Source organism: Bos grunniens, chromosome 6 (assembly GCF_055505025.1).
Source record: "Bos grunniens cultivar Pamir isolate PY7600 chromosome 6, Bosgru_T2T1.0, whole genome shotgun sequence".
Taxonomy (NCBI): domain Eukaryota; kingdom Metazoa; phylum Chordata; class Mammalia; order Artiodactyla; family Bovidae; genus Bos; species Bos grunniens.
In genome coordinates, this window is record NC_141170.1 from 1,008,053 (window position 1) to 1,219,560 (window position 211,508).

The 211,508-nt window shown below is 57.9% G+C and overlaps 7 protein-coding genes and 1 non-coding gene across 27 annotated transcripts; 6 read left to right on the plus strand and 2 right to left on the minus strand.

Annotated features, from left to right (window-relative positions):
- Positions 1-20,278: 20,278 nt before the first annotated feature.
- Positions 20,279-35,303, plus strand: FGFR3 (fibroblast growth factor receptor 3). Of its 7 annotated transcripts, none has more exons than XM_086404487.1 (18): positions 20,279-20,460; positions 20,822-21,032; positions 26,159-26,425; positions 26,512-26,565; positions 28,211-28,383; positions 28,466-28,589; positions 28,669-28,859; positions 29,498-29,648; positions 30,938-31,128; positions 31,429-31,577; positions 31,939-32,060; positions 32,143-32,253; positions 32,482-32,672; positions 32,756-32,878; positions 32,958-33,028; positions 33,186-33,323; positions 33,416-33,521; positions 33,605-35,303. In XM_086404487.1, the coding sequence occupies exons 2-18, from the start codon at positions 20,924-20,926 to the stop codon at positions 33,749-33,751; spliced, it is 2,418 nt and encodes an 805-aa protein (XP_086260613.1). In that variant the 5' UTR covers positions 20,279-20,460; positions 20,822-20,923; the 3' UTR covers positions 33,752-35,303. The 7 variants fall into 7 exon arrangements, with proteins under 7 accessions (XP_086260613.1, XP_086260608.1, XP_086260609.1 ...); XM_086404482.1 differs by having other exon boundaries at positions 20,292-20,460; positions 31,432-31,577; XM_086404483.1 differs by lacking the exon at positions 29,498-29,648 and adding an exon at positions 30,330-30,474 and having other exon boundaries at positions 20,326-20,460.
- A 3,758-nt stretch (positions 35,304-39,061) lies between these two features.
- Positions 39,062-66,119, minus strand: LETM1 (leucine zipper and EF-hand containing transmembrane protein 1). Of its 3 annotated transcripts, none has more exons than XM_086404493.1 (14): positions 65,855-66,119; positions 61,615-61,675; positions 56,419-56,830; positions 55,069-55,212; positions 54,456-54,593; positions 53,696-53,899; positions 49,570-49,689; positions 48,929-49,060; positions 48,516-48,674; positions 48,055-48,186; positions 43,568-43,702; positions 42,662-42,852; positions 41,682-41,820; positions 39,062-41,117 (listed from the first exon to the last, which is right to left on the minus strand). In XM_086404493.1, exons 1-14 carry the CDS (start codon positions 65,931-65,933, stop codon positions 40,968-40,970), a joined length of 2,196 nt encoding a protein of 731 aa, XP_086260619.1. In that variant the 5' UTR covers positions 65,934-66,119; the 3' UTR covers positions 39,062-40,967. The 3 variants fall into 3 exon arrangements, with proteins under 3 accessions (XP_086260619.1, XP_086260618.1, XP_086260620.1); XM_086404492.1 differs by having other exon boundaries at positions 48,055-48,189; XM_086404494.1 differs by lacking the exon at positions 48,055-48,186.
- LOC147370156 (uncharacterized) lies at positions 58,785-68,210 on the plus strand. The gene is made up of 5 exons (XM_086407825.1): positions 58,785-58,812; positions 59,024-59,203; positions 59,305-59,428; positions 65,377-66,586; positions 66,936-68,210. Exons 1-5 carry the CDS (start codon positions 58,785-58,787, stop codon positions 67,116-67,118), a joined length of 1,725 nt encoding a protein of 574 aa, XP_086263951.1. The 3' UTR covers positions 67,119-68,210.
- A 13,526-nt stretch (positions 68,211-81,736) lies between these two features.
- Positions 81,737-159,432, plus strand: NSD2 (nuclear receptor binding SET domain protein 2). Of its 7 annotated transcripts, none has more exons than XM_086404495.1 (24): positions 81,812-81,952; positions 83,150-83,189; positions 96,404-96,522; positions 116,306-116,930; positions 118,751-118,913; positions 127,035-127,201; positions 127,687-128,169; positions 134,816-134,960; positions 137,073-137,191; positions 139,172-139,253; positions 140,309-140,433; positions 149,228-149,359; positions 149,453-149,576; positions 150,006-150,206; positions 150,932-151,111; positions 151,352-151,508; positions 151,639-151,844; positions 152,627-152,730; positions 153,576-153,845; positions 154,679-154,795; positions 156,762-156,903; positions 157,107-157,213; positions 157,730-157,934; positions 158,382-159,432. In XM_086404495.1, the coding sequence occupies exons 4-24, from the start codon at positions 116,334-116,336 to the stop codon at positions 158,651-158,653; spliced, it is 4,098 nt and encodes a 1,365-aa protein (XP_086260621.1). In that variant the 5' UTR covers positions 81,812-81,952; positions 83,150-83,189; positions 96,404-96,522; positions 116,306-116,333; the 3' UTR covers positions 158,654-159,432. The 7 variants fall into 7 exon arrangements, with proteins under 7 accessions (XP_086260625.1, XP_086260626.1, XP_086260623.1 ...); XM_086404496.1 differs by having other exon boundaries at positions 96,407-96,522; XM_086404499.1 differs by lacking the exon at positions 83,150-83,189 and having other exon boundaries at positions 81,737-81,952; positions 96,407-96,522.
- Positions 156,556-156,679, plus strand: LOC147370158 (small Cajal body-specific RNA 23). The gene has a single exon (XR_015166304.1).
- Positions 159,433-161,754: 2,322 nt separating the features above from the next.
- Positions 161,755-178,900, minus strand: NELFA (negative elongation factor complex member A). 4 transcript variants are annotated; one of them, XR_015165064.1, is made up of 11 exons: positions 178,596-178,900; positions 167,060-167,231; positions 165,816-165,977; positions 164,955-165,044; positions 164,230-164,360; positions 164,082-164,151; positions 163,861-163,949; positions 163,214-163,325; positions 162,784-163,120; positions 162,611-162,710; positions 161,755-162,427 (listed from the first exon to the last, which is right to left on the minus strand). XR_015165064.1 is itself a non-coding variant. In XM_086404503.1 (11 exons), the coding sequence occupies exons 1-11, from the start codon at positions 178,803-178,805 to the stop codon at positions 162,243-162,245; spliced, it is 1,602 nt and encodes a 533-aa protein (XP_086260629.1). In that variant the 5' UTR covers positions 178,806-178,900; the 3' UTR covers positions 161,755-162,242. The 4 variants fall into 4 exon arrangements, 3 of the variants coding, with proteins under 3 accessions (XP_086260629.1, XP_086260628.1, XP_086260630.1); XM_086404503.1 differs by having other exon boundaries at positions 162,784-163,064; XM_086404502.1 differs by having other exon boundaries at positions 162,784-163,082.
- Positions 178,168-199,494, plus strand: NICOL1 (NELL2 interacting cell ontogeny regulator 1). 3 transcript variants are annotated; one of them, XM_086404508.1, is made up of 4 exons: positions 178,168-178,396; positions 198,087-198,251; positions 198,463-198,551; positions 199,383-199,494. In XM_086404508.1, exons 2-4 carry the CDS (start codon positions 198,113-198,115, stop codon positions 199,446-199,448), a joined length of 294 nt encoding a protein of 97 aa, XP_086260634.1. In that variant the 5' UTR covers positions 178,168-178,396; positions 198,087-198,112; the 3' UTR covers positions 199,449-199,494. The 3 variants fall into 3 exon arrangements, with proteins under 3 accessions (XP_086260634.1, XP_086260635.1, XP_086260633.1); XM_086404509.1 differs by lacking the exon at positions 178,168-178,396 and adding an exon at positions 196,403-196,458; XM_086404507.1 differs by lacking the exon at positions 178,168-178,396 and adding an exon at positions 197,657-197,809.
- A 5,138-nt stretch (positions 199,495-204,632) lies between these two features.
- ASPNAT (aspartate N-acetyltransferase) lies at positions 204,633-208,939 on the plus strand. Its single transcript, XM_086404506.1, has 3 exons — positions 204,633-205,184; positions 206,458-206,622; positions 208,442-208,939. Exons 1-3 carry the CDS (start codon positions 204,809-204,811, stop codon positions 208,807-208,809), a joined length of 909 nt encoding a protein of 302 aa, XP_086260632.1. The 5' UTR covers positions 204,633-204,808; the 3' UTR covers positions 208,810-208,939.
- The last annotated feature ends 2,569 nt before the right edge of the window (positions 208,940-211,508 follow it).

Consider the following 211,508-nt stretch of genomic DNA (forward strand, 5'->3'; position numbering starts at 1 on the left):
CTGGTAGGCGGGGGTTGTGGTTGGGTGGGAGGCCTCGGCTTCCCGGCCGGTGAGCACTGGGACCCTGCTGACCGCACCACTTGGAGTAACCCCGGGGCCCAGAGCCTGACCAGTCAGTCCCGCCGTGGGCCCCAGCCCGCTCCTTCTGTGCACACAGGCGTGCGGGCACACGGGGTGCGCGTGTGAGTGCGTGGACGGGCACGGTGAATCCCAGCATGCAGCCGTGGAGGGGCTGAGAGTCTGCACAGAGGGGTCTGGGGGCCGCGCGGTGACCCAGTTCCCAGCCGTCCACAGCACGGGCACTCAGACACAGCTGCCAAAACCCAGCGATGGCGGGGGCTCGCGGAGCAGCCAGCCCATCTCACAGAGCGCGACACTGAGGCTGTGGAGGTGTCGCAGCCACTAAGGTTTCCCCTGCTTGCAGGGCAGGCTGGGATCGCAAGAGCCAGACGGGGGAGCTGGGCGCCCAACCAAGCCGGACCAGCCAGGGCCTCCCTGCCTGCTCTCTTCGCTGCGTTCTTGGGCCCGGGTTTGGGGCCAGTCGGATGTGGGGGTGGTTCATGTTTTGGAGGTGGGGGGACGTCACTGGACCCCTACCCCCTGCCCCTCCAGGAAGCCCCCTCCCCGCAGTCCGCTTGGGCACTGGGTTTTGGGGCCATTTGTGAGCCCGAGCGAGTCGCACCCCTGAGCGGAGCTGATGCCACGGCGGCAGGCTTCCCATCTCTCTGCCCCCCCCGGGGGCCCTGGCTCGCCGTGTCCACCCCCTGGCCCAGCAGGAGCCCAGTGCCAGCCCTTGTCCCCTGGACAGCCGGTGAGCGCAGCGGGCGCTATCTGTACCCGCGGCAGAAAGGGCCCGTCGCACCCAGGCCAGGTGTCGGCGCCTGGGAAGGGGCCAGGCAGAAACCCGAGCCCGCCATCCCCCGTCCGCAGCCAGGCTAGCCGTCCCCAGAGACGGCACCCTGGTCCCCAGCCCCTCCTGGGGCGATCCGTCCCAGATCCGGGCGGGGGCCAGACCTGGGGGGGCTTGCAGCCGCTTCCAGGGTTGGGGGGAGGGTGGGAGAGGCGGCGGGAGGGAAGGGCCCAGTAGGCCTTGTGCCCCATCTGCGTGAGGGGCCACGGAGGGGCGACCTCGGATCCCCGCCCCTGCCTGCTCAGACACCGTGAGATCTGGGTCAGGAGGGGGCCGGGGGCAGCGGGGCGCCCGGTGTGGGCTTACCGCTCTCACGCCACCTCCCGCAGGCACCCAGGCCAGACCGTCCCCAGGGGGTGACCCCGCCCAGCTGCAGTCCCCCGCCCGGGGCCCTGCAGGCACCGCCCTTGCACTGGCCACGAGCGTCCTTGCCTCTGAAACCCCCGCCCGGCTGGGGCCCACCTGGGAAGCCCCTTCTGAGCCCACGGCTCAGGGCCTTACCCCCAGCCCTCACTGCCCGTGATGAGGGCTCCCAGGCATGGGGCGTGTGTTCAGAGTCCCCACGACTGAGTGAGGGGGATGGGTGTTGGGCCCCCAGAACAGAGTGAGGCGGGCATGGGGAGGGGCCAAGCGGCTGTGTCCCCGGAGCCCCCCAGCCTGCCTGGCCTTCGGCCGGCCCCCAGTTCCCAGGAGCAGGCTCCCTGGTCCAGGCAGCGCACGGTGCTGGGCCCATCCCCAGGAATGCTCTCGGCTCGCCCTGCGTCCTCAGCCTGGCCACTGACCGCTGGGTTCTGCTGCCTTCCTGGGCGCTTTGGCAGCGCATGGGGGTCCTTGTCGCCTCCTGAGGTCCCCCAGCCGACAAGCGGACGGCCCTGTCTTCTGCCCTAGGGTTCTCTCGTCCTGCCCTCCATCCGCAAATGTCCCCTCCAGCCCTAGCCACACGCCCACCGGGGGCTCTCGGGACACTGGCCTCACGCTTGACCTCAGGTCTCCCCTGGGCTTAGCTGCCCCCTCCCACCGGGGAAGCCCCATGGCCCTGAGTCCCGAGCTGTAGGTCCCGGGGGCTGTGGTCAGTCACTGCAGGCCCGGGGGAGACCCAGGCCCCAGGAAGAGCCCGGAAGAGAGACCATGTGGTTCTGCCTGTGGCCCAGAGCTCCAGCGTTCCCGAGAAGCCCGGCTCCCTGGGACCCTGGCCTCAGACACCAGCCCGAGCGCATCAAAACCACCGCGCCCGGTTTGACAAAGGCACTTCGCAGGCCCAGGGCAAGGGGGCGGGTGGAGCTCTGCGGGCTCTGGAGGGTGGAGGTCACGACCAGATGAGGCTGCCTGGGACCTTCTGCAGGCCACCCAGCGGGCAGCCCATACCTTTCCCCCGTGGTGGCCCCTGGGGTCTGAGATGGGCTTCCCAGCTGCACCCTTTGGGCACATGACCGTCAACACATCGACGGCAGATGCCCTCCGAGGGCGTGACCTTGGATACACAGGTCCAGCCTCACCCCCGAGGTCCTTGGACGGGCCGATAGACCCCAGCATCGGGGGTGTCTCCAGAGGGGACTGACTTCTGGGACCCAACTGGGGGCTCAGGCCTCCCCATGGAGCTTGAAGGTGGTCAGCACCCCCTGCTGGGAGACAGGCGCCCCCGGGGGTGGGTCCAGCTGGGGCCCTGGGGCCCTTCCCTTGACCGTCCTGACTCTGGAGGACAGGGTCACAGGGGCTGAGGTCGAGGCTGGAGTCCAGTCAGCCTCAGCTGGGCGGGCACAGCCGCATGGACAAGCAGACCCTGGGCCGACAGCCCCGGCCAGCACCGCCGCCCTCGCGCTCCGCCAGGCTGGCCGCTGACCCTGACGCCTCCTGACTCTGGCCGCCCCTGACTGTGGACGGGCCACATCTGCGTCTGCGTCGGGTGCTGCAGGCGCCGTGCCGGGAGGAGGTGGCCGGTGCTGGCTCAGCGTTGCCGGCCGCCCAGGGTGGCAGGGTGCCCCTCCCACCCCTCCCCATCCCCACCGGGCCCAGGGCCCAGGCCCAGCCCGAGAGAACGCAGGCCTCCTGCCCCAGCCTGTCAGCCAGGCTTCTCCATCCGACCACAAACACCACCACCAGGAAACCCTCTGCAAAGATGCTCTCGGGGTCCCAGCTTTGTCTGGTGGCCACCAAGGCCCTCACGCACTATCAGTCCTGAGTGTGAGCAGGTGTGCTGTGGGTCCTGACCCAAGTACTCTGTTCTGTTGGGCGCTTCAGGGCGGAGGGGGTGCGGGGTCAGCAGGGAGGACTCAGGCAACCTCAAGCCAACCCCTCACCTTCTCCCTGACACCCACAGCATGTCCACTGGGCTCTGCCTTTGAGACATTTCAGAAGCTTCTCAGCCTCAGAGCCACCACCCGATCAAGCCTCCTCGCCTCCCACCGGGACCCTGTTCACCTCCTCCCTGGCCTGGAAGCCCCCTCCACCCCGTACAACCTTCCTGTCTCACCCCAGTGAAAAAGTCCTTACAGTTAAACCACCCCCGCCCAGCCTCTGCCCAGCCTCAGGGTCCCCGCAGTTTCGCAGGGTCCCGCGTGGGGAGGTCAGGGCCCAGGCAGAGGGCTGTGTGCTCAGGGTCCCCACTCCTCGCCCCCAGCTTGGCCGCTGAGAAGGCGCAGGTGGTGCTGCGAGGTGGCTGCGAAGACTGGTCCTTATTGCTCTCCCTGATCCGTGTCCTCTCCGTGTGGGCATGTGCAGCTCTCAGAGGGCTTGCGGCCAGGCCTGGGGTGAGCATGCCCAGGGTCCCCCCGGCAGCCTCCGCTCTGGCCGCGTGCCCCACCCCCAGGGTCCCCCCACCCCGCAGCCTGGACCACTCCCCCCCACAACACACTCTAGACTTTCCTCAAACACAACTTCATTTCCATTTGTGCCATTGATTGTCTGAGCGGACAAAGGCCTCTTTCAGGGACGTCAGAGGTTCAGCAAATAAATAAATGAATGAAGTCTCAGCGGAGGAAGAGGTGGTGGGAAGGGGCTGGGGGGCAAGCCGAGCGTCCTCCACCCTGGGAGGGAGCCGGGGCTGGGGACAGGCCGGATGGCGGGAGAGCCGGGGGCACGGCCACCCAGCTGCGTCAGGGGCCTTGGGGGCGTCTCACCCGGAAGGCTCCACGGGGGCAGGGGACCAGCTCAGGCTGCAGACCGGGGTGTCCGGCGGTGACACGGGGTTCGCGGCCCCAGGCCTGGGTGGTGGGGGTGGCAGGCCAGCCTGTGGTCTCCTGTGTGTCCCTCCACAACCCAGGTGCCACCTGGGCTGTGCCTTCCCAGGGTCCCAGTTTGAAGCAGGGGACAACCTTCAGCCTGGAGGAGTGACGATGCTGGTGGGTCTGAGGTTCGTGGTCTGGGGGCTCCCACGTGCCATCAGCCCTAACCCTGGATGCCCCACCCTATAAACCCAGAGCTCAGGGCATGCGTGACTGTCACCAGGGTGCCAGCCAGAAGGGGGCTTGTGCTCAGAAATCTGCTCTGACTGAGAGCACAGCCCTGCACAACTCCACCCCCTGCCCAGGGGCCCAGGAAGAGGCCGGGCTCGGGGCCAGTCGTGGAGACAACAGCCCATGGGCAAGGCTCCCTGGGGAGTGTAGATGTCTCTGTCAGGGCCCAGCCCTGGAGGAGACCCTGTCCACCCACCCCCAGCACAGACAGAGCTGGAGCTGGAGGACAGGTAGAGAGGACTAGAGGAGTCCAGGAGGGCTGCCTGGAGGAGGGGGCAAGGAACAGCCCTTCAGGAGAGCCGGGGTTGGCCTGCTGGGTTAGCTGCTGCTCCAGTGCAGGCCGGGTCCAGGCCCCAGGGCAGCGCTGACTCCTGGCCATTCTGGGGACAACAATGGCCAGTATTTAAATTCCAATTGAGTCAGCCTGAGTGGCCCCGGGCGTGAGAACGGGCGCCCCCACCCCCAGCCCGGGCCCCGCCCGCTGCATTCCTGCCTCCCCGGAGATGGCCGTGGCCGGGCGTCGCCAGGGGGCCCGAACGCCGCGCTCAATGGCTGGGGACAAGGGGCCATTGAGCGGTGACGGGCGGGATTGAGCCGTCAGCGCCCTCTGCTCAGGACCCCTCCTCCGTCCCAGCCCCCTTCCAGCGCCACTGTCAGCTGCTAGCATGGGCCCTGCGCACGGCAACACCCCCCACCCCGGGCCCGAGCGGACGTGGGCCTCGGGCCTCGGGCCCCTTGACTGACCCACTGACCACAGGGCCGGTCAGTCTCCTCACTTGCCCCACCACAGTCAGAGAGTGGCATCTTAATCGGATCATGTCACGCCCCCGCCCAGAGCCTGGGGGCTGCCCCCGCCCGGGGATGGGGATCGAAGGCCAGCTCCTCCTCCGTCCACCAGCCAGCTGACCTCGCCCCGCCCGACCATCCCTTCCCTGCCCCCTCGCTGCCTGGAGGCGCCCAGCAGGCCTGCCCGCCAGCTGCCCTATTCCTGCCCTTCAGTCTCCCCTGGGTGCGCCTCCCTGCGTCCATCACCTGGACCATCAGCCCTGCAGGTGCTCCATGCCCGGCGCCCATCCTGAGCCGGCCCTCGGGGTGTCCTCACACAGCCGAGGAATCCAGGTTTCCGTGCAAATGAGCCGTTGGCTACGTGCCCGGGACCCCAGAGAGGGCACGGTGCCCTCACATAGCCCTGCAGAGGGGAGGGCAGGGGAGGCGCGCCTGGCTCCCCCTGGGGAGGTGTGAGGCCCTGAGACCACCCCCTCCTTGGATCTGGGGTCCCCCCCGGCCCCCCTGCCCCAGGGAGCCGCAGAGGTCGGGGGCAGGCCAGGGGGCTCCTGTCAACGTCCATGTCCAGCCGGACAGGGTCACCGGGCAGGGTGCTGGTCCTTTGAGGCCGGGCTCAGCCCTTCCTCTCTACAGGCCGTGCCGGGGGCCTCATCTCGGGCCCCCGGGGGAGGCTGTCGGGCAGGGCGCCAGGGAACCTGAGCCCGGGAGGGGTGGTCCCAGGAGGCGGGGGAGCCCAGCGGGCACAAAGTCCCGGCGGCCCGGCCCCCACTGGCGAGAGCTCACGGGCCGGATAGGCTGGCGCAGGGCCTGCAGGCGGCATGGGGCGGACACCTCCTTCCTTCCTCCTGGGAAGAGGAGCTCCCCCACTGTGGCCTGGGGTGGGAGGGCTGCCGGGGGTCCAGAGAGTTGGGGTGTCCTTGGGCAGGATGGGCAGCCTGCCAGCTCTGCTGGGTACCCCAGGTGGTCACAGGGGCCTCCCTCCCCAAGACAGACAGGTGTCAGGGCACCCAGGCGAGTAAGGTGGGATGGTGTGGGGCGCGGGGTCTGGGCCTTGTGGGAACCTCCAGGAAGGTGCGGGGGGGGAGTCTCAGGCAGGCCTCCCCGCATGCTCTGGCCACACTGACTGCATGGACCACCCCCGCCCCCGCCCCAGGGCTCCGAAGAGCGGCCTGAGAAGTCATCCTCACCCTCCGGACCTGATCCAGGGCCAAAGGGCCAAAGGCGGGAATAGGAAGCCTGCTGCTAGGGACAGCTGCCCGAGGTACCACTGGCCCTCTGCCTGCACAACGCATCCAGAATGCAGCCCACTCCCCCCAAGAAGCCCCTCCAGGCTCCAGCCTCTGCCCTGAGACCCTGGTCGGATCAGCCCCACCCCAGCTCGGGACCCTGCCGCAGCTGACACCCTGCTGAAAGGAAGCCCCCCGGCTGCCTTCCCCTCCCGCACCCTGGCCGCTAGGCCCCCGGCCTGGCCCCGCGCATCCCCCTGCCCGGCTCGGCTCTGTCGCCGGTGAACATCCATGGTCAGCCCGTGCGGCCGCCGTCCTCGCATGGAGGGGCCCCTGACCCCCAGCCCGCACCACCGCGGGGCGTGTCCTGCGACCATCCAACCCTGGAGGCCGGCTTCGGTCTGTGTCCTCCTGGGAGCCCCCGGGGCTGTACGCAGCACGGGCGCACAGAGGCGCTGAGGGGCGGCCACGGAACGGGGGAGGAGCGCTGACTCTTGTGTCCGGCGCTGGCGCTGAGGCGGGCCCCAGCACGGGACGCCCTCGGTGTGGCTGGGGAGCCCAGGCCTGGCCCCTCGCTGCCCCACGTCTCAAGGGCACCCAAGTCAGGACCCCCAGGGCCCGCCCAGCTATCCTCGCCGGCCCCACAGGCCTGCCGGTGGCCCCTTCGTGGGAACCCTCGCCAACTTAGCCTTTGACAGGAAGCACGGGGCTGGCTGGGCCAGCGGAGTGGGGTGTGCAGCCCCCGGGGCCGCTTGCCCAGGGCCCCTGCTGGCCTCCATCTCTCGCTCCTCGTCAGGCGGGTGGCGCTGGGGAGACGGCCAGGCCTTGGCTGTGTGCAGAGGACAAGGACATGCTGCTGGGGCAGCTCTGGGACTGCCCACCCTGGGGGCCAGCCTCCCGATGGGCCCCATCCGGGGGCCAGTCTCCTGATGGCCCCGCCCCAGGGGCTGGCCTCCTGGTGGGCCTTGTCCTAGGGCCAGCCTGGGGGGCCCTGCCCTGGGGCCCAGCCTCCTGGTGGGCCTTGTCCTGGGGCCAGCCTGGTGGGCCCTGCCCTGGTGGCCAGCCTGGTGGGCCTCGCCTTGGGGGCCCACACAGCCCAAGGCCCATCCCTGCTCTGCGGCCTCTGCGGCCTCCGGGTTGAGCCAGGCTCCTCACTGCCAACCCCTCACCCTCCGCCCTCCCAAGCCCCGGGGCGACTCCACACCGCGGGCTGTGTCCAGGCTGTGGGGCCAGAGAGGGGCTCCCTGGAGCTGAGCTTTCCTCTGGGCGCTTGCCCAGGGCTGAGAGGGCACAGCTGGCCCTGCAGGAGCCCTGAGCCTGAGCAGGTGAGGTGGGTGCCAGGGAGGTGAGGGGGCTGGGCTCCAGGGAGAAGAAGGCCCTGCCGGGTGGTGGTGGTCTCAAGGTACATGAGGAGTGGCCGGCAGGAGGGTGGTCAGGGAGGGTGCTGGTCAAGCCCCCTGCCTGGTGGGGGTTCAGTTGGGAGCCCACGCTGGGCAGGACTATCTGCCTACAGAGGAGGAGGGATGGAGGGGTCAGGGTGGGGTGGGGCGGGGAGGCCTGTGTGGCCCTGTCAGGCGGCTCTGGGAGGGGACAGGAGTCAGCAGGGCTCGGCCCACCCCAGAGGCCCTGCCCCACCCCTGTCTCCCCGTGCCCAGGCCTGGGCCAGCTCCTTGAGCCCCCTATAACCCTGGGCACCCCTCAGCTCCTCTTTGCCTGGGGTGGGGTCTGGGCCCCAGCTGGGGGTGACCAGCATGGCTCAGCCCCTGTTCTGAGGTCATGAGGTGGCTCTCCAGTCCCTTCTGGGGCCTACCTGCAGGGTGGGGCCCTGGTCTCAGCCCTGGTCTCAGACCTGAGAGGGAAGGAGGCCACAGATGCCCAAGGGCTCCCCATCTCGCCAGCCACAGCCCATAGCAGCATCTTCTTTCTCTCCTTGTCCTGGCTGCCAGGGAACTCAGGATCCATGCAAGTGCAAAAAATCTGCCCCCCAAAGGCTCAGGATATGGAACAATGGACTGGTTCCAAATTGGGAAGGGAGTACGTCAAGGCTGTATATTGCCACCATGCTTATTTAACTTCTACGCAGAGCACATTATGAGAAATGCCAGGCTGGATGAATCACAAGCTGGAATCAAGATTGCCAGAAGAGATGTCAATAAACTCAGATAGGCAGGTGACACCACACTTATGAAGAAAGCAAAGAGGAGCTAAAGAGCCTCTTGATGAAAGTGAAAGAGGAGAGTGAAAAAGTAGGCTTAAAGCTCAACATTGAAAAAATTAAGATTATGGCATCCAGTCCCATCACTTCCTGGCGAATAGACGGGGAAAAAATGGAAACAAACTATTCTCTTGGGCTCCAAAATCAATGGGGACAGTGAGTGCAGCCTTGAAATTAAAAGACACTTGCTCCTTGGAAGAAAAGCTATGACCAACAAAGACAGCATATTAAAAAGGAGAGACGTTAATTTGCCAACAAAGGTCCGTATAGTCAAAGCTTTGGTTTTTCCAGTGGTCATGTATGGATGTGAGAGTTGTACTGTAAAGAAGGCTGAGCGCCGAAGAATTGATGCTTTTGAACTGTGGTGTTGGAGAAGACTCTTGAGAGTTGCTTGGACTGCAAGGAGATCAAACCAGTCAATCCTGAAGGAAATCAACCCTGAATGTCCTTTGGAAGGACTGATGTTGGTGGTGAAGCTCCAATACTCTGGCCACCTGATGCGAAGAACTGACTCACTGGAAGAGACCCTGATGCTGGGGAAGATTGAAGGCAGGAGGAGAAGGGGACGACAGAGGATGAGATGGTTGGATGGCATCACTGACTCAATGGACATGAGTTTGAGCAAGCTCCGGGAGTTGGTGATGGACAGGGAAGCCTGGTGTGCTGCAGTCCATGGGGTCACAGAGTTGGACACGACTGAGCAACTGAACAACAGTAACACACGGGCTTAGGAATGCTCCTTTTTTCTTGGCCTAAATAAATCCACTGTGAAAAAGGTGTGTCTTCTCAGCAGCTTGAAGCTCAAACCTGCACAGCAGACGCCCTTGGGCCTGCTCCCGCAGATGCGATCTCCTGTCTCAGCCCCGATGCCTGGATGGGGACCCAAGGCCCCCTCAGCCCCAGCAGAGCCTCCGCCCGCGGACCCGCAGTCCTAGCCCTCATCAGGACGGCTCCTGGACCCGGGGTGGGGCAGCTCTGAGCCACTCTGTGTTCTTCCAGCTGGCCAGCCCAGATCCTGCCCTGTCCCCATCCAAGCACCCAGGCCACGTGTCTGCAAGGCGAGGACCTGGGCTCTTCCCTGAGCCTGAGCTGCCTCCTAGGAGGAAGGGTGCCCTTTGTGCTCCTGAGAGCTTCTAGTGGAGGCCAGCCTTGGAGACCTGGGCAGAGCTGCCATGGTGAGTGCTGGACTTGGTGATGTGTCCTGCCCTGAGCAGGGGACACGCCTGGCATCCCACTGGACTCGCTGAGGTCTGCCCTGCCTGGGTGCTCCCGGAGGGCAGGGCCCTGGCCGGAGGCGGGTGGCTGGGGGCTCGGTGGGCGCCGGGGCCCGGCGGGTGACCCCGGGAAGATGGCTTTGTTCGGGACACCATCAGTGGGCCGCTGTGCTCCGCTAGTCCTGCCCACCTGGCAGGACAGCCGTGGCCTTGCCAGCCGGCCCCAGCCCCAGCTGGCAGCAGCTGGCAGCCGCACGTGGCCGGGGGTTGCTGCTCATCCTGGGGGCGCTGTGGGAGCCCCACCCGAGCAGAGAGGAAGCCCCGCATGTGGCCAGCTGTCCCCCAGGCTCTGCTCCGGGCCGTGAGGGAGGGCCGGTGGCCAGCTCTAGCCTCGCAGCTGCTCTGGCCCGAGAGCCCTCGCCTTTCTTGGGGCCGCAGGGCCTGCTTTCTCGGGGCCAGAGGCCTCCAGTCCCAGCGCCCAACGCCAGGTTGGCAAGGGCTCAGGAGACTCAGCCGGACTCTGTCCCCCGGTCACCTCGGGCTCCGCACCTCGAATACGGGGACTCCCAGGAGTCCAGGATAGAGGGCGGAGCCCCGGGGGGCAGCACTAAAGACCTGGGTGGAGGCTGGGTGGCGTGGGGGGAGAGGGCCTGGCTGAGGCCTTTGCAGGCCCGGCCGTGGGGGGCTGCAGGCAGACTCGGCAGTGGGTTTCCAGTCCCTGGGTAGGGGGCAGCCGTCTGGAGGACAGGGGCTGAGACCACGGCCGTGGCGGCAGAGACGGTGCTGCAGTTGAGTAGCAAGGTCTGCCAGGGCACAGGCTGGCACCAGCGGCCTGCGTGCTACAGCCTTCCCCTGGGACAGCCCCTGACCCCTCAGCGCCAACCCTGTGAGTCACAGACGTACATCCCAGAAACCTCGTAGCCTCTGTCCCCAGGGGCTCGGCCCAGGTCTCTGAGTCAGCTGGCTGCTGGTGGGGGCCCACCTGGTTCTGGAGGAGCCCCCTCTATGGTGGAACTGCAGGGGGCACAGGAAGGGACCGGGGCCAGCCTGCCCAGTCACCTCGGCCCGTGGCTCTTCCCCTCTTTGCCATCCTCACTTCATGAACAGGCCGCAGCCACCCCTCAGGAGCCCGCAGAGCCGGGACCACCTCCCTCTGGGGCGGGGAGGGTGGGTCTGGGCGGGGCTGGAGGGCACCTCTGTCGGCGGCCTGTGGCAAAGCAGCAGGTGGTCACGGGCCTGGCCCCCTGCTGCTGAGGGTCATCTGGGGGTGGGAGGGCCCGAACCGAGAGGCCCCGGGGGTGGGCCGGCCCCCGTCGAGTCTCCACCTGCCTTAGGAGCTGGGTTTCTGGCTCTACCAGTTCTGTGGGCTCAAAGCAGAGAGCGGCCTGCAATCCCTGGAGCAATTTACGAGAAGTGTCTGGGCTGCGTGGTGGGTATGAGCATACGTGTCTGTGTGTGTGTGCAGGTAAGCACATCTTAGGGGAAGGAGAGACACTCTGAGCCCCCAGGTCCGCAAGGCCAGGTGTCCAGGGGCCTCCCCAGAGTGGGCGCTGCAGAGTCACAGGGAGCTGACGGGAGGGCTCCTGCCACCCGCCTGTGACCCCTGGGGGGGAGCTGCCTTGTTCTGGGGGCTGGACTAAAGCTGTCCTGGCGGTGACGGTGGACGGGCCGGGGCTGGACAAGGTTAGGGCAGGGACAAAGGCGTGGGAACCAGGGGATATCTGAGGCTTTCCACCAGCTCTTGGTTTTAAAGATTCATTGCTCTCTGCAACCTCAGTAGGGGGCTTCCCAGGCGGCTAAGAGGGTAAAGAGTCTGTCTGCAGGAGACTCAGAAGACACCGGAGACGGCGATGGCGCCCGCTCCAGTGCTCCTGCCTGGAGAATCCCAGGGACGGAGGAGCCTGGTGGGCTGCAGCCCATGGGGTCGTGAAGAGTCAGACACGACTGAGCGACTTCACTTTCACTTTTCACTTTCATGCATTGGAGAAGGAAGTGGCAACCCACTCCAGTGTTCTTGCCTAGAGAATCCCAGGGACAGGGGAGCCTGGTGGGCTGCCGTCTATGGGGTCGCACAGAGTCAGACATGACTGAAGCGACACAGCAGCAGCAGCAGCAGCAGAAGACACAGGTTCAATTCCTGGGCCGGAAGATCCCCTGGAGGAGGAAGTAGCAACCCACTCCAGTATTCTTGCCTGGAGAATCCCACGGACAGAGGAGCCGGGTGGGCTATAGTCCATAGGGTCGCAAAGAGTCAGACACGACTGAAGCGACCAGTATGCACGCATGCACACACACAGGCACGCACCCTCGGTGAAGCCCTCCCAGGGGGCTCAGTGGTAAAGAAACCACCTGCGATGCAGGAGCTGCAGGAGATGTGGGTTCAATCCCTGGGTCAGGAAGATCCCCTGGACAAGGAAATGGCAACCCGCTCCGGTATCCCTGCCTAAACAATCTCATGGGGGCTACAGTCCGCCGGGGTTGCAAAGAGCTGGACAGGATTGGATGACTGCGTGCACATGCCCCACCCTCGGTGGGCTGGATGCAGCTAGGAGGCCACCCAAGTACCTGGCGGGGGTGCTGCTTCACCCCAGCATGGAGTGTGGACAGCCCCTCTCCTAGCCAGCCCTGGTGAGGCCTGTCCCCCAGCTGCACCTGGCCATGGGCACAGAATGTGGCCCGCCGATGGCAGGGGCGTAAGCTGGGGCCCTGGACTCTTCATGCCCTGGGGCTGGGTGCCTGGCCCTTGGCCAGGATAAGCAGGCCCCCCACCAGAACAATAAACATTGAGCACCAAGGCCAGCCCAAGGCCTAAGCCCTGGGGGCTTCTCTGAGGGCAAGCATCGCAGGAGGCGACCTGTGCAAGTCAGGGCAGGGTGCCCGGGAGCAGCAGGACTTCACAGCCACAGCACGTGGGGAGGCCTCCTTGACGAGCTGTGTGCCCCTCTGACCTGACGAGCTGTGTGCTCCTCTGGAGCGGGCAGACAGCGTCTCTGTCCACCTGAGCTTCCTCTTCTCAGCCCCGCAGGTCCACGGGGCCGGGGGCAGCCCGCCTTTGTGGCTAGTCTGGGAACTGGGCTGGCTCAGAGTCTGCAAGGCCAAAGGTGGCCCTTGGCCAGGTGATGGGGACGGCTGTGGGGACGGGGACACCCAGATCCCTGTGCGGAGGCTGTCAGCTGGAGCGGCAGGGCACACACGCACGAGCACACACACACACGTGCAGACAGGTGTGCGAGCCTGGGCTGGCCGTGCTGGGATCTGAAGCCTCTGCCCTCACAGGGCACGCTCTCAGGCATGGTGGGGACCCCGCCCAGTCTTGCTCTGACCCAGCTTCCCGGGCCCGGCCCGGCCCTCACTGCTCGGGCGGGCGGGTGGCGTCCACAGCAGGAGCTTGCAGGGCTAGTCAGCAGGACAGGAGGCTGGGGCCCACAGAAGCTTGATGGGCCTCTGCTGGCTCCCCATGCTGAGGGCTTGGGCCCAGGCTGCCCCCAGAAGCCAGGAGGCTGGCGGACACACGCACACACGTGCGTGCAGACGTACGAGAGTGTCCGCGTGCCTGGCTCCCCCCGGGCCGCTGGGCCCACCTGCCCGCTGTCGCAGTCACTCGCTGTACTGCCCACCCTGGGGGTGGACCACATGGTCCAGAGACCCAGCCCCATGGCCCTCCACTGCTGACCGGGCAGGGCGCTCCCCGGCCACGCGCTTGGGGAGGCTAGTCAGGGCCTTGTCGGAGACCAGGGCCCTGCGGGGCTGTGGATCAGGGCTGTGCTGGACGGCCTGGGAGGCATCTGGAAGGGGTGGGGGAGGGTTAGGCTGGGAGGCAGGACTGGAGGCTGCTGGGATGGGAAGGGAGCGCTGGCCAGATAAGGCTCTTTGATCTGAGCTGAGACAACCCAGACCCTCATCCTGAGATAACCTTGGCCTGGGGCACTCCGCCCCCACCCAGTCTGGCTCGAGGCTGACCCTGGGCCAGGGAGGGTGGGGGTGACTGGTCCTCAGGGCAGGTGTGGCTGGAAACTGGAGCAGGGTTGGCCCGAGCTGAGCCCTGGGGGTGCTCCCTGGAGCAGTGTGGCAGCAGGAGGGGAGCCTGGGGCGACCCCGGCCCCAGAGCTTTGGGGGTCTCACCTGGCCAGGAGGCCGCCCCCACCCATTTTCACCCCAAGCCTGGGGGTCCCCAGGAGGCCACTCCCTGGCGGTGGGCTGCTGGGTGGTCCGGTCTCAGCTGGGCACAGAGCAGGTATGGGCGTGGCCCTGCGGGCAGGGGGTGGGGGTCGTTTGTCTCACTCAGCCGCCCGCTGCCTGGGCGGTGGTTGGCTGTGTGCGCGTCCCCCAGGTCTATCTGGACCACGCCCTCAGCGCCTGCAGGCCAGGCTGGGAGGACAATAAAGTTGTCAGCGGACTTGGGCTCTGGGGCAGGCAGGCAGGGGCGGGGGGCTTCAGGAGGCCCCTCAGAGATGTCTCTATTAGGGGGCCTCTGAGCACTGGGAGGGGCCAGCGTGGGCAGAGGTGGCCCTCAGACACAACGCAGGCCAGAGGCGCACCCTCCAGCAGCACTGGCCCCACTGGCCCCAGGACTCGGCCCCGGAGGGCTGGCCATTAGGCAGAGGAGCCCCCGGAGGCTGGGGGCCAGGGGTGGGGGGCGAGGAGGAGGCCAGGGCATCTACCCCCCTGGCCCTGGAAGACCTCCCTCTGGGAGGACCACTTGGCCTGGCCCTGAGCGAGCGCCCAGCAGACGGTGTGGGGCAGACCCCGGGGAGGAGCTCCACGCTGCTTCGCCTCAGTGTACCCTTGTGTGAAACGGGCCGTGCTGGCCGCTCAGGCAGCTCTTCAGCTTAAATACGTGCCTCCCAGAGCCCGTGTGCGCCATGGCTCCTGGGGCTCCAAGCACCCCCATCAAGGCCCGGGGGTGCCCAGAGAAGCCCCATTTCCCTGGGGGGGGTGTGACTATAGAAGGTTTCCCGCAGGAGCATGTTCTTGGGCAAGATCCCTCACGAACGACAGTCCCTCTCCTTAAAGCCCCAACACCTGGGCTTCGGAAGGAGTCCCGGGGACCACCGCTCCCATCCCTCCTTCCCAGCGGCTACTGGGGGAGATAGAAGGCCGTGGGGTCTGGGGTTAGCAGAGTCCAGCCAAAGCCTTCTCTCCCAGAACCCCAGGGCCACACAGTGCAGGAACACGCACCTTCCCCAAGGCCAGGAAACCTCCCTGCAGTGGGCAGTGCGCCTGGTCGCTGTGTCCCCAGGGAGGCTCTGCCAGCTGCAGCTCCATGCCCCAGGGTCCTCCCCTGAGGCTCCACGCCCTGGGGTGCCCCCGCTGCGGCTCTTCGCCCCCGGGTTCCCCCCCCCCGCCCCCGCCTCCGTCACACAGGACCGACACTGCATCCGGTGTGAGCAGGTGGCCCCTGTGGGCTCTTTGCCAGGGGCCACATAACCCCAGAATTCGGTCCTTCTGTCCCCAGGTCCACCCCCGGTTGTGGGGTGCCCCAGTCTGCCTCCTGGGGGGTATGTCCTGGCCCCAGCCTGGACCAGACAGTGTCCACAGCCTCCAGCCACAGACGCTGAGGCCACCGCCACCTGTGGGATCCTGTGGCCACTCTGAACTCCTGGGTTCTGGCTGGCAGCAGGCGGACGCTGGTCCGTGGGTGACCCGTGCAGGGACTGGCAGGGCCAAGAGCAAAGAATTGAGGTCCCCCCGCCCCGGGAGGGCATGTGGCTGAGGCTCCCGGAGCAGGTGACCACCCCCTCCTGGGAGGGCCAACAGGACCCAGGGGAAGGGGCATTGCTCGGAGGGCGAAGGCTGCCTGGCGGACGGAGGAGGGCGTGACGTGCTGTGGGGCTGGCCTGGCGGCCGGGGATGGATTCCTAATTCAGCCGGAGCCTGTGGAGTCAGCCTTGTTTATTCTTGGCAGGAAGGCTGGTCCTGGGGGGTGGGGGCAGGGGGAGTAAAACCTTTTCAAAAAATAATAATAATAAAAACGCTCATTTAGAAGGCTCCCAAGACGTGCTGAACTCCAAAAGGGTCCTGGAAAAAATGCTGAGAAGGTTTAAGTGTAAATGGACCCAAAACACCATAATTAAATTTCCCTTAAATTTACCAGAGTTTGGGGTCAAAGAAAAAATAAAACTTAGGGAAAATACACTTGAGGTTTCAGGCAAATGCCAAGCGCTTAGGAAAATAGATTTCTGAGCTGCTCAGCGGCTACCGGCCTGGCCCCCGCCAGCCCCGGGAGCTGTGGAGGCCTTAACCCCTCCCTGGCCAGCTGTGGTCCTTCTCCACCACCCTCCTTCCCCAGCCCACCCCCCTGGGGGCCACCGGCGCACCATGCTGGCCCTCCCCGGCCAGACTCTCCCCCAGCCAGCACCTCCTGCCCTTGTGCACTTTGAGGCAGCCCTCTGTGCCAGGCTCCAGTGAGGGGTTGGGGGGTAGACCTCCCTGGCCCCTCCCCCTAGCTGGGATGGCACTCAGGAGAACCCACGCCACAACCCCGCCCGCCCACCGTCACTCTCCTGTCCACAGACAGCACTGCTCTATTATTGCTCATCTGGGAGCAACCACATTTTCCAAACCTGAAGTCAGGATTTGAGGCCTAGCATTCAGCGTGAACCAAGGGCAGGAATATCTGCACCGGTGCTGTCAGCGCACATCCGAGAAGACAGCCTCCAACAACACGTGATTCACGGTGTTGCCCTTTTTGCTCAGCCTGCCAGGAAGCTCGGAGCTAAAATTATGGACCTTGTACAACAGTTAGTGTTGGCCAGTGGACCTTGGAATTTCTCTTTTCCATGTTCTTTAAAATCTCTGCTATAATGAGCAAGTCAACTGTGCTTTTTATTTTCAGAGAATGAATTTAAAAGGCAGAAATCACCCACGATGTACCAGGGCTTCCCTGGTGGCTCAGATGGTAAAGAATCTGCCTGCAGTGCAGGAGGCCACATTTGATCCCTGGGTTGGGAAGATCCCCTGGAGAAAGGAATGGCTGCCCACTCCAGTATTCTTGCCTGGAGGATTCCATGGACAGAGGAGCCTGGCAGGCTATAGTCCATGGGTCACAAAGAGTCAGACACGACCTCTCTCAGGTCCGCTTGTTTTTCCTTGGGGGGAGGGACCTAGTTCAGCCCAGCCCAGCAGGGTGTCCCAGGGGCCCCTGCTCATCCCTTGTTGACCTGCTCTGAGTCCTGGGCCCTGACAGCAGGCAGGGGTGGCGGTGACTTCCAAAGACGGTGGGGATGTGTGCTGGGAGAAGGGGGGAGCTCAGAGACTGAGCCGCCCCTGTGGGGGTTCCCCAGAGCCTCCTGGAAGAGGAGCTGGGCACTGGACACCTGAAGGCCTCGGTCTCCCCCAGCCCAGTCCCGAGTTCGCGGCAGCCCCTCCCTGGGCCTTAGTCCCTGAGGGGGTTGAGCGGGAGGCTCTGGCTGGGGCTCCCCTGCCCTGGGCCCCCGGCTTAGCTCTGGCATTGACGGGTGCCCGTTGGGCACTGTGGCGGCCACGGTGGGCAGGAGAGCTGTGGATGCAGGCGGGGCGGAGATTGAAACTGCCCCGAGCTGAGTGCACCTTGGCGCCGTGCACCCAGTGTCGGCCCAGGACGGGCTCGGGGTGAGGAGGGGCGGAGGGGGGTGCTGGGTGCTGACAGCCCGCTGGGATCCGCACCCAGGGCCCACGGCAGCCCGCTCACCCGCACAAGCCCCAGCACGCAGGGCCGCCCAGCTCTGACTCACCCACTGGGCTGGGCTGGGCCCGGCTGCCCTCAGCCTCCACACCCACCTTCCTTCCCAGTGCTGTGGTCCTTGGGAGGTGGGGTCAGTGTTTGAGGGGTGGGGAGTGGGCAGGGAGGGGTCAACAGCAAGCCCTGGGCTCCAGTGGGCCTGAGGAGGACTCAGCCTGGCCGAGCTACAGGGGGTCTCGGGGGAGATGCCCTGTCAACAGGCTGTGACGAAACCCTGGCTACCAGGGGCACTTTGGAGGCCGCCTCCACTGGCCATCCCAGGGAACCGGCATGGGGCACTCCTGCCGTCTGAAGAAGGTCCCGTGGGACAGCTTGCTCCAGCTGAACGTGCTGACTTGGAAACAATAATTGTGAACAAATAAAATTATTTTGTCAAGAATAATAAAAATGCCTTCGAGCAGTGCCCTCCCCTGGTGATAAGGGTGGGGCCAAGTGGGCAGCGACTCCTCCGGGGCTGGCAAGAGCAGTGTCAGACCCTCTGGAAGCAATTTGGCAGAGTCCTCTGCCAAGAGCCGTGAAAATGCTCCTGAACTCTGACCTAGATGCCACCCGACGGTGCCATTGGAGACAGGCTGCAGTGGAGCGACCACTTCAAACCATGGGCAGCACCAAAGGTACCAGCCACCACGGGGGGAGGCGTGGTGAAGGGCAGGAGGGGGCCTCCAAAAGGGAGATCCGCTCCTGGAGCCTGGGAATGTGACCTTATTTGGAAAAAGAGTCTTTTACAGTCATTAAATTAAGCTCATGAGATCAAGAGATCAGCCTGGATTATCTGGGTGGCCCTACATCCAAAGACAAGTGTCCTTATACAACAGAAGAAAAACCATGTGGCTATGGAGGGAGAGATTGGGGCGGATGCAGCCACAAGCCAAGGACAGCCAGCGGCAGGAAGAGGCGGGAAGGACCCTCCCCTAGAGTCTGAGATGGGGCTGGGGAGTGTGGGCCAGGGGACAGCCCCGCTGACACCTTGATTTCAGATTGTTGGCCCTAGAACTGGGAGAGACAAAATTTCAGCCAAGCAGTTGGTGGGAATTTGTGCAGCAGCCCTGGGAAGGGAATCCAGGGTGTCGAGCACCCAGAGGTCAACCAGGGCCCTTTGCTGGAGGAAGCGGGGGCTCACGGCCCACTCTGGGGGGCACAGTGGGAGTGCCCTCCACCCTCGCCTACTAGCAGTGCCCACCGGCCAGACCCACATGGAAGCGGATGGTGCCCCTGGCCAATCTGGGGGATGTGGGCTTGACCAGAGCAGGCAAGCCAGGCGGCACACAGCACAGGCACTGATCTGCCGGGCGGGCACAGAGCAGTCGGCCCTTCCGTGAGCAAGTCCAAGCTTGCTCTGCTCTCCGCGCGGCAGGCCAGTGAACCAGAGACGAGGGGTTGAGAGCAGGTGACTGAGAAGGTGGCACACTAACGTCTCACGAGAACGATCTTATTGGGGTCTGGATGCCAGCTTCTTTTACAGATCAGGGATGGGGGAGGTGAGGAAGTGAAGGAAAACGTCCATGAATGTTGCAAATACCTCCTAGAATGTCAAGCCTTAGGCAGGACGATGTGTTGATTTCTTCCTCCCTGCCATCTGGAGGAAGGTGGACAGGGTTCGCAATCAAGGCACTTTTTAACAGGCAGAGGAGCAGGATTCTCCAAGGCAGGTCATTCTGTATGATTGTGATAAAAAAAAAATAAGGAACGGCAAGCAAGTCAAACAAATAGTTCCAACACAGAGTCAGACTTGACTTTTCCTTGTGACACTTCAGGGTCCCAAGGTCTAGCCCCAAAGGCTGGGATGTCTCCAGGCTGCCCCTGGAACAGCGGATGGCTGGAGCAGCAGGTCAGAGGCACTCTCCTTGACCAATTTGCTGATGGGCACACGGAGTCTGAGAAGCCAGAGGTGCTTGCCTGGGGGGCCCAGAGGCAGGCCCAGGGGTCACCTTGCTCCTGCAGGTCCCTCCTGCCTTACGTGCCCCAGGTCCTCTTCTGCCCACTCCAGGCATCTCAGGCTTTGCCACCAGCCCCCCACCTCGGCCTTCCTCAGAGCCCCAGAGTCGGGGTCCTGCACCCAGGGCCGCCCAGCCGCGCTCTCCACGCTCATGTGCAGCAAGCACCCTGTCTCCAAACTTTCCCTGGGGTGGAGTGTGCATGGATGAGGCCAGGAACTCAGGCAGCTGAGCTCTGCGAGCACGCAGCAGGCGCTTCATAAATGCAGCAGCAGGCCCCCAGCTCCCGGGAGTGCAGGCCCCTAGCATCCCAACCCCAGGCGGGCAGGCCGAACTGGCCTTGGTTCCAGGCTTTCTGGGCTGCTCACGCCAAGGGGCCTAGCCTGTGCGGCTCCGTCTCGGTGAAGGCTCCCTGACAAGTCTCACCCGCAGAGACCACCCCTCTCTACGCTCCCTCTCCACCCAGCCTTCCCCGGGCCTGAGCCCCTGGTCGGCGGCCCGGTGGCCACCGGGACAGCGCACTGTGCAGAGAAACCCGCGCTCGGCCTCTCTGTGCTGGGGGGCCCGACGGTGCGACAGGGGGCCTCGCGGAGGAGCCGGCTCCCACGCCCTCCGAGACCGCCGGGCGCCCCCGCCCCGCCCCGCCCCCTCTAATCCCCTCCGCTGGCAGGGGCCAGGCCGGCCGCGGCCCCGCCCCCGGACCGCCCCAGGGGAGGGGCGTTTCCCCGCGCCCCACGAGTCGGGGCGGGCGTGGCCGGGGCGGGGCGGGGCGGGGCGGGAGCGGGCCGGCCCCCACTGGCTGCTGCGCGCCCGGCCGCCCGGGCTCAGTGCGCGGTGGCGGCGGCGGCGGCGCGGGCAGCTGACGCCGCGCGGTCCAGCTCGGCCCGGCGCACCAAGCACTGCCGAGCGGACGGCCGGAGGGACGAGGCGCAGGCGCTGGGCCGGCGCGCGGCGGGCGCGAGCGGGAGCCGCGCTCAGCGAGTCGGGCGCCCGGGGCCGCCAGGTCGGTGCGTGGGGACCCGGCGGGCGCGAGGGGTCCGGAGCGCGCGGCGGGCTCGGATCCCAAGCGGTGTCTGCGGTGGGGCCCGGCCGGGGCGCGGGCTTCCCGCTCTGGAAAGTTTGCCGCCGCCGCCGTCGCCGCCCTGGGAGGGCTCTGCAGCAGCCAGGGAGGGAAGGGGGAGGAGGGACCGCGGTGGGGAGGCGGCGGCCGGCGCCAAGCGGCCCGGGAGCCCTGGGCGGCGACGGCGGGCGGGCGGGGCGGCCGGGGATCGGAGGGGCCGGGGCGCGGGAGCCCGGCCACCGCCGCCTCCGCCCCTGCGCGCCCCGGCCCGCCCGCGTAACGAGTTGCCTGCTTCCTCCCGCAGACTCCGCAGCGGCGCCCTCCTCCCGCCGGTGCTAGAGCCGGGCCATGGGGGGCAGCATGCTGGCGCGCGCCGCCTGAGGACGCCGCACCCCCCGCCCCCGCGATGGGCGCCCCGGCTCGCGCCCTCGCGTTTTGCGTGGCTGTGGCGGTCATGACCGGCGCCGCCCTCGGGTCCCCGGGCGTGGAGCCCCGCGTCGCGCGGAGAGCGGCAGGTACGTGGGGACCCGGCGGGCGGCAGCGGCGGGGCCGGGGAACGGGCGCCGAGGTGGGTGTGGGGCGTTGGATGTCTGAGTGGGCCCCAGGGCACGCTGTGCGCTGGCATCGCGGGGCCGGCGTCCGGGTTTCTGCCGCCCGCCCTCCCCGGGGATCGGGGCCAGAGCTGGCGCGGCAGTTTGTGGGGCGCCTGGAGCCGCAGGGCTGCCACCCAAGTACGAGGCTGTGGCGGCGAGCTGGGCACCGCGGTGGCATCCGCGCTCCCCGCCCCCCGCCGCTCCCCAGCCGGCCCCCCGGGCGCGGTCGGGAGGGCTTGGGGGCTGCGTCTCCACGATTCCCATTGTTCTGCGGGGTCCGCACTGACAGAAAGTTCCTGCTGTTGTTGGTGCCGCTTCCTCAGCCCCCTTCGGGCCCCAGTTCATGGCCAGCTGCAGCCAAAGCAGACTCTGGACTTTGAAGGGAGGGTATGAAAGTGCGTCACCCCGCGGCTGGGCCCCAGCCCCTCAGTGGCCTGCACGACCAGGTGACACCTTCTAGTGCCTCCGTTCCCCCCATCCCAGCTCTCACGCCCCGTGAGTTAAGATGACTGCCCCCCTGGGGCGCCAGGCCGGGCTGGGAAGTGGTTAGCGCGCATGCCCGAGCGGCGTGGGGCTGTGGTCCCCCTCTGGCGACCAAGGTTCGGCGGGACGTCGAGGGTCGGCAGCGGAGGGTCTGAAGCGCGTCTTGGCGCCGGGCCCCGCCCCGCACACGCGCCGGGCCCCCCGAGGTGCAAGCGCGCACAGCCCCCCGGCCGAGCGCTCAGGGTGCCCACGTCCGGCACGCGCTCTGTCAGGCTCCCGGTGGCGGCCGGGCAGAGAGGGGAGGCCCGGGGGGCGGCCGTAGGGAGCCCGCCCCCCTGGAGACCGACGACTTTGGGGCGCTGGAGAGGGTCGGCGCGTGCGAGGGCTGAGCGCACCCCGGTCCGCGGCCGGGCGGCCGCGCGGAGGGAGGCCTTCGCCCGGTGAGCTCACGCCCCACCCGGGCGGGACCCGAACAGCCGCTCCTTTGTACCTCGGCGCGGCCACAGACGCGCATTGATGGCTGCCCGGCCTCGCGGGGAGGTGTGAGCCGGGCGGCTGCGGGCGCGCGGTGCCAGGGAGGCGGCGGCCGCGGGCTGGACGCAGGCAGATGGCGGCCCGCCCCTCCCCGAGCCCCCCGCGCCCCTTCCTGCGGCGGCGGCGGCGGCGGCCTCCCGGAACAATGTCATTTTTTTATGAATGAAAGTGGGCCCGGCGCTTGAATGTGCGTGTCATTCAGCGGCGTGACAGAGGCCGTCGGGAGGTCAGCGCGCGCTTTTAGCGCCTGCTAGGGCGGCCCCCGCTTCCAGGGGCGCCGAATAGGCGGCCGCGGGGGGTGGGGGGGCCGAATTAGCATTCGCATTCAGATAAAGATATTACTCCCTACGGCTGGGGAATGTCAACTAGCCCCGGGGGAGGGGCGGAGGGCGGGGCCCGGGCCTCCTGGACCCCCTGCGGCGCAGAGTTGGGGGCTGGGGGGGGGACGGGCAGCGGGCCCCCCCAACCCCCGCCCCACCTTAAGGGACTGCCGGCGTCCCCACCAGATGCGGGCCTGGGGTGGAAAGACCGAGGACCGGGCCCTTGCCTCTGCAGGAAAGTTGGCGAAACAGGTAGCCAGTTGAAAGATCAATAAACTTAATCCGGTTCCTGAAGGAGCTGCAGAGGCCTCGTGAAATTTACAAAGGTCCCAGCCTGGCTCTCTCCCAGGACCATAAGTTATGGCGCGAAGCCGGCAGAGGTCAAGGACAGTGGAGGAGGTTCCGCAGCAGGACTGCCCCGGCCATCCCGGGAGCCTTCCTTTCCACGTGGAGCCACGTTCTCAGTGAGGGCATGGGCAGGGGCCCCTACCCTTCAGGGAGGGGTCCCTGGGGGCTCGGGGCACGTCTCAGGAAGGCCCTGGTGGCAGCCTCCCCTGCCTGCTCCTCGGCAGGGCTGGACTTTGAGCCCCACGGGCCTCTGGGTGGTTCATTAACCTGGGCTGAGCCCGAGGCTGGACTTCTGGCCTCTGAGCCTCTGTGTGGAGCTGCAGAGCGTCCCCGCCCTACCCCTCAGGCCCTCAAGTCCCATGTGGGGCCCTGTCTGGGGCCCAGCACACCCCATTTTACAGTTGGGCCCAGAGAGGAGCTGGGGTCTTGTTGGAGGTGGGGACACAGTGCCAGGCAGTGGTTTGGGGGAGGGGCGGCCTGGATTCAGAAGTGAATGATGGCTTGTGGTGGGGAGCCTCTCTCAGGGGCGGGTCCTTAACCCCAGGCCCTGCTTGGGCCCCAGGTCGGGTGCTTGCCCGAAGCCTCAGTTTCCTTGCCCGTTCAGGAGTCCTGGTGGCCGGTTGTAGGAGGATTAGGCTGGATAATCCTGTAAACCCTCATTAGCCTCCGAATTAGTCAGGCCTCCGAATCCCACCCCTTTCTTTTTCTAACTTTGTTACCAAACCTTTCAGATTCTTTCCAGGTGGGGCCGGGGGAGAGAGGGGAAGGCCCTGACTTCAGGGTCCCTGTTGGGGTGCCCTCTGGGCTGTTGAAAGCATGTACCTGGTGGCGGAGAGCTTTGCGCGTCCAGGACCTGAGGGCTCTTCTCTTCCAGCAGCTCCAGGGGGCTCCTTTGAGTCAGGTCTGAATTCAATCCTTGTTCTCCTGGTCTCCCCTGACCCGGGCACACTCCCATGCGTTGAGGAGGCCTCAGCTGTAGTGAATGAGTGAACTGTAGGATGTGAGTTTGAGCAAACTCCAGGAGATGGTGAAGGACAGAGGAGCCTGGCGTGCTGCAGTCTTTGGGGTCACAAAGAGCTGGACAGGACTGAGCGACAGAACAACTGTAGTGACTCCAAACCAGGAGCAAGTTCCCCCAGCAGAGGCTGCAGCCTTCCCCACAGATGGGCTCCAGCTCTGGCCGGGTGGACAGCAATCCTGGGGCATAGCCCCAGGGCAGAATGGGTCTCAAGTCCCCTACTTGGGTGGCCTCCCTGTTCTGACAGTGGGGGAAACTGAGTCACCGGTGGTGAGTGGCAGTGTCACGGGGATTCTGGGCCTGGGAGACAGGGCCAGAGGAGGGCCTGGCGTGGCTTCTCCAGGGCGTGGTACCCCTTGGCGCCCCTCAATGAGCTTAGGCTTTGGGGGTGCAGGCGGGAGCAGGTGCTGTGGGCCCTCGGGGACAGACGCTGGCACGTGGCACCCGGCACCCACCGGGCACAGATGACGTTTGTTGTCCGCCAGGTGTGGCCCCTGTGGCTGTGCGGGTATGGGAAGGCCCTCTTGTATGGATCAAGGAAGGCTTTTCCCGAAGTCCTTGGGGACAGGGGGCTGAGTAGTCTCCGGCACGTGCCCCCTCTCCCCCACCCCAAGGCAGACTGCCCGCTGCGTCCTGTCCGTCACTCTGTATCTCCCTACCTGACCACCCTCTTGGCCCTTCCTGGTCTCCCCAGGTCCCCTGTGGCGCAGGGTGGGCCTGGTGGGCTGGACCTGCGGGAAGGAGTGATGCCCCCATCATCCCTGCCCGGGTCTGCTGCCATGCGGTGGGGCAGGATGGCGGGCAGGTCAGAGGTTGGCCCTCGGCTGGGTCCAGGCCCCGCCTTCCCCCGCCCCCCCACCAGCGATGACTGCAGGCGAGTCCGGCCTGGGGTCCGTTCTGAATCCTCCCAGCCCCTGCTGGACCGGGTTGAAGCGGATACTTGTGCGGGTGGCTTGATCTGCCGTCGCCTCCCAGACCAACCCAGAACCAACCGCTGTTGCCCTTGGGCCGGGGCCTGAGGCCGAGGCGGCCACAGCTAGCCTGTTCTTGGCCTTCTGGGGGGCCTCAGCCGGCTCCCAGCCCTGGGTGGTCCCCACACGACACCGTGGCTGGGACTGGGGGCTGCCTGTCAGGCCGGGAGCCCTGCCTGGGGGCCCAGGGGATGCAGACGCCACAGACAGTTGAAGGACCCCCCTGGTGGGCCCTGAGCCGGTGGGCCTCCGAGGTGGGCAGGCTGAGCAGGGCCTGTCCGAGGAGTTGGTGTGGCCAGAGTGGGCAGCTGGGCCTCGAATCTAGGCCACGCGTCAGCAGAATGACAAGTAAGGGTGCGGCGAACCCAGCTGGGTCTGCACGGCAGGACCACCCAGCCTTGTCCCGGGCCTGAAGCCCAGGCTGCCCAGGCATTGTCCGCCCTGGCAGCGAGACCTGGGCAGGCGGTCAGCCCCTGGGTCTTGGGCCTTGTTGGCCCCTTGGGATCTGGGTGGGCGCTGGGCAGGGGGAGGGCCCGGGGGCCTAGCGGACATCCGCAAGGACCCTCCAGCCCAGCCTCTTGGCACCTGCGGGGGAGGTGGGCTGGGGCTGCCCGCCTGGCCTGGGGGCCCTATGCTGGCCCCTCCGCCAGCCGAGCCTGGAGCCCTCCTGCTCCCACCTGCGTCCACGTCTGTAACGTGGGGTTCTCAGTCCCCTCATCCCACCAGCCAGACCCGGTTCCACACCCGCATGCATTTCTGATCCCTTTCCTGGTGCTCACTGCCGAGGCTAGTTGAGGTCCAAGACGCTCCCTTCTGGGTCGGCGTGTAGACCGGCCAGGCCCCTGAGGACCTCCACCCCAGGCCGGCCTTTCCCGTCTCAGCACCCAGACGTTCTGGGAAGTTTGGGGTGCTCCTTTGTATGCTGGGCAGTATCTGTTCTCAGGTCCCGGGGTGAGGGGCACCCCCTCCTGGGATGAGTTGCCTTGTCCCTTCCCCGTGTCATCCCCAGCTGAAGTCTCCACGAAGTCAGCCACGCATGCGCGCCCACCTCCCGCATGCTGAGCCTGTGAGGTCAGCGTGGATCTTAAACATTTCCAAGTGGTTGGAAAAAAAGCAGGAGGAATACTTCACGACACTCCGGAGTGTCCCGTGTCCACACAGCGTTTGACTGGCGCGGGCCCCCACCCGTCTCCTTGCGGGTCGCCAACATAGGAGGGTCGGCCCTGGCACCGCTGATGGTCATCCCTGTCCCGGCACGCCCTACGGGACGGCTGGCAGGACTGCTTCCCCGGTCCCCGCCTCCAGGCCCCAAACGGCCTGGTGCGTCCGGTGCTGTGTGGGGACACCTGCCTCACACCCGCATCTTGCCCACAGAGGTCCCGGGCCCGGAGCCCAGCCCGCAGGAGCGGGCCTTTGGCAGCGGGGACACCGTGGAGCTGAGCTGCCGCTTGCCGGCGGGGGTGCCCACAGAGCCCACCGTCTGGGTGAAGGACGGCGTGGGCCTGGCGCCCTCGGACCGCGTCCTGGTGGGGCCGCAGCGGCTACAGGTGCTCAACGCCTCCCACGAGGACGCCGGAGCCTACAGCTGCCGCCAGCGCCTCTCCCAGCGGCTGCTGTGCCTCTTCAGCGTGCGCGTGACAGGTAGTGGCGAGGGCGCTCCGGTGGGGAGGTGCAGGGAGGCCCGGCCGTAGGCCACTCCTCGCATTGCCTTCTCACCTGCGTTACAGATGCTCCGTCCTCAGGGGACGACGAAGGTGGGGACGACGAGGCCGAGGACACAGGTGAGACCAGGCTCCAGGTGCACGGGGCTGCGCAAGTGGGGGTCTGCCTGCCCACTGGGGCCCCGCCCTGCCCGCCCCACGAGACCGAGGCCCGGGGACCGCCTCCGTGTGGGGTGACGGGTGCCCACCCCAGGCTCTGGGGGCAGGTGAGGCGTGGGGGGCACACTGTGCTACAGGGCTGGGGGCCGGGGCTCCAGGAGCACCCAGGGGGCTGGTATGGCCAGGGCTGGGGGGCCAGGCTTGGGGTCACTCCCGCGTGGCGTGAACCAGGGCAGGGGGAGGCAGACGGGTTCAGACAAATGGGAGGCACCTGGGATAGCCTAGGCAAAAGGGGGAGGACATGGGTGTTGAGTGGCTGTAAGTGTCTGGTGTCCATGCGGCCGTGGGTGTCAGTGTGGCCGTCAGGGTGTCCATGGGTGTCAGGGTGTCTCTGGGTGTCTGGGCGCCAGCGTGGCTGTGAGTGTCAGGGTGCCAGCGTGGCTGTGAGTGCCAGCGTGGCCGTGGGTGTCAGGGTGTCTGGGTGTCTGTGGGTGTCTGGGTGCCAACGTGGCCGTGGGTGTCAGGGTACCAGTGTGGCCGTGAGTGCCAGCGTGGCCATGGGTGCCAGCATGGTCGTGGGTGTCAGGGTGTCTGGGTGCCAGCGTGGCCATGGGTGCCAGCGTGGCTGTGGGTGTTAGGGTGTCTGTGGGTGTCTGGGTGCCAGCGTGGCCGTGGGCATCAGGGTGTCTGGGTGCCAGTGGGCCATGGATGCCAGCGGGCCGTGGGTGTCGGGCGCAGGTGCGTGTACTGGGAAGGGGCTGCCGCAGTGGTTCTTGGTGGCAGCTTGCGGGTGCCAGCACCCAGGTACCTGGGCCTGGAACAGCAAGTGGCAGGGGGCTTTGCCCAGCGTGGAGGGGCCGGTCTGGGGAGGTGGGCTGTTTTTGGAGGAGCTGAGTTTGCAATGCCACGAGATGTGGGGTGGAGGTGAGGGGACCCAGTGGGTGCCCTGTCCGTCTTCTCCCTCCACCCTGGTGGGCCCCGCCCACTCTGGGGGTGGTCTTCCCCTGTGGCTGCAGCACAGGGAGCCAGGCAGCTGGTGGGGCTGCTGGCCTCACCAGCCCAGCCCCAAAGGAGAAAAACCAGCTGGGCTGTGAGGGTGGGGCTGGACAGTCCCAGAAGGCAGGGTGGGGAGCAGGGCCTCCCAATGTCCTGTCACCCACGGGGCAGAGCGTGGCCTGCGGTCTCGCAGATGCCCGCGGGCTCCCAGCCAGCCTCAAGGCTCCGGGTTCTCTGGGTGGCTGGGTGGTGCCCATCCATTGAGCCGGGCGTCCTCACCTGGTGTGCCCTGGTCCCTGTGCCAGTTGGTGGGCCCACCCCGATGGGCCCACCTAGGTGGGCGGTGATCCTGAGACACCTCTGCGTCCTGGGTCACAGTGCGGTGCCCTGGACCCCCCAACTGGAGCTGGCGTTTGAGGGAAGTGAGGGGACCTGGCTTTGGGCGTGCCAGGAGGTGGCGTTCAGGCTACTGGAAGCTCGTCCAGCCCTGGGCGGGGATCTTCAAAAGGCTGACATCCCCTCCGCAGGCGGGAAACAGGCTGGAGAGGGACAGGCAAGCCTCTACCCACCCCACCCCGTCACAGCCTTCCCTCCCTCCCCCCCCGGACAGCTGGGGCCCCTTACTGGACGCGGCCTGAGCGGATGGACAAGAAGCTGCTAGCGGTGCCGGCCGCCAACACGGTTCGCTTCCGCTGCCCGGCTGCTGGCAACCCCACGCCATCCATTACCTGGCTGAAGAACGGCAAGGAGTTCCGGGGCGAGCACCGCATCGGGGGAATCAAGGTGGGCCCGCGGAGGGGGGCGGTGCAGGGCGGGGGGTGGGGGGCACGGCGCCCGCCGTCCGCTCACCGGAGTCCACCTGCAGCTGCGGCAGCAGCAGTGGAGCCTGGTCATGGAGAGCGTGGTGCCCTCGGACCGCGGCAACTACACGTGCGTCGTGGAGAACAAGTTCGGCAGAATCCAGCAGACCTACACCCTGGACGTGCTGGGTGAGGCCCCGGACGCGGGGGCGGGGGCGGGGGCGGCGCGCAGGCCGGCAGCCTCTGAAGCCCTCCCCGCGCCCCGCAGAGCGCTCTCCGCACCGGCCCATCCTACAGGCCGGGCTGCCCGCCAACCAGACAGCCGTGCTGGGCAGCGATGTGGAGTTCCACTGCAAGGTCTACAGCGACGCCCAGCCCCACATCCAGTGGCTCAAGCACGTGGAGGTGAACGGCAGCAAGGTGGGGCCCGACGGCACGCCCTACGTCACCGTGCTCAAGGTGGGCACCGCCACCGGCCGGCTGGGCGGGGAGGGTGTGCCAGGCCGGAGGCCTGTCGGTCTGGGCCTGGGGGAGATGCAGCGGGGTCGGCCTGGGGGGCAGGGTCTGTCCGCGTTGGCCTGCAGACCCAGAGCGGAGCTCTCCACCGCCTGCCCAGGCGCCTCCCTGGGCCCTCAGGGCAGGGCTGTGTCCGCTCGGTTCCCATGGCCCTGGGGGTGGGGGCCACCCGAGTTGGGGCGATTGCGACATTTGCCGCCCAAAGAGAAACATCTGTTAAGACACACGATGGGGCTGAGGGGCGGGATCAGGAGTACAGACTGGGGGCGGGGCGGTGCCCGGAGCTCTCAGGCCTGGCAGCGTTGTGGCTGGGACCCCAGGGGTGGGCGGTCTGAGCGCCCCGAGGAGGGCCTCTCTGAGGGTCAGCGGGCGGCGGGGGTGCATGACGGGCAGTTGTGTCCAGTGTGAGCACAGTGCCCGCCGTGAGGTGTCTCCATGCCTCCTCCAGGCAGCCCTCCTGGCTGGCGCCGCCTGGTCTGCCCACCCGTTCCTCGGGGCCGGGCGAGGGCCAGCTCCTCGGCAGTCACGCCCGTGTGTCCGGCGGGGCCCCCGCGCCTGAGCCGGGTCTCTTGTCCCCGCAGTCGTGGATCAGTGAGAGTGCGGAGGCCGACGCCCGCCTCCGCCTGGCCAATGTGTCCGAGCGTGATGGGGGCGAGTACCTCTGTCGAGCCTCCAATTTCATAGGCGTGGCTGAGAAGGCCTTTTGGCTGCGTGTTCACGGGCCCCCAGCAGGTAACAGCTCTGTCCCACGCCTGCCTGGCACGCCGAGCTCCAGCTCCGATGCCCTGGCCCTGTGCCCACCCGCACGCCCCACCATCCCGCCCCACGACCCTGGCTCACACTGTGCTCCCGGCGTGGCCGCCTCTGCACCTTGACCCCCCCGGCCTCCATTGTGACTGCCTGCTCTGATCCCCCACGGCCTGCACTGACCCACCTGCACCCCGTTTGTGCCCCCGATGCTCTTGCCCCAGGGCCGGGCCTGAGCACCCGTCTGCAGCTGCTCTAACACTTGCGCCCTTTCTTTCTGTCTGTCCGTCTCTCTGTCCCCTCCTCTGTCTCTGGCCCCAGCTCCCATGGCTGCTCACTTCTGCCCGGCCCTGTTGCCGCACCCCCCGCAACCTCCCTGCCCCCCCGCCTGCCCTCTTCCCCCGGTGCACGTGCGCCCTGCCTGCTATGCTGACAGCCAACACGTCTGGCTCACCTGGGACAGAGGACTCGCCGGTGGAGGGACTGGCTTCGGGCTCGGTGTGGACGCGCGGGGCAGAGGCCGCTCGGCCGCAGTGGCCGCAGTCGCGGTGGTGGTGGCGGCGTTTTCCTTGCAGCCTGGCCGGATCGGTGCCAAGTGGACTCTGGCTGCGGTGCCCGTGGGCTGCTCTTGGCACTCTCCTATCGCGCTGTGTTCTCTCTTTGTAGACGGCGGGCGCTAACACCACCGACAAGGAGCTAGAGGTTCTATCCTTGCGCAATGTCACCTTTGAGGACGCGGGGGAGTACACATGTCTGGCGGGCAATTCTATCGGGTTTTCCCATCACTCTGCGTGGCTGGTGGTGCTGCCAGGTACCAGCTTCTGCTGCTCTCGCTCTGTCCTCTTGGGGCTCGGGACGCGCCAGTGCCGCCGGAGAGGCCAGGGGACTGCAGAGCCCTCCGGCCGGGTTCTGCACCCGGCCTGCGGGCAAAGTCCACTCGGCCCTGTCTTAGCCCAGATGTGCCTCCCCCCATAGCGCCCCGGCCCAGCGGGGTCCCCGGCAGCTGATGCGGTGGTACTGGCATCTCCCGGGTGGTGGGTGAGGGTGCTGCTGGCTCTGCTGGGCTCTCTTCTCTCCTGGGTCTGTCTGCTCCTCGTGGCCTGCGCACTTCTGGCTGCTGAAGACTCAATGAGGCCTTGGCACTCCCCCCAACCCCACCGGGGGTGGGGTCTGTACCCTGTCCTGGCCCCCCACCTTGCCCGCAGCTCCAGCTTGGGGCAGCGCGCGGGCCCCCGTGATGCTGGGCCAGGCTGCCGACGCCTGTGTCTTTGCAGCTGAGGAGGAGCTGGTGGAAGCCGGTGAGGCTGGCGGTGTGTTCGCGGGTGTCCTCAGCTACGGGCTGGGCTTCCTCCTCTTCATCCTGGCCGTGGCCGCCGTTACGCTCTACCGCCTGAGGAGCCCCCCCAAGAAGGGCCTGGGCTCGCCCGCGGTGCACAAGGTCTCCCGCTTCCCGCTCAAGCGACAGGTAACAGAAAGTAGATACCAGGTTCCGAGCCCACCCGTGCCCTTGCCCGGCCCGCTGCCCTGGCCCCCGAGTGCGTCCGGTCTGTAGAATCTGAGGATATAGGGGTGTGAGCCAAGCCCTCCCTGGTCTTCACAGTCACCCCGCAGAGCCAGGTTACTCCGGGGCAAAACGTGTTAAAAACCTCCACTCAGCACCACAGGGGCAGAAGTCAGGCCCTGCTCGGGCATGTGGTCCGTGGGAGCCGCACTCCGGGCCCTGGCTGCCCGGCCCCGCGGCACCAACCTGCCCCTGCCGACCCAGCAGGTGTCCTTGGAGTCCAGCTCATCCATGAGCTCCAACACACCGCTGGTACGCATTGCCCGGCTGTCCTCGGGCGAGGGCCCCACCCTGGCCAACGTCTCTGAGCTCGAGCTGCCCGCCGACCCCAAGTGGGAGCTGTCCCGGGCCCGGTCAGTAGTGTGCGCAGGCCTGGGGCCCTGCCCCGGTCGGGAGTGTGGGGGCACAGAGGATGGGGGTCCCATGGTGGGGAGGGGTTCCCACTTGGGCCTGACTGAATTCAGATGGGAGTCAGTTAGGCCTCTGATGAACATGGGGCTGGACGCCCCCTCTGAGATGGGTGAGGGGGACCCCACTCTTGGAAAAGTGCCCTCACAGTCAAGAGGTCAGGGGGTAGTGTCCTTTATCACCATTAGCAGGGCTGCTGGGGCGAGTGTGGAGGGCTTCCTGGAGGCGGCGGCCTGACCTCGCGCTGCCTGGAAGAGGGCCTCAAGCAGGCAGGTGTGCTCATGGCCCCTCTGCTTCTGCTACCAGGCTGACCCTGGGCAAGCCTCTCGGGGAGGGCTGCTTCGGCCAGGTGGTCATGGCAGAGGCCATTGGCATCGACAAGGACCGAGCTGCCAAGCCTGTCACGGTGGCCGTGAAGATGCTGAAAGGTGATGGTTGGGTGGGATGTGGCGAGGGGGCCCATGCCAGGCTGGACGGCCCTGCCTGACTCCGCTGCCCATCCCCGCACAGATGACGCCACGGATAAGGACTTATCGGACCTGGTGTCCGAGATGGAGATGATGAAGATGATCGGAAAACACAAGAACATTATCAACCTGCTAGGCGCCTGCACGCAGGGCGGTGAGAGCGCGGCTCTGCAGGCGGGGCGGTGGGCGGGGCCTGCACGTGGGCGGGGCCGCACGCGGGGAGGTGGGTGGGGCTTCATGCGGACCGGTGGGAGTAGCCTGCACTCAGGGCGGTGAGGGCCGTGAGCGGGGGCCGCACGCAGGCGCTGGGGGCGGGGCCGCGCGGGGGCGGAGCGGTGGGAGGCCAGCAGGGCGCCCCTCTGAGCCCCTCCCGCGCCCCCAGGGCCCCTGTACGTGCTGGTGGAGTACGCGGCCAAGGGCAACCTGCGGGAATACCTGCGGGCGCGGCGGCCCCCGGGCACTGACTACTCCTTCGACACCTGCCGGCTGCCCGAGGAGCAGCTCACCTTCAAAGACCTGGTGTCCTGCGCCTACCAGGTGGCGCGGGGCATGGAGTACCTGGCCTCGCAGAAGGTGAGCGGGGCCGGGGGGTGGGACAGGGCGCGGTGGTTGGAGAGGCTGTGGGACTGGCTCAAACCCGCGCCCTCCACCCCCAGTGCATCCACAGGGACCTGGCGGCCCGCAACGTGCTGGTGACTGAGGACAACGTGATGAAAATCGCCGACTTCGGCCTGGCTCGTGACGTGCACAACCTCGACTACTACAAAAAGACCACAAACGTGAGCTCAGCCCGAGGAGGTGGGGGCCCTCGAGCCAGGAGGGCGCCTGGCAGCCAACACGCCCCCTTCCTCCCCCCAGGGCCGCCTGCCCGTGAAGTGGATGGCACCCGAGGCCTTGTTTGACCGCGTCTACACCCACCAAAGTGACGTGTATGTGGCCCCAGACTTCGCAGGGGCGTGGGCGGGGGGTGGAGCACAGGCCGCTGGGGGCAGGCACTGGGAAGCTCTTGGGGGCAGCCCCCTGGCCCGAGCCCTGCGCTCGGGTCTGTTCCAGGGCTGATGCGGCCGTGCCCCCTACCACCCACAGCTGGTCCTTCGGGGTCCTGCTCTGGGAGATCTTCACGCTGGGGGGCTCGCCGTACCCCGGCATCCCCGTGGAGGAGCTCTTCAAGCTGCTGAAGGAAGGCCACCGCATGGACAAGCCGGCCAACTGCACGCATGACCTGTGAGTGCGCGCCCGCCGCGGGGGAGGGGGAGGCCAGCCCCGAGGGCGGGGCACTGGGAATGCAGCGCAGGGCCGACCTGCGTTTCCTTCAGGTACATGATCATGCGCGAGTGCTGGCACGCCGCGCCCTCGCAGAGGCCCACCTTCAAGCAGCTGGTGGAGGACCTGGACCGTGTGCTCACCGTGACGTCCACCGACGTGAGTGTGGGTCCGCCCCGCCCCGCGAGGGCTCCCGTGCGGAGCCTGTGCCGCGCTGACCGCAGCCCGCCTGCCGCCCGCAGGAGTACCTGGACCTGTCGGTGCCCTTCGAGCAGTACTCGCCGGGCGGCCAGGACACCCCCAGCTCCGGCTCCTCGGGGGACGACTCCGTGTTCGCTCACGACCTGCTGCCCCCGGCCCCATCCGGCAGCGGAGGCTCGCGGACGTGAAGGGCCGCGGCCAGCTGGCCGAGCCCCCATCAATGTGAGAACAGACCCCAGCCCACCATGCTGCCGCTGGCGTGCCATGATCACCGGGTCCCGCCGGCCCGGGCCCAAGACCTGGAACGGGTGGACGGATGGACAGACAGCGTCACGTGTGTGTGTGCGTGTGTGTGGGCGTGCGTGCACGCACGCATGTGTGCTCTGGGGTCCCTGGGGTGCTCGCCCTGCTGTGCGGTGACCTCTTGGCCACCTGGACGGGCAGCACCAGGGACCAAACGTAGAATGTAAGGGGCTCCTCCCATGGGGCCCCTCTCCGGGCTCCCTGCCCCGCCCCCGGCCCCCCACAGGGAGCACCGGGGTGGGGGGTGCTGGCCAGGCTCTTGTGTCCAGAGCGGGCCGAGGCCCCTCCAAGCGCCCAAGCTGAGCCTACAGGGAAGCCCCCGTGTGGCGCACCTCCCCCCACAAGTGGCACCTTCCTCCTGGGGTGTTAGCAGCCCCCACCTCCAGGCCTCCCCACTCCCCACCCTGCCCCCACAGAGACTGAAATTACGGGTACCTGAAGGCAGGAGCCTTTAACTTCTATCTGAAAGGTTTATTCCAGAAATGAGTGTACATTTATATAAATAGATGCTGTGTAATATGATATACACATACGTATATATATAAATATCTATATGGGAGAAGGCAGGCCGGTACAACTGAGGCTCGGGACCCTGAGGGTGCAGGGGCAGGGGGCGGGGCCCCTTAGCCTGGGGAGGCCCAGGGGACTGCTGTTGAGACAAACGCAGAAACCACGGGGTAGGGAGGGGCTTTTCTGTCCTTGGACCCGAATATTTGTAAAGTTATTTATCGACCCCCAGAGCCATGTCCTGTCGCTCCCCAGGGCCCTAGTGTTTAGCCAGCCGCATGGCAGAGGTTTAACTTATTAACAGTGAAAAGGTTTATGCTTCGTTTAGGGGATTGCTGAGGGTGCCTCCAAGCCTGCACCCCAAGGCTGGAGCCAACCCCCAGGCACCCTAAAGGGTCATTAATAGTTTGAGATGATTCCATGAGGATATTTTATTTCCTTTGGCCTTCTTTTGCAGGAGAAGTAGATTTCTATAGGATTTTTCTCTAGGAGATTTATTTTTTTAGACTTCAAAGCAAGCTGGTATTTTCATACAATTTCTTCTAATTGCCATGTGTTCCAGGCAGGGAGGCAATTTCAGGGGGGGCCACCCCTGCATGCAGGTTCAGATGTTATTAGATGTTACAAGTTTATATATATCTATATATATAATTTATTGAGTTTTTACAAGATGTATTTGCTGTAGATTTAACACTTCTTACGCAATGCTTCTAGACTTTTATAGCTCAGACTGCTACCTTTCAAAGCTTGGGAAAGAAAGCCACAGATTCAGTTTTGTTACTTTTTGTACTGTTAACGGCCCTGAGTTTGGGCGGCTGTTCTCTGCTTGTCAGCAGGCTCGGAGCAGTCTCTGTTCTCAGGGACTCCTGCCTTGTGGGGGCCAAACCGGCAGACGTGCTTTCCAAAAAATAAACAGACACCTGGTTCAGATCTGTGCTCTCTTGTCTCTCTCGTCTTTCTTGTCGTGTGGTCGCAGGCAGCTCCCAGGTCCTCCCTGCCCTCCTGGGACAGGTCCCATCATCTGTCCCCTGAGGAGGGTGGGTTCCCTGGTTGCACCAGGGGTGGGGGCCTCCAGACTGGACTGGCTGCCTGGGTCTCACTCTCCGGGGCCTTCCGGCCCAGATCTCTGGCACAGGGGCCCGCCACAGGAGGTCACTGGTGGTTTTCACTGCCTTGGTCTGGGGTATCCAGGGGCAGGGGATGCAGATGATGTGTTTGTGGGAAGGGGCAGTGAGGAGAGGCTGGGCCTGGCCATCCTGTCTGTCCCCAGCTCATGGAGTTCAGGGACTCGGGGGGGTCACGTCCAGGTACCTGTTGCTGGTTCCAACGCCCCCCTTTGTCTGCTGACCCAGTCAGCTGGGGAAAGGGAGGCTTCGAGGTGGCTGCCCCCACCACCCCCAGCCCCGGCCATGGAACCCCATGTAAACAAAGCCCAGGGCTCCAACAATCTGCAGTCCTGGTCACACTCCTGCTCCTGGCTGGCTTCCCTCCCCATCCCAGGCCTGGCACCCACTTGGGTCCCACCATCGCCCCCTGCACAACTTCCAGCAGGCACTGTATATCAGTACTCTGGCTGGTCAGTCAGGGAGCTGAGGCCCAGTAACAGGATCTGGGCCTGCTTACTGCAGAGTTCAGAGACTGAGGGAGGCACGACAGCAGAGCACCCATGCAGCAGTGGTGGGGATGAGTCTGGGAAAGCTTCCTGGAGGAGGCAACGGTGGTGCCCAGGGGGAGGCTAGGGTGGGTTCAGGGACAGGTGGCTGTGCGGACTCCCTGGGACTGAGCACTGGCCAGGGCTGGCTGTCGCTCCCCAATGCACCCCTGGTGTGCGACCTGGTGCCCCTCTGTCCCTCATGTCCCAGCATCTTGAGGGACAAGCCAGCCACTGGGCACTGTGAATTTTTATTCTGGCTTCAAAGAAACTTGCTCCCTTTATCGCTGAGTTCAGCTCAACTTTCAAGTGAGGGGTTTCTGGGCCCTCTTTCTCGAGACCAGGAGAGGCTGCTAGGTAGGGGCTTGCCTCTGGATAACGGCGCCGCCCAAAGCCTGACCACTCGGGAAAGTGCCTCCGGCCCCTCCCAAGCCTCTCCAGCCTGCCAGAGACCCCGTGTTTGTGTCCAGTGCTCGGGGGACACGCGGCGATAGCGGCGGAGAGGGCAAGGAGGCCAGGGAAGGCCAGAGCACGGAAGGCGCGGGCGAGGCCGGGACGGGCGCAGCGCGGGCGAGGCGCGCCCTCTAGCGCCGGCCGGGCAGCGTCCCCGCTGCGCCCCGGGCTCCTCTCCGGCCTGGCCCGGGGCTGAGGGCTCGGTGCGCTGTCTGAACAGCCAGGGGTTCGGGGGCCGGCGCGGGGGCGGCCTCCTGGGACACAGGACAGAGACCCAGAGCTGGCCTCTAACCGGAGAAACGGGCCCCGGCGTGTAGGCTGGGGCGCCAGGCAGCGGGGCCGGACAGTGGCCAGCCCACTCCTCCGCGCGCCCGCACCTGCACGCCCCTCAAGCCCCAACCCGCCCCGCCCCGCCCCCGCCCATCAGCCTGGCCCCGCCCCCACCGCGACCCCGCCCCCGCGCACCTGGCCCCGCCCCTCACCAGCCTGGCCCCACCTCCACCCGCGGCCCCGCCTCCATCGCTGCTCCTCTCCTCGCCCACCTGGCCCCGCCCCCACCCGCGGCAAGCAGATGGGGGTCCCGCCCAGGCCCGGGGCGGGCCGCAGTGTCTAAGGTGCAAGGCACAAACACCCTGCCCGCCCTCGGAAGCTCTAGAGCCCCCAGTCTCCAATCCTGGACTCTTGGCCTGGCCTCGCCCTCTGCCTTCCCCTCAGGGCCCCTGGGATGCATCACCGGGCTGGTGTGTCTGCACCTCCGTCCTGGCCCCCTCGCTTTCGGAATCCTGTTCCCACCCTGTGGAGGCCGCCTGCCCACCTTGCCAGGCTGGACACCGACCTCGCAGTGTCCTCTTCCCCAGGCAGGTGCATGAACGCCCTTGGCCGCAGCTACTTCTCCGCTGCCGTCTTGGGGAGGCTGCGGCACCACACATGTAAAAACATGTGCCCCCACCGGGAAAGAAGGTCCCCAGCCACTGAGAACAGGCTGTAAATCAGGACCCCATCTGGCTGTCCCTCCCCAGGCCTCATCTGAACAGCCCTGCCCTCCTCTGCTGCATGTGGCTTGTGGAGGGGCACGGCCATGGACATGCTGGTGGCTCCTGTGGGTCTGACTTCCCTGGCTGGGCATGAGGCAGTGCCTGGGGCACACGGCTGGTGGCCCTCACACCCAGCTGCCCACCGGCCACTCCAGCTCCCTGTCCCCATGATGGCCATCCCGGGAGGCTGCACCCAGCACAGGTGGCTCCCAGCATTTCTCCCAGCCAGTCCATGGGCTGGAATTCTCCCTAAAGAGCTTCCTGGGATGGGCTCCACTTCCTCCTGAGAAGGCCGGGTGCCCCCAGTTCCTTCCCGTCCATCACCTGTTCTGTCACTCTGTTGGCAGGGACGGAGTTTCCTCAGCGTCACCTGGATGTGTGGATTTTTTTTACAGTCGATTAAGTCTTCACGGTTATGGATACTCATTTTGACCTCAGTTTGGCCAGAAGCATCCCTTCAGGTTTGCTGCAGAGTCCCCTGACTGCAGCCCCGACTCTGTAAGCCACCCCTGCCCCACCCTCGGTCAGCTGTGCCTCCTGGTGCCCCTTCATGCGGCCTTCTCAACTACGCACGTGAGAAGCCTCTTGTCCCAGGGCACCAGCTTGTGCCTGCAGCTCATGCAACCCTTGTCCCTGGCCACCTCCCAGCAGAGTGGACACATTCAGTGCACAGCATAGGGGGTCTGGTGCCTGCTGGGGTGAGATGAACCTCGGATGGGAGCCACTGCAGCCCAGCAGCCCCTTGTCTACGCCTGCATCCGCAGGGACCATCATCCTCCCACCGAGCCGCACGTGAGCGCAGAACCCACGGGGTGGAAACAAGTGGCCAAGGCCCAGCTCAGGGGCACAGGGTGTTGGGGGTCAGCAAAGGCGGAAGGAACCCCCCGTGGGGCTGTGGCCAGTGCAGGGGGGAGGCCGCCTGCGGCAGGCCAGACTTCCCCTGCTGGGAGGGAGGGCGACAGGATGGTGCCTGTCCTGCTCCTTGAACCATCTGCCCGGCGGCCCTCCTGGCTGGGCGTCAGTTGTCTGCCCAGGCAGGGCACACCCCTGGAGCCGAGATGTGGGCCTGGGGGTGGCAGGCCTGGCTGGTTCTCTTGGCTCTGCCCAGGTGTTGGGGGGCCTGCAGGGCCTCGGGACCCCTGAGACAGGGGAGGCCCTGGCAGGTGCTTCCCCCGACCCCAGGAGCCCTCAGTCTCTCAGGATTTCCCCCTCCTGGTGATCCCTTGGCCAGGGTCCCAGCCCTGCCCACTGGGGACCATCCCCCAGGCCCACTGAGGGCTGTGGGGAGGAGAGGCTGCCACAGCAACCTGGTCAGAGGATCCCGACAGCCCAGTCATACAGGACAGCGCTTTATTCACCCTTCTCCTCACGTGAAATCGAGGTCTAGTCTCCAGCACAGTCTGCGGGGACAGGCGGGACGCGCGCTCCCAGGGCAGGCGACCCCAGAGGCCGGGCTGGAGCGCAGCCGGAGCCAGACGCTCAGACAGCCCTGCCACTTCCCACCCCAACTGTGGATGGGCCATGTGATTCAGAAATCGTGCTCTGAGCTGTTACCCGAACAAGAGTTTGATATTTTAATAAAAAACGCTATTTCTAAAAAGGTGCTGACACGCAGCCCAAGGAGGAGGCCCTCAGGTGAGCTGGTCCTGGCTACTGAGGGTCATGCCTGGAGGTGACGCTGCACAAGTTACATGGTGTCCTTCGCTTTGAAAATCCGGAATTGGATATTCCAAAGCGACTCTGGAAGCTCCGTCAGTCTCCTGAATCCTTAATAACGGGGGGTGTTCAGGTGGTGCAAAGCAGGGAGAACGCTGTCGTGCTTCCAGCGGGCACAGTGTCATGGCCCCGGGGACTTGAGCATGCTCCTGAGAAAGCTCAGGAAGGCGGGTGCAGGCCCCAGGCGCCCAGCCAACAGACAGCCACCCCGACGCCGCGTCACACCCCACGCTCACTCCTAGCACCGTTCACCCGTTACAGCTGCACCCGGACACTCAGCTCAGCTGCAATAAATAAAGTTCAGGATAGTAAAAACGAATGACTTGAAGGGGAAGCCTGCAGCAGGCAGGCCCAGGTACAGATGCTGGAGAAGGGTCCCGCCGTGCCGGGGTGGGGTGCTGCCGGGGGATCGGGGGCTTGAGAGCATGAGGGGGCTGCCCTGGGTGCCGGGCGAAGGCGGCAAGGTGAGGACAGGGCCGGGAAAGACTAGCCTCTCCTCAAGCATGCTGGCCACCACGAGGGTCACAGCAAGCACACTACTGCAGCGGAAAACCAGGCCACTAAACACGAGAGATAATTCACAAATACCAAGGAAGCGCCTAGAACACGCCCCCTTAAATAACTGAAATAAAACCCTTTAGCGCCCACTGCCCCTCATAAGGGTGTCCACTGGAGGACTCCGAGGTACTCCGCTCGTCCAAGGTCCGTCAGCGGCTGAGCACAAGGTTTCAAGTCATCTGGAAGCTGTCCCCTTCGCTCGTCCCGCCAGCCCCACCAGCCCCAGGTCTCCCAGGGCCCACGCTGGTTCACCACGGAGCGCTCAGGCCGGCCCTGCCCATGCCGCCAGAGGAAGAGCCAGACAGTGCTGGGCCACAGCACCCGGCTCCCAGACCTGCCACATGCCCGTGGCCAGGGGCCTCAGGCGGACACAGGCCCCTCAAGCGCCCCCACAGCCTCTGGGGTGAGACACGCGGTAAAATCCATCCAAACACCCGGGGCTGGGGGTGAGGCGATGACATCCCAGTCTAGAAGCACGACCGATTCCTGCACAGGGGAGGCTTCATCTCCAAGGGCTTCATCAGCACCTCTCCCGGCGTAACTGACGCTCACTTTGCTCAGCTGGGCAGACTGGCACGTGAGAAAGCGCCGCGCTAGCTAGTTGAAGGATTAGGTGAGAATCCAAGGTCACTCAGAAAAGGACGTGGATGCCCACACGAGAGCGTCAGACGAGGTTCCCAGGAGCCGTGGAGATGGCGGGCGTGGTCTGCTCACTGGTTCACACCGATGCTTAGGAGTCCAAGTCTGCGACACACGAAGCAGCTTCTCCAGGCCGAGAAGGCTGTGTCTGCCTGGGGCACCTCTGCGGCGGGTCCCCTCCTCCGCGGCAGACGTCACCGAGGGGCGAGCAGGGAGGCCCGAGCCGCCTCAGGAGCCGGGGGCTGTGCAGGGCCACAACCCCCACTGGCCGCCACCCTTGCCCACCACGGCCGGGACCCCACAGCGCTGGGCCCCCGCTGACCCAAAGAAGCCTCGCTGGATGGGCGCAGGGGCTCCGGGCTGACTCAATCTTCATGGAATGATGAATGTTAAAAATCACTTGATTGTGAAGTTTCTGATTTATTCCTGATAAAATATTAGTTCCGTCACTAAGGATCACTTCAAAACAATCAGCATAATGTTGGGACCACTGCGGTGGGAGGGGGCGCGTGGAGGCCCGTGTGCCGGGGGGCTGGGCCGGCCCTAGTTCTGCACCTCGGCCGCCTCCTTCTCCGCCTTCTCCTTGGCCTTCTCCTTCTCCTCCACCTTCTCCTCCTTCTCCAGCGTGGCCACGATCTCGGCCACCTGGCTGGTGGAGATGTGGACGTCTTCTTTGTCCACCAGCTCGATGACCTGTGCACACGGGAGGGGGCACAGGGCTCAGGTTGCTCTGCCCCTCACGGCAGAGGCTCCCTCAGAGCACAGCCAGCGAGACGTGGCGACTGGCCAGGCAGGCCCTCGGCACCGTCCCCCTGGGGGCTGGGGTCCTCCACCCACCCTGGCCTTCTGAGGACCAGACCCCCCCACCCCAAGGAGCCAAAAGACTCCAGAGCCCAGGCCACACACAGCTGGGAGAGGGGCTCGGGGGGCAGGAGGCCTGAGGTCACAGGCCTGGGCAGGACATCAGCTGGGCCTCCCGGGACCCAGGGCCGCAGGCAGGTGGGCTGCACAGCCCAGAGGCTGCAGGCCAGGCCCCGAGGGGCAGAGTGCCAGGAACACCCAGGAGGGCTGCGGGCAGGTCCTGCACCACCAGGATGAGGATGCTAGGCCACGGCAGCTGGTGTTCTGGGTGAGTGTCCCCGCTGGTCTGGAGACACAGGAGCCACAGAGACGCCAGAGCCCACAGGCTCTTGACCAAGGTGGAGCTCCAGCACTGGAGGCCGGGTGCCTCTCAGGCCTCAGGGGTCCGCGACCCACCTTGACGAGATCATCGATGTCGACCTTCCCATCCTTGTTGTCGTCCAGGGCTGAGGCCAGGCTCAGCAGCTTGCTCTCGGGAATGTGCTTGATCTGCTTCATGGCGTTGATGAGCTCAGAGACGCTGATCACCGTCTCCCTGGGGACACAGCCTGCACATGGCACCTCACCCCCATGGGCCAGCAGCCCAGACCTGACCCGGCAGCCCTCCACCCAGGGCCCCCTGCCCCGTCACCTGGGGACCCCTGGCCAGCGCAGAAAAAGGGGCAGAGGCCACCACTCCAGCACGGACACGGGCAGAAGCCACCACTCTGGGTGGTCGCCGGTTGCGCACAGCCGCCTGGCACGCCGAGCCTCTCCAGGGCGATGAGGACAGGGGGCTCCTCAGGCCTGTCTGTGCCCAGGGCAGGGTGGGAGGGGCCAGAGGAGCCACATTGCCCTCTGACACATGAAGGCAGGTGAGCCCACAGGGCTCAGCAGTTTAACCTGAGGGGACGCTGACCCCTGCACGGGGGTCACGACTGCAGTGGCTCAGGAAGAGGGAAGAGGCAGGAGACAATGCGACGGTCTGAGGACACGTGCCGAGCGGGGCTGAGGCGGGGGGCACTGTGACCCACAGAGGCTCTGGAAAGACCAGTGACGGCCTGAGAGAGGGGCGGATGCAGAGAGACCAGGCAAGCTGCCAGAGGCCTTGCCCACGCGCCAACAGCACCACACTGCGCATGTGCACTGTGTCTGCGCGTGTGCACATCTGCGTGTTGCACGTGTCTGCATGTGCATGGGTCTGCGTGTGTACACTGTGTCTGCACGTGTGCACGCACGCAGTGTGCTAGGAAGACCTGACTCAGAGCCGCTTCAGTGATAGCATCGTGGAGAAGCTGCAGCTGCTAGATCAGAGGGAAGGGGTGGCTGGTGGGTACCCAGGTTGAGAACGGCGCCGAGTCAGAGGCCATGGGCCAGAGTCCAGGGCGCTCACTCACCCTGCAGGCGCAGCCTCGGCGGCGGGGCCACGCCTGCCCGCCTTCTGGTCGGCCTCCAGCTGCGCCAGCAGGCTGTCCATCTGCCCGATCATTTGCTGCACACGCTTGGTCAGCCTCTTGCTGGCTTTAGACTCTTCCACATACATTTCTTCGCCAGTCTTTGAAAGTTCCTTCTTGATCTCCTGTAAATCCTAATAAAATTATTTAGTTGTAAATAGACCATCTTAAGGCAAAACCTTAACTTTACTTTCTTAAAGTAAGCGGGTCAGTCCAGACTACATCATGGAAGTGGAGAGGTCTGGGCTGTGGGGGAGCAGGCCCGCCAACTCCAGCCACACAGCTGCTCACTGACGCCTGTCCACCATGCAGGTCTGTTCTCATCTTTGAAAACTCAAACACAGTTTTCTTATCAAAGGAAATTCGGACTCTTTTCTGAACCCTGACTGTTTTCCTAACGGATAAAAGAATCAAGGAATGGGAATGTCTGCTTTCCCTACAAGCGTTACCGGGAACAATGGGAGGTGCCATGGGGATTAGAGGACCCGCACAATGAGAGGGCTGCCACAAGGAGGAGGAGAAAATGGCAAATTATTTTTACCAATCTCAAAAAGAAAAAAAGAACTAGGATGTAAGAAAGTCCCTTCTGGGAACTCAGGAACAAACATAAGGTTTCACATACCAAGCAACCAGGCTGTTCACCTGATGCCTTCGCATGTTTAGAAACTGAAAAGATGCCTGCTCACCGCCTACAAGGGCGAGTGGCCAGCATTCCCGGGGACGTGGCCCACGGGAATGCTGGAGGAGCTGCTGAGTAGGATTTCCTGAAACTCAGTTTTCCCTCCGAAGACCTGCGGGCCAGCGGGCCGAGCCTGCTGGAGGCGTGGCCGGGTGCTGAGCGCGCCCTACCTGGCTGTAGTCCTGGACGTCCCCCTTTAGCAGCTCCAGCTCCTCCTTCTCCTTCGTCAGGGATTTCTTCTGCTCCTTCAGTTTTGAGCAGGCATTGCTGAGTACGTCAATTTCCTCTTGAGTTATTTCCTCTTCCTGGAAACAAAACAAACCAGCAAACCAAAAAAACCTATGTGAAAGGGAGTAACTGGCTTCCCTGGAAGGGCTGGCCACCTTTCTCTCCGAGCCATGTGTCCACGCAGGCGGTGCCCCCTACGTCTGAGGGAGCCTGTGCAGGCGTGTCTGGCAGACACCCACAGAGCCACCACCACCCGACCAAGAAGCAGCATCACCCCAAAGGTTTCCTCATGTCAGGAACCCCCCCACCCTGGGACTTCTGTCACGACAGACTCATTGCTGGGATTCTGACAAACGGCGTCACACGGCTCGAGCTCTGTCACTCTGAGATTCACTGTGACGGCGTGTTCCTTTAACCGCCATGTACAATTCCATCCGCCAGCACAAGGAGCCTGCTCGCCCACCACCACGGCTCTTCTCTGTTGTTGCTCAGTTGCTCGGTCGTGTCCGACTTTCTGCGACCCCATGGACTGCAGCACCCCAGGCCTCCCTGTCCATCATCAACTCTCGGAGTTCACTCAAACTCACGTCCATTGAGTCAGTGATGCCATCCAACCATCTCATCCTTTGGTCCCTTTAATTTCCACATACGTTAGGATAAGCTTGTCAATGTCAACAACAAAGGATGCTGGGATTGTGGTGGTCTTGAATCCACAGATCAGTTCAGTTCAGTTGCTTAGTCGTGTCCGACTCTTTGCGACCCCATGAATTGCAGCACACCAGGCCTCCCTGTCCATCACCAACTCCCAGAGTTCACTCAAACTAACATCCATCGAGTTGGTGATGCCATCCAGCCATCTCATCCTCTGTCGTCCCCTTCTCCTCCTGCCCCCAATCCCTCCCAGCATCAGAATCTTTTCCAATGAGTCAGCTCTTTGCATGAGGTGGCCAAAGTACTGGAGTTTCAGCTTCAGCATCAGTCCTTCCAAAGAACACCCAGGACCAATCTCCTTTAGAATAGACTGGTTGGATCTCCTTGCAGTCCAAGGGACTCTCAAGAGTCTTCTCCAACACCACAGTTCAAAAGCATCAATTCTTCAGTGCTCAGCTTTCTTCACAGTCCAACTCTCACATCCATACGTGACCACTGGAAAAACCATAGCCTTGACTAGACGGACCTTTGTTGGCAAAGTAACGTCTCTGCTTTTCAATATGCTACCTAGGTTGGCCATAACTTTCCAGGATTAAGCGTCTTTTAATTTCATGGCTGCAATCACCATCTGCAGGGATTTTGGAGCCCCCCCAAATAAAGTCTGACACTGTTTCCACTGTTTCCACATGTATTTCCCATGAAGTGATGGGACCAGATGCCATGATCTTAGTTTTCTGAATGTTGAGCTTTAAGCCAACTTTTTCACTCTCCTCTTTCACCTTCATCAAGAGGCTTTTTAGTTCCTCTTCACTTTCTGCCATAAGGGTGGTGTCATCTGCATATCTGAGGTTATTGATATTTCTCCCAGCAATCTTGATTCCAGCTTGCGCTTCTTCCAGCCCAGCACTTCTCATGATGTACTCTGCATGTAAGTTAAATAAGCAGGGTGACAAGATACAGCCTTGACGTACTCCTTTTCCTATTTGGAACCAGTCTGTTGTTCCATGTCCAGTTCTAACTGTTGCTTCCTGACCCGCATACAGGTTTCTCAAGAGGCAGGTCAGGTGGTCTGGTATTCCCATCTCTTTCAGAATTTTCCACAGTTTATTGTGATCCACACAGTCAAAGGCTTTGGCATAGTCAATAAAGCAGAAATAGATATTTTTCTGGAATTCTCTTGCTTTTTTGATGATCCAGCGGATGTTGGCAATTTGATCTCTGGTTCCTCTGCCTTTTCTAAAACCAGCTTGAACATCTGGAAGTTCACGGTTCAAGTATTGCTGAAGCCTGGCTTGGAGAATTTTGAGCATTAGCTGGGGAGAATTACGTCTTACCAACATCGAGTCTTCATGTCCAAGAGTGCAGTGAAGCTCACTACTTACTGATTTACCTCAACAACAGTTTATAGCATCCTGTACAGGTCTTCATGCCTATTTCCAAATTTATCCCAAGTAGTTCACTTTTGGGGTATGATCTACCTGTGATATGTTTCTGAAAATTTCAACCTGGTTGTTCATCTCTAGCACTAAGTACTATGCACTCTCAGGTGGCCATGTCATCTGTGAACAGTCCACCTCCACATGACTTCATCTTTTCCTCGTCTAACCATCCTGGCCAGACCCTGTGGCCGATGCGGAGCAGGTGGGGCGCAGACACCCCCAGCTGTTGGGGTCCTCTGATAAGGGGCGCCCCTCGTGGCCCTGCGGTCAGAAGGCTCACCCCCATGTCAGCTGAGGACAGGGGTGAGATCAGCCCAGTGCTTTCCGCAAGTCTGCTGAGATGACCGCTCACAGTCTCGCTCTTGAGTCTGTTAATGTGCTCGTGACACTAATATTTCTGTATTCCGTAGACAAACCCCCCCCGGGTCACGATGCGTTTTCTAACTTAACTATTTGGTCATGTTGATCCTTATTCATGAACACCTGTTAATCATTCTGATTGCACTGGGTTTTCGCTGCCGCGTGCGGGCCTTCTCTACTTGCGCTGGCTTCTCTTGGCGCAGAGCACAGGCCCCAGAGCATGTGGGCTTTAGCAGCAGCAGTTCGCGGGCTAAGCATGTGGGACCCTCCTGGATCAGGGATGGAACCGTGCCCCCTGCACAGGCAGGCGGACTCTTGACCACTGACCGCCAGGGCAGCTGGTCGTGACGCACTGTCCTTCTTACAGAGCAGGCGCACCTCACGTCCTGGAGTTTGCGGAGAACCGCACTCTGCTCAGGACAGACCCCTTCTGCAGCGCCTTTGACAGCCCTGGCGTGGCCTCGGGAGGCGCTCATCTCAGGGTCCTCCTTCTCTTCAGCTTCGTGCCGAGAGTGTGTGCAGCGCAGGAAGGGCTTCTGCCCTCCACGCGCACACCAGCACCGCTGCCCCGAAGCCTCTCCCTGTGGTGAGGTTTTCAGCGACAGTTTCCTGGAGCTCCTCAGGTTCTCTTTCCCTGCAGACGGCCGACACCCCAAGACCCCTGCACTGCAGACAGGAAAACAGCGCTGCCCTGTTCTCTGAGGCATCTTTCTCACGAACTGAGGTTCTTTGTTTGAAGTTTTGTGTGCTTCCTGCTAAGTCATCCTTGGCAACCCTTCGTTCACAAGCTCTCCTGAGAGCTGAATCATCCTTCTCTGTCTCAGTCCTTAATCCAGTGGCAACGGGATGCCTCTCTCTCCACAAAAACAGCCAACCATCTTGGCCCAAGTGCGGACTGATGAGCCCTTCCTCCAGGCTGCGTGCGCTCTGTGGCCCCAACCAGACCCCGCCTCTGTTCCGCTTCCCGCCTCAGCCCCAAACTGCCTTCACAATGACCCTGGCTCCTCGGTCCTGACCCTTCCCAGGTCTCCTTTTGAGCCGAGGTCGGCCCAGGCTCCCAGGAGCCTCTTTCCTTGAGCCTCACATCAGTGACGTGGAGTGCTGGTCTTCACCTGTCTTCCAGGCCATCACCAGGTGAAGCAGAGCCCACTGGGCATATGCCAGGCTACGCCAGCCCCCATGCACCACTGCCCCCACAAAGCTGCTCCTGCAGACACAGCTCACTTCAGCAGGACGCTCCAAACTGATGCTTCATGCTTTCTCTTGTCACATAAACAGCTTTTCTCCACCCCGTGCCCCATCACGGGCCCTTCCTACCCACCGGCCTGGAGGGCTCACGTCCCCAGCTCCTCCGAGGCCCTGTAGTGGGCTTTCCCCTCCACCTCCGATGACCCCATGCTGCCCCTCAGGGCTCCATCCTCAGACTGTACCCCCGGGCCCTCGGCACACCTCACGAAGCCCAGCCCCACCCAGGTGTTGACAGGCGCGACCTCACAGGGCCCCCCACCCCAACCCCCAAACACAACCCGTGCCCTGCTTCCTCTCTCCTACCCCAGCTACCGATGGCGCTGCACCTGCCTGTGAGCACGCCCCCACCCAGCGCCTTCAGAAGCTGCTCCGCCTGCCATGCCCCTGCACCGAGGCCCACCCGGCAGCGGGGGCGTCCCTGAGTGTGGGTCATGGTAGGACGGCGAGGCTGCCAGAAGCGAGCACGCAGGCATGCAGCACGTCGGAAGGTGACAGCAAGGTGGGCCTCCGCAAGAACCACACCAGCGTCCCTGCTGGGCGTCCTGCCCGAGGAGCACGGTCTGAGCCAAGGCCGGGCCGCCTCCCCTCCGGGCTTGCTCTCCATGCCCCGCGACTGTCCACCATCACCCTCCGCAGCCAGGCTGCAGCCGTCCGGGCCCGCGTCCTTGGGAGCCCATGGAGCCACTGGTGTCTGGCGGCTGCACACCGCTCCCTCTGGTGAGCGCTGTTACCTTCAAGCCTTCCAGGACGGGTGCGCTGTCCTTCAGGACCTCGGAAGGGAGGGTCACAGCAGGCTCTTCTGGCTGCAGCTCAGCCACCGGCCTCCCCGGGGCACCTTCGGCCACCACCTCGGGCTCCACTTCCTTCTGAAACGCAAGGCCGCTGCCGGCTCAGCACCCCCTGCAGGACCGCAGCCTTCTGGGGCGTCCACACTGGCAGACACACCGCCGGCCAGAGGGCCGTCTCCGTGAGGAAGGAGGTCTGCAGAGCCTGGCCGGCTGGCAGCAAGCCCACCCCACGAGGCTCCCCCGAAGGACGCTCCAAGCCAGTGCCAAGCGGGGCGAGGCACACTCACGCCGCTCCTCCAGGCCCCAGCGTCCACAGGGCCTCGATCCTCAGCTTCAGGGCCTCAGGCCAGGCTGGCAGCGCCCGCTTTCCCCCCCCCCCGCCCACGCCCGCCCCGCCTGCTCACCGCTGCCTGGGCCACGGCCGCTTGGCTCTTCCGCTGCAGCTCCTTCTCGCGATGCTCCTGCTGGATGGCCGCCTCCTCCTGCAGCGTGGCCTCCAGCTTCGCCTTGTTGTCCACCTGCTCACCCTCCACCTCGGCCACCTTCACCTGGGCTTCCTTGGCCTTCAGGGAGGGGAGCCCGTGAGCGTGCCCTGATATGGGGCAGGTGTCCCCACCAGCGCAGCCCCGGGGCCCAGCCAGTGCCTCTGGGCATCGTCCCCTCCAGGCCTGCTTCCCAAGGAGGACCCCAAGGGCCACCTTCCTGTGTCCCGCAGGGCCCTCAGGGGGAGAAAGACAGACAAGACAGAGAGCTGGGGGTGTCTCCCGGAGCAGTGAGGGGCCTGACAGCAAGCAGCAGGGGGCCCGGCCACACGCACCACGATCTCTGGGAGGGTCTGCAGGGTAGACTTGAGCTGGTCGGCAGGCGACAGGGTCTCGGGAAGGTACATGGCCCGGGACAGGATGAGCAGCGACGTCGGGATCTCCTGGTGCAGGTGCAGCTCCAGCCACTGCGAGCGGGAGTGCGAGACCCAGGCTCACCTCCGGCCTGGGCACCCACAGGGCCTGGCCGAACCCTCCCCTGCTCTAATTTGCGTTGGGGAGGGGAGGGGGGTGCAGGCTGGCAGCAACGACCACAGCAGCCCGAGTGGACCCCGTCACCCGAGCGAGCTTTTCCAGAAACGCCTCTAGCCCTACAAGGGGTCAATCGGCCGCCACATTCACACCCGCTGTCCACCTCAGTCCCATGAGTGACAGACGCCCTGCGGCGAAGCCGCAGGAACTGGGAAACACTGAGCGGGACGAGACTCCAGGGGCTGCTGAGAGCAGGGCCTTCAGAGGTCGGGCTGGCCTGGGTTTCATTTGCCCACACCCCCAGCCTCAGCAGAGGGACACACGGGAATCTCACAGGAAGCTGGCCTGGCCCTCGGGCATCCTCATAAGACCAGGCGGAGCGGCAGGAAAGACTCCAGTGGCGACCCAGAGTCTGTGAGGGTGGCCCAGGGCCCTGCCCACGCACCTGCTTCAGCTGGCCCCGCAGGCGGTCTTCTGTGACGCCCAGGGCCCGCATGCCTCGCGCCCGACACGCCGCCTGCAGCTCCTTGACGTTCAGGCTGTCCACGCCCTCCTCAGCGATCAGCTGTCAAAGGAAGAAGCTGGTGACCTCTGGAGGGCTCACCCTGCTCAGGGAGGGTCTACGCTGTCTGCACGCACACACAAATCTAAGCGTGTGATTAGAACCTTCCTAACACACTCTGCCAAACACGAGACAAACACCACCCCCACCCACCCAAGGTGCTAGTTCTGAGTTTGCAGGGACCAGACAGTCTGACAGAGGGCGGGACCTAAAGGTCAAGGGCCAGGACCCACTGCGGGATGCAAAGATGCTCACCAGGCCCAGGCCCCACTCTGCCTGAACCCCACAGTCCTCCCGCCCCCCCACACAGCCAGCATCCTCTGTGTTCCTGGAATGGGAGAGGAAGGACTGGACTGAGGAACTGTGCTCAAGATGCCTCTTGACCCTCCCTGTGCAGCCTGAGGCTGCAGTGACCCGAGCAGGAAGCACACAGGAGTGCCCGAGGCAGACGGCATGGCACCGGGGTCTCGAGGAGCCTGTGCAGGGATGAGGAATGCGAGAGAAGAATGATGGGCAACAGTGCCCCCCCGTCAACCCGGGGACAGCCGTAGCACCACATGCAGCCGTGCGGGTCCCCATCACACCTGACGGGTGGTCTCAGGGCACAGGCAGGAGGCGATGCCAAGCCGCGCCCACGAGGACCTCACAAGGCCCCTTCAGACACAGCCGCCCCCAGGCACGAGTCTGCTCTGCCCTCTGTCGTCTGCACGTTGCGGAAGCTTCCGGGAGGCCCTGGAGACCCACGCAGCCCGTGTTGGTAAGCACGCTGCACCCACAATGGTCCTGCTCCCACCGCTCGCCCAGGGCGGGACGTCTGGCTCGTCTCCAGCACTGAGTGGTAACGAGACGCAGCGTGAGGACTCGCCCTGCCCGTCCTCCAGCAGTGCCCGTGGCCCCTCTGCGCTCACCCCCTGTGCACCACCGCGTCCTTTTCCAGGAGCTGCTCTGATGGCAGGATGCATCCAACTCGTCACGAGGTGACGCACAGGCACCTTACCCCACCCTCCCCCGCAGGCTGAGCTCGTCCCAACGCCACCCCGGACATGGAGTCTGTCTCTGCTTCCACCGTCTCGCCTCCTCTCAGGAGGACGGCTTGCCAGCAGGAGCGAAGCCCATTGCTTGTCACACACAGTCGCTTCCTGATGCTCCACCACAAGCTTGGTTTTCCTTCATCTGAGAACATCCTGACTTCCCCCTCATCCCAGTTTTTTCTCAATTTTTAATTTTTATTTTTGCTGAGTACAGGACTGAGTTGACAGTTCTTTTTTTTCAGCACACAAAGAAACTTTCCAGCTCCTCCCGCCCTCCAGGCTTCTGACGAGAAATGCACTCTCATTCAAACCGTCTGTCCTGCAATCTCTCTCGTCACTTTCAGATTGTCTTTAAAGTCTGTTCATCTGATTGTCTTCGTGTGGATTTCTGTGGGTACATCCTCTCTGGGATTCACCTGGTTTCTTAAGTCTGTAAATTCACGTCTTTTACTGTATCTGGGAAACGGCCAATGGTCAACATGCCCCATTGTATCTGTCCACTCGGTGCTGGTGCCCACCGACTGCTTTTTCTCACTGAGGTCCTTCCTCCTGGTTCTTAGCACGAGGAGTGATTTTCAAAGGAGGGTGGACACTCCGGGTTGGGGTCACAAGGTCCTGGCATCCTCGCCTTCCATCCTAGCGGGCTCCCTCCCACAGCACTCTGGCGGGGGTGTGCCATCGCACGTTCACAGGCGCAGAACGGACAGGCTGGCATCTACCAATCCACACTAACAGCCACAGTTGTCTGCATCGCCCCTGTGGGCTTTCCTGGGTGTGCAGAACTCGTGTTTCAAACTCTCCAACCACAGACCCCGACCTCTGTTTCCCTTCCTGGCCAATCAGCAACGCCTCCAGCTGGCCACTCCGACCCCACCAGGGGTACAGGCCTGAGCCACGGCTCCGCCTCCCCTCATTTCCCAGCCCCGTTTCTGGGAACTGTGAGCACGCGCTCCCTCCAACGGCCGTGAGCTCTCTGTGATGTCACTCAGTCATACCCGTAAATTGCATCCTGGGCGTGTTCTGGAACAGGTGGGACGTGGCCTCCACTGAGGCCGGGGCAGAGGCTCTTCCGATGGCTGGACCGGGTGGGTGGACTGGGCCCCCGTAAGCATGCTCGCTGGCTGGGAGGGGCAGGCGAGCCTGCTGCCTGGCCCCTCCACGCCACTCTAGCAGGGAGGACGGGGTGGGGAACGAGCCAGCACTCGCAGACCTCACTGACAGAGCCCCACTGTCGCGGACCCCAGCGCCTGGCGTGTGGGGGACGCGGCTCCCTGTGGCGTCTGGCTGCAGCAGCACAGGCACTCTTGGACGCCTTCCGCCTGCCGGGCGGCCCCTCTCCCTGGGTCAGTAGGCAGGCTTTCAGGGTCTGTCCTCATCAGTGACTTCCGGCTTCTTCAGGCCCAAGGCTGGGACTCTGAGGCACAAAGACCTCCCGTGTCATTCCTAGGGTCTCAGGGGCTTCTCCCTGCTTTCCAGGCTTCTTATGCATGTTTTCACCTCATGTCAGGAGGAAAGTATGCCCTGTCCACTTCTCAACAGGAGACGTCTGGCCGCCCCCCACCTCCCAGGAATCCCAGCACTGAGGTCAAGCCGCCTGTCCCCAGGGGGGCAGCCACATGGCAGGCTTTCCACAGAGCGGAAGCACCCCGTCTCTTCATGCCTACGGAATGCGGTGCTGATCTGCTTCTGGAGAACAAGACGGAAAGTTTTACCTGAAAACAGGAATCTCAGAGGATGGATTTAAGAGTAATCAGCTCAAGAGGAAGAGAGGATAGGTAGCCAGATGTACTGGGGGAGTGGCATTTAATGAGACAACGGAAGCACCAGAACCAGGAAACAGGAGCACAGAAATACCGCCTTGGGACGTTACTGCGAAACTGCTAAATGCAAACAAACTCTGAGGCACTGCTGAGAAAGACGTCATCTTCAGAGAACAGCAGCAGGCCTGGCGGCGGGCATGTGCTCAGCAGCGTCTTTAAACGTTGAAAGAGACCCGTGAGCCCTGGGTCCTCTGCCCAGCGACACCCTGCAGGAGGGAGGCTAATACAGAGGGGACTCGTCCAGTGGAGGAATCAGCCCGGTGGAAACAGGCAGGAAGGCCCGGGGTCAGGAGGAGAAACGCGCGGTGGAGCACAGACATTAGCTTGGGTGCAGAAACGCAGGCAACACTCGCAAGGGAGGAGGCAAGTGCGGCGGGGACCCTGCGGGGCCCCAGCACGCGTGTGGCAGGAAAAGCATCTACTCTGCCAGACTCCTGTGCTCAGGGAAGCCAGCTGTAAACTCTAGAGAAACAGCTCAGGTAACAAGTAAATAACAAGCTAATGGAGAGAGAACACAAGAGTAAACACCTAATTAATGCAAAAGAAGGAAAGGAAAGAGATTAAGAGGAACATAAAGCAGGCAGGAGAACCAGGAGCCGAGTCAGGACTGAGCACACCGGCTGTGAGACAGGAGGCCGTCCGCGCAGGTCAGAACACCAGTGAGCACACACGGCAGCTGTGAGGATGGAAGCCGTTAAGTCAACAGCAGAGGCTGGCCCAGCTCAAACACCAGGTGCCACAGACTGAAGGCCGAAGGTGCTCCAGAGAGGACGCGGGGCTCCTCGGGACCTCTCCCCGGGAGACGCACACTCGAGGCGCGCTGCAGGCCAGGGGGCAACCAGGTCATGGTCAGGACCTGCTTTTGACTTCCTGCCCTTTAGTCACAAGGCCCCAATTCTAGGTCACTATTTCTATAGGATCTATCAAAGATCTGGAGCAAAATCTATGTTAAAAAGTGTTGATTAGACTGCTTTTTAGGGCAGCACAAGATTAGTTAAAGTAACAGTTAATAAATCATGATACACTGTATAATAAAATGTCAGGCCGCCGTAAAACCCACCTTCTCAGTCACTACTTCCTATCACGGAGATGGGCTGTCATGGCGGCTGAACCCCGTGCGACCCCAGCACTCGCCCCGGAGCCCAGACACGCGCCCACCTTGTCGTCCGCCTTGATGGAGCGCAGCCTCATGGTGAGCTGGAAGCGCAGGAAGTTGTTGGTGCCGATGGACTGCAGCTCCAGCAGCTTGCACAGCGCCACCAGCTGTGGGCGCGTGAGGTTGTCCAGGGTCAGCTCATCTTCAAACAACTTAGAAAAGCGCATGATTTCCTCGTTGCTGGGTCTCTCGCCCGTCTCTCGGATCTGCAGGAGCCATCGTGAGGGTCACTACCAGCAGGCACCCCCACAGCAGGCGGGCTATGTGCCCCCAGCACCCCCCAACTCCCGGGCACACGCCCTAAGTCAGGACAAAGCAGAAGGGCAGCTCAACGCTCAGGGACCCCCACAGGGAGCGGCCCCTGGGCGTCACTCGGCACGTGGGGTCCGGCCCCTGGGCCTCGCATGCTGGGCCAGCGGGACAGAGACGGCCGGCAGGGAGATGCCGGGTCTCTCCATGTGGGGCAGTCTGCCCCCTCCTCCCCAGCCCGGGCCCCGCTTGTCACAACTGTGGGCCCTCGGTCCTCCCCCAGGGCCGCTGCAGTCTGGAGGCCCAGACGAGGCTGGTGGACAGCGGTGTGGCCTCCACGGGCGCGGGTGGGACCAGTTACAGCCCTCCAGCCCCGGCCCTGAACCCCACCCTCACCGTGCAGTGAAAGGGGGGAAGGGCGACAAGGGGCGCCTCCCGAGAAGGCAGGGGCCCCAGCTGCTGACCAGCTCCGGGGACCACAGGCCCGGCCACGGGGACAAAGCGCCACAGCACCTTCTGGAAGAACACGGAGAAGTCTTTGGTGGCGCTCCCCTTGGCAGCCTTGTTCTTCAGGGCCATCTCCTCAATGGTGTCCTGGAGGAACTTGGCCAGCTCCAGCTTGACCCGCAGCTCCTTTTTCAGCCTCTCCTCCTGTGAGGTCAGAGAGGGCACTGCACCCCAGCCTCCCAGATGCCTCCTGACAGCACTTCCTTCACCGATGAGTTGTTTTCCAAAACTTTCTAGCTCATGACTTAGGAAATTCTGTGTGACACACCTGCCCCCCGCAACCCTCCACCACAGAAAGGACCCACCAGTTCCATAAACAGCCAGCCAGTAAAGCTTTTCAGACCCTGTGGGCTGAGCCACGGGAAACATGAAGGCCATCAGACAGTACACACACAACAGGGCGCGCGTGTCCCCAGAAGGCCTTAGTGCCGGGGGCGGGGGGGGGGGGGGGGCGGCGTGGGCCTCAGTTGGCCCACCTTTCCCTAGAGCGTGTCACCCCATGAACGGGTCTCCGTCTGTGGCTTGGGGAACACTGCCCTAGAGAAGCTGTAACCTATGGCACACTTGAACAATGCAGCTCTGTAACTACTTCAAGCTGGGTCTGGAACAGGCCGGTCACCTTGCTGGACTGGGTCTCGAACGTGGACGGCAGCATGTTGGGGAAGAGCTTCACAGCGACGGGCAGCAGGAACTCCATGAAGGGCACCACCACAAAGACCAGGAAGGGCACCAGGCGGAAGAGGTCGGCGCAGATGCGGAGGAACTGGACAGGCAGAGGGCGAGGGTGACCGGGGAGCACGGCTTCCACAACAGCCAGAGAGCGGCCGTGGGCCCTCCCGGGGAGTGGACAGGGCTCCACAGGCACCCCAGGGGCCCAACCTTGGGGTTTCAGAAAACCTGGGTGCAGGGCTCCCCTGGCAGGCCAGTGGTTAGGACCCCTCGCTCCCACTGCAGGGGGCACGTGTCAGACCCCTGGCTGGGGATCTATCACCCATGCTGTGTGGGATGCGGCCAAAAGAGCTTAAAAAGGAAAGGAAAAGCTGGGTGGGAGCTAACTCTGTACGAGAAGTGGGACTCGTCACCAGCAGCTGCTGCGACCGGGCCGGCCCAGGGCTTCCGCAGTTGCCCCCTGGCCCGGCAGAGAGCTGGACAAGACCATGCCCTGAGGACTGGCCCTCAGCGAGGCCCCAAGGAGGCCTGCAGTCACACCTTACATTCCACACGCTGATAAAAATCAACTCTGCTTCTCTATACTCTCAGTAAACAAATGGAAAATGAAGTTTTTAAAATTCCATTTACCTACAATAGACAAAATACAGGAACAATCCAAATGCCCACAGATGGACAAATGAATAAACTGTGGTCTATCCACAGGGTGGAAGGCTATGCAGCCTTAAAAAGGAAGGAGATTCGGACACCTGTCACCACAAGGGTGAACCTTTAGGACAGTGTGCTCAGTGAAGCCAGCCAGTCATGAAGAACAGACCCTCTGCAATTCCACTGATATGCGGCGTCACTCCTCTGACTTCCAGAGGAGTCAGATTAAGACACAGGAAGTAGAATGGTGGGGCCAGAGGCTGGGGGCAAGAGACAGCAAACGTTATTTAAAAGGAGGCAGTTTCAGCTGAGGAAAAGATGAAAACAGTTCTGGTGGTACCGACTTCACCACAATGTGAATGGACTTAATGTCACAGACTGTTTATTAAAAATGGTTAAAAATAAATTTTAGGGTGCGTAGTTTCCTACAAAGGAAAATCTGATATTTAAATATCATGAAAAAACATGGAACCACACACAACTGCGGAGGAGAAAGGGAAGAGCCCCGTCGGACTCCCCACAGCTCCCCAGGAGGGCCCCCACTGTTTATTCTCCGACACAGGGGGTCTTAGTGCCCTGTTGCCCCAGCCCCAGTCAGCTACGCTTCCAGAGCCGGGTCCCTCTTCGCAGGCGGTGCGGACGCGTCCATTACCTGCCTGCGCTCGCGGCGGGTCAGGCTGTGGCCGTGGAGGATGCGCCAGAGCATGCGCGCCGCGATCTTGGTGTCGATCCAGAGCAGGCGGAAGCCGTGGTAGTAGTGCTTCAGCTCGTCCAGGACTCGCTGCCCCAGGGGCTTCCTCACCGCCGCCTGTGCGGGCGGGCTATACACGGGGCCGCCTTCCTCCAGCTTCTTGTTCTTGTCCTTGAGGGACCGGAGGGACTTCTCCACCATGGAGTCATCGCCCAGCGGGTGCGAGGAGTGCCAGCAGCGCACAGGGAGGAGCCTCGGCCCCGCAAGCACCGCGCACGCGCGCTTGGGCCTCAGTGTCCAGCAGCCCAGGGGGTCGGCGCGGAGGGAAAGGTACACGGGGTGGACGGGAGCGCAGCTGCCCAACGGAAGAGGCCTTGAGGAAGAAGAAAAGAAGTCCGGTGAGGCGCCAGCCGCCTGCCGAGGCGGCCCAGCGGCCCAGTCACACCTCCCAGCCAACTGTCCCTGCTGGACAGACAGACTCCCGGCCCCTTGCTGACAGGGAGCCACGCCCACTGTCAGAGGCGAAGGGGCCGCTCACAGAGGTCTTGCGGGAGGCCAGGGGGGCTGGCCGGTGCCCACAGCCTCAAAGGGGCAGGTCGGACACAACCAACCAGCAAAGACTCAACCCCCAGATCAGACAGACCCAGCCTCTGGGGGGGCCCCCGGGCCAGTGCTTTCCCCTAAGAGGCGAGTTTCTACCAAGACCTTACAGCTCCTGAGCAAGTTCTGAAATTTAGGGAGAATGTTCCAGTCAAGAGTGAGCCAGACCCATGCATCAGTGGACCAGAGGCCTTTGTGCAGGACAAACGCGCAGAGTAGAGCCCGCAGCCCAGGCCCGCCCCTCCTCCCACACCTCCCCCTCGGCCAGGCCCAGGCCTGTGCCCGCCAGACACCCTGTAGGGAGGGCTCTGCCCGGCGCTTCCTTGGCCCCTGACCTGCAGGGCCACCCTTGTGCCTGCTCTCTCGAATCCTCATATGTGGATTCCTCCCACTAGACCGCCGGCTCCAGAAGGCCCAGCGAGGAACAGGTGAGCTGCCTGCACAACTCGGCACCGTCTTCCACTGGCACCACATCAGGCCCGCAGGGCATCCGAACCTGCGGCAGCAAGAGAAAACCAGCGTGCTCCTCCAGCGCCACGCGGCTGTGCCCTCAGGGTCTGCCTGCAGACGGCCACTCGAGGAGGGTCGTTGGCAGCCTGAGTTTGTGGAGCCTGCGCCGGGCACTCCCCAGCTCTCAGTGCCCATCCAGACCTAGCATGACCCCAGGTCTGGGCACAACCAAGAGGCCCCCGTCCAGTGGCAGAAGGCCTCTTGGAATCCATCGCCGAGACAATATTTACGTGCACAGTTCTGTGTTTCACGTCTTCGTATCTCACCTGTCCCTTAGAGACCTCTCCCTCTCATGCACAAGTCCACTCTGGGGTGGCCAGAGGCCCAGAGACAGGGCCGTTTACTTCGAGCACACCCCAGCTTCTTCCCACCTGTCCGGTCATCTCTGCACACCTGGTCTGTTGCCAGCAGCGGGGACTCAAGGTCTGCGCAGCCTGGCCCAGGTCAAACTCCAATTCCGCTGATGACTGCCACGTGACCTGGGAGAGGCAGCCTCCCTGCTTCGAGAGCATCCCTTGGGGATGAACCCCGGACAGCTCCTCGGGCACCCTTGGGGTGGAGACGCCGCCGGTCGGGGAGGAGGAAGCTCTGCCCTTGCACACAGAGGCACTGCACGGCCGCCTTGGCACTGGCCAGCTGGGCAGGGGCGGCCGTGGCCTCTCTTCTGTTCCAGGCCCTTGGTTCTGCCTTAAAGGGCCAGGCCGGTCCTGTCCCACCGGTCCTTCAGCCCTGCCCTGTCCCGAGTCCCAGTGGCTGGAGAATGGCCTCGCCCAGAGCCCAGCAGGGCCCCCACCCACAAACTTCACCAGGCTTATCCACTTTTCCACCCCCTTTACCTCGGAGGCAAGTGGCTTCCACGAGGTGTGACATCAGTGACAAGGGACAGCCAGGAGGCAAGGACAGAGACCCAGGAAGGCAGACCCAGCAGAGCAGCCCAGGGTGCATCGGGCGAGGGCCACGAGGGCCCAGGAATCTGGCTGCCTTCAGGCACGTTCGAGAGGTTATCAACCGTCTAGCCAGGGAGATCTAGCTATTTTCAAAAAGTACAAATATATACTTTTATATAATTTATACAATTTATCACTATAAATTTATAAATTTTATATAATTTATCATTAAAAAAATCTCCATCAAAATGAAACTAACCTGGGCACCGCTGCCTCTTGGTGGGCAGAGGGTGGCTCCCACTCTCCCCAGCCGCCAGGGCCCCGGCGCCCATGTCCTGGAAGCGTCGGCCCCTCAGCCGTGTGGAGCCGGGACCCCACCCCCACCCCACCCCAGGCCCTGCAGCCTTTCTTTTCCTTCTGTCTTTCAGGATAAACCATCTTCAGAGAGAGAGTGCGTGCGTGTGTGTACACACCATGCTAGACGAAAGCAATGTCTCAACAGGAAACACATGTTGCTGGAGGAGGCCCTGCCTGTCTGCCCTAAGGACCGGGACACGCATCCACCTCAGCCCAGCACCCTGCCAACACCTTCCGGAAGAGAAGCGAAGCAGGTCCAGCAGAGCATCCCTGCGCCCAAGGCGCCCGCCACAGGGACCTGACCAGCTCTCCACACAGCCACGACTTGACCCTGTACACACCTGCCAACCCAGGGGTCAGCGTACCAAGACAGCAGCCCGAGGTCGGGCCAGGTGGGTGCCAACCTCTGTGCCGCCTCAGCTCCTCAGGGCGAAGAGGAAAGGGAAGGCAGGGTGCAGCAACAGGCACTATGACCCAGGAGCTGTCCCCAAAGTACAGGTGCCCAGGGACCCAAGGGGACCCCATCATCACCTGCAGAACAACGTGCCCGTCGGCTGGGACCCGGGGACCGCTGCCCACAACACCCACTGGAGCCTTGGAGGCCACAGGACAGCCTTGTGAGGCACTTTAACTTTCTAAATGCTGTGAATTTATACAACGCTAGAGTCACTATTTTCTGCTGTCATGATAATGCATGAGTGACTACAGTTCTCTGATAACAGACCTGGCTATTGAGAATGAAAAAACTACAACAGAAGCAAATGCATTGGGAAGGAAAAGACAAAAAAACATTACGGTGTACTTGGCGATTAACAACCAGATGAGCTAAAAACAACTCACAGAGCTGTGCAAGGTGGCCACTCCGGAGACCACACCCAAGCGAGTGACGTACATGCCACCAACAATCACCCAGAAAGCTAACACTGAGGGAGCCCCAGCACCTCCAAACGGAGCACATCTGGGAACTGTCTTAAAGCCCGTGCACTCTGCCTACGCAAAGAACAGGACACACTCTTTTCCCAAAGAGAGAAAGTCTAAATAAAGAAAACAACTTACCATGGAAAGACTACAAAGTTAATATTCCAAGTGATGTTACAAGTTTAACGACATACCGGTTACAATCCCCAAAAGACCACTTCAGAACTGAACTCATTCAGAAGATCATCTGGAAGGCAGTGGAGAGCAGAGGCGCCACTGGGGTGGACACTCCCTGCCCAAGGGCGGCGGCGCACCAGCCCCACAAGCGCTGGGGTCGCTGACCCGAGGCACTGCCCCCGCCACCGGGCTGGTCCATACGGCGAGGTGAGTCCACACGCAGCGCTAACCCGTTTGGCAGTCACTACCTTAAACCCAACAACTTCACGCCAAAACCCGACAGCTCGCCCTGCGGGACCACACCCTGCACAGCAATCCCCCGTCACCTCGCTGGGCCCCCAGCCCCCGGCATGCCAGCCGCAGGCTACAGAGGTCACTGAGAGCTCTGACAGCTGGAAGGGCGCACTTTAGCGAGGGCAGAGAGGTTCTAGGCTCATATGCTAATACCTCCACATCATAAAGAGATTTCATGGCAACAAAGTCTGGGGAGTGTCAGGAGAGAAGCCTAATCAAATCAAAGCCCAGAGCTGGCTGGGAGCACCCCAGCAGCAAGAGCGGCCGGCAAGGGCTGCTGTGGGGAGGGGCTTTTGAAAACACCGCGTCGCGTCCCCATCACACACTGCACACGCACCCCTGCCCCTCCACGAAGGAGCTGCTCTCAGGCAGAGAGGCTGGGCCAGCTCCTCATTCTAGCACTTGATGTTAGAACTAAAAACTGAAAATACGCTTACACACACTTGTGCTTTAACAGCCAAGCGTGTGCAACTTGTGCAGTCTTTGTTTTAGGGAATCAAATCTGTCACAGGAAGCACCCTCCCGGAGTTTCAGAGCCAAGAGGAGGCAACAAATCAATGAAAGAACCCGAAGCACCCCCAGCTCCAGGGACAAGGGGCTGTCAGGGACTGGACGCTCTCACACAAGAAGGATCGTGGGCGTCCACTCCAGGCACCAGGGCCGGCGGACGTGGACGCCCTGACACACAGGTGAGGGTCAGGAGACCAAGCCTGGGGTGCAGGCAGGGGTGATGGCAGACAGGGAGAGTGCAGCAGCCCCATGGGAAGAAACGGGGAGGCCTGTAGGAGCCACTCCCTCCAGGAAGCCCTCCCGCCTCTCAGCAGTACCACAGACCTCCCACCACACTCCAGATCCGGCCTCAGAGCCGGTAGGGAAAGCCCGATGATCAATCCACAGGGTCTTCTGGGAAGGACCAAGCGTGGTGTGGGGGAGGGTCTGTGTGCGTTCACAGAGAAGCCCCTGGAAACAGCAGCTGCGTGAGGATGGAGGAGACTCAGCAACTGTGCAGACAGCAGACACCACTGCAGGTTTACCGCACAGATACAAGGGACTTCTGTGGTCCAGGGGCTAAGGTCCACGCTCCCAATGCAGGGGGCCCGGGTTCGATCCTTGAGAGGGAACTAAATCCCACATGCCACAACTAAGACTCAGCACAGCCTAATAAATTACTTAAAAAAAAAAGACCAGAATAATACACCAAAAAGGCGAATGATACCTGTAACAGGTATGGGATTACGAGTGTTTATTTCCCAAATATTCACTAAAGTACGTGGCTACATATGTCAAGACGCAAAGATACAGGTTTAAGAGGACAAAGCAGGATATACCACCTACACAAGCCAAGAACCACGACACCTGAGCACTTTCAAGCCCCCATGTTTAAACAGGCGGAAAGTGACGTTCATTTACTCACACATAGCTCATCAACCCCACAGCGCTGGCACCACTGAGGCAGGCCAGATCCCCAGCAGGACCTGTGACAAAAACAGAAAAAACAAAGTCAGTCTCAAACAGTGGCTTTATGCAGGCATCTCTTCCTTCTGTGGAGCAAGCTTCTGGAAGCCCACTCTGAGTGCTGTGAGGTGAGGGCTCTGCCCCGGGTGGAATGCAGTGTCTTGGGAGCATCCCTGGCTGAACGCACCTTAAGTGGGGGACCAGACTCTAGTGGCCGTGGGCCCAGGGAGCCTGGGCCTTCAGGTCTCCCCAGGTGGGATCACCCCGACTCACTCCAGCTGCCTCTGGTGGAAGAGGCAGGGCACACGTGACCCCCAACAGGCAGACAGCTGCACAGAGCAAGCAAGGTCACATCAGGTCAGTTCAGTTCAGTTGCTCAGTTGTGTCTGACTCTTTGCAACCCCATGGACCACAGCACGCCAGGCTTCCCTGTCCATCACCAACTCCTGGAGTTTACTCAAAGTCATGTTGTCTCCTCAACTCAGTTCTGCTTTTCATGCTCTGTGGTCCCCTTCTCTCCTCCTGCCTTCAGTCTTTCCCAGCATCAGGGTCTTTTCCAATGTGTCAGCTCTTCACAGCAGGTGGCCAAAGTATCGGAGTTTCAGCTTCAGCATCAGTCCTTCCAGTGAATATTCAAGACTGATTTCCTTCAGGATTGACTGGTTTGATCTCCTTGCAGTCCAAGGGACTCTCGAGTCTTCTCCAGCACCACAGTTCAAAAGCATCCGTTCTTCAGCGTTCAGCTTTCTTTATAGTCCAACTCTCACATCCATACATGACTACTGGAAAAACCATAGCTTTGACTAGATGGCAAGGGCCCCATCCAAATGACCCAACAGCCTCCATGCCCATGTGAAGGGTGGGGGTTATGAGAATGACCAGGAAAACCAAAACCAAGAGTCAACCGTTTCTTGGATAAACCATGTTGATGAGCACACAGCACATTTTTAGGATTCTGATACACTTCTAATGCTTTCTCTAACTCTAGTTCCCAAGCCCTCACTCCAGCCAAGGTGGACCCGTCTAACTTGTCTCCCAAACAGAAGCCTCCCCACAACCTTGCAACAACCAGACCAGCTGCCACAGCACCCAGAGCCCCCTGGCTTGCCCTCCCCCGACCCTGGCAGCCCCTTCCCCTGCTCTCCCCACTCAGAAGCCTTCACAGTAAACTCAGAGTGGGCTCCAGGCTCTGCAGGAGGTTGCCAGGCCACTCGGTCCTCCTGAGGGCCCTTCTGTGGTCTCTTCCCCAACACCCACCCTCCACCTCTGACCCTAGCTGCGTCTCCTACAACTCAATTCTACTCTAACTCTCCAGAGGAAGTGCAGACCCACAGGTGAAGGGCTCTGTCCCACAAGACTGTCACCACTTCAAATGCCAGTTGCAAGTGGGGTCTGCAGGCTACCCACACTTCTGCCAACTACAAATCTGGGAGTTCCCATGACCCCTTCAGTTTTGATAATTCGCTAGAATGCCCCCCAGAACCCAGGGAAGTACTCAAGCTAATACTGCAGTTTATTATAAAGGATACAGATGAACAACCAGATGGAAAGGGATATAGTGTGAGATCTGGGAGAGTCCTTGGGTACAGGAGGTCTTGTCCCCACTGCCTGGCAGGCACCCCCAGTCCAAAAGCTCCCCCAGCCTCCCGTTCCCCAGTCCCTATCTTCAGGGCCTGCTGCTGCTGCTGCTAAGTCACTTCACTCATGTCCTACTCTGTGCAACCCCATAGACGGCAGGCCCCCAGGCTCCGCCATCCCTGGGATTCTCCAGGCAAGAATACTGGAGTGGGTTGCCATTTCCTTCTCCAATGCATTAAAGTGAAAAGTGAAAGTGAAGTCGCTCAGTCGTGTCCGACTCTTAGCGACCCCACGGACTGCACCCTATCAGGCTCCTGTGTCCATGAGATTCTCCAGGCAAGAGTACTGGAGTGGGTTGCCATTGCCTTATCCTATCTTCAGGGCCTAGGGACTGTCAATCACACCCTTGGTCACTGGCAGCTGAGCTCCGTCTCCAGACCCTTCCCCTCCTTGTGGGTCTGGAAGGCCCCACCCTCTAGTCACAGGTTCGCAGCTAGAGCAGACTCTTGGTATGGGGAATGGGCTCATTGTGAATAGCAAAAGATCTGCTTATCATTCAGGAAATTCCTAGGGTTTTAGGGGCTCTGCCAGGAACCCAGGATGGGGAAAAGAGACCAAACTCATTTCTTCCCGTCTCACACTTTTATTCACCTGGCTTCCAGGAACCACGTTCTCTGGGTTCTCCCTGCTAAGCTACAGCAGGATCCTCCCCAGGCACTCCGTACCTGAACACACGTGGGTACACGAGGCCCTCAGGTCCAACGGGCACCTCACACGCAACAGCTCTAAGAACTCCTGGCTCCCCAGCCTGCTCCCTTGTTTCAATAATGGCGGGAGGCCAGGCCTTCTGTCTCACACCCAGTACCTGGCAAATCGGGTCAGCCCACCTCTACAAGTCCCAGCCGACTCCCAAGTCCACGCCACACACAGTAACTTCCTTCCAAAGAGCACAGTGTGCAAAAGGGCAGGAAGTAACTCTACAGTAGACACCACTTGAGCCCGCTGATCAAAGCCAGCGGGCCATGTAAGTCCTGCTGCAGGAGGCACCCTACATGGAAGGGATAAGGACACACTTCACCTCCGGGATCTTCCTCCCCAAAACCCCAAACCTCAGTCCAACCATGAGAAAAGCAGCAGACAAATCCCAACAGGTGGGTCCTACAATGTGCCTGACCAGATCTCCTCAAAACTGTCAAGGAAAGTCTGGGGAACCATTACAGCCAAGAGACCAAAAAGAAATTGTGACTAAATGTAATGGGGTGTCCTGGATGGGGTCCTGGGACAAAAATAAAGGACATCAGAATAAACGATGTGTGGAATAAGGGAAACCTGAATACCTTATGCACTATGTAATACTGTGGGTTTACTAATTATGACAAGACTCAAACTGATGTAAGATGTTAATAATGGGGGAAATGTGCTCCAGAAACAGGCTGCCCCGAGCTCAGCTGGGAGCATCATTTCCAGGGCTCTGGGACTGGCTCCCTACAGCCCAGCCCTGGGCCTCGACCACCTCTCACCCCTTCATGGCTTAGTTACTATGGAAACACCTGTGTTCCCGGAATGATTCAAGCACAAAACAAATTCAGCTAACTTTTAAACTGTAAATCATGCTACAGAAATGTGTGCGGCCAAAGTATCTTTACTACCATCCTTAAGCAGGAAGAAAAGAGAGAGAGAGCCCTGAGAGAGAGGCGAGGACTACAGGCTGGACTGGGCAGCCAGACTCTGGGTTCACAGAGGAGTGCTCACTGCGGCTCCACGCCCTTCTCCTGGCTCCAAAGGTCTAAGCAGCTCATCAGCCATCAGTGTCAAAAATGACAAGAACCATGTTTTGTAGGGTGCCTTTACAAAGGGTAAATACCTTGAAGCAGGTAATTTTACTCGAGAATCTCAGTATTATTTTGGACAAAATAATAAGCAACAAACCGAGAAAGGGTAATATAAAAGGGGACACGGAGAGCAGGTCAGTGCAGGCGCCCTGCATGTGGGCTCCCGAGAGCTCGGCCTCAGGTGCGGTCTCCGGGTCCCAGCTAGCGTCTCTGAAGCTCCAGGGACAACGAGACCTGCCTGAGGCCAGAGAGAAAGGGCCTGGGCCCACGTGGAACGCCATAAGGGTATCGGTCCCACGGACGTCCCGCAGGACGGGAACCAGTGCCCGCCGTGCCCCCCGCCACCTCTGCAGCCCCGAAGACGGCCCGAGGGCAAGACTGGCCTCGCGAGTGGGCGCCAGGTCCGCCCGGCTCGACCACGAGGTGGGAGCGCCGACACCGCCCCAGGCTGGCTGTCAGCGTGCTCTCTTCAAAACTTTCCCGACACAGCGGCCGGTGGCCGGGCGACTAAGGTCACAGCGCGAATGGGTCACGGGCCCGTTCCCGCTCGCACCCACGGCCCGGGCGCTCCCCACCCTCGGGGCGAACGGCCGGCCAGGGCAGGGCGGACGGGCGAGGCCCCTCAAGGCACCCCACCTCGGTGGGACCCCGGCTCTGGGCTGGGTCCGAGCCCCGCGACCCGCCCCGTCTGAGGGGGCGGCCGGCCCCGCGGCCTTCCGCGACCCGCCCATCCCGGCCCCCGGCCCCAGGCCCCAGCCCCGCGCCGTCGGCCGAGCGCCGGCCGCTTACCCCTCGGCGCGGCGGAGCGGGGCGGCGGGAGGCGAGCGGGCCCGCGGCCGCGACAACTCCTCAGTAAGATGGACGCCATGTGCTCAGCGCGCCGGCCGCCCGGCCTCCTCCTGCTGCGGTGGCGGCGGCGGCTCCTCGCCGGCCCTCGGCGCCTCGGCCCGCCTGCGGACGGTTGAGGGCGGCGGTTGGGGGCAGGCGGCGGGCGCTCAGCTCAAGGACCCGGCGCCGGCAGCAGCCATGTCCCGGCATCGACGTCCGGCGGCGCGGGGCGGGGCGGCCGGGTCGCCGCTCCCATTGGGCCCCTCGGGCGCTCGGCGCCGGCCAGCTGAGGGGCGGTCCCACGCTGCAGCGGACTGCTGGTCCCGGCGTGCCCCGCGGCCGGCCACCGCCTGCCCGTCCCGGCGTGCCCCGCGGCCGGCTGCCCCTGCGGCGCGCTGCATTCTGGGCTGGCCGCTCGGCCTCACCGGCTGGTTGACCGCGGCGCACGCGCGCTGCGTCGTTCCGCGTCTGCGCCCCCGCGGCGGTAGCGCGGGCGTGAGGTGGCCGTGCGGCTGCAGAGGACTCCGCAGGGTCGCCTGGCACCTCCCTCCCGGGCCTCTGGGGACGGGCCCCGCCGGGGAACGAGGGGCGTCGGCGGCCGGGCCTATCCGGCTGAGCCCCCTGCTCGGGCTCGGCCCAGTCCGGGCTGTCGCACGCCACACCAAGAACCCCGGCTTCAGGGCGGCGTCCCTGGTACGCGGGTCCTCCCCGCTGGCCGCTCAGGCGCTTGCTCCCGGGCGGCAGAGACTGCCCACCCCCGACCTTTGTGCCCCGCCTCCCCCTCCCCACAGCTGGCCGTCGGGGGGTCGATGATGAGGTGATGCAAGAAAAGCAGGCTGGGGGCCGTGGGGGTCGGCGGCTCCCGGGGCCCAGGGGTGGCCACCCCAGCAGGTCACCCCCACCGGCCTGCACGTCAGCGCTTCCCGGGGAGGCCCCACCCTGCTCCGCGCCCCACCTCCAGCCTTTGCCCCTCTCAGGCCCTCCTCCGCCTGGAAGATCTTTTCAGCCGTCGCCCCTCTCTGTCCGCCTATCTTGTTCGCAGAGGTCATCCCAGGGCACCACTTGGCGAGGTCCTGCACCTGCAGCAGTGTGCGCCTGTTCTCCGCGGTGCGGGAGTGTGGAACTCCTGATCAAAGCCGGCGCCCCAGTCTTCAGCAGCTGCTGGAATGGCAGTCTCCCCAGGAGGCTCCCCCAACACTCAGCCCTTACTGTCAAGAGGAAATAGCTTGCCAGAGCTGCCAGGTGCTGGGCCAGGTTGGCCGCAGTCCCCACCTCAGGCGGGAGAGGGTGACGCTTGTCAGTGCAGGGCACCTTGAAGATGTCAGAAGTGCCTGTATTGGCCCTGGGCGGTGCGTGCTGTGGCCTTAAATACAGGGTTAATCTAAGCTCACAGATACTTGAAATCCAGGCCCCACCCCGACCCCTCACCCCCTTGCCAACAATCCATAAAGCCGGGTTCCTATCCGTGCCTCAGGATGGGGAGGGGAGAAGGGGGTCACAAGGAAGGATAGTCCTACCCCTTCCCTGCCAACCGAGGGCTAGGCCCGAGCCAGGGCCAGCAGGCCCTCAGAGTTGGACAGGACTGGCCTTTTAACGCCCAAAGGGTAGGAGTATGGCTTGTCTCAGTACTAGGAACTGACATTGGCCCTGAGCCTCCGAGCGCTCTGCCCCAAAGCTGTCCCCCAGCTGTTGAGAGGCAGAGGGGGTGAGAGTCAAAGCTGCTCCTTGGTAATGCTTCAGGGTTCCACCTGGCCTGAGACCGGGCGGAGCAGGAGGCAGTGGCCAGCCAATGGGCACGAGAGTCAGTCAGCAGGACTTCAAACAGCAATGCTGCTCCCCTGCACTTGGGATGGCACCCTTGGCCCAGCCGGGTGGAGTGGAAAGGAGAAAACCAAAACGAGGGTCGTCACAGAGGGGTGGGGGCGCCGAGCCTGGGGCCTCCAGGCACCATCTCTGACACTGTCTGCAAACTGGGCAGGGTACAGTGTTAGAGAAACTTGTTTCTCAACCATCAGTAGCTTTACTGGGTTTCCTGATTACTATAGAAAGAATGTATGCTCCCTGTAGCCATTTCAAGTCTATAAAAACAAGTACAAACTAACAGAAATCTGGCGTCCTGGTGGCGGCTGGGAACACCCTTAATGCCACATGAAGTCTGCCTTCCTGCCCCGCCTCTCTTCAGGCTACAGTCAGAATGCAGAAGCTGGTGCAGTGAGTTTAAAATGAGCTCTTTCTGCCTTTTGCTTTTTTCTCTTTGGGAGGCTCCCTTTTCCGCCCCACACACTGTACATAAACTTTCATAGTCGCTGCACATTTACACAAGTGTCATTTGTGTCAATTTACACCTTTTTATGGAGAAGGCAATGGCACCCCACTCCAGTGCTCTTGCCTGGAAAATCCCATGGACGGAGGAGCCTGGTGGGCTGCAGTCCATGGGGTCGCTGAGGGTTGGACACGACTGAGCGACTTCACTTTGACTTTTCACTTGCATGCCTTGGAGAAGGCAATGGCACCCCACTCCAGTGTTCTTGCCTGGAGAATCCCAGGGACGGGGGAGCCTGGTGGCCTGCCGTCTATGGGGTCACACAGAGTCGGACACGACTGAAGCGATTTAGCAGCAGCAGCACACCTTTTTACTCAAGTGACAGTTGAGAGAAAACAAGGTGGGATGTCCGGGAAGCACACCTGCTCCACTGGGGGAGGCTAGAGGATCAGGTTAGGAATCGGGTTAAGGAGTCAGGTTAGAGATCACGGGAGGTTAGAGATCAAAATAGGGATCGATCAGAGGTTCAGAATAGAGATCCGCTTAGGGAATCAGGTTAGGGGTCAGGATACCGGAAGAGGACTGTCAGGACTGTGTGCTGTTCGGCCACGCCCCAGGTGAAGGAGGGCAGAACTGGATTGGACCAGGTTGCGGTTTTGCCCAGAGGTGTGATGAACGGAGAGGGCGGAGTCACGGTGTGTGCAAGACAGGGGCTTTATGTAAGACTTGAGGGAGCTCGAAACTGGGGAGGAGGGGAAGGCTGGAGGAGATGGGGGTAGCTTGGGACAGCGGAAGGTTGCAGGGTCACCGCCTTGTGGGGCCTTTTGAACCTGTAGGGAATTTGAGTCGGGTACCAGGGCAGATGAGCTGGCAAGAGGCCTGCTTATGAATACAGCAGACGGTGGTGGTGGGCGTGGCCTGCACCGGTGAGCCCCGGAGAAGGGCCTGAGGCGAGGCTGGAGGGCACGGCCTTTGGGGAGAGGGCCCAGGTGTGCCTTCCTGCAGCAGGCTGCCACGCACAAGCAGGGCACCCTCTGCTCAGGCGGGATGGTGGCTGTGGGCTGGATATGGGAGGGAACGTGTGTTTGAGTCCCGAGACCCAAGGGTAGAGTGCGTGGGGCCGCAGTCGCACCTGCTGGTTCCCGACAGCGACACCCACCCTGTCCCCACCTCTTCATAGCAAAGCCCTGGGTTTACTGGAAAACCTTTCTACAAATCTTCAAATGCTTTAATTTTAAAGTTTAATTTTACCTCAGCATGCGTGTAGTGAAGTGTCCAAGTCCCAAGTGTGCAGTCTGAAGCATCTTCCATCATGCACACACCCGTTGGGCCCCTACACTAATCAAGGCAGAAGGGCGCCAGCCCTGCAGACACCTCCCCATGCCTGCTCCAACGTCACCCCTTCTCAGAAATAACCTCTGTTATAACTTCAACCTCAAAAATCCCTTCAGCAAACTGCCCTGGTGGTCCAGTGGCTAAGGACTGGCCTGCCGATCCAGAGGGCACAGGTGCAGTCCCTGGTGTGGGAAGATGCCACGCGCCTGCCAATCCAGAGGACACAGGTGCAGTCCCTGGTGTGGGAAGATGCCACGCGCCGCAGGGCAGCTTAGCCCTTGCACCACAACTACGGAGCCTGCACCCTAGAACCCGCCAGCTGCAGCCCCAGTGCTACAGCTGCTGAACCCAGGCACCCCAGAGCCTGTGCTCTGCAACAAGAAGCCACCCCAGTGAGAAGCCCCCGCGCACCGCAACCAGAGAAAACCCTCGTGCGGCAGTGAAGACCCAGCCCAAACCAACAACAAGAACAAAAAAACCCCGATGTTATAAGAAAGTAACTTTTGCTTGTTCTTTTACTTGATATAAATGGAATCAACTAGTGTGCCTGTTAATACTTAAAAAGAAAATCTAGCTGCTTTCACTTAGCATTTTGTCTATGGAATTCATCAGCATAACAAACTAATGGGTAACGTTAGTTTGCTGTTTTTCATTGTTAGGCAGTGTCCCATTATATGAATATGCCTGCTTAGTCGCTCAGTCGTGTCTGGCTCTTTGCGACCCATGGACTGCAGCCCGCCAGGCTCCTCTGTCCATTGGATTCTCCAGGCAAGAATACTGGAGTGGGTTGCCATTGACTTCTCTGGGGATCTTCCTGACCCACGGTTTGAACCTGGGGCTCCTGCATTTCAGGTGGATTCTTTACTGTCTGAGCCACCAGGGAAGCCCGCTTATATGAACATACAGTTGATTTATCAGCGCTGTGGTTGATGGATCCTCCATGTTCGGCCGTTCTAACGAATGACACCGTTAATATTCTCGCGTGTGGCTTTGCTGCACGCACTTAATGCCTCTGATAGAACTGCTGGTCTGAGGCTGTGCTTAAGCTCAGCATTACTAAGTACTGACAGCTGGTTTCCAGAATGTTCCTACCAGCTTACCTGGCCACCAGCGGAGCAGAAGCCCAGGTCCCCAGAGTTCCAGTTACTGTGATGGTAATCACTCTTGAAGGTGGGGGCACAGCGTGGCTCCGTCTTGCATTCCTCTCATGAGTAAGGATCTTGAGGCGCTTTTTCATATACGTCTGAGCGTTTGGACCTCTTCTTTGATGGAGTGCCTGTGTAAGGCTGGTTTCTTGTCCATTTCCCCATTGGTCATCTGCCTTTTTCATTCTGGCTTGTGAGAATTCTTTGTATATTCTAGATATGGGCCCTTAGGTTATATGTATTTCAAACATTTTCTCACTCAGGATTACCTTTTCAACTCCTAATGGTGTCTTATGATGAAGAAAACTTCTTGATTTTAATGCTTTAATTTTTTTTTTTTTTTTGGTGATTGCTTTTTGTGATTAAAGAAATCTTTGCTACCCAAAGGTTCTGAAGATATTCTCATGTTTTATTCTAGAAACTTAATTGTTCTTTTTTTTTTTTAAGAAAAATATTTATTTTTGGCTGTGCTGGATGTTCGTGGTGTTCGGGCTTTCTCTAGTTGTAGAGAATGGGGCCTGCTCTCTAGTTACGGTGTATAGGCTTCTGCTTGCAGTGGCTTCTGGGTGAAGAGCACAGGCTCTCGGGCTGCTCTTGGCTCAGCAGTTGTGGCCACGGAATTAGTTGCCCTGAGGCATGTGGGATCTTCCTGGACCAGGGATCAAACCAGTGTTTCCTGCATTGCCAGGGGAATCCTTAACCCCTAGACCACTGGGGAAGCCCCAGTTGTTCTCTTTCACATCTCGGCTTGTGATAATTTGAATGGTGTTTCTTTGTTTTGTGTGTTGCGAGGCAGGGATCAAGGACGATTTTTCCCCTGTGGGTACAGAATGGATCCAGCACCGCTAATGGAAAAGACCTTCTCCCTTCACCTTCTGTAGGCAGAGTAGTGGTCCCCGAAGACTTCCACATTCCATCCTAATTCTGGGACTTGCAATTATGCTACTTTATACAGAAAAAGGGATTTTGCAGAAAAGGGGATTATGTGAAGGATCTTCAGATGGGAGTTTCCTCTGGATTATTCCACTGGGCCCAGTGTAACCATCAGCTTTCTTAGAAATGCAAGAGAGAGACAGAAGTGAGGGGGCAGGGCGGCCTGACCACAAAGGAGGAGACCGGGGTGATGGGTGTGAGGGCTTTCAGGCAGCCAGTGCCTGCTTCAGTGGGGAAAGTAGGGGCCTTGAGCCAGGGAAGTGAGCAGCCTCTCGAAGCTGGAAAGACAAGGAAATGAATCCTCTCCTAGCCGCCCCCACCCCAAAGGAATGACGACACTTGATTTTACCACAGTGAGACTTGTGTCAGACTTCTGGCCTACAGAACTTTACGATGATAAATTTGGGTGGTTTTAAGCCACTGAGTTTTAAAGAATTCGTTACAGAAGCAAATAACTAACCTATCCCACTGAACTGCAGGGGTGATTTTGTCGTAAATTAGGTGGCCACTGGCTTGCTCTTCAAGCTTACTCTGGATGTTCCTGATGCGGCAGAAGTCCCTCGCTGCAGTACAGTAACATGGTCCCTCTGACAACTGACAGATTCTCCCCTGCGCTTAGGGCAAAATCTTTTCCTGACTGAAGGTCGAAAGTGTATTCACTTATATCCCCTACCAAAAGATTTAAACATTTCCTTTTCCTGTTTAAGATGTTGATCCATTTAGTTTCCAAGCATTCTTACATGTAGTGTGAGGTATAAGCCCAGCTTCATTTTTTTCACCTTAACGATAATTTATTTTCCCAGGCTTCCTTATTTTTTTAAAATTGTATTTATTTATTTATTTTGGCTCTGCTGGGCTTTTTCCCTAGTTTCAGGGGGTGGGGCTACTCTCCAGTTGCGATTCATGGACTTCTCATGGTGGCTTTTCTTGTTGGGGAGCAGGGGCTCTAGGGCACACCGGCTTCGGGAGTTGCTCTGTGGCGTGTGGTATGCTCCCAGATCAGGGATTGAACCCGCACCTCCTGCGCTGGCAGGTGGGTTCCTTACCACAGAGCCGCCAGGGAAGGCCCCAGGCCTCCTTACTGAATGGTCTCTTTTCGCCCAGTCTGCCACGGCCCTCTGCCACGTGTCCAAGTTCCATCTGTCCTTGTCATTCCTCGGTCAGCTGTTCCCTGTACCGCCACCTCACTCCTGGTGGGTCCCCCTCAGAGGCACAGCCACCCAGAGGCTAAGGAGTTCCCTACGTGAGACTCAGACAAGTCACTGTTTTCACAGTGCTCTTTTCTTTTTTGGACAGACTTGGTAAAAGAGTGACATTTGGACTGCCGTTGTTCAAGACCAGTGTGTCTCTTTCCAAAGTATTCATCTGGTTGTGCTGGGCCTTTAGTTGCAGCACGAGGGATCTTTGTTAGTTGTGGGATCTAATGCCCTGACCAGGGATCGAACCCCAGCCCCCTGCGTTGGGAGAACCGACTCTCAGCCACTGGGCCACAGGGAGGTCCTGAGACTGCTGTCTCTCTCCTCCCTGCCGGCCCCTCTGGTTTGACTGTGAAGGGTTTGCCTGTGGTTCACATCCCGACAGACTGACTCCTGCTTGGGGTTAGCTGAGCTTCTTGGATATGTAAGTCAGTGTTTTTGTGAACTTTGGAAAAAATTTGGCATTATCTTGTCAATGTTTTTTTTCTGTCCCATTTCTCTTTTTCTCCTTATCAGGTTCCAACACATATGAGTAAAGCAGTCCATCCAGTGAAGCCTTTATTTTTTTGCTTTTAAAAATCAAATTAATTTTTTTTTGGCTGCACTGCAAGCCATGCAGGATCCTGGTTCCCCGACCAGGGATGGAATCTGCTTCCTGCAGTGGAAGCGCAGAGTCTTAACCACTGGACCCACAGGGAACACCCCCGTTCAAGCCTTTGGATGACGGCAGCCTGGGTGACGGTTTGTCTGTGGCCTCAGGAGAGACCTTGAGCCTTAGTTATCCAGCTCCCCACTCCCGAGTTCCTGACAGCACAATGGCAAGCAGCAGGCGATGCGCACTGTGGTTTTGAACCACGGGGTCTGAAGTCACGCAGCAGTAGGTAGCAGGACAGGGTAGGACTGGGAATGTCTTGCTGAAGGTGCAGCCCCAGTTCCCAGGGCAGGATCCCGGTGTCTCGGCTGTCCAGCTGGGCACGTTCATGACAGGGCCCCCACTGGGCCAGGCCCCAGCTCCCACAGCAGTTTTTTGGTCAATCTGGGGCCCTTCCCCCAGCCAAGGACAGTGGGACATCTTGGACTCCCCTCTGCACACCGGCCTCTCCTCCAGTGTCTTCCCCATAGATTCCAGCCACATCTCTGTCTCTCTGCTCAGCGGTACAGGCTGTCCTGCGTGGATTCTGTTCCTCTGTGCCATGGGAGATAGAAAGCTGGGCAGGCAGGGGGCGGGGCTCAAGGTATACCTCATAAACTCCCCTTGTCCAGGGAGCTGAGTCCTGCTCATCCCTTTCCCCACCACCTGAAAATGGGTTGCCTCATCTGTTTCCTCCAAGTTGTTTACAGTGGGAGGGGCAGTCTGGTCCCAGCGTCTCTCTTACAGCAGAAGTCTCTGTCAGATTTGCCTGAGAGTCTACATTTGTGGGAAAACCGGTGAGCTCTGAATCAAGTCTGGGAATTAGTTAATGGTAACAGACCAATGTTGGTTTCCTAGTTTGTTGTTGTTGTTGTTATTTAATTTTGGCTGCGCTGAGTTTGTGTTGCTATGCAAGCTTTTCTCTAGTTGTGGTGTGTGGACTTCTAGAACATTGCAGTGGCTTCTCTTGTTGCGGAGCATGGGTTCTAGGGCGCTCAGCTCTCAGTAGTTGCAGTTCCTGGGCTCTGAAGCACAGGCTCAGTTGCTCGTGTCATGCGATGTCCTCCCAGACCATGGATCCACCCCGTGTCTCTGCACTGGCAAGTGGATTCTTTACCACAGAGCCACCAGCAAAGCCCCGGTTTCCTAGTTTTGACACAGCTACTGGGGAAATGTAAGGTGTCCACACTAGGGGACCCGGGTGAGTGCTGGCTGCAGTCCATGAACCGAGAACTTCCAGATGTTCAAGCTGGATTTAGAAAAGGCAGAGGAACCAGAGATCAAATTGCCAACATCTGCTGGATCATTGAAAAAGCAAGAGAATTCCAGAAAAACATCTACCTCTTTATTGCTTTATTGACTACGCCAAAGCTTTTGACTGTGTAGATCACAACAAACTGTGGAAAATTCTTCAAGAGATGGGAATACCAGACCACCTTAATGCCTCCTGAGGAATCTGTATGTAGGTTAGGAAGCAACAGTTAGAAATGGACATGGAACAACAGACTGGTTCCATATTGGGAAAGGAATAAGTCAAGGCAGTATATTGTCACCCTACTTATTTAACTTATATGCAGAGTACATCATGCAAAATGCAGGGCTGGATGAAACACAAGCTGGAATCAGGATTGCCGGGAGAAATATCAATAACCTCATATATGTATATGACACTACCCTTATGGCCGAAAGTGAAGAGGAACTGAAGAGCTTCTTAATGAAAGTGAAAGGGGAGAGTGAAAAAGCTGGCTTAAAATTCAGCATTCAAAAAACAAAGATCATGGCATGCGGTCCCATCACTTCATGGCAAATAGATGGGGAAACAATGGAAAAAGTGACAGACTTTATTTTGGGGGGCGCTAAAATCACTGCAGATGGTGACTACAGTCATGAAATTAAAAGACGCCTGCTCCTTGGAAGAAAAGCTATTACCAACCTAGACAGAATATTAAAACACAGAGACATTATTTTGCCAACAAAGGTCCATCTAGTCAAAACTATGTATGGTTTTTCCAGTAGTCATGGATGGACGTGAAAATTGGACCATGAAGAAAGCTGAGCATCGAAGAATTGATGCTTTTGACTGTGGTGTTGGAGAAGACCCTTGAGAGTCCCTTGGACTGCAAGGAGATCAAACCAGTCAGTCCTGAGGAAATCAACCCTGAATATTCATTGGAAGGACTGATGCTGAAGCTAAAGCTCCAATACTTTGGCCACCTGTTGTGAAGAACTGACTCATTAGAAAAGACCCTGATGCTGGGAAAGATTGATGGTGGGAGAAGGGGACGACAGAAGATGAGATGGTTGGATGGCATCACCGACTGGATGGATATGAGTTTGAGCAAGCTCCCAGAGTTGGTGATGGACAGGGAAGCCTGGCGTGCTGTAGTCCATGGGGTCGCAAAGAGTCGGAGACGACTGAGCCACTGAACTAACTGGCCGAAAGTGAAGAGGCGCTGCCCTGGCTGGTCCTGGATCAGGGCAGTCCCCGTGGAGATTGGGGGTGCAGGGTTCGCAGGCGGGGCTGAGGGCAAGGTGGAGATCCCCGTCTTCCCACCATTGCTTTCGGTTCTCTGGCGGCCTTCCCTTCCCTCCCAGAGACTCTCAACAGACGCGAAAACCACGCAGCCCTGCGGGCCGCGGGGTGGAAGGTGGTCGGGGCGGTGGGCGGGCCCCGAATGGTGGGCGGGGCCTGGAGGCGCGTGGCCAATGCGGGGGCGGGACTGGGAGGGGCGGGACTGGGGGGCGGGGCCGGGGCGGCGGGACCGTTTCGGCCTACTCTCCCCACAGGTCCCTAAGCCCTGGGTTCCTGCTGCCGCAGAGCCCGGCTCCCACCGTCCCCAACCCAGCGGTTGCGGAGAAGGGCAGCCCGGCACGCGCGAGCTGGCACCCTCCAGGGAGGCGGGCTCTGACCCGGTGCAGCCATTCCTGCCTGGCTCACAGCCGCCCCCGAAGCGGGCACTGCGCTATTGGTGTTACCATTTCTCTCTCTCGCTCGCTCTGTCACACACACACACACACACACACACACACACACACACACACACACACACACACGAAGCGGGCACTGCGCTATTGGTGTTACCATTTCTCTCGCTCGCTCGCTCTGTCACACACACACACACACACACACACACACACACGAAGCGGGCACTGCGCTATTGGTGTTACCATTTCTCTCTCTCGCTCGCTCTGTCACACACACACACACACACACACACACACACACACGCCTCACAACCTGCCAAGTTTATGCAGCTAGGAAGAGAGGGACTGTAGTTTGAACTGTGTCCCCACAAAAGGCATGTGCGAGTATAAACTCCCACCCTGTGAATGCAACCTGATTTGGAAACGGGGTCTTTGCGGATGTCGTCAAAATGGGGTCATTAGGTGGCCCTAATCCAATCACTGGTGACCTTGCAAGAACAGAAACCAGAGTCAGGTGATAACGCAGGGAGGAGGCCCTGTGAAGACAGAGCCTGGGAGTGGAGTGATGCAGACACAGACCAAAGAGCACAAGGACTGCGGCCCCACCAGAAGCTAGGGCCAGGCCAGGAGCGGGTCTTCCGCAGAGACTGAGAGCAGAGAACCTCCTCGCACCTTGGTTTCAGGCTTCTGGCCTCCAGATCTTAGAGAACAACTTTGTGTTGTCCTGTGGCACCTTATCAGCGGTCCTCAGGTGCCCCCACAGGGGGAACCAGGACTGGAGGCCCAGCAGTCTGTCCCCAGGCAGCAATGGCACCTGGAGGTAAACCCCAGGGGACTCAAGCAGACAAAGCGGGGATGGGGGAGGCTTCTGGAGAGAGTAGTGTCCCCACTGAGAGCTGGCATGGGGATGGGAAGGGAAGGGGAGAAGTTCAGTTTGGTATCTGTCCAGGGGTGGGTCCACGTGGCTGTCCAAGGGGCATATCCAGTGGGGAGTCAACTTTGTTGGTGAGGAGCTCTCCATAAAACTAAGATCATGGCATCTAGTCCCATCACTTTATGGCAAATAGCTGGAGAAACTATGGAAACAGTGACAGACTTTATTTTCTTGGGCTCCAAAATCACTGTGGACAGTGACTGCAGCCATGAAATTAAAAAGCAGCTGCTCCTTGGAAGAAAAGCTATGACAAACCTAGACAGCATATTAAAAAGCAGCGACATTACTTTGCTGACAAACGTCCATCTAGTAAAAGCTATGGTTTTTCCATTAGTCTTGTATGGATATGAGAGTTGGACCATAAAGAAAGCTGAGCGTTGAAAAATTGATGCTTTTGAACTGTAGTGTTGGAGAAGATTGGGCCTGGCAGGAGCTGAGGCAAGCTGGGCCTTTGGAAGGGCAGGTTGTTAGCCTAGGGAACACAGGTCCGAGCTGGGAAGGGGCCGCAGAGAAGGCCTGGGGTGGGAGGCCCCCTGCCCTTGGACTGCAAGATCCAACCAGTCCATCCTAAAGAAAATCAACACTGAATATTCATTGGAACGATTAATGCTGAAGCTGAAGCTGAAGCTCCAGTACTTTGGCCACCTGATGCTAAGAGCCGACTCATTGGAAAAGACCCTGATGCTGGGAAAAATTGAAGGCAGAAGGGGACGACAGAGAATGAGATGGTTGGATTTGTCACTGACTCAATGGACATGAGTTTGTGCAAACTCTGGGAAACAGTGAAGCACAGGGAAGCCTGGTGTGCTACAGTCCATGGGGTTGCAGAGTTGGACACGACTGAGCAACTGAACAACAAGCTCTGGGGAGAGGGGTGGGCTGGAGAGGCACAGCTCCATGTCCTCCCCATTCCTGAATGTAGGATTCAAGTCTCACTGAGGAGTGGGCTTTGTGTTAAGGGTGCTGGGGAGCCATAGCAGGATTTTATGCAGGTGGGTGACATATTGTGGTTTAGAAAAGTTCCCCTGGCTGGGTGCAGAGAATAAACTAAAGGAAGAGAAATCAGTGGGTTGAAAGCTGCCTCCTAATTCCCAGTAAGAAGCTGAACTAAGGGCCTGTGGGGGAGGGGCAGAGTGGCAGGGAAGGAGCGGTGGGCTCAGTGGAGGACTTAGGAGGAGGGGTGAGCCCTCGGCCGGAAGGGGACTTCGGTGGGGGTGGGGAAGATGGTTCTGAGGTTGCCCTCAGAAGCGGCCCACTGTCCTGGGCTGCGGTTTCTTCCTGGAGACTGAGGACAGACACTGCAGGCTTCTCAGGGCTCCCAGAAGTCAGCCCCGAGGCGGCTGGAGAGGAGGTGGGCAGGGAAGCTGGGAGGCCTCTGGCTTGGGCCTCCCAGCCAGGACTTGGGCGGGGGGCTTCTCAGCAGGGCTTCAGTCTCCATGTCCATCTCCTGGCCTGCCGGGGGCCCTGCTCAATGGCGGGTTGGCCCACGTGACCCAGGGGCCTTACGGCCTGCTGGCTCTGTGGGCTGGCCAAGGGAGCTGAAGTGGTGCTTGGGCCTGGCAGGAGCTGAGGCGAGCTGGGCCTTTGGAAGGGAAGGCTGTTAGCCTAGGGAACACGGGTCCGAGCTGGGAAGGGGCCGCAGAGAAGGCCTGGGGTGGGAGGCCCCCTGCCCGTTAGGCCTGGGTTCTGGCCTGCCCTGGGCTGAGAAAGGAGGGTCTCTCCCCTCCCCTCCTTGGAGGCAGGGGCCACCTGGGGCATGGGAGGAGGGGCAGCTTGAGACCACTGGTTTCCACTTGGAAGCCCTCTTTCTTTGGCCAGGGATGGAGAAAGGCTGGGGTCAGAGTGCACATATCCCCATGGAAACAGCAATGAGCCTGGCCTCTGGGGGACCCTGGCTCTGATGGGGGATGGGGCGGCCAAACCGGGGCTCAGGGACTCCTTTAGCTAAGGGGCCTGGGCTTGGCCTCTGGTAGCAGCTCTGATAGGGAGGCCTGGGCCTGGGTCGATGGGGAGCAGGGAGGCAGAGTGGGCTCCAGCCCGGGTCACATGGAAATCATGGAGCGGGCCGGGCTTCCTAGAGCTGTATGCCCTGGTGGGTGGTAACAGACAGCAGGCAGCCAGAGGTGGCCTGGCTGCAGACTTCGTGGCCAGGGGATGCCCAGCTCCGTTTGACCCCTTGTTCTGTCTGCTGGGCTGGTCCCAGAGCTAGCAGCCAGGCCTGGGGTACCCTGGTCCTAAATGCCTTGCCAGCATGGCCTTGGTCGGAGAGGCTGGGTGGGGGGCAGCAGCTGGGGGCTGAGATGGAGGACCACTGAACCCCAAAAGGTCAGAGCAGGGCTGGCTTTGCCCTCTGAAATCCTCTCCTGTGTGGTCACTACTTCACATCGGGAGCAGACTCGCAGTCCCTTGGTCTTCTGTAATCTCTCCTCTCCGAGTGTGGGGCTTTCATTTGGAGAAGTGACTGAGTCTCCAAGAGGCCGAAAACAAGCTTCAGCCCCAGCTGCTGACGTCCTTGAGTGCCCCGCAGCCCTCTGGGCCCACTGGACTTGGGGCTCCCACTGCCCTGGGCCTCCCCAACCAGAAGCCTACCTGTCAGTCCTGTGAGGGCCTCTTTCTCCTCTGCACGGATGGAGACCCAATTGTGGGAAATACACTCTCTACGGCAGAGGCCCCAGAGTGTGCAGGGCTGGGGCTGTCCAGCTGGCCAGATTCGATGAAAAGGGCTCGGGACCCCCACAAGACAGCAGGGCTGGCCCAGGGAGGCCTGCGCTGGGCGGGAAAAGATCAGCCAGCCCCAAATAACTTTCAAGAAAATCCAAACACGCGCTTCCATGTTTTGAATAAATTTACATGTTGATCGCACTATTCTAAATGCAATTTTTTTTTAAGAGGAGCCCTAATTCCAAATCTGTGAAATCAAAAGAGATGTGGTGGTATCTGTCTTGTACTGCTGTGATTTAAAGCTACTGAGGAGGCAAGCAGTTTTCAGGCTTGTGCCCCATAGGGATTCCAGAGCCAGAGAGGCAACTAGTCTTCTCCCTACAGCCTAGAGATACGGCAAAGTGCAAATGTGAACGGGCCAGCACCTAGCAAACACCTTCCAGGGGCTCCTGGAGGCCGGAGGTGAGTCCTGGTAGTGCCAGATGGGGGAGGGGTGTCTTTTCTGGCGGCTCAGGCTCCCCAGCACGCTGCAAGGGGGCAGCACACAGTAGGACCTCACCACATGGCTCTTGAACGGAAGGATGAACAATCCTGTAATCCCTTTCAGCTGGACACCGCGAGTGGCTGCCCCTGGGACGGGGGAGACCAGCGATGAGGTGGCTCTCTGGAGCTGAGGCTGGATAGGAAGACCGTCCTTGAACAGGGCCCCGGTTGGCACACTCTGTCCACCCTATGCACCAGCCCACTGTCCTCACGGCATGCAACAGTGATCTTCCCAAAGCTGGCCCCTGACCATGGGCTGGCACTCCTGGGCCTGCCCTGCCGTTCTTCCCCGCCCCAGCCTCACTAGAATGGCACAAGCCCCCAGCAGTTTTGGGGCCTGAGACGAGACCTGTTTCTGACCACGGATTTCCCCACCAGCCCCAGATCCAGACCAGCCAGACAGGAGCCTGGGCGGTGGGGGAAACGGGCTGAATCCTCGCCCTGCAGATATTCTGCAGAAGGAGCCACCCGCCTCCTCTCCATCGCGCCAGCCTCCCTGTCGTTTGTGACCATCTATGCCCAGTTTGTAATGTGGGATCCAGGAGCGCAGGCACGGCGAGGACCTGCACTGGGAGCCCCCTCCACAAAGCTCCCCTGCGAGTTCCGGCTGGGATTCGCCGGCGGGGCCGGCTGGAGCCTGACCTCCGCCCTCCCGGATCGCGGCGGCACGACCAGACAAGGTACCCATCCCCGCCAGCGCTCCTGCTGGCCTGGGACCCCGAGCCACTGGCGCGAATGACTGCTGGGGAGCGGGGCCCGCGGCCAGCACAGGCGGACCCCCTGCGCAGGGCGCGCGGGGCGGCCGGGAGGGCGCCACCTCCCACGTCCCGGCTTGAGGGCCGCCGGGGCCGCGCTCGCGCGGGGCGGCCTCGCCGGCGGCGATTGGGCGCGCGGCCGTGACGTCACCGCGCGCGCGCGCGCTCAGGGGTCTGGCTCCGGGCTCCGGGCTTTCGGTTGAGCCGCCGCCTGGCGCGCGCCCGTGCCGAGTAGCGGGAGCGGGGCGCGCGCCCGGCGCCAGGCTGAGGCGGCTCGCGGGGTTCCCGCGCCCCCTTCCGCGGCCCGCGCCCTCGGCACCCCCGCGGCAGGCCGTTATCCCAGACCCCCGGCCCCGGGGCCCCCGCCCGCCCGCCGGGCCGCCGCCGCCGCCCCGCCCCGCGCGGATTTGAAAAGCCCGGCCGCAGCCCCGCGGGCGCCGCAGCCAATCAGCGGCGCGCACTTTCCCGCGGCTTCTGCGAGGCGGCGGCGGCCCGGCGGCGGCGGCGGCGGGCGGGAGGCGCGGGGGCGGGGTCGGCGCCGCGCGCGGAGAGCCTCGGCCTGGCCGCGCTGCGCCCGCCGCCGCCGCCGCCGCCGCCGCCGCCCCCTCCCCTCCCTCGGCCCTGCCTCCCTCCCCCGCGCGGTCCCGGCCCCGGCCCCCTTCCCGGCCGCCGCCGCCGCCGGAGCCGGAGCCGCCGCGCCGGAGAGCCGCCGCCGCCTGAGGATGCGCCGCACAACAGGTCACTGGCGCCGCTGGCCCAACCGCCGCGGGCCTGAGGGGCGGAGGGCTGAGGGGCTGAGGGGCTGAGGGGCTGAGGGGCCGGGCGGGCGCGGCCATGTTGGGCCCGGCGGCCGGCGGCTGCACCTGTGCCGGCCCGACGCGGGCCGGCGGCCTTTGTTCGCTGCGGCGCCGAGCGGGCCGGGCCGGCCTTTGTGAGGCGCGGGTCGGGGCCGGGGCCGGGCGGCGGCGGGAGGGGCGGCCGGGGCCGCGGGGAGGCGCTTTTTTGTCCGCCGAGGCCCCGGTTGACACTCGGGCTACCGGCCGTTGGTCAGCGCGGGCGCCGGGAGCCCCAGGCCTGGCAGGTGGCGGCGCGGGGACCCCGCCCGGGGCTGCCGGCCCTCGGCCGCCCGCGCTCGGCCGGACGGTGGTTCCCTCACGGGGCCCCGGGGGCGCGCGCGATGGAGCGGCCGGGGCCGCCCGGCAGGCTCTGCCCCGCTCGCCAGAGGGCAGTTAAAAAAAATCTCGGCGTTGAAGACACGCGGGTCTCGAGCCCGGGCAGAGGGCACAGGAGCCGGTGCCGCCGGCGTCTGCTCCCCCGGTGTCCGCGCCGGTGCCGGGACGTGAGCGGCCACAGGCTTGACAAGTTAGTGCTGCTGAGGCAGGTGATGAGGGCTCGGGGCGCGTGTGCGCGCGTCCCAGAACCGGGGACCCCCTCGGTTCGGGGGACTTCAGAGCGAGGTTAGGGAAGTTCTTGAGGACTGACAATCCCGCGCTCTAAGGCCTTGACTTTTAAATGACTTAAACGCCGAGATACGTGTTCCCTAATCGCCCAACGACTTAAAAAGTTAACGTTGCCACTGCGCGTTGATAACACAGACCGTCATATTTATGTATTTTAAAATGAGATGGTCGAGATGGAAGATAAGTTAGGAGCCATCTCATTTATGCAGCGCTTTCATTTTCCCAAATGTTTTCCATGTCCTCGTTACATGTGTAAGTGTGACCAGAGCAACATGAAAAAGCACCACTCCAACCAGTAGCTCGGAGGAAACCAGTCGTGGGAGCGCAGCCCTTTCCTGGTGTGCTCCGTGCGTGCTCCGGCGCCCCACCACCGACCGGAGTTCAAATCTAAACTGCCGCCTGGAAGTGAAGAGGACTCAGGCCTTAAGCACGATTACTTTGAGTCATTTCCTTTTCTTTTCTTCCATTTTCTCAGACGCTCCGCAGCCTTCAGTTTTGGGCCAGTGGTTGGTAAAGTGAGTACTTTCTGCACGTTTGTGAGTTTCTGTAAGCTTTTTTTTTCTTTTTTTTGAACTCTGATCTATATAATACAAAAATCCTCGCCTCCTGACTGCATTACTGCAGATCAGGCTGGGCTGGGATTCCAGTGGTGAACATTCCAATTTAAAAGTATCAGAAAAATAACTTTCTGAATTTCAAAAAGTGATGGGCTTGATACTCCCTGGTGGTCCAGTGGTTAAGACTCTTCGCTTCCAGTGCAGGTCCATGGGTTTGATCCCTGGTCAGGGAACTAAGATCCCACATGCTGTGTGGCACTACAAAAAAAAAAAAAAAGGGCAGTTTATTATTCTGTGTGCACATTTGTGATATATATTATGTCTAAACTAACATAATTTGAAATTTATGGAGACACAACAGAACAAAACAGTGAGTTAAACAGGCTACCATATGTGACTACTACGTTTATGGGTTTTATTCCACCGATTTAAACAGGGCTGTTTAAATAGTACCTGCTTAAATGTGAGGACTCAAATGAGGAATAAGTCGGAATTGCGAGACTTACACGTTAGGAATTAGAGATCTTGTGACTTAGGGAAGAGTGGGTCAAGCCTGCCACCTATTCAAATGACCTCTCCTCCTGCAAGTTGTCCAATTAAAAAAAAAAATTTACTTTTGGGCATGCTGGGTCCTTGCTGCTGCTCAGGCCCTTCTCTGGTTGTGGACAGTGGGGGCTACTCTCTAGTTGCGGTGCGTGGGCTTCTTGAAGTGGCCTCGCTTGTGCAGCACAAGTCCGAGGGTCACTCGTTGTGGCACACGGGCTTAGTTGCTCTGCAGCACGTGGGATCTTCCAAGACCAGGGATGGAACCCATGTCTCCTGCTTTGGCAGGCAAATTCTGTACCACTGAGCCACCAGGGAAGCCCCTACAAGTAGTCCAGTTTTAAAAGGCTTACTCATATGGCATAATGTAAACTAACTAGTTACTTCCTTTTTTATGGCTTGACGCTTCAGTTTAAAACAGGTAAAAGTAGGTGAAGTTATATTTACTAAGAAGTGCTGGTGAGGGGATAGAAAACACTAATAAAATGTTGCTATATGAGATTGGGGTTGTCCTTGAGCACACACAAGCATGTGCTCAGGTGAAGCTAAAGTTCCAAATTTATTTTCTCCTGCCATTTTTAATCTAGACAAATAGCCTTTCTCATTAAACAATTCTAAGTAAACATTTAATCAGTGGGAGTTGAAGTTATTAAGCTTTTTACTTACATATTCTGGTATATGGTTTTTGGTTGGTTGATTTTTGTTTTTTGTTTGGATATAATGCTTGGCTATAGAATGTATGCAATTTTGGATAAGCCTCTTAGTCTTCTAAGCTTCACTCCTTGCCCGGCTGCAGTAATTGGGTCCTTGTTCCTCAAATATGTGGTGACCTGTCTTGATCCAGGCCTCTGCATGGACTGGTGTTGTGTGTGGACCACTGCTTGTCTTTTCCTTAAAGTTTTTTTTATTATTTGAATTTTATTTTTGGCTGTGCTGAGTCTTCCTTGCACTTGCACGGGCTGTCTCTAGTTGTGGCTTGCAGGGGCTACTCTCTTTGCGGAGTATGGGCTGTGCGTGCTCAGGCTTTCGTAGTTTGTCACGTAATTTCTCCGAGGCATGTGGAGTCTTCCCGGACCAGGGATCAGACCTGTATCCCCTGCACTGGCAGGTAGGTTCCTAACCACTGGGAAGCCCTGTCCTCCCATTTTGAATACAGAGGACTCAGCCCTTCAGTGGCCTTATGTGACCTTTTTCCCTTTTGGATGAGCTCTGGGAGGTAGGATTCTTACAGTCTCGGGTGATCTGGCCTCTGCTCATGCCTTCCTATGGCAGGCACTCAGTGAGTGCTGAGTAAATGGGCTTATGACTTGGGACAAACAACCCATTTTAATGCCAGCGTGTGGCCTGTTTGCTTCTCTTTTTTTAAGTCCTGGTGAAGCAGAAAGGGCCCTTCTGGAAGTAACTGAATATGGAAAGTAAGGGGCTGGCTTAAGGTCTCCCTGCTTTAATCAGGGAGCCAAGACACTGTTTGCCAGGAAGGCCTGTTTCCTTTCTTTTCCTTTTGTCTTTGTAGCTAACTCAAATGTTAAATAAAAATTAACTGTGAAATATTGCAAGCATATAAGTACAACAAGTAACAGAACAGACCTGTATGTACCACCAGGATGAATCAAGCAGTGACGTTTCTACCGTACCTCTCTCCCTGTCCCTGGGGAAAGTAAAAATATATACAGAAGCAGGAGGTGACATGGAAGTTCCAGAGGATTATGTTTATACTTTGCAAACTGTCTTTATGTGATTTGTTAATTTTGTTTTTAGGAATTGTTATTTAGGGTAAGCACTTTGGGGAGAAAAAGACTCAAATGAGTTACCCCAGCGATTGGTCAGCATTTTGCACTTTTCTGTTGGTTACAGTATAGTGTTTGAAGGAGCTGATTGATTTGATGAGATTTGCTTTGCCAGTTAAAAAATTCAAGATATCTCAAATTAGTATTGTTCTTGAGTCTGTCTTCCAGAAAGCAAAGGGCCAAAGATGAATTTTTCAGAGCGCCTTAATATCTGTAATACGTAATACTTTCAACAAGGTATACAAGGATGGAAATGGCTAAGTGGTGGTTGAGCTGAGTGCCAGCCTGGTGCTCAACAGCCCTAGTGGTGAAACTTCCCTGGTGGATGTGGAGAGAAGAATGTTTTGTCTTCCTGGAAGGAGTTGGAGTTGGGAGCTCAATTTTTAAGTTAACTGGGTTGTCACAGAAAGAATCAATGGTACGAAATAAGTTTGTTATGCTGTTAAGGGTATGTTTCTATCCGTAGTGTTTCACATTGTAATTAATTTTTCACTTGTGTTTGCTGTTGTGTTACGGAGGCTGACAGGTCAGGAAGAGTGTTTCTGACTCCAGCTTTCCTCCCCTCAGTCATCTCTCCGTGCTCTGCCTGTCTTTCTGAAATGCGCTTGTGGTCCTGTGAGAGCCCACTTTTCAGGGATCTCAGGGCCCTTTGGGGTTCAAGACCAATCTCTCACTGCTCTTTCTGCCTTTCACTGCACTTTTTTTTTTTGGCTGTGCTGTGCAACTTGTGGGGTCTCAGTTCCCCAACCGGGAATTGAACCTGGGTCCTCCGCGGTGCAAGCTTGCAGTCCTAACTGCTGGATGGCAGTGGGAGTTCCCTCACTGCACTCCTTAGCTTGATCTCACCTGGTCTTTTCAGCCCTCTGTTGTGGCTGAGCTTTTCCTTGGGCCTCTACTCGGTCAGTTTTACCTCCGCTTTCCCCTGTGACCCTCACACACACACACAGACTCACTCCAGTGCCTATGTGGGCACCACTGGCTTTCCTATGCATTCCTTCTCGTTCAGCTCTCATCGTGCACCTCACTCCTAGAAAGTGGCCCCAGACCCCTGCCTGCCTTGGGAGCCCTCAGGAGTGTGTCTTGAGCTCTGGTGCTTGGCCGGCCCCTTCCCGGCCCGCCCGGCCTCTGTCTCAGCTGCGCTCGCCTCTGGCCTGTGTCAGGCACTGCAGCCACACTTGGCCCCTGGCCCCTGCATCTGCAGTTCCTTCTACTCAGACACCTGCCTGGCTGGCTCTTTACCTGCCTTTAAGTCTTTGCTTAAACTTCCCTTCTCAGGCACCACCCTTGACCCCTGATTTATGATATCCTTTTGCTGTCTGGCCCTACCCGTCTGCCTCCACTTCTTTTGCCTAGCTTGTATCCTCTGACATTCCGGGTGTTTTCCTTATTTGTCTATGTGCCAGACTGCATCAAGAGGTCTATAACAGTGGAGATTTTTCTCCTTTTGGCTTTAACTACTGTCAGGTTCCCAGTGCCTAGAACAGTACCTGAGTGAATGTCAGTCCTTCAATGACTGTATGAAGACTCTCAGCCCCTGTGTGCTGGCCAGTGCGTGAGAAGTGGTGTGGATCGAGGGCAGTGGTGTGACTGTGCTTGCCCTGGTGTGAGGTGGCAAAGGTGGAGGCCCAGGGCAGGTGAGACAGGCCAGGGAGGAAGCTGGTAAGCCAGTGCTCGAGGACGATGGCCTTCCCCAGACCCAGGGAGTCTCCAGGAAGGGTGGACTGACGCAGGAGAGAGGGCCGGCGTGGCCCTCATGGGCTGGGGCAGCGCATGGCACTGAGGGTAAGGGGGGACGGCTGAGTGACCCTAACACTGACATTTCGAAAGATTTGAGAGGGCACCATTTTTGTCTCACTGTAAGCTAGTAAAATGGAAAGTGGGCCTCATTTCTGATTTACCTCGGTACCTTCAAAAAGAAACTGATCTCACCTACCAGCTGAGAGGTGTCCCTGGTGCCTTCCTATTCATAGAGGAGGAAGCCCTTGGTGTTGGGCGTGGTGTGAAGGCCCTGTGTTTTCCTGAGGTCTTCACTGGCGGGCCCCTTGCAGCTGCTCTGAGGTCTCATCGCCATGCTGCTGCCCCCAGGATGAGCCGCGCTCTGTCGCGTGGCTCCCTCCGTCCCCTTTCCCCGCCGGTGCTGCCAGCGCTGTATCCACGGCACTTGGGATGCTCCCAGGTTGGCTGTTCCTCTGAGCGCCAGGCCCTGTCCTGGCAGCACATGGCTTGAGCTCTCACCCTTCATGTCTCCAGGTTCTGAGTTTTTCAGGGTGAGCTCTAAGTTGTCTTCTGGGCTTCAAGCGGCGCCCAGTGTTAACTGAGAGTTAACTCGTGGAGATGTTCATGCTTTCGAGTCTTCTGTTATCCCGAAGATGTGTGTGTGTGTGTGTGTGTGTGTGTGTGTGTGTGTATATGGCTGTGCTGGATCTTAGTTGTGCCAGGGGGGAATTTTTTTTTAAGTTGTGGCATATGGAATCTAGTTCCCTGACCAGGGATCAAACCCAGGCCCCCTGCATTGGGAGCTTGGAGTCTTAGCCACTAGACCACCGGGGAAGTCCCCTAAAGATTTTTATTTAATAAAAATTGAATTCCTGGGTTTTTACAATTAAAGTGTGTGTTAGAAATAAGAGCTTCCTGGAAGTTCCCTGGTGGTGTGGTGGTTAGGACTGCCCGGTTGCCCTGCTGAGGGCCTGGGTCCAGTCCTTCCCTGGGGAACCAAGATCCCCCAGGGCGCACAGCAGAAAAAGAAAAGAAGAAATAAGAGCCTTCTGTTCGCATTCCCCCAAAGATTGGAAGTCGGTGCCATCTGTGCAGAGTGGCTCCCCCTGTGTCTTAGGGCAGCAAATCTTTGTTCCCTCCTCTCACTGAATCCTCACAGCAGGAAGCTGAATCCCAGAGATGTTAAGTACTGACCCAGAGTCACAGGCTATAAGTGCTGGACCTCCTGCAGGGCCTGACCTCTGCTTCTGTGCTCTGGGAACTCATTGTTCTGCCTCTCAGGGGACATTTGAACATCAGACCGTCTAGACAGGAATAGGAGGATGGGCTGTTATATTTCGTTAGTATGGCCATGTACTTCTGGTGGCATTCCTCCATTCATGGAGAATTAGGAAATTAGCTGTGTTCCATTGATGAGCCAGAACTCGTGTCCTTGCTCCCCTGGACTTGACAGACCTGTGAGGGGGCTGAAATGGGAGAGATGGTGGACAGAAGACTACATCTTTGAAAAATCTGTGAAACTGTCTTGCTCAATAACCGAACCTGAAAACTGATCAGGCCTTTGGTCCCATAAGCACTCACCAGGAGATCCGGGGTGGGGAAAGGAGCACAGGAGGCTGCGCTGCAGGGTCGCCGTTTGGCTGAGGACGAGCGGCCCTGCAGGACTGGCGACAGGCCTCCTCCACCGGAGAAGAAGGGGAGTGTGGGCCATGCAGGCTCCTGGAGGCACCGTGGCCGGTCGCCCTCCCACAAAGGGGCTGTGTGTCTCCCGGGCAGGCCAGTTAGGTGGGGGTGAGGCGGAGCGCGACTTGTGTGTTTGTGACAGTGGAACGCTGCCTCGGTTTCTCATTCAGGAGCTTTCCTGTTTTCAGCTGTTACAGTGGTTTTGTTTAAGAAAGGAATTAGTGTCATGTAGAGCCACATACAGAATTTGTCAAGAAGTGCCCCATCGTCTGGGGCTTGCTTCCCGGTTGTGTGGCGAAGGAGCAGCTGGGCCGGCTGGCCTGGGCGCTGGCGGCACACGGAGCGGGTTCGTGCATTTGTGGCCTCCATGACAGAGGGGGAAAGTCGTGAAGGAGACTTGCTGCAGACTCTGCTGCACCTGGTCCGTCTGTACATCCACAGGGCATCACGCCTGCCTGGGGGCTGAGGCGCGTACAGAGCGTGGAAGAGGGCCCGGGGTCGGGTGGTGAGGGCTCTAGAAGAGGGCACGCCGGCAGAGGGCCCGTGGCAGGAGAGGGCCGAAGGTCAGAGGGGAGGGCGCTGAGTGCAGAGCAGGCTGTGGGGCGGGGGCCGCTCTCGAGGCTGCACGGAGCGTTTTCATCTGCAGAGGAGCGTGAGGCCTGGCGGGTTCAGGCGGGCTCAGGCGGGCGTGTGAGGGTGGGCGATGCGCCTCTGTTTGCTTTGGAAAGCGCGTTTCTCAGGGTCATCTGTGAGCTGGTGGGGGGAGGATCGGGGCGAGGCCATGGGAGGTGGCCTCTGTGTGCTGGCTGTCTGCGTTAGTCTCCCCAGCTGTCTCTCTGAGTGCCCCATGGGACTGGGCAGACTGCCCCCCTTGAAATTGGGTGTGGCTTCGTGGTTTGCTTTGGACAGTGGAAAGGGACACGTGACCTTTGACTGGAGCCCTGAGAGCCGAGTGCTTGGTTACGTTCCCGTGCCCCTGCTCCTGGTGGCAGCGCACAGGTACACGTTCCGGGCGAGAAGGAAGCCTCGGGGTGAGCCAGGTCGCTGCCCGGTAACTTGGTCCTCCAGACCTGGTCCCCAGACTGGCCGCGTGGGCCACCCCGGACCATCTTAGAAGCACGGGCTGGGGCCCACCTTCTGCCTCCCGAGGCCTGAGCTCTGGGGCAGGTGGCCACCTTCGCAGGGTGCCTGAGCCCACCGCGCTGAGGACTGTGCCTGGAGTTCCCCAAAGGCCCAGCGCTCAGGCCTGGCGTAGCCCTGCTGAGGGGCGCGGGTTCTGCAGAGGAGTCAGCGGGAAGGGCCTACAGTCAAGCCACGAGGCCCGTGGGTTGTGGGGAGGGTGTCAGTGACCCCTGAGTTTCTGACAAAGCCAGACAGCAGCCCATTCACTGTCCAAGCAAGATCTATTCTTGTGAGATTTCATTTACTTGGGTTTCGAGGTTTAGAAACAAGGACAAGGCTAAAGAGGAATTTTTAAAACTGTCGTCGATGCCCTCACCCCCAGATCAGTTTCTCCGGGGCACCCACACTGTCACTGCCCTTTCTCTCTGGACTCCCGGCTTGCTGTCCCCCACCTGCCCTGCCTGCGAGTGGAGGCTCCTTGCTGGCGGCCCTCGCCCCTGCTCCCCACAGTGCCCCAAGGACAGCGCCACCTGGACGCCTTTGATGGGCACTGAGAACCCTGGGCACGTCCGTGTGGGGCAGCTTGCTCTGGGCCCACAGGGGTCCCGTCTGTGTGACTCGGAGCCTGGGCCCTGCCCAGTGTGGGGTGCCAAGATCTCCGACTGCTCTGTGGCTGGGGTCCTGGGGCGGGAGCACTGGCCGGCTTCAGGCTCTTTGCTCTTCCTCAGGTGCGAGGCGGGGGCCTGGGGGAGCAGTGCCCGCAGGGGAGCTCAGGGAGACCCCGAGGGCGCGCCCCTGAGGGTTCCCCTCTTTATTATGCATCAGAAATTGTCCCTGATTGCGGAAGACCCCTTGGGATTAGGCCTCATGTTGACAGTTTACGGATTCTCTTCTGTTGAGTTCTGAAATCTGTATAAAAAAGTATTTATTTCTTTAAGTTCAGCTTCTTTCACTTCTTTGAAGATGTGACCGGTGTTCTGTTTGTGCAGCGCGGAGGCTGAGCCTGTGTGCATGTCTCAGGCCCTGGGTGCTCACAGCAGCCCTGTCGGCAGAGGGCCCGAGCCGCTCCGTCTTCGGCCGGTGCCCCAGGCCTGGCGCCCCCTCCCCTCCCCTCCCTCTGTGAGTTCCCAGCACGGGAATGAGGTAACAGAAACAGTTGTGGATTCCAGCTTAGAGTTTGTGGAAAGCTGCTTTTCAAGGGCATGTGGTTCCTTGACGGATTGTCAAGGTGAACAGTGAGCTAAAGCGGCTCTGGTGGTTTGATCAGGACGTCCCTGGGGGCCAGGGGCTCGGACTCGGCCCGCCCAGTGCCGGGGCCTCGGACGTTCCTGGTCCGGAGCGGCACCCCACACGCTGCACCTGGAGATCCGCCTGCTGCAGCAGAGCTGGTGCAGCCAGAACATTTATCTCTTGTAATCAGAATACATTTCATGAAAAATTTGTATGAATCAGAAAAGTGGGAGGAAACTTAGATAACTAATCTTACCAACCAAATGTTTAGGGATATATTTCCTGTTTGCTTTTCATTCATCAAACTGAACCAGGTGCCCTAAAGACAGTTCCCTCTGTGAGGGTCAGAACGAGATGCAGCAGTCTAGGTGACTATTCCAAGGAGACAACTGCTTTGCTCTTTCAACTGTTTCTTATATCTATCTATTAAAAAAAAACTTGCCTATCTTACAGAGTTGAGAACTTTGAGTTTTGTGTGTTATGTGTTCAGTTCTATCTTCAAGAGATAAGAATTTAGTGTTCTTTCCGCCCCACTTCCCCTTCCCCGGTCTTCCGAGTCCAGTGGTGTCCGGCTGTCTGCGCCTTGCTGATGAGCTGTTCCAGAGAGCTGTGGCTGAGAGCACAGCGGTGTGTGTGTTTACAGTCTCGCCTGTCACTGCTGGCGTGCTGTCGGTCTGCGTCACTCCCAAGGTGCCCGGTGCCGGGGGCTGTTGGCCCCGGTCCGCCATGCTCCCCGGCTGGGGCCACCCTTGAGGCAGCTTGGGCCTCCTCACAGCATGGTGGCTGCTTCCTGCCGCAGGAAGTGAAGCTGCCCATCCTTTTGCTTATTTCTTGGTTGCACCACGTGACTTGTGGGATCTCAGGTCCACTGCCTGGGCTTGAAACTGGCCCACGGCAGTGGAAGCCCGAAGTCCTAACCACTCAGCCGTCAAGGAGCTCCCCTGCGGACAAGCCTTTTATTTATTTATAAAAACACTTAAAAAAAAAAGGATGTGTTTGATCTATTTGTTTTTTGACTGTGTGGCACGCAGGATCTTAGTTTCCCCAGCCAAGGATTGGACCCGTGCCCCGCAGGGGAAGCCCAGAGGCGTAACCCCTGGGCCACCAGGGGAGCCCTGCCAGTCCTTTCGGAGGTGAGGCCAGCTCTAGCCTGACATCGCTCTTGCTGTGTGCAGTTGGGAGCAGCCACAGGCCTGGGCGAGGATCAAGGATGTGGAGAAATAGACTTTATCTCTTGGTGGGGGGATGACAAAGAATTTTTGGCCATCTTTAATATGCCACAGGTTTTGTTTGACTTTTTTTTTTTTTTAAATTATTTTAATTGGAGATTAATTATTTTACAATATTGTGGTTTTTTTGCCATATGTTGACATGAATCAGCCATGGGTATACATGTGTCCCCCCATAATCCCCCTCCCACCTAATATACCACAGTTTTAACAGTTTTTACTTACTTTAAAAATTTTGTTTTGTGTTTTAGCTGCACTGCAAGACTTGTGGGATCTTGGTTCTCTGACCAGGGATTAAACCTGGCAGTGAAAGTGCAGATTCCTAATTGCTGGACCACCAGGGAGTTCCAACAATTTTTGGTTTGAATGAATATTTATTAATTGTTACATTGTTTAGCTGAACACAATTTTCCTAGTGAAAAAAAATTTTTTTTTTGTCTATTTGCTTAGTTTTCCATGCATCTGTTACTAATGCAGGCTCAGGTTTTCCAGATCAGTTGTGTAAAAAGCCTTTTGAGATGGTCAGTTACGCGTTTTTCCCTCGGGGAGCCTGTCTGCTGGAACTGTTTGTCTTCTTGCTCCAGACGGGGCTTCCTAGACGTGTGCCACGGCTGCAGGCACTTTGTCTTCTGCGGGAGACCACTCACCCCTTAGGTCTCATGTCTTCCAAGGTTTGCCATCATGTTTTGGTGGTACGTCTTTTGGGGGGTTATCTCAGAAAGTGTGGGAGGCAGCGTTAAATTTTAGAGACCTTGCATGCCAAAATGATCTGTTCTGTGTTTAAACTTGATGATAGCTTGTCTAGATACGTAATTTAGATTGAAAATAGCTTCTCTCAAAAAACTGAAGATGGGAATTCCCTGGTGGTGTAGTGGTTAGGACGCCTTGCTGTCACTGCTGAGGGCATGAGTTCAATCCCTGGTCAGGGAAATAAGATCCCACAAGCTGAGCAATGTGGCCAAAAATGAAAATAGCTGAAAAATCTGACGATACTGCTTTGTTATTCGGGGGTTTTTCATGAGTGTTTCCTTTTTTAAGATAACTGATGCTGGCCTGTCACCTACCTTCACCCCAAACCACGTGGTCTCTTTTGTGTTCATCCTGTGGAGTGCTCAGTGGGTCTTTTCAACCTCTTGATTCTGGGCATCTTATTTCTTTGCTGATGTTTAGAAATCTTGACTCCACTTGTTTATATTTCCCCCAGCTTTATTATGGTGTAATTGACAAGTAAAATCTTCAGTTTTCAGTGTGCAGTGTCTAGGGGTGTGACAGGCAGCTCTCCGTGGGGTTGAGAGTGTCATCATGTGTCTGTGAGGTGATGGGCGTTCACTGAACTTAGCGTGGAAATCATTTCCTTGTGTACATCAGAATCATCGTGCCATACACCTTCAGCTTACACAGCGTGTGTGCGTGCTCAGTCGCGTCCCACTCTTCGTGACCCCTGGACTGTAGCCCACCAGGCTTCTTCATCCATGGCATTTTCCGGCCCAGAATACTGGATTAGGGTGCCATTTCCTGCTCCCGGGGATCTTCCCAAAGTCTCTTGTGTCTCCTGAATTGGCAGGTGGATTCTTTACAACTGTGCCATCTGGGAAGCCCTGAAATTTATACAGTGCTGCATGACTGCATGCATCTCAATAAAACTGGAAAAGAAAAGGAATTAGGACTGAAAAAATTGTGTACAATGTAAGGATTTGATCCACCATATGCACTGTGAAGTGGTCACTCTATAATCAACTTAACACATCTGTCTCCTCTCTTAGTTCCCTTTTGTGTGTGGGGGTGAGCATGCTTCACATTTTCTCTCCCAGCAAGTTTCGAGTACGAAGCCCGCTCTTCTGATTATAGTCCCTGGACTGTGTGTCTTTAGAACTTGCTCACCTCACAAACGAACGTCTGTCCCTTTGGCAGTACCTCTCGGTCTCTCCTGCCCCTCAGCCTCTGGCAACCAACCGCCCATTCTACTCTCTGCTTCTACGAGTGTGACTTTTATTTTACATTTCACGTAAAAGTGAGAGCATGCAACGTTTTAATAGAGCGTCCTCTGGGCTGATCCATGTGCAGATGGCAGAATTTCATTTTTAATGCCTGAATAATATTCCACCATATGCATAAGCCCCCTCCTTTTTTTTGGCCACTCTGTGTGACATGCAGGATCTTAGTTTTCCCACCAGGGATTAAACCCTGGCCACCTGCATTGGGAGCATGGAGTCTTAGCCACTGGACCACCAGGGAGGTCCCTAAAGCCCATTTTCTTTTTCCATTTGTCTCTGCGCGTGGACTGTTGGGAGTGATGCTGCAGAACGTGAATCTGTGGATGTGTCTTCAGTGTCTGGGCTCATTTCTGTCTGGTGCGTCCTCAGAGGTGGGCTTGCTGCGTCCCACAGCAGCTCCGGTTTCCATTCCTGAGGAATCTGTTCTCTCTTCGCAGTCGCTGCACCGGCTTACATGCCCACCAGCAGTGCGCAAGGGCTCCCTTTTCCCTGTGGCCTCACTAACGCTTGTGATCTCTTTTTGATGATAGCCATTCTGACAGGTATGAGGTGGAGGCTCATTATGGTTTCATTTGCGCTTCCTGAGCATCTTTTCCTGTGCCTGTTGCCCATCTGTATGCCTTCTGTGGAGGAATGTCAGTTCAGGTCTCTTTCAGAATTTTAAAAATCTTGTGTTTCTGGAACTTGTGCCACATGGATGTTTCGTTAGCGTGGTCTTCAGATTTTTTCCTTTTTCTGCCCCGTGCTGCTTCCTTCCTGCCCCTTCCTCATTTACTTTCCTGTTTCCTTAGGTTTCCTCTTCCTCCTCCCCTCATCTTTCTTCTCCTTCCATCTCCTTTCCTGCCTCCATCCCTCCTTTCTCCTGCTCTGGCAGTTCTGTAGGGACCATGGTATCTGGGTCTCTCTGTTTGTCCCCTTAGTGGTTGTGGAATGCAGTTACAAAGAGAGCAGTGATTTTTAAATTATTTTGGAAATATTTTTACATTTTCACAATGTTCCTTTAAAAATCGAAAGAAAAACTATAAATAGATAATATGTTCACATGCTTCAGAGTTGAAAAGTTTAGTGTGAAAAGTCTCTCCACTGCCGTGTCCCCAGCCACCTAACCTCCTCCTGGAGGCGCCCAGGCTCCAGGGTGGCCCGAGCGAGCTGAGGACAAGTATGTGTGCTTGGCGGGTTCTCTCTTTCCCTCTAGTGTGTTCCTCTAGATTCCTAGCTTTCTTTTGCTTTTACAGGTTCTCTCTTTCCCTCTAGTGTGTTCCTCTAGATTCCTAGCTTTCTTTTGCTTTTACATTTTTATCTCTCAAGTTAAATTTTCCCCAGATGCCTAATGGCCCTCGATGCAGGCCCGCTGTTGAGATGGAGGTCCAGGAGCTGATGACGGGGCTCTGGGTGGGGGCTTCGCCGAGGGCCGATGGGTCGGGACCCACCGGCAGGGTCCTGGCAGGTGGCCTCAGCGGGCTGTTTTGCAGTCTGCCGCCTGGAGCGCCCGCTCCAGTGCTCCCGTCCTTTGAGTGCGCTCCACTTCTCCCACTGGCTGCCAGGCTATGGGTGGGGCGGTTGGGACTTTGGTCTTCAGACTTCGGGCCCCCAGTGTTGTGTAGCACATGCCCCTGCTATTATGCCTTGTAAGGCATATTTTAGAGGGAAAATAGGAAATACCTTACAGATATGTGAATGATACATCTTAATATGATGATGCCTTTCCTACTCAACAAAAGATTTGATAGTTTAAAAATTAACATAAAATTAATCAGTTAAGCTCTTTTGAAGTATATAATTGGGTGGTTTTTTTTTAGTACATTGTCAGTACAGTGTTAATGCAACCATCACCACTATCTAAATCCTGAATATTTTTGTCGCCCCAGTAGGAAGCCCGGTGCCTGCTGAGCAGTCACCCCTCCTTCCTGCGTGTCCCCAGCCACCACTCTCCTTTCTGTCTCTGGACTCTCCTGTTCTAGACGTGCTGTAGAGACAGAGTCGTGTGGTAAGTGGCTTTCTGTGACTGGCTTCTTCAGCTCTGCGGTGTTTCTGAAGCCTTGAGGTTTGTCTGTGTTATGGCATGTGTCAGTATTTCATTTTTATGACTGAAAGTCCTATTGTACGGCAGGGTCCACTTTTTCCCCCGCCAGGTGGCTTGTGGGATCTCAGTTCCCCCAGCCAGGTGTCACACCTGGGCCCCCAGCAGGAGAAGCATGGGGTCCTAACCGCTGGACACCAGCAGAGTCCAGATCACTTCTGATCTCATCTGTTTATCAGTTGTTAGGACATTGGGTTGTTTTTTTTTCCTTTTGAAAAATAATTTTGTGAAAATTCTTGTACAAGTTTTTGTATGAATATATGTTTTTAGTTCTCTCTTGGGTAGATTCTAGGAGTTGGATTGCTGGTTCGCGTGGCAGTTGAGGGACTTCTTGATTGTTCCCAGCTTCAGCTGCTCTATTTTCCATCCCTGGCAGAGTGCGAGGGGTCCCGAGATTTGCCGCTCTGCACAGAGACAAGAGGACAAGCAGGCCTGGGGCCGGAGGCAGCGCCAGCCTGAGTGTCCACGCAAGGCTAGGGATGGGCCACAGGCAGAGAGCGCCCGGGTGGCTGTGCCCAGGGCTGGCTCGAGCTGGCCTGTGCGCCAAGCTTCTCTGAAGTGAGCACAAAACAAGGAGCAGGTCCGTTACAAAGGCCTTACTGTCTGCAGAAGGAGCAAAACTTTTGCTGTGAGTGAGTTCTCCGTTCTGTAAACTAAAGCCTCTCAGTAGAGAGTCTGGCAGAGTGACGAGCTGCTGGGTCCTCAGTCCCTGTTCTGTAGCAGATTCCATGCTGATCCCGCTGCTCCACACGGAGTTTTTTGCCCTGAGACTGGAGGTCCTATGGTCATTGTGCGGAGGCAGCACCAGTCTGTTCCAGGGAGACTTGTGCAAACGCTGGAAAGCAAGGCAGTGTCAGGGAGTGTGTGCGCGCTTCCGTTGTGCTCGCAGACTTGACTTTTCCATTTAAGTCTCTCTTCTGCTTCCGGACAAGTGACGAGCTTGGTGCCTCTCTGGGTTCTGGGGGAGGCCTGCCTGCTGTCCGGCACTGAGCCTGCCCCTGGGGACTCGGCTCAGCGTCGCAGCATGGGCTCCGCAGGCTGCAGCTGCACCTGGAGCTCCAGGAGGGCGGGTGCGGCGGCCTCCTGAGCGCAGGGAGGACACTCTTCTGCCGCCCTTCCACCCTCCCCCAGGCCTTCCCTTCCCCTCTCCCCGTCTGTGCCTTAGACCCTCCGTCTCCCCCTCTGGAATATCAGCTCCCCAGGAACAAGGTGTGTGCTCTGTTTACCGCCCTGCTTCCGCATGTTGGAAAGGGGCCTGTGCGCACTGGCTGGTTCTAAACCATGTCGTGTCATCCGGGCACTTCTTTGGAGAGTGGTGCTTTTCCCTTCATCGTGGACACCCCTCCTCTGTTCCATGTGGCCTCCCCAGCTGCTTGCCATGCCAGCGCCGGCAGTGGAGCATCTGTGACGTGCATGGAGTGGGTTACGCCGTCTTCAGAGCTTGTTCCACAAGGCTGCACGGTGATGCTTGGCTCCCCATGGAAAACCATTCGTCACTCTGAGCTGTTAGTTTCTGCTTTAACTAACACGTTTTTGGTTTTCACTGTAAGGGCATCAGGGTTTTCTTTCCTTTTATAACGACTGTATGTTGCATTTTGTTTTTAGACATTTTAAAAGGGAAAGGCTTTGTAGACGAGAGGTGCCCTAAGCCGCCAGCCTCCCTGCAGCAGCAGCAGTAGCAGCTTGCCTCTTGGAGAGGTGACTCTTCCCTTCAGCTTCCCCACGTTCGCTCTGCTGACCCACTCCTCTGTTGTCTTTGTCCTCGTAAATTGACCCTTCGTTTGTAATTCTTTTTTGAAAGTACTTACTTATTTACCTGGCTGCGTCAGATCTTTGCCGCGTCGTGGGGGTCTTTTGCTTTGGCGCGCAGACCCCGGCTGCGGCACGTGGGCTGCGCGGCTGTGCTGTGTGAGCTCTGTCGGCCTGCGGCCTGCTGGGAGTTAGTCCCCCCGGTCTCCCCTGCGTTGCACGGCAGACTCTTAACTGCCGGACCACCAGGGAAGTCCCTGAGATGCTTGGCTGTCGTTTCAGTTGGGGTTTCTGTAAGGAGCGTAAGTAAATGTCAGAAAGGAAGCCTCGCATTTTTTTAAATACAAAAGTGGTTTTAGAATTACCACTCCCCCTATTTTCTGCGTCCTGTGTTTTCCCTCTGGGTTTGTGTTTTTGCTCTAGTATGTCTTTTAGCATTTCTTTTGTGGAAGGAATATGTATATTAAACTCCCTTAGTTTTCACATGTCTGAATATACACTTTGGCTCATGCTTGGTAATAATTTAGATTAGAAATTCTCTCTTCCCTGAGCACTTTGCAGAGGCTCCGCCATCTGCTCCTCTCAGTTGAGGCTGCACAAAGCCTGTTTCCGTTCCTCTCCTCGTGCTGAAGTCTATCCATTAACTTATTCTTTATGGGGACTTAGGTGTGAAGATTTTCTTTTTTGTCCTTCATATTCACAAAAGTATGTGTTTAGGTATTGATTTGTTTCTCTTTATCTTGCTCAGAACCCTGGTGCCCTTTTTAATCTGAATACTTAAGTTTTGTTTCATCTCTGGAAAAATTTCCATCATTATCTTTTTGAAAACTGCCTTTCCCAGATCCTTCCTAGTTTCTCCTGGAACTCCAGGGGAATGTAAACTCCCTGAAAGCAGAATGTTCTTCACATGTGTATGTGTGCAAAAAATTGGCATCTTAACCGTCATTACATGCACAGTTCAGGGGTATTAAGTACATCCGCATTATTGTGCACCCATTACTGCCACCTGCTTCAGAGCTTTCCCATCTTGTGAGACGGAAACTGTTTTCCAATTGAACACCAGCTCTTCATTCTCTTTTCCCCATTGCCTTGCAAGCTGCTTTCTATCAGTACTTCCTGTCTCTATGAATTTGATTACTCTCGGGACCTCATAAAAGTGCAGTCAGGGAGTTCCCTGGTGGTCCAGTGGTTCAGTTCAGTTCAGTCGCTCAGTCGTGTCTGACTCTTTGCGACCCCATGGACTTCAGCACGCCAGGCCTCCCTGTCTATCACCAACTCCCGGAGCTTCCTCAAACTCATGTCCATGGAGTCGGTGATGCCATCCAACCATCTCATCCTCTGTCGTCCCCTTTTCCTCCTGCCTCCAATCTTTCCCAGCATCAGAGCCTTTTCAGATGAGTCAGTTCTTTGCATCAGGTGGCCAAAGTATTGCAGTTTCAGCTTCAGCATCAGTCCTTCCTATGAATATTCAGGGTTGATTTCCTTCAGGATTGACTGGTTTGATCTCCTTGCAGTCCAAGCAACTCTCAAGAGTCTTCTCCAACACCACAGTTCAAAAGCATCAATTCTTGTGCTCAGCTTTCCTTATAGTTCAACTCTCACATCCATATATGACCACTGGAAAAGCCATAGCTTTGACTAGATGGTCCTTTGTTGGCAAAGTAATGTCTCTGCTTTTTAATATGCTGTCTAGGTTGGTCATAGCTTTTCTTCCAAGGGGCAAGCGTCTTTTCATTTTATGGCTGCATTCACCATCTGCAGTGATTCTGGAGCCCAAGAAAATAAAATCTGTCACTGTTTCCATTGTTTCCCCATCTATTTGCCATGAAGTGATGGGACCAGATGCAATGATCTTAGTTTTCTGAATGTTGAGTTTTAAGCCAACTTTTTCACTCTCCTCTTTCACTTTCATCAAGAGGCTCTTTAGTTCTTCACTTTCTGCCATAAGGGTAGTGTCATCTGCATTTCTGAGGTTATAGATATTTCTCCTGGCAATCTTGATTCCAGCTTGTGCTTCTTCCAGCCCAGCACTTCTCATGATGTACTCTGCATGTAAGTTAAATAAGCAGGGTGACAAGATACAGCCTTGACGTACTCCTTTTCCTATTTGGAACCAGTCTGTTGTTCCATAGTCAGTTCCAACTGTTGCTTCTTGGCCTGCATACAGATTTCTCAAGAGGCAGGTCAGGTGGTCTGATATTCCCATCTCTTGAAGAATTTTCCACAGTTTGTTCTGATCCACACAGTCAAAGACTTTGGTGTAGTCAATAAAGCAGAAATAGATGTTTTTCTGGAACTCTCTTGCTTTTTCTATGATCCAGTGGATGTTGGCAATTTGGTTCCTCTGCCTTTTCTAAATCCAGCTTGAACATTTGGAAGTTCACGATTCATGGACAGTTGATGCCTGGATTGGAAAATTTTGAGCATTACTTTGCTAGTGTGTGAGATGAGTGCAGTTGTGAGGTAGTTTAAACATTCTTTGGCATTGCCTTTCTTTGGTATTGGAATGGAAACTGACCTTTTCCAGTCCTGTGGCCACTCCTGAGTTTTCCAAATTTGCTGGCGTATTGAGTGCAGCACTTTCACAGCATCATCTTTTAGGATTTGAAATAGCTCAGCTGGAATTCCATCACCTCCACTAGCTTTGTTCATAGTGATGCTTCCTAAGGCCCACTTGACTTCGCACTCCAGGATGTCTGGCTCTAGGTCACACCATTGTGGTTATCTGGGTTGTGAAGATCTTTTTTGAATAGTTGTTCTGTGTAGTCTTGCCACCTTTTCTTACTATCTTCTGCTTCTGTTAGATCCATAGTGTTTCTGTCCTTTATTGTGCCCATCTTTGCATGAAATGTTCCCTTGGTATCTCTGATTTTCTTGAAGAGATCTCTAGTCTTTCCCATTCTGTTGTTTTCCTCTATTTCTTTGCATTGATCACTGAGGAAGTCCCCTGGTTAGGACTCTGCAATTTCACTGCTGAGGGCGTGGGTTCAACCTCTGGTCGGGGAACTTAATATCCTGCAAGCTGTGTGAAAAAGTGAAAGTTGCATCCGACTCTTTGTGACCTCATGGACTATACAGTCGTGGAATTCTCCAGACCAGAATATTGGAGTGGATAGCTGTTCCCTTCTCCAGGGGATCTTTCCAACTGAGGGATTGAACCCAGGTCTCCCACGTTGCAGGTGCATTCTTTACCAGCTGAGCTGCGGCAGGCTGTGTGATATGAGCGGACACAGTGGAGCCGTCAGCACTGTCCTTCTGTGAGTAGCTTCTTCCGCTTAGTGCAGTGCATGCGGGGTGTGCGCGTGCTGTAACGTGTCTCATGCTTCGTTCCTCTTTAGGGCAGAATAATATTCCATTGTCTGAGGATCTCAGTTTATCAATTCATTCACCTGCTGAAGGACACCTTGATTGCTCCCAGGTTTTGGCAATGATGAAACTGATATAAACCTCCATATGCAGGTTTTTCTGTGGATGTAAGTTTTCAGCTTCCTTGGGTAAATTCCAAGGAGTGGGATTGCTGGATCGTATGATGAGAGTATGTTCAGTGTTGTGAGCAACCACCAAACTGTGTTCCCAGCAGCAGTGAGGAGACTTCCTGCTGCTCCACATCCGCTCGGGCAGCTGGTGCCGTCAGTGTGGTGGGCTCTGGCTGTGCTGAGTGGCGTGGAGTGACTGCTCTCCCTGCGGTCCTCCACGGGGCATGCCTCAGGCCGGCTCTGGAGTGGAGAAGCCCCTGAGCAGTCCCAGCTGCCTGGCAGGGCTGCGCAGCATCGTTCCTCCCAGGCCCACCGTTTGTTTCTTGGCTCGGGGTTTGGGCCCCCACCGCCTTCCAAGGCAGTTTTTGAGGGTGACTGTCTCTTCAGGGGCCTCCAGGGGTGTTTGCTGTGGGCCCAGCCCTGGGCTGCTGGAGGAGCGGCTCAGCACACAGCGCTCTGACCGCTGACCTGTGGCGAGGCCGATGCTTAGTGCCCAGGAGCTGCAGCATGGGGGCGGCCACTTGCTGAGAGGAGGCAGTGGTGGAGCCCGAGGCTGGCCCAGGCCACGACCCCGCACTCTGTGCCCTCTGAGCCCGCAGCTCTCTGGGGCCTGGGCGCCCACCTGATCCTGCCTGCTGCTCCAGGCCTGGCTCGGAGGCCTGTGTCCTGTCCCTTGTTGCCGTGCCCGGAGGCTCATTGCTCTTCCCATCTCATTTCTGAATCTGGAGATTTCCCTCTCTTGTTTTGAATTAGGTGATATATATAGTTCACTTTTTTTTTTCTTTAAAAAAAATAATAATTTGGCCATCTTCACCAGAAATCTCCTGAAACGTGTTAAAATGGTAACGGAGTTCATCCTAATGTTGAGCCATCATTTGTGAATAAATGCTCTGTAGCTATGATACCTTATTTTACTATGTATGGCAATAACTGGGTTTGATTTGCTTCTGTTATGTCATTGTTTTTTATGGTCCTACTCTACTGATCTTGGTCGATAGCTTTTTTTTGTACTACTTCTCTGGCTTTGGTGGGAGAGGTATGCCGGCCTTACGTAGTAATGTTTGGGAAGCTCTCCGTCACTTTCCATGCTGTGGAGCAATTTAAACAATAGGAATGCTGCGTTTACGTGATGAATAATACACAGCAGTTGGAAAGACTGAGTTGTGCTTGTTTTTTATATCAACACAGTGGAAATCAGCGTGTGTTGATCGAATCGCAGGTCCGGTGTGGTAGCATTTCTTGGCATGCAAACCCCATGCAGCAGTTCTCCATTCCTGGGTGTGTTGCATAGCCTGGAATGGTGGTTTGTGAACCGATGGTGGGGGACTGAGTGGGTCTTGGGCTTCCTGAACAGGCAGATGCCATCTTTGTTTTCCTCAGTCACCCTGTCCAAGGCCTGCAGGAGGTGGCGCTGTGCTGGTAGCTTGTGTTCGGCTTCTAGCTGTTGGACTTGGGGCTCCCAGTGGGTGCTGTGGGCACGAAGAACCAGAGCCCCAGGACACTGCTGTGGGTGTGTGGTGGGCGGTAGGCAGCCTGCTAGACTGAGCCTGGCTTTTCTCGCCTGGGGCCCTGGGTGCCCTGAGCCCGTCTTGCCTGTCCTCGGCTGGAGGTGCACATTGTCCAGAGGTCTTCTTTTATGTCAGAAAAGCTTGAAGCAAATGTGGCAAGATGTTGAAAGCTGTCACTTTGGACTGGTGGGCGTGCATATGTGCCCTGTCGTTATTTGTACTGTTTTGCTTCTAAAACTCATCCCTCTCCCCCGATTGAGGGTCACTGAGCCAGTGAAGCCCTCTGGGCCGTTCTTCCGTGAATTTTGTGGGCTTTGCAGGTTTTCTACCTCTTGGTTGGGTTTTATGTTTTTCTCGGAATGCTAGATAGAATGAAAGATTTTCTAACTTACTGGTATAATCTTGGTAAAAAATGAAAGCTCCTTGAAAGATCAAGTCAATGGTCGGTGCCGTGTTGGAAGTGAGAGTGGACCCTCTTTAGAGGGCCATGCCTTCAAGCGTTGTCCCGGATGGAATCCTGAAAAGTAGTGAGCAGCCCACAGTTTCAAGTTGAGGGAGGGAAACAGACCAGATGCACAGAGAAACAAGTACCTTGAGTGAAAATAAAGCACCAGCAGTAGACACAGGTCTGCAAAGACCAGATATTCAATAGTTGTGTCTGATATATGCAAAGATTTAAAAGAAACTTGAAAATTCCAACAGGAACAGGCAATCTTGAAAATGTGGTTCATATGTAGATAATGATCACCTACGCCAGGCATTAAATCCAGGGGAGCCAGAAATCTGAATCTTTGTGTAAGTATTCCACACTTCAGTGTTGGGACTGGCCTCTTGATTACCCGTCTGTTGGCTCTGTCTCTTAGTGTCGTGGTCTTAGCTGTTGCTCTGACCAGGGCTGCCGTTTGCACCCTCACTCGCACAGGCTCCTTGGAGCTCGCGGAGCCTCTGGGCAGCAAGCACGGGTGCTGCAGCTGTTGTCTGTGTTGTGTCTGTGAGGGTGTAGCGCGGCGTTGCGCCTTTTGCTGTAGTCACTTGAATGTTAAGAAGCTGAGGAACAGGTAGCCTCACTCTCGTTCACCGTTTCTGGTGTCCTTCATTTCTTCCTAAAGGTCCCATGTCAGTCTGGTCTCATTTCTCATCAACCTCGAGAACTTCTGTTAGCATTTCTCATAGTGAAGATCTGATGGCAACAACTTCTTAATTGGTATTTCTTTTAAAATATATTTAGTCATCATTCTTGCAGAATATTTTTTCTGGATATCAGATGCCGGGTGGACAGTTTTTTCTTCTTCTCCCCATTACTCTAATCATGGCTGGATTCTATTGCTCATGAGAAGTTGAATGACCATCCATGTCATTGTTTTGTATTTAATGGACCTTTTTTCCCCCTCTGCTATTCAGGGTTTTTCTTTATCTTGGTTTAAATGTTTCCACTGACTATATAGAAGAAAACAACAGAATGGGAAAGACTAGAGATAATTAGAAAATTATCAAGAAAATTAGAGATACCAAGGGAACATTTCATGCAAAGATGGGCTCGATAAAGGACAGAAATGGTATGGACCTAACAGAAGCAGAAGATATTAAGAAGAGGTGGCAAGAATACACAGAAGAACTGTACCAAAAAGATCTTCACAACCCACATAATCACGATGGTGTGATCACTGACCTAGAGCCAGACATCCTGGAATGTGAAGTCACGTGGGCCTTAGAAAGCATCACTACGAACAAAGCTAGTGGAGGTGATGGAATTCCAGTTGAGCTATGTCAAATCCTGAAAGATGATGCTGTGAAAGTGCTGCACTCAATATGCCAGCAAATTTGGAAAACTCAGGAGTGGCCACAGGACTGGAAAAGGTCAGTTTTCATTCCAATCCCAAAGAAAGGCAATGCCAAAGAATGCTCAAACTATTGCACAATTGCACTCATCTCACACACCAGTAAAGGAATGTTCAAAATTCTCCAAGCCAGGCTTCAGCAATACGTGAACAGTGAACTTCCAGTTGTTCAAGCTCGTTTTAGAAAAGGCAGAGGAACCAGAGACCAAATTGCCAACATCTGCTAGATCATCAAAAAAGCAAGAGAGTTCCAGAAAAACATCTATTTCTGCTTTATTGACTATGCCAAAGCCTTTGACTGTGTGGATCACAATAAACTGTGGAAAATTCTGAAAGAGATGGAAATACCAGACCACCTGACCTGCCTCTTGAGAAACCTATATGCAGGTCAGGAAGCAACAGTTAGAACTGGACATGGAACAACAGACTGGTTCCAAATAGGAAAAGGAGTACGTCAAGGCTGTATATTGTCCCCCTGCTTATTTAACTTATATGCAGAGTACATCATGAGAAGTGCTGGGCTGGAAGAAGCACAAGCTGGAATCAAGATTGCTGGGAGAAATATCAATAACCTCAGATACGCAGATGACACTACCCTTATGGCAGAAAGTGAAGAGGAACTAAAAAGCCTCTTGATGAGAGTGAAAGAGGAGAGTGAAAAAGTTGGCTTAAAGCTCAACATTCAGAAAACAAAGATCATGGCATCTGGTCCCATCACTTCATGGGAAATACATGGGGAAACAGTGGAAACAGTGTCAGACTTTATTTTTTGGGGCTCCAAAATCACTGCAGATGGTGACTGCAGCCATGAAATTAAAAGACGCTTACTCCTTGCGAGAAAAGTTATGACCAACCAATAGATAGCATATTGAAAAGCAAAGATATTACTTTGCCAATAAAGGTCCGTCTAGTCAAGGCTATGGTTTTTCCAGTGGTCACGTATGGATGTGAGAGTTGTACTGTGAAGAACTAGCTGAGCACTGAAGAATTGATGCTTTTGAACTGTGGTGTTGGAGAAGACTCTTGAGAGTCCCTTGGACTGCAAGGAGATCCAACCAGTCCATTCTGGAGGAGATCAGCCCTGGGATTTCTTTGGAAGGAATGATGCTAAAACTGAAACTCCAGTACTTTGGCCACCTCATTCGAAGAGTTGACTCATTGGAAAAGACTCTGATGCTGGGAGGGATTGGGGGCAGGAGGAGAAGGGGACGACAGAGGATGAGATGGCTGGATGGCATCACTGACTCGATGGACGTGAGTCTGAGTGAACTTCGGGAGTTGGTGATGGACAGGGAGGCCTGGCGTGCTGCGATTCATGGGGTCGCAAAGAGTCGGACGCGACTGAGCGACTGAACTGACTATACCTGGGTGTGGGTTCTTTTACATATATCCTGCTGAGATTTGGGCTTCCCTTGTGGCTCAGCTGGTAAAGAATCCACCTGTAATGCAGGAGACCTGGGTTCGATCCCTGGGTTGGGAAGATCCGCTGGAGAAGGGAAAGGCTCCCCACTCCAGTGTTCTGGCCTAAAGAGTTCCATGGACTATATATATATAGTTCATGGGGTTGCAAAGAGTCGGGCACGACTGAGCGACTTTCAGTTCACTTCACTTCTGCTGAGATTTGGTGAGCTTCTTGAATCTCTCAATTTATGTCTCACTGAATCTGAAAAGTTTTCTGTTTAATTTTTCCCAAATGTTTTTTTCTATCTCATTGTTTCTTCCCTCTCCTCTGGGTAGGAGTGGGAATCCAGACCCTTTGATGTTGGTCTATAGCACAAGATTGCTGGGAGAAATATCAGTAACCTCAGATATGCAGATGACACCACCCTTATGGCAGAAAATGAAGGGGAATTAAAGAGCCTCTTGATCAATGTGAATGAGGAGAGTGAAAAAACTGGCTTAAAACTCAACATTCAAAAAATGAAGATCATGGCATCCAGTCCCATCACTTCATGGCAAATAGATGGGGAAACAATGGAAACAGTGACAGATTTTATTTTCTTGGGCTCCAAAATCACTGCAGATGGTTACTACAGCCATGAGATTAAAAGATGCTTGCTCCTTGGGAGAAAAGCAATGACAAACCTAGACAGAGTATTGGAACTCTGACATCCCCTATAGACAGTACTAGAGATATTACCTATAAAGGTCCGTATAGTCAGAGCTATGATTTTTTTCACTAGTCATGGATGGATGTGAGAGCTGGACAGAAAGAAAGGTTGAGCACTGAAAAATTGATGCTTTTGAACTGTGGTGTTGGAGAAGATTCTTGATAATCCCTTGGACTGCAAGGAGATCAAACTAGTCCATCCTAAAGGAGATCAGTCCTGAATATCCATTGGAAGGACTGATGCTGAAGCTCCAATACTTTGGCCACCTGATGCAAACAACTGACTCATTTGAAAAGACCCTGGTGCTGGGAAAGATTGAAGGCGGGAGGAGAAGGGAAGACAGAGGATGAAATGGCTGGATGGCATCACCGACTCGGTGGACATGAGTTTGAGGAAGCTCTGGGAGTTGGTGATGGACAGGGAGGCCCGGCATGCTGCAGTCCGTGGGGTCGCAAGGAGTTGGACACAACTGAGCGACTGAACAACAAAACAGATCACTGAGGCTCTGTTTCTTCTTCTTCTTCTTTTTTTTAAATAATTTTACTCTTTTTAAAAGATCATTTCTACTGATCAATTTTCAAGTTTCTTTTTTTAATAATGTATGTATTTTATTGAAGTGTAGTTAGCTTACTATGTTTCAGATGCATATGAAATAGAAAAAGTGAAACAAACTAGACAGAAGTAAAAGAGCATCATATAGTTGGGTTGTTTTTAAACATGGCTGCTCATTTGGAACATGTCTGGAGTCTGGAGGGAAAAGCAATAGCTGAGCATTTGTATTTTTGAAAAGAACTTCAAGATACTTCTGTAACACATCTGGATTTTAAAAAGGGATAACAAGTTTTTCTGTTAGATCCTAGTTTTGGTGATATAGATTTCTATTGTTTTTCTGTTGACCAATCATGATACAATGGTATTGAGTAATAATTACATAATCACAATAGTAAAAGATGTTTATTGGTTTTCACAATCGGGTTTCACAATCAGTTCAGTTCAGTCACTCAGTCATATTCAACTCTTTGCTACCCCATGGACTTCAGCACGCCAGGCCTCCCTGTCCATCACCAACTCCTAGAGCTTGCTGAAACTCATATCCATCGAGTCAGTAATGCCATCCAACCATCTCATCCTCTGTTGTCCCCATCTCCTCCTACCTGCAATCTTTCCCAGCATCAGAGTCTTTTCCAATGAGTCAGCTCTTCGCATCAGGTGGCCAAAGTATTGGAGCTTCAGCTTCAGCATCAGTCCTTCCAGTGAATATTCAGGACTGGTCTCCTTTAGGATGGACTGGTTGGATCTCCTTGCAGTCCAAGGGACTCTCAAGAGTCTTCTCCAACACCACAGTTCAGAAGCATCATTCTTCGGTGTTCAGCTTTCTTTATAGTCCAACTCTCGCATTCATACCTGACTACTGGAAAAACCATAGCTTTGACTAGATGGACCTTTGTCGGCAAAGTAATGTCTCTGCTTTTTAATATGCTGTCTAAGTTGGTCATAGGTTTTCTCAATCAATAACCAGACAAAAAGTAAAAGATAATTACAATTGCAAGCCATAATGGGAACATGATTAACAGTATAAAATAGTTACATACAGTTTGGGCGTCAGGCAGAGTGTTGTGGTAAGTGGAGGTGTGTGCGTGCATGTGTTTTCATCCACTCAGCCAGTCTGTATCTTTTGGTTGGTGCATTTAATCTATTTGCATTTAAGGGAATGGTTGATAGGTATGATCCTATTACTGTTTTCTCATTGTTTGGGTTTATTTTCTGTAGGTCTTTTCCTTCTCTGTGTTGCCCGTCTAGAGAAATTCCTTTTGCATTTGTTGTAATGCTGGTTTGGTGGTGCTGAATTCTCTTAACTTTTGCTTGTCTGGAAAGCTTTTGATTTCTACATTGAATCTGAAGGAGAGTCTTGCTGGGTAGAGTATTCTTGGTTATAGGTGGTTCCCTTTCATCATTTAAAATGTAGCATGCCATTCCCTTCTGACTTGTAGAGTTTCTCTTAGGAAATCAGCCTGATGGGAATTCCCTTGTATGTTGTTTATCGTTTTTCCCTTGTTGCTTTTAATGCTTTATCTCTGTCTTTAATTTTTGTCAGCTTGGTTGCTGTGTGTCTCAGTGTATTCCTCTCTGAGTTTATCCTTCCTGGGACTCTGTGCTTCCTGGACTTGGTTGACTCTTTCCTTTCCCATGTTCAGGAAGTTTTCAGCTATTATCTCTTCAAATATGTTCTCAGGTCCTTTCTCAGGTCCTTTCTCTTCTCCTTCTGGGACCCCTGTAATGCCAATGTTGGTGCGTTTAATGTTGTCCCAGCAGTCTCTTAGGCTGTCTTCATTTCTTTTCGTTCTTTTTTCTATATTCCGTTCTGTGGCAGTGACTTCCACCATTCTGTCCTCCAGGTCATTTATCCGTCCTTCTGCCTCAGTTATTCTGCTGATGATTCCTTCCAGTGTGTTATTAATCTCTGTTTGTTTGTTCTTTAGTTCTTCTAGGTCTTTGGTAAACATTTCTTGCATTTTCTAAGTCTTTGCCTCCATCATTTTCTCGAGATCCTGGATCATCTTCATTATCATTATTCTGAATTCTTTTTCTGGAAGGTTGCCTGTCTCCACTTCATTTTGTTGTTTTTCTGGGGTTTTATTTTGTCCCTTCACCTGGGACATAACTTTCTGCTTTTTTGTTGTGGTTAACTTTCTGTAATCTGTTTTTGTTTTAGCTGCTCTGAGAGTGCTTCTTCTTGCTTCTTCTGTCTGCCCTCTGATGGCTGAGGCTAAGAAGCTTATGTAAGCTTTTTGATGAGAGGGACTGAAAAAGGGAGAAACTGGGTCTTCCTCTGGTGGGCACTGAGAACATCCAGGGAATTTGACTTTGGAAGCCAGTGGGGCTTGACTGTGGAGCTTCCACAGAACCGGGGAGACAGGTCATTGCAGGGCACAGGCAAAAGCTTGCGCACCAGGAGCCAGGAGAGAGGAGCAGCGCCCCACAAGAGACCGAGCCAGCTGTGCCTGGGAGAGTCTAGGAGCCTCCGGTGGAGGCGTGGGCTGACAGTGGCCTGTGGGGTCAGGGGCACTGAATACAGCAGTGTGGGCATAAGTCCTTTTCTAGAAGGCCACCATTACTGGCATTATCCCTAGCATAGTTTGGGCTCAGGCCAAACAACAGGGAGGGAACTCAGCCTCGCCCATCAGAACAAGACCCAGATTCCCCCCCAGTCAGTCTCTTCCATCAGGAAGCTTCCACAAGCCTCTTATCCTTATCCATCAGAGGGCAGACAGAATGAAAACCACAGTCACAGAAAACTAACCAAACTGAACACGTGGACCACAGCCTTGTCTAACTCAGTGAAACTGTGAGCCATGCTGTGTGGGGCCACCTGAGATGGGCAGGTCACGGTGGAGAGTTCTGACACACGCGGTCCACTGGAGAAGGCAGTGGAAAGCCACTTCAGCATTCCTGCCTTGAGAACCCCATGGACAGCATGAAAAGGCAAAAAGATAGGACGCTGAAAGATGAACTCCCAGGTCGGTAGGTGCCCAGTATGCTACTAGAGATCAATGGAGAAACAGCTCCAGAAAGAATGAACACACAACCAAACTGAAAACAGTGCCCAGTTGTGGACATGACTGGTGATGGAAGTAAAGTCCAGTGCTATAAAGAACAGTATTACATAGGAACCTGGAATGTTAGGTCCATGAATCAAGGGAAATTGGAAGTGGTCAGACAGGAGATGGCAAGAGTGAACATTGACATTTTAGGAATCAGTGAACTGAAATGGACCAGAATGGGTGAATTTAACTCAGATGACCATTATATCTACTACTGTGGGCAAGAATAGAATCTCTTAGAAGAAATCGGGTAGCCCTTACAGTCAACAGAAGAGTCCAAAATGCAGTACTTGGGTATAATCTCAAAAATGACAGAATGATCTCTGTTCATTTCCAAGGCAAACCATTCAGTATCACAGTAATCTAAATCTATGCCCCAACCACTTATGCCAAAGAAGCTGAACAGTTTTGTGATGACCTTCAAGACCTTCTAGAACTAACACCAGAAAAAAGATGTCCTTTTTATCATAGGGGACTGGAATGCGAAAGTAGGAAGTTAAGAGGTAGCCGGAGTAACAGGCAGGTTTGGCCTTGGAGTTCAAAATGAAGCAGGGCAAAGGCTGACAGAGTTTTGCCAAGAGAGTGCACTGATATAGCAAACACTCTTTTCCAGTAACACAAGAGATGACTCTACACATGGACATCACCAGATGGTCAATACTGAAATCAGACGGATTATATTCTTTGCAGCCAAAGATGGAGAAGGTCTGTACAGTCAACGAAAATAAGACGGGGAGCTGACTGTGGCTCAGATCATGAATTCCTTATTGCCAAATTCAGACTTAAATTGAAGAAAGTAGGGAAAACCACTGGACCATTCAGATATGACCTAAATCAAATCCCTTACAATTATACAGCATACAGTGACAAATAGAGTCAAGGGATTAGATCTGATAGAGTGCCTGAAGAACCATGGACAGAGGTTCATGACATTGTACAGGAGGCCATAATGAAAACCATCCCCAAGAAAAAGAAATGCAAGAAGGCAGAATGGTCGTCTGAGGAGGACTTGCTAGCTGAGAAAACAAGTGAAAGGCAGAGGAAAAAAGGGGCGATACATCCATCTGAACGCAGAGCTCCATAGAACAGCAAGGAGAATAAGAAAGCCTTCCTCAGCGATCAATGCAAAGAAATAGAGGAAAACAACAGAATGGCAAAGACTAGAGATCTCCAAGAAAATCAGAGATACTAAGGGAACATTTCATGCAAAGATGGGCTCAATAAAGGACAGAAATGGTAGGGACCTAACAGAAGATATTAAGCAAAAGATATTAAGATATCTTAAGCAGAAGATATTAAGAAGTGGCAAGAATACATAGAAGAACTATCCAAAAAAGATCTTCATGACCCAGATAATCACGATGGTGTGATCGCTCACTTAGAGCCAGACATCCTGGAATGTGAAGTCAAGTGGGTCTTAAGGAAGCATCACTACAAGCAAAGCTAGTGGAGGTGATGGAATTCCAGCTGAGCTACTTCAAATCCTAAAAGATGATGCTGTGAAAGTGCTGTCCCCAATACACCAGCAAATTTGGAAAACTCAGCAGTGACCACAGTACTGGAAAATGTCAATTTTCATTCCAATCCTAAACATAGGCAATGCCAAAGAATGTTCAAACTACCGCACAATTGCACTCATTTCACATGCTAACAAAAGTAATGCTCAGAATTCTCCAGGCAAGGCTTCAACAGTACATGAACCGAGAATTTCCAGATGTTCAAGCTGGATTTAGAAAAGGCAGAGGAACCAGAGATCAAATTGCCAACATCAGTTGGATCATAGAAAAAGCAAGAGAGTTCCAGAAAAACATCTACTTCTGCTTTATTGACTACGCCAAAGCTTTTGACTGGGTGGATCACAACAAACTGGAAAATTCTTCAAGAGATGGGAATACCAGACCACCTGACCTGCCTCCTGAGAAATCTGTATGCAGGTCAAGAAGCAACAGTTAGAACTGGACGTGGAACAGACTGGTTCCAAATAGGAAAAGAGTACATCAAGGCTGTATATTGTCACCCTGTTTATTTAACTTATATGCAGAGTACATCATGCGAAATGCCAGACTGGATGAAGCACAAGCTGGAATCAAGATTTCCAGGAGAAATATCAGTAACCTCAGATATGCATTTGACACCACCCTTATGAAAGGGAAGAAAGCAAAGAGGAACTGAAGAGCTTCTTGATTAAAATGAAAGAGGAGAGGGAGAAAGCTGGCTTGAAGCTCAACATTCAAAAAACGAAGTTCATGGCACCAGTCCCATCACTTGATGGCAGATAGATGGGGAAACAATGGAAACAGTGAGAGACTTTATTTTCTTGGACTCCAAAATCACTGGGGACAGTGACTGCAGCCATGAAATTAAAAGACGCTTGCTCCTTGGAAGAAAAACTACGACCAACCAACAAAGGTCCGTCTAGTCAAGGCTGTGGTTTTCCCAGTGGTCATGTATGGATGTGAGAGCTGGACCATAAAGAAAGCTGAGCACTGAAGAGTTGATGCTTTTGAACTGCGGTGCTGGAGAAGACTCTTGAGAGTCTCTTGGACTGGAAGGAGATCAAACCAGTCAATCCTGAAGGAAATCAGTCCTGAATATTCATTGGAAGGACTGATGCTGAAGCTGAAACTCCAACACTTTGGCCACCTGATGCAAAGAACTGACTCATTGGAAAAGACCCTGATGCTGGGAAAGATTGAAGGCAGGAGGAGAAGAGGACAACAGAGGGTGAAATGGTTGGATGGCATCACCGACTCCATGGACGTGAGTTTGAGGAAGCTCCGGGAGTTGGTGATGGACAGGGAGGCCTGGTGTACTGTGGTTCATGGGGTCGCAAAGAGTCAGACACGACTGAGCGACTGAACTGATCTCGTGGAATCTCTGTTTTCCCCAGTCCTCTGGAAGGCCTGTAATCAAATTCCGCTGGCCCTCAAGGCCGGATGCCCCGCCCCTTTGTTGGATCGCCAGGCTGGGAAGCCTCACGTGGGGCCCAGAGCCTTCACAGCAGTGCTTGCGCTTCTTTGGTGTTCTGTTTTCCAGTCTGTGGGTCACCCGCCCCGCGAGTGGAGTATTGATTTTATCCTGAATGCGCTCCTCCTGCCGTCTTGCTATGGCTGCTTCTTTGTCTTTGGACGTCGGGTATCTTTTTTTGGTGGGTTCCAGCATCCTCCTGTTGATGGTTTTTAACAGCTAGTTGCAATTTTAGTACTTTGGCAGGAGATGAGCACGCGTCCTGGTTTTATCCTGTATATTGTGAGTGATGCGCCTGGAGACACTCTTTTTTCCCATTATGTTCTTCTTGAGTAGTCTTTTTCTTTCAGTTGTGTTAAAATTCTCGTAACATTTACTGTCTTAACCATCTGGGAGAATTACTCAGCTGTGCTGGGTCTTAGCTGAGGCACGTGCGATCTTTCAGTTGTCGCACAAGAGCTCTTCGTTGCAGCGTGTGTAATCTAGTTCTTTGACCAGGGATCGAACCCAGGTTCCCTGCGTTGCGAATACGGAGTCTTAGCCGCTGGACCACAGGGAAGTCCCCCCTCTTAACCATGTTTAAATGTGCAGTTCAGGGTGTTAAGTACATGCACGGTGTTGCAGCCATCGCCACCAGAACGGTTTTGTCTTGTGAGCCTGGAACTTGGCCCCCATTAAAACACCAGCTCCCTGTCCTGCCCTCCCTTAGGTCCTGGCATCCACCTTCCTGCTTTCTGTCTGTGGATTTGACTACGCATGAGAATGCAGCCACACAGCATTTGTTAGCCTTTTGTGTCTGGCGTACTGCTCACTCAGCGTAACGTCCTCAGGGTCCGCGTGTGGCAGGTAGCCACCTCCCCTTCCTGTCCGAGGCTGCAGCACGCCCCGCTCTGTGGATGGACACAGGGCAGCGATACCCCACGTGCCTGCCTTCCGTTCCCTAGTGTGTCGGGTGGGCTCGTTGGTCCTGTGGGTGCTCTGAGGAAGCCCTGCTGTTTTCCTTCCTGTCCCCGCCCCCGTGCACAGGGCTCCAGGCTCCTCGTGTCCCCCCGAGGCCCTGCTTTCCATGTTTTGATAGTGGGTAGCTATCCTCATAGGTGCTGTGTGAGGTGGCATTTCTTTTGGGGTTTTGATATTTTCTCTTGTTTTTTGGTGGGGGAAGGCCCTCACTGCGTGACTTGTGGGATCCCGGTTTCCAAGTAGGGACTGAACCCAGGCTCCCAAAAGTGAGATCCTGGAGTCCCGGCCACCGGGCTGCCAGAGCTGCGGTTTGCCCATAAGAGTGGGCTTGCGGCCCCGTGCGCAGGCCGTGTGGACCCTGGGGCTGGGCGAGGTCCGTGTCCCCTGCTCACCAGCCACAATCGCCCTGCTGTGCCTCGAGGTCGTCGGCTTCTCTTTCTGTCCAGTCAACCTGATGTGAGCGGGACTGGGAACCCACTCAGACTTGCCTTAAAAACCCCATGTGGGTCACAGCGGACGGTCCTGGCCTGTGCTCGGTGTGGGGGCGATCCCCCACTGCCCGGCCCCCACAGAGCTGGCCCAGCTGCACGCTTGGCCCCCCAGGGGGTGTCTCGGTGTGGTGGTCTCTCAGTGGTGGCAGGGCTGAGCTCCGGTGCAGTGCTGTCCATCGAGGGCACCCCGATGGGGGCATTCCGTCTTGGGGCTCTGCTTCTCCCCGGTAGCTCGTCCTGGAGGGCCTCCTTGCTGCCGTCGTGGTGTGCTCTTGGCGGGGGTCTTCCCAGCGGAGTGGGTGCTGGCCTGTTCACTGTGAGCTGCCTTCACGGGGTGTCCTGAGTGAGGGGCAGCGGCTCCCGAGGAAGCCCCCTCTGCCCGTGGGGCTCAGACAGCCCATCTGGCCCCGGGTGCCATGCGCGGTCCTTGGTGTGCCCCGTCCAAGGAGAGCTGAGTGTCCTTGATGTTGCGCCCCCCCCTCGTCCCTGCAGTTAGCGTGGGCCAGGCCGATGGCAGGGGGCCTGCCGCCACCTTCCCCGTCCGTCTGGGCTTAAGCTTTGCCGCCCGGTGGCTGTGGGCAGGCCTGGAGCCCTGCCCGGCCCTGCTTTCAGCTGTGTCTCGGGTCCCTCCTCTTGTCCTCTGCCCAGGCCTGGCTTTGCACTGGCCGCCTCTGGTGCTGCCCTGGCGGCAGGTGGAGGGGCAGCCTCCGTTTCCTGCGGGTTCTGGGGGCAGTGGCGTGACTTCCTTTCCGCGCCTGACTTGTGTGTTCTGCCGCGAAAAACCGGTCCTCATCCTTTCACTTTGTGGTTTTGTGACTCCTGTCATTTCTGTGATATTAGAACTGCGTGTTGGGACTGAAATCACAGGAAACACCATAAATTGCCTCAAAATCCCCGAAACTCCCCAAATGTATAGAGTTCCATTGGCGTACTCATCTTAGGTTTGAAATTAAGATGTTTCTTTTCTCCTCTTTTTCTAACGCTGCAGTGTTCTGAGACGGAGGCACCTAGGCTGAATGGAATTCAGCGTCAGGAAAAGCCCTCTTTCTGCTCCAAAGGTGGTGAAGTGCGTGAAGATGAAGCAGGCCCCGGAAGTCCTGGGCAGTGCCAACGGGAAGACCCCTAGCTGCGACGTGAGCCGCGAGTGCTCCGTGTTCCTGAGCAAAGCCCAGCTCTCGGCCGGCCTACAGGACGGGGTCGTGCAGAAGTTCAACGGCCACGATGCGCTGCCGTTCATCCCGACCGAGAGGCTGAAAGACCTTACCTCCCGCGTCTTCAATGGAGAGCCTGGTGCTCACGATGCTAAACTGCGTTTTGAATCCCAGGAAGTGAAGGGACTTGGGACCCCACCTCACACTACCCCCGTCAAAAATGGCTCTCCAGAAATTAAGCTGAAAATCACCAAAACCTACATGAATGGGAAACCTCTTTTTGAGTCCTCCATATGTGGCGATGGTGCGGCCGCCGTGTCCCATTCGGAAGCAGACGGACAGAGACCAGAGCGCAAGGCCCGGAGGAGCCGCAAGAGGAGCGCACAGCGTGGCCCTGTGCTGGAGCACGGCCTCGGGGAGGCCGCCCTGGTGTCCAGGCTCTCCAGTCCCGTGGACAAAAAGGTATTTGTGAACGAGGGGCTCTGGGCGGGTGGCAGGGGGCCTCGGAGGACACGCAACATGTGAGAAGCGATAGGAGGTAGGCGCGGCCCCCGCGGCCTGCTCTCCACTTGCCCTGAGGGCTCGCGGTGGGGACATTCACATCCTGTTGAGCAGCACCAAGGCCTGGAGACGAAGTGTGAAGACCGAATGAGGTTCTGAATCTGGGCCTGGCCATTCCAGAGCCCTCAGCCTTCAGGCGATCCTGTTTCACAGAGCTCCTCTCCACCTGATGGCGGTCAGTGGGGGACCCTGTGGGGCTTCCTCGGTCTGTGCTGTCTGAGGAGTGCTCCCGCTGGCTTCCCCTCGGTCACTGTCCATCCGGGGTTCACTGCCCCCTCCAGGGGCCCTGCAAACGGCTCGCCCCAGTGAGCACGGGGCGTGCCTCCCACCTGCATGCTCTTGGTCCCCAGCGTGGAGCGTGGTGCTGGAGTGCGTGTGAACGCATGTTCATTCGCATGAATGCTGCGGTGGGAATGTGGGATGGAAACATGGTGCTTATGCCAACAAGTCTTCAGTGACGCGCGGGAACCTTGACCCTGGCAGAGGAGCTGCCGAGGGCTTTGTGGCGCCCCTGTTCCTGAGCTGGTCGTCCGCATAAACAGGGTCTGGCAGGCCTCTGTGCACTGGCCAAGTGAAGCTCCAGGCCCGCTTTCAGGAGTAGGGGCACCAAGGCTGGAGTAATCACTGTAAAATTATAGTGAGGAATCTTGTTTACGGTCCCACAGATAGGATGGGAAAGGACCGACATTTCCCTGGAGGAGTTGAAATAATGAAGACCTTCAGGGTTTAAAAGTGTCTGCTGAGTGCTGGGGTGGGGGGCGCGGGGCGGCTCTGACGTAATCACGGTGGTGGCCTGGGCTGATACGGCCCTGCTTGAAGCCCCCTGATGGATCCATGTTCCTTTATAGGGAAGAGGCTGCTGGTTGATTTTGTTAAAACTTGGGCAAGTCACCTGTTTTTGTCTCTCTGAGTCTGACTGCACCCTCCGAGTGGGGACAATACTTTGCCTCCTGAGGGCATGGGCATGAGGCCGAGGTGACATTCAGTGTGATGCTGGGATGTTGTGACACAGCCTGAGAGCTGGCGTCTTTGTAGGAGTGTGTGATGCGCCCGCTCTGTGCCAGTCCTTACCCCGTGATGGGGCGTGGTGACTGCGCTCTCTTCCGTGCACGTGTGTGGGACAGAGGCTTAAAGCCGGTCAGCGATTCGACTGTGCTCAGCCCCCTGGCGAGGGTGCCACTCTTGCCAGGCCTTCAGCCTCCTCCTGGCCTGGGTTCTGAGGTGCAGAGGCTGAGGCTCCGAGAGCCCAGGCCTTGGGTGGTGGAGGTGGGGCTGGGCCTGCTGCCGAGCCCCCATGTCCTGGCCCTCCTGGGGTCCTCTCTCCCGAGGACTGACTGTCAGACAAGGGGTCAAAGGGGCGGAGGGCCAGAGGATGAATTCCATGAGAATTCTTGACCAGCCTGTGAATAAAGCTCCACTGAAGGCCTCCCCCCAGGCCAAGGAACAGGGTTTCTGCGAGACTTTTGTGATGTGGGCTCCTCTGTGTGCCAGGCACTTGCTGACCTTTTAACCGAGGGCAGGAGAGAAACGGCTTTGATGAGGTGCTGTCAGGGCTGTTACCTAAAAACCGTGAGGGAGCTGTGTGGGCAGGCTCACTTCCGTTTAGGTGTGTGTGTGCACGTGTGTGTATGGAATCCCTGGTCTGACTCATCCTTGGTCTTCTGTGGATAGGAAGCTGGATTTAGGGCTAGGTACTCAATGTATCTCATGTTCATTTTCAGATTCCAGTTAAGAGAGAATCCTGTCCGAATAGCAGCAGAGACAAAGGCCAGCTGCTGAAGTACGATGTCGGGGACCTGGTGTGGTCCAAGGTGTCTGGCTACCCGTGGTGGCCCTGCATGGTTTCTGCCGACCCGCTCCTGCACAGCCACACCAGACTGAAAGGTACCATGGGGGGCATACTGGGGGCTGCTTTTCCGTCTTGTCTTCTGCACTTCATTGTTCTCATCTCCCAACTTCTTTCTTCCTCTTCCTTCAACAGCCCTACTGTGGTTCTTTATTTCCCCCTTTTTTATTGTGCTTTAATGCACAAACATAAGATTTACCATCTTAACCGAGGGCTCAAACGAGTGGTATGAAATACGTCCACACTGCTGTGCAGTGGTCCCCGCCACCGGTGCCCAGAGCTCCGCTTCCTCTGTAGAGCTGGAACTCTGTCCCGTGAGGTGGCGCGTCCTCAGGGCCCACCCCGGACCCTGGTGGCCCCGCTGTGCTTTGGCGCTGTCTGTGGTGTGCATGTGCATCTCCCTAGTGACTAGTGACGGGAGCGTCATCTCACACGCTTATTGGCCATTCATACACCATTTCAGTCGGCTTGTTGGTGGAGGTGGGTTGGATTGTTAACACTTTTTTTGTGGTTCATTTTGCAACTTTGAAGTTAGTGATTCAGACGTGACATATTGTTTTTATTTTTATATCCAACTTAGTATGTACTTTATCTGATTGAATTAGTATTAAAAGAGAATGGTTTTTGCCTTGTCATTTGCTTTTCAGGTTTTGTGATAATTTATTATTATTTAGATATATAGTAATTACTTATGTCAGCATGATTTTCAGAAATTAGTATTTTATATTGTATATTAGTTTAAAAAATGTCCCAGTTTATTTTATTAGGTGGGAAAAAGGAAAAAAGACTAGAAATAATCATGTTTGGTGTCATGAAACTGGAGTTATAAATCAGAGAAGGTAGAGCTAGTATGAAGAATGTAATGTGTCATGATACGGATTAGAGCACATGCTGAAATAATAATTGGACAATGAAACGTAAGATCTCATGTGGTTTTGGAGGGAAGAAAAACAAAATCGAGTGGTTTGAGTGTCTCATAAACAGTTCTTCTAGAGTAAACTTTGAGTTTGGTGTGAGGAAGGTGAGATGTGGTGATGCAGGGCTGGAGCTGACCACGTTGGCGCCCAGGTGGCTGTGCCCTCCAGAGGTGTGGGCAGGCGGGGTGGGGCCTGCCCCAGTGGCCCCTCTTGGCCTCTGGCTGGAGGCCTGAGCCTTGCCGGGGCCTTGCTGCTGGGAGTGGGGTACAGCGGTGCCCCCTGGCAGGCAGACTTGGGAGGCACAGACGGGGCTGAGAGGCCCTCCTGTGTCCTGAGACCCCGGCACACATGTGTGTGGTGCAGGTGTGCCGGACGGCGGGGCTGGGGAGGAGCCGGCGGGCTGGTTCCGGTTCTGACTTGGTGCAGGATGTGTTGCTTCCTCAGCTTGCCAGCATCAGGGAGTCCCTGTCAGGGCTTCCAGGGCCCCAGGATGCACCGCAGAGGCCTCTGGATTTGGTCAGAGTACGACAGAAATACCAGTTGAGGCAGAAGCCAGGCTGCCCTGCTGTGGTCGGGGTGGGCCTTCTGTCTCAGTGGCAGCCCTCCCTCCCAGCTCCAGGTGGCCCAGGCAGAGCCTCCGGGCCCCGCGACTCCACACCGCTTGTCTGCAGAGCGCATCACGTGCAGTCTCTCGGGGGCCTCTTTAGCACTGGGTTTCTGCCTCATTTCAGCCTCTCAGTGTCTCAGACCGTACTAACTGAAGGCGTCTTTCCATGTCTCTCTGTTCCAGTTGCAGGGCTTAATTAACTTCATTACACGGTCCCCCGGTTTAGGGTTGAGTCATTTCTATAGTCTGCAGCAGCTTCATCACTTCATGGCAAATAGATGGGGAAACAGTGGAGGCAGTGAGAGACTTTATTTTTGGGGGGCTCCAGAATCACTGCAGATGGTGACTGCAGCCATGAAATTAAAAAAAGACACTTGTTCCTTGGAAGAAAAGCTATGACAAACCTAGACAGCATATTAAAAAGCAGAGACATTACTTTACCGACAAAGGTCCATCTAGTCAAGGCTATGGTTTTTCCAGTGGTCATGTATGGATGTGAGGGTTGGACTATAAAGAAAGCTGATCACCGAAGAATCGATGCTTTTGAACTGTGGTGTTGAAGAAGACTCTTGAGAGTCCCTTGGATTGCAAGGAGATCCAACTAGTCCATCCTAAAGGAAATCAACCCTGAATATTCATTGGAAGGACTGATACTGAAGATGAAGGTCTAATACTTTGGCCACCTGATGCAAAGAACTGACTCATTGGAAAAGACCCTGATGCTGGGAAAGATTGAAGACAGGAGGAGAAGGGGACCACAGAGGATGAGATGTTGGATGGCATCACGGACTCAGTGGACATGAGTTTGAGCAAGCTCTGGGAGTTGGTGATGGACAGGGAGACCTGATGTGCTGCAGTCTGTGGGGTCGAAAAGAGTCAGCCACGACTGGACTGAACTGAACTGAGAGCAGCGTCTCTGAGTGAGACTGACACACCTCCACTGGTGTGCGTGCTCCGGCTCAGCACTTCTGCACGTTTGCTTAAGGAACGGCAGCCATGTCCTCCTGGTTGAGACGCAGACTCTGGAGAGTTGGCTGCCGGGGCCCGGCTCAGCCTGTAGTAAGCTGCTACGCAGTGTCATTAAGCTCCAGAGATGATTAGGGTGTCTTTCCTGAGTATGAAAGACAAAGGTGATGATAACACTACTTTTGGGGAAAGGTCTTAGCCCAGAGATAGTGAGCTCTCAGATGTTATCATCATCCTCTTTTTTTTTTTTTTAACTTTTAAAGCCAGAGTTTGTATTGTGTCTACCCCCTCTCCCCTGGTCACCTCTGGGCTTCTTCCTGAAAACATTGCTGTTTGCGCAGTTATTTCCCCTACACAATCCTTGTGTTTGGTGATTTAATTTTAATAATTTTGTGCCAACTTCCAATATTTATGTTGCCAGGTATCCCCCCAACTTTCCCAATGCCAAGTGGTTACAGTTGGATTCTGTCTTGTCTTGTTTTTCATGTGAAATATTTTGTTTATTATTATTTTTTTTCCATTTAGAAGTTTTTCAAGCCCACTGTTCAGAGTGGAACAGTGCTGTGGATGTCATCCACTCTCAGCTAGACTTGCCAACCCTTAAATGCTTTGTTTCACCTGCTCTGTCTCTCTCTTTTGTATATAAATACATTCCCCTTTGCCAGCTCATCTGAGTGGGTGCTGTACCCATCCTGACACTTCACCCTGACTTGTCAGTGGGAGTCCTCCTGGAACAAGGCCAGTACCCCGCCTGCATGTGAGAAAGTGGCCCATCAGTAACTGACCCTTCGTCTCTTGGGGCCTTGCTTAGATCTCCTGGGAAGCTCCAGTGTGGCCATGTACTTGATCTTTTTTTCACCCTGAGGTTGAGTCAGGGTGCCTTCCCAGCCCCTGTAGGCGAGAGCAGACCCCCAGCCCTGGCCTTGTGAGCAGACTCAGGCCCACAGAGTCAGGCGAACACCATGCAGGTAGGGCCCAGACTTGGCCCTTCACTGAGACCTTCTTGAAAGAAGGGGTTCAGTCCAACAGTGTGCTTCACTAGGAACTGTCTTGGGTTGCAGGGGAGGCAGCCTTGGTCAGCACAGGCCAGCTTCAGAGGACTGACAGTGTGCGTTTGGAAAGCATCTCAGAAGGCTGAGAGCCAGGATGAGTTGCAAGGGGAGTCAGATGACCTTTGGAAAGTGAAGGGGTTAGAGGAACCTGTGAGACTGTGGGGCTGGCCTGTGCCGTGGCTCCCGCCCACGAGGTGTGGACCAGGGTGTCCAGTGGGCTCTGGCCACTGTCTTGGTAGCTGACCAGTGCTGCACTCGGGGCCCGGCTCCCTGACTGCCTTCCTCTGAGGTTTGGTCCTCCCTGAGGATCCACTGGTCTGCTGAATGCTGCTTTCCATTTTATCCTCTTTTCATGGTTAAGGAGCTGGTGCTTTCCTGTGAAGGTGAGCTCCCTCCTAAGAGATTCCTTAGATATTGAATGTTGCAGTCTTCACCCTCTTTAATGCTCCCGTTGTTCCAGATGTGGCCCCTGGGAGCCCACGGGGCCCTTTCAGCTGTGTGCTCCTGCCCTGGTTCCATCTGTCTTGGAGCGCTTCCTTACGTGTGTAAACACTAACCACACTGTGGGCTCCCTTTACACTTTCTTTGCCCCGGTCCTTGAACCAGCTATTCCTCGGAGGAAGCCTGGGTCCTTTTAGTAGCGAGTGGTGTGTGGCCGCCCAGGTCTGGGTTCTGGTTGTGTCCCAGGCCTGGAAGGCAGAGGATGGAGGGTGATGCGGGTCTGCTGGCACGCTGTCCCCCTCCCTCTGCAGCACCTGGGATGGCGGGCCTGAGGCTCAGGAGTCCTTGCTGGGAAGACGGCGTGGAGGAGGGTGGCTTCGGGTGCAGAGCTGGCCGAGCAGGGGCTTGGGAAGCAAGGCCTTTTGATTCCTGTAAGGTGGAACTCCCTCAGCCTGCTCCTGATTCCCACCCCCGATTTTCTCTTTCTGTATGTGCTGCTTTTTACTTATCATACTTGGGATTACAGGAGTACTTGAACCTGAATCGGTAGCAATGCATTTAAGCTTTTTTTAAAAAATAATTGTATTCATTTATTTTTGGCAGTGCTGGGTCTTCTTGCTGCTCGGGCGTCTCCCCAGGTGTGGGGAGGCGGGGCTCCTCTCTGGTGGCAGCATGCGGGCTTCTCACTGCAGTGGCGCACGGGCTTGGAGGCCCAGGCTCAGGAGTTGCAGCGCGTGGGCTCAGAGCACAGGCTCAGTAGTTACGGTGCCTGGGCTTAGTTGCTGCACAGCATGTGGGATCTTCCCAGATCAGGGATTGAACCTGTGTCTCTTACGTTGGCAGGGGGATTCTTTACCACTGAGCCACCAGGGAAGCCCACACTTGAGCTGTAAAAACTGAAGTAGAATCTGTGTGCAGAAGAGAGCACAGCTGTTTAGAGAGTTCAGATTTCCTTTGCAAATCTAACCGCGTTTTTGTCATTTGTAGCAGCAGAACTTGTCTTGGTGACCGTCTTCCAGGGCATGCGTGGACAAGCCAGCAGCTCTGAGGCCTGACCCTCTAGGTTGGAATCAGGAGATGATTGGTGTTTTGGGTATTACACCTAAGAAGACTGGATTCTCTTGAGCCTGGGAACGTTACGGTCTCCCTGGTGTACCTGGGTCCTGCTGGTCTCCCTGCAGACACTGGGGCGTCAGGTCCGCCTCTTCTCTGTGTGGAGGCTCTTATTCTTGCCTTTTCTGTGTTATATAGAAAGGAGCCCTCATTGCTGTATTTGTAAATTCCAGCATTTTCTGAAAATACTACAGATAATCTGACTTTCTCACCTTCTGAGTTGATATTGTGATTGTTCCTTTCTGCTTGTTCTGTCAACTAGGAAGAGAGGTGAGTTAGGGTTTCCCGCTGTGGTGGTGGACGTGCCCTTTCCTATTTGAGTTTTTGTCAGTTTCTACTTGACCTGTTCTGGGGTTCCGGTGACCCCCAAGGGACTGAACCAGGAAATGTGGGCCTGGCCACCCTTGTCCTTTGTTTCCCAGGGAGCAGACTCTGGTCTGCTCGGTCTCGCCCAGGTTCAGGGTCCACGTTGCGCCTGACGGGCCGTGATGGGGAGGAAGCGAACTCAGCACAACATTAAACTGCCCGAGCTCGTGGTGGAGGCCAGCTTCTCTCAGGACAGAGGGCGGGTGGGGCCTTAGTGAACAATGTTTTCCTCCAACTTACACAGGATGAAAATCCAAGGTTGCTAACGGGTGGTGGGGCAGTTGGTTAGTTATGGTGGTCAAAGAGAGTAAGGGATTCTCCTCTCAATTTGGACCAAAATGAAATTCAGATGGCTTAGAAAAAACCTTAAAAATAAGAGAAAGTTGGGTTATGTTTGTTATGACATTTCTGAGCAGAAAAGAACTTAAAAAATGTTAATTTTATAAGCTTGGGATCAGCCTGTCATATTCTCTGATTTTTTTTTTTTCTAGCTGACATGTAAGGAGCATTTTTACTGTCTTTAGCTATTTATTTTAAAAAATTATGTGCGTTCATATTATTTCATCATATATACTATAACATTTTTCTTAATTCTGCAAATGCTATGGCATATATCTATATTCATTTTCATGATCAAGAGGTCTTTTGAAATACTAAAATAATGGACGAAGTCACAAATCTCTTGACATAGTTTTGAATCTTAGCTGTATTAAAATCAAAAGAGGTATACACACTTATAAACAAGTCAAATTGTCCTGAGAGATTAATAGTGAAAAATAGTCCCCTGCCCCCCCAGAAGTCATTATTTTTAACTCTTTAAACATTTTCTTTTGGTTTTAGCTACTCTTTTATCATTAGATATTTTCTGTTGACTTTCTGTTATGGTAAATGAAGATTGATCTCTTCAATCATTTCCTGTTTCTTTCCCTTCCATTCTTCCCATATAATTAACTCACTATTTTTATTACATCAAACATAAGTGTTCATTTAATTTTGACCATGTAAATATCATTCAGTGAAAAACAGCTGTGTTCGGTAATTGCATTTTATTTCTTGTACAACCTTTTGTCTTTTTTTTGGAGATAACTATTGCATTTCTTGTGAAATTGTATAGTTCATTGCCATTTAGCTTAAATTTTTTCAAGTATTTATTCTTCTGTCTTTAAAACTCATCCTGTCACGTGGTGAGTTTCCCTGATTGGGGGTAAAAATGGGCCGCTCTGTGCGAGTCCCGCCTCCCCTCTGCCGCTTGGATCTCGTGTTCGCCTGCCTTCTCCTTCCGTGGAGAGCCCGTGCGGCCGTTCCCCTCTTCCTCCGCTCGGCCTCTCTCCCCTTCTCTCTCCCCTTCCTCGCGCTAACGGGCCCCACTTCCCCCTGTTTTACTGTCACTGGCCGGCAGGCACCTGAGACTCCGTGAGATGCTTTCCTTGGTTACCGATCGTTTCTGGGCTCCACGCTGTGCTCTTTCTCAGTCAGTTCTCCTGTTTTGCTGCAGCGTGGTTTTTGGCATCCTGAGGAAGGGGTGGAGGTCGCTTTGAGATCCTGGGCTCAAAGGGTGCAGCTGTCGTCACACTCGAGTTTTGGTCTGACTGGGTGTGGGATTTTATGTTGAATGTAGTTCTCAGAATTTTGAAGGTATTACTGCATTTCCTTCAAGCATCCAGAGTTGCTGTTCTCTGTCATTTCATGAACATGGAACTGCCTCTCCCTCCCTCAGCAGCTCGACTGTCCCAAAGATGTGCCCGGACCTGGGTGTTGGGTGAGGTGCTGGGAGGGGTTAGTTCTGACACGTGTTCCTGTGTTTGGTAAATTCTCTGATGAGTTTCTCTGTTTTTCTCTTTGGAAGGCCAGTTATTTATTTTCATGGTGGTATTGTTAAATATCAAATGGCGCTTTCTCTCTCGTTCTTTTCTTCTGACAGCAAACTCGAGTTCTTCTCTGTCGAGCGCCACCTCCTCCTGGTGTGGTGTCTGTGGCCCTGCAGAGACTGTTGGCTTCTGTGTGCTTTGGACTCTGTTAGAGGCTCCTCTGGGTCTGGGGTGCCTGCGCTGGGCCTTCTTCCAGAGGACGGCAGTCAGCTGCCTGCGGCCCGTAGGGGGAGCTGTTGGCTTGTCTTAGAGGCGCTGGCTGGCTAGTGGTCGCCTGGTTGAGGGAGTCTCCAGCTTTTGGGGCAAAGACAACACGGGAAGGGTTTCCTGTGGTGTGCTGGTTCCCTGGGGAGTGCGCTTTGCTGCCTCGTGTCCAGTGTCCTGTGTGAGGGGACAGGGGCCGGGGGTGTGGCTTCTTCAGCATCTGGGGGCACTTCGTGGCCTTGAGCTGCCCCAGCCTCCAGCGTGGTGAGGGCGGGGGGCTGGGATTTGAACTCACGGCTGCCCGGCCTCCTGGCTGGTGTCCTCTCTACTCTGACTGATGGAGTGTCTTCTTCAGTGGCTCTTGGAGGGAGATGAGTTGTGAACCTGGTCAGTGGTCTTTCCTGGCCAGCTTTGAGCCCTGAGTCTCCCGAACGCATTTCCCCTTTTGCTATAGAGTGTGGTCGGGAAAAAAAAGGATTTATTTTGTGGTTAATGGATTCTAACAGCACCAAGTGAAATGACTTCAAAGCCACTCCTAACTTGATATCAGTAATTATTAATAGATTTGCCTAATTTCATCCCAAATTCTAACTTTCAAGTTCTAACATTTTATTTTAAAAACTAGGTCAGAAAAAGAGTGCACGCCAGTATCACGTACAGTTCTTTGGTGATGCCCCAGAAAGAGCTTGGATATTTGAGAAGAGCCTTGTAGCTTTTGAAGGAGAAGGACAGTTTGAAAAATTATGCCAGGAAAGTGCCAAGCAGGCACCCACGAAAGCTGAGAAAATTAAGGTGACAGATGTTCCTTAAGTACAATTTTAGACGAAACTTTTATTTTTATTCTTAATTATTTATCTTGTTTTGAACTTGTGGTTGCTTGAAACACTGTAATGGCCTCTTATGTCTGTCACTGCTCTCTTTGCCCAGCGCGCTGTGTTACACAGTACGGCAACTTTGTTTAGACGCATGGTTTATCCTGATGACTCCCAGAGATAGTTTTTCTAAGTTTTGTTTTCCTTTATGTACGTGCACACACACACACACACACACACATCTATATATGATATTATATATAAGTATTTGTTGTAATTGCAATTGATTTCTAATTTCAAGAAACAGTTATACTGGTCTGAACTCTAAAACCTTCAAGTTAATTGGTTTTTATAGTTTTGGGTTTCTAAATTTACCTGAAATTCTAAAAGTATCCTTCTTTAAAGTGAGTTAATCTTTAATGTTTGTTTGATGAAACTTACATGTGTCTCATGTTTTCTTTGCAGCTGTTGAAACCCATTTCAGGGAAGTTGAGGGCCCAGTGGGAAATGGGCCTCGTTCAGGCAGAGGCCGCCGCACGCATGGCGGTGGAGGAGCGGAAAGCCAAGTTCACCTTCCTCTACGTGGGGGACCAGCTCCGCCTCAACCCCCACGTGGCCAAGGAGGCGGGCGTGGCTGTAGAGTCGCTGGGAGAAGCAGCAGAGCCCTCAGGAGTCGAGGAAGAAGCTGCAGACAGCCCTAAGTCCTCGGGGGAGGAGGGCGCGCCTGTCAAGAGGAGAAGGAGGGCCAAGCTGTCCAGCTCCACCGAGAACCTCCCCGGCGACCCGGGGCCGGGGCGGGCTACACCGCAGAAGGTGGCCGAGGCCGACTCCAGGAGGGGCGCGGGATCCCCCCCCGGCAGGAAGAAGGCTGCGGCCTCCACCCCGAGGAGCCGGAGGGGCGATGCGGCGTCCCAGTTCCTGGTCTTCTGTCAGAAGCACAGGGACGAGGTCGGTGTAGGGATGGCTCTAAGGGGTTGTGCTAAATGCAGGGGTCTGCCTGTGAGGCCCGTCCTTTCAGCACCCGGCCCCGGCCCCGGCCCCGGCCCCCAGCACTGTCGGCCAGGCCATAGTGCGCCTCTGTACACGCGGGTCTCAGGGGCAAGTGTCATTAGGGGGAAGCCAGTGCAACCCTTGGGGGCAGAGATCCTTGCCTTTGTGCTCTAGAATATTCCTCCTGACTACGGTGGGAAGGTCCAGGGACAGTGGGAGGTGGGCTGCTCTTTGCTAGAAGCTTGTCCTCACCCTGACCTCCAGCCCAGGTTAGTGCCTTCCCCAGGAGGCGGCCCAGAAGCCTCCAAGAGGTGGTGCGAGATTGGATTTACGGAACCTAATGCTGCCATGGGCCTGAGCGTGTTGGCACCTGCTGCTGTGGTGTGTGAAGGGCAGCCTGCTGTCAGTGGCTAAACATTTGACTAGTTTTCTTTCTTTTTTTTTTTTTAATGGTTTATGTTTTTTATTTCTTTATAAGCTATGTCAGCATAAGCACGGAGGAAATACGCCTAGAATTTTGCCAAAGAGGTGTCTTGGGCAAGATTTTCAGTTACCAAGCATAGAAATATTCACGGGTGTATCTTGCAAAGAGGTCAATTAATAGATTCTTATAGCAGTCTGAAAAGTTCTCAGATCCACTCACCATCAGTATTATTTATGTTTAAAAAGCACTTTTTATTTTGAACAGTTAAAATTCACAGAAAGTTGCACAGGTGGTATAGAGAGGTCTAGTGGATCCTTTACCCAGTCCCCACAGTTTACACGTTACGTAAATATCAAAACCGGGGTATTTACGTCGATAGAAAGTGTGTATATAGCGCTATGTAATTTTTGTCACGTAAATAGCTTTGTGTAACCATTACCACTATTAAGATACAGACCTACTCCATCACCACAAAGGATCTCCATCATGCTACCCCTTTAATCTTGTCCTATATGTGACCATCTCTACCCTCTGGCAATCACTGACTTATCCTCCATCTTCATAATTTTTTAAAGGCAAGCTGCTGCTGCTAAGTCGCTTCAGTCGTGTCTGACTCTGTGTGACCCCATAGACGGCAGCCCACCAGGCTCCCCCGTCCCTGGAATTCTCCAGGCAAGAACACTGGAGTGGGTTGCCATTTCCTTCTCCAATGCATGAAAGTGAAAAGTGAAAGGGAAGTCGCTCAGTCGTGTCCGACTCTTTGCGACCCCATGGACTGCAGCCTACCAGGCTCCTCCGTCCATGGGATTTTCTAGGCAAAAGTACTAGAGTGGGGTGCCATTTCCTTCTCCATTGACTAGTTTTCTTAATCACTTATTGTAGAGTGAACTGAGCTTATTTGGACATCGTCAAGTCTCGATTCCACTTTAAGGGCTCAGGCCGGTATCGTTGGTTCTTTGCTGTTACTTGAAATGAGTGGGTTGGTGGGACTCTTCTCAGGATTGCAAGGCAGGTGTGATATTAGAACGCCTGTTATGATTCGTCATTGCAGGTTAAATAATCACCTCAGTAGGTGGAGAAAAAACATTTGATAAAAGTCATTGCTTTTTTTTGGTCACGCCGTGTGGCTTTTGTGGTCTTAGTTCCGTGACCAGGGGTTGAACCTGAGTGGTTGGCAGTGAGAGCATTGACTCCTCACCCCTGGACCCCTGGGGAGGTCCTTAGTCGTGATTGCTTTTTGATACAAAGTTAGCAGGCAGGAGTAGACAGGGTCTGCTGAGGGGTGATTTTCAGAAACAGTTAGCATCATGACGGTTGAGGATACTTCAGAAGCGCCTTCTCGGATCGTGAATGAGGCAGGGTGCCCTTGTGCCACCACTGGTGTTAAATGCAGTGAAAGCATGGCCGAACAGCAAGAGGAGGCCCTCGGCAGAGCCCCCGGCCCTGGGGGAGACGGTGACGCAGAGCAGCCCAGCACCGGGGAGCTGGAGCGTCACGGGGTCGTGTCCGTGAGGCCGCAAGGAGGGAAGGTAACAAAATAGGTATGACTTTGGAGAAAAACGACTGATGTTTCAGCCGACCTAAGTGGAGATTAATGGGAAGGCTCACTGTCCTGAAGCTAAAGTTGTCATCCCCCTCTCCTAAGTCCAGTGTCCTCCGGGGAAGCTCCCAGCAGGAGTGTCTGCCTTTTTAAGCAGGTGCTAGCATAGCCACGTTGGAAGGGAAGCTCGGCCTGAGGACTGGCCCTGCACAGAGGAAGCGCTCCTACTGCCAGCAGTGGGTCTGCCGCTCAGGACCGGTGCTGGCCCACACTGCTGACTTCAGAATTCAGCGGCTCCAGGAGGAGAGTTCTGTCAGTCTAGGAGAGGGAGGGCTTCTTCAGCCAAACAGTTCACAAACTGGAAAGGAACGTTGTTAAAATGAAACGAGAGCTGCGTGTGCAGAGCTCAGGACAGTCCTGGAGGAGGAAGGGGAGAGGCTTTGAGAAGAGCAGGTCATAGGAGACCCCAGGTGCCAATGAGCTGACCGGCTGCTGAGCCTGGGGCGGCAGGGACCACACATCACGGCCACCGCACAGCCAGCACCTCTGTGGCCAAGGGCCCGGGGCTGCAGTGGGAATCCATGTGCACGGCTGTGGAGGGTCATTGCTTACATCTAGTTTCAAGAGAAATTCGGCAATATCTAGTGAGACTGAAGATGCACGTTCTTTTTGTCTTAAAATTTCACCCCTAGGGATTTGCCCTAGAGAAATTTCGCCCTAGCACGATGTTCAGAGCTGTAAGACGTTCTGGCAGGCCCGGCAGGCTGTGGTCCACTCCTGCAGTGTTCCTCAGTCGTGAAGGCAGCCTTGCTGCACGTCCAGGATAGGGACCCTCAGATCCCATCGCCAAAGTGTGAAAGTGTAGCACGCTCGCCCACTGCCCGCTCCCTGCCTCCTGCATCTGTCCACAGAGGCTGGGCGTATCCAGACCTGTGCCTGCTCAGGTGCCAGGCAGTGCCGCCGTGACAGCCTGCCCCCCAGCCGCGCTTGCGCCGCTTCCCAGTCTGCATCTCCCTAGAACGTGCACTCGTCTGAGTTTATGAGGGAGACCTCGGGCCGCTTTCCAGAGGACACCCTTTTTGCTGTGGGGACCCAAATTGCTCTTAGTCAACCCTTCTAGCACTAAGGTATGTGCTGAGAGCAAGCAGGCTGACCACTCCAGCAGGTGCTGATGGGTACAGCCCTGCAGCTCCTGTAAGGGAGCCCTGCAGCTCCCTGCACAGCCTCTCTGGTCTGAGCATCCCTCCAGAGCTTTGCTGTGGGCACCCTAGTGCACGCTTACCCCAGACTGCAGGTGCGCGGCCACAGTCAGGCCTGCGGCAGACCCAGACGCCCGCCTGGCCCTGCCTCTGCCGGGTGGGGCCCGCAGGCCTGCCCTCCTGTGGGCGCGGGGCTGGCCCGGCTCTGAGGGCCTGGTGCTGTCAGCATGGTGCTTGCCTGTTCCTGCAGGTGTGCTGTGCTGCTTCTGTAGTAAGTGACACTGGTCTTGAATGCACCAAACTGCTGACTCCAGCCTGTAGGAGGATCTGGCTTTTCTAGGTGCTCTTTTCCTGTGGAGAGTGGCCGTGCACCCCAGGGTGGTTTTTGTTTGGTTGTTAATGAACCAGTGGCCGGCCCTGGAGGAATGGAGTGGGTGGAGTCTCCTTTTCTGGAGTCACTGTGCCCATTAAGGACATCTGGTCGCCACTTGCTGCTTTTTCAAAAAAGCAATTTCCAGCTTTCTTCTTGCAGGTGAAGACGAGGCCGTGCTCCTTGCAGTGGTTTCGTCCTTTGTTACACGCTGTGCCCAGCAGTCTTCGTGCAGCAGGCTCGGGTTGGCCGTGCGGCCCTGGCTCCTCCTGGAGTCCCGCTCTCGGGCTAAGGACTCCCCGAGTCCAGCTCCCCCTGAGGCCAGGGACAGGAGCGTGCAGGACGAGGGTCCACGGGGCCAAGGCTTCTGCCGGGACCAGGCCAGGGGCGTGGCCCCCAGCAGCCGGGCGGCACCCGCATGTGGCTTCCAGGCCTCCTTCCAGGAACGTTGGCTTAGGGCGCCAGTGTCCGTGGCGCTTTGATCTGCTTGTTTGGCCATGTGGGGCCTGAGTTGTGCGCGGGCGTCTCTGGCGCACGCTTAGTAGTTGTGCTGCTCGGGCTTAGTTGCCCTGTGGCCTGCGGGGCCTCAGCACCCAGACCGGGGCCTGAGCCCCTGCCCCCTGCATTGGAAGGCGGGTTCTGAACCTCTGGGCCACCTGCGAGTCCCCAGGAGCAGTTTTATTAGCAGATGTTTTCAGCACAGTTTCTGATTTTTAAAGGATCTTTTCCCACTCTATCTGCCCTGGATTTTACAGCTGCTTTAGAGGTGGCAGTGCCTCTGTCTCGGTTCTTTGGGTGCACATTTGTGTTGGGTGCCTGCTGCTTTGTAACAGGTCACCTCTGAGCGCAGTGGCCTAAAACAACCACCTGCACTGATGACCTCAGAGGCTGTGGGTTGGGACTTCAGGAGCAGCTTGGCCAGGCGGTTCCGCCTCAGCGTCTCTCGTGAGGTCGCTTTAAGATGTCAGCTTGGTGGGGCTGCGTCACCTGAGGGCTGGACTGGGGCCGAGAACCCTCCCCAAGGTGCCACATCCTGGTGCCCGTGGGGCCTCCGTTTCTCGCCGGTGGTCTCTCCAGTAGATGTGTGTGGGGGGGTGTGTGTGTGTGTGTGTGTGGCGGGGGTTGGGGGGGGGGTGCCATCACAGCAGGAGGCCAGCCCCCCAGCAGGTGATCCCCAGGCCAGGGCGGAGGCCCTCCACGCCCTGGACACGAAGTCTTGGGGGCCCCTGGAGCATTTTTGCGAGTCTGAGACAGCAGGAGGCTCTCCAGGGTACACGTGTGTGGAGGCTGAGGACGGGAGAGCCTCTCCAAGGGACTTCTGGGGTCTCGAGTTGTGCTGTGGGCTTGTGGGTACCTGGCTTTCCATGTTTCCTTTTTCCAAGGAGGGGAAGGTTTCCATGACTGTGATGGAGGGGCTGGGCGAGGGGACACGAGCTGCAGACCCCGCCCTTGTTGCCCGTCTGGGTGCTGAAGAGGGCCAGGGAGTGCTCTGCCCTGCTGACCGTGCAGGGACCCAGGCAGCAGGGGGCCGAGCCTCGCCGGAAGGGGTGCCCTGAAGCCGCCCGCTGGCCTCTGCAGTGGGGGGACGTGCGCGGGCAGGAGCCTCGGAGGGCGGGTGGGCACTGTCTCAGGGGCCGATGGGCTCCTCGGCTCCGGGGGAGAGACCCTCAGGGAGGCTCCCTGGCCTGAGATGCTCATGGGGGGGCGCCCTCCTTCCTCTAGAAGGTCTGGAGGGAGCAGAGAGGGCAGGGCCTGGGGGGCAGAGCGGGCTGGGAGGAGGCTGAGGGTAGGGGCGGCGGGCTGTGTGCTCTGCTGCTGCTCCTCGGGCGGCGAGGGCAGGCCAGTGGTGCCGCCTCCCATCGAGCTTGTCGGCAGCCATTCGGTTCCCTGAGCCCGTCAGTGTGTGGTTGAGCCCTTCCTGAGGCGTCTTCTGGAGCCGCTTCCGCTGAACTTGGTCTTGACCGGCTGTGGAGGTCTTCCTCCGGGACGACTACTGCCTTCCCTGCCTGCCTCCCCCCTGCGGGCATGTGGCCCGGGCTGGGCTCTGCCCAGTGGCTCCCTCCTCACCCCGCTCTCAGACTCCATCCGCTGCGCTCCCGGCCTGGCCCACCCTGCCCCACGCGGCTGGCTCACTGGGGAGGTCGTGACTGCTGGTTTTGCACATTCTTGTGTGTCTGAGGTAGTTTATTCCAGCAGGGCGGTGGTCACCGTGGAGCGCGCACCACACTTCAGGCCCGTTGCCAGTAGTTTTCATGAGCACCCGTGTTTGGTGAGGCTGGCATGGTGACCCCTTCTTGCGTGGCTGGGCCCCACAGCAGTGGGGGGTGCGGGGCGGCGGGGGTAGCAGACTGGCACCAGCTTGACCGATGTCGTCGCTCCTGTGGCAGCTGTGTGGGGTGGCATCCTCGTGAGCCCGTGGGCAGAGTGAACGGTCGTTGCTTCACTGACCTATGGCGAGGCCTGAGCGTCGGCCTGCCAGGGACACCCTGGTCAGTGTCAGTGTTTACCAGTGTGGAGTCAGTTCTCGGCTCCTGAGCGTCCGTACCAGGTGGGCTGGGGCTGCTCTGGCCGCAGTGAGTGGCCTCTCGTGTGGTCCTCAGCATGGGGCGCACAGACATGCACGGAACCTCTGAGGAGCAGAGCGGGGCCCGCGGGGTGGAGGGGCTGTGGCCCTGCCCACTCGCCTCACCCCTCGTCACCGGGCGGTGGGGCCTCCTCCCCGCCCGGGGTGCACAGTGCGGGTGGGGGCTCCTGGAGGCCTTGGGAAGGGGCTCCCTGGAGCCCTGCAGGGCCGGAGTGCTCTGCGACCCTGCTGCCGGCTTCTGCAGGGCGCTGGGAAGTCGTAAGGCGCCCGTCGTCGGCTGATGTAGGGAAAGTGCACTCTTCTCTTTCGTCATTTATCATTTCCTGTGTTTATACAGATACAGTTGACTCACTCCTACCAGCCCCGATTTCAGTGGGTTACGACGTCAGGTAGACGCCGCTTTCCTTTGGAGCTCTTCTGGGACATGGTTCCAGGATGCGGAGATGAGTGTGCCTGTGGTTCTTCCTACCCCTTCCTGTGCCCGCAGGTGGTTGCTGAGCACCCGGACGCCTCTGCCGAGGAGATTGAGGAGCTGCTCGCGTCGCAGTGGAACATGCTCAACGAGAAGCAGAAGGCGCGCTATCATACCAAGTTTGCGCTTGTGGCTCCGCCTCAGTCCGAGGAAGACTCTGGTAACGGCGCCTCTGTGCCCGCATCCTCTGCCAGGCCTGCCCAGCGTGCCACGGTCGTGATAAAGCCACCTGAGCGTGGTGTCACCAGAGCCACGTGGTGGGCATGTGAGGGAGGCAGGCAGCCCGTGTGGCCTCCAGGGCCGGAGGCATGCCTGACGGGCCGGGGTCAGGCCTCCTGGCAGGGCCTGCTCCCGCCCCTCACACTCCTGGGGGCAGGGCTGTGGGCTTGGAAGCTCACCGGGTCAGGAGGCTGGCCATGGCCTGGCACTGGGTGTGGGCAGCCTCTGGTTGTCACTGTGAAGAAACATGGTGCCCCTTCGCCATGGAGCTTCACACTGAAGCTTGGGGACACATGTGACAGCCTCAGCCGTGCCATCCACGTGCTGGACGCCCGTGGTGGGGACTGACGCCCGTGATGTGGACATAAGTGGGCGTGTTTGGGCGTCAGTTGAAAATGAAGAGGCCTACATCTCTTGAGGCTCGCTCCTGAGGCGCTTTGGAGAGGCCAGGTGCAGGGCGTGTGCATGGGGGCTGGAGGCCAGCTCAGGAGGAGGGCGCCGCCCTCCCGTGTGCCCCAGTGACCCCACCCTGGCTGGCGGACTCTCGCCCCCACGGCCCCGTCCAGTGACACCAGTAGTGAGCTTCACTCGTGTGTGCAGGGCTGGTTGCAAATGCTACAGTTCAGAGTAGCAGGGTGTTTAGGATTTGTGTATTTTTTTTAAAAAGCAGAAAGTTTACCGGATAGTTCATCAGTATGTAAATCTAGGAAAGGTCCCTTTTCAGTGACTGCTGATTTAAGAAGAGGTGGGCTTTATTGAAGCCGGAGTCTCCTCACCCCTGAAGAGTGAGCGTGACCTGATTGTCTGCTGTGTCACCAAGGACCGTCTGAGTGATTGGCAGGCGCGGTCCCTGCCCCTGGCATGTCTGGTGTGTTTGTTCTGCCAGCCTCGAGCCCTCCCGCAGGGGCCTCGGGGCTGACGCCCAGGATGCAGTGCCCGCGGTCCTGGCCTATCGGTGCCGGGCTCACAGGTGCCCCTCCTGCTTGTTTCTGTAAGAGACGACCTGGCGAGGGGAGAGCCTCCCTTGACGGGGAAGGACAGTGACTTCACCTCCCTGGGGGCTCTCTGCCTGGCATGCAGGTCCTGAGGGGGTCCTGGCAGCTCAGGCCAACCTTGGCCCTTGCTGGTTGCAGTCAGGCAGCAGCTTGATGGGCCCCACCAGCCACGGCTCTGTGGGCCTCTCCTGGTGTTCCCTGAGGCCACCTGGTGCTGTGCTGGCCCAGAGCTCAGTGAAGGCCACTCTGGCCAGTTCAGCCGGTCTGGGTCCAGCGCTGGAGAGGCCAGCGCTCCAGCGTGGCTCTCCGCGAGCACTGTCGGGCCTGCACGTTGAGCAGGGCCTCGGGACGCAGGGGCCTGAGCCTCTGGCCACTGCACCCTGCGGCCCCAGCAGGGCTTGAGGGCGACAGCGCCCTCCCACGGGATGCTGGTGGGAGGAAACCCTGAACCTCTGTAATGCGGTCCTGCACACGCAGGTCCTGGGTTTGCATTGAGTAGACCTTGGCGTGCTCAGATCAGCCCTCTCTCTAGACCTGTACTCTTAGCTTATGTCTTGCCTTTCTGTCAGTGCCGTTTGGACCCCTTAAGTTTTGGGTCAGGTGGTCTCCCTGGGGACACCTAATGTGCACAGTCCACAAATGTGCTTAGTTTGTGATGTGCTTAGAAAGTGCTTAGTTTGCAGATGGATGTGGAGTGTTTTCCTTAAGATGCCTCTTTAAGGAAATGTGTTAAAAGTAGCAAGTTGTTTATATTTTTTAAGTTCGACTTAAATTCCACTAGTCTTTGAACATAAGCGAAGGATTTTGTGAAAATCCTGGGTACATTGACGCTGTGTAACAGATAGCAGGGTGCTCGCCCCTGGGCGAGATCGGGGTTTCTGCTTGCCATGTGGGACGTGCCCAGAGCTCCACCTGTGACCCTGGGGCCCGGAAACGAGCAGGGTTTCGGGGGGCCCGTCACAGCTGGACCTGCACCTGTGCGCACTGAGTGGCTGCTCGGCGCCCCCGGGGGCGGCTTGTGGGAGGGTTTCACGTCAGCTTCCCATCCTCACCCCAAGGTAACTTAAATGGGAAGAAAAGGAGCCACACGAAGAGGACGCAGGGCTTGCGCGGAGACGCTGAAGTTGAGGAGGCCCCCAGGAAGAGGCTCAGGACTGACAGGCACGGCCTGCGGAAGGTAAGCGCACCGGGCCGGGCCGCGGGGGTCCTTGGGGAGCTCCTTCCCGGAGGCCGCTGAGCAGAGCACGCGTTTGTCTGCCGGGGGATCCAGCAGGTCTGAACACTGAGCAGCACTGGGTGTTTCTGAGTCAGCAGAAGCGTGTGTTTAAAGTGGCTCTTCCGTGAAGACTGTGTCAGTCTGTGTGTAAATACTGAGTTGACAGATGAATGTCAAAGTCCACTATGTTATTTTTCAAGAAGTTGAAATATCCATTAAAAATAGGTTTTATGAACCCATCCCATTTATTAGTAATTCATACAATTGTTTCTGTAATTAGGGGTACTAAGCAGGCTGTGCAGACCAGTTTGATGCAGCAACAAGGCACCGATGTAAAGGCAGCCCCAGGACCTGCTCTAGCAGGGGCCAGTGGTGTCCTGGGCAGGGCTGGCCTGGGGCCTGGAGGAACACGGAGCTGACCGAGGCTCAGGGACTCGGGGAGCCGGGCCTGCGTGTCCGGCGTTGGTGCCTGTGTGTGTGGAGCACGCGGGCTCTGCCAGGCCCTCTGTGACGGGACCTGGGTAGTGTCGTCACAAAGCGAGATTAGGCTTCGTACCTCACGGCTGAGCGTGTGTTTATCTAGTGGTAGCTCTTCCAGGGTAGTTGGACTCTGACTCATCACTCTGAGTGTAACTGTAACCTGTCTTTTTTGGCTGTGCTGTGCACCCTGTGGGGTCTTTTCGTGGTGGGATGTGAGATCTCAGTTCCCTGACCACGGATTGAACCCAGACGAACCAGCGGACTGCCAGGGAATTTCCCAAACTGTCTTTCACTGATGTGAATTGAGAAGTTGTTCTTTTTATTGCTTTTTTTTTTTTTAATTGCTTTATTTCAAAGAATGGAAAATAAATCTCATGTGTTGCTCAAGCACAGAAGTGTAGCCACCCCATCATCTGTCTTATTTTTTTAAAGGTGTATTTGCAGTTCAAGGGAGCAGGCAGGTCCCGCCCTGTTCTTCTGGCTCGGAGAGCGTTGTTCCAGGGCCCTTGTCGGCTCCAGCAGTGAGCCAGCTAATGAGCCAGGTGACCCCTGCACTGATCCTCCCGTGTCCAGTGACTGGGGCCTGGGCTGAGAGTCTCCTCTGGCTGCTGCCTTGGAAGTGGTCCTTTACTGGCCGCCATGCAGACACTGGTTGCTTTGGAATCTTCGTGTAAATCATTTACCTAAAAGTGTGACCCCAGACATTTGAAATATCAAAATTCATATGAAGTAGCTAGATAGAAATTTACTAACTAGCAGCTCAGGAAATAGTGCATGATTTTGAAAAGAGTGGTGGTGCTGGTTCGGTTTGTACGAAGCCCACTGAGCCACATCGTGCGTGATCCCCAGTGTGCCCTGAGCACGGGCGGCCAGGGTGCGTGCTGTGTGCTGCGCCTGTCGCTGGGCCCCGGGCTGTGTGCCCAGGAATCGGCGGCCTCCTGGGCGGCGGGTGGCCTGGGGCAGCGGCGCCACGGTGCTGTCCATACCACAGTGTTTGAATTGGAACGCTAGACGCGTGTTCATTCTTTTTTGCTATTCCATTGTGAAATGTGCTTTTTGACGGTCTCTGTGTGTGAGCTTTATCTGGAGCTGGTCTCAGAACTGGAAACCATCAGTGAGAGGGTGGAGTTATCCTGGGCTTGGCCTCAAGCAGGAGGGTGGCTGCCTCTGAGTCAGTCCGCTCCATTCTGAGGGCAGGGTGGGCAGTGCACCGAGGAGGCCCCACGGGAGGCTCTCCATGTGCATGGGGTGGCCGGAGGGGTGCAGATCGGCCCCTGTGAATGGAGAGGGGTCGATGGGCAGCCGCAGGACAGCTGTGCGGAGCCTGTGTTCCCAGGAGCGTTTCTGCGGTACGGCTTCCAGCCCCGTGTTGGTTCCCATTGGAGACGTTCTTTCATTCTTTGCTTTTTCTTTGTTCTTCTCTCCTTCTTCCCTTTCTCTCTCTTGTTTTTTTTGTAACAGAGAGAGACGATCACTGACAAAACAGCCCGCACGACCTCTTGCAAGGCCCTTGAGGCAGCGTCCTCACTGAAGAGCCAGGCAGGTAATGTGGTCAGCACTGCTGCCAGGCCCACGGTCTGGGCTGGGGGTGCAGCACCGGCCCCATCCTCAGGGAGCCTCCCTGCAGGCGCGGACGGTGGGTGAGCGGGAGGCCGGGCCTGCAGGCTGAGCTGGGAGGAGGCGCCCGTGCCGACAGGGTCCTTGCTGTGGTGGGAAGTCGCTGCAGTGCTCGGCCGCTGCTCACCCAAGCCGCTCTTCTGACTTCTACCCGGCTTTATTGTCTTCAGTTTCAAGTTATACTTGAAAGGTGATTCAAATCAGAAATGTCTAGGCTTGTGACTTGATGGTACGAGTTGTTGCGGTAAATTCCACTGTGTTTAGTACCAAGTTCTCCATGCGTATTTGCTACAGTGAAAGTGATGACTAATTATCTCTGTTCTATGTGTTGAAAAAACTAGCTTAAAATATTTGGGGAAAATAGCTCTCAAAGCAATAAAGGGGAACAGGCCACCACTTTTTTTTAACCTTTTCATTAATTATGTTTTTGATGTATCTGTCTGAAGAATGCTTACCATCTCCAAATCTTAATTTAAAAGGAAAATAAAATTCAGAGTAAGAGAAGATTGAAAGTGACTCTTTTCCTTATTTTATAAAGAACTATGCTGGTTTTTAAAACTTAATTTAACAGACTTTTTTTTACAAAAGCAAAACAGGTATTTGTAAGTAGTTTGAACAGAGTGGACATTTGATGATAGAATTGATACTTTTGAGTGTGATAGTGGTATTGTGGTTACATTGACTGCCTTATGTTCGGAGATGTTCTACACTTCTTGTAGGTGAGATGGCCTGTCTGGGCTTGGCCGCAGAGAAATGGGCAACGGGGCTAGCACCAGGTGTGGGTGGGCTGGCGAGGCCCAGGCTGAGCTTCGGGCTGTTCACTGCCCAGCTCGCCAGCCCTCATCGTCCTATAGCTAAAAGTTAATGCCCAGAAAATTCATCTTTAGAAATTCAGTTATTAAAGGGGTACTTTGAAAGCAGGAGGGAGATTGAAGGTTTAAGGTTTAAAACTTTATTTTATAAACCAAAATTATCTTACAGCCACGAAACACCTGTCTGATGCCTGCAAGCCCCTGAAGAAGCGCCACCGGGCCCCCGCAGCGGCCGCCACCACCCTCACCTTTAGCAAAAGCTCATCTCCTTCCGCGTCCTTAACTGAGAACGAGGTAAAATCTTAATGAGGGTGGTCAGCACGCACTCACACGGAGGCTGTGTAGTTGCCCACGTTGAAGTGGGGTAGAGGTCAGAGCTGATGATGGGAGATAGGTTCTCTGGGCTGTGTGTGTTCCATGTGGAAACACGCCCGGCGTGTGGTGCACATGCGTGGCTGCACTTCAGGATGGATGCATTTTATTGTGCTTGGAACCTGTCTTCAAGATGTTGGTCTGTGATGTTCCACACGGGCCTGACCTGACCCTGCGGGCCTAGGGCAGCCACCCCCAGGAGGGCGGGCCGCTGTGCCCAGGCCCTGTGTGTCCGTGGCCGCGGGCCTCCAGCTTCATACTTAGCCTGGAGTGTTCTTCAGTGCTTGAAGGTGAGGTGAGTCAGGACTGCCGTGGCCGTGGCCCTCCTTTGTGGGCCTGGTGGCCTGCGCTGTGGACAGAGCTGCTGGAGGCTCTCACACCCGTGGGCTGCGGCACCACGAGCACCGTCGAGCCTGCCTCTCTGTGTGACCAAAAGCAAAACGGAGGCAGCCTCCAGATGGAGGTCTGGTCTCTCTGTGCAGAGGGAGTTTGGGGTTCCCAGTTTCAGGACTGCCCAAGGAGCTTATTTTCAGGTAGCAGCATCCGCTTACCTTGGTCCCTGTGGTCCTCTCCTCGTGGTGGACGTGAGTCCTGTCTCTAGAACGTCTTTGAAGAGACGCTCACTGTGGCTGTTTGGCACAGGGCTCTGAGGCAGCAGGCGGGTCAGCAGGGGGCACTGCTGACGTGGCCTCCAGTGCGGGCTGTGGTGGGGACGCTCTGGTGCCTGTGCCCATTAGAGGCGGGCAGGCCTTCTGGGGCGAGGGCTCTGCATGCATTCAGGCTGGTGGGCAGCCGGGGGAGTGCAGGGCTGGGACGGTGCCCGCAGGCCTGTGTGGGCTCCCTGTCGTTGAGCCAGCGCAGGTGACGCAGTCTTTCTCCAGACACGGCAGTAGCCTGCCTCGGGGCCCCTGGAGCTGACTGACAAGTGAAAAGGCAGGCTCCGTACAAAGCTTTTTCCTGTTTTTCTTGTCCAAGTATCCTAACGTTAAGTGAAAGGTGATCTGCAGTTCTAAAGAAGAGGAACACTACAAGCTTCAGTTCTGTAGACAGTGTCTCTTCGGTTAGCTGTTTTGTTAAAGAACTTTTTAATGAATTTTTCTGGTTTCATACTTTGGCTCACTTATTTGGTAGAGTTTTTTTAGTTCTCCTGTTGAGACATACCATCAACAGAAACTCACGAGGCCACCGAGGTCTTGTGTCCTGTTCCTTGTCATGAGGCGTGTGGGTCAGAGGTGCGGACCTGGAGCAGCGCCCCAGGCCGGTGGGCGGAGGGGAGGACGTCCATCAGGGGCCCCGGGTTGCTTCGGACCAGGGCGATCCTCGTCTCCTTGGCTGAGACATCTGGTCTGAGCTTGGGAAGACTGACGGAGCATTTTACAGTCAATAGACTTAATTGATTTTTAATTCTTTGGAACTTCAGAAGTAAATAGGTTATTGAATACCTATATATCATGTATTAAATACATTGAGATGATACATGCAGACACTGTTCTGCACTTCGAAGGTGATACACAGATTCCATAGTGTGCGCTCTCTCTCTCACATAAAAACGTTTAGATTACCAGGCTTTCTCTGTCAGCCACTTCTGTGCAGCATATATAAATCTCACATTAGAATTCATTTTTACAGAATTGTATCATTTATTAAAATTCACTTTAGGTGAGCTAGAAGGCTTGTCTGTGTCTGTGTTAACACTACTGAACTCCAGTGTGCAGTCACAGTGTCTGCCAGGCAAAGTGCCTTTTTTAAGCACGAGAGGCAGTGTAGTATGTGAAGAAACCCTCTAAACAACCAGCTCCGGTTCCAGTGGGCCCTGGGTGACCGCTGGGCTACTGTTGGCAGGGCTCGCCTGGCCCCGTTCGGGGTGGGTCACGTGCCCTTTGCATGTTTGTAGTTTCTCCTTTCACTGCCATTGTTAGAATAAGGCGCTCTCACAGGGTTGGTGTCTGCAGGTGTTATGGGTCGTGCTGCGGTCTAAACACCTCTCAAACAGGACTGTGTGGCCAGTCAGGCTCACGGCAGAGCGGTCCTTCCATGGCAGCGCTGGGTCTTCGAGGAGGACAGATGGGAGTCACGCGCTTGCATGGCAGAGGCCTGGGAAGAGTTAATGGGATATGAGTGTTTTGTAATTTCGTTTCTTATTCCTTTAGTAGAGCAAATTCTTATTTTTTTCACCTTCATGGTAACAGCTTTTGTGGGAGCCACATCAGCCAAGCTGGATTTGAACTCGGCTGCTCTGTGCTGCACTTAACATGACGTAATTTTCCGAGATGTCTGCTGCAGGCGGCGTGTCGTCATGCACACTCAGTGGTACTCCTTTCACAGGCAGTTACGGAAGATGTGTGATAATCTGTTTTTACTGGTATTAATAACACATACAATGAAGAAAACATAAATTTTAAGACCAAGGTAAGATACCTAATCAAGGCCATTTAACCAGTCACATTCATCTCATAACAGAAACACGTTCATATCCAGTGGTCGAAAGGGTGCCCTTGGTCAGGGGCTGTCCTGGGCCTGAGACAAGGACAGGACACTGAAGGGGTTCACTCTGTTAGAGGTCATTTTTTCTCCTCTAGTTCATAACTTTCTGAGTTTTTATTGAAAAAAATGTCAGCATCTGTACCTTCAAAAACAAAGAACAAGCAGCACACTTTAAAGAGTCCTGGTCGACTGTGGTCATTGCTAATGGGATATGTCCAGCCCTGTAGATAGCAGACTAACCTCCAACATAAAAGGCAGGAAGACTTTTGATTCTGTCTTTTTTTACTAAACAGTTTTACTATGACACTAGCTGTAGTAAATTTATAGGAAAAACTGTCGTTTGCAATATCGCTGTGAACCATTTAATCTCCTGATTCAGTAACTGTTCTCTAGGAGTCCCGTCACCAGGTTACTCACACCCACCTCTCCCTCGGTTGCTTTTGTAGAACACGAGCCATCACATTAAATGTCTCAGTCTTGGGTGGCCACCTGGTGTGCCCCAGGGGCCCATGTGTCTGCATGGTGGGGAGAGGCCTCCGTGCCCATCAGCTCACAGAGGCGGGGGGCTCTTCATGCTACCAGGCGCGTAGCACTCGACTCAAGCTGAGTAGACGCTTCAGATGTGTCTTACATTTAACGAGAGTTTCTCACTGACGCTTGTATTCTAAACCGTTAAGTGATGCACCGCATGTAAAGCACTCGGGGTGCCTGGCGCCTTGCAAGGACTTAGTGGTTCGCTGTTGTGACAATAATGGTTATAACAATAAAAATAATAAAATCATCATCATTCCATTTTTATCCAAAAGTATACATTTTGCTTTGGCATGCAAAGTGGTCCTTGGGACTGCACGATGCTGATGGGGCTGAAGTAGACCCAGAGGCGGCACATGCTGGGCATGGCCCCGCTTCCGGCGAGGCCTGCAGCTGGCCGGTGACCCTGCTCAGACATAGCGGGACGTGGGCCTCCAGGATGGTCGCGGTCACGTGGCTCCTAAAGGAACGGTGGAGGATTCCCCAGAACTAATCACTATTTGTAAAATGTCAAAAAACAGCAGGGTAAAAATGACCTAGTCCAAAAAGCCTCTACCCAGAGTAAAACTCCCCCTGGAAGGCCTGTGACCAGAGTTAAGAGGCTCATGTGAGATGATAGCTTGAGGAAGTTTGAGTTGTAGCCAGCCCGCCAGCTGCCACCACAGTTGGCCACAGACGAGCCTTCCTCTGATGGGGAGGACTCGGTGTGCCCCACGAGCAGCACAGAGTCTGCATCAGCGGAGTGGGGAGGGTGCACGGAGCAGGCGTGAGGCCACACGGAGAGCCTCGGCTGGGCAGAGAGGCTGGGACGTCGGGATGGTGGCCAGGGGGACGGGCAGCTGTGTCTGCATCGTTCTGCTCCGGACACAGTAGCGTCTCGCTTTGGGGTGCTGGGGGAGCCGAGCTCCCCAGAGGGCGTTCTGGCTTCTGGAGGAGCTGAGTGGAAGGGGCCCCAGGTTGGAGAGGGCTTAGAGACGAGCAGTAGTGTGTGTGGGAGTGCAGGTGGACGGCGTGCTGTGTGACGTGGGCGGTCCTCACTCCGGAAGTCAGTTCTGCTGTTTGTTTCTGCCTGTTGCTGAGGTGACTCTGGTTACACTGCGCACCCTGCCATGACCACCCCTTCCACTCACCACACCTGTGTTGGCAGAGTAGGAGGCCAGAGGTGGATGTGTGTCTGGATGTCCAGAAGTTGAGGTGGTGGCCATTCCAGAAACGCAGGGGCCCTGAGACTGTAGTGCAGCGGCCCTGGCATCTGCAGGCTGCCTCTCCTCTCTGCCTTTCCGTGAGGCGTCCTCGTGAGGGTCAGGGGAGGTTGCGTCTCACCACTCTCCAGCACCTCGCGTCGCTGCGCCTCCCAGCTGAGAGCAAACGCCCAGCAGAGGCTGTCTCTCGCTCGGCGTGTCCGCCCCACCCCCACCCCACCCCACAGACTTGGGGGTTAGACTGCCCCCCAAGTGGTCTCTGGGAGGCCCAGCGCTGTGGTCTTCATGGAAGTCCATGCAGAACCATAGGAATGTTCCGGGCGGAGTGCTTCAGGTCCAGGATGGGGGTCAAGGGTGGCCAGTTGAAAAGGTCTGGTGGCCAGGTCTTGGATGGGAGCAGCTGGACACAGCGGAGGAAGGGCAGAGGAGGGGGAGGCCTGCCACCCCTGGGTCTCTGGGCTCAGCTGCTCGCCTCGACGCAGGACCGGGAGCGTGTGAGCCTGGCCAGACCGGGGCAGCTCTCACGCCCAGCGAGTCTCAGAGATGGTGTAAAGAAGAAAACTCAGGCTGTCGGTTAGTATCTAGATCCAGAAACATACAAGGTGCCCATGTATGAGCTTAAAATTAGGGTTCTCTCCCCAAAGATGGCTGTGAGCGGACGTTGGCTCCGCTGTGGCAGACGGAGCGCTGGGGCTTTGTCCCTTTCAGTAGCAGTGTGAGCGCTTTAAGTGTGGCGTGTCCTCCGTTGGTCGGGCAGTGCCAGCTTGCCGGGCGCTTCTGGAGGGCTCGGGCAGGGGAGTGTGGCCCAGCTGGGCAAGAGAGCAGCCATTTCCCGGAGGAGAGGGGGCGGCGGACACGATCACTGTGGTTTCGTGAGTTGACTGGATTGACTTGATTTCCTTTCCGTTCGGCTTCTAACTTCCCAGCTTCTGAGACGTGTCTGTCTGCTTTACCTATCAGTTCACTGTTCAGTTTGTTCCGGTCAGGGATTCGTGTGTGTTAGACTGGATGAGAGCTGCCTTGACTCAGTGTGAAACTAGCGTCTATGCTTTTAAAATCAATAGTTTTATCACCTCAGCTTTTAAAAATCTGTGAACAGAAGTAATTTCTGAGGACCCAGTTTATCTATTAGATTATGAACCTAAATGACAGTTTTTTTGCTAAAAGAGTTGAAGTACTACTGTCTTATTACAAAAGGCTTCTCAAAGTGCTGTCAAACTTGTGATTGGTTTTCAGTGTTTTTCCCAAGAAGTGTGTTGACTCCTGTATATTTTAGGTTTTTGGTCAGTAAAGTTGATTTTCATCCTCTTAAGTACTGTTTTTGCTGTTTTACCTAGAATAGTAGAAGTTACTACTGGTTGACTTGCCAGTGACGAGAGGTTGACGGTCTCCCACAGGCAGCTAACCGTGTTAGGTCCCGGTGTACGGTGCTCTCTGGCCTTGGTGTAGGAGTGGGGTCTTTGCACATTATTCTTTAGTGCGTGTTTGGAAGCGTGTGCTAACTGCTTATTCAGGGCATCTTGAACCTTGCAGAAATGACTGAAGTGGGTGGGGGGCAACAGTGGGGAGGGCTCGGTGGCTCAGCCTCTGCTGACAGCCGCCAGCGGGGCCTCCCCAGCGGCCCTCCCCAGCCCACTCTTCGGGTGGCAGCGGCTGGGGACACAGCTGGGACCACGCTGGGTTCTCAGGACGTTGTAGAGACTCGTTTTCACCTGTGACGAGGGCCGGCCTTGAATGTGGAGCAGCAGCCCCACGACCTGCTGGGGCACCTCCGGGGGCTGCTGGGGCTCTGGGGGCCGCCTGGTCAGATGTTGTGAGGACAGGGCCAGGCTGTGTTCTCCCGACTCAGACCTGGGCTCGGGGCAGCCAGGAACGGTCGCTGTAACACATGTCCAATAACTTTTGTTTGCATTGTAGCACTTCAGGTGATGAATGACTAACGAATTATTTTCATTCCACCCTGATACTTCACTGTGATGTCAACTTGGAAGACCTGTTTGAGATTAGTCTTTTGGTTTTAAGCTTATTAAACCCCCGGGGCACAGGCGTTGCATCATTTGTCAACCGTACCCTCTGTGAACGAGCGTCTAGTGATCTGACTCCCACTTTACAAAAGCGTAACTCAAAAGTTATGTCGGGTATGAACTGTGTTGCTCAAGGCCTGTAACTGTATTCAAACTGATGTGGTGTCACCTTGTGAAGGGGTTTTGTTAAAAGACTTGAACCTCACTGTGTAACACTGTCCGAGCGTAGGGCCTGCTGGGAGTCCCGAGTCGCTTCTAGCAGTCGGGTCGCCTGTTCCCTAGGCGCACGTGTCCGTTGGTGTCTCGCTGACAAGGCCCTGGCACGCTCCGGAGACCGCGCCAGCCTGCAGGAGCGTGTCCCTGCCGCCGCGAGCCGCAGGGCGCGTAGGTAGCGGGTGTGCGTGGGGGGCAGCTGCGCCCCCGCCCGGCCCTGGGGTCTCTCCCGGCGCCTCCTGTCGGATGTGGAGGCCTCCTAGAGGGCGTAGCCTGAGCGTTGGGACTGTGTTGGGACCGTGCAGGTGAATGTGTCTCCGAGTAAGCCCGGCCCTGGTGCCCCGGAGGTGGAGCTGCAGCCGGAGCTGGTGCCGCCCGCCCCGCCCTCGTGCGTCAACCCCGGCCTGCGCTCCGCCCTCGTGCGTCAGACCCCGGCCGGCGGCGGGGGGCCTCGGGCGGCCTCTGGCGCGGGCAGGGGCGCGCTGGGATGCCAGCGGACCCTCCCCACCCGCCACGGACTGCACTGTTGTGAGGTCTGCTGCTGTACGTGTATCTTAGAGCCCGGCAGAAAACGCGCCTCCTGTGTGTCTTGAACATTTATATTTCCATTCAAAAATATGTACTCCGTGTTTATTTCCTCAAACCAGACTTTGTTAACTTAGGAATATCTCCAAGTGGAAACGTGCTCACTTTTTCTGTAAATCTTAAATAAAAGGTGCTGTTCCTTCCTCTGACCCTGGACTGGTCTGTGTTTTCTGTCTTTCTCTCCGTGCATTTTTTCTTTTTCTTTTTTTTTTTTTTTTAGCTTTTAGATTTGTCGCAGCCTTGTCGAGGGGAGGACCTGGGTGGTGGGTCAGGCGCCGGGTTTGTCCCGGGAGTCCCCGTGAAGGCCCTCCCGTGGGTCGGTTCTCCGGCGGCCGTGTGGGGCCAGGGCCGGGGGGCCGCTGCCCACCTGCTTCCTGCCTGCTGCCTGGCACCAGTGCAGACCCTCCTGGGGCTCGCCTGTTTGTGCCTCGGACACACACATCAAACGGGGTTTGCACTCAGGGCATTCTCCCGGCTGCCTTCTCTGGGGCACCAGTGTGGAGGAGGAGACGGTGAGCCGTAGGGAGGGCCTCGGGCGACAGTGCCCGTCTAAGCCGTCTCCTTCCTGTGGGAGAAGGTGGGAAAGTCAAAGGTACAGTCTGCTTTCTCTGGAGATGGGGCTCCGTCAGACCTAGGCGCGTGGCCAGGCTGGCACGGGGGCCCACGTCCGTCAGCCGCCCGCAGACGCCAGGCAGCCTGCACACCCCAGAGAGGGCACGCCTTAACTTCGGATTTCAAGTCAGCAGAAGCCCCTTGTTCGTCAGGGGTTTTTCCTTCCGCTTCTCCCTGTCATTTCAGGGAGGTAAACCTGGGGAAGTGCCACTGGTAACCGGAATTGGATGAACTGGCTGCAGGGTTTATTTTGTTGGGTTTTTTTTTTAAAAGAAACGTGGCCCAATTGAGTTTCTAGTTCTGTGTTCTTGGTAAACAGCAAGCCTGGGTCATAATTACTTGTTGCTGTGGTTATTGAGGTGTCCAGGAAATTAGCTTATTACTTCTGCTCTGCTGAAAATTCAGTTTTCAGTGTTTATTTGCCTAACATCTGGTAAATACTAAATGTATTTTTTAGGCTTTAAAAAATTTGAATTTAAGGTTTCTGATTAAACATTTATTGGTTTCTGTCCATAAAGATTTACTGTTGCTGGTCTTGTGAGGGAAAGCCTGTGTCCAGCGGCAGGAAGGGGCATTTGCCCGCCTCTCCCAGACACTGCCCTCCCCACCTGCCCCTCCGCAGGGAGGAGGCTGTGGGACTGGGCGGGCGGGGCTCTTGGGCAGTTACTGGGCCGCACATCCGGACGACGGGCCCCTGCCCTGGGGGAGCACGCGTTGTAGCCACGCGTGCCGAGCCGCTGCCCATCCGACCACCGTGTTGGGTGTGGACACGTCTCTTTTAGCCTAAGATCATTGACCCTTTATTGATCGGGTAAGAAAAGTCAAGCTCGTCGGCCCCATGCCTGTCCTAACTCACCTGCAAGAGTAAACTGGGTTTTCACAAAAGTTGCTTCATTTTTAAGGAACATGGCGAGAGGTGGCGCGCGTGCCCACGCACACCGTGACCTGCACACCAGGCGGGGGCCGCTCCCCGTGTGTGCACGCGCGCAGCGGGCCCACGCCGAGGGGGAGCCGGCGGGGCTGCTGGCGGCCACTGTGAACTGTCGTCCGCCTCCTTCCTCCCAGGTCTCGGACGGCCCCGGAGACGAGCCCCCGGAGTCCCCGGACGAGAGCGCTGACGAAACCCAGACCGAGGCGTCTGTCTCCTCTAAGAGGTCAGAACGGGGAGCCACCGCCAGGAAGGAGCACGTGTGCCAGGTGAGGGGCGGGGCCGGGGCCGGGCCGGGGCGGCCTCCCTCCACCAGGCCGGCGGGCGCGGGACCCCCTGAGCCTCCGGCCCTCTCCCCACAGCTGTGCGAGGAGCCGGGCAGCCTGGTGCTGTGCGAGGGCCCCTGCTGCGGCGCCTTCCACCTGGCCTGCCTAGGCCTCTCCCGCAGGCCGGAGGGGCGGCTCCTGTGCGGAGAGTGCACCTCAGGTACGTCCCGCCCCGCCCCTTTCCCCGCCCCTTTCTCCGCACCGCACAGTCTCTGCCTCCGGGTTCGGGTTCGCTGCACGGTCTGGGGAGGTGCGTGGACGGCCCATGCGGCTGCGGTCACCGCCCACCTCCTCTTCCCTATCCCGGCCGGCCGAGGGTGTCTGGACTCGTCGGAACGGGTCCAGTTGGAGGAGCTCGCGGCGCCGGCTGTGGGGCGCCGTCCCCATGGAGGGAGAGGGGGTGTTTCTTGGAGGAGCCCCTCCCTGCAGCTGCTCGCCTGTTGGAGGGCGCAGCCCCTCCCGGGCAGCCTGGTCAGACCCCCGCGGGCAGGGCCCCTCGAGGGCCGGCGGGCTGGAGGAGGAGCCGGTGCCCCGCCCGAGGCGCGGCGGCTCAGCCCTGCTCCGTGCCCCTTCTCGCCCCGGCCGCCAGGGATCCACTCCTGCTTCGTGTGTAAGGAGAGCAAGAGTGACGTCAAGCGCTGCGTGGTGTCGCAGTGTGGGAAGTTCTACCACGAGGCCTGCGTGCGCAGGTTCCCCCTGACGGTGTTCGAGAGCCGGGGCTTCCGATGCCCGCTTCACAGCTGCCTGAGTTGCCACGCCTCCAACCCCTCGAACCCAAGGCCATCGAAAGGTACAGAGAAGCTCCGTGCGGGTGTGAGCAGATCCGAGCCACCGAGGGCGCGGGGTGGCAGGCTTGTCCCCGAGAGCTTTGCCCCACGTAGGTTTGGATACCTTCCGTCACTGACGGGACGCAGGTGGGGGTTAGGGTTTTTCTTGCTGATTTCCCTTCTTCCTGCCTTAAATGTCATCCTAATGATTGCTGACTTGAGGAAGGAGGGCCTGAGCCCTTCTGACAGATTCTGTTTGTTCAGGCTTTGACGGTCCTTCATGTGTGAGAACCGTATTTCAAGTCCCATCTGTATCGTACAGTGTGGAGTCTGTGGGACTCAAGGGCGGCTGGTGTCTGCTTCCTGACACCAGTGGTCCTCAACCAGGGGCCTGCACTCCAGGGGGCATAAGGCCGTGTCTGGAGGTGTTGGGGGTCCCTGCTGGCGTGCACAGGGCAGCCCCCATGGTCCCCTATTGGGCCGCAGTGTCCAGGCTGAGAAACCCTGGTTGACCTCCTTTTAGAAAACAGCATTAAATGCCTGATGGTTTTCTGATACCTTGTTGAATCACCATTACCTTAAGGAAATGTGTCTTCACAACGCCTAATGGTATTCTTACTCTCCCACCCGAGTCCCTGTTTTCTTCTGCTGCCCCCGGGGTATTTCTGCAGCAGCGCTGTGAGCCTGCAGAGGCCCGGCCCCCCCGGCTGCCCCACTGAGGTGTGGGGTGTGGGCATGTCCACTCCAGGTAAGATGCTGCGGTGTGTCCGGTGCCCCGTCGCCTACCATGGAGGGGATGCGTGTCTGGCCGCGGGCTGCTCGGTGATCGCATCCAACAGCATCATCTGCACGAACCACTTCACCGCCCGGAAGGGCAAGAGGCACCACGCGCACGTCAACGTGAGCTGGTGCTTCGTGTGCTCCAAAGGTGAGCCTCCCGGGGCCGAGAGCCAAGGGCCAGCTGTGGCCCTTCTCCAGCTCAGTCCACCCGCTGGCGATCCGTGTTTGCCCACGTAGTTGCATTCGTGGTCTCTGAGTTAACCACGGTCGGGCCACAGACTCGGGGGATAGCTTTCGTGGTAAAAAGAAAGCGTGCTCCTGTGTGACGCAGATCCCGGGAATTGGGGTGGGGGCTGGGGCGGGGGGGCTAAGGGCACCCTTGTTGCAGGGGGGAGCCTGCTGTGCTGCGAGTCCTGCCCGGCGGCCTTCCACCCCGACTGCCTGAGCATCGAGATGCCGGACGGCAGCTGGTTCTGCAACGACTGCAGGGCTGGGAAGAAGCTGCACTTCCAGGACATCATCTGGGTGAAGCTCGGGAACTACAGGTGGGGGAGGAAGCGCCCGCCCGCCGCCGCCGCGGTCACTGTCTTCTTTTCCTTTACAGAGCTGAACGCAGTGAAATTCTGTCACTCTCTCTGAAGAGTCTGTGAACCCTGTTTTTAATATTTATAATAGATGGTGGCCGGCAGAAGTTTGCCATCCCAAAAATGTCCCCCCAAATATTCAGAAAATGAAGCACGAGGTTGGAGAATTCCCTGTGTTTTTCTTTGGGTCTAAAGATTATTACTGGACTCATCAGGCGCGAGTGTTCCCGTACATGGAGGGGGACCGGGGCAGCCGCTACCAGGGGGTCAGAGGGATCGGAAGAGTCTTCAAAAACGGTACGGGGCTCCGCGGGGTCGGGCACGGTGCTTGGGGGCCTCTGCTAACGCTGACTTCGTGTCCAGCGTTTGGTTTCTGTGGGAAACGCTGGACGCAGCGTTCTCTTCTAGCTGTAGCTTCCGTGCTTGTGGGTAGGTTTGTTGAAGCAGAGGATAAGACGTGACATCTCATAAGTTTCCTAACATTGTGGTGACCACCACTAGCATGGATTAGAGCTCTCTTCAGTATTAGCCTGCAGGGATTTCTCCCCGCTTGCCTTTATGTGAGAGGGAGTGCACTGCAGTCTGTGGCTGCTGCACCAGCTCTCGGGGCTCCCTTGACCCGTCAGCAGTCACACAGGTGCCTCCTCCCCACAGCCGGGTGGGGGACAGAGGGGACAGAGGGCTGGCCTCGTTTGGGGGACGCAGGGGTCAGGAAGGGCAGCACGTGAGGGGGCCTAGGCACTCGCCCCCTGGGGAGGCACCCCGCCCCCCGCTCCTGCTCCTGCACATGGCCCACCCAGGTTTCTCCAGGAGAGGTGGTCCGGGCGGGCAGCTGGGCAAGGGCAGGGTCAGCGCCCCTTGCCCGGAGGCCCTGCAGAGCCCCCCTGATTCTTAAGCTGGCTGGTAGTCGTCCGCCCCTGTCTGTGTGGGTGCCGTGTGGCCTCCTCCTGGTTTGAGGAGACTAGAGACAACACTTGGCAGCGAGATGAAAGTCTAGACAAAGTCCTTAACGTACAGGCCGTAACGGGTGGACGTACCTATTTGCTAAAGTCTTTTACCGGCACTCTGTTGACTTCTAGCACTGCAAGAGGCTGAAGCGCGTTTCCGTGAAATCAAACTTCAGAGGGAAGCCCGAGAGACGCAGGAGAGCGAGCGCAGGCCCCCGCCCTACAAGCACATCAAGGTGACCGCTCCGGCAGGGCTGGGCCGCTCCGGGCGGGCTTCCTCCTGGACAGCTACGCCGGGTGTCCTAGGCGGGAGTGGGTGCTGCCACTGGCCACGTGTCCTCTGGCTCGAGGCCAGGGTGCGGGCAGGGCTTCTGCGCAGGAGGCCTGCGCTCAGCCCAGTGGTCAGCCACGGAACTGCAGTGCTGGCCCGGCTGCCCAGAGCAGGGCACGAACGACAGGCCATCCCCCTGAACCCCACTCGCTGCCACCGAGTGCTAGACATAAGCCCAGATGAGAGGTGGTCAGCCCAGGCCACCCGACCCAGGAGGACCTTCTTCAGATGGCGCGGGGAGTGAGGCGGCGGGGCAGGGGCCATGTTCCCACGTGCTGCTAGCCGGGGCCCCGGGTGGGTCCGTGCCGCCAGGGTGGGCACCCGTTCTCTGCCTCGAGGCAGGTCAGGGGCTCCGTCTTGGGTCCCCATACCTGGGCCGTGGTCAGCGTCTGTGACTAACGTGCATTTAGCCTTCGCTTTGGGATGAGTCCCCTGGAACGGAACTACAGGGCATGTGAGAGTGGCGCTGGGGTTCCCGAGGCTGTTCCAGCCCCTCCGCCCCACCTGGGCACCCGTGAGCAGGTGCCTCTCACCATAGCCTCCCGGCTGCTCTTCCTGCGCCCAGCCCCTCCTCCCCTGCCGCTTTCCTGTGCGTTTGCTCTGAGCTCAGGAGGCCGGGGCTGCCCTACCTCTGTGAGGAGAGGGTCCGGCGGCTGTTCGCCCCTCCTGGGGATTCTCTCGAGCGCAGTGCTGCTATGAGGCAGCCCAGAGGAGGGGTCACAGGAGGCTGAGCTCGGCTCTCGCCCGCAGGTGAACAAACCCTACGGGAAGGTGCAGGTCCACACGGCGGACATCTCTGAGATCCCCAAGTGCAACTGCAAGCCCACCGACGAGAACCCGTGCGGCTCGGACTCGCAGTGTCTGAACCGCATGCTCATGTTCGAGTGCCACCCGCAGGTCTGCCCCGCGGGGGAGTCCTGCCAGAACCAATGCTTCACCAAGCGCCAGTACCCCGAGACCAAGATCGTCAGGACGGACGGCAAGGGCTGGGGCCTGGTGGCCAAGCGGGACATCAGGAAGGTGCGGGCGTGCAGTGTGAATGTGTGTGTGCGTGTGCGTGCGTGTACGTGTGTGAATGTGTGTGCACGTGTGCGTGAGCACATGCATGAACGTTGATGTGTGAATGTGTACAGCGTGTGTGTGTGAGTCGAGGGCTCACTCACCTCTTCCTTCTCCTAGACTTCACTAGCTCATGTTGCTTTTGCACTCACTGAGAACAGGATTTCAAAAAAGGTTTATGAATTGTTACGATTGAATATTATAAAACATTGAATAGAAGATGTCTACCGAAGTAAAACTCTAAAATTCCACGAGTCGGGCCTTCTGTCAGAATTCTGACGGCAGCCGTTGGGAAGTGAAAGGTTTACTGAGCTGGGTGGCCGGAGCATCGGTGAGCAGTGCTGTGGAGTCGCTCTCGCGAGGCCGTCCCAGGACTGGGCAGGCAGGGCCAGGCTACCGGGAGACACGGACCACACGGCGTCCGCGTTCAGGCTGCCCGTCGCGGCTGACCCCAGCAGTGTCGAGAAGGACAGAGGAGTTGAGAGGTGCTTGAAGGACACGTGCCCTGGCCCCGTTCGTCTCGCCCTGACTGCCGGTTTAGGGCCTCTCGCGGGAGAGCTTGGTGGTCTCCACCCTGCTCTCTGCTGGGGAGGGTGACTGTTGTAGTGCTGGCCGCGGGCGCTGGGGGGGCAGGGGCTGGCGTGTCGCTCTTTCCAGGGTGCTGAGAGAAGCTCCTCACCCACAGCCTTTAGAGCGTATGTGGTCACCTGACTGACTGATGGGCAGGGACGTGGGGCTCCGGGCTGTGCCCGGCAGGGTCTGCTGTTCACCCCACCGCGCCCTCTGGCCTCCAGGGGGAGTTTGTGAACGAGTATGTGGGCGAGCTGATTGACGAGGAGGAGTGCATGGCGAGGATCAAGCGTGCGCACGAGAACGACATCACCCACTTCTACATGCTCACCATAGACAAGGTAACGCGCGCGGCCCAGGCTGTCCCCGCACAGGAGCGCGCCGTCTGGCGTCGGGGCGCACGCCACATGATGCTGCTGTGCCGTGAGCGCGGCTGTGTCTCACACGCCTGCGGCCACTGCCTGGGGGCTGGGACCAGCGCCAGGCAGCCCGCGAGGGGCTTCTGGGAGCCCCGTGCGCCCCTGATGCGCTCAGGGACACCAGCAGTCCTCCCAGGGTCAGAGAAGGGGGCTCGGGAGGCCGCCCTCAGGCACACGGGGAGACTCCTGGGGTATCTGTTCCTTGTCTGAAGCCCACGTCCGTCAGCAGTTGGGCACGTGTGTCCTCTTCGGGGACCAGCGTTCTCAGCGGTGCTGAGCTGGACTGTTATAGGTGGGGTGGAGGAGGGCAGGGCCGTCAGGACACAGCGCCCTGCTGACCAGCCCTCTCCAGGGGCTCTAGGGGACACGGCCACCCCAGGAGACGGCCAATGTCTGCACCCCCTGCCATCCCCCACTTCCTTCGGGGTGTGGTCGTGAAGGAGGTTATTTTATAAGAAATGAAAACCCTAGGCCTGTGCCTTCTGTGTTTCAGAGTCTAAACTTGAACTACTTGTGTCTTGTGAGAAATGCCAGTTTGATCACTTAACACACAAATCAGTCCCTGAAATGGTAGCTCACCGAGGGCCCGAAACGAAGAGAAAGCCCGCGAGATGGCTCCTCTTCCATCCTTTTCCTGCAAGGATCAGAGAAAAAGCCCTGCCTCCCTAAGTGTGCCTCCCTAAGTGTGCCTCCCTAAGTGTGCCTCCCTAAGTGTGCCTCCCTTGCAATAGAGCAAGGTCTCTGTGAGAAGACCCTCACACACGCTTCACTGTGGTGAGAATCTGAGATACGAAGCCCAGATCTGAAAAGAAGTATTAGATACGTTACAAAACAGTTAAAACCATAAAGTGAGATTTAGAGACAGAAAAACAAGGTACTAAGGAATAAATCAGGCAGATTTGATAAAACGGTCAAAACTGGGAGTTACCATAAATTCACTGAAGTCAACCCATTGGATGGGTTAAGAAAAATTAGATGGTGACAGAGGAAGTTTCTGCCGCTGAAGAAGCTCCCGAGAAACTGCCCAGATGCAGCAGACGTGCCGAGACCGGGCGGGAGAGGTGGGGAGACGGGAGAGGGATGTTCAGTAGGCGTGACAGGAGAGGCAGGAGGCCTGGGGGAGAGGCTGTGCAGACAGAGGTCTCTGGGATCCGTGCGGCACGGATCGTTTCACGGAGAGGCCGTGCAGGGAGAGTTCTCTGGCATCCGTGCGGCACGGATCGTTTCATGGATGAAGCTGACCAAGTTTTTGAGTGGGGTAAATAAAAATCTATACCTTTATACATTTTTAAAAAAGCAAAACAAAACTGTAAGATGCCAAACATTGTGAAGACTTGGAAAGCAAGCGAGAGGGGCTTCCCTGGTGGCCCTGCACCTGGGGGCTGGTGCTGGCGCTGCCGTGGGCCTGGGATCCATCCCTGGCCTTGGAACTGAGACCCCACAAGTTGGGCAGTGAGGGCCCTTCCCCAGGACAGCGGAGAAGAGAAGGGCAATTCTTGGAGCAGTGATGGGACGGCCGGCCTCCGCCCGAGTGCAGTCCCGTGTCCTCCTGACTCGTCTGCCCCGCTGCTGGTCTGGCTGGACCTGCAGGCTTGTCGGTGTCTTCAGCGGGTCCGTCTCGCCCCCATCAGCGCATGCCTCTAGGTGGTGGGGTGACGCCCGACCTCTCCCTCCCCTGCCACCCGCTCACCAGCGCTCGGTCTCTCCTCGTGGTGCTGGCCTGCCCTCCGTGAGCCAGAGAAACAGGACTGGTTTGGGGGTCTCCCATCCGAGCAGCCACGGGAGACCACGGTTTCCAGTGCGACACTGCTATCCGCGCGGGGCAGAGCCTTGGGGGAGCGCTGGCCGCACCGCAGGGGCCCCGTGACGCCCGAGTTGTGCCTTGCAGGACCGCATCATCGACGCCGGCCCCAAGGGGAACTACTCCCGGTTCATGAACCACAGCTGCCAGCCCAACTGCGAGACCCTCAAGTGGACAGTGAATGGGGACACGCGCGTGGGCCTGTTCGCCGTGTGTGACATCCCCGCAGGTACGCTGCACTCGGGGCAGCACTCTGACGACCCGTCCCAGGCTGCGGCGGGTCAGGAGGGCGGGGTGGTGGGGCAGGTGTGTCTTGCTGGGAGCATCCCCTTCACGGAGGGGGCTGGGAGGCTCCGGGGCTGCCTGCGCGGCCACGGGGCTCTCGGCAGGGAGGACGGGAGGCTGCGCCCCCAGTGCCGTGTCCCCTCGCAGGGACAGAGCTGACCTTCAACTACAACCTCGACTGTCTGGGCAACGAGAAGACGGTGTGTCGCTGCGGAGCCTCCAACTGCAGCGGCTTCCTCGGTGACAGGCCGAAGGCGAGTGAGGGCGGGAACGGGGTCTGCGGGACGCGGTGAGGCTGCCTCGGGGCATCACGGGGGCTCATGGTCTGGGGCCACGAGCCGAGGCTGAGTGCAGTCAGGGTGGGTCTGTGCCCGGGCCTGGTGCCCGCGCCTGTGTCTGCAGTGTCCCGTGTCTGCGGACCCACCTCCCCGGGCCTGCATCCCAGCTGTGTGATGCCTGCAACAGCCCTGCTCCCTGCGGTGCCAGCAAGGGCAGGGGCGGGGACAGCGGTGCCCTCCCGAGGATGTGGGTCACCGCAGGCGTCGGGCCTGGAGCTGCAGCGTGCCTGCCCGCCCTGCCTTGCCCAGCTCGGCTGTGTTCTCGCATCCTGAATGAGGTCCTTCGGGGCCTGGACGCGCCACTGGGGAGCAGCCCGTCTGCCACATGGTCCCCAGGCGGATGGACCGCCATGCCCTCGGCCTCCGTGGCCCCTGCAGCCCCTCCTGGGCTCCCAGCCTCCCGCGGTGACTGTGCTGGCTTCCCCGTTCCAGACGTCAGCACCCCTGTCCTCGGAGGAGAAGGGCAAGAAGACCAAGAAGAAGGCCCGGAGGCGCCGCACGAAGGGCGAGGGGAAGAAGCCGTCCGAGGACGAATGCTTCCGCTGCGGCGACGGCGGCCAGCTGGTGCTGTGCGACCGCAAGTCCTGCACCAAGGCCTACCACCTGCCCTGCCTGGGCTTGGGCAAGCGGCCCTTCGGTGGGTCGGGGGTGGTGCCCGTCTCTGCGGGGAGGACGCTGGGCTCTCGAGAGGGACACTGCCAGCTGCTGTCAGGAGGGAACCCCAAGGCCCTGGCCCCAGACCGGAGGGAGGCAGACACGAGAGCCTGGACAGGAAGGTGGGGGCGGAGGACAGGCTGGCAGGCAGGTGGTAGTTCTCCAGACTGAACAGGGCACCTTCATGGGCACATCTGAGGCGGGGCCCCCGGAAGCTCGATCCAGGCACACCCGGTCCTGGGAGCAGCCAGGCCGGCCAGTGGCCTGGGCATGGACACAGGCCCACTTGCCCGCCAGGTCTCTGAGCACCAGCTTTAGCTTTTTTTACGTTTTGCGAGTCGTGTGCAAAGTAGGGCCCGTCTCACTGGAGTGAGAGCTGAAGTGAGTCCCCATCCTGAGCCCCCGTGTGTAACACTCACTCTCCTTGCAGGGAAGTGGGAGTGCCCTTGGCACCACTGCGACGTGTGTGGCAAACCCTCCACTGCCTTCTGCCACTTCTGCCCCAACTCCTTCTGCAAGGATCACCAGGACACGGCGGCCTTCAGCTCCACCCAGGATGGGCGGTCGTACTGCAGCGAGCACGACTTCCGGGCGGAGCCGGCCCGGAGCACCCAGACCGAGCAGCCCTGCCCGGGGCCCAGCAAGGCCAAGGGGCGGCGGCGGCGGCGGCGGTGTTGGCGCAGGGTCATGGAAGGCAAATAGCGCCTGGCTGGGGCTGGGTCTGACCAGGGGTGGCCATGGGTGGGCGGGGAGGGCCGGGCCTGGCAGTGTCAGAGGACCCCGCCCTGGCCCCCGGCACAGACGCACAGGCCTCCCCGCGGAGGAGCGTCCTGCCACTGAGCCATCTCAGCAGCGCCCGCTGCGCCCGCACTGACCGTCCGAGCCACGTGGGCGCCCCGCGAGGCGCCAACGTCCCAGGACAGACAGCCTCACTACACAGCGTCACAGCTACACTCGAACCTCAGCCCGTCCCTGCCCCGCTGTCCTTCTAGGCCGAACTTAGGACTGAAGATTAACTGGCACATGAAATGCATTTCTCTCACCCAAGGGGTATAGTGTTTCCCTGAGGGTCTCTCATCCCCAGTCTTCACGACGTTGCCCACCTCCCGCCCGCCCGCGTCACTCAGGAGAGGAGCCCAGGGTGGGGCCTGGCAAGCACCGGGACCCAGGATGCCTTGGGAACGTGGTTTTGACTGTTGCGCTTATGAAACAGCTGTATGGGTTTTTTTTTGTACTAATGTGAAGTTTTTCCTCAGAGTGCTTCTTTTCCATCCTAGTGAGAAGCCGATAGTATAGCGAGTGAGCCCTGGAGCGGCTCTGGCTGTGGACCGGGCCCCATGGCGGGCCTGCACCCTAGGCCTGGGCAGCTCCCCGAGGGGCCCTCACGCGGAAGCATTTGTGGATAGTTTTGATTGGTTTTTCTTTACCAGTTTCTGGCTTTTACTCTCAATATATTTTTGCTAAACTTGTTTCACAAACTAGCACCGACTGCAATGCTTGTTTACTGATGCGTCCCGAGTTCCCGCAGCCACAGGACGGAGCGGCGGGCGTGGGCCCTGCTGAGGAGCCTGGGCTGCCCGGTTCCCCCGCTGGGCTCGGAGCTTGAGGGGAACCTGTGTCCGACAGCCCTTTCGGGCCAAGGAGAGGCTGCCTGGGCGGGGGTAGCGGGAGCCGGGCTGGGCGGACGGGCTCGGCAAGGGCACTCAGGCTGGGCCGCTGGGCGTGGGCACCTGGCCTTGCAACAGCCGGCCGACGCCCTGGGGTGCCGCGTGGACCTGGGCCTGGGCACGATCCCAGCAGGAGCCCCCCTGCCTGCCCGTCTCCACACGAGGGGAGCGGCCACTCAGCAGGTCTGTTCTCTGACCCTTTCACTGAAACTGCCTGGACGACGTACATCCTGCGGTTTACGCACCTGCCCCAGAAAACCGCGCCTGAGGCCCCGTTCGTCTTGCCATCCCGCCACAGAATGACGGGGTGTGTGATGCAGTGCTGAGCCGTCGGGGTTGGGGGGTGGTCTCTACGGCCCTGACCCCTGGGAAGCATCTGTTCTGGGTCTGAGGCTCCCACGGCCTCTCGAGCACAGACCTAAGTGGGCGGGGGGTGGGGGGTGCTGCTGACCCAGGCCGTCCCACTGGCCCTTTTCTAGTGACCCTGGGGCCAGAGGCAAAGGCAGCTGCGTCCTCAGCAGCCCCACCGTCTCGGGGGCACTGGGGGCGCTTCCCTGCAGAGCTCTGTCTCTCAGACTCCGTCTGGAGAGTACTGGGAGGACGTAGGCCACCTCCTGAGGCCCTGTGCTCGGGGGGCCCGGCGCAGCCCTGCCCTGCAGAGCCAGGCCTGGGGAGCGGCCCCCATCCTCTCCTGCCAGGAGGGGCCTCTGCCCACCAGAGCACCGCCGCTGCTCTTGCAGCCGCTGTTCCACTTTGGGCACGGGGGTGCAGGTTAACTTATTTTTATATTTGACAGTAGTCAAGTTTTGTGATCTTTGAGTCATTCTGATATTTCCAAATTCTTTTATGGTTTTTCTGAAGGAAATACTGGAAAACTTAATTTAGATGTGGTTGCCCTCTTTCCAAAAATTATTATAATGAGCAAATAACACTAAGTTCTGAGTCTCTAAGAAGCCAATTCACAGCTCTGAGCAGAACCCGGGCCTGGAGGAGCAGCGGAGAAGGGCCCTCCCGGCGGGGCCGCCCCAAATCAGAGGGGTGCTGGACGTGGGGAATTCAGTCTGCTCTGAACCTCAGCCTCAGTCCTTGGTTGGTAATGTGAGGCCAAAACAAAAGAAAGCTGCCTGAGGGCCTCGGGACTCAGCACGGGGGTGGACAGGCCCCCCGGGTGCCGCCAGCCTCCCGGCCCCCGTCCTGTCCTCCCAAGGGGTGGGGTCACCCCGACACCGTCCCAGGACCCACCCCCCAGCTGGCAAACGGCCACGTGTGTGCAGCCCCTTCTCCAGCCACCTCACGTTCGGGAGTAAGACAAGCCTGTTCTTATCACTCAGTACAGAGACTGTCAGGTGCCAAATTCTTGACCCTACGAGACGTGTAGCGAACGAGGACACGCTCACGTACAACGCTGTCTGCAGGCGGCACGGTGCCCACCGCCCTGCCAAGAAGGGAGCCGAGACGACTCGAGCAGCACACTGCTGCCAGTGTCGGTGGCCCGCAAGGGGGCCAGGCTCCAGCTCTGGGGTACCCGGTGCTACCGCCAGTTCTGACAGACTTAAGAACTTGAACTTCACTTCTGGGGGATATACTGAAATGTAGATTCGCTGTTTGGGGGGAAATAGCATTTTAAGGTCGGAAATTGTGTCTGAAAGATTGTATGAGTATTTTTGTATTAAAAAAAATTTAAAGGCTTTTTTCTTAAACTTATTTTATGTGGGATCGTGTTGTAAGTTTTTTTTTCCAATTTTCCCAATTTTTTTTTGGGGGGGGGGCTCGCTGCACAACATGTGGAGTCCTAGGTCCCGTCCAGGATTGAAGCCGCACTCCCCTTCGGCAGAAGCAGGGGTACCAAGCCTGGACTCCGGGCCGTCCCGCCCCATCCCAGAATCGTCTGTTGCTGAGCATCTGACACCATCCTGACGTCCGGGGAGAGGCCACGGTGGCCCCGGAAGTGGTCGTGGCGGGGGGGCTGTGAATCTGCCCCTGTCCCCCCAAACGTGGCAGAGTCAGAAGAGGAGGCTTCGCGCGCCTCAGCGCCAAGGCCCCTGGGTCTCCTGACTCAGAGCCTCTGGTGTGCGCCCCCCCCGCCCCGCCCCCCCCAAGCAGAGAGGTCGAGCTGGCTGGAAACAGCCCCGGTGGTGGTTCTTTAGAAAAGCTAAACTTTAATTAGGTGGTCTTTACAATGAAAACAGGTACCCAAGGACTGGTCTTACACGCTCACAGCTGTAGAAAAGGCAAGTACAAAGCCTGCGGGCGTGAGCACTGCCCACCCTGGGTCCCGGGCCGGGCCCCCCGCCCCCCCCCCACCCCCCGCTCAACCACCACGGGCGGTACCTTTGACCCTCAGCCGCGCAGGGGCCGCGCCGCCCGAGCAGGAAAGCCCTGCAGGTCAGCGGGACTCAAGAAAAACTGAGAAAAGGTCCAAGTCTAACAGGAGGAGCTGTGGCCAAGATTAAGAAGTTACAACTTTTTTTTGGCTAAGTTTAACATTCAAAAATGTAATACTGAATCCAAAAGTGTCTTAAATCACACAAAAAGGACCCATATTAAAATTTAGAAAACAAGTCCAGGACGCCCCAGAGAAACCGGATCTAAAGCGTAAGTGGGCGGGGACGCGCCCGGCGGCCCTAGGACACGTTGGCCATGGGCTTGTACTTCTTGAAGCGCGTCCACTGGCCGGTGGCGTAGTTCATCTCGAACACCGTGTCCACCAGCATGGTGGTGCTGCCCTGGCCGTCCGACTTGGGCAGGTCCTCCGTGTGCTCGCTCAGCTTGATCTGGATCACGTCGCCCTGCTCCTGGCACGGGTTCTCTGTGGGGGCGGGCGGGGGCCGCTGGGCGGGGACCCGGGGCCACAGGGCCGGCCCCGCCCCCACCCTCACAGGACCCGGGCCCCGCCCCCACCCGCCGGGCCCGCCCCCCAACCACCGCAGGGCCTGGCCCCGCCCCCCAACCCCCCCCGCAGGGCCTGGCCCCCCCCCCCACCCCGACCCACCTCGGGAGCCCGCCATGAAGCCCAGGATGAGCGCCTTCTCTGGCCGCGTGACCTTGTTGGCCGTCTTGAACATCTCCTGCGCCGCGAACATCTGCTCCCTCTGCGTGGAGGCTGGTGTGGGCACTGGGTCCCCCCTCCCCGGGCGCCGTCAGCACCCCAGCCCCCCAACCTACCGTGAGCGACAGGTTCTTCTTGGGCTGCTGCTGGGCGGGGGGCTGCTGGGCCTGGGGGGCCACCATGGCCACCGGAGGCGTCTGGGCCGCAGGGGCGGCGGCTGGGGGCGTGGTGGGCGTCAGGGGCGAGGGGGGCGCGGCGGGTGGGGGCGCCGCGGGACTGGGCCCGCTGTTGTACAGGGGCGCGCGCTGCTTAAACTGCGCCGGGAGCGCCGGACTCGGCGCGCCGGGCTCCTCGGGGGGGCGGCTGGCCTGCAGGCTGGCGTCCCGCGAAGATGGGGCTGCGAGCAGAGCGGAGCCTGCTGAGGCCCGAGATCCCCCACTCTGCGTCCAGCCCCTGAACGAGAAGTGGACGTGCTCTGGTCCACGGCCCAGCCCCCTGCCCCCAAAGCGAGCCGCAGGTCCCGGGGAAGGGCGGCGGGCCGCTCACCTGGCGGCGTCTCAGAGCTGGGGACGTAGGACGAGGCCGGGACCACGCTGGGCGTCGCTGGCAGGTAGCTCGTGGAGGGCAGCGCGGGCTCACTATTCAGAGACCCGAGTTTCTGGAAGACAGAGGCCACGTTCCTCCCAGAGGAGCCCTGGGCCCTGACCCCTCAGGGCCTGACCCCCAGCCTGGAGCCTCCCCGTGGGCTGGGGGCCTGGCCGGGCCGTCCCGTCTGGTCAGGAACAACCCCCCCCCCGCCCCCCGCCCCCAACCGAGCCATCTTTGAGGAAAGAATCCAACGATGCTTTTCTTACCACAAGCATGTGATAAAAGGAAAACCCAGTCCTTTCAAGACCGTGAGAACACACAGCTCTGCAACGCTCCCCGGAGGAGACCGATGGACAAGGCGACACCGGGTACCCGCCTGTGCGGCCCCCACAGCAGGGGGGCCTCGGCGCAGGGACGCCCTCCTGTGAGGCTAACTGGCCGTGCCGCGGGACTGAGGGGACGCCGAGGAGCCCCCCACTCTGGGCCCGTGTCCACACCAGGGCCCCCTAGGCCCCCATTCTCCTGCGTGTGTCCCCGTGGACACGCCCCAGCGGCTATCGCTAAGACAGAGGACCCGCTCCGCCACCCAGGGCCCGCAGCCCTACCTGCGTGGACACCAGGCCGGCCGCGTAGTCGGGGGTGGCATTCTCCACGACCGTCTCCTCCTTGGCGGGCTTCTCCACCGCCTCTGTGTCTGCGGGCAGAGCACGGCCTCAGCACCCCCAGCCTGGGCGACGGACCCCCAAAGACACGGCTGCCTCGAGGGGCAGCCGGGCCGGTCTCGGGAGATGAGGCCGCCCGTGGGCACAGGCGGCCGAGTACGCACCCAGGGCCCTCCTGCGCCTCTTGGCCTCCCGGCCGGCGCCAACCACATCCAGCTCGGAGATGTCCAGGAGCTGCAGACAGACAGAAGCCCCTCAGCCTTGGCGAAGGCGCACCAGGCCAGCCCGGAGCTGCGCGGGGCCTGTGCCCACCTTCACACCCCTCTCCTTCCGCAGGGGCGTCCTGGACGGCGGAATGGGCGTGCGGTTCCCGGCGGGGCTGAAGACGCTGGGGGCGGTGGGGCTCCTGAAGGGCGCCTGCTTCGGGATGCCTTTGAGTGGAGCTGGGGCGGGGGGAGGAGGGCGGCTGTCAGGAGCTTCAGGCGCTGCCTGACGAGTCCCCGAACCCTCCTCCATGCCCCCAGGGTCCTAGGGTATCTGTGAGGGCAGGGGGCATGCAGACCCCAGGGCGGGGCCGTCCCAGCTGCACCAGCACCGCCCCCACCCCCCGCGGGGTCCCTGACGCAGGAGGGACGGTGCCTTCCCGCCACTGGGTCCGGCCCAGCACCCACACCGCGGCTCGCGGGTCCTCAGCAGGCGCAGCGGGGAGCCCCCAAGCCCCTGTGGAGGTCAGGCCCGCCCGGGCTGGAGAGGAGGACGGGGCCGCGGGGCGGGCCCCCTGCAGCAGGCTACTGCCCTCTCCGACCCCCGCCTATGGACTAGCCCCCCGCCGGGCCAGGCAGACAGCGCAAGGGGAGCTCCAGCCCCGAGGGAGGCCGGGGGGCCGTTGGAACTTCGCACGGAGAAGCCGGGCCGTCCCGGGCCAGCCAGGTCCCTCCTTGGCAGGGCGGAAGAGCCCCCCAGTCCACACGGCAGGACCCTGTCGGCTGCAGACGGCCGCGCCTTCCCAGACCCCCCGCCCCGGGTGGCGGCCTTACTCGTGGTGTCCATCTTGCGGAGCAGCCCCCGGCCTTTGGCGTGGAAGGGCACGCCCGCGCTCCTCTTGAGCTGCTGGGCTGTCTCGGTGGCTAGAAGACAAGGGCTGTGTCAGCGCTCCCAGGGCGGCGCCTCTGACCGTGGGCTCACAGGGGAGCAGACAGCGGGGGCTCCTCCCTGGTTGGGGAGCGGGGTCGAGGCCCCAGCTCCACGAGGCTGCAGACCACTGCGGACCCCGGGTGCTGCCCAGGGGAGCCACGGTGGCGGCGCTTTATCTGATTCTTTGAAAACAGGCCACTTACACACTTAGCGACACCAATACCAGAACCACTTAAAATCTGCTATCGGTCAAAAGAATCAATATCCTAGCCTCTTTTCCAACAAGCACCTTCTACGTACATTTTATAGCTGCTACTTAGGGAAACGTTTAAGAAAATGACCAAACATCTTTATAGTCAAATTCAGGCCATTTGCAACTCCAGAACAGTTAAGGGAGTAACTGTCTCATCACCTGTGTGATTCAGCTGGTTCAGACATCGTTTTTGGAACAAAGATTATAAATACTTTCACCTGAAAACTAGCAAGTTTCTACGGAGATTTTTAGAACATGCAGTTTAGCCCAGAATCAATGAATTTCTAATAGAAAAAGCTATGTAGAACACTGTCTTTAAAAGACAATTAGGAACCGTAAAACCTGAAGGAACCTCAGAACAAAAACTACTAACGTGGGACAAAAGGCATCGTGTGCCAGCAAGCCAGTCTCCCGAAGCCTGCAGGACCTCCCAGGCCTGGCTGCGCAGGGCAGCCCCGGCCCCAGCGTCCCGGGCGCCCCCAGCCCCGGCCGACAGAGGCCCGGCACTCACACTTCTGCAGCAGCTCGGCCCTCAGCGTGGCGCTCTTCGGCTTCCGTTTCAGCTGAAAGTGCTTCACCGGGGGGGTGAGGGGGCCCGCGAGTGTCGTCAGGGCGTTTTTGTTCAGGTACTGGCACTCCAGTGGGAGCATGGCGGACGCCTCACACTCGTTCACTGCTCGGAGAGCCGGCGTGTCAGGAGGCGCACCTCCGCACGCAGGCCCCATTTCCACAGCCAATGTAGAGGCGCAGTTTCCTATTTATGTTCGTGGAGCTTCTGCTTTGAACTCAAAACAGAGAACAAGTACCCGCTGACCGCACGCCTGCCCTCACCCAGCAGTCAGGGCCACTGACCTGGGCCCAAAGGCCCCAGAATCCCCTGGGAGCGGCTTGAAGGCCAGAGCCCCTGGCCCAGCACAGCTGGCGTCCTCACGCCCAGAGCAAGCAGAGGGCGCCCGCGGCCGTCCCGGGTCTCCCCCGCCCACCCTGTTGGGGGACGCCCCTGGGCCCCGCTGGCCCCTGGTCCCGGGAGCAGCACCCAGGCCGTGTCCTGGCCCGCGTGTAAGCTGGGGGCGAGAGCTCAAGAGCAAGGCCCGGGGAAAGCAGAAAGCAGACGGCCCCACGCTCCCGGCCCCGGGGAGCACTCCGAATCTCCCCAGGGCTGCAGACAGAGCGGGCCCCTCCCACCGGAGAGCACACCCGGGAGGGCCTGGAGCTGCCGGGAGCCTGGACGAGCTGGGCCCCAGGACACAGACACCCGGGTGTGGGCTCCGGTGCTCTGGGGCGGCCACTGAGCAAGCGCAAGGCTCAGAGCGGGAGCGGCCACCTCAGGGCTGGAAGCAGGGGCGGGCAGCCACCCCGGACGCCCAGGCCGCCGACCCTGCAGCAGCCCCGGGGCACGGGCCCGCCTTTCCAGGGCTGCGGTGCTCGTTCTCCAAACTAGAGGGGTTCGGGGAGGAACAGGCCTCCCGCCTCCGTGTGTTCTCCTGTCCATTTGCAAACAGTGCCTAAGTGGTTTGGAGTTCGTGTTCTAAACAGATGCGTCGCAGGTGTTCTCAGCACACACTCAGAAGCGGCCAGCCGGTGCCAGGGAGCACCCAGGCTCCGGGGTACAGCCTGCCCGGAGCTGAGGGGAGGGCTGTGCGGGGTGAGGACAGGTCACACGGCGCCCGAGCCGGGGAGGGGGAGACCGACAATCACCTCAGGAGCGCTGTCAGGGCAGGCCCCCCTCCCCCGCAGACCACACGCCCGCCCTACCCTTCTCTCTGAGCTCCCCTAAGATGTCTTGGACGTTGGGGTTCTGCTCTTCCAGGTCCAGGTTAAGGGCCCCGGAGTCAGGAAAGGACTTCAGGATGTCAGCCACCATGAGCACCCAGGGGTCCGAGTCCAGGCTGGCGAGCTGGATGATCTCCGTGAGTGCGCCCTTCATCTGCGAGACAGCACAGGCGCGTCTGGGCCCACCCCGTGCTGCCCGCGAGGGTCTGAGGGCAGGCGCCGAGCTGGGCCTCTGAGCGCCTCGCCTTCTCACACGTGGGCCCGCGTCAGACCTGCAGGGCTCCTGGGGGCGCTGAGGGGCCAGCCTCAAGGGGGCCTCCCAGCGCGCGGCAGACGGAACAGGAGCTGGCAGACTGGGCAGCAGTTGAGGGAGCTGGCCAGGGTAGGTGGTGGAGCGCGGTCCTGGCGGGCAGGGAGCGGGCAAGGGCTGCCAGGAGGCCCGGGCCGAGGCCACAACTGGGCTCCTGGGATGGAGCAGCACCTGGGGAGGCTGCCCTCCCGAGGCCCCGGTGACAGGGGCCTGGGCCTGGGCTGTGGCCGCGTCTGCTGAGGCCCCAGCCACCTCCCCAGGCAGCCAGCGGCTGAGTGTCCCCACTCCCTGCAGCTTGGGGCCCAGACAGAGCCGGACTCGCCCGGCCCCCTGGCCCCACCCCGCAGACCGAACCCCCTGGCACGGCCCTCGGGAACAGGGGGCCCTCCCACCTGGGCCCAGCCCCCGTCCAGCACGCCTGACTGTCTGCCGGCGTCCGGGGCTCAGGGCACGAGGCCCAGCCTTGGTGCCGGACACCGGTCCCTCCTGCTGGCCGCGGGCAGGGTCGAGGGCCAGCTGACCCAGCTCTCAAGGGCTGCACCCTGAAATACCCGGAAACGTGTTCTCTCGCCGTGTGACTAAATGGTAAGCGTCCTTTTTTCATTTAACGCTGGTGGTGGGGCTGTTACGGCGTCTGCTACCCTCCCCCTTTGATTTAGCTGAGCTTCACTCTTTCCTCCGTTAAAAACAAAAGCTATGAAACGAAAAACACTTATCTGTCACTTACCAGAATGAGTTAGACGGTAAGAACGTGTCTGTGACAAACTAAATCTATATAAAATGCACAACAAGAACACCCCGACTCACACCCCTGGCTCACCAGGGGCTCCACAGGCAGGCTGGGCCCTGGGCACCGTCAGGACCGTGAAACCCAGGCAGGCAGATGGCAGGGTGGCCGCCCCGCACCCGGGCCCAGGATCACAAGAAGGGGCCGGGGCAGTGGGCCAGGCACATGGCGCAGCGTTTGGAGAACCACGTGGCCGCTCCTCAAGAAGACCGACACAGGGCCCCTTGGAGGCCTTCCGCGAGGAGGCCACGCTCTCACTGTGGAGGGCCGGGTTCAGCCCCTGCCCAGGGAACCGAGATCCCACAGGCCACAAGGCACAACCAAAATTAAAGAAAAAGACAGCCCCCGCGGAGCATGAGGGCCAGCAGCTCCATGCTGGGGCACAGACCCAGAGACTGGAGACACCCGTCCTCCCAAATTTGCAGGCAGACAGCTGTATTCATAACACCCCCAGAGCAGCAGCGACTCCAAGGCCATCATCTGATGAAAGCTTCATCCGCACAAGGGAACTCTGGTCTGGCAGCTGAAGGACACACACGGTAACATGGGCGAACCACGAAAGCTCTGTGAAAGCAGCCAGACTTGAGCGCACACGCCGCGCGGTTCTGCGCAGGTCACACACCAGGACAGGTTACCCCGTAGGCGCGGGAGGCGGACGGCGGTCCCAGGGCTGCAGGTGGCAGGGCAGACTGAGGGGCTTGGGGTCGCCTCCTCCGGGCTACACAAATGTTCTGGCCTCAGAGAGCGCGGTGAGGCACTCAAAGCACTGGTCTATGCGTTTCAAGAGTGAATCTAACCTGAGTATCTCAGTCTGAAAAACTATGAGCAAAGAACAGGGGGCCGCAGCCGTCCCCAAAGCTGGCAGCACACCTGGGATCCCGCCTGGAGGCGGCGTGTCCCCGACCTGGCTGGGCGTCATGTGCCCAGGTGTCAGTTCTGGGCCGACAGAGCTGGGCTCTGTGGAGAGGAAGCCGGCAGGGGCAAGGACGGTCCTCGGCCCGGCCCCCCGACACGGAGCTCCTGGAAGAGCCACACTCGCAAGCGCCTGCTTCAGTCCAGTGGAGTCACAGTCAGGGAGGAACCAGGAGAGGGGCAGCCAGAGTCACACGGGAAGAGCAAAGGGCGGAAAACACCAGTGTCCACGGGGTACACCCCCACCGAGCACACGGCGTCTCTGACCACTTACAGTGCCAAGAACTTTTAAACTCTACGAAATGAGGAGATAAAGCAGAGAAATGAGTTTAGACACGGCAAGACAACAGGAGGTAACAAAAGCAATAAGAAGACCATACCAAGAAACAGACTTAAGGCATCACGCAATGTCTAAGGATGCCCTCCAATGGCCAGGAGCCCCCAGAGCCGGAATGGACGACAGAGACGAAGTGCGTGGTGCCCCCAGTACCGTATGGATGGGCGCTGTCCTTCAGTAACCTCTAAGTCCGGGGGACCCCACTCAAGCTGCAGGAATATTTCCTTCACAAAACTACAGTCTGATTCTAACTTCCTGTGAGAAAAGCAATACAAGTAAGAAGTTGTAAAAGAAGCTAACACAAGAAAGATCAGTCCTGCCAGGTGCCACAGTTATAAATGCCATGTGGGTTAGACACGGCCTTCACCTCTCACTGTATTCCCAGATAAACTTCAAACGAATCGCATTTCAATTTGAGAAATGAGACGTAAAGGCCCTGGAAGGACCACAGAAGTCTCTCTTTTGTGTGACTGGTGAGAGCAAGTCCTCTGGAGTTACGATTCTAAACTGAGGAGCCATAAAAGACAAAAGCTTGAAGTTTACCACTTAAGTATTTTTTCTATGAAACATTACACAAAAAAATCCAATCCCATAAATGAAATCAAGAGAAATGTCACACTGAGTGGAAAAAAAAATTTGTAATTCCTATCACAGGCAATTAAACACACACACACTTGTTATATTGTATAGACGTCTCTACTATACATAAAGAACAAACAAGGAGACTGATTCTACATGCCAATTTTTAAAACTTTACCATTAGAAAAATGATTTAAAATTGCAAAGGATACTCGGCCTCATTCAAATAAAAGAAGTGTAAAATAAATGCAGAAGCAGACAGTTCCCCATGGGGGAGGGCGGGGCAGGGGCCGCTGCGGCCCCAGGAGCACAGGCCCAAGGCCCTCGCCAGAGCATCAATTCTTCAGTGCTCAGCTTTCTTCACAGTCCAACTCTCACATCCATACACGACCACAGGAAAAACCATAGCCTTGACTAGACGGACCTTTGTTGGCAAAGTAATGTCTCTGCTTTTCAATATGCTATCTAGGTTGGTCATAACTTTCCTTCCAAGGAGTGTCTTTTAATTTGGGTACCTAAGTGATGAGCAAATGGAACATATAGCAGGCGGTAGCAAGATGGCAGATTTGTAGCGTTCAAACCCAGCAGCGTTTAACGTCAAAATGCACAAAGAGCCCCCGCAGACCCACAACAGGACGGCAGAAACACAGGCAAGCGTTACTAAGGGTAACGAACAAAGCAGACACCCGAGAAGGCGGCACACGTGGCCAGAGGCCCGCAAAGGCACACCAGGCGGTGCCTCCCACCCGCAGCTTTCCAGAGGCGGGCTCGGGTGCACAGCCGGGGGGCCCTGAGCCGGGGGGCGCCTCGCGGCCTCTGTGGCTGCAGCCAGGTGTGCATGGTAACTAAGGAGCCCTGGGTCGCGGTCTGTTGCCACCTGGGCTGGAAGGCGACGCACAGCGGGGATTACAGGGATCCCACGGAAGTCTTGCAAGCGGGATAACTTTACGATTTAAAGCATTATCTCAGTCATCCCTAAAACCATCCCTCAAACCTCCTATGGTGGCAATAAGAGCCATCCCTGGTTTTATTAGCAGAAGCATCTCGTTTCCTCAAAGCCCTTTCAAATTCAGCTAAAACATCATGAAGTCAGTATTTATGCTTTTTGACACTTGGCAGTTAGCCAGACACCTATGGACACTGCCTCCTGATGTCTTTCTGACTTCCTGAACCAATTTCAAAATTCTTAGAGGAAGGGGCCCTAAATCACTTCCGTACCCACCTCAATGAATAAACCTAAAATACCGGGTCGTCAGACTACCTTTTCTACCTCCCTGGCATCAGTTAAGAACTCTTGTTTCGGTTCAGTTCAGTCACTCAGTCATGTTTGACTCTTCATGACCCCATGAATCGCAGCACGCCAGGCCACCCTGTCCATCACCAACTCCCAGAGTTCACCCAAACTCATGTCCATCAAGTAAGCGATGCCATCCAGCCATCTCATCCTCTGTGTCCCCTTCTCCTCCTGCCTCCAATCCCTCCCAGCATCAGGGTCTTTTCCAATGAGTCAACTCTTCGCGTGAGGTGGCTGAAGTATTGGAGTTTCAGCTTCAGCATCAGTCCTTCCAAAGAAATCCCAGGACTGGTCTCCTTTAGGATGGACTGGTTGGATCTCCTTGCAGTCCAAGGGACTCTCAAGAGTCTCCTCCAACACCACAGTTCAAAAGCATCAATTCTTCGGCGCTCAGCCTTCTTCACAGTCCAACTCTCACATCCATACATGACCACAGGAAAAACCACAGCCTTGACTAGACGAACCTTTGTTGGCAAAGTAATGTCTGCTTTTCAATATGCTATCTAGGTTTGTCATAACTTTCCTTCCAAGGAGTGAGCGTCTTTTAATTTCATGGCCGCAGTCACCATCTGCAGTGATTTTGGAGCCCCAAAAATAAAGTCTGACACTGTTCCCACTGTTTCACCATCTATTTCCCACGAAGTGATGGGACCAGATGCCATGATCTTAGTTTTCTGAATGTTGAGCTTTAAGCCAACTTTTTCTCTCTCCTCTTTCACTTTCATCAAGAGGCTTTTTAGTTCTTCTTCACTTTCTGCCATAAGGGTGGTGTCATCTGCATATCTGAGGTTACTGATATTTCTCCCAGCAATTTTGATTCCAGCTTGTGCTTCTTCCAGCCCAGTGTTTCTCATGATGTACTCTGCGTATAAGTTAAATAAGCAGGGTGACAATATATAGCCTTGACGTACTCCTTTTCCTATTTGGTTTACTTAGCTTTAAAGAGAAACAGATACATCACAAAACACGTGGACTGGTTTGAAGATTTCATTAAGAAACACAAGCTGGAGCAGATGCCGCGTATAATGTTTACGCTCACATGCCTGGGCCAAGGGATCCAAAGCTGTTCTGGATGTGTCTGAGGGTGTGCCTGTATCAGATCAACCCAGGAATTGCAGGGAGTGAGGGGGACCGCCCTCCCCAGCGTGGCTGCCCCTCATTCAATCAACTGAAGACCTGAACAGAGCAGACAGGCTAGTAGATCGAACTCCTCCAGCCTGAGTACTAAGCTGAGACTGATCTTTCCCAACCCTGGGACTTTACTGAGATATTGGCCCTTCTCTGGCCTGCTGGTTTTTCAGACTGTTCTCAAACTTGCTGGCTGCAGATCCTGGGCCTTTTCAGGAGGCTGTCATAAGCCAACTCCTTTTAATAAAGCCAGGACCTCTTTCTCTCTCCCCCTCTACATGGCATATATAGGTACACATAAGGCTTCCCTGATGGATCCATGGTAAAGAATCTGCCTGCAATGCAAGAGATGCAGGAAACTCAGGGTTCAATCTCTGGGTTGGGAAGATCCCCTGGAGTGGGGCATGGCAACCCACTCCAGGATTCTTGCTGGAGAATCCCACGGACAGAGGAGCCTGGCGGGCTGTAGTCGGTGGGGCCGCAGGGAGTCGGACACAGCTGAGCGTGTGCACAGAGTGCACACACGGCGCACACGGGCGTCCTGTCGGCCGTTTCTCTGGAGAACCCTGACCCAGCGTGGGACACGTGCTGCTGTTCAGGGCCTCAGTCATGTCTGACTCTTGGCAAACTCAAGGACTGCAGCACACCAGGCCTCCCTGTCCCTCACCATGTCCCAGAGTTTGCTCAAACCCATGTCCACTGAGGCAGTGATGCTACTGAACCATCTCATCTCTGCCGCCCGCTTCTTCCTTCTCTTTCAGTCTTTCCTAGCATCAGTCTTTTCCAGTGAATCGGCTCTTCACACCAGGTGGCCAAAGTGTTGGAGCTTCAGCATCAATCCTTCCAGTGAACACCCAGGACTGATCTCCTTTAGGATGGACTGGTTGGATCTCCTTGCAGTCCAAGGGACTCTCAAGAGTCTTCTCCAACACCACAGTTCAAAAGCATCAATTCTTCTGCGCTCAGCTTTCTTTATAGTCCAACTCTCACATCCATACATGACCACTGGAAAAGCCATAGCCTTGACTAGAGGGACCTTTGTTGGCAAAGTGATGTCTTTTCTTTTTAATACGCTGTCTAGGTTTGTCATAGCTTTCCTTCCAAGGAGCAAGTGTCTTTTAATTTCATAACTGTAATCATAGTCCACAGTGATGTTGGAGGCCAGGAAAGTACAATCTGTCATTGTTCCCAGTGTCTCCCCACCTATCTGTCAGGAAGAGATGGGGTCAGATGCCATGATCTTGGCTTTTTGAATGCCGAGTTTTAAGCCAGCCTTTTCAGTTTCCTCTTCCACGTTCATCAAGACGCTCTTCAGTGTCTCTTCCCTTTCTGCCATCAGGGTGGAGCACACACAGCCCAGCTATCTGGTGTCCCTTCATCTATGGTCCCACATAAAAAAGTAGCAGAAAGCTATCCCCGAAGGTATCAGACCCTGACATAACTGAAGAGAAGTAACTGAGACAGCCGAGTAAATTAGGATGTTTTGGAATAAAAAGTTTAACACTAAGTATATAAATGAAAATGCCTTTCAGAAAAGTAAATTATCCAGAAAGGCCTAGTTCTTTCAGTCCAGCTAAGTAAATTTTTCATTACAATTTCTTCTAATGCCAGGCAAAATCCAAGAGTAAACCACAGAGGAACCAACAAAGAAAGCTGGTACACTTCTGTCAATGCTGGACCAAAACACAGACACAGCATTGCCGGCCACAGAGGCCTTCACCCAGGGACCTGCGGCCCACTCACAAGGCAACAGGCACGGCGCTCAGCGCGTCACAGCGCAGAAAGCAGAGGCCGATAAAACCGGGCAGGTGTATAATCATAGGAGACAACAGAGAGAAGCATACCCACTGATACGGACAAGTAAACAAATCTGACCTACTGAATACATACTGGGCAATGGGTCGCAAAACTAGATGAAAAAAATGCCTCTCAAACTCACTCGCCATGCTTATGAAAACTGACCATATATTTTGCCATTAAGCAAATCTTACATTTCAAATGACTGAAATAACACAGACTATATTCTCTGACAAGCACTCATCCCAGCTAGAAATTACTAGTAAAAACATAAGTAAAACCTCTCTCCCTCTAATGTACAAAAATTAAAAAACATTTTAAATTACAAAGAGATCAGTGAGGAAATCATCGTAGAAGTTACAAGATAGTGTGCCTTGGTGATGATGACACCATCAACAGTTGTGGGCACAGCCAAAGACGTAAGAGAGGAAAACCCGACCTAACACGGGCATTTTAGAAAAGGAAAGTGGCTGAGAAATGAGGTCAGTGTCTACACTAAGAGACCAGAAAAGGAGCAACATAAACACCAAGTAAAGGAAGGAAATAATCAAAGGACAAGAATTAGTGAACATGGGCTCCTCTGGGGTCGAGTGGTTAAGAGCCCACCTTGCAACGCAGCGGCACCAGCTTGATCCCTGGTCCGGGAAGAGCCCTCACGCCGAGGGATGACTGAACCTGTGGGCCACACTCCTCTCCGCCACACTGGAGAGGAGCCGCCTCTCCACGCAGCCAGAAAAAGCCCGAGCGCAGCAACAAGACCCACCACAGCCAAAAAATAAAATGCATCAGTAAACAAACCTTAAAAAAAAAGAAATAACCAAGATTAGCGAACAGAAAATGAACAGATAACAGAACAATGAACAAAGTCAAAAGGTGGTACTTGGCAAAGTCTCCTGAGGCTGACAAACATCTGCTGAGATGAACCCCGGGGGAACCCAGGGGAGGAAACCTCAGTGCGCGTGCTTCTAACATTCCAAGATGAAAAGGGCTGTCGTCCACTGTATGCTAACAAGGCCGCAGTTTTAACACAAACTGCCAAACCACTAGAAAACATACAGCATCCAGAAAAGTTAAGAAGAACATCAAACCAAACATCAATACTCAAATATCTTCCCACAGGGAAAATCCAGCCCCCTAGCTGGCTTATTACTTAAGTTCTACCAAACATTTAGGAAGAAATAATTCCACTATTAAACAAAATTTCTAAAAGAGAGGAAAACAGAAGCCGTATCACCACCGCATTTATAAAGAAATTCAGAAAACAAGACATGGGGGGTCCCTGGCCTGGCAGTCTCCACAAAATTGGAAGTTCAGACACGTCGACAAATAAATCCACACACTGAGAGAAGTACAAGAAATCAGACGACGAGGTTCCAAAGACCCCCCCAAAAAAAAAAAAAAGAAATTCAATACCAGTATCTAACGAAGACCGCCCAGGCGAGTAAAACTGGAGGTTAATCTCACCCATGAACACTGACACAAAATTCCTACACAAAGCGTCAGGGCCACAAGCACTGCGCTGCGCTGCGCTCAGTCACGTCCGACTCTCTGCAGCCCTGTGCACTGCAGCCGCCAGGCTCCTCTGCCCACGGGGTTCTCCGGCAAAAACACTGGAGTGGGTTGCCATTTCCTTCTCCAGGGGGTCTTCCCGACCCAGGCATCAAACCCACACCTCTAGTGTGTCCTGTACTGGAGGCAGGTTCTTCACCACCGCACTGCCTGGGAAGCCATGAGGATGGCACAGCCCTACACATACAATGACCAAGCCGGGCTTACCTCAGGGAAGCCAGTTAATTACAAAGTTAATGCTACTTTGTAAATGTGGCAACCAACATGTCAGCAGACAATAAAAACCTTCATTCGTTCACGTTCACCCTTCCCATAACTGCTAACAAAACCGGGTCACTTCCTGGTTGGCACTGAGCCAAGAGACACAACCAAGCTAAAAGGTGGGAGAGGAGGGATTCATTACTTGCAGCAAGTGAGGAGAAAGCTACCCTAAGCGAGGTTACCTGCATATTCATGAAAGGGCTTAGTTGACTGAGTCCCAGGGGTCAAGACTATCACTGCATCCTCTACCTGGGTGGGGGCCTTAGTTCTTGCAGAACTCAAAGACAGGTATCAGATTGTTATGAATATCCCTTGAGGAAGAACTAGGACTCTTGTTTTATGGCAACTACGTTTTCTTGACTGCAGAGACATCACTTTGCTGACAAAGGTCCATACAGTCAAGGCTATGGTTTTCCCAGTGGTCATGCATGGATGTGAGAGCTGGAGCATAAAGAAAGCTGAGCACCAAAGGATTGATGCTTTTAAACTGCGGTGCTGGACCAGACTCTCGAGAGTCCCTTGGACAGCAAGGAGATCAAATTAGTCCATCCTAAAGGAGATCAGTCCTGAATATTCATTGGAAGGACTGATGATGAAGCTGAAACTCCAATACTTTGGCCACCTGATGTGAAGAACTGACTCACTGGAAAAGACCCTGATGTTGGGAAGGACTGAAGGCGGGAGAAGGGGATGACAGAGGATGATGGTTGGATGGCACCACAGACTCCATGGTCATGAGTTTGAGCAAGCTCTGGAAGATGGTGAGGGACAGGGAGGCCTGGCGTGCTGCAGTCCATGGGTCGGAAAGAGTCGGACACAACTGCGTGACTGAACAACAGTCCCTTGACTGCTTTTCCTTTGCTCCTGCCTTCTCTCACTTCCCTTAAGATCATTAATTACTAAGACCTGCTCAAGGGCAAACTTTGTGGCCAGGCTTAGATGGCAAAATGGCCTAAGCCCAAAATCGCTTTTTCTTAAAGTTTGGCTGTGAACTCAGGACAAGTGTGGTTAATAAATAGGTTGGTGGAGGGTGGGGTGGTGGTGCAAACTTCCACGCACCCTAGGCCAGGTTCCTGGAGGGCTCTGCACCAAAGAAATGCTTTGCAGAAGTGAAAGGCAAAACCAGACACCAGGGAGCCCCCCACAAGCATATCCTAAGAGAAGCACAGCTGCCTAGTTACAGCTAAGAGCTTCTAGGATCCAAAGACTCCGCGAAGAAAGCTAGGTCAAGACACAACTGGGAGACACTTGTAACATAAATTAGTGGGAAAAAAGATTAATATTCAAATTTTATGTTTTAAAAAAACTCCTACAAAGTGGGAACTCCCTGTGGGTGTGGTTAGGACTCCAAGCCTGCACTGCAGGAGGAACGGAACTAAGACCCTACCAGCTACCTGCTGCACCCACACACAAACAAACTTTTAAAAGCTCCTACAAGACAATGAAAAAACCACAATGGGGAAAACAACGTTTGGACAGACAAGTCACAAAAAAGAACACTGAACCCATGCGGGAAAAGGTGCTCAAGCACACGCGCACTAAGGGGACGGAACGATCCGGCGGTGAGAACTAAACCGCGGAAGCAGACAGACACACCCACACCCCTCACTCAAAACACCCGACTCCACACCGTGACGTCCAGCTCAAAGCAGGGGAAACCCAACTGGACGGCTGGAAAAGGCACAGCCAACCGACACGTCGCAAAGCGGGGCGGGGAAGCGGTCCCCTCCCAAGGCAGCGCGCGGAGGGGCAGGGGGCTCCGGACGCAGCCTTCTTCTGCTCCTTAAGCAGCGTGAGGGGGACAGGCGGGTTGCCGTGTGGCTCGGTCAACCGACCAATGTGCGCTCCTGTGCACGGTGGATGCTGAGGCTCCGATACTGTGGCCACCTAACGCGAAGATCTGACTCACTGGAAAAGACCCTGATGCCGGGAGGGATTGGGGGCAGGAGGAGAGGGGACGACAGAGTTTGAGACGGCTGGATGGCATCACCTACGAGTCTGAGTAAACTGGTGGTGCACGGGGAGGCCTGGGGTGCTGCAGTCCATGGGGTCGCAAAGAGTCGGACACGCCTGAGCGACTGAACTGACGGGACGCGGCAGACGTCCCGTACACGACGGGGCAGGAAACCACCGCGAACTACGGGAGCGGCAGAGGCGCTGAGACGGGAGCCGGAGGGCGTGTGAACGAGGACAGTGCTCACCGTTTTGAAAAACTCCGTATTTTGCGCAAAAAGTGACATAATGTACCGTTAAGGAGGAGAAAAAAAGAAAAAAAAAAAAGGACAGACCCACTGAGGAGAACGAAGCGAAAAACGCGAGCGCGTGGCAAGACCCCGGAGGGCCAGGTGACCCAACCGGGCGGAGACCCCAGAAGCTGAGGGACGGAGGCCGGCGCCCGAGCCCCTCCAGCGCGGGGAGGGCCGAGGAGGGGGCGCGGCCCGGGCGGCAGAGGGTACGAGGGGCGCGAGCGGAGGGGAGAGGCGGCTGCGCGCGAGGGGGGCCGCGAGCGCCGGGGTCTCGCGTCCGCACCGCCGCCCGCCTCACCTCGTCCACCGTGCGGCGCGGGAGGTGCAGCGTCCCGAGCAGCAGCTTGAGCTTCACGGCCGACGAGAGGCCGTGGAAGCAGAGGCGGATGTTGTCGATGACCGCGGCCGTGAGCAGGGACGCGATGCTGGGCGGCGCCCACAGCTCGTCCGTGGCCCCCAGCTTGTTGTGCAGCCACAGGCCCGTGTCGCTCTCCCGCATGGACGCCATCTTGGGGGGGAAAAAGCCGAGCGCCGCCGAGCCGGCATCTTATGAGGACACCTACGCGCCCGCGGCGAGGACCCTCAACATGGCGGCGCCCGCCCGGCGCGCCGTGGTGACGTCACCGGAGGGCGGGGCCTCGGCGAGGCGCGAGGTCCTCATGCCGGCGTCCGTACGGAAACATGGCGGCGCCCGCCCAACGCTCTGCGGTGACGTCACCGGCCTCAGTGAGTAGCTTCGTGGCGGCGCGAGGTCCTCTCGGCGGCGGCCGTAAGGTAACATGGCGGCGCCTGCGGCCGGGCCTCCTGGGTCGCGGAAGATGACGTCATGGGGGCGTGGGCACGGCGGCCTGGCGTCGGCGCCGCTAGGCCAGGGTGTGGAGTGGCCGGCGGGCGCGGCCGCGCGAACCGGCCCCCTCCCCGCGGGACGGGCGCCCGAGGGCGGCCGCGACCCGGGTCCCGCAGGCTGTGTTGGTCGGGAGTCTTCGGCAAGCCGGAGCGGCTAGGGTCCAGCCCGCGCCCGTCCAGCGCGTCCGCGCGCGCCCCCCGCTGCGGGCCTGGCGCTGCCCCAGCTGCTGCGGACACGGGGGGAGCTTGTCCTGTCCGAGCCTTCGCCTTGGCGGCCTCGGGGGAGGGGGCGCGCTGCGGAGGGTCCTGCGCGCCACACGGCCGGCCTGCGGGCTCCTGGCCAGTCTCAGGGAGCACCCCCGGGGCCCGAGCTTAAGTGCCCTTCCAGGCGGTGGGAGCCCCATCTGAAAGGGAGTCGGCCCTGCTTGGTGGGTGCTGAGGGGGGCGGTTCTTAGCGCCCTTAGGCTCCAGCCAGCCTCGGGCCGGACCTCGGGCTGGGCGGATCTGGGGCTCCAGCCCACGGCCCGGGGAGGGAGGGCGCTGCTGTACGAGAGAGCTCCTCACCGCGCAGACTTGCCTTCCGTCTGCCCCGCCCCGCCGGAAAGACGGCCTGTGGCCCAAGCGCCCCAACTCTCCCCTCTGGGCCACAGGCTCCAGCTTTGCCCTTTACCCAGACCCCTGGGGGCAGAGGGTCAGGGAGCCCGGGCTGTGGAGAGGTCAGCGGGTCAGTCACGCCCTTCCCATCAGGGCCAGCTGACCTCGGGCTCGCCTGCATTGCGGGCGGACTGCTGCCGAGTCACCAGATGTTCCAACTACCTAGCCTCTGTTACAAAACTTCCTGTGTATCCTGGCTCCTCCCTTATCTCTTGAGAGCAGTCTCAGGGTTAGCTGAGATGCTGTGTCCTGGACTTAAGTCCTCAGTTTTGTCTACCAAATAAAACATAACTTTCAAGTTGTACTTTTTTTTTCCAGTCCACACCAGCATCTTAACTTATTTGCGCTGTTTCAAGTTACCAAAAATCTGGAGAAACCATTTCAAGTAGGCAGTCCTAAAACATAATTACTCGTAAAGTGTGTGTGTGTGTGTGTGAAAGTCGCTGGGTCGTGTCCGACTCTTTGCAACCTCACGAACTATATGGAATTCTCCAGGCCAGAATACTAGAGTGGGTAGCCTTTCCTTTCTCCAGGGGATCTTCCCAACCCAGGGATGGAACCCAGGTCTCCCGCCTTGCAGGCGGATTCTTTACCAGCTGAGCCACAAGGGAAGGTGATTACTCCTAAAGAGTTCATCTAAAAGCTCTTACTTCATTGACATTTACTTACAAGCTTTGACTCTGCCTCTGTGCACCAGAAGAAAAGTTTGTATGGGTCCTGCCCTATTTGAGTTTTATCATCTCAAGTTATCTTTGTTGCTGACAAATTTTGTAACAGGAATTATCATATTTTAAAATTTGACTTCTGGTAAACCTACCTAAGTCCTTATGGCAGAAAGTGAAGAACTAAAGAGCCTCTTGATGAAAGTGAAAGAGGAGAGTGAAAAAGTTGGCTTAAAGCTCAACATTCAGAAAACTAAGATCATGGCATCTGGTCCCATCATTTCATGGGAATTAGATGGGGAAACAGTGGCTGACTTTATTTTTGGGGGCTCCAAAATCACTACAGATGGTGACTCCAGCCATGAAATTAAAGATACTTACTCCTTGGCAGGAAAGGTATGACCAACCTAGATAGCATAGTAAAAAGCAGAGACATCACTTTGCCAACAAAGGGCCGTCTAGTCAAGGCTATGGTTTTTCCAGTGGTCATGTATGGATGTGAGAGTTGGACTGTGAAGAAAGCTGAGCACCAAAGAATTGATGCTTTTGAACTGTGGTGTTGGAGAAGACTCTTGAGAGTCCCTTGGACTACAAGGAGATCCAACCAGTCCATTCTAAAGGAGATTGGTCCTGGGTGTTCTTTGGAAGGAATGATGCTAAAGCTGAAACTCCAGTACTTGGCTACCTCATGCAAAGAGTTGACTCATTGGAGAAGACTCTAATGCTGGGAGGGATTGGGGGCAGGAGAAGAAGGGGACAACAGAGGATGAGATGGCTGGATGGTATCATCAACTCGATGGACATGAATTTGGGTGAACTCCAGGAGTTGGTGATGGACAGGGAAGCCTGGCATACTGCAGTTCATGGGGTCGCAAAGAGTCGGACACGACTGAGGGACTGAACTGAACTGAAACCTAAGTACAATGAAAATATTAATGTCGATAAGTCTAGAGATACAGTAATTAAACCAAGTTTGTTTTCATTCATTAAAAATTAATCCCAGGGACTTCCCTAGTGATCCCAGTGGTTAAGAATCTGCCAGCTAACGGGGGGAACATGGGTTTAAGCCCTGGTTTGGGAAGATTCCACAGGCCGCAGGGCAACTAAGCCGGTGTGCTGCGACTGCTGAGCCCATGCACGCCCTAGAGCCTGCGCTTCACAACAGGAGAAACTTCGTGTGATGAGAAACTCAGTGGGTAAAGAATCTGCCCGAAAGGCAGAAGACTCAAGTTCAATTCCTGGGTCGGGTAGATCCCTTGGAAAGGAAATGGCAACCCACTCCAGTGTTCTTGCCTGAAGAATCCCATGGACAGAGGAGGCTGGTGGGCAACAGTTCATAGGGTCACAAAGAGCTGGACACGACTGAGCGACTAAACCACCAGCAGTGTGGTGAGAAGCCTGCGCACCACAGTGACCGCAACTGGAGAAAACCCACATGCAGCAACAAAGACCCAGGGCAGCCAAGAACAGAAATAAATCCTGGATCATGTGATCCTGAAGTTCATTTGAGTGTTAGCCAATTAGAGCTCTTTTACCAATTAATTTTGGCAGGACCGCATGCCTGCAGTGCACACACACACGTGGGTTCATACCACAGAAATCCTGTACTTCTGAAACCAAGCAGGGCCCTGTGGGCTCCTGGACACACAACCTTCCTGTGTCCCCTTGACTACAGGTTGCCTCATGACGTGCACCCCCCTCCCCAACCCGTCATAGCTTTCAGGGCATTAGCCGGTAGTGGCCCTCTCTGCTCGGCAAAGCAATAAAACTTTCCTGCTTCACCTAAAACTCTTGTCTCCAAGATTCAGTTCAGTGCTGGCTCACAGAGACTGAGTTTCGGCGTCACTTCGCATCCCCAAATTTCATCCGTGAATCAGGTACAATAACGCAAAACCCATCGGTTGCAAAAGAGGTTGGTTTCCCTGGCGGCCTAGTGGTTAGGATTCCAGGCTCTCCCTGCTGTGGCCTGGGTTCAGTCCCTGGTCTGGGAGCTGAGATCCTGCAAGCCTCATGGTGTGGCTAAAAAAAGAAAAGAAGTTGGATTCAAATTGGGTTTCTGCCCCATAGAACAAATAAAGGTCACCTGTTTAGATGGCGAAAGTCTTTTCACTGATACTTATGGAAAAGACACAAGACTTGTCTTCTCCTTGACAAGTCAAGTTTCAAGTCACCTATCCCACTTTTGTTTCTCTCTTTTGAGAAGAGTTACTTTCCTGAAATTTGCAATTTCAAAAGGTGGTCTAGATAAGTGTTTCTGGAGAAGACCAGGTGGGCCATTTACATCTTAGAAGCAGAGGAGGAACAAGGCAACTTCTAGGAGTAACTTCTGTTTCCTGAAGGCCACAATATTAATATATAATATATATTTAAGTCTCAAGCTAAGTAAGGGAAGTCTGAGGAGCGGTAAAAAGATTGGTGGGCTTTGAGTTTTTCTGGAGCCTCATCTCAGTCCTATAAAGACTAGATTTGTGAAATAAGGACAGCTCTTTTAATTCATCAAAGAATGGGGTGGTGGCAAGGAGTCGGACACAACTGAGCGACTAAACAATAAAACGTTCCAGCAGGTGGACGGGTATGTCAGCACTTTGGTGTCATTTGCCCTGCTGACATACCCGTCCACCTGCTGGAACGTTTTATTGTTTAGTCCCTCAGTTGTGTCCGACTCCTTGCAACCCCATGGACTGCAGCACGCCAGGCTTCCCTGTCCTTCACCGTCTCCCTGAGTTTGCTCAAACTTCTGTCCACTGAGTCAGTGATGCCATGCGACCATCTAATCCTCTGTCCACTGAGTCAGTGACGCCATGCGACCATCTAATCCTCTGTCCACTGAGTCAGTGACGCCATGCGACCATCTGATCCTCTGCCCCCCCTTAACTTCTGTCCATGGAGTCAGTGACGCCATGCGACCATCTAATCCTCTGCCACCCCCTTCTGCCTGCAGTCCCGCAGCATCATTTTTTTCCCAATAAGCTGGCTCCTCATGTCAGCTGGTCAAAGTATTGGAGCTTCAGCTTAGGCATCAGTCTTTCCAATGATTATTGAGGGCTGATTTCCTTTAGGATGGACTGTTTTTATCTTGGTGTCCAAGGGGCCTTAGAATGTTTCACTTTCCCTCATCTAGCTTAGTGGAGAAGGCAAAAAAAAACCCTCCCAGGCTCTGAATATCAGCTATGTTTAGTTCAGTCCTACCAGTGGCTTTTGATCTTGGTGATCTACTTTAAAAAAAACCTGAGAGGATCCTCAGTTCAGTTCAGTCGCTCAGTTGTGTCTGACTCTTTGCGACCCCATGAATCACAGCACGCCAGGCCACCCTGTCCATCACCATCTCCTGGAGTTTATCCAAACTCACGTTCATCGAGTCAGTGATGCCATCCAGCCATCTCATCCTCTGTCATCCCCTTCTCCTCCTGCCCCCAATCCCTCCCAGCATCAGGGTCTTTTCCAATGAGTCAACTCTTCACATGAGGTGGCCAAAGTACTGCAGTTTCAGCTTCAGCATCATTCCTTCCAAAGAACACCCAGGACTGATCTCCTTTAGGATTGACTGGTTGGATCTCCTTGAAGTCCAAGGGACTCTCAAGAGTCTTCTCCAACACCACAGTTAAAAAGCATCAATTCTTTGGCGCTCAGCTTTCTTCACAGTCCACCTCTCACATCCATACATGACCACAGGAAAAACCATAGCCTTGACTAGACGGCCCTTTGTTGGGAAAGTAATGTCTCTGCTTTTTACTATGCTATCTAGGTTGGTCATAACTTTTCTTCCAAGGAGTGAGCGTCTTTTAATTTCATGGCTGCAATCACCATCTGTAGTGATTTTGGAGCCCCAAAAAATAAAGTCTGACACTGTTTCCCCATCTATTTTCCACGAAGTAATGGGACCAGATGCCATGATCTTAGTTTTCTGAATGTTGAGCTTTAAGCCAACTTTTTCACTCTCCTCTTTCACTTTCATCAAGAGGCTTTTAGTTCGTCTTCACTTTCTGCCATAAGGGTGGTGTCATCTGCATATCTGAGGTTATTGATATTTTTCCCAGTAATCTTGATTCCAGCTTGTGCTTCTTCCAGCCCAGCGTTTCTCATGATGTACTCTGCATATAAGTTAAATAAGCAGGGTGACAATATACAGCCTTGACGTACTCCTTTTCCTATTTGGAACCAGTCTGTTGTTCCATGTCCAGTTCTAACTGTTGCTTCCTGACCCGCATATAGGTTTCTCAAGAGGCAGGTCAGGTGGTCTGGTATTCCCATCTCTTTCAGAATTTTCCACAGTTTATTGTGATCCACACAGTCAAAGGCTTTGGCATAGTCAATAAAGCAGAAATAGATGTTTTTCTGGAACTCTCTTCCTTTTTCGATGATCCAGCGGATGTTGGCAGTTTATCTTTGGTTCCTCTGCCTTTTCTAAAACCAGCTTGATCCTACCTGGTTTTAAGAAATTCTTTACCTACGGCCCTCAGTTCCAACCTTGATGCGAAGAGGCTCGCCTCCAGCCTCAGGTGGTCCCATTTCTAAAGGTGACCACTCAATGGTTTCTTCGGGATGGAAGGCCATTCAGACGGCAGACTGGAACGGGCATCAGTACGGGAGCGTGGAGGGAGCAGAGGTGAGGTCAGTGTCAGGGGCTCTGTTTGCCGTAGGCACTTTTACAGCCCTTACCTTTCACTACCCTTCTCAGCATCCTCAGATGAAGCTGTTTGGGCGTTTTGAAGCTTTGGGGGCTTTTGCATATCAATTAAAAAAGGTACAATAATAAGATGAGAGCTCTCTATAAGTTTAATAATTTAGAAGTCTCTCCAGTCCCGGGGATCTATTTTAGAAGAGGAGAGCTCTGATCCCCCTTGTGTCCCGCAGACCCTGTGGGCAGGGGTCCCAGAGACAGGCCAACAGGGAAGGACCTTGTCCTCTGTCGCCTTTCTCTGTGCCTACAAAGTTCAGTGAGGCCGGGAGAGCCTCCGGGTGGCCCCTTCACTTCCCGGGGAAGGCCGCAGGCGTGCACACACGTGCCAGTGTCTGAGCTCAGCTGGCGCCCTCGTCCGCGCGGGACTGCTGAGCCTTTGCGGCGCGGCGCCCAAGTCGGCGGTGAGCCGTGAGCCGAGCTCCGGGAGCAATCTCGGCGAGGCAGTGCGCATGCTCGGGTCTGCGCCGAGACCCCCGCGGAGTCTCCCCGGCCGGGGGCCGGGGGCCGGGGGCCGGGGGCCGGGGGCCGGGGGCCGGGGGCCGGGGGCCGGGGGCCGGGGGTGAAGGGCGGCTGACTCTCTTCTGGGTCGGGTCTCTCTCTCTGGCAGAAACTGCTGCGGATGCTCGGGGCTCCGGGATACCCCCACCGGGCTCCCAGTGACCCGGGGGCACTTGCGGCTGGAAGGAGCAGACGTCCCTGGTCGTGAAAGCGAAAGTCGCTCAGGCGTGGCCGACTCTCCGCGACCCCATAAACTATACAGTCCTTGGAATTCTCCAGGCCAGAATACTGGAGTGGGGAGCAGTTCCCTTCTCCAGGGGATCTTTCCAACCCAGATATCAAACCCAGGTCTCCCGCAGTGCAGGCAGATTCTTTACCAGTTGAGCCCAAGAATACTGGAGTGGGAACTTCTCCAGCGGATCTTCCCCATCCAGGGATTGAACCCAGGTCGCCCTGTTCTTGGGAGCTGAATTAATTCAATCTGTCCTTTCACTACCAGAGGGTTTATTCAGACCATATAGCAACTTTTTTTTTCCCCCAACTTAAGCAAAACTTAACAAACCGGCCACTCCTGTTTCCCTGGGCCTTCTTCCCGTCCTCCTGGGTCCCTGACTAGGAAATGCACCGGCCCAGAAAGGTTACAGGTCAAGTAGAAACCGCTTGAATAAAAATGTCAGGATCATCCCTTAAGAGCAGTGAGGGTTGGCCAGGAGGAGAGCCCACCGGAACACCCCGGGGGCACCAAGGAGCCAGTGGGGCCCGCAGTCCCTGCAGTCCCCGTGGTATTGAGCACAGGGTCGGGTGTCAACTTAAACAAAAATAGCCACAACCCCGAAGTTGAGAGTTACATTTTATTTGGTGGGAATTTTTAGGACTTTAAGCCTGGGAGACAGCATCTCAAGTGATCCTGGGAGAACTGTCCTGAGGAGGTGGGTGGGGCGGAAAGAAGTTTATAACTAGCGGTGGTAGTCTGAACAGCAAAGGATTATTGTAGTTAAGGAATGCCAGATATCTCAAGCTAAGGTATTTAGCACTTTGCTAGGTATGTGCTTAGTCGCTTCAGTTGTGTCTGACTCTTTTCGATCCCATGGACTGTAGCCTGTTAGGCTCCTCTGTCTATGGAATTCTCCAGGCAAGATTATTGGAATGGGTAGCCATTTACTCCTCCAGAAGACCTTCCTACCCCAGGGATCAAACCCACGTCTCTTATGTCTCCTGCATTGGCCGGCAGTTTTCTTTCTTTTAACTGGAGGATAATTACTTTACAATACTGTGCTGGTTTTTGCCATACATCCACATGAATCACGCACGGGTGCACGTGTCCCCAGTCCTGAAGCCCCCTCCCACCTCCCTCCCCACCCCATCCCTTGGGTTGTCCCAGAGAACTGGCTTTGAGTGCCCTGCTTCATGCATCGAACTTGAACTGGTCACATGTTTCACATGTGGTAAGAGGCAGCTTTCAGCGCTGGGCAGGGGTTCTTTACCGCTGGCACCACCTGTGCACGGCAGGTGCAGGCGTCTGGGCTCCCTGAAATCACTCCTTGCACAGGCATCTCAGCCTTCTGGGCCAGCGTCCTGTGATTGGCTGTCATACGTCCTTAGTTCTTCACTCACTGGAGCGAGTGGTGGCGGCTCGCGGTGGCAGCTCACTGGCTGATAGCAGGCTCTGTTGTTCCCGGACTCAGAAATTCATGTTTGGAGGGCCGAAACCCCTGATGGCCGAGACGTCTTTGTTCATTGACGTGGCCGGAAATATTCCATTTCACAGGGGTGAACTCCAGCTGTCCTCTGGGGAGGGTGGGTTGTCTCTGATACCCCAAGCTAGCATCGACAGAAGACTCATCAATAATTGATCTAAGAAAGGGAAATTTTTATTGGCACCAACCTGATGAGCCTAACCCGGGAGACAGTCTTTCAGCTCTCGGGCCTGCCCGCCAGAGGTCAGAGCGAGGTATGTGAGCTGTTGAGACAGAGGCTGTAAGTCAGACGGCTCAGCCACAGGCCGTGCAGTCCAGGCCTGCACACACCCGGCGAGGGCGGGCTGCGGCCCCCGCTCACTAGGGCGAGAAGAAAGGTTCTCTCCTGGGGTCTGGTGAAGGCAGGCACTCCGCCCTTACTCGAGGGGTGGGAGGGGGCCCAGACGGGCAGAGAAAAACGGTACGTTCAAATATTTCTTGTTTCGTCCAGAATCACGACACAGAGAAAGGACCGGGGCACGGGAAGTCGCAGCTAGCAGGTGTAAGTTTCTATATGTGTCAGTGGAGCGAGCAGACGACACGGCCTTACTGCTCAGCACAGAAGCCGTAATGGGAAAGGGTGAAAGAGCGCCTGCATGCGGATGACGGAATCAGTCTGCTGTGAGCCAATAATGAACACAGCCTTGTACATCGGCTGTACTTCAACGAGAAAACGGAAACGATTCCGTTTTGTCACAAAACACGGGTTTTGTTTCAGCGCACTACTCTTTTCCATTTCACTAATTTCCGCTCTCACTTTTAAAATTCTTTTCTTCTGCTGACTTTGGATTTAACTCGCTCTTCGTTTTCTTGTTTCCGAAGGTGGAAGCTTAGATGGTTGCCCACAGAGCCGCTTCTGTTCTAATATTTGCGAGCAACGCTATAAATTGCCCTCTAAGGCACTGCTTTTGCTGAATCCCACACATTTTGATAAGTTGTGTTTCCTTTTTATTTAGTCATTTAGTTCAAATTATTTTAATTTCTCTTGAGAGTTCTTCTTCGATTCATGTGTTTTTTAGAAGTGTGTGGGTTTTCTTGTGGCTGTTGTTTTGGGGGGTTTTTTTGGGGTGGGGGTGGTTGTGGCTCTGGTTCAGCTCGTAGGATCTTAGTTCCTGACGGGGGATTGAATCTGAGGCCTTGGAGGGGAAAGCATGGAGTGTCCTAACCAGTGGACTGCCTGGGAATTTCCAGGCGTGTGTTCTAAAGTCTCCAAGTGTTGGGGAGATTTTCCAGTTATCTTCCTGCCTCTGGTTTCCACTTCAGTTCCACTGCGGTCTCAGGGCAGACACTGTGTGATTTCTGCGATTCTGAGTTTGTCAGGGAGTGTGTTTTGGCCCAGAGTGTTGTCTGTCCTGACGAGTGTTCCCAGTGAGGGTGAGAAGAATGCGTCTTTATTTATGCATTTCTTTACTCCTGACTGCTGGGTCTCCATTGCTGCACAGGCTCCCTCGAGCTGTGTGTGGGAGCAGGGGCCCCTCTCGAGCTGCGGTGCGTGGCTCCTCAGGGTGGCAGCCTCTCTCATTGCAGAGCATGGGCTCTCAGCCGTGCCCAGGCCTGGCTGCTTCACGGCACGTGGGACCAGGGACGGAACCTGTGGTCCCTGCACTGGCAGGCGGATTCTTAACCCCTGGAGCGGCAGGGATGTCCAGGAGAAAGCATGTCTTGCTCTGGAGCGTGCCGTCTGTAGGTATCTGGTATGTGAGGTTCACGGTGGCGCCGAGTTCACCCACGGCCTTCCTGATCTCTGCCTGCAGGGTCTCCTCGCTGACCGGGGCGTGGAAGTCTCCGACCATCACAGTGGATTCATCTGTGTCTTTTCTGTGCTTGCCTTAAAATCCATTTTATCTGACAGTAACATAGTGATCCTAGCCTTGCTTTTTAATGAGTATTTACGTGGTATAGCTTTGATCCATTCTTTTTTAAACAAATTTAGTTAATTCATTTATTGTCGGCTGTGCTGGGTCTCCGAGGCGATGCTGGGTCTCTCACTGGGGTGGCTTCTCCTGTTGGGGGGCATGGGCTCAGTAGTTGTGACGGGCTTGGGGACCCTGCCGCAGGTGGGCTCTTCCCGGGCCAGGGATCAAACCCATGTCCCCAGCGCTGGCGGGCAGATTCTCAGACACTGGACCCCCAGGGAAGTCCTGTCCACTCTTTTACTCTCACCCTTTCTGTCTCCTTAGGGTGCAGTTGTGTCCATATAAACAGCATGTAGCTGTGTTGGTTTCGTTGTCGTTTTTTAAGAGTGACAGTCTGTGTCCACCACCTGGAACATTTTGTCCATTGTTGTTGAATAAAAATCGCTGACATATTGGTTCTTTCCTTTTCTGTCTTCTTTTGGATTGGCTCTTTACCGCTCATTTTGTCACGCACATTAGTTTAGAAGTTATTCACCGTCTCCTTTTTTTCAGTAGTTTCCCCAGTAATCGCAGTGGGTGATTGTGATTCACTGCTTCACTTATTACAATCTAAAATGAACAATACCGATTTCAATGTGTGTTCATGTGGCCTACCACTTTGTTGTAGAAATCAGTTATTGTTGTCCAGTCGCTCAGTCGTGTCTGACTCTTTGCGACCCCATGAGCCGCAGCACGCCAGGCCTCCCTGTCCATCACCATCTCCTGGAGTTCACTCCAACTCATGTCCATTGAGTCGGTGATGCCATCCAGCCATCTCATCCTCTGTTGCCCCCTTCTCCTCCTGCCCTCAGTCCTTCCCAGCATCAGGGTCTTTTCTGATTTATCAGCTCTTCGCATCAGCCTACGACTACTTTAAACATCTAAAATTATTGGACAATATACAAACCAAAGCTTTTCAGGTGGAGATAAGCACTGCAGAACAGTGGAGAAGGGGGGCAGCAAGACCGGTCCACAGTCGGCTGACCTGCCCCTGGAGGAACGTTCCGTCTGTGGGACAGGGAGGAGGAACCCCAAGACCGCTGGTGTACACTGACTTGAGGAGACAGAGTTCTGAACTTGGGGGCTCACGGGGACCGGAACTTCCAGGGTGGAGCTGTAGAGAGAAGAGGCTCAGCTCTCAGGCTCTGCCCTATGTCCCGTCAGGCCCTCAGCATGTGAACCAAGCGCCCAAGGCCGGGCGCGACCCCGAATAGCCCTCACGGGGCCAGAAAGGGGCTGTGTTTCCAGTGGCCACGGGGCGTTGAGCGGAGCGCTCAGAAAGCTACTGCTTTAGTAATAGGGTCAGACAGGCCCAGACCAAGGAGTTTTCTGAGCTTCCCTGGCGGCTGAGATGGTAAAGAACATGCCTGCAGTGCAAGAGACCTGGGTTCAATCCCCGGATGAGGAATATGCCCTGGAGAAGGGAATGGCAACCCACTCCAGTACTCTTACTGGGAGAATCCCATGGATAGAGGAGCTTGGTAGGCTACTGTCCATGGAGTCACAGAGTCAGACACAACTGAGTGACTAACACACACACAGACACACAAGGAGTGTTCCAAGCCTATCTAGTGAAACTTAAAAGGAAGACCCAAAAGGATCAGATTATTTCCAGGTGACTTAAGTGCATTACAGAACAAAGCTCAAAAACATTAAAAAAGAAACAAATCCCAGCGACCCAACATTATAAACAGTACAATATCTGGCATCTAACAAAAGTACCATAAATTAAAGGAGCAGGAACATACAACTCATAATAAAGAAGAAAAAATCAACTGGGAACTGAACCAGAAATAAGACAGATGAGAAGGTAAGACACAAGGGCATTAAAGGTTATACAACTATCTGAAATAGCTGGAAAGCTAGGAGAAAGATGTAAAGGTATTAAGTAGTGATATTAAAAACCCCAGATGAAAGCACATGTCGGTATAAAGAATTGTACGTGAATACTCAGAGCAGCTTTACTTGTAATGGCCAAATGCCGGAAATTACCCAAATGTCTATCATCAAACAAATGCACAAATTGTGGTTTTTCCAAACAATGGAACACTGCTCACCAATAAAAAGAATGCACTATTTAAAAAATTTTTTTTCTTTTCTCTTATTTTTATTCTTAAAAGAATGCGTTATTGATGAGCCCAACAACATAGACAAATCTCAAAGTAATTTTACTAATTTAAAGAAGTCAGACAAAGGGACCTCCCTGGCGGTCAGTGGTTAAGACTATGCTCAGGAGTGCAGGGGGCACAGGGCACAGGGCCACAGGGGGCACAGGGGGTGCAGGGGGCACAGGGGGCACAGGCGGTGCAGGCGTGATCCCTGGTGGGGGAACTAAGATGCCGCATGCTGCATGATGTCGCCAAAAAATAAAACAGACAAAAAGTGGAATATATGGCATGATTCCACTTACATAAAGTTGTAAAAAATGCAAACTAGCAACTGAAAGCAGAGTGGTTGTTCTGGGGGAGAAGCCCGTGAGAGGAGGTGGCAACCGACAAGAGGCTGAGGGTGTTCGGGCGGGGGTGGGGTGGGGTGCTCCCACCTTCAGGAGGTGAAGGCCCCGCAGGTGCATGCTGGCCGTAAAAATAAAAGTTATCTTAGCAGCAAAAATGAGTTTGCTGGAGAATAGCAGAGAATTGCAGTGTGGGACAAAGATGCAATACAAAGGCCAGAGGCGGGTCTAACAAAGGAGAGGCACGTCATTTTCTAGAGAAAAAAGTGGATGTTGGGAGGGGTTGTTCTGAACCAAAGTCCACTGGAGAAAAGTGAGAGTTCAGAGTGGGGGTGGTTTCTGTCTGAGTTGCTGGGGTGGTGACTGCTTGTAGGAGATGCCAGGCACATGTTTCCCTGTGAAATTGAAAGTGAAAGTCGCTCAGTCGTCTGCGCCCCCGTGGGCTGTGTAGAACGGAGAATAGCAGAGAATTGCGGTTTGGGACAAACAGGCACTGCAAAGGCCAGGATACCGGAGCGGGGAGCCTTCCCTTCTCCAGGGGTCTTCCCGACCAGGGATCAACCCAGGTCTCCCGCATTGCAGGTGCTTTCTTTACCATCTGAGCCACCAGGGAAGGCCAAGAATGCTGGAGTGGGCAGCCCTTCCCTTGTCCAGGGGATCTTCCCGACCCAGGAATCCCCTGCATTGTAGACAGATTCTTTACCAGCTGAGCCACCAAGAATACTGGAATGGGTAGCCTATCCCTTCTCCAGCGGGTCTTCCCAACCCAGGTCTCCCACATTGCAGGCGGATTCTTTACCAGCAGAGCCACCAGGGAAACCCAGTTTTCCTGGGGGGACCTGTGATGAATTCTTCCGGTGACTGATTTTGAGTGGTACTGCAGAGAGCGCCCCCTTCTGGCCTCCCGACTCCATTTTAGTGAGGTTTCCCTTTATTAATTTTCCCACCTGTAAGTATATCAAAATCGATCAAATTGTGTATTACAAGTCAACCACACCTGAATGAACGTAAAAAAAAAGTGACAAAATATATTTAATGATGCTTTCACTGTCCTACCAGAAATACAGATCCTTGAAAGGGTATTTTATCCAGAGCACTTTAACCTCATTTACCCCTTCTTGTTGCCCGGTATTTTAATTCTGTTTCCTACTGTTGTTTAGCCGAATCACAGCCTCTTTATACTCACTCCCAGGTTCTCCTCTCACTGTGCCCCCCGCTTAGTTCCAGATCTTCCATTTCGGATCTCTTATCTTAGCCTGAACTACATCCTTCAGAATTTCCTTCCTAAGGACGTTCTGTCTCTGAATGCGTGTCTATTTTGTGTCATTCTTTGTTTAGAACTATACGTAACTTTTCTTAGTAAATACGTACAGGAACGTGCACCCAGCGTAAACACACGGCTGAACTTGCACAGAGTAAACACACTGTCTCTGACACCGGAATCCGGAACGGAGACCCGCCCCCGCCCCGGGATCCCTGCTGCGCCGGCTCCCAGCGCGGGCCTTCTACTGTGCTCCTGAGTCCAGGATGCTTGGATTCTGTTGAGGAGTTTCGCCTCAATGTTCCTAAGAACCGTTGGTCTGTGGTTTTCTTGGAGGGTCTCTCTGGCCTTGGTAGGTTGGCTTCATGGAAAGAGTTAGGAACTATTTTATACTCTTCAATTTTGGGGAAAAGTTTGAGAAGGCTTGGTGTTAATGCTTCTTTAAATGTTGCTAGAATTCGCCAGTGAAGCCATCAGACCCAGGGCTTTTTTTGTTGGGAGACTGTTGATCGCTGACGCAATCTCCTCACTTCCCCATTGTTCTAGAAATCTGTGTATTTCATCCAGCCAACCCAACCTGCTGGCGCACAGCTGCTCACGATATTCTCTTTTAATCCTTTTCATTTCTGCTGAATCGGTAGGAATGCCTCCACACTTCGTGTCTGAGTTTAGTAATTTGTGTCTTCTCTCCTTTTTTCTTAGTCCATTTGGTTAATGGTTTCTCAAGTATGTTGCTCTTTTCAAAGCACCAACTTTTTGCCCCATTGATCTCTCTCTATGGTTTTTCTAGTCTCTAGCTCTTTCATTGTATCTGCATCCTAATCTTTCTTTCCTTCTGCTAGGCTTTTTCTTTTTTTTCTTTTTGGCCACAGCACCCAGTTTGTGGGACCTTAGTTCCCCGACCAGGGATTGAGCCCACGTCCTCAGTAGCAAGAGTAGAGTCCGGGACCACCATGGGATGCCCTCCTTCGTGTTAGGTTACTTGTTCCTCTTTTTCTAGTTCCTTAAGTTGTAAAATTAGGCAGTTGGTTTGATCTTTTTCTTTAAACGTAAGTGTTTATAGCGATAATTTCCCTCTCATCACTGCTCTCGCAGCGTCCCGTACATGTTGGTGCGTTTTGTTTTCTTTTCATTCCTCTCCAAGTCATTTCTAAGTTCCCTTGTGATTTCTCCTTTGATCCTCTGATTCTTCAAAGTTCCGCTTTTCCTTCTGTTATTGAGTTCCAGCATCATCCTGCTGTGGTTGGAGAATACACTTTTTATGGCATCTAGCTTTTAGAGATTGGAGAAGGAAATGGCAACCCACTCCAGTGTTCTTGCCTGGAGAATCCCAGGGACGGGGGAGCCTGGTGGGCTGCCATCTATGGGGTCGCATAGAGTTGGACACGACTGAAGCGACTTAGCAGCAGTAGCAGCAGCAGCTTTTAAAGTCTATTGATGGGAATTCCCTGGTGATTCAGCAGCTGGGATTCTATGCTCTTGCTGCTAAGGGCCTGGGTTCAATCTCTGGTTGAGAATTAAAATCTCACAAGCTGTGCAGTGCCTCCCTGCCCCCAAATCTATGAAGACTTAATTAGTGACAATGTTTCTCCTGGAAAGCATCCCACGTGTGCCTGAGAAGGTTGGGTGTCATCAGGTGGGTGTCCTGGACGCGTCCGTTAGACCTGGTCGGCAAGTCCTGTTTCCTGACTTGTCCTCTGGTTGTTCTGTCCCATGCTATGAGTGGGGTGTTCAAGTCTATTGTTACTGGAGAACTGTCTCTTACATTCTTAGTTTTTGCTTCGTGTATTTTCACAGTCTGTCATTAGGTGTGTTAACATGTATATTTTCCATATCTTCCTGCCCTATCAAACCTTTTATTAACATGTGATAATGTTCTTCTTTGTCTACTGTAACCTTTTCTGATGTAAACTCCTTTTTGTCTGGCCATGGTTTAGCCACCCTGGCTCTCTTCTAATTATTATTTGCAGGGAATACCTTTTCTCATCCTTTCGCCTTTGATCTATTTGTGTCTTTGGATTTAAACTGAGCTTCTTTCAGGGATGGACTTTGCTGGTGTCCAGTGGTTAAGAATTTGCCTTGCAAGGCAGGGGATGGGGGCTCGGTCCCTGGTGGGGAACGAAGATCCCACAAGCTGGGGAGCAGTAAGCCTGCCCTCTGTGACTAGAGAGCCACAGATAAGAGTCTCAGCCCTGCAACAAACGAGGACACAGCTCAGAGCTGACACAGCCTAATAAATAAACACGCTTTTTAAAAAGACGCAAATAAAAAAATAGAGCGAGCCTCTTGCAGACAGCATGGAGCTGGATTGTGTGTTTTTACCCTTTGGCTCCGGTTTTCCAAGGCCCAAGATGAAGATGCTCTCTTCCAAGTAGCATGTGAATCTTCTTCCGCCACTTGCGGGAGCGTCCCTAGTCCAGAGCTATTTTAAAGTAGCTTCCCCGCCGACACATTCTTGGTGCTTCCAGCGGTGTGGGTTTTGTTTGTGGCGCCTGTGCTACAGCCACTCTTGCCCCTACAGTGTCAAGACAGTCCAGCCCCAGGCTTGCAGGCGAGCAGAGAGGCCTGCGGGGGACGCACGCTGCGCCCGAGCCGCTCACCCGGGGTGCCCGAAGCCGGGCTCTCACTCCTCTCCGCCCGCTGTTTGCTGGCAGAGCCTCTGCCGCTGGAAGCCAGCCTGCCCTCCCCCTACCTCCAAGCACATACGCCTTCCCCTCCTCCGTTTCTGTGCCCGCTTGCTCACTGGCAACCCCCCTGGGCTCCACCTCCCCACTGGGCTTCCCCTGGCGGGGGCAGGGTGGTGGTGGTGTAAGTGCAGGGGGTCGGTGACAGCCCAGAGTGGGCGCGGTGAGTCTGGGGGCGGATCTCCTCCGGACCGGGGCCAGGGTCCCCAGACGATGCCCGGGGCGGCGCGCACGAGGAGCAGGAGGCAGCCTCCTCCCGGGCCCTGATCAGATGCCCCTGGCCGCGGCCCCACAGTGGAGGGCGCCGAGGCGTTGGGGGCTCTGGGCCATCAAAGCCAGTCGCTCCCAGGGCTTCCTGGACTCACGCACCGGCCACGCTCGCATGGACCACACCTCTCCGCGTCCATCTCCAGCCGGACAGCTGCTGGCAACCCAGGCAACAGGTGTGGGCTCGAGAAAGGACTTGCCTGGTGGTCTAGTGGTTAACAATCCGCTTGCCTACGCAGGGGACACAGGGTCAGCCCCCGGTCTGGGCAGACTGCGCCCGCTGTGGGACCACTGAGCCCGAGCTCAGCAGCAGGAGAAACACTGCAGTGAGAAGCGCCCGCCAGGCAACTAGACAAAGCCCGCCCGCAGACCCACAACAGCCAAAAATAAAGGCATTTTAAAAGAGGAAGGGGGAGAAACTGGACAGGGAGAAGTGATGGGGAGTCGAGGGGCTCAGGAAGTTTGGCCCCCTGGGATATGCAAGAATTCACAGCCGGCTTGCGGAAGACCCAGTGGAGACGGAAGGTCCGTACCTGGGGAGGGGCGGGGGCCGGCGGGGCGCAGGGACCCCGGCGCGGGCGGGGGTGGGGCAGGGACTCAGGACCCGGGCAGCCCTGCGGTGCCGCCCCCGCGGGCCGGTGGCGCGGTCCTCTCGGTACCCACTCGGTCGCAGGGAGGACGCAGACGAGGCCCGAGAGCGAGCGGGGCAGGGACGGTGAGGCTGGACCGCGCCGCGGGGCTCTGGACGAAGGGCGCGGAAACGCGCGCGTCCGGGAAGGCGGCCCGTCGGAGTTTCCGGACGCCCCCTGCCCAGCCCAGCCCTCCCCGGAGCCGAGTGTGGCTACCGGGAGCCCTGCCCCGCCCCTAGGCCAGCGCGCCCGCGTCCGGTCGGGGCCGCAAACGTCCCATCCCGTGCCCGGCCGCCACCCGACCCAAGGCCCGGGGGGTGGGGTGGAGGCCGTCCAGCCCGGCGCTGCCCCCACCAAGGGGGCCCAGCGCTGCCCCGCGCCGCGCGGGCCGCTGGCGGCTCCAGGGCGCACGGCCCGGAGGTCGCCTCCTCCGCATCGGGGCTGCGCCTCGTAAAGATCCGGTGGACGCCAAGTAGGCAGCACCCTTCTCAGAAGGACCGGTGGTTCCCGCGCGCCTCGGGGCGCCCGCGGGGGCCACTCTCGGCTCTTTACCCACGACCTTGTGTGATCTCTCGGGAGCAAAGGGCGCAGAGAGGTCACGCGACCCGTCCCAGGTCACGCAGCCGCCGTGGAGTGTGTCCGGACACGGAGCGCTGGAGGCGACCGGGCAGCCCGATGGTTTCTTACCTGTGCCTCTGGCCTGAAGGTCGGGCACGAGGCTGAGCCGGGGCGAGGGGCGGAGACCGGACGGCCCCCCGGGCCTGGGTCGCTCCCGAAGCCGAGCTCCCCGGAGCAACCCGCCCTGACTGGACCCACTGGCTCACTGGGCGCAGAGGCCGCGCGTTTGCATTTCGCTGTCCCCCAGCCCCGGGCGGGCACCGAGCCCTCTACCTCGGTATCGGTCCAGGGACACCCGGGTCCTCGGGCCGCCGGCGGTGGCTCTGGAGCTGCTGTCCAGGTGCCGCCTCCTCCAAGCAGCCCTCAGGAGCCCACGCCTGTAGGGTAGGGCTGACGGCGCCTGGGTGCGGATCCCGACCGGGACTGCGCGTACCCAGTCCGGAGCCATCACCTCGGTCCCTTTAAGCGAGCGGTCCGCGCGGTCCCGGGGTTTCCATGACGACGACGTTGGATGCGGGGCGGGGGAGGGGGGGTGCTGGGGCGGGGTCGGGGCGCATGCGCGGTGCGCTCCGGACGCAGCGCGTCTTTCTCGAGTCGCCGCGCCGCTGTCGCGGGGTCCCCCAACCGCGGTAAGGGCGGGACGGGGGCTCACTGGACGGAGAACGCGGGAGAGGGAAGGGGTCGCAGAGCCCGGGGGGCGTGGCGGGAGTGGGGGCTCGGGGACGTGGGGAGCCTCCAGACCCAGGGGGCGGGGTTGGGGGGGGTTCGCTCGTCCCAGGGGGCGGGGCCCTGGAGGTGGGCTCACGGGTTCGGGGGGTTCGGGGCGGGTGGGTCGCGCGAAACCGAGCTCGGGGTCGGGGTCCGCCTGCCCAAGGGGCTGACGCCGCTGACTGTCGGCTCCTGCAGGGCGCCCGGGCTCCCTCCGCTCGGCCATGGCCCCTCTGCCGCCGTGCGGACCCCCGAGGTCGCCGCCGCCGCGGCTGCTGCTGCTGCTGCTGCTACTGAGCGCCACGCTGCTGGGCGCCCAGGCCCGCGCCGAGCCCGCCGCCGGGAGCGCCGTCCCCGCTCAGAGTAGGTGCCGCGCGCGCACGCGGAGGGGTCCCCGGGGGCCCTGACCCCACTCGGGCGCGCGGGAGGGGCGTGGCTCGCCTTTGTTCCCCGGTGGTCCGGGCGCCCCCGCGGGCGGGAGGCGGGGGGTACGCGGAGGCCGCTGCCCGGGGTTGGGGGGACCCCGCTGCGAGCGCGCCCTGACCCGGGTCCCCCCACCCCGATCCCCGCACAGGCCGCCCGTGCGTGGACTGCCACGCTTTCGAGTTCATGCAGCGCGCCCTGCAGGACCTGCGCAAGACGGCCTACAGCCTGGACGCTCGGGTGAGCCTCCCGAGGGGTGCAGGGAGAGTGGAGGGTGGAATCGCCCCTTTCCGCTCCTCCCGGTGGCCTCCCTGGCTCCTTTCCCGAGGTCACCGGAAAGGACAGCCTGTCCCAAGCCAGCCTTTCCCAGTGGGCAGAGAGGGTGAGACAGGAGACCGCCCGAGTGGGCTGGAAGGCCAGCTTGGGCCCAGCTGTCTGGGGGCTTCCCCCCCCCCCCCCCCCCCCCCCGCCCCCGGCCTCCTCTGCAGGGGGTGGGTGCAGGCCCGGGTGCCCGGAGTCACCCCCCAAGTCTGGAATGAACAGTGCCCCTCCCCTCCACCGTCGCTGGGCCCCAGCTAAGGAAGTTTGTAACAGAAAGGTGTATTTCTGGGAAGGGGAGAAGTAGGAAGAATGGGACACCCTGCCCTGCTCCCTATTCTCCCAGTTCCCAAGGGCTCCCCCAGACCTGGAGTGCCCCCTGGGGATGTGTCTGGAGCCATCAGACGCCCCCGCGGCCAGCCCACCCTGGGGGGCTGGAGGACCTGTCAGGACAGAGGGGCCCCTGAAAGAGAAGCCAGAAGAGTTGTCTAGGTGTGGGGCTCAGGGAGGCTGTGCCCAGGGCAGGAGCAGCAGAGGCAGGGAGAGTGCGGGGAGGTCTGGGGAGCAGCTGAGGGTCCCCTGCAGTCAGTCTGCGGGGCTGGGGCTGGGGGTTGTCCGGACACAGTTGGGTTCAGGCATCAGGAGTCCTGGGAGCTGGCAGGTCTTGGGGGGAAGCTGGGAGCTGGGCGGCCCCCGGGATCGAGTCTCTGGGTGCCGCCTGATGGAGCTCTCACACCCCTCATTGCTTTGCAGACGGAGAGCCTCCTGCTGCAGGCCGAGCGCCGGGCCCTGTGTGCCTGCTGGCCGGCTGGGCACTAAGGACCCACACGAGCACGTGCCCTCACCAATAAAAGCCTGGTCCCCACGCTGGTGTCCTGTTTCCCTGCTCTGGCCACCAGGGCCCACCGTTGTCCCCCGGAGTCCCTGCCTGGGCCTGGGTTTCCCCGCCGGGCAGCTCTCCCACCCTGGCACCAGGCTAGGGGTGTGCACCCGTGGGCACGGTGGCCACCGCCTTCCAGGGTCCTCCCCTGTTCCCTGTCTGCACCTCCTTTTTAGCGTGGAGGGTGCACTTGGCCATGGCCATCTCTGTGCTTGGCGCTGCTATCCCAGGTGGCCTGAGCTGGACACTCCTGGTCCCCTGTCTGGGAGGGCGACCCCAGTCCATGGCCCAGCCTGTCCTATCCTTGGCGTCTGGGTGCACACAGCTGTTCAGATGCTTTGTCCAGGCCCTTCCTTACCCCAGTGGCTTCCCAACCCTTGACCGTGACTTCCCTCCCGTCCTCTTCCCTTCTGCTGGACCCGCCCAGCCTGTGGGTGCTGCTCCAGGTGTCAGAACCACAGGGAACAAACCAGAGTCTTACCTTGGCTTCAAGGGGGACTGAGCTTGATGTCTGAGGGTGAGGATGCCCATGGGCTGATTTCAGTCAGGCCAGAGCGAGGCCTGGGGGAGGGACAGCTGGAGCCGCAGGCAGCCTCAGTGGCCTTTGGGCCTGGGCGTGGGGGGCAGGGACCGGGGCCACCTGTCCTGGGGCCCCCAAAGGAGCAGAGGGTGGCAGAAACAGGCACCTCCATCAGGGCACTGCCAGAGAGTGGCCACATCCCACGGGTTGGCCTCTGTCATATGGCCATTGCTGGCTGCCAAGGAGCCCAGATTCTCAAACACGAGGATCGCTGAGCCCTTTTTGGGGGGAGCAGGCAGGCACTTCTTAGTGTAGCGTGTCCCAGGAAGTACTCGGGACACATTTAACCTGAAAATCACCGGTTTATCTAAAATCGAAGTTTAACTGGGCCGGGCAGCCCCAAAGCCTGGCTCCAACTGGGGCCCCTGTGAACAGAAAGGAGGGGTCCTCATGGAAAACCTCTGCAGGGGGTGCCCTTTGGGAGGAAGAGACAGGGCGGCAGGGGCCGCAGGCAGAAGGGCTAGGCGGCGGCAGAGCCGTCTGCCCGCAGAGGGCGGCGGGCGGCACGAAGGCCAGGCAGGTGGGCTAGGCGGCGGCAGAGCCGTCTGCCCGCAGAGGGCGGCGGGCGGCACGAAGGCCAGGCAGGTGGGCAGGCTGAAGTCTGAGCTGGACCTTCCTGGCTGCTGGCCGAGGATCGACTCGGGTTGGGGACAGAGTCGGCGTTGTCGGGAGTGAGGGGCCAGGGCTGGGGGACAAGGGTGAGCAGAGAGGCCCAGGAGGCCGTGGGGCAGACAAACCTGGGAAGGCGCTGTGGAGAGAAGGCCCCTGGGGCTTGGGGGTGGGCGCGGGGAGGTGATGCCCCCGAGGAGGGGGCATTCACAGGGCAGGGAGAGAGCAGAGCCCCCGGCGGGGGGCTTTGGGCAGAAGCCAGCCTGTCGCAGGCCCTGGAGGCCGAGCAAGGCCCCAGGTGGGCCCCCTGGGGTGGGCAGCTCTGGCCACGGCAACCTTGGTGGGAGCAGAGTCTGTTGAGGTGGGGAAGGCCCGCTCGGGGGTGGTGCTGGAGAAGCCGCTGGGGCCCCGGGAAGGGTTTAGCCTTGTGTGCAGGCAAGGCCAAGGACATCCTGGCTCTGTCCTGAGCAGTACCGCCGCTTTCTGCTGACTGGACCAAGAGCGTCTTCGTGGCCATGTTGGGGCCACGTGAGCTGGGACGGCGTCGCCTCTGGGGCAGCGCTTGCTGCCCCTGCAGACTGTTCACTCGATCATTCCCACTCGTCTGCCTTCGTCACGTCCGTCCATCCTCCAGCAGTCTGGTCCTTCCCAGCGTGTTCCCCCGGCCTGTGCCCTCTGGCTCCCAACGAGCTGGGCGTTCCCACTGCCCACCTTCATACTTCTCGTTCGGAGGCACTGCTTCTTAGATTCCACACATCTCGCGGTGGCCTGCCTGCAAGTAGCTTCCTAGACAACCGTGTGGTAAATCAGCCGTGTGAAAATTTCTGCGAGCACATTGGCCTCGTGGTCCCCGCCACCCCCGGGCCTTCGCACGTGCTGTCCCTCTCCACGGAGTTCCCACGCGGCCTCCACCTCCCACCTCGCTCTTCAGCCCTCGTCCCAGCTTATTCTCCTTGGTCCCGAAGTCCAGCTGGAGCGCTGCCTCTGTGACTGGAGGCTCCTGCACCCAGCCCCCAGCCCCCGGGCTGTAAAGCATCAGGAGAGCAGAGCTTCGGCGGGAAGGCCGGGTGCTGCGTCACAGACTCCCGGTTAGGAGCAGGCAGCCTGGGTACAGCAGGCGGGTCAGGAGCGTCGCGCCCTCCCTGCCCTCAGGAGCTCTCAGAGCCCAGGGCCCAGCGAGCTGCCTGGCAGGTTCTAAGCAGGGGACCCAGGCCTCCAGCTGGGCGGCTGGTTTCTCTTGCTTCCTCCCTTCACGTTCTCTGGGAAGAGCCCCTCGGGCTGGGCCCTGGCCGCCGGCCCCAAGTCTGCTCCTGGTGTCTTCGCCTCCCAGGCTCCTGGCCCTCCGGCCCACTTCGCCAGCACCCTCGCCACCTCCGCAGCCCTCCCGGGTCCGCCTCTCCCTAGGATCCCGGAGACCCTCTCTGCTCCGGGTCCCCTTCCCCCAGGGTGGGGGTTCTCCCACTCAACGAACAGTCCGGTGCTGGGCCCTCCTCCTCCCCATTCTGGGGTCTGGGCGGGGGTCTCGCTGTGCTCAGAGGACCCCCACTATCCCCGTTGGGGACCCGTGGGGCTCTGGTAGGTGTCAGGCCAGGGTAGTTGGGTCAGTCAAAGTCAAGAGGTAGGGGCGGGAATTTGTGGGGTGGACCTGGGTGAGTGACCCTGGAGGTGCTGGCAAGACTGCTGGACTCCGCCCGCCCCAGGCTCCGGACAGCACCCAGGACCCTGCCCCCAGTCCAGCTGCGTGAGGGGACTCCCCTCCCTGGGCCCCGGACTGAGGCTGGGCGGCAGGGCCTGGGACTGCCCAGCTGCCCGCACCTCTCCCCTCTTCCTTCTCCCCAACTCGCAGCCCCTTGAAGTTGAGAACCCCGGCAGGCCTCCTTGGGGGCCAGCCTTGTCCCTCCCCACCTCGTCCAGGCGCTCTCCCTTCCCAGCCAGGGGCTGGACCACTGCCTCAAGGCGCCGTGGCCTTTCCCAGCCTTGTGTAGGCTGGAGGGTGAGCTCAACCCACTAAGGCAGGAGGGCGCCCTACAAGGTCAGGCTGAGTGGGGGCCCAGGCCCTCCTCCTTCTCTGGGCCTGGAGGGGCAGGGCTGGTTATGGAACCGGGAGAGACCTGGCAGCTCAGTTGGTAAAGAATCCGCCTGCAGTGCAGGAGACCCGGGTTCCATCCCTGGGTCGGGACGATCGCCTGGAGAAGAGCATGGCAGACACTCCAGTATTCTTGGGCTTTCCCTGGTGGCTCAGACAGTAAAGAATCCGCCTGCAGTGCAGGAGACCCGGGTTCCATCCCTGGGTCAGGAAGATCTCCTGGAGAAGGGCATGGTGAACACTACAGTATTCTTGCCTGGACAATCTCATGGACAGAGGAGCCTGGGGGGCTACAAGGGTGGGACATGACTGAGCGACTGACAACGGCCAGCAGAGGCCACGGGCCTGTAGGGACCCCTGCAGACCCGGATCTAGGGGCGGGTGTCAGGACGCTGCCCCGGCGCTCCCACGCCCGCCCCTCTTCCTTCCTGGACTCCTTGCACGCTGTCCTCTGGCTGCGACCTTCCTCCTGCCGTGGAGCCGGCCATCCTCAGGATGCCTGAGAGCCCGGCGGGCGGCGCGGGGCAGCCCCGGGCGGCGTGTGGAGGGCTCTCTGAACGGCCGGATGAGGGCCCCTGACATTGTCAGTGATCCCACCCGGCTCTCCTGGAAAGTCACAGGCGGACCCCGGGCAAATCCTGACACACGAAACACAGCGAGTGCGTGACGCCCCAGCTCTGCTGCCCCTCCAGCTACGACCCAGCGCTTTGGGCCCCGGGTCCTCCCTTTTCTCACGCCCCCTGTGTCCCTCAGGGCGACCCCGCGAGGGGCGGTCCCTTTCCTGGCCTCTGGGTGACCGCCGCCGCCTCACTGGGCCCCAGCGGCCCGAGGGTCCTCAGGCCTGGAGCCCGAGGCTTGCTCTCCACTCTCGCGGGTGTGAGCTCCGCTCCAGGCCGGCCCGCGGGGTCACTTGTGGGGAACTGGGGCGACGCGGGGAAGGGGGGTGCGGGGATGCCGGGGGGCTGGGCTCGTCAGGCTCTGGGGGCGGGCCTGGGACTCCCGCCCTTCCCCTTCCACTTGCCCCCCTCGCCTCCTGCCCGCGGCGTCGGCGCGAGGGGCTCGCGGGGGCCCGGGGCGCGCGCCCCGAGCGCCCTCCCTGCACCTGCACCGAGATCGCGGGGCGCATGCGCGGGCCGCGGAGGGCGGGGGCCGAGCCGGGAGGGGTCCTGCGGGCCCCGCGCCCCCGCGCCGGCGCTGGGGATCCGGCATCCGAGCGCGGGGACCCGCTAGGCTGCGGGCGGCGTAGGCATCGGACCCCGCTCTGATCGCGTCCCCGCGCCGCCAGCCCGTGCGGCCCCGGGCGCAGGTTCCCAGGGGGCGCCGGGCGGGGCAAGCCGGGGCGCCCCCTCCCCAGGATCTCGGTCAACCGCCGCGTTCAGACAAAGGGGCGGGAGACGGAGACAGACGCTTCCGTGACAGCGCCCGGTGGCCGAGGAGAAGGAGCAGGAGGACGAGGCGGTGCGGGGTCCGGTGGCGCGGCCCCAGGTCCGAGCGCTCACCGGCGGCGCGCGCGGGGGCGCAGGGCCCTGGCGGGAGGCGCCCGGCCGGGAGTCCCACGGAGCGCCCGTTCCGGGCCGGGACCCCGGCCGCGACCCCCGGCCTCACGCTCGCTCGTCCCCTGCCGGCTTCGCGGGGACTCGACCGCTCCGTCGCGCCCCGGGGACGCCCGCGCCGCCCCCGGCCGGCCGCGGTGCAGCGCCCGAGTGTGCCATCGGGCGGGCGCGGGGGCGGCGTCTGCTCCCACCCTCGAGATCACATGGTGACCCTCGGCAGCCAATGCAGTGGACGCTAGGACCCTGCGGGACCCCGGGCGCCGCGACTGCACCGGCGCCGCTGCATTATAAATACTTCTCCAAAATGCGGCGCAGCTCCCTGCGCGCGCCCCGGCCGCCCGCCGCCTCCGCCCCGCGCTCCTGAGCCGCCGCCGCTGCCGCCGCCGCCGCCGCGGGTCCGAGGGCGCCGCGCCCTTGCCCTGGGCCCGCCGCCCGGCCCGCGTCCCTGCGCTGCGCCGCCCGGCCGGGTGCATGCATTGTGGGCCTCCCGACATGGTCTGCGAGACGAAGATCGTGGCCGCCGAGGACCATGAGGCGCTGCCGGGGGCCCAGAAGGACGCGCTGCTCGCCGCCGCCGGCGCCATGTGGCCCCCGCTGCCCGCTGCCCCCGGGCCGGCCGCCGCCCCCGCCGCTCCCCCGCCCGCGCCGGGCCCCCAGGCTCTCGGCGGCGCCGGGGGCGCGGAGCCGCCCGAGGGGCGCGGCGTGTACATCCGCGAGTTCCGCGCGGCGGAGCAGGAGGCGGCGCGCCGCATCTTCTACGACGGCATCATGGAGCGCATCCCCAACACGGCCTTCCGCGGCCTGCGGCAGCACCCGCGCGCGCAGCTGCTCTACGCCCTGCTGGCCGGTCAGTGCGCGGGGACCCGGCGGGGCGGCGGGGTCGGGGCCGCGGGGTGCACCCCGGCCTGCCGCAGTCTGCGCCCGCCCGGCCCTCTGGGGACCCGCACGGGGCTCTCTCCGGCCCTCTTGTCCCCCGCCCCCCCGCCCCCCCCAACCTCGGCCCCGGGCCTCTGCCCGGGAAGGAGGCGGACCGCTGCCTTCCCCTTGGACGCGCACGTTCTGCGGCGGCCCCGGGGCGAGGTGGCCCCCGGCGCTGGGGCCGGTCCGGGCTCCGGGCCAAGGCACGCTGGGCGGGGGCGTGGGAACCGGTGTGGGCCGGGTGCAGGGGCTGCGGGCGGGGAGGACTGGGGTCTCCACCCGCGTCCCCTCCCCGGTCATCCCGGGTGGGGGCGGGGGAGCAGCAGGTAGCGCCCGCCGCCGAGGCCCCGCGCCCGGCGCGTGTAACTATATATAATCCACCCGGCGGGGGAGGTTGCCTCGCCGGCTCCAAGTGCTAATTTATGAGGGGCAGGCAGCCAGCTCCCCGGGGTGCCGGGCGGAGGGAGCGCGCCGAGGAAGCGGGGCGAGAGGCGGTGGGCCTGAAGCGGGCGCCCCCATGGGGGCCTTTGAGCCTTGGCCCCTTGAGGCCTTGCAGCGGGAGGGCGATTCTCCCCATTTCGTAGATGTGGAGCTTGAGGCTGGGCGGGTGGGACTTCCCAAGGTCACGCAGCAGAGGCCTTTCACTGCAGGCACGTCTGCCTCCGAGCGCTGGAGGCCCGGTTCGGCCTTCCTCCCTGGCCCCTGCCCTCACGACGCCCAGAGGCCGGCCCTGAGGGTTCTTGGCTGGGGTGGGGCCCCCCAAGTTCCCAAGAGAGGGACGGTGCCTGGCCTGCCGGCTCTTTGACTCCCCCCAGCCTCATGTAGGCCAGGATATGGACCCAGCTAAGGGTCTGGGGTGATGGGCAGGGCTCCCCGCCTCCGTAGTCATGCCCTGATCTGTGCCTGCCAGTGGTTGAGGGCAGTCTGCCAGGGGCCGCTGCTGTGCTCAGGACGCTTGGAAGTCCTGATGTCAGGGGTGACAGCATCGCGTCCTCATGGATGAGAAGTTTGCCAACAGGGCCAAGTGGGGGCGGCAGCTGCGATGGTCTTTGCTCTTCCAGAGAAAACGGGCCGGGCTGTGCGCTTGGGGTCTTCTCTGCCCATGGCCCCGGTGGTTATCGACCAGGGGCCAGTGCGGTGCGGGACTCGGGTGGCCCGCAGGCCCCGCCCCAGAGGGCACTCAGCGCGCCCTCTCCCCGCAGCGCTCTGCTTCGCCCTGACGCGCTCGCTGCTGCTGACCTGCCTGGTGCCCGCAGGGCTGCTGGCCCTGCGCTACTACTACAGCCGGAAGGTGGTCCTCGCCTACCTGGACTGCGCGCTGCACACGGACATGGCCGACATCGAGCAGTACTACATGAAGCCCCCCGGTGAGGCTCCGGGCCCCGCCCCTGCCCCCGCCCCCCAGCCCTTCCTCCCCGCAGAGCCGCCCCTGCCCCAGCAGCCTCGGGTGGGCACCGGAAGGCCTGGGCCGGGCGCAGCGTGAACTGAGCCTCCTAGGAAGGAGGGCGCTGGCCGAGGGGTGGGGTGCCGCAGGCTGGCAGGGCCGGGCTGGCAGGACTGGGTCCTCCTCCCAGAGCGTCCCCGGCTTCCGTCCTGTGTCCTCTGAGGGCCTGGCGCTGCTGGCCCAAGCTGGCCCTGGGCCACGCTGACCCGCCCTGCTGCTCGGGCTGCTGCTGCCCGTTGCCTGGTGCCCGTCTCACCCCCCCAGGGGCCCATTCGGTGCGTCTCGTGGGTCCTGGGCTGGCCTGGAATGCTGGGGCCCTGAGTGGCAGGACAGGGGACCCCACGGTGGGGGGACGAGAACCCTAGGAGAACGGGGGTCTCATGTCACGGCTTCCACTTCTGGTCCCTGGGCCACTTATTAATCCCAGGGTCTCGCCCCGGCCCTGGTTTTCTGTAGATGGAGGGGCTGGCACCTGCTCTGGAGCCATCTCCTCTAGGGAGTTTATGCTTCAGGCTGGCCTGGGGGCAGGGGCAGGCTTTTCTGTGTGCCCAGAGTTGGGATGTGAGGGTACCCCAGGTGCAGGAAGGTCTGTGTGGAGAGGGGCCTGAATGGCTGGTGAGGGTCTAGTAGGACCCTGGCGGGCGGCAAGGAAGGGCAGCTGGGCAGGGGAAGCAAGGCTCCCGGGGCAGGGCTGAGCTGTCCGGCGTGACCAGCTCCGGGCCATGGCGGCTGGTCCTTCTCAGCCCTGAAGCCACCTGGCAGGCCTTGGGCACCCTCGGTTCTGCGTGACCCTCTTCCAAGCCCAAACAAAGCATCTTATCAGCGTCCTGGAGCTTCAGCCCAGGTCTGCCTTGCACCAAAGCCTGGAATGGCCCCCCGTCTCTGGGGCGCAGTCCCCCTGGATGTGAGATCAGATGGGCTGAGACAGCTAGGGGGTCTGCAGGAAGACCCCACGGGGGCGGGGAGGCTGAGCGGCGGCTGACGGGCTGCACTGGGGCTTGTGGGGGCTGCCTCTGCTCTGGGGAAACTGAGCCTGTGCTGACCTCTGACCCGGTCTGGGTGGGTGGGGAGAGCCCGCCCCCTGGCCAGTGGGCAGGTCAGTGGGTGGGGGGTGGTCATGCCTGAGCTCTGGCTGGGTGCCCGGGCTCAGTCTTGGGGTTCGGCGGTGAGGATACCTCCACAGAGGTGACAGGCCGGCGTGGCAGGGGGGTGGGGCATGCTGGGGAAGCAGGCAGGGGGGACCCAGCGGACAGGAGATGAGTGTCTTCCTGGTGGGGTCACATGAAGGTGCTTTAGGGGGAGGTTAGGCCTCCCATGGGGAGAATGTGGCAGTGGGGGCTGGTGTGGCTGTGGGCAGGGTGGGCACAGGCCAGGCTCCCTGGATGGGCACCATGCTGGTCTAGCCTCCTGGAGCCCCTGGGCCTCGGGTCACCGGAGGAGACAGCTCTCCCCTCCAGGCTTTGTCCCTCTGACCCTCCTGCGCCTCTCGGTTCCCCAGAGGTCTCCCCATGCCCCCTCCTGCCCTGCACCGGGCTGCGATGGGTCTGGGTCTGGGCCTGGGGGGGGCGTGGCTGGCCTGACCACAGGGCTCGCTGCACAGCCTCGGGCCCAGGGGCAGGGTGGCTCCAGGGCTGCTGCGGGCGGCAGTCAGGTGGGGCCCGGTGCTCGGCCCAGAGGGGCCCTGCGGGCTGGCCGGCAGGCGGTGGTGCCCGTGGCCCTGACCTCCTCCCTGTTCCCCGCAGGCTCCTGCTTCTGGGTGGCCGTGCTGGACGGCAACGTGGTGGGCATCGTGGCGGCGCGGGCGCACGCGGCGGACAACACGGTGGAGCTGCTGCGCATGTCCGTGGACTCGCGCTTCCGCGGCAGGGGCATCGCCAAGGCTCTCGGCCGCAAGGTGCTGGAGTTCGCCCTGGCGCACGACTACTCCGCGGTGGTGCTGGGCACCACGGCCGTCAAGGCGGCCGCCCACAAGCTCTACGAGTCGCTGGGCTTCAGACACATGGGCTCAAGCGACCGCCACGTGATGCCCGGCATGACCCTCTCGCTGGCCGAGCGCCTCTTCTTCCAGGTCCGCTACCACCGCTACCGCCTGCAGCTGCGTGAGGAGTGACCGCCGCCGTCCGCCCTCCACCCCGCCCACCCGCCCGCCTGTGCCCGCCCCGCCCGCCGCCCGGGCCGCTTTCAGACGCTCACCTTGGTGTGTGTGTTGGGCTCCTCCCTTTTCGACACCACACGGTTCCTTGGCCGGTTCCTGGGGGATGCCGGGCCGGTGTGCATCGGTGACGCGCGGGAAGGTGGGTGGTCCCTCCAGCCACGCCCCCTGCCCGCCCTGGGTCGGGCCACGCCCTGAAGAGTGACAGCGTGGGCCGCCGCGAGCCCACGCAGCTGCTGGCCCCGGCCGGAGCAGCCCCATCCCGCTTAGCCCCGAGGTGGCCAGGGGCCCCGCCTTGCCCACCAAGCACAGAGCCTCTGGGGTGAGGCCCCCGGCGCCCAGCAGACCCCGGGCCGGCAGTGGGGCGGGGCTCGGCCGTCCGCCCCCAGTGGGCGTGGCCTGCTGCGCCCCGGGCCCGGGCTGCCCACGGCCGCTTTGCTCCGTGCATGCCGAGGATGTGGCCTGGCTGCAGCATGCCGCATGCCCGCAGCCCCCTGCCCCCGCCCTGCCCAGACTGGACCTAGACTGGTGAGCGCCCCGGCCCGTGCCCCGCTCTCTGGAGCCCTGCTGTCCACCTCGCCCCTCGCTTCCCCTAGTCCAGCTCTGCTTCGACGTTGATCACCCCCTCTTTCCTTTCCGTACCTGCCCCTCCTCCGCCCGGACTTTGCTGATTGGCGTCGTCATCCAGGTGTGGTTCCCATAGCGACGTGTGGTCCAGCCGCGGTCAGGGCCCTCCAGGAGGGCAAGGTGGAGGCGGCCGTGGGGGCCCCCGCTCCCCCAGGGCCAGCTTGATCGGGCGTGGTGGCTGCTCCCGGACCTCCCTGGGAACTTTCTGCCCCACAGCGGCCGGGCTCTGTCCTGTGAATCTTGACCAACCCAGGCTGACGCCCGCACCACCAAGCCCGTAGCTTCTCCCAGCCTGAAGCCGACCTATTTTTTAATAAGTTATTTAGACAGAATAGCACTCTGCATGACTTTAACTCTTGGGACAAAACGGTAGTTGATACCTACACACGCACACACACACACACCTGTGTGGTCTAGAATCTGCACTACTTCCGGCCCAGTTTGGTAGGGGTGGGTGCCGGGGGATGGAGGGTTGGTTTGGAGTCTGGAGGGACACCCTGACTGAACGTCGTTTCTGCCCGGAGGGCACTCCTGGGCGGGTGCAGGCAGGAGAAGCTTGTCAGCAGCGTCCAATGTAGGAGCGGGGCGCCTTCCAAGTGCCCACTCGCTGCCCCAGGTCACAGGCAGGGGCTTTTGGGAGTGGGTGGGCCAGAGTCGGGGAGGAAGGTGGTGGCTGGAGGGGCATAGAGGCCCGCAGAGGCCCCTCGCTTTGCGGGGGGCGTGGCAGGCCGCGTGGGCCACGGACCTGGGCGCCACGTGCAGGGCCCTGGAGGGCGCGTCGTCAGAGGCGCTTTGAGTTGGCCACGCCTGGCCACCCGAGGGGCCCTGGGTACTGAGCAGCTGAGATAACCTGCGGAACATTGTACAGACCCCGCGCTGCCCTGTACATTCTCCCTGGTGGCGCCCGGCCCCCGTCGGGGGTGGGAGTTTTGTAGACTGTACAGAAATCGGCCCCCTATTTTCTTGCAGCTCTCAGATTTTGTTAATCTGGATAATACAGACAGACGTAAAGTGTTTTAGCAAAATGGAAAACAAAGCTGTGCCTTTTTCCTCTTTCTGTTTGGTGTCGGTTCGGGGTGGCCTTAGGTGGCGAGGGGTGCGGCGGGGCTGCGGCCAGCCTGGGGCCTGGCGGGTTGTGTTCTTGTCTGGTGGTGGCTCTGGGATGCTGCGGCTTCCTCCGGCCCTGTGCCTGTGGGGCCCGTCCCCGGCGGGGGTGCGGGGGCAGAGGGCCCTCGGCATCTGTTGGTGTGGACTGGAGCGCCTGAAGGGGGTCCTCCTGGCAGGGGTGTGGCCCCTCCTGTCCCCTGATGTCTGTTCCTGCTGCGTGGCCCCTGCCCCACCCCTGCAGATGGGCCAGGGGGTGCTGGGCACAGGCTGGGCCCTCATCATCCCCTCGTGCCCTTTGTTGCTGCCAGGATGGACACCAGGAGGGGTGTGGCAGGGTGGCCACGTGTCCGCAATGCTCTTGTCCAGCCGCCGCCCGGCCCTGAGGTGGGCAGAGGTGCCTGTGTGCCCCAGGCTGGGTGCGTGCTGAGCCCGGGTTGAGACCCCTGCCTGGCCAGCGTGTGGCCTGGGCTCCTGGGGGCAGGTCTCCCAGCTTCCCCCCAGCCTGGGAGCTACCTGCTCCACAAACATGCACTACGCTGTGAGTTTTATACCTTTGTAGAAATCCTGATGTCACTTCTACCTCTGTGAAGCGTCCCCCCCGCGCTCCTGCCTGGGGGTGTGTCTGGGCAGCTTCTCTGTGTTGGGCAGTCCTGGGCCCCTCCTGGCCCTGCCGGCTCCCGGGCCTCCCTGGGCTGGAAGGCCAGCCCTGGGCCTGGCACCGTGCTCAGGGGTCCGGCTTCCAGGCAGCAGAAGCGGGAGGTGGAGCCTGAGCACGTCTTTGTTAGACGGACCTGAAGCGCTGGCCCGATGGGCCCATCCGGGTCCCGGGACCTGGAGCGGCTGAGGCTCCAGCACTGCTGTACGGCCCAGCGTCCTGGCCCGTGGCTGGCAGGCCTTGCCCGGGTAAAGGCTCTTCAGGCAGC

Coding starts and splice junctions, on each gene's coding strand:
- LETM1 (XM_086404492.1), bottom strand. CDS start 65,933: ATGGCGTCCATCTTACTGAGGAGTTGTCGCGGCCGCGGGCCCGCTCGC. Junction 61,676..65,854: donor CCGCTCCGCCGCGCCGAGGG/GTAAGCGGCCGG, acceptor TTTTTGTCACAG/GTCCTGCTGGGGATCTGGCC. Junction 53,900..54,455: donor TCTCCGTGTTCTTCCAGAAG/GTGCTGTGGCGC, acceptor TGGCTCCTGCAG/ATCCGAGAGACGGGCGAGAG.
- FGFR3 (XM_086404487.1), top strand. CDS start 20,924: ATGGGCGCCCCGGCTCGCGCCCTCGCGTTTTGCGTGGCTGTGGCGGTC. Junction 28,384..28,465: donor ACCGCATCGGGGGAATCAAG/GTGGGCCCGCGG, acceptor GTCCACCTGCAG/CTGCGGCAGCAGCAGTGGAG. Junction 31,578..31,938: donor TGGGAGCTGTCCCGGGCCCG/GTCAGTAGTGTG, acceptor TTCTGCTACCAG/GCTGACCCTGGGCAAGCCTC.
- NICOL1 (XM_086404507.1), top strand. CDS start 197,692: ATGCGGGGCGGGGGAGGGGGGGTGCTGGGGCGGGGTCGGGGCGCATGC. Junction 197,810..198,086: donor CGCGGGGTCCCCCAACCGCG/GTAAGGGCGGGA, acceptor CGGCTCCTGCAG/GGCGCCCGGGCTCCCTCCGC. Junction 198,252..198,462: donor GAGCGCCGTCCCCGCTCAGA/GTAGGTGCCGCG, acceptor ATCCCCGCACAG/GCCGCCCGTGCGTGGACTGC.
- NSD2 (XM_086404499.1), top strand. CDS start 116,334: ATGGAATTCAGCGTCAGGAAAAGCCCTCTTTCTGCTCCAAAGGTGGTG. Junction 139,254..140,308: donor CTCACTGAAGAGCCAGGCAG/GTAATGTGGTCA, acceptor ATTATCTTACAG/CCACGAAACACCTGTCTGAT. Junction 149,360..149,452: donor GGAAGGAGCACGTGTGCCAG/GTGAGGGGCGGG, acceptor CTCTCCCCACAG/CTGTGCGAGGAGCCGGGCAG.
- LOC147370156 (XM_086407825.1), top strand. CDS start 58,785: ATGTCCTGGAAGCGTCGGCCCCTCAGCC. Junction 59,204..59,304: donor GCAGCCCGAGGTCGGGCCAG/GTGGGTGCCAAC, acceptor CTGTCCCCAAAG/TACAGGTGCCCAGGGACCCA. Junction 59,429..65,376: donor GGAGGCCACAGGACAGCCTT/GTGAGGCACTTT, acceptor GACGTCCCGCAG/GACGGGAACCAGTGCCCGCC.
- ASPNAT (XM_086404506.1), top strand. CDS start 204,809: ATGCATTGTGGGCCTCCCGACATGGTCTGCGAGACGAAGATCGTGGCC. Junction 205,185..206,457: donor GCTCTACGCCCTGCTGGCCG/GTCAGTGCGCGG, acceptor CTCTCCCCGCAG/CGCTCTGCTTCGCCCTGACG. Junction 206,623..208,441: donor GTACTACATGAAGCCCCCCG/GTGAGGCTCCGG, acceptor TGTTCCCCGCAG/GCTCCTGCTTCTGGGTGGCC.
- NELFA (XM_086404504.1), bottom strand. CDS start 175,193: ATGTTAGAAGCACGCGCACTGAGGTTTCCTCCCCTGGGTTCCCCCGGG. Junction 165,045..165,815: donor GGCCGAGCTGCTGCAGAAGT/GTGAGTGCCGGG, acceptor CTTGTCTTCTAG/CCACCGAGACAGCCCAGCAG. Junction 162,428..162,610: donor CTTCATGGCGGGCTCCCGAG/GTGGGTCGGGGT, acceptor CCGCCCCCACAG/AGAACCCGTGCCAGGAGCAG.